At 51.6% G+C, this 273,443-nt stretch overlaps 10 protein-coding genes across 17 annotated transcripts; 6 read left to right on the forward strand and 4 right to left on the reverse strand.

The window, feature by feature from the left end:
* Positions 1-5,093: 5,093 nt before the first annotated feature.
* Positions 5,094-13,345, reverse strand: DAO (D-amino acid oxidase). Its single transcript, XM_009482171.2, has 10 exons — positions 13,152-13,345; positions 12,900-13,014; positions 12,448-12,524; positions 11,960-12,025; positions 11,059-11,113; positions 10,481-10,585; positions 9,811-9,893; positions 7,801-7,918; positions 6,798-6,896; positions 5,094-5,225 (listed from the first exon to the last, which is right to left on the reverse strand). The coding sequence occupies exons 1-10, from the start codon at positions 13,343-13,345 to the stop codon at positions 5,094-5,096; spliced, it is 1,044 nt and encodes a 347-aa protein (XP_009480446.1).
* A 22,399-nt stretch (positions 13,346-35,744) lies between these two features.
* On the forward strand, positions 35,745-54,510 carry SSH1 (slingshot protein phosphatase 1). The gene is made up of 14 exons (XM_009486384.2): positions 35,745-35,830; positions 38,565-38,668; positions 40,520-40,584; positions 41,369-41,490; positions 43,693-43,761; positions 44,196-44,261; positions 45,582-45,776; positions 46,019-46,112; positions 47,504-47,632; positions 48,765-48,811; positions 50,153-50,299; positions 50,998-51,198; positions 52,134-52,764; positions 53,233-54,510. Exons 1-14 carry the CDS (start codon positions 35,745-35,747, stop codon positions 54,508-54,510), a joined length of 3,234 nt encoding a protein of 1,077 aa, XP_009484659.2.
* Positions 54,511-58,260: 3,750 nt separating this feature from the next.
* Positions 58,261-118,516, forward strand: CORO1C (coronin 1C). 5 transcript variants are annotated; one of them, XM_075719157.1, is made up of 11 exons: positions 58,261-58,280; positions 90,797-90,996; positions 103,332-103,454; positions 110,775-110,904; positions 112,774-112,955; positions 113,543-113,662; positions 114,313-114,417; positions 115,602-115,747; positions 116,882-116,939; positions 117,031-117,276; positions 117,993-118,516. In XM_075719157.1, the coding sequence occupies exons 2-11, from the start codon at positions 90,802-90,804 to the stop codon at positions 118,110-118,112; spliced, it is 1,425 nt and encodes a 474-aa protein (XP_075575272.1). In that variant the 5' UTR covers positions 58,261-58,280; positions 90,797-90,801; the 3' UTR covers positions 118,113-118,516. The 5 variants fall into 5 exon arrangements, with proteins under 5 accessions (XP_075575272.1, XP_075575273.1, XP_075575271.1 ...); XM_075719158.1 differs by lacking the exon at positions 58,261-58,280 and adding an exon at positions 65,637-65,653; XM_075719156.1 differs by lacking the exon at positions 58,261-58,280 and adding an exon at positions 72,736-72,776.
* Positions 118,517-119,779: 1,263 nt separating this feature from the next.
* Positions 119,780-124,745, forward strand: SELPLG (selectin P ligand). The gene is made up of 2 exons (XM_075718969.1): positions 119,780-119,807; positions 123,454-124,745. The coding sequence occupies exons 1-2, from the start codon at positions 119,780-119,782 to the stop codon at positions 124,743-124,745; spliced, it is 1,320 nt and encodes a 439-aa protein (XP_075575084.1).
* Positions 124,746-131,233: 6,488 nt separating this feature from the next.
* On the forward strand, positions 131,234-131,989 carry TMEM119 (transmembrane protein 119). Its single transcript, XM_075719293.1, has one exon. The coding sequence runs from the start codon at positions 131,234-131,236 to the stop codon at positions 131,987-131,989; it is 756 nt and encodes a 251-aa protein (XP_075575408.1).
* A 2,536-nt stretch (positions 131,990-134,525) lies between these two features.
* ISCU (iron-sulfur cluster assembly enzyme) lies at positions 134,526-141,704 on the reverse strand. 2 transcript variants are annotated; one of them, XM_075719174.1, is made up of 5 exons: positions 141,666-141,704; positions 136,527-136,640; positions 136,152-136,262; positions 135,464-135,542; positions 134,526-135,077 (listed from the first exon to the last, which is right to left on the reverse strand). In XM_075719174.1, exons 1-5 carry the CDS (start codon positions 141,702-141,704, stop codon positions 134,980-134,982), a joined length of 441 nt encoding a protein of 146 aa, XP_075575289.1. In that variant the 3' UTR covers positions 134,526-134,979. The 2 variants fall into 2 exon arrangements, with proteins under 2 accessions (XP_075575289.1, XP_075575288.1); XM_075719173.1 differs by lacking the exon at positions 141,666-141,704 and adding an exon at positions 136,718-136,801.
* SART3 (spliceosome associated factor 3, U4/U6 recycling protein) lies at positions 137,373-157,394 on the forward strand. 3 transcript variants are annotated; one of them, XM_075719169.1, is made up of 20 exons: positions 137,373-137,549; positions 138,480-138,606; positions 139,689-139,793; positions 141,225-141,409; positions 142,453-142,558; positions 143,316-143,440; positions 143,922-144,077; positions 145,236-145,374; positions 145,797-145,904; positions 146,317-146,394; positions 146,593-146,651; positions 147,786-147,895; positions 148,184-148,296; positions 148,711-148,787; positions 149,184-149,352; positions 150,099-150,550; positions 151,230-151,382; positions 153,009-153,196; positions 153,824-154,000; positions 157,306-157,394. In XM_075719169.1, the coding sequence occupies exons 1-20, from the start codon at positions 137,373-137,375 to the stop codon at positions 157,358-157,360; spliced, it is 2,859 nt and encodes a 952-aa protein (XP_075575284.1). In that variant the 3' UTR covers positions 157,361-157,394. The 3 variants fall into 3 exon arrangements, with proteins under 3 accessions (XP_075575284.1, XP_075575285.1, XP_075575286.1); XM_075719170.1 differs by lacking the exon at positions 157,306-157,394 and having other exon boundaries at positions 153,824-155,223; XM_075719171.1 differs by lacking the exon at positions 157,306-157,394 and having other exon boundaries at positions 150,102-150,550; positions 153,824-155,223.
* On the reverse strand, positions 157,374-159,784 carry FICD (FIC domain protein adenylyltransferase). Its single transcript, XM_009482772.2, has 2 exons — positions 159,399-159,784; positions 157,374-158,449 (listed from the first exon to the last, which is right to left on the reverse strand). The coding sequence occupies exons 1-2, from the start codon at positions 159,688-159,690 to the stop codon at positions 157,374-157,376; spliced, it is 1,368 nt and encodes a 455-aa protein (XP_009481047.1). The 5' UTR covers positions 159,691-159,784.
* A 47,070-nt stretch (positions 159,785-206,854) lies between these two features.
* CMKLR1 (chemerin chemokine-like receptor 1) lies at positions 206,855-207,940 on the forward strand. Its single transcript, XM_009489044.2, has one exon. It carries the CDS (start codon positions 206,855-206,857, stop codon positions 207,938-207,940), a length of 1,086 nt encoding a protein of 361 aa, XP_009487319.2.
* Positions 207,941-217,764: 9,824 nt separating this feature from the next.
* On the reverse strand, positions 217,765-235,909 carry WSCD2 (WSC domain containing 2). Its single transcript, XM_009479372.2, has 8 exons — positions 235,525-235,909; positions 228,390-228,504; positions 226,888-227,072; positions 225,679-225,800; positions 224,472-224,646; positions 223,328-223,492; positions 220,782-220,982; positions 217,765-218,117 (listed from the first exon to the last, which is right to left on the reverse strand). Exons 1-8 carry the CDS (start codon positions 235,898-235,900, stop codon positions 217,765-217,767), a joined length of 1,692 nt encoding a protein of 563 aa, XP_009477647.1. The 5' UTR covers positions 235,901-235,909.
* Positions 235,910-273,443: the final 37,534 nt, after the last annotated feature.

The following is a 273,443-nucleotide window of genomic DNA, read 5'->3' on the forward strand; positions in this document are numbered from 1 at the left end:
TTATGAATTCTGCATTGAAAATGTATATAATGGTATAAATGCCAAGATTCGTCCTGCTGAGACATCTTCATACTCTGGGTCTTTGATTTAGAGACAGTGATGCCTAAAGCGTGATCCAAAGCTGACTGAAGTCTGGGAGAATCTCCCACAGACATTCATGGGCTTTGGATCAGCTGAATAGAAGACGACAGGTAGGAGCCCGCCACAGCTGATCCCACCTCACTGAAATCAGCAGGAGCCTACTGGGCACCGAAAAAACAGAACTGAAGTTCAGGTTTTGCACGTCCTTGCACGTTATTAATAATGGAAGGACATTTTAGATTGTTCACTGAAAAACTGAAGAACATTTGGGTTGATACACAATAGCCTATAAATAATCACAAGTCATATTTTGTTAATATGGCAACACCATTGATGTATATAATAAGCTTCCAAAGATTGTTTTACACACTGTCGAGTATTTTTCACTGATAAAGGAATTAATATAGCTAGTTCATTTAAAACAATAAAGTGAGATAATTTTGAATTAAAATTGAGAGCAAACAGAACTGTGGGATTCAGATTTGCTAACTGTCCAATATATTAAGGTGCAAAGCTGTTGTGGGAAAAATAATTCTCCAAGTGTGCTTTGATGGAATGATTTATTATTCCTAAATGCTTGCTGAAAGAACATTGAATGTTTTCCTGTGTTTGAATGTACAGTTTCTAAGCTGGATACATTTTAATGTTTAAAAACTTTGTGTATATCAAGCTTGTTGTAAAATACTCCTTTTGTTCCTATGTTACTGATGCAACATTGGATAGTTTAATTCCACACTAGATATTTTATGTTAAACAAATAAATAGTTTTTTCAGTAAAAATGCTTTTGGCTGTTCTATGGGACTTTGACGAAGGGTCGGTAACTTTACCAATTTTTTGTCTTCATGTTCAGAGATTTGAGGTATGTGCTGCACTGTGGACTCAGCTGGATATGCAAGGGCTCAGCACTTTGCAGATCCAACTCATTTTGTGTGTGTGTTTTGTGCATTTGGACGTAAAGTCACAGGATTCATGTTCGCATTATAAGTAACCTCATAGATAACTACAGCTAAATACTTTTAAAATTATGTGAAGATCTTCAGTTGCTTTTTGCATTTAATTTGGTTTGGACAATAAAAAACAGTCAGTTTTGCTTCTTGCCTATGGGTAATTTCTAGCAATGCCTTTAGTGCTGCAATAGGTGATTGCAGATCACAAAGCCCCTTTGGGAGGAGGTGGCTTAGCATGTGTCTGGACTTCGGGGCAGGGAGGGTTCCTTCTATTTAATTTACTTTGTAATATAAGTTTTTCTTTTACCCATCTTGTTTTTATAAAATATAATTGAGTGCATAACCCTGACTGTATTCCTCTACCCTTTAAATGATATTCTTATTTTGATGTCCAGTAATTTACAAACATAAGGTTGTTCACGTCTGAGGCAAAATGACTAACGATCTGCAAATACTTTGCATGCTAATACAGTGTGTTCTCATCTCGGTGTGCATTAATCTTCCTTCTCACAGCTTGTGCAGGCGTTGACAGTCCACTGGGATGAAGAGTCTTATTTCTGGGAATGGAAACAGTTGGTAACTACGGAAGGGTTTGTATCACGGAAGCAGTACTTGGGGAGAATATTCATTCTTCTGTGTTTTCTGCAAACTTCTTGGCATCCTCAGCCATTTCTAAAGCTCATTCTGTTTTCCAAAATGCCAGAGCTGCTGTTTGCTTACAGAGGATAACTTTACTGATACTTGATGTATTTCCAGCTTTGTTCTGTGTCACAGGCAATTGTTGCTGAGAATTGTGAGTTCGTAAAATGTGCTGATGCCGGCCGCTGGAGATGGCGTTTTGTGCTTTTCAAGAAAGTATGCGCAGTGGCTGTCCAGACATCCCACTGACTCCCTCTTACCTTACCCTTGCCACAAAAGAGAACTTCAATCTCATGACTCTTCTGTCCCACGGCGTTTCATCTGTGGCTGCCAACAGCGTAAAACACCTTTCCTGTCGCTCTAGTCTCAAAAGGGAGTGATCAGCTGAGCTACCTGAAAGTATCCCACACATTTCTATACGGGAATGTGAGCTCTTAATAGGCCCGGGGCTACTAGGAACAACATGCAGGCAACCACATAATGTCACACAATGGTATTTCAGGTTCATTTGTCCACTCAGAAGCTGAAATGACGGCTCTTCCTCCTGCAGGATGAAGTGTTCAGGAAAAATGCGTGGGGAGATGTGGAATGATGATCTACTGGGATGCTTCTATGGAATTAGCATTTGAAGCCCTATCCATGCCATCATTAAGAAGAGAAAGCATCACACATGAGATATTCAAATATTACTTTTATTGTGCACACATATTAAATTGTGGCCTTTTAGAAAATAAGCAAAATTAGACTGCAAATAAAATTACACATCTAATGATTTCTGTTTGTTTTTTAAGAGGCCGTGTAAGATCACAGGACAGCTGCTCCTATAGGCTCTATGATCAGAAGAATCAACTGCTAATTGCGAGCTATACAATGATTTGCTACACCTCTGCTAATCCAGCATAGCTGTTTTGAAATCGGATGAGTGGTTTTGTTATTTTCAGCGGTGCAAATGGGAGGACGATATGGTCCTTAACATCTCATATTTGGAATAAGTGAAATCGAGTGGATGCTATTTCACTGAATGGCTTCTACTGAAGTGGTATCACAGACCATTAGGTTTAGTATTAATGAATGGTACATTTTCTCCAGCTATTGTTTTCTTTTTTTCTATCCTTTTCTTGATTATACCCCTTTGAATGTGGCTGCAATATATTGGGTTAGCTGCCAGATGAAGTGGGAAACCCTTCTGACAGACAGACTGGACATGACAGGGGCTCCTAATTTTCCTATGTCTACCTTTGTTTTTTAAGCCCACTGCAGAGGTGCCTCAGCTACCAGACAACAGCCGGCTCTTTAACGCACACCCACCCTCCGCTGTCTCCTGGGGATGGACACCGGTCTGCCCTGTCCGGAGCCGTAACTCCATAGCAGCCAACAGAATTTCCCGTCACCTCTGCTGTGGTGGCAGCTGGACAGGGGTGGCCTAAGTGACTGCGTTCTGCAGTCGAGCAACAACCAGAAAGCACAAATGACCACGGCTGTCATAAGGTGTTTTATACTTTGCAAGGATGTGAGGAGCACCAGTGTTAGGCCAAAATCGCAGTCGGAAGAACTTCAGCACCTGCTCTCCTTGGTGCCTTTGACAGCAAGTTGTTGACTTGGACTCAAGTGCCACAGGCATGAGAATTCCCATGCAATGTCACCTTGCCAGTACTGCAGGTGTTACAGCAGAGGTAAACACAACCGTCCTGTGCCCTTACAAAAGGAAGAGGACAAGAGAAGGGGACAGGGCACCAGCCGCTGAGAAATTCTGGCCCTCATGGCGAGAGTAACCATTGCTGCTTTTGTAAAAGGGCAGACAATTAGCAGACGCACTCAGCAAAGCCCGTCAGAGCTTTCTGACTGCTCAGGGTGCATAAGCTGGAGAAGTACACAACGGTCACATAGTGTTCAGTGGAAAATGAGGTCGCTGGAAGGTCTCCCAGGGCCACGGCTGTGCTGGCACAGAAACCTCCACAGCACTGCTGAAAATGAGACCAGTCTCTCATGCGCCCACGGGGCAGCAGATCCCGTGTGCGTGGACCATCTCCAGCAGCACCGAGTGCTCATCGCTTCCTACAAAGCATTCACAAGTTTCTCTTTCCCTTGGTGAAACTGAAGCAGCGTGTCAGGAGACGGGTCCTTCAGGGAGCAACTCTGGTGCTAGGCTGTGGCCAGGAAATGCGCATTTTGCATGGGACTGTTTTAAACCCAGGTGCCCAGGAGGTAAAACGAGCCCAGCTGCACCACAGCATCTCTCATTCACAAGGTGCAGCTTCCTGGTACAGCACAAATCAGGTTGATGAGCTATTTCTGGCACATGGAGTCAGAGGGAGAGAGAAGCTGCATCACAGATGAGTAAGAAACAGTTGGCTTCTCTGCAGAGGAGAGTGAGCCAGGCACTGTGTGCTGGGCTTGGGACAACCACTAGCCTTTGGATTTGAGGGTAATGCTTCTTGATCATTCAATATCTTGTCTGTGATGGTTTTTAGAGCAGGAAGCACAAGTGGCATGGAAAAGTCAGTCAAACTGTATCTTCAGAACATCATATTGGGTTCCTAGCAGCGGCACTGAACACCCCTGAAAAGTCATACCCTCCTGGGAGCTGTCCCCGACTCCTTCAGGAGGCACAACCTACCCTGAGTCAGCTCATCTCTCAGGGCTGCTGCTCCAGCCTTGTCTCACGGCTGGAGGAAATGAGAAACTGAAGGACCCGTGGGAGTTTTAGGGACGAGAACAGCTATTTTGTGTATGCTCTCTGCTATATATAGAGGCTGGCAAGTACACAGGGCTGGAACATGTTGCTTTTGTTGCTAAAAACATCATTTGGAAAGCCCATGTTAGGCAACTACTGCTGTCTGTTGCCAGATACACTAACCAGGTGCTGTAGACCCGTGCTTTGTCCTGGCGTGAATGTAAGAAGAGCTATTGTAACTGAAGCACGTGCCTTTAGAGCTATTGTTACTTCCCTGGGAGCTTCAGAGCTTCTTCCTACTAAGGAGCTTTTGCCTCCTGGGGGAAGCTTGCAAATCTAATTACATGCTGGGTGTCGGAGCAGTCGGTGAAGACCTCAAGTGGCACTGGCTCAGTTTCAGATCCTGTCCCATCATGCAGATGAACTGCAGGACCGTCAAGATTTCAGCTGAACCCTGCCTGCTCTTTGCAGACTGATCCCCAGGACAGAAGAGCACTTTGCCACAGACAGCTAGTCCATATTTTAAAGCACTTCCTTTAGGTAGGTTGTGCAAGGCCAGGGTGGAGGGAAGTCAGCCATCTGGCAAATGGCAGCGACAGAACTGGCAGCAAACTGAAAACGAGACACTACGAACGAGTGTTGGAGCTGGCGGGAGGGTTGAACGGTCCATGTGTATCAGTGTGTTATTTGCATCTTTCTGCTGTGATTTCTAAGCTACTGCTGTCACGATAATCCTGGGTGAGCAGGCAACTCACAAGCGGGGCTGTGGTGGGCTGGCCCCCTTCTTCTCCTGGAGGATGCTCCCAAAGAGCCTGGCTGCTGCCATGGCACAGCCCCAGTGGATGGTGATCCCGAACCCACCGTGGCCATAGTTGTGTATCACCTGCGGGAGAAGAGCAGGGATCAGTGCTGGGAAAGCTGTGCTGGAGCCCTCTGGGGCTAAGGGTAGCAAGGAGCCACAACAGTGGCTGGGTATGTCCTTAGTGTCTTTGGATTGACCCTTCCATCTGGGAGCTCGCGGTGCACAGCTCAGCGACCCATTGCTCTTTCCCTCCCTCCAAAAGGCACTGGAGAGGCAGGAGAAACTCCGCGTGGTTCAGCAGGGCCCCGGAGCATCCTCTGCACCCGCTGCTCCAGCCACCCTGGAACGCAGCAGCGGGGCTCGCAGCTGTGTTCCTCAGAGCACAACATGTTACGTCCTACCTAGTGTTTGTTCCTGCCAAGGTAAATCACTTTGCTTCAGCGGGAGCCCTGACTCATGGCTGGGATCAATAGCTACACCTCTCCTGTGCCAAGGCAGTGCAGATATGATGTGCTGATAAAGGAACAGAGTGGTCCACAAATTAATTCAAATACAACATTGCTTTGAACTGTTCTCTGGGCTGTGCCTAAATACACCGTTTTCTTTCCAAGACTCTCCAGCTAAAAATTGAATATATTTTCATTGCATTTAATTACATTTTGCAGTTGCCATCCCCTTTGGAGCTTTAATCTCTTCTTCCAAGCTGTACAGAGACATATGCATGCAATCAAATCAAGGATTCCCTCTGTAGGTCTGTTGATGAGCGTTCAGGTGGCAGTGCTAAGGGGTGATATGGTCCTACATGAAAAGGTGCTGTGCTGAGGATCCAAGAACAGATGGTACACTGAAACTCGTGCCATCCCTGGTCTCCTTTCTCTTAAAAGATATATTAGCAGTGCAAGGCAATTTAAAGAGCCATGGCCCTGGGGAAGTTTGACACTAGACACCCAACTTCACCTATGCAGAGGCAGCTGAATTTTTCAGATCCCCGCAGCAGCTACAGCCCCACCCTGTGTCCCTCTGTGCCTTCACCATGTTTCATTTTGTGCTGCTGCTGAGCTTCGAACTGGAAGAAGTCTTGAGAAGTCCAATCTTTTGCACCAACAACCAGGTGTCAGTGCTGGAGGCCCTGAGCAGTTTATTAAAAACTGCATATTGGGTTTTATTAAATGGAGAGATGAAGTTTGCATGCACAAGGGCTGTACACTTACAGGCTCACAGCAGAAAACCAAACTACTTCAAGTGCTGACACCAAAACATGGTTTGCATGTGCCTCGTGTGCTTCTGGGAGCAGCAGAGCCTGTGCCAGAGCTTTTCTCCCATAGGGGTTTTTTGGTGTCAATTAAGGACTAAGCCCCAGCTGCAGGTTTTCCTTTGGCAGGAGAACTCCCTGCCCACTCTCCCCATAAAATCCATCAAAACTTATTATCTTTGACACTTGTCTCTGACACTGGGCTGAAACTGGCTCAAAGATTCACCCCTTACTAGAGGGGTGATGGAGCGAGGACCGATGATCGCGGGGCAGTGCGGCTGCTGGCTGAAGAGCAGCAGCGTTAGCTGGATGTTGGTGCTGCACTGCCAAGGTCGCAGTGAGTGATGCGCAAGTAGCCTGGCAGTTAATGGCACTCGGCATCCAGGGGCTGTGCACGTTACCTCTGCCTGGAACTGCCCGTGGCGGACGGTCTCCCGCTCCAAGCGAACCCAGGGGCGCGCCGGTCTCAAGCCACTCCACTCCTGTACAATCTTTGCTTTCTGAAAGCAAAGCCACATCAGTGCCTGCAGAGCATTTCTCTGAATTACAGCAGCCAAATGTCACCCCAACAACCTTACTACGCGATCTGTGAGATGAGGGCTCTTGCAGTGAGCGGGGACAGAGGCTCCCCCGTCCCCTGTGCTGCACTGGCTCCTGTGATAGTGCAAGGAGCAACTGAGCAGAACAATTTTGGATCACAGCCCGCAGGTCGCCAGCCTGCAGCAGAGCCGGCGAGGCAAATCGCTGTGCCAAAGCCCCGCACTGCCTTTCCTGCCTAACCCAGGGCACAACAGCAGCGTCAGGAGTCGATACAAACCAGCCTCACCACACGCCAGCATTTCTCTAATGCAGCAGCACCAAAAGGCGGGGGGAACACACACCAAGACCAAAGAGCTGGGACATCCCAAAGCTTTTGTTCTTATTTTTTACCAGCTGTATCAGTAATTCCTTTTTCCTACAAACCTTGTCTCAAAAGTAATGCCAGATCCTGACCCTGCCTGTTGATCAGCCAGGTGTACAGAGCCCGAGATGTGCATGAGGAACACGGCCAAGCACGCACAAACAGCGAGCCATGCCACTCCCACGTGTTTTACCCTCTCGCTGAGTGCTACGTGCTGCTGTGGGGTGCACGCAAAAAGCCTGGAGTTACTCTGTGTGCACACCCCACCCATCACTGGCGTGTTTCTCGGCACGGCGGCTGACGCTGCATAAGCAATGGTCGCTTTGCAGCTCTCCTGGCCTGCTGAAGGCAGGCGCCACATGTTACTCATATGAATATTCAGATTTTGCGGTTTGTCCTTAGCATCCTTCCCCAGCGGCCTCAGATGTGCCCAAGCACCTGGGCTCTCCATGCCCCCTCCCTCCCCACCTACCAGCGGTGGGCATCGGGTCGGAGTCACCCACCTGGAGAGCAGGGAGCAGCCTGCAGCAGTTCTCCCAGATGGTTTTGTGATCCTGGGCGCTGTTTTCTTCGTTCCAGTTGCCATGCTGATAGATGCCTCCCAAGACCGTGAACTCACTCCTGCACCAAGAGCCAAAGGAGATAAAAGATGGTGAGTGTCCCCCGCTGTCCCTTGCTGGGCCATCACACGGAGGGACTCTGCACGTGTGTGATTTATGGATCCTGCTACACCCCTCAGCCCGCAACATATTCCTGCCGGAGAAACTCTCATGCCAAGCAGGCAAGAGAGCGGTGCCTGCATGTCTGCTCATGAGCAAGTCAGTCATTAAATACTATCAGCACCCCAAAGGCCCTTGCCTGGGCAAACCAAACAGCTAATTTCATCTTTTATCAAACAGGTCTGCTCCTGCCTGGCTGGGGAAGAGAGTTGGAAGGAACGGGATGCCTGCAGTGGGGAATACAAAGAAACAGATTTCCATTGCTGCTGCTGCCCCAAAACTCCTGCAGATTCACAGAGGACAAGGGGCGGGTTAAGGCTGGCGTAGCTAGGGGTGTCTGTACCTGCTGGACCCTTCTAAAACCTTGCTTGAGCCCTGGGAAGCACAAAGACAAAAGGACTGAATGCTGCGGTGTGCAAGAGGGAAGCCCCTGGGGCCAAGCTCTTCAGCGTTGGAGAGGTGTCCTCCACGCCTGAGTGCTGGACCCGGCTGCTTCCTTTGGGAGCCAGCCTGGTGTCCAGCTATGACAGCTCAAGCTAAAATAAACACAGGGAGAGGAATTCATATGTAGCTGGGACTGTGATCAGAAATCGCTTGGAATACTTCGCCTGGGGGCTGTGAGCCTTCAAAGTTGCTATTTACATAATGGCTTATTGCCTAATCCTGAAATATTAGCACAATAGGAAGTGCCAGAAATGCAGCATTCAAGTTACAGCTTAGAAAACTCCCTCCATTACCAAAGCGGGGTACATGGCTGCTCTCAGGAGGAAACAGAGGCAGGATGAACAGCAGACATGTATTTATTTGTCCTGCAATTTAGCTCCCTGGGTACATGTATATGCTGCCATCTCAGATAGAAACCCACCTCCCCTAAGAAAGCTGCTGGTGGGAAGCAGGTGGAAAGCGCAAGACAAGTGCTGGAAGCTGGGCTCTGCCAGGGCACAGCCACTGCCGCTCGCTGAGTTCTGGAGATGGTGCTTTTGGGGCCAGGATCTCATTTCAGCCCTCCTCATCCTTATGGGGACAACAGATATAAGGTTTTCCCCTGGGATTCCTCCTTGGTTCTTGCAGGGAGGTGGCAGGGAGCCCTGTGTGGCTGCTAAACCAAATGAGATACCCCCAGGAGACATCTCACCAACAGCCGCCGGCACAGCTCAGGGTAACTGTGAGAGGAAGGCTGAGCTTTTTAGGGTAGGCTTTTATTAAATTAAAAAGGATTCCTGCCACTGGTTTTAATGGGAGCATGAATCAGAAGTGCCTTTCCCCACAATGAGCTGCTGTACAGCAGTTTTGTCAACAGCGTTGGTAAAAAAGATGGATACAAATGTGAAAACAAAAGATCTCCCCTAAAATACTTGCTCCACTGTCAGTGTTTGGCTCTTTTTGAGGACCTGGCCAGGACTGGCGTTTTGCTTTGGTGGGATTTGCTCCTTGGAAAAGGACAGGACCACAGACATTGAAGCCCCGTGGTGCTGCCTGATCCGAGAGCCCAGGACCAGGCCAGATCCCCCCTCGCATCCAAGTTCCGAGCCGGGGTCTGCGCAGGGAGCTCACGCTCTCTGTGCCAACTGTGGGAGCTCCCTCGCTTTGTCTGCCCATGTCCTTCTGCTCTCCTCCCATGCAGCAAATAAAAGCATCATCAGGCCAGGGATGAACCCAAGCCTGGGTTGCTGCAACAGGGGTGCTGCAGGGCAGATGTCAGCAGGGAGCCACATCAGAGCCAGTGCTTTAGGGGTGCTGATAGCAGAGCATCGCCAACGCCAGCCAGACCCTGCCTCGCCCACTGTCACCTACCCTGGTATGATGTACGGCGAGTTGTAGATCCCAGATTCGATGTCGTGAGTGATGATGAAATGCTTCACCCATGGAGCCAGGACCTGGGAGATGAAGGGGAGAGGGTCAGGGAGAGCTGGAGAGCAGGGTCCCCGGCTCGGGGAGGCAGCGAGAGGGATGTGGGCAGCTTGGCGAACATGGACACTGGGGTCCGCACATGATGCCCTCCCTTCTGCTCAGGCTCTATGTACACCACGGCGCTGGCTTCCCTGCGCTGCCACCATGGGAAGACAGGGAGATGGGAGTGCAGGCAGGCAAACAGAGGAGCTTCCTAACTGGCATGAGTCTGTGTTTCCCCAAATAATCATCCTCTTGTCCCAAGGATTTTATGTCTTTTTATTACTAGCATTATGCCTCTGGCCTCCCCGCACCTTCACTCGACCAAGAAATGGTCTGGAGACTCGGGGCATCGCCACGGCTGAACCAGGAACAGGATCCAGGTTTTCTGCTCTGGCCCCACCACACACGAGGGTTTTACATGACCATTGTTTGCTGGGAATCAGGACCTGATCCCAGTGTGGGTCCAGCCCACAAGCCTGTGATTTGTCCCACAGGGCATATCTCATAAGGTGGCTAACAAATGGCTCCTCCAGAAAAAAGAGGAGGGACACAAGCCCTGCACCCACCTCACCTTTATGACCTGTCCACGGCCGGGCTGTAGCTTTGGGTCGGGCTGCAGCTCCCCCGCACGCACCCCAGTGCAGTTTATTACAACATCCACGCCCTGGGCAAACATCTAATGAGAGACAGATGCAGCGCGGTGAGCAGTGCGCACGCAGCGATGCTTCCGAGGGTGCTAGCCACGGGGGGCACGAGATTCCTGCATCAAAGCCAAGCCAAGTATGCGGTCCAACAGTCTGGTAATGAATAAACCATACGGGCCGGATCTAGGGCATAGCTTCCCCAGCACAGCTCCCGCAGAGACTCCATGTGTGCAGGCAAGGAGAATGTTTGCAGCTTAAGGGAAAGCCATACTGCTGATGCTTGGCTGCATCTTTATTCAGTGCCGGCCAAATGCGCTACCCCGTCCCCTCTCAGCCATCTCTTGATGCTCAAGAGCCTTTATCTTTCCTGGTAGAATTTGTTTCCTGGATCTTGGCATAGTCTTGCCACTCTCCCCTGGCCCATCACTCATGCCAAGGGACATCCCGGAGCAGCACGTGCCATGCCTGCTGCCCTGCTCTGCCCCGGCTCGGCATCGCCACTCACCTCCTGGAAAGATTCAACCTTCTTATGGAAAAACTTCACTCCTCTCTGCGTTAACCTGGGAAGAACGAGTTCATTTGTTACTGGCAAATTAAAAGCAAATGTACCGTTCAAATTAGCGCCTGTAATTGATACCCAGAGTAGGTACGGCTTGTTGCTCCTTGTAATAAACAGCCGTGGTCTTCTCAGTGGTTCCTAATGGTCTCCAGTCATTAGCTCATTTCCCTAACAGCCCAGAGCTACCGAGGGTCATCAGTCCTGCTAAGCCCTGCATCACAGCCCAGGTCTTCTGCTGTGGATAGGGCACCCACTCCACGTTAGAAATGACATGAACAAAACCAAGCCCCAAATACTCCCATAGTTAGCCACAAAGTGCTCAGATGCAGCTCTAAGTATCCCATTACTTGATTTTTTATCGTGCAAAAATACATTCTTGGGCTAACTGTTAAAATGGGGAGTCTGTTACCACACTGGGGCAATGAGGCAGAATTCCAGACCCTTTTCCCCACTTCCCAGGGATGCATCCCTGCCTCCTCTCTCCTCATCTCTCCCCATCCCACTGTGCCCTCGCCCCTGCGCTGCTGTGGGGCACAGGGTGAGGGTTGCTGAGAGCAGGGGAGGACGTTCAGGTCCCCTGTGGGTGCTGTCACACGGAAGCCACCAGCACCAGCATTTTCAAGGTGAGCAGCTCAGAGGTGCAGCAGGACACTGGGCGGCCACCTAAAATCAGTGCCACCTAAAATCAGCCACCAATTTAGCATGAGAGAAGGATGCGGGGCAACACCTGATGCACAGGATGAAAATCCACACCTGCTTCCCATGTCCTGCCGGCCAGAGAAATCGGGGGGAGCGGCAGCTCTCCCACACAGGCACAGCCCCAGCGCCGTGGAGGCTCTGCACTCACCTGTTGGTGAGCCACGGCAGATAGCTCCTGCACTCCAGCACCAGCGCCGTGTTGAACCAGCCGTAGCTGAAACCAGATCAGGAGAGGAAGCCATAAGCAGCCGAGCAGCCACCTCCTGCCCCGGTGCTCCCAACAGCTGCTGCAGCTCTGGGACCCCAATTCCCCCTTGCACAAGTGCATGATTTTTTCCCCTCTGTTTACAGCATAAAACACTTTCTGCTGATTTTCTTCCCCCAGTTTAACAATATATGGTGAAGTAAGAGAGGAGCTGGAATGGTTTCCATGCTGGGCTGCTGCTTTTTTGGCTTGTTTGAGGTTTCCTACTTATTTTAAGGGAAGTAGCTGGAACAAAGCAAGGCCACTTCTGCGCCTGCAGTTTCTCGTCCTTGCTGCCCCTTGACAGGGAGGCACCTGGGACCGTCAGCCATACCTGTCCTGCCTGGGGGAAAGCACATCAGTGACTCTCCAGAAAATGGACTGAGAAATACCTGTAGCCAGGGAAGAGTTCAAGCTCTTTTGCTGTCAAGTTCCTGAATCCCAGGACAATGTTCTTCCAAGATGGGTCCTGCAACAGGGAAAAAGGTCCAAGCTCATTAGCAAAGCTGAATCACCATGCCATCACGGGACAGAAGCCGCGGGGGACACGCATCCTCACTGCACAGCCCACCCCAAAGGAGCGCGGGCAGGCGGGCAGCTGCGGCACATTGCGGCCGGCGAGGCTCTGCCAGCTCCCACCCTCGGAGGGCTCAGCCCTTACTTCATACCAATATTGCATCGGGGGCACAGAAAACACTGAGTCCCGGGCAAACTGTCACAAGACAAACTTGGAAGGATTTGGAAGCATTCAGAGCATCGCCTGGGAAGAAGTACAACCCTGCCTGCCCCCGGGCAGCCTCCGAGCTGGAGCCCTTCCCAGCCCTGGCTGTGACTTGCGCCTTACCGGCACCGGTTGTGTAAAGAGGTTGTAGCCAGAAATTAGGAACAGTCCCATTTCCTTTGCTGCCGGTGAGCCTAGGTGCCCAAGGAGGTAATCGAACGTCTCTTTATTCCAGAGCCTGCGATGAAAACAGGAGAGCGGTGTCTCTGCCAGCCCCATGGAGCTGTGCCCAGGCAGCTCAGCCCCTCATGCACCGATGGGCACGCCGGGGGGGACACGGCACCAAGCCTCCTCCTCCTCCTCATCCTCACTTACGTCTCCTGCAGATTGCCGTGGTCGCTCAAGTAGGGCTGCCACAAGCCGGCCGCCCCGTCGCTGGTGGTGTGGGGCGTGTAGCGGTCCGCATAGACCTCCAGCTCCAGGGAGGGCACCAGGCTGTGGTACTGCTCGTGGATGCACAGGGCGGTGGAGAGGCCGATCACCCCGGCCCCGATGACGGCCACGCGCATTGCTCTGGATCTCTGCAGGGGGGAAAAATGCCTGAAGGGCAGCGCTGGGGCCTGGGAGCTGCTTGGACAAGCCAGGGCTTCCCAGGAGGGAGGGCATCAGCTCCTGCAGGGCCCAACCCCACCTCAGCTCTGCTGCTGGAGCTGAGCTGGGTTGCAGGGAAGGGGCTGAGCTGCTCTTGGTGCATTTGTGTGCATTTCTTGTAAAGCCTCCCAAATCCTCTTCAACACCTGCCTGTGCTGACCAGGCACTGAAGTCATGGATGAGGGGGTGTGGTTTGCCACGGTGGCAGGGGAACGCTTCTCCATTGCTCGCGCCCCTTGTGCTTGGGGTGGCATTCCTGGCTCTACCCTTGGGCGTGCTGCAGCCGCTGGCGAGCAGTAAAGCTGCAGCTCAGCTGCCCACGGCCGCACTCCTCTGCCTGGCAGAAAGACCCGCAGTTGCTTCGTACCCTGCAGTAGCATGGGGCAGAGCAGCACAGCCATCATCATCCTCCTCCCTCTCTCCCTTCCAGCAGCCAGCACGCCAAGGGCAAGCAGCCGGGGAGAGGTGGGTGCACTCACCCACTCGCACAGTCTCCCACGGGACAGCGTGAGCCCTCCATGCCCAGCAACCCAGCCCTGCTTCAGGGTGCTCCTAATTCTCCCCAGGCCCTGGCATGGGCTGGAGACAAAATAGGTCGCACGGATAAAAGAAATGGGAAACAACGGGTGTTCTCCAGGGAGCAATGCCAGATGCGATAAATGCAAAGACGGCTCCTCACGCCGCTGTTGCCCTTGGGGCTGCCTGCAAGCGAGGGCAGCTGTGCCACCACCCCAAACCCTTCCCGGCACTGGCTGGGAGAACCACAGTTTGTAAACGCCGGTTGCAAAGAGGGTCTGCAGCCCCCCTCGGTCCCCTGGCTCTTCCCTCTCGATGGAGCTTTCCTGCCTTGCAGTCTGCAAAAAGCCCTGTGGTCACCGCCTGGACAGAGAGCGGCCAAGGACCGATCCGAGGAAGGTCTGGGGGTACAACGGAGCAGATCACCTCTGCCCAGGTCACATCCCTGGACGCTTAGCTGCCAGTGTGTGGGCAGGAGAAAGGATGCCAGCAGCACACCAGACCTGGTTCTGGGCAGCATGAGTAAATTCTAAGCCCATAGTTTTATTTGGACAAGGTGAAGCGCGGCATCTCTGCTGTGAAAGGCAGCCTGCAGCAGGACTGACATTTGCTGGGATGGAGGGATGAGTCATCGGGATGGCGAAGCACCGAAGGCAGCGGGAGAGCCACGCTGCTTCCCATCTGCTGCGGTTTTATAACCCATGGCCGGCAGGAACCAGGGCTGCCTCCTCTACCTGCAGCCCCGGGGGCTCGCCCTGGGGTGCCCCTGCAGCCCCAGTCAAGGAGGTATCCACCTCGCTGGTCAATAAATAACGAAAACTCACGTCTTTCACCAGCTTACCTGCAGAGTGTGTGGTCCTTGGGGCAGCCGCCGTGGTTTTCAGAGACTTCGACAGAGCCACCTTGTCAGGGCAGCTTGTTTACAGCCCAGCAAACTGCCCGCAGTGCAAGGTCTAAGTGCCAAGGGCAGCAGGACCACAGCCCGCCCCCGGGCAACGGGGCCAAAGTCTTTGCTCCGGACCCGGGGAGGTGGAGTCCCCCGTGCCGCAGCCCACATGCCACTGGCAGCCGGCCCCAGAGTCACTCCTCTGAAAAGAAAACGGGGTCACCACGGTCCGTGGCAAAACGCCATCACTGACACTTGTCACCATGGTGACTGCTGGCTGCCCTGACGGGACCTGGCAGATGGGGACATGGGGACAGGACTCCCCAGCCACCGGATTCCTGAGGGATCTGGGAAAATTGGATGCTTCGGTGTTGATTTTCACATTGTAAGAGAGAAACGGCGTTGCCTCCCTCCCGATAGACTCCAGGCACTGTGCCGCCCAGCTTCCTCCTCTCAGGGGTCAGGTGGCTTCGTTTCTCATTTCTAAGCTGCTTCTCCCTTCACAAAACCCACAACTTTGGGTTCAGGGCTGAAAAGCCAGGTTTCTGTCGGCGCGGATATTACTACCCGCTGTGGAGGCAAGCCTGGAAGCACAGGCAGTGCTTGGGCAGAGTTGCTGCAATTAGGGATTTTAGCACCTAAAGCTTTTATAAGAGAGGTAAGGAGGATAAAAGAAATGGAAACTCATCTCCCGCACAGTCAGGTTGCAGACGTGTCTGTGGAGTCCCGAGCCCAGGGTTGCAGCCACGCAGCACAACCCACCGCAGGCAACGGGAACTCGGTCCCACAAAAGGCAGAGGAAAGGCACGGGCAGGCGTACGCCGGCCTGAGCAGAAGGATGCTTGACCCTAAGAGGTCAACAGGGATGGCGTGGGACGGTCAAGTCTGCAGGTTCATAAGCACCTGGTACCTTTAATGCTTGGTAGGGGAGCACTGCTCGCACACATTTCCAACCCCCAGCATCGCTGCGGTGGCCGCCGTCCTGCCTCCCACTGCCGGGCAGGAGCAGCAGCACCAGCACCAACGAGCGAACGACCCCATCCAGGCTGCCTGGCCGGCCCCGGGGGTGGCAGCTGGCGAAGCTACGGCTCGGGATCCCGCTCCCGGTGCCGTGGAGGAGGAGGCTCGTCCGCCACGTGCGCTGCCTCGTCACCGCATCCCGGAGAAACCCCGTGGGGCAGATGGTGTCCAAGCCCCGGGCGTCCGGCTTTGGCACGGCTCCTCTTCGCAGCGTGGCAGGGATGGAGGGGGAAAGGCAGTCACCCAACGGCCTGAATTATTAAGGGCTTTACATACAATCAGCAAAGCCTCTTACGCTAATTACCCCATTACTCGTCTGCCTCTTGCTTTTGGCACCGCTGACCCCTCGCACTTTCTTTGGTCCGGTTCGAAGGATGCTCCTGGCCGCTGCGCCCCGAAGCCCTTCAGGTGCTTTAGGGGTGAAGCTCGGACCCTACCGCCACTTTTTGGGGCGGTGGGGACCGCGACCCCTCCCCTATGCCGAGGGGCTGGACCCCCCAGTGGGGTGGCCCGTGGGCAGGGCCGCCTCGCCCAGCCCAGCCCGGGGGTCCCCGAGCGCGGCCCGGCGGGCTCCGTGGGACGCACCGCCCCGGCCCGCCCCGGGGCCGCCCCCGCCGCCGCAGCGCCCTCGCCCCTCCCCGCGGCGCGGCGGCCGGGCGGGCTGCGCAGCCGCCGGGGCGGTGGAGGCGGCCGGCGCCCCGCAGCCGCTGCTGTAGCCGGGCCCCGCCGCCGCCGCCATGGCGCTGGTCACGCTGCAGCGCTCACCGACCCCCAGCGCCGCCTCCTCGGCCAGCACCAGCGAGGTGAGCCGGGCCGGGCCGGGCCGGGCCGCGGCGGGCAGAGCAGGCCCCGGCGGCGGGGGGACGGGGAGCGGGGCGGGGCGGGACGCGGCCCCTCAGCGCCTCGGCTGGGCCCCGCGCATCGGCCGCGGCCCCCACGGCCCGCAAAGCTTCACGGCCCCTCGCGGCCCCCGTCCCCTCGCGGCCCCCGTCCCCTCACGGCCCCTCGCGGCCCCCGTCCCCTCGCGGCCCCCGTCCCCTCACGGCCCCCGTCCCCTCACGGCCCCTCGCGGCCCCCGTCCCCTCGCGGCCCCCGTCCCCTCGCGGCCCCCGTCCCCTCGCAGTCCCCGTCGCCTCACGGCCCCCGTCGCCTCACGGCCCCCGTCCCCTCGCAGTCCCCAGCCCCTCACGGTCCCCGTCCCCTCACGGTCCCCGGCCCCTCCTGGCCCCAGCTCAGCCCCTCACAGCCCCCCGGCCATTCCTGCCCCTTCCCCTCGCAGCCCCCCTCGATGCTGCCCAGCCCTGCCAGCCCCGTTCTGCCTCAGCCCCCCCCCGGCCCTTTTTGATGCTGCTAGGCTGAATCAGGCCCGGGACCGTCCAGCCCTCTCCCTGCTCTGCTCTGCCCCGCCACACGCTGGCCGTCCCCTCCTCGCCCCCACGCACCCCGTTTCCCGCACAGCTGTCCCCCACTTCAGCCCTCGCCAGGCAGTAGCTGGGGCCAAGGGCAGCCTGCTCTGCTGTTCTCTGCCGGTAAATCCTGGGCAGCGTCCTGAGCCTCTCTTTGCGGAGCAGCTGTGCTTGCGGGTCCCTTGGCCCCATGCGTTCTCCCTCCCTGGCACCCCGCAGCCGCCACCATCTCCTGCCCCAGGGATGCTCTGCTGTACCCCCTGCCCTGTGCAGCCTGTGCTGCAATGGCACTGCCTTTCCCCGCACCCGCTGTAGCTTCTGCCCCGCCGGGGGCTTGCACCAGCCCTTCCCCAAGGCAGCGGCGGGCAGTTCCCTGCTGCCGGAGCAGCTCCCATCCCACTCCACCCCGTCCGTACCTGTGCGACATCCCTGTGCCGCGCTGTCTGTTGCCACTCCTCGCTGCAGCGCAGCCTGCACCATGCCGCTGCCCGCTCTTCCTTCTCATCTCTGCTGCTCCGGAGCCACGTACACGCTGCTTAACCTGCTGCCGCTGTAATGCTGTGCTCCGCGTGTCCCTGTCCTTCTGGGACAGGCACTCTGTGTGTCCCAGCTCTGCTGCACGCCCCCTTCACTCTTGTACCCCAGAAACGCCTTCTCCTGCCTCTGCCCGGCCTTGAGCAGAAGCCTCGCCTTCTGTTTTCCCTCACCTCAGCTCCCACATGCCATCCAAACACAGCTGCACCCTCCAATTTCTTTTTCTTCTTCCCTGTGCATCCCTTCTTGCCTCCTAACCTGTCTCTTTTGTGACACCCAAAGACAGGCCCGGTGTTTGCCTGCATATCTTCCCTGTACATCCCTCCCCCTCCCCTTTCCTTTGGTGCTCGCTGCCCTTGGCTTTGCTCTGTCCCCATTCCCGCCAGGTAAGCAATCCTATTTGTCACCTGTCAGGTCCCTGTGACTCCCCCGATTAGCGGGTCCGAGGCGGGTAGGCGTGAGGGGGACGGTGCCGCCAGGCTCACAGGTTCTCCCTCGCCCAGAGGGGCTGTGGGGGTTCCCTTTGCACAGCCCTCCCTGGAGACGTGACTCATCCCTTCATCACCGACTGTTTGGCCATAGATCCGTGTCGTGTGGTTTGGGCTCCTGAGGCTGCAGGGACCCAGTGTTTGGACTGCTCTGTGTTCATTGCAAAACTTGGAGAAGGGACGTGTGCTTTTCTGAGGATTTTTCTGAAGGAATTTTGTTGGGTGGAGGTTTAGACAGTCTTAAACGAGACCTAGTGGCCACCTGATCTACACATGTAAATGAGCTGTTAACCCTGTTGCAGGCAGCGGAATTAGACTGGATTTAACTGATGCAGGTGGGAGTCAAAGCAGTATGCCTCTCACCTTGCCATGTACGTCTGCACTAGGCGTTGTATTGTGTAGGAGCTCTGTGTTCACTATTATTTTTTCAGTGGGTTGACTGTATGAATCTCCCTGTCCCTCTTAAAAATGTTGCCCCAAACTTGTCACCTGGTTTTGTCCGTGCCAGGGCACTTCTGCCACTGATGTCCGTGGCTCCGGTGTACTTTGGTGGCTCCCAGAGGAAGACATCAGCTCCGGTTCTGTTTGAATGATCTCTTCTGGCATGAAATACCATAAAACTATAAACCATCCTTTTCCAAATTCAGTGAGTTGTTTTTACGAAGTTAGTTTCAAAGAAAAATCCCATCAAAAAGTGTCAGCCTGCTCCCTGATCTTTTATGATCTTTCTTGCAAGGAAAATCAGGGCTCTTCGGGGCTTTTCGCCTATGTGAATAATTATTAGAAGATTAATTAAAATTTTTAATAGAAAATGATGACCGTACATCCTTGCTAATTGTGAGCATGCTGCTGCAGCCTCTCTTAACTCATGAGCCTGAACAAGTTTATAAAATGGATGCTGCCACCTGCAAGAGGCTTGCTGCCACGTTAATGTCGTGTGCTGTAAATTCTTAGGAGGAGAGTAGTTCATACACACTTGCATGCACTTGTTAGCTCTGCTGCCATCTCCCTTCCACACCACCTCCTGCTCCGTGGCAGGTCCTTCTGGCCGCACTCTGCCCAGTCCCCGGGGAGGGGTGCGGATGTGGCTGGTGGAGGTCTGGCCCCGGTGCTGGTGGCCGTGCCGTGATGGGATCCACGGTGCTGGTGAGTAGTTGCGGGTCCACAGCGTCACGTGCGTGGTGCACTGTAAAACCGGCCAGCTCGGAGGGATGCTGTGAGCAAAACAAGGCAGAAGCACTCAGCGTGGCAGACAGCAACAAGCTGTCTGTCACGCTGAGTGCTTCTGCCTTGTTTTGGTTTTACTGCAGCTTTTTCATAGAAAATACAGGGAGAGTCAACTTTGAAAGCAAGTCAGCTTTTGCAAAAGATGAGCCTGGAGCAGACTCAGGGCCTGGCTCTGCTGCGGAGCCTTAGCTGACGGCGTTCATGACTTCACAGTCACATTTGTTTAAAAAAAAAAAAAAAAAAAGTTTTTCTCCCCCTTGTTGCTACGTGACAGACCCAAACAAACAGGAGGGTGACCTTACAAAGGCCAAAATCTGCCAGACTTTCCCAGGGCTGGGGGATCTGCTGGCAGGGGGCACTGGGGCTCAGGGTGTTCCTGGGGCTCTGCCCACTGCCCCAGCCAGGCTGGCTCTGCACTGCCACTGCACAGTGTAAACAGACTAAAAATAGCGATGGTATGTTTCTCGCCATCAGCTGCAGTCATTTTGGATGGGCTTTGTGTATCTCTTTTCCTCCAAATGGCTATATTTCTAATATCCGGCCTCTGTGATTGCATTTAGGGTTTTTTCCTGGCGTTACTTGGTTCTCGCAGATTGTAAATAGAGCAGCTCCTGTGCGCTCTGGCCTCCCGAGTCTTAACTTGGAGGGGTGGGGAACAGCCCAGGTCCTACGCACACACACAAAACTTCAAGTTTGAACATTTTACATGAAGCTGTTTGCTTATTTTTAACTTCTACAAAACCACCCGGAAACAAGTAGCCCTTATGGTGACCCTTATTTGATGTGGGTTTTAAGCAATGTTGTAGTAAATAACAAAATGTTCCCTGAGTGTTAGTGCTGATGGAGCATGATTTCTTAAAGGTTTGTGTCCCTCCAGCTTCGTTAGGCTCTGGTGTCCAGTGTGTTGCAAGTTTGAAGGTTTTCCTATTGCAGGGCAATCTCTAAGGTCCCTGCTTCACTTTTCGGGACCGAACCATCTCCCCAGTGCAGCCTTGCCCTCTGAGGGGATGCTCCTGGCCCTTTCTCTTCTGTCTACTTATGCAGGACCAAAGGAGGAGAATTATCTTTGAAACTTTTTTTTTTTTTTTTTTTTTGGTCAGCTTTGGATGCAATTAGCCCCAACTCTGTTTTCTTTAATATGGAATTTTGTCCAGAAGCTAATAGAGTTGTTGAAGGAGGTAGCTGGAAAGCACGGCAAGGTGAAAATGTTTCTTTCAGAAAGTAGGCTTAAGTCAGCTAGCATGCTTCTGTTTTAAGGAGAGTATAATAAAGTGTAAGGGCCAGTAATGTCACCTAAGCAGCCAGATTTGCTTCCGGGGGGGCCTTCTACCAGTGTCCAGTGGAAAAGTGGCCGGTTTAATACATGCCCGCCATCAAAGAAGCGTGTTTATCAGGAAGGCAGCAGATGTAGGACTTGTTGGTGACTGGGCAACCAGGTGGGCATCATCCTAGCCTTGGGACACATCTTCTGGCAGCGGCGAGGTGGAGGTGGCCTCGTTGGTGAGGTGGTAGCTCGGAGATGGCGGAGGGGCTCCGCCGGTGTGCGCGGTGGAGCTGCACGTCGGTGCCAGGTTGGGGTTCAGGTGCTGGAGGCTGGGGCAGTCCCAGCTGGGCAGGTTTGGCCGCATCCACTGGAGGGCACTTGTGCTGTCGCTGCACTCCCCGAGTTACAGCATTCATTTGTGCCCAGCTCTTCGTTAGCAGCCTTTCGCTCAGGACAGGTTCTGCCCTCACGTGTGCACTCGGTGGGAGCGATGTGTGTGCACTCTTGGTGACGTTGAGGTTGGCGATCTTCAAACGGATCTGTGCTCTAGGACCAGCTTGCAGGATTAGGACCTAATAGCTTTAAAATCCCCGTGAGCCCCTTTGTCACCCGGCGCTGGGTGCTGATGGCATATATGGCCAGGGATTCTCATTTATCCCTGGCACCGGAAAGAAAAACCCCACAGAAAGTGACCACCCAAAACGTGTTATGGCAGGGATGGTTTTAAAAAGCGTGGGGATTTTTTTAAAGTTGTAGTATGGAAACAACCAGCATGTAACTTTCTCTGTATCTTTCTTTTCTCCCCTCAGCTGGAGGTTGGCAGTGATGAAGAGCGTAAATTAAATGTGAGGTAAGCAGAGCTATTTGGCTCTAAACATCATTTCCACTGTTTTTAATTGTCTGCCATGTAGCTGAGTCCTGATCCCGTGCAGGACTCCAGCCTTGAGCGTGTATGCTTGTCTGGAGGGGATTACATGGTCTGCAGAGAGCTAAACACTGGGGATGCTCTCTCCCTTATCAGTTTAGTTTTGAGACAAGCGTTTAATGAACTGAAAGCATAAAAGAGGGTTTGTGTTTTGTTTTGGTTTGGGTTTTTTTTCTGTTGAGAAGAAACTGGAAAATTGCTCATCAGCTCTGGCCACAGCACTTAACTGTTATCACAGCATTTCTGTCTCTGCTGCTGCTCTCTGAGGTTGGGGCTCTGGGTCGGGAAGGGGGATATGCTCCTAGGGTGAGTAGGGGAGAGCTCTGCTCATTCCTGGGTATTAACCATCAGGAATTTGACTCCTTTGATATTGGGGTTGTGTAGAGCCACTTTCTTCATGTGAGGGGGAGAAAAGGGCTGAGATATCCTGCTGGAGAAGAGAAAGGCTTCTCTTGCTGACATTGTGCAGAGATCAGAAGGAGTAATGATAAAGCTAGTTTGGTGGGACCCTGGCCTAATGGGGCTCTGAGTAATTATGTGGATCGTTCACTCTAAACCCAGCTGTTGCAGACAGCTCTTATCCTCTAACCTGTAAACCACAATCCGAGAGACAAAGTGTAAAAACAACAGTGGTTCAGCAGTCTTGGCCTCTTCTTGTTACTACTTCCTACTTTAATTGTCATGGTTTCAGGTAAAAGCAAAGCCACTCGTGCTACTGCTTGGAGTTCAGTCTTGTTGTTTCCATCTCATTTTATGCTTTGAGACCTACTGCTGCAGAGGGATAAAATAGAGATGCTGGTGGCAGTGGGTTTTCTGTCGCAGTCTGATGGAGTGAGACTAGGACAAAGTGGAGTTGAAGCCTGGTTAACTGTCCTGGTTTCAGCCGGGATGGAGTTAATTTTCTTCCTAGTAGCAGGCACAGTGCTGTGTTTTGGATTTAGTAGGAGAAGAATGCTGGTAACACACTGATGTTTTAGTTGTTGCTAAGTACTGCTTATGCTAGTCAAGGACTTTTCAGCTTCCCATGCTCTACCAGCTACACAAGAAACTGGGAGGGGGCACAGCCAGAATAGTTGATCCAAACTGCCCAAAGGGCTATTCCATACCATATGGCATCATGCTTAGTATAGAAACTGTGGGGGGTTGGCCAGGGAGCAGCGATTGCTGCTCGGGAACTGTCTGGGTATCGGTCGGTGGGTGATGAGCAATTGCATTGTGCATCGCTTGCTTTGTATATTATTATTATTATTATTATTGTATTGTTGTTATTATCATTACTGTTTTACTTTATTTCAATTATTAAACTGTTCTTATCTCAACCCAGGAGTGTTTCTCACTCTTACTCCTCCGATTCTCTCCCCCATCCCATCAGGGTAGGGGGAGTGAGCGAGCGGCTGTGTGGTGCTGAGTTGCTGGCTGGGGCTAAACCACGACAGTCTCCTTCTGGTCTTGGGAGCAGCAAGTGGATGTTAGGGTATAGACCATCTTTACCCTGCAAGTGAAGTCAGAGAGCAGAAAAGCAAAGTTGCTCCTTTACAGAGCAGGAAAGTGTCCGGCCTTGCCATTTCTGTCTCCTGGGGCTGATTTGTTGTGGCTGCTGGGAGGCCTGGTTCAGTGCTGTCCTGCTTGCAGGCACGCAGGTCAGATGTGTGTGGTTGCTGTGTGGTCTCCTGCGTACGGGCATTTAACGGCAGTCTGTAATGTCATCCGTTAGCTTATTTTCTGGAGAATGCATTTTGTATCGGTTAAAGCAAAATTCGGGGTTCCTGGTTCTGCTCCCAGCTTGGTTGTGGGCTTACTGTACAATTCAAGGCACAAGCAGGAACCTGCTGTAGTCATGAATAGCAATGCACTCTTAATTCTTGTGCTTTTTCCCATGTTGTATTAAATAGTAACACTTAAGCAAGCAGTATGATAGCCACTTCTTTTGTGTATATGGCTCTTGTGCTGAAAGAGGAAATACAGCTTTATCCCTCTTTGTTACAAATGAGCTGAGTGACAATGCACACATAAATTGTTGGGACATCATTGGTTTTGTGGCTACCTTTGGTCTGTCTGGCCTTTTTGCAAGCCAGGCGTGCGCATCTGTCACTGACCAGAGCAATTGTGGGGGTAGATGCAGTGAGACTGGACTTAAAGGCTTTTCTGCTGGCCTTTGAAAAATGCTGCAGCACTGACTCTAGATGCTGAGATCCCAAGAGCTTCCTCTGTCCTTCAGTCTCTTGGGGCCGCTCTTCCATATACAATTTTCAGGATAAGAATCTGGTAATTAAATCGCTAGATAGACCTCAAGAACAGGATGGCTCTTGTGCAGAGCCTTTGCTGTACTCAGGGGGAAACACCGCCAAGGACTGAAGAAAAAGCGTGGCCTTAGCGTGGACACAGCGTAGATGATAAATGAAGCTCCTCTTGCGGGGAGGTGGGTAGATCCTGTCCCCTTCCTGCTGACAGCTGTTCCGGATCAAGTCGCTGAGACTTTACCCGGTGCCCATGGGGTGGCAGAATTGTTCAACTTCATTGTGCTGCTGCTCCAACAGCTGAGTTCAGGTCTCCTCTGAAAAAAAAAAAAACAAACCCAAAACTGCAGGAACTGGCTATGATGATATTTGTGAATCTTTAAATCCTGGTCTACCTTTGGTGGAGACTTAGGTGACAGCTGTGCTTTGTCACATGTGCCCTGAGTGTAGGGCTCAGCAGTCCAGTGTCTGACTTTGCAGACCTCAAAGATCCTAATGGTTAGAAAAAGGAAGGGTTGTTGGAAACAAGACCCCATCTTGCTGCCAGCTCAAACTGTGTTACATTGATACAGGATGAATGTGCTATTCCACATTTATGACATAACTTACTCATCCGCTTGCTGAACAGATTATTTTCATTCATTCAAAAAAATTCCAGGATTTTCATTTGAGACCACATAGTTGGATCTGGTTATATGAGCTATCTGATTTTTTTTCTTGGAGGAATGGGTCTGTATCATGGTTTTAGAACGAGCTGCATGTGTTACTGCTCTCTGGTCTAAAAGCAGCAGACCTTCCTTACGGTTTCTGTCATTCCAAACTGCTTTTCTTTCTGTTTTCTCCCTGAAACAGCTTCTACCCTAACACAGACCGAGGGGACATGTTCTAGGTTCTGCTTTTCTTTCGAAGATACTGTTGCTTATCTGCGTTTTCTTGGGCATTAATGCGCTTTAAAGTCTTCCTTTTCTTTCACTTTGCAAAAATTTTGCAGAAGCCTCGATAAGATAACATCCACACTGTTTCCAGCAGACAGCCAGGAGTCCATTTTGCTCCCCGGTGGGTAAAGATTCATAGCAGAAGAAAAAGTAAGAGCACAGACTCAGATCTACAGCCCAGTTGGGCTCGGTACAGCTGGCGCAGACAAAAGCTTGCAGGTCTGATTCTCTGCGTTATCTGCGTCTGCTGAAATCTTCCTTCCTAAATGCCGATCAGCCATGTGATGTTGTGGCTTGATCTCTTTTTTTTTTTCCCTAATGATGCAGCGCACCCACAGGACCTTGAGGCATCTCACCCAAATCTTATTAAAACTGCTGGCATGGGAGTATGCATTAGCTTAGAGTTAAGCACAACCATAAGTTTTACAAGATCCAGGTCCACCGAGTTCCAACGCGAGCCTTGTGTGTGCACAGTGCCTGCCACCTTATCGCAGAGCCACGTCATGCTCTTTTACCTAAGAGTAACCTCAGAGAAGATGATATCAAGTGTGGGGGAGAGAGAGACTGCAAGCAGAGCTCTTTTCAAGCAGACTGCTCTGGGAGAATGGGGTATGTGCAATTTTTCCTACACTGCTTTTCGGTGCAACCCGATTGACTTTCATCACTCACTGTTGGTTGGCTCTCTAACACAAAGTTAAAGGAGATGTTTTACAAAGCCAATCACGCTGTGAGTGTTGGCTGTTGCTCAGACGCAGTTGGCAAATGCAGCAAGATAATCACTGGTTTTAATTACAAACACAAGTAAGTTTGTTTAGCCAGTCATTCTGTAATCTTTGCCATTCTTGGCTTTCCAATCACCATCTGAATGTGGTCAGAAACAGGGCCGGGTGAGTGTTTTTGGGCACCTTCTGCAGGGAGATGGAGGTTGAACTGCTGCAGAAGGGCCTGGGAATTAGTTGTCTCCAGCCTCTGATCAAGCCTGAAGATTGTTATGGAAAGAACTGTTCTTGCTTGGCACCACTAAACCCAGTTTTAGGAGCTGGCAAGAACAGCTGTGGGAGGTAAAGGTTTTCAGGATTGGGCTTGTATGCATTTGCAGGGTCTTTTAGTGGCATATGCTGCTCAGCTGCCTCTACATGCTGCGTGGCCACAGCCGAGCGTGAAGTGGAGACACTGCATTGAGAGCGCTGCCTGGAGCGTCCAGTGTCCTGCTGAACAGAGAAATGGTAGAGGAAGAGGAGACTGGGGGTTTTCCTCTCTTTGCTGATGCCATCCTGTGTACCTCGCCGAGTTGCTTCATATTACTGAGCCCCTTTCTCCCATCTGCGGCCTGGCAGATGACTATTAGCTCATCTTCTGAAACAGAGTAAAGTGTTAGGTCTGTTCAGTTTTATTCAGCATTGAAACCTTTCAGCTGTAAGAGTCATATGGCTTTTGAGCTCTGAGGAACCTATGGCTGTTTGTGATGGGTAGAAGGCACCGTGCCCCCCTTGCTTTCCACCTCACTTACCTTTGTGTCTTGCCTGATTACCTGGTCAGGAGCAAACATGCTCCGCCACACTGGTTTGATAACCAGCTCTACAGTTCCTATAGTTACTGCTTTTTTGTTGTAGCTTAATGAAGGAAAGTAATTTTATCTTTTGAAGGCAGTGGAGTTACGCTGGGCATTGGTTTGACTTGGTTTTGCATTCGCTGCAGGAATTAGGTGGAGCCCTCAGGTTGATGAAAACTCCCTTTGCAGCTCAGCCATCAACAGGAGGAGTAATTGCTGCAGCCAAACTCTTTACAGAGCATCATCTTGGCTGGCACATGCCAGAGGACTCATTATAAGGAGGCTGTTTGGTTAAAATCACTGTAGTCAACCAGGTTCCTTGCTGGTGCTACGGCTGGCCTCTTCAGTATGAAAACTCGAAGATTGACTGCAGCTCCAGCCCACCGTTCAGGCTCTTCTCCGTGCAGCTGTGTGTTTGCTCTGCACAGCTCTCCTTCTGTGCTGCACTGAGTGCCCACCACAGCTGGGGTTGTTTATATGTTATACTTTATCGTATATTATATTTTAATGCACCAAAAATTATTTATTAACACCTTGATCTTTAACTTTTTTAGGGATTTATGAGCATGTTTTGCTGGAGGCAGCATTGAGTGAATGGCTTGTATCCACAGCTTTGAGTGGCTGTGTTTATGGTACTGGGAAGGTGCATGGGGCAGAGGTGCACCGGGGCAGCTGTCTTGAGGATTTATTTGTGGGGACAGCAGCTCATTACATGCTTGACAAGTCCTGCTCGCTCCAGTATTTATTGTCTCCCTGTTATTTGGTGGGAGATGTCGGGGCAGAAGTTGCTGACTTTATTAACTGTTCAAAACAGGACGCTGAATCACATCCTGGCAAGGCTGTAGCATCCTGCCTTAGCGTGCTCCATACAATGGGGAGGCAAATTCACAGGCTCGTGACCCTTGGTAACTTTCTGGCCCGTAGGTGTGGCTGTGAAAGCTGATGGAGATATAATTAGGCCTTTACATTTTGTGGTGGGTTGTGTGGGGATGTTCAAAGACCATGGAGCCGAGGAAGCATGCACTTATTTGACACTTATTTAAGATCTATCCTTTCCAGGAAACTCTTGCTGACTTGAAGTTGAGCAATGCAAGTTTACTTGGATGTAGGTAGAGTAACAGCAGGAGGCCTGCCAGTTTGAAGATGTGGTGGTCAGACCCTTTTCGGAATTGTATATAAATCTCCTTCCCCCGCCCCCCTCCCCGAAACCTCAGCAATTTGGCAAAAAACAAAACAACTGGCCCTGTTATCAAAAGTACTGGCTTTGCACTGAACATTTTTTTTTTTTTTTTTTCTGTAAAAGGCCAGCGTGGTTACTGTTTATTTAGGTGTTAGAGCTGGGTCAGGAAAATACTTTGGTTCCAAATGCCTCTTGATTTTAAGTACCTTAGTCTTTGATAATCAGTTGCCAAGATCTGCGAGTCAGGGATTTCTCATACAAATCAGAGCTGTGGTCTGCCCGACAAGTGCTCTTAAGATGTTTCTGGAGAACATGAAATGGACAGAACACCTTCACAGGCATGGCTTTACTTTTAATGAAGAGAGTGTTGAGTTTTTATTTCCCAAACATTTATGCATCTCTCTGCAGCATTTAAGTCCCTGATGCAGAATCACTTTACTACTACACAAAAAAAAACAGAAAGCAAAATAAGCCAAAAATAAGCCCAGCCTCAAATGGATTAGGATGCAAACTGCATCTGTTAGTTGTTTAGGTTTATCGAGGATCAGAAGGACTCTTCTCTGCAGAGCTTGTCTTCCCTCTCTGAAAGTTTTAGAGTTGCAGTACAGGCAGAAGTCAATGGTGTTGAGCTTGTGCAGCCCAGACAGATCTGCATCAGGTCTCTGTAACGTAGGGTATGAACATCCATAACCAAGGTATGAGCTGGCAGCGGTTAACGGCTTTGCCGGAGCTGCTTGTGTGCATAGACATCTTCCCCTTGCAGCCAGTGCAAAGGTTTATCTTTTGCCGCAAGAGAGGTAGGTTTCCCTGCCTTCTTCCTGGGACAGGAGCAGGAACACAAACCGCGCCTGCGGAGCAGCTGGTGTGCTGTGTGTGCGTACCCACCTCGGCTGGTCCTCGCCGTCAGCATGTCAAGGTATTGCCCATCGCACCAAACTCTCCCCAGAGTCCCAGTACTGACCTAACAGTTGTTGTAGGACCCGGAGTCTATGCCTGACGCTCATCTCACTAGTACAGAGACCTTGCGCAGAGGGACTCACCAAACTGACAAACCTGCCAAAACCACACCAGCTCACCTATGTTTCTCGAAGAAATCTTTGCTGCAAGAATCGCTAGTGATGGCAGCTGCTGGGGGATCTGTGGTGGCATGCTGCTGACCGCTGGGCAGAAAACCTCTGGGGCTTAGCATCAGGGGCCAAGGCATCCAGAAATGCAGGGAACAGGACAAAACGTGCCTTTCAGATTTTCCAGAAAGCTGCCAGGCTGCTTGTTTGCCCTGTCTGCCATCCAAACGGTCATGTCCAACACTCGCGCCCCTGCGGAGACTGCTGCCTGTGGGGCTGCTCGCAGTGTGCCTGCATGTGGGCATCTCCCTCCCAGCCCTGCAAAATTTCTTGCACTACAGATGTCTGCTTCTCTCTGCAACACCGATTCTGCATGTAAAAGGTGGGTTTGGAGTGGAGGGGAAGACAAAGGATGATCCTGAGGTTTTTACCAACGCTTTTCTGTCTTGAGGTGGCTTTGCCCCCGGTCTTCTAATTTCTGGGGTGCGCCTCCTCCCCATGGGGTGCTGGCTGCATACTCTTGGGGGAGCTGGGAAGGCAGGCTGAGGTCTAGCTAAACACTAGAGGGGGTGTTGGGGTTGAGCTAGAACTTTTCTCGCTCTGCTTTTACCCCGCATGATCTGTCTAGATTTATTTTATTTTATTTTTACACATTACCAATGTGTCAAGTACTCCCTGGTCTCTGCTGCCTTTTTTGGAGTCATTCTGAAACCCAGCAGCTAAGCTATTTTTTGGGTTGCTGTGCCACCACTGCCTGTAGGGTTCTCAGTCGTGCTTCCTATGCTGTTGTCTCTGTCCTGGCTGACCTTCACACACGCCGCTTGGAAGCTGCTTTCTTAATCCTTGAAACTATTATTCACCTTCCTTTCCTTTTCCAGTGGCGCCGCTGGAGAGTTTCCACTTGTTTCTCTGGCCTGTCTCTGGGAGACACCAGTGAGTGGGTGAAATGGGGTGACTTAATAAAATAGTTTAAAGGATTAAAACAATGAGTTGATGGGAGGAATGCAGGAGGATCGGCCGATGTGCTGACAGCTCGGCTGGGAAGGAGGATGGGAGCAGGATCGGCTCCTGCCCAGGGGTGCGGGCGGGAGGCTCTGCTTTTGATGTGCCTTCCATGACAGGAGCCTGGGGGCCAGCATCATCCCACCTCTCCTTTAGCTTGGACCACGCTCTGAGACACCTCCCCAGCGCTCCTGGGCTTGTGGTCTGTCCTCCTCCCTACTTGCGGTCACGGAACAGCTATGGCAATAACATGGCAAAAACAACATCCAGAAAAGTGACTTGTAGGAAAACACAGGGTGTCTTTTGGGTCTTTTAGTGTGGGGGAAGAAGGGAACCAGTGTTCTGGGAATAGCTGGCTTCCCTCAGACCACCAGGATGCTGCATGGCAGAAGGTGCAGTAGGCTGGAAAACGGCGTTGTTGCTAACGCTGGCACCTCTGTATATGCCTCTTGCGCTTCCCTGTGCCGGCTGCCGCCTTCCCTAGCCTTGCCCTTTGAGCCCCTGAGCCTAGGCAAGCGTGAGCCGCTCTGTGTAGCTGCCTGGAGAAGCATTGCTCAGCCCTCGCCGCAGGGTGGGCGGTCGAGGGGCTGCCGCAGAGGGCTGGGGTCAGTCCCCGGGCGCACGCTGGGGACATGGGGGCTGGGAGTGTCTCTAGGGTCAGTACTCCTAAGAGTGAGAGAAAGGTTGCTTTATAGCAGCTGAATGGGCAGTCGTGCATTCTGAGGTTCAGAGAGGATCTGGCCCCAGCCTCCTGAGGCAGTGGCTATCACAAAAATGACATCATGTTTCGGTGGGAATCTCAGAAATGCTCGTTGCGATTCAAACTGTTAGTTCCAAGCGCATCACATAGCTGGGTGATGCTGTGATCAACCTCATGCCTTTTTGAACTCTGCGATTACTGGGATGAGCAAAAAGGATTTCTTTTTTCCTTGTGAAACAATCTCTTATTTTATTTGGCTTTTCACCATCCAAGTACTAGGGATTCCTAGAATTTTCTCTTTCCTGGCCGCTTGGGAGCTGTTCTGCTAACTTATTTTGCGCAAGTCTGCTGGAACAGGGAGCAATCCTGCTAATTTGTTTGCTTCCCTCTTCCTGCCCTTTCTCTTGGACGGTTTATCCGAGCTGCTCCTGCCTTGCCTGCAGGCACAGCCCGGGTCCCGCTCTGCCCTCGGAGCTGTGTGCCGCCCCAGCGTGGGGTACGCACGGCTGACCTGGTTCAGCTCCGTGCAGAGCTGGGGTGATCGCTGCCCAAGCCCGATGCATCGCTCACCCGGTGCGCAGGAGCGGCTAGAGGCACATCATCATGAGTCTATTTATGTTAGGAAATTAGCTTTTGTGGGCTTCATGATTGATTTCATTTTTTTCTTTTTCCTCTTTGTGCTCGAGAAGCGTTTGTATCTGGTGCTGTGAATGGCCCACAGTGTCTCAAACCCTTCTTAGCATTCTTGCGCTGTGGATGTGGCCCACGCCTTTCAGCCAAACAATACATGCTCAGACTCCCCTTTTGTTGCTGCGCTGCTAAAAACATGAGAGCGAAGCCTGCCGGGTCTTCCTGCCTGCCTGACCATCTCGTCCTCCTTTGAAATAGGTGGGGAGATGTTTGCCCCTGCGGGGAGGTATTACAAGACCCCCCCCTCAGCAGGGGCTGCTGCCTGGCCCCCTTGCAGGCAACTTTTTGCCATTGCCTGATGGTGCCCCAGCTGCCCCTGAGGAAGGCGAGATGTTCTCCATGTGTCTGAAGGAACGTCAGACCTTGCTGTGGTTCCCAGCTTACATTTTGGGTTTCTTCTTGGGGTGACTTGTCTTCAGCTCAAGAAGTCTGAGTGATGACTTTTTATAGCCCATCCAAGCCTCACCCCAACATAGCCATGAGTATGGAAAGAGCCTTCCTGCCTTGCATTTTTTTGTAATAAAATAGTATTTCAGAAGACAAACATTTCCAAAAGTTGTCCTGAAGGTTGCCGCTGCCTGAGATGCATCACAGATTTCAGCAGAGGCAGAGCACCGCAATCCAAGCGATGCTGGCAGCTCTCGCCGACTTTAGCAGGTGTATTGGGCACCTGCAGTTCGGATCACAGGTCAGTTTATCAGCATATCACAAAGTCTCTGCATGTATGCAATAGCAATTTGTTTTAGAACAGCACTGGACGTGTTGAAACTGGGTCTTTCTGGGTCCTGTTGCATGCGGAGCGCTCTGCTTGTCCCTCTGCACAGCAGCCCGCTCCGTGTTGAGTTAAGCAGGGATGGTCATGGCGATACGCTCAGCTATATTTGTAAAGGTGATTCCTTTATGTTTTGTTTAATCTTTCTGTGTCACCGGACTGTGCATGACTGGTGTGTGACACAGAGCAAAGGCCACTTGGAAACACACAAAGTACTTTTTTAAAAAGCATGAGAAAGTACCTGCTGCTGCTTTTAAAGGCTTTCATTTCTGTTTCTCGGGTTGTACAGTAGCATGTGAGCGAGTAGCTTTGAAGTTCATTTTTCCCTGGCGCTGTTTTGTGTCGCTCAGACCCCTTCTGAAGGCCTCTTTCTTGCTCAGGAAGTGTTATCTGATGTGCCTCCTATCAAGCCAAAGCAAGCAGTCAGTGTGCTTTAATTGTCAGCTTGGCTTGGGAAGCAGGGGCCGTGTAGCTGCCGCCTTGTCTTCCTGCTATTTCTCTCCCCGCATCTTCCTTTCTATTTGATGTGCTCATTTCCAGTTTAGTTTACGTTGTTATTTTGGGGTATGACTGCATGATGGCCCTCTGGCTTGCTGCAGCGGTGTCCTGTCTTAAAATCCACCTTCTGGCATGTTGAGGGCCTGGCCGGGCTGTGGGAGCATCCAAGGGGACTGGCTCGGTCCCTGAGCTGCGGCACCACGGCAGAGGGGTGCACCGGGGAGGCCCCTCTCCAGGGCTGCATTTCATGTTCTTGCTTAATTGCCTTGAGGTGGCTGGGCTTTTTCCAGACTGAGCAGAAAACGGGGGAAGAAAAGGGTAAAAATCGGTTCTCTTCCTCCTTATCAAAGGGGCTGTGGAAAAGGGAAATGTGTTTAATTTTGTGGTGCTTGGGAGACCTGCTTTTTCCTCACCTTATCAATTTGGAAACGTTTTGAGCAGAAAATGCTATAAAACCCCAGGAACTGGGAGGCACCACCATGTTCACGCCTTTGTAAAATTGCAATCAATTTTGAGAGAAGCTTTCCTCCCCCCCCCAAAAAACACAGACCTGGTTGCAGGAGGGCAGCTCCTCTGGGCACAGGGAGAGGTCTGCATGCAGTGGGTAGGAAGGGCAGGACAAGCGTGCCTGCTCCTAACCATGGCGTTGATGGATGCTTGGGTGAGGGGGTGTTCCTGCTCCAACCCTGCATCTGGGCAGCCTGCTGTCAGATGAGCCCAGAGGCCATCGCTGTTCTCCAAGCGCCCTGGCTCAGCCCTGATGGATAGATGACCTTCTCTGCCCCTGTACTGCGCGTACGTTTTGTTCCATTAATGAGGGGGAAATTAGGATACTTAATTTGACAGAGATTTAGTGCTTGGAGAGCCTGGTGGTTGTGGCCCTGTGCCTGGGCAAGGCTTCATTGCAGAGCTTTTCTGGAACATGGAGCTCTGCGCCTGAGCAGCACAAGCGCATGACAGGTCAACAACACGGGAGTTGCTTAAGATAAAAGGTTAAAGAGAAAGAGAGGAAGCTTCAGGTGGGAGCAGATATCTTGAAAGGACATCTAGAATATTATCTCTTTGGGATAGGAGGATGCAACTTAAGTGTAACAGCCAGGCAGAGGTGAGCTCTGGATGTTAGCTGATGGACCCATCAGGTGCATGTGCCTTGGTCCGCTGGTGGTGCTGGGCTGCTCCTGAGGACAGCCCATGCCCAGGTGTGCGAGGAGCAGCTCCCCACTCTGCTCCCTGAGCTCTCTGCTTCCAGGCCTGCCTCTGGCTGGAATGTGGGGCTGACCGTATCCTCAAGGAAAATGCAAAGCAAAGCCAGGCAGAGTGCAAGTCTGCTCGTGCTCACTATGTGAACTCAGCACTAAAATATGCTCTAGGAGCAGAGCTGTAAGCAAGCGGATCTGAACAGCACTTGCACTAAGTGGGCTTCTTGGTTGTGATCAGCAGCAAACACAAAGATCACAAGTTTATTACAGCTCCAGAAATACCAAGCGTCATTGCAGGTGTGGTGATAAGCCAGGCGCCTTGGGCATCCTGTGCACCGAGCAATCCTGCGGCAGTTCTGGGAGCAGCAGGGATACCCGGCCAGACACGAACTCTTAATGTTTCTGTGTTCTGCCTCTTTTAGCTAGATACTTTTTTTCAATTCTTAGACTAGCAAGGGACTGCTGAATCAACCTCAGGCTTGGCTGTGTCTTCCCAGGGAAAGTGGTTTTCTCTCTACTAACCTCTGTGTAAGGATATTTATTTTGAGATGAGTTATGTAGCTATAAGATATATTAATAGAGTGTTTTCTTGTGTCCTGCAAGATGATTACATCTTATGTGAGATCTCCCACTAAAACAGGGAACTCAAATACCCAAGGCATACAAGGTTTCTTCCTGGGACACACCACAGCCTGAGCCACAATGGCAAAGCAAGCTGCTTAGGGAAAATTGTTCTGTGACTGGCAGCTGGCTTCCAGCTTGCTCTGTCTGTCCAGTAACACGAGCAGCTCTGTCTCTTGTTACGAAACCAAGTATTTTTAACAGATTGCTTATTGGCATTTGTGGACCCGGGGGGGGCGGCATTTTGTAATGATTAAAAGGCACTGCCTATTGTGTTCTTAAGCAACTTGAAATGTAATGGATGTGTGTTGCAGCCACGCTCTTCTGGAGCTTTCCCAAAGGGGAAGAAATATGTCCTTTTCAAGTTGAGCAGCACGGAGTCAACGGATGGAGCAAGGGACAGTGAAGCAGGAGATGCTGGAGCCTGCTCTCAGCGGTGCTGTGGCCATTAAGCACTCTCTCCTTGCCAGCCCTTGGGTGCCATCCCTCTGGGTGCAGAAGGGCCCCTGCTTTACGGACAGCAAAGCACCATAGCTGTCTGTACCCTCCCACTGACACCCTCAGCATTTCCCAGATGCTTGTAAGGATAGGTTTTTACCCCCTTAGGGGGTTAATGCCGTCAGTTTGGTAAGCTGAGGTTATGGAGTGGAAAGGGGACTGGTCTGCGGCTGTACTGGAGCACTAGGGAGCCCCAGGGTCCCGGGGCTGTGACAAAACGCGTGGGCTCTGCGTTTATTTGAGAGCCTGAAGGGACTCCTGTAAAGTAGCTGTGCTGGTCAGGATTCCTGGAAGGTCATCCAGGGAACGGGTGGTTTCTGTTGTGCGTGCCGGTCGGGTAAAAATTCACAGAAAGCTGCTTCTCCCCCTGGTTAGGCTAGTGGTACTGGTGAGACGCAAGCATGCGGTTATGGCTTATGCCTAGAGAAGGAATTAGTCAGGGGTCTGTAAGAAACAAGTCTTCAGTGAATTTGATTATAGCCAGCCACTAACAAATAAATACCAAGCCACCTGAAAGACTTTCTTGTTCAGTAGCAGCTCAGTAACTCGCGAGTCACTCTGAAAATCAAACCGTGGTAGCTGTACAGTAAGCAAAGAAGCATTTTAATTTGACAGCTAATGCCTTTGTCATATGTATATTGAAGTGGTGGCATGCAGTGTTTTAATTGTAAAGAAACAAACCGGCATTAGTCAATACGATGCTTTTTATCCAGTTGTGTCCCAGGGAATATGGACTTTCTACAGCGGCAGGCTGCTTTGCTTTGTGGTTGCTGATAGGCGCTGCGTTGCCTTCAGAGCATGCGGGAGGAAGCAAACAAACAAACAAGTCTGGAGGAGGGAAATGATTAGATGAGCCTCAGCTGGTTTTTTCCCCTCTTGAATGGCCCTCTTTCATCAGGATATGTTAGGACAGTGCTTTTTCAAGCCAGGATATCAGTGGAAGACACAGTGTTCTGTAAAAGTCATCCAGTTCCTGGGTAGCATCAACAGACGCGATTTCTCTGCTCCGCACAGAATATACGGTCAACCCCTTCTTTTCCTCCTTTTTTTTTTTTTTTTTTTATGGATTTAGAAGCAGAAGGATGTGAGTTTTGCAGCTAGTTATGAATCTTTTCGAATTTACTGACTTCTGTCTGACTCTTGGGCCAGCACAATGCTTCTGCTGTTCAAAGAAAACCAGTCCAAATTAGTATGTATAAGCCACTCGTTTTTATGCTGCTAACAAATGCTGCTTACTGGGGCATTTATCACTGCTGCTGAGGGTCAAAAGTTGGGGATGTTCTTTAATGATAGGAATTTTCTGTTCTTTAGGAGATTTTTTTTAAAAAGGCCAGAGTTTTAGTTGTTTACTGGAACTGCAGGACTGAAAAGGGGTTTTTAAAACTGGGTTGGAATACTGTGCCTTGCCTTTTTCTCACTTTTATTTTGTTAGGTTTTGTTGTCTTTTAGAGCAGTTGTGTGAAGTGACTGAGAGCAAAGAGTGTTCCTAGAGCGGAGATAAGGGACGGTGTCGGGTAATGTTGCTGTTTCAGTATGGTGTAAAATATGAGCTTTTGCAAAGAGGGGCTTGGACGTGTTACCTCTGTATTGCACTGTGCTTGGTCATACGGAAATGGGAGCTTATGTGGAGATCGGGGAGCGCGGGTAGTGCTGGGGATGTACGGGCAATCTGAGTCACGGCAAGCTGCGCTTTGTAAGGTTAGTGCACGGTTTAGGAAACAAACGTTTAAATTAAAAAAAAAAAAAATCTTGCTTTCAACAGGTTATTTGGCTTTGCTTTCTGGTTCATTTCCATGCAGATGAATACATGGTGACAAAAATTTTGCTATGTGGGTTGTCCTTTTCCTGCAATTGCTTTCTACTCCTGCAGCGTGGCTTTCTCATTTGCCTGCAACTGGGAATATTCTGCTTTATTGTAAAAGATTTCCTCACTGCAAGGGAGGAGAGCATCAGGCGAGATGCACTGCGAGAGCAGGAGTTACTGTTGCCTTTGGGAAGGAGTTCTGTCTCTTCCAAGGTTTTTCCTGCTGTAGAAATCCCAGTCAGTACTTTACTAGGGATAAAAGAATATCCTTTGGGATATTTTTTCACTTTCCCAAAGAAATATTTCCCAAAATTATTGGGACAGGAATACTGTGAATTATCTCCTTGTGCATTATCTGACCATTCCCTTCCTCTTGCTGAAAAAACGAATGTGCGTGAAGCTGGTATCTAGCTGAATATCCTATGTGTTGTGTTGGTGTCACTGCTTTTGTGTAATTTCTGGCCTTTTTTAACGCTTTCCTGTGAGATCTGGTGTGCAAAGGAAACAAGGCTCTTCCTGGCTTGCTTATGGAATGAACCAAATTCCCGTTTGCAGAAATTCTTGCCGTTAGCTTGTGTGCTAGACAGAGCAGAGCCGGTGTTTCGGATCACAAGCAAACTCTGTGTGGCTCCTGTTCAGACACAACTTGCTAGCGAAGTGAGTGGTGAGTGCTAGAACACTGTGGGAGCATAAATGGGCAAAAGCTTGTTTTAATTAGAGTGCAGTTGTCCTGCTGGCATTTTATTGATCTGATATATGACTTGTGGAGCCTGGAACTTAGGCGAAAATTTTAGTTCACTTTTTAAAAGCAGCTGAAATCTGAAATTTAAAGCTGATCCAGATTTTTCTGGGAATTTTGCACCTTGAAGATTCAGTTGAAAAATGAGGAAGCTTTGCCTGGGAACCTTGGCTGTGTTCTCAGCTTCAGCAAAAGCTGAAGAGACATGAAATTCATGTCTGTCTGCACAAAAACACTAAGGTAGAATGGAGCATTAGTGCTCACTTCTGCCCAAAGGCAAAGACCCCAGATAAAGGACAGAATAGACGAGTACTAGGAGTAGTAACTCCTGTGGGATCATTTTCTGTAGCATAAGTAACTCCCATGTAGCACGATAATGGAGCATTTATATTTAGTAGATAGTAGACAGTAATTAATGATTATCTATGTTTGGAAGTGTAGGGCGGCAGAAAATTGGGCTTTGTAACAAGGATTGTCTCTTGTGATGTTCTGAGCGGTGTAGGAAATGCAGTGTAAGCAGTTACTGTGGCAACTAAAAGGTAGCTTAGCAGATGTTGATTTTCAGCCTTGTGGGAAACGCTAACTTTACCGCTTATGTCCAAGTCTATTTCTAAAATGCTCGCGAGTGCATTGTGGTACTATGTAATTAGGCTTGTGCTGGTGCTTACTGTAACTACTGATTTTGTTCAGCCTTCTCTTTAGTTGCGTTCTGGGGCTTGTGTGTCATTTGACTCTGTGGAAATACCGTTACGTATTTACACATACTGCGACCTGCCTTCTTATCAGTACTATTTTCCAGGACAGCTGTATCTAGCCAGAGCAAAGCAAAATCTTTGCTATTGTGTCGGTTGTTTTTTCCCCTGAGGTTTCAGTGCAGTTTCCTTTCTCTTGTGATGTGCAGGTTTCATCCGCCCTCCCTTCCTCTTTAAATCTACAGACAATTTATGGTTGCATGTTCTTGTTTTTGCATTCCAAAGAAATCTCAAGAACTGAAATTAGTAGGAACTGATTGACTCGGAACTTCATCTTCAGTCATTTTACAGGTCTAAGCCTGTAAAAAGGCTTACCTTCTACTGTTTTTAAGTTGCAGAATTTGATAATCGAATGATAAAGTCATTTCCAGCCCGTGACAGCTCAGGCAAGTATCTCCCGCAATGGCCAAGTAATAAAATGTTGGTGGAAGATGACACATGAATAATCCGTGAATAATCCTGGAGCCGTGCCGTGCAAGTGGCAGGGTCAAACTTTGGGAACAGCTTTTCATGGCAAAATCCTACTACGTTTTAGTGATAAGTCCTTCCTTCCCTAGGCGTACAGACCTGAGCATGCATTCTGCTGATATTTCCTTTCACTTGACTCCCTCTGTCATTTGTTTTCCAGCCTAAGCGAGAGCTTTTTCATGGTGAAAGGCGCAGCCCTTTTCTTACAACAAGGAAACAGCTCCCAGGGCCAGCGAAGTCTCCAGCATCCTCACAAACATGCAGGTAGTGGATTAAATCGCCTACTGAAATTCTTTTTTCCTTTTGCTGTGCTGCTCATCCCATCCGCGCGGACAGCCTAATAGCACGCCTGGGTGGGTGGATGACTCCTCTAATGTCATAGTGGGCCTTGTACAACCTGCTGAGCAAAAACCAGGCTTTCAGCCTACTTGATTCAAATGGGAATGTATGATTATTGAGTCTTTGTTTAAACTTTTGTCATCATCTTGGAACTGTTAACTGGAGTAGAAATTTATTCTCTGCAGACATTATGGCATTCAGCATGGCGTTCTTTAGGCAGGGAAGCCTGCTGAGCCAGAAGGTCTGTGCTGAATATGTCTCCCTGTTTTCCACAGCCGCAGATGAAGAAATGTCACTTGTGCTTCAGTGATTTGATCTTTGCCTTCCCCTTTGGCCTGTGGGGAGGAAAATTGGATGAGCTGAGTCACAGGGCTCTAGCACCTCTTCTGTAGTTATTGAGGTCCTGATTCAGCATGGCAGGGACACTTCTCCGAGCGCTATCCCAGCCTCCAGTAATCTGAAGCTTGGGACTTTCAGTGCCAGCTGACAGCATTTGTTCTTTTGAAACTACCTGTTGGTGGTTTTGTTTGATGTTGCTGGTAGGACTGAGGAACGTTTTAATAGGATTTGGGTCTCTGGATAGACGTTATGTTTCCTAGCTCCTTATATTCCTTTTCCTGGTTTAAGGAAAATCCCCTTTTCAGTTAACTCATCACAGTCTGGCCTGCAAGAGTTTATCACGGTTTAAGAACAGGTTGTCCTTCTTCCCTCAGTCCCCTCCAGTGTGCCAAACTGGTGTGAAGAAATGATAGGAGTTGTATGGTGAGCGTACATAAGGATTGATAAGCACATTGGGAGTTCAGGGAAGTGGATTCTACTTACCCAGTGGTTTTATGCTTTCTGTCTTTGACAGTTTTGGAATAAGTGATTACTGGGAAAGAAGAAATAAGATCATCGGGGCATTTTGAGAGCAGTAGCATGTGGGAAAGGCACAGTGTGGTACTGTGTGTCTGCTGCTTAGTAAACACTCCAAGCACAAAGAGGGTGTTTGAATGCCAAGCTTGGCTTTGGGTTTCTTTAATTGTCAGCAATTTCATATACCAGCAAACATCCTACGGAAGGAATTTTATCTTGTATGGAAAGTTATGAGTCCATTACTGAGTTATTAGATGTGAGCTTGTTTTGTTTTCTTGTAGATTCCTTGTTCCTTTCACTTGCTTTCACCGAACAGAAATGTACCCACAGCTCTAGAGCCTAAGGGACTTGATGCATGAGTGACACTTTGTTTGAGAAAGAAGGGGTGCATTACCCAGACTGGGCCACTCCTGCAGCCCTTCCTCCTCAGAAGTCTCTCATGTTCAGATAGACCCTCCATAAGGCCAGTGGGGCTGATCCCACAATGCTATGCATGTTTCACAAGTCAAAGCTTTCATTTTCATTTTCTTCTTTGGTTTTTTGGGTTTTTTTTTTTTTTTTTAAATCATAGTTGTTCCTCCTGCTTCTCCCTCCCCTATCCTCAGTGCCCATATCTTTCTGTCTTCCCTAAGGTGCTCTAACAGGAAGAGTATCGTCATTTGTATCAGTCACAGGTGATCTCAATATATCTGGTAGCTTCCAAATACGGTAAGGTTGAGTTCTCTCACAGCCAGATAATGCTCATCCAAGAAGCTCACTTCTGTTAGTATTCTCTGGGACAGCAAAGTTAATTGGCCTCCTCTAACTTTTTTCTTTTTTTAAATATAGAAACATCCAATTTCATTAAAGGTCAAGACTATGCTGATTCTTAGTGCAGCAAGTGAGAGACCCTTTCTGACTATTTCTCTGCTTTCTCTGCAGGTGATTTGCCCCAGCACCTCCAGGTGATGATCAACCTCCTTCGCTGTGAGGATAGGATCAAACTGGTAAGAAAAGATGCATTTTCCTGCTCTCCTTTTTGTTGGAGGCATTTGAAACAGACCTGTAGAGCTGATGAAAAGCATTGGCAAATCCTAGGTTTCAGAGTCAGCTTAACTCTGTGCTGGTTGTCAGCCCTCCTGTGTTTTCCTGTCCACTCTTTTTGCCCTGGTCCTTACGTCCAGGTAATGAATGATCAGGAAACTGACCTGTTGGAAGTGTGCTTGTATTGTTAGATTTAATTTTCCAGTCAGCTGACAAACACTAATACAGGAGAAGAGACAGGAGCTTGCTGATGCTAGTGGACACTCTTAAGTCAGTCTTGAAATTGCATCCAAATGGGGCTGGGCTTTCTTTTAAAGAAATCTGCAGAGGCTATAAAAGTCACTGCAGAACAGCCTATGTCAGTTATCCCCTCCAGCATAACTAACATATTTCAGTGAAGGCTTGTGAGTGGAAGAATCCTCTGAGCCTGCCTCTGTTTTCAGTTCAGTGCATGACCAATGTTTTTACCAACTTTCTAGTTGAACCTCTTTAGAACAAATCTCTGGGTTACATTTTGTAGTATTTCTCTGAACTGGGGCAGGTAATCTAGGCTAACCTTCTCCCCACCCGATGCCAAGTCAAACTGGCAACTAGCCTTACTGGAAGATGGACCGTCTCTCCCTGTGTTTTTCATACTGCAGTTAAATAAAGCTTCTGGGAACAATTGCACCTTAAAAAATACTAGGCAGCAATGGAAGTAATAATTATCCAAAAGCTGGTTTGCAGAGCTTGATGACCTTTTTCTAGGCTGTCCGTTTGGAAAGTGTGTGGACAGACCGAGTCCGGTACATGGTGGTTGTATACAGCAGCGGACGACAGGACACAGAAGAGAATATTCTGCTGGGTGTGGATTTCTCCAGCAAGGAGAGGTATGTCTAAGGCAAGGCTGGGCTTGGAAATCGGGCAGGCTGGGTTCTCTGGAAAGCTTGTCAACACAAAACTGTCCCCAAGCAGTTAGTTTACATGTATCTGCAAATTCCAGTAAGAGAAAGGGCATGTGTTGAGTTTTCTAACCAGTTATGAGGGCGAGAGGGTGATTTTTTTTTTTTATTTTTTTTTTTTCTTTTCCCCAGAAAGCTTTCAGTCTCCTTGGTATCTCTGGGCAGTTGTGGGGAAAGCATTCCCATGTAATCCATCTGTAGGACTATGGCATCTACCTCATCTGTGGTAGTTTGCTGTCTGCTCACTACAAAATGCTCTTGCAGACACATCTGCAAAACTGGAACTTGTTCGATCTACCAGACTTCAAGTCTGTTGATGGTATGATGCAATGGAGCTTTTTTTGGGGGGAGTAGCTTAGTTGCCAGATAACATCAGAAAACAATACTGCAAAAGTACCTCCAAAACCAACAAACAAATGTGTCAGTAATGAGCTGTTTCTTTTGTCTAACTGATAAGAGCACATAATATTTTGAAAGGCAAATAAAGTATTTTGTTATCACAGACCCTCTCACATTATTCCAGTTCTAGGTGAGTAAATCAAGGCAGAAAAGCTCTTGGCTCGGAGAGACAGGCCTGGTTTGGCAGAGCTGGAGTTAGAAGTCTGAGGTTCCAGGCTGTTGTTTCTATTCTCCGATGATTTAGCAGGCTGCCATGCTGTGCTGGTGCAGCCAGTGTGGCTTCTGTTTTCTTTTGGAAAACCTTAGTGGTTGTTTCCATTGCTATAAGTGGAAGGGGGGAGCTTTTGCACTGCAGTGAGACCTGTAGGGAAACTCCTAGCTCTGCCTTCCTAATAAGAGTATTGTCATTGGCTTTGATGCTGCCTCTTGTATCTGCTTTTAAATTACTGCTGTGAGTATTTCAGAGCAAATTCTAATGTAGCAGTTCCTTATGGCACACTTAGTGTGCAACAGCAGTGAATGTTTGCTATGTCATCTTCAAATCTGAAACAACCTTGCAATAATTTTCTCCTGGTGATTATTGATGTGAGACAAGAGGAAAGATGGAAAAGTTATGACAAATCCATGCTAAACTGTAAGCATAGCTGCCATTTCAGTTACTGTATCCCCTGAAAGCCAAAGTTTTTGCTAATTAAGGGTAGGTCTCGTGCATAAAGTCGTCAGTTGGCATTAGTGACTTCATTGAGTGACTCCATGGCTCTGTGTTGGGGCTGAAATGTCACTGCTGAGCTGTAAGTGTTCTGACTGCTGACAGTTTGACTAGTGGGGTGCTTTTGTGGGTTTTATTCCTTTTACATGTGTTTAATAAAAAACATTTTTTCTCGCAAAGCTCTAAAGTGCACATTGTCTGCATGTGTGTTCAAACTGGCCTGTCAAATCCTTTGATCTGCTGTAGAAAGCAGCTGAAAGCTTAAAAAAGAAAGGAAAAGAGCAAACCAAAACCCGAGTTCTTTGCTAACTGGCTGTTGCTGTATGCATCCCAATTTCTTTTAAAACTTTAATATCTCAGTAGCTTAATTATTTACTAGTTGAAAGTTATTGGCCCCCATTATAGTACAGTTTTCCTGCCAGATTGCATCTCTGAAGTGAAAGTGTTCTTTTGGGTTAGGTAAACTCATAAAATCCGGTTTTGTCTTTTCTACCAGCCAGAGTGATGAAGTGAAAATCGAACACGCAGTCCTTTGAAAGGCCCCTTGGGTCCTCTTTGGGAAGGGCAGGCGGCTGCTCTGCCACCTACTAAGGCTTGCTTTCTGCCTCGCTTTAGCGAGCTGAATGCAGCCAGGTCACTGTGATCTCCCTTTATGTCCTGTTAGGGAACTGCCTTGCACTGAGCTTATGAGGGTGAGAGAGCAGGAAAGATAATGGGGCAAATACTGCAGCGCTTTCTGGCAGGCTCCGGGTGGGAGAGAAGAGCTGGTAATTCTGATTGTTGCTTCTGTGATGTTTCTCCAGCCCTGTGGAGCAACCAGCGTGCTAATATCAGAGTAGGCGTTTAGACTTCAGCTCCTGGTCTCCTTGTGTGTTATGCATTTGATGACCTAAGATATTACTAGGAATTACTAGAGCAAGACTTGAGGATTTTAAAAATTAAAGAGTATTAATAATTTAGGATATTGGCGTGACCACATTGTGGCCTATATTTAACATCCTGTATAACAATCTCTCTTCCAGTAAAAGCTGCACTATAGGAATGGTTCTTCGTCTGTGGAGTGATACTAAAATCCATCTTGATGGTGATGGGTAAGAAACCTCATTAAAAGGATAAATGTGAATGTCCTTCCCTACTTGGGGGCTGCTCTAGGAGAGATTCTCCGTCACCTTGCAAATGAAGTTCCAATTTTGGATTCATGGCTGCAGTCCTCTTATTCAGACAGTGAGTTTTTGTCTTGCTGCCCTCAAACTGCTCAGTGGAACCTGTGATACTCAGTGAATGTTCTCTGAAATCCCACTGGAGGGGTGGAGCTCCCATTCCTGGCAGCCTGTGCCGGGAAGGGTGTCTGCTTGCCATTCGTATTTGGGAGGATGTTGGAAAATTGGTGATTCCCATCCCTGATTCTTTTTGACTGTGAGTGCCCCTATAGCTGCCTTGCAGTAGCTCTTTGTAGAGTACAGTTTGTGATGCAGAGAAGAGCAGTTTCTGACTGGGTTTGGTTTTTTTTCCTTCTCTCTGTTAGTGGCTTCAGCGTGAGCACCGCAGGGAGAATGCACATCTTCAAGCCAGTGTCGGTGCAAGCCATGTGGTATGTGTGTTAATTAGCTTTATTGAGAAAGAGACTGTCATTTCTGTGAATAAATTAAAAACAAATAAACAAACTGCATTTTAGCATTCTTCATAATTGGTATTTAGTGAGTTGCAGCAGAGATGCTGCTTCCCTGTGTCAGCAGGTAACAGTACTATAAAGGGACTGTGAGAATACTGATCCGAAAACAGGATCTTCTGCTTCTGTTCAGAGCAGCTATGTGCTCTTCAGTGTAAGGGAAATGGCACTAGTGAGATGAATAAATATGAAAGACCAACTTGAATTCATCAGGCTGCAAACCCAGCCTTTCCTCTCTGCATATTTTTCTAACTGGCTGAAGGAGGAGTCTCGGGACCCATTGCCAATCTGATGGCATTCCCCATGTTCTGCCTCATGACTGGGGCCAGGCTGGGGTTCCTGCCGCGCGGAAACTTGCCGTGCCGCCCCGGGTGCCTGTTCACCTTTCAGCTCCTGTCACCCCTCCCATGTGCAGGGATTCCAAAACACTGAAGCAGAGGTGGCTGAATCAGCAGCACTTGTGCCAGCAAATTCCTCCTTGAAGAGGCTGCTACTCAGCCTCGCACAGAACAAATGCATCTCTTTTGGCCTGGGCAGTTTGCTGGCTCCTGTTGGAGCCTCGAGAGATCCCTGTCCTTGCGGCATCTGATAGAGAGAAGATACAGATGTAGAGAAGGATGTCGTGCTAGGGATGATTTGGTACAGAAACAAATGAAACTATTGTTTCTGTCATTTTTGAGCTCAGCCCCTCCTGTTGGCAACCTTAGATGTGGTTAATGTATTCAGTACAATGACATCTTCAGAGTAGAGCTGTAAAAAAAAAAAGAGAAGGAAAAAAAAAAAAAATGAGGCGGGAAGGAAGGAAAAAGTAATGCTAGAATTTGCAAAAACAAATGACCCAATCTGGGCCTTGTCCCTGGAGCATGACAGGGGCCAAGAATGCTGGTAAATATGCATTTGACTCCTTGCTGAAGGTCGTTTGAAAATTGTCCATGTTCTTTATTTTTCTTTGGTCTGGCTTTAAAAGTTAGCTAATGATTAGATCCCACAGCAACTTGTGCCTTGTGCTTGCCTGTTAATCAGGAGAAGATTTCAGCCTCTGCCTTGGACTGGCTCTTGAGAAGGCCTCCAAGGTGCAGTTTGTGCCCTCTCTGAACTCTGATACAATAAATCTGCTACTCTCAAAAAGCAAACAGCAAGAAACGATGCTGAAGATCTTTTTTCTCTGTGAAAATCTCTCAGATCCTGCTCTGCCTGTTCCTGCTGCTCACATCTGCACAAATTTGTTCTCCAAACTTGCAGGTCTGCTTTACAGATTCTCCATAAAGCCTGTGAAGTTGCAAGAAGGTACAACTACTTCCCAGGTGGGATGGCCTTGGTCTGGGCCACGTACTACGAAAGCTGCATCAGCTCCGACCAGAGCTGCATCAATGAGTGGAATGCAATGCAGGACCTGGAGTCTACCCGCCCTGACTCTCCAGCCCTGTTTGTTGACAAGTCAGTTCTGAATTTTATTAGAAAAAGTTGGCTTGGCTCACAAGAGAAATCTCCCCTTCTCCCTTTTCTTCCTCCAGTGGTTCATTTCCTTTCTTTTCGTAAATGTGTTCAAATGTTTTTCTTCAGTTATTCTCATAACAATTGCTTTTAATTCAAGTCTTTACCACCAGTCCTCTGTACTGTACGAGTTGCACTGTATGCCTGCTGCCAGCTTGGAGACATCATCTCCTTTTCTTTTTCAGGCCAACTGAAAGGGAGCGAACAGAACGGCTCATTAAAGCCAAACTCCGGAGCATCATGATGAGCAAAGACCTGGAAAATGTGACTTCTAAGGAGGTAGATATAAAAATTCCTGCTATCTTATTCTTCCTGCTAGACTCCTTTTCCAGAGAGTGCTGCACTGATGAAGAGACACCATATGACTAGGTGTCACTGGCTTTTGAGTGTGTATTTCCAACTGTTCTGTAAAGGCCCTGCTCTTTGGCTTTGCTATACCTGTTTCTCCAGCAGGGAAATCAGGGTAATACCAACATCAGAGTGCATTTTTCAAGTCCTTAGTAACAAGGATGTGAGTTTCGAGTGCATAGCGCCTGGTTCTTTGCCAACAGAGTGGCATCAGAGGTGATGCCTGCATCACAGTTGGTTGTAGCACATGTAGGCATGTCCAAGCAATGAGTCGCAGCCACTTATTCCTCAGTGTATCCCTGTGAATTACGCAAGCAAAGGCAGCACTCAAAAAAAAGATGCAGTTGGTGGCTTGAGGCCTCGCAGCTGTGTTAGATGAGTGTCCTGATCTTCACTTGCTCATGGGCAGAGCACAGTATATGCCTGCCTTCCTCCTTGTCAGCTTCATTTTAAGGTTTCATTTTCTTTGTTCCTGAACAAATGTCAGAGGGGCTTGCAGGCAACATTTTGCTAGTGAGTTTATGAATGGAAAATCACAAGTCAAGGCTAAAGCTAGTTTTGATCCATCCCACAGGCTGGTGTAAATACGTCCAGCCGCAGTGCAGACATATTCAGAGCAAATGGAAATAGTTCTTTTTGGGTTGGGTTTTTGCTTGTTTTTCAGGGGTGGCTATTAATGTGCAGGGCTTTCCTTCCTAAAGCTTAGCACTGAAGGCTTCAGATACACTCTTGTGTAACAGCAGCGTTACAAGTTGTAGGCGTAAGCTGAGAACTTGTCTGTCTGTATACGTGTTCTTAACTCTTGGTGCAGACAAGATGCTTTGATTTTGCTGCAACCGTTTTCCATAGTGGGTTAAACAAAGTTGTGCTGCTTTGCACTGCACCTTCCTGAAGCTGAAGTGCGGTGAGAGGACTGTATGTCTGTGCCCTGGCATTTTAAAAAGGGAGAGTACTGGAAATACCTCTTCACCAGCACTGCTGCCATTATTCACTTCTTGCTTCTAATGGGTTTCACGTATGTTTGTTAGCTGCTGTCCAAGGTCTTGTTTTTTATCTCTCAAATTATTTTTAAGAAGCAGGTACCCCAAAAAACATTTTTTGTACTTGGATGTTATCTGAAGCTTTATTTAAAGATCTTAAATCTGGGGGCCTGGGATACTTGCAGAGATGCCATGTGGTGAGATTTCTTGTTTCCAAAAGGTCAAATCCCTCTTGCTGTTTTTAATGAAGTACAGAAAAAATGTTTTGCAGAGGAGTGCCAACAAATGTTTCTATTGAACAGACATGATTCTAGGTGGCATTCTTTGTCTTCTTCTCTGTAGATACGAAATGAGCTGGAGAAACACATGAATTGCAACTTGAAGGAATTCAAGGAATTTATAGACAATGAAATGCTGCTTATCCTGGGTCAGATGGACAAACCGTCTCTGATTTTTGATCATTTATATCTGGTAAGCTGCTATGTTGGAAGTTCCAGAATAGCAGGAGGCTCAGTGGGAGTGATCTGAGAAGTCACTGGGCTCAGGGGAAGCTGGATTTGGTGTCAAGGCTGCCTTGTGCAGCATGAGCAAGAGGTACAGCCTGCTATCCCCCCCCTTTGTGCAGACTTTATTCTAGTACCCATATTGCTTGTAAAAGCCCGCAGTAGAAAAGTCCTTTTTTCTAGCTGTGTTCTTGTTTCTGGGACTTGATATAATGGTTCTTTCCTGGCAGGTTGATCCTGTTTCAGGACATACCGTGGCATAGCTCAAGTTCTCCCTATGCATGCTCATTTTCTGTTTCTGGCAGCAGATATTTTCTTTCATGACAAACAAAGGGTCTAGATGTGGATGCTGCCCTGGTGTGACAGCCATTTGCTCTTTGACTCTGATTAGGGTCACTGTATTGTTTTTCTCGATTGAGCTTATCATTCTGTATGCATGGCCAGAACTATGTAAAGAATAAGGCTGAAGGTGATGTGCTGTTCCAGCTTGTGCAAAAGCGAAGAACAGTGTGTGTTTCGTCTAATCTTTTGCCACTAGATGGTACTCCAAGCAAAACCAGGCACTGCCGTCTGGAACAAAGACTTGCTTGAGATGAACACATTTGTGCCTGTTATGCTTGTGCAAGTACTCATGTTTGAGGGCAAAACCTGCTTTTTAAACCCTGTTTACCTTTCTGTTTTGCAAGTATGGGGGGATTCAAGGTGTAACTATGCCCATAACTTTCAGGATTTGCCTCACTTCTCATACACCTGTGAATCCAGTCGTGCCACACATAAACAGTGCAGGGAAAGAAAATTATCTCTGTGGTTAAAAATCCAGAGTGGCCGGGGACAGTGATTTGGGATGTGCTCTGTCACATGCTCGCCTAGAACTAATTCCTTAGGTGAGGACATAATGCCCTTGTCCCCTCCTTCAGGAGGTCCTTGCCTGTTCAGGACAGGACATCTCTGTGCTGAGCTGCAGCACTGGCTGCAGTGGTGCCATGTTGCTGTTGCAGAGGCTATTACCAATATTTTAGTGAGGCTGGGGGATTGCAGAACCTTAGGAAAGAGGGAGGATCTCAGGCTCCTTTGAAACATGTGTTTTGTGGCTGTTGCAGGGGTCCGAGTGGAACGCCTCCAACCTTGAGGAGCTGCAGGGCTCGGGGTGAGTACTGCACCTTTCAAGCACCGGCCTTAGACTCTGAACCCTCCAGTCATTTGCCTCTAACTTACATTCAGGTCTCTTGAGATGACATATGACAGTTGCAGACTGTAGGGATGAGTTTGGGCCCGTTCCCAGCAACGTGGGTAACTTGGTCGAGAAATCTTTCCTACCTCATTTCTAGCAATCACATGTAGAATGGAAATAACAAAACTTCTCGTTTGTGAAGTACATCAAGATCTCTGAACACCCCCCATGTGTAGCAGCCGAGCATGAAATGGCCATACATATTGTTGTGTCAGGTGTGATTCCTGCAGGCTGCAGAAGAGCAAATATTACAGCACTAAGCTTAGGAAAAAACTCTATCTAAATGGAGCAGAACTTCCTGTGGGTGAGCAATCTCCATCTCACCTGCCCAGACAGGCAGCTGCAGGGCTGTCTTTCACCACGCTCTCATCACCGCACCACTTCTTGGCTTGATTTACTTTCACGCTTTTTGGATGAGTGAGAATTTTGCATATAAATATTTGCTGCTTGCCCAAGGCATACACCAACCCTGATGTGAGAAACTGAAAAATATTGCTCAACAGCGTGACTAAAAATGTTTAATTTGGAGTCCTTGGGAACAGATGTCTGAACATCTTTGAACAAGCAACCAGAGCGCTAATACTTTTGATCTATGGGGAAGGCATCTTGACATGCAATGTCTAAAAGTCGAAGCTGGACAAATTCTGAAACAAATATCCTGTGTCCTTGATTAGTCTGAATGATAGGAGGTAATAAATCAGTATGGGCATTTGTTCTCCCTGGGTACACTGTAATCCCTGCTGTAATATTTGGCAGGAATCGAGAGATACCATGTGACTCTCATTTCATAGTTTTGGTCAGAAAGAAGAGAAGAGGATGGTTTTGCAGCTAAAGCCTGCAGTTGAAAATTGTTATTCCTGGGGTCTGTTCCCAGCTCTTCCCCAAACGAATAACTTGCAGCTGATGCGCTTTTCTTCTTTCAGCATCCCAGAAGCTGTGTGTGGCACACAGTGAGGAGTTTCTGATTAGGTTACAAAGCTTCGGCAGACAGGATAAAATAAACTTCTCCCTCCTGTGCCCAAGGTCTTTTGACGCTTTGAATGGGGTATGCCGGTGGTGAGAGATGAGTGAATGGGCAGGCCCTGCACATCATGTGCGTGACCTGTGTCACCGGGTGTCCCAGGGGTTCGGGATTAGGGCTGTAGATAAAAATCTTACAGTTTGTGTTGTGTCAGATTTCATGGACTTCACAACATGTGTCAGTTCCCTTTCATGACCACAGCAGTTCAACTTTATTTTTCTTTTTGTTCTCCACAGCATTGACTACATTTTGAATGTGACCAGGGAAATTGATAATTTTTTCCCCGGTTTGTTTGCATATCACAATATCCGGGTGTATGACGAGGAGACAACAGACCTCCTGGCTCACTGGAACGAGGCGTACCACTTTATAAATAAGGCCAAGTAAGCGGGCTGGGAGACGCGACTTAGTGTGTGAGCACGTTCAAGCCACGGGGTCTGACACCATGCCCTGCGGGTTTCATCCAGCATGGAGCTGGGCCCTCCCTGAAGCCACACCACCACTGAAGGAGGCAACAGGGCTTTTGCATTACTGCTTTTGCCAGGAGTTTTCTGTGTCCCTGGAACTTCCCCGTACCTTGTCTCTTCCTGTACTGGCATTAACTTGTTCCTAGCCTATGATAATTTTTATTATTATTATTTTGTTTTGTTTCCAAAAGGAAACGAGGACATTTCCTCTTCTCAAGAAGCTCTGGAAATACTCCAACACGTCTGTGTTGCACTAGCCCCAGCTGTCTCTGCAGACAAGTGATAGTGACAGAGCCCGTCAAACTCTGCTGAGCTTTTACACTCAGGTTGTTCCTGCTTATCCCTGTATCCAAAGACTTGGGCAGGCAGGCAGGAGTCTTCATGGTGGTCTCTGAAATGGCATCATGATTGAAGTTGCCCTCCTCTAACTCTTCCTGACTTTTCTGGAGAGAGTCTTCTCATGGCCCACTGAGTCCAAAATGTTTCTCACCTACTGAGCCGTGGTGTTAGGGTGGTCAGGAGGACAAAGTACTGTCCCTCCACCGTGTAAAATGGTAACAACAGATACCACAACCAGAAAGATGAGATGTATTTTCCTGTTTGTCCTTCTGCAGAAAGAATCACTCCAAGTGCCTGGTGCACTGCAAAATGGGTGTGAGCCGGTCAGCATCTACTGTTATAGCTTATGCCATGAAGGAATTTGGCTGGTCACTGGAAAAGGCCTATAATTACGTGAAGCAAAAACGCAGCATTGCAAGACCAAATGCAGGCTTCATGAGACAGCTTTTGGAATATGAAGGCATTTTGGATGCGAGGTAAGGCGACAGGATGAATGGAAAGGTGACTTGCAGGAAATAAAGGAGCTAATTGTAGACAACCTCTCGTGTTTTTGTATCACAAAATATTAATCGATCTCTCTGGAGTTCTCTTCAGGCCGTAGGTTCTTCTGCTGATCTCTTGCACCCATGCATGTGGTGCTCAAAGACACTGGCAGAGTGTGCGTGGTGCTGTAGTCTGAAGGGTCATCTTTAGAAGGGCAGATGTAGAAGCCTGGGCTAATTGTGTTTTTCTAAATCTTTTCCATGCCAGGACTCCCTGAATGGAAATTAGCTGTCTTCTAGGGAGATCTGCTCTGGTTTAATTCAGTGAGGGTTTCTCTGTTTTTGGGAAGCATGTTCATATTTCTCAGCAGCCAGTACTGTTCAGCAAAACATTGTTCTTGTTTTATGAGGCAGAACTGAGCTCAGGCAGTGTTGGAGGCAAATCATTTGCAGTTCTGGGTGACCATGCCAATCACAAGTCTTTGTCATTGCAAGCGCTGTAGTATCTAATAAGTGTTTCTGCATGCTCTGCTTGGCCTCTGTTCTGCTGGGGGAAGAAGAGGAAAATTTTTCACTCTGGTTCAGCAGGAACTGTGCCATGAGACGTGCAGAGATGCTGTTTCAGAGTGTTTTCCTCTGACAGAGGGCTCTGTGCCCCTCCGCACTGAAGGACTCCTCCCAAGGGCTGTTCCCATCACGGGTGCAGTGCAGGGCATTGCTGTGAGGCTGCTGGGCCAAAGAGACTCTGGAGTGGGCAGGCAGGAGGGACAAAATCCTGATGCTAGAGATGGTTTTGTCCAAGTGGGACTGCAGGGCTGGACCCAGCGGTCAGCCTTTCGGTTCCAGGTTGTGGGGAGGGAGGGATGTTACTGGAACTGAGCATCCTGCAGTTCAACGGTAGTCACTGGTGTCTTTGTCCTTTCATCCAGCAAGCAGCGCCACAATAAGCTGTGGAAGCAGCAGGCAGAGAGCAACCTACCCCAGAACACAGACGGCACCACGGGGTCAGGCGACTTCTTACTCGAGAGCTTAGACATCGACCTAGAAAACCGCCTGGCTGACCTGGACACACCTTCACAGTCAGCATACCTGGACAACCGTGCCGGCACAGAAGTGTCTGTGGGGTTTAATTACTGCTTCCGTCGCCTCTCGGACACGCTGCTGGAGAACAAGATCCCTGGTGACAGGGAGGGCTTTTTCCATGTGGAGGAGCTGGAGCGGGACGTGCTTGTGGAGCGCACTGCCTCGCTGGTGGGACAGTCTCTGTCTGCTCCTTCAGAGGGGAGGCTGCTGGAGACGTCGAAAGCCCTGGAGACGGCGGAACCGCTGGCAGAGCTGAGCAGTTTCAGCGAGAAGGAAGTGAAGAAGAAACTGGACTTCAGCCCCAGGAAAGGAAGGATAGTGCTGGGCCCTGGGGACCCAGGGGAGGACAGTGTCAGGGAGGAACATCCGATGGAGAAGTGGAAGCGGCGTTTGTCCATGCACAAGGAGGAGAGCAGGCTTAATAGAGAGAACTTGAATAACAACAACAGCAAAAGGAGTTGCCCAGAGGATTTTGAGGTGCGTATGGAGTTGAAACGTAGGTGATTAGCATGGCTGACTCTACTGCAAGTGAAACTGCTCTTCTCATCTTCATAGCACAGTTTCATTTGACTTGGATAAAGCCTTTCATTCCATGATGAGCTTCTTCCTTTTCGAAGTGCTTCTGAACATGGCTTTGCTTGCCCAAGCTATGGATTTAGATGCCAGAGAGAGAGCGCACACATGTGAGTGCCCTATAAACTGCTTTGGGCAGCTTGCTTGCATGACCATCGCTTGAAACGGTAGGTATTCTTCCATTGAAGATACTGTCTGCTGAGAAAGTACTTGGCTTTTGTTCCTGCTGCAGGGCCTTAAGAGAAGTGGAAATGGGCTTAGTTTCAAATCTGTGTGGCTGTGAATACACCTTGTGATCTGTGCCTCTCGCTCTGCTTATTGCTGGTGTCTTGTTCTGTGCACATTTATCTGTACCTGTTTTCTTTTTTGCAGCATGATGCCGTATTTGGGATCCTCAGTAAGGTCAAGCCTTCCTATCAGTCTTGCACTGACTGCATGTATTCCTCGGCCAGTTTGTCTCCTGACTCCTTTGGGGAGCAGTGCGAAAAGTTGAACCCCGGCACTGCGCGTCGCAGCACCACCATCTGCACGCAACCAGCCCTCCTCTCCCACATCAATTCCAACTTGGCGGACCACCTGCCCAGCAAGGCACACTCAGAGGAAGCAATCAGAACTAAAAATAATGAGGCTCCGCTTCCTCTGTCGGCAGGAACTGGTACTTTGGAGGCTGGCACTTGCAAATCACTTGATCAACACTGCAGCATTTTGGAGAAAGGAAAAGATGCACCAAAAACCCCAGTCAAAACTCTGCTGCCCAGGAGAAACTCGCACTGTGACAAGAGCCTCCTTAACGTAGAAGTGGTGAAAGAAGAGTCTCTAGACAGAAAAGATAGCAAACCTACCAAGGATCTGAAGTACTTGTTGTTCAGCAAAGACTTGGAAAAGCCAAGTGCAAACAGTTACTTGATGCAGCATCAGGAGTCTCTTATCCAGCTGCAGAAAGCAGGCTTGGTTAGGAAACACACCAAAGAGCTGGAGCGGTTGAAAAGCCTACCCTCGGACGCCTCGTCGCTGCTCAGAGAGAGCCCCCTGAGCAGAGTCGACTCCGGCATTGTGGAAGAAAGTGAGGATTTGATTTCACATCACAGCCTCGTACCTCTTCTGGGACCAGCACCGTTGATACCTGAAGATGCAGAAAATGATGTGGAGAAGTTAGAGGTGAAACGCACCTTGGAGGGGATCTCTCAGAAAACCTCCACACCCTTCATGTGTCGGTTGGAGCACACGAGCAGTTTCACCAAGGACTTCCTGAAGACCATCTGCTACACTCCCTCTTCCTCCCGGAGCTCCAACCTGACGCGTAGCTCCAGCAGCGACAGTATCCACAGCGTGCGGGGCAAGCCCGGCCTGGTGAAGCAGCGAACTCAGGAAATTGAGACCAGGCTGCGGCTGGCTGGCTTGACTGTGTCTTCTCCTCTGAAAAGGTCCAATTCTCTCGCCAAGCTAGGATGTCTTAACTTGTCCTCTGAGGACTTATCAAGTGACATGGATGTGTCAACCATAACGGACTCAAAAGAGGCCGTTTCAAGCAAGTCTTCCGTGCTCTGTGAGCCACAATCCACGCTGAGGAGTGCAGACGTCACCTCCAAACTGGCAGCAAAGCCAGCAGTCGGAAACTTGAAGAACACGCTTTGGATGGGCAAAAGTTGATGCCTTCTGTGGAGGGAGCAGGGGGGTGGATGTGGGGGTTTTTATGGCATTTATTCATTGCACCGATGCAGTTTTATCATCTGACTTGCAGTAGTTCATCTGATGCCACCTCTTCTTCCCCTCCTTGTACTCTATGTGGGGAGAAAAAAAAAAAACCATAATGGGTCATGATGAATGGCACAAGGGAAAATAAAATGTATTGCATGGCTTAGAAGAGGACTTTGTGTGTGAATTGCCTGTTGTCCTGCAGGATGCTATTTCTAGTACTGTTTGCCAAGTATAATAATGTGTTTTTGTGTGTGTGTATATATAGATAGATATTTGTACCTATTTATCTATCTATATATATATATAAAATGCTGAAATAATCTGTTTCAAAGATGCAACAAAATAATTAGTCATAACTTTTTTTTTTTTTACAGAACAAACACACAAGTCTCTAGTTAAAACAGGGCACTTGTGGAAAAATCCTTAAAATGGTGACATGAACACTACCTCTGTTCTTGCTGACTTTTAGTCTTGGTTTGTTGTTTGTTTTCTTTTAAAAAGGCTTTTCCCACAATACTTGCTGTTGTTTGAAGGTATTCCCTCAGTGTTAACTGTAAAGGCCTGGAGGAGTATGGAGACAGAGGCTTTACCGCACCGAGTGACCTAGCTGTGAAGTGAAGGAGTATCGAGCTGTGTTCGTGTTGACTGTGCTGGCGTTAGTCCGTCTTCGCTGCGTGACCGGGTGAATTGTCATAGTCTCATGTTGGTGCCAGAGTGACACCCAGACTGTGTCGCTGTCGCAGGCTTACATTCCCATGGAGAGGTGTCTTGTTCTTTGGGTGTTTTTGCTGTCGTCGTGGTTTGTAATGTCCCAGTACTAATGATGAGCCTGGCCAGTAAGTGACCGTGGACCCTCGTGAAGCTTTGTGTATTGCTGTGTCAGTGTCGTGGATCCTGTGCTGGGGACCCTTCTTCATTGGGCTGTTGGTGACACGCTGTGCCGGCGAGATGGCCGAGGAGGGACGGCTCTCCTGGCGTCCCACGCAGTCAAAATCCCAGCAGGCAATAGGTGAACGTGTGTCTTTTCTGATTATTGCTGTTGGTTTTGGTAGAACGATTCCTGCATCCTTGGTTTGCCGGCAGCCTGGGAAGCTGTTGACGAAGTCCAAGGGATTATTTATGCTGGGTGTCAGGAGGCTGGGTGGCCCCAGAGCAGGGAGCCGGGGTGTACGTGTCCCAGCTCTTGCAGAGCCGCACCAGCCTCCTGCCAGGGGTGACAGAGGCATAAATCCTGATCTCAGAGGGGTGCATCCTTCGGGGCGAGCAGTCAAACAGAAATACGGGCTCACTCTAAAGAGACAGAGAGATATTGAAGGTGTGGGTGAGGTCTTTCAGAGGAAAGCTGGCGTGCCCTGCAGGGAGGACGCCAGGGGCTGCCCGTGCTCTCCCTTGGCGAGGCGCCCGTGGTGCTGCATGCTCTGCAGCAATCCTAGCCGAGGAAGCGTGTCCCTTCCCACGCCAGAGGCTGGCTCTTGGGGACCGGTCCCAGACCAGTCTTACCATGTGCTCCTCCTCCTGCTGCCCTGCTGTGGGAGATGCTTGAAATGCAGCAGTGCACCGATGCTATATGAAATGCACATTTTCTTGGAATATTTTGAGCAGCCAGCCCAGGTCAGGAACTGCTCTGTGCTAGATTCACTGGCCAAGTCAGGAGGGAAGAGCTTGAGAAGCGTGTAGGGAACATGCTCCAAACCTTGGTGCTCTCCACGTCCCATCTGAAATAGTGCTGGCTGCTTGTGCCTTCGGGATGATATTTTGAAGCAGGCTCGGGGGTCAAAACAGACCTCAGAGGTCAGTGAAGGCAAACGGATGGATTTGCTTGTTTAGCAACCAGGCTCTCCCCACATTTTAAGATCTCCATCGAAAGCCGTTCTTAAAGATCCCCTCCTTGAGGTGGGGGAGGGAGCAGGGCTGCAAGCAGTCGTTCTCAGAGTCTGTATTAATCAAAAATCCACTGTCTGGAGAAAGGGAGCCATGTGTTTTACTGTCCTAAATGCCCAGAGTCTACCTTTTTTCCTTCAGCAAAGACCCCACATTTTTGTATTAACAGTGTGAGGAATTGTAGGGACTGGCAATCAGTAAATAAATGTCCCTCCTTGAAGAGTCTTAAATTTGATGTACATTTTTAGCTTAAGGCACGCTTCCTGTTCCGCCCATGAAAGCTGGTTTGAAGCAAAATCTGCTGCGTGAGGGGACCCTGGAAAATGTGCACAATCTTTTGCTTTTTAGGGCTGAGAAAACGCTGGGTTGTGATCAGGGTAGGACTGAAATACCCTCTACCCTATGTCAGCGAACCACAGGTGCACGTGCAAGTCCAGAGCTGCAATAAATTTCCTATATTTGTATCATCTTTACTATCCTTGTTTACACCCAGATTCTGATTTATGAAAGGGGGCACACAGGAGGCCCCGGGGCTGTTTGATGCCCACAGGGCTCGGAGCAGGGGCTCGGAGCAGGTGCCCAGGGAGGCCTTGGTGCCTCCCGCCCGGCGAACCCCTGCCGTGCCCCGCTGCGCTCAGGGTTGATCCCAGCACAGTTTGATCGTCGGCCTTGGCTTGCAAGGGCCATTTGCACAGGTTTTTTTCTCCGCTCTGTGTTACACCGGCACCTTTCTCAGAACTGCAGACGCTTCTCATTGCTGCCTGGCCAAGGGACGAAGTGTGTGTGGGGGGTCAGATTTGAATAAATTCAAAAAAATTCCGTTAACTGATGCAAGCGAACCTATATATTTCCTTCCTGTTTTCTTGAGTGCCTGCCAAGTTCTGCTGCGTACAAACCACTGCTTTCCCGGGGCGTAGCTCGGCGCTGACCGCCTTCCCCCTGCCTGTCGCTTGGACTCGGCTCTCGCTGGGCCAACCCCACCGCTTTGCTCATCGGGCTCGGGGCTCCGTCGCTGCGTCGTCGCGACGCTGTCGGGATAGAGGCACAGTTTAGTGGGAGTCAGTCTCAAAGCCAATGTGCGCTAGAAGCACTGGTGTGCCATTGCGAAGGTTTTTGTAGCCAAACCTATGATGCTTGCAGACTTCATTAGATTTGTTGCATGAGAAGGTAGATGTGTTTGTCCTCTCCCACGTGTTGTAATTGTTCTTTTACAATTGAGTGCCTTAATAATAGTTTACAAATACTGTGTATTTATGCTGAGCTGTTCAACTCTGCTGTTAGCTGTTCTTTTTTTTTGGTTTTTTTGGTGCTTTTGGTGTTTCCAGTGGCAGTGAGACCGTTACTACTTCTGCATATCGACCTCCCGGCCCCGCTGAGCTCAGCGCCACTAACCACTTCCCTTCTGCTCTGTATATGGCAAAACCAAAGGGCTGCGTCGAGCTGCCGCCGTGCCAGCTGCAGCTCCCAGTGCCCCCATTTATCTATGCATTGCTGCAGAAACGCGGACAAGGGGGGGTGTCCGGGGAGACATCCCATCGGCAGCCGGCCGTGCTTTGCTCAGCGGATTGCCGGGTACGAATCCAAACCCAGTCCCATTCTGCCAGAAAACCCGAAATGCACAAAACTGGCACCTTATTTCCAGTCCAGGCTTTGTCGGTCTGTGTGATAGCAATAGCCGTCCTCCTGGTTGTCCTTCCCATGAAGGTGGGGTTTGGCTCGGTCGTGTCCCGCCGTCCCCCTTGCAGGCATCGCCTGCTCTCTGCTGGGGAGCCGGCTCCCGACCTGGGAGGTGGAGACCGTCCTGGTTAGACCGTGACCACAGACCCGGAGAGGAGGGGTGGGTGAGTAACGTGTAGCTGTTCCAGTGCATTGCTGTACTCTATGATAACAATGTTCCCTTTTATTTCACGGTATTTCTTAATTCTGGTTTTCTATTTAAATATGCAGTATTTTTTGTACTGTACGTTTGCGGTAGGGGATGCATAATGCACTTTTTTTTACTTTTGTTTGTAAAAATGTACTGTATATTTTATGTGCTTCTTGTGAGAAAAATAAACTTTTTTGTTTTCCTTTTACAAATGAGCTTTGCAGCATTTTTGGAGGTGGGGAAGGATCAGCCCAGCTGCGGGGAACAGGCCCCGCAGGGGCCGGAGGGAGCGGAAAGAAATGGAGGCGACGGGCACGTATCATCGCAGCAGCAGCCACCGCCTGGCTCTCACGGTCCCCTGCCCCGTGTTATCTCTTCCCGTCTGTCCTGGCTGCGCTCCTCTTTTTTTTTTTTTTTTTTTTTTTTTGGGTCCTGGCTGTTTTCTGCCGCCCCTGAAGGCCAGATCTGGAGATGCCTTTGTCCCTCTCTGTTGTGTCCTTGCAGCGCTGGACGTGTTTCAGCTGCCCTGCCTGGACGGCGAGTGCTGCAGAAACACACCCGAGCTGCTGCACCTGCACTTGCAGGTTTTTTTAAGGGGAGAAGGGAACAAAATAGAAATATGCTTAATTCCCGGAGGCAGCAGTAGAACTGAAATCTGTAATTGTCTGCCTAGCCTCTTTTCAGAGACCCCAGGCTGTGTTTAAGGAGAAGCTGCTCGCGTTTCGGCACGCGTTCCCCGGCACTGAGCGGATGTTGGCAGCAGAGCGGTCGCGCTTGTGAAAGCGACGCCTGCACCGTGCTGAGCCCTCCCTGCACAGCACACGGAAAAGTACTTATTTGGAGAGGGGCTTGGTGCTACCGCAGCGATGTGGGCTTTTTAATTCCCACAGACCTGTGCTACAGTCTCCTCCGAAGAGCAAATCCCCAGTGTGAAAGGCAAGGAGCTAAATCCTGGGATGCGGCTCTTGTGCCCTGAGTTGATCCTGCTGCCACCCCACGATCCACCCGAGGTGGGACCAGCCCGTCCCGGGCATTCACCAAATTTTGCCTTTAAAGGCAAACAGCGAGCATCTGTCTCGTGTGCCTGCGAGGAGTCTTGTTACTGCCTGGGATTGTTCTCGCTCCCAAAGCTGCTTCAGGGAGGAACATGTCAGTGTTTACCTTGGCAGGGTAGCAAAGCGCCAGCTGGGGATGCTCTCCAGCTTTGGCAAACTTGCTAATTGCCTCAAAAAGTCGTTAACCCCCACCAGAAATGCTGGCTTTTCAGGGGGTTTTGGGGTTGATTTGGCTTGCGGTTGGCAGCTGTCTGTCACCCATCAGTCGAGCGTAGCAAAGTGTGATTTACTGCCTGCCCTCCCTGCCCCGGCACTCAGCCCGGCTGCCCCAGGGAGCTGCAGCCCTGCCGCCGGGTCCAGCCAGCCGGACCTGGGCAGGAGCCGGCGCTTGCCGCCACCTTTATGATGCCAATTTGCCAACTCCTCACGCGCGCGGAGCTCAGGCCACAAACTCATTGGGGTGACTTAAGTGACTTAAGTCCTACCGCAGCCTTGGCAGAGGCTGGGTTCAATGCCGGTGCGATAGGGGCACAGCAATACCCTGTGTGAGAGCAAGGGGCTGGGGAACACCTTCCTTTCACCTTGCAGCTGAGTGTCACCCTGCAGCCATGCGTGGCACGTGCTGGCTGATGCCGCTGCGTGTCGCCGGCACGTTTCTGGGCTGCACTCACAGCTCTGCAGGGATTCGCGCATGGGCAGCAGTTCACCAGCTGGGAAAATAACCTGCAAATGATGGAGGACAGAGCCCTGGGCTCCCTAGGATGGGTTTGTGGGGGTTTTGGTCTTCTTACACCTGAGAGCATCTCCGGTGGAACGTGGCTCTTCCACGGGATGCGGGAGCAGAGTGCTGAGCTGGTCTGCCACTGCGTGGGCAGGTACCTGCTGCGGGAGCTGCAGCGGCAGGAGCTGGAACCGGCGTCTGACTCTCCCTTGATCAAGGACAGAGACCCTGGCCTGAGTCCTGGCACGGAGCGCTTGGCTTTGTGTCAAGGCCTTCCGAGAGTTGCGCAGCCATGCTTACATGATGACACGCGAAGGAAAACAGTGGGAGCGAGTGTGTGTGTGTGTACAGCTTTTACACCCTGGGGTTAACTCTCTCCAGCGCTGAGCCGCAGCAGAGCTGGAGAGCTTGTGCGGAGCTGGGAGCCCCAGAGGCTCCCGCACGCCAGAGCTCCGGTTTGGGGACACAGCAGCTTTCTTGCTGTAGCATGCTTTTGAGGTCCTCGGGACACAGTCTGTCCTTTAGCCAACACCGTTTTGGGGTCAGATGTTTGCTGTTAGCTGATTTAATTCATACTTCTCTTGGCTGATTCACAAGATGATGCTCCCCGCTCATCTCTGCTTCCCAAAGATAGAGATGTCGCCGTCGTAGCTGTTTGCAGGTTAGCATCGCAGGAGCTGGGTGTAAGAAGTTACGCGTTAGAGATGCACCACGAGACAGGACTGTGAAACGGCTGGAGGGGGCCCTGTGGCTGCCGGTGAGTTTGTGTGTCTTTTTTTGTTCTTGTTATGATTGAAAGTCGGTTCTTTATGGAGTGGTTCTTGTTATGGCCAAATGTTACATCCTGTTGTGATGTTGCTATGGCAAAGCTAGGCAACATCTGGAGCAACACAAGTTCTCTCTGGCGACCATCGGAGGGTTTATTTATAGCCTCGCTGGCAAAAGGAGATGCCTGAGCATGAAGCCTCCGTGGACAGATCATGGCAGGGGCAGCCTGGCACTGGGTGCCCTCCTGGTTGGGACGCGGGGCGGTGGGAAGACGCGAGGTCCGGCCAGGCCCCTCGCCTCACCTGCCCGGTGGAGGAGCCCGCAAGCGGTACCGAGCAGTCACCAGAAAGAAGCAGATCCTCTCGAGGACCCTCTGAGTCTGTTCTTTGCTCCTCATGGGAGGAGGATGGTTCCCTACCAGAGTTTCCCAGTTTCATGTTGGAGCTGGGTGACCGCAGGGATGGTGAGCAGATATCGTAATGATGTCATTGGGGGAAAAGATAAGGTTTGGCAGGTGAGTGAGGCTCTTTTTTAGTGAACAAAGCGATACGCACAGAGAAGCAACAGGAAGGACGCAAAGGGCCCCCGCTGCACTTCAGCACCAGCAGCCTACAGCAGCGAAGAGGAGAAGCTGCTGCTCCGGGAGCGGGTCTCCAGCTGCCTGCAGCCCCAGGATGATGCTTCTGCGTCTATTTACACTGGGTGGTGGCTGGACAGCCGCGCTGGCCTCTAAAGAGGTAGAAATGTAAATATTTTTCTAAGCAGAAGCTGCTGATGTGAGATGAGCTGGTTCCTGCAGTGGATGGAGGGGCAGGGGTTGCGGGGTTGCAGCAGGCGGGGGCTGAGCTGCGCTGCCCGCGGGGCTCCCTCTCCGTCCAGCCGTTGCAAACGTGCTGCTGTTTGGAGTACCTGCGGTGGCAGGTCCTCTCTGCGTGTGCGCATACGCACACGTGCATTTTGCGTTGCTAGCAGCAGCTCGGCTGTTTCAGCCAGGGGAGCTGCTCGGCTGGGGAGCAGCTGATGAGCTGGTCGGGTTTGCTCCAGCCTCAGCCCTCGCCCTGGGCGTTGCATATTCCCTAAAAGTCTCTTCCTCTCTGGTTTGAAGGATGGGGCAGTGGCAACGTTGCTGCAGCTGCCATTTCCTTTTATGCAGACGGTTCAGGAGCAAAAACTGCGTTGCTCCTGTGTCAGACTTTCACGAGTGTTTATAAGCAGCTCGCAGGACAGCGATGCAAAATGCTGCAGGGCAGGGCAGGGCAAACCCAGGTCCAACCACCCAGCTGTGCAGCTTCCACACCAGCCCTGGGCTCTACGATCCCCACACAGGGCAAGCCAAAAAAACCAAGATGGTATCTCTAAATCATGATGATTTGTGAGAAACCCAAAATATATGTGGCATGGGGGACCAGGGCGTTGGCTCAAGGGGAAGAACCCCAAATTATTGATCCGGTCATCGTGCCAACGTCAGGCGCGCCTGAGTTTATCCCGCAGAGATGACTTGGCTTTAAAATTTGCCACTCACGCAACTGTCAGTAAATCTCGCTGCAGCATTTCACTACCTGGTGGGATCGGTGCTGCGAGGTACCCCCCCACCGCCGGCATCAGCAGGGAGCATCGCTTGCTCCTGGCGCGGCTCGGGAGCCTGGCTGCCGGTCCTGAGCCTGCTGGGAAGCGGTTGTGTTTGTTTTGGGCAGCCTCAGCAGGGATTTAAAACTTCCAGTGGTAACAAATGGTGTTCTGTCTCACTGCAGAGCAGCTCTGCAATGTGCATTGATAAAAAACTGTCCCTGCGAGGGGGCCTGGCTGGCTCCTGGGCTGATAAGGGCTGGGATAACTGCTGTCCCTCACTCCTTCCCCTTGATGGTGGCTGGCACTCGATCCTGAGCCGGGGACGAAATGGTGGTGTCATGAGAGACTGTGGTCCAGGCATCACCCACGCAGCCCGTGTGAGTGCATCGGCTGCGCTGCTGGGGTCCCTGGGGGCTCTGGATGAGGCCCCGGCAGGATTTTCCAGCCCACTGAGCGTCAGCAGGATGCCTTCAGCCCGGGGCCAGCGGGCAGGTTGCTGTGGGCTGTTTGCAAACTCTTCGGGCTGATGTTGGGGTAACTCAGCCCCTGCTGGGAAGCAGCTCCCGGCTCAGCCCCGGCACCGTGGAGGTTCCTGCGCAGGCTGTGCCACTGCCTGCATCTCTTTAGGGACCATCTAGGTGTTTTCCTGCATCCCGCCTCGGGATGCTTCCCTGGATCGGGCAGCCGGCACCTCGTGCACCATAAAAGGCAAAGCGCTGGGCAAGAGCTGCTGGAGTGGGAGCCGTGGCGGCTGCCGCGGCTTGCTGCAATGCCAGGCATCCCGGCTGCGTATAAACGGATTAGAGCCCTCCAGCTCTGCTGCTCCCCCTCCTTCCGGAGAGTTTACAGGAGCCCATTTGGCAGAAGGATTATCCAAAGGGAGGAACTTTCTGCTTGGAGGGTTGTTTAGACAAATGCCCAGAGCATTAATAGGGATTTCTGATAAGTTATGTATCAGAGTCTCCTAAAGGAAACTTGTTTGTGAGGCTGCTGTCGGGCTTCTCTGTTTATCTCGGGTAGTCTTTTTTTATGTCACAGCAATTCCCTTAGCAATAACGTATTCCCGCAGATCATTCCAGCCGATCTGTCTCTGCCCTGCGTGCTCTGTGCAGGCAGTATCTCTCCCCGAAACGCTGGGACGCAGCCCAAGGCTGCGCGCCGCTTCCAAGGAAGGAGCGCTGGGGGAGACGCTCTGTGTCCGTCGGGCGCAGGGCAGGGAGGCAGGGAAGAGTGCCAGGGGCACGGATGTGGGTTTCCAAGCTCTCCGTGAAACCCACAGAGGAGCTGACGGAGGTGATCCTGCCCAGACGAGCTGCAGCAGATGACCTGGCAGTAAATCACTCTGGAAGCAGTGAGATCGGAGGGAAGCCAGGGAGGCTTGCTGCACGGGACCATAGGGAGTTATTGCTGCAGCAGGTTGGGGAAAAGAGGAGAGTCCCTGAAGATGGGTAGCAAGTCCTGCCTGTAAAGTGCTATGGACCAGGAAATTAGAAGCTGAGGGGTGCTTTTATTCAGGTGGGATATATTTGGGTAGGGACCAGCGTAACATCAACTCTGACAGCTGTTGTGTTAGGAGGGAGCCTCCTGCCCTGCTGCAGAGGATGGGCTCCATCACGCCAACATGCATTTTCATCTCTGCTGGCCATGAGGCTAAAAAACGCCGATTCACATGACCCAGGCACGGAGGCTTCCAAGCTGCCTCCGTCTCTCCCAGTAGCGGAAGAAGGAGAAGGCGGTGCTGAAAGTCTGCTGAGACCCAAGGTGGGAAGAAATCTTGGCTGGCCAGTTTCAAAGCATTTGGACCAGGAATTACGGTGACTGAGCTCCTGGCCATGGAAGCCTCCACCTGGCAGTACTATGGATATTTACGGGATGACACAAGTAAGGCGAGAGGGAGAGACTGCACGCCTTCCCGGGGAGCGTCCTCAGGGACGTGCGAGGATTATACTCTGCGGCAACTCGGCCAGGAGGGCCTGGGGCACGGGCTGGAGAGGGGGGACCTTCCCGACCCCGGGAGCGACACGCAAGCCCCTGCCAAGAAGTCAGAGATGAGCAGCAGTGGGCAGAGAGGGCAGCGGGGGCTGGCAGGGGACCCGCGCTCGGAAGACCACCCCGTGTCGAAAGGGTGCAGGAGAGGGGAGGAGGGAGAAGCCCCTCCGAAGGTGTACGAAATGGAGGTTGGGCACCGGCGAGCGGGCACGGGCAGGATGGTGAAGCCGGTGGTGTACAGGCTGGAGGAGAGTGAGTACAGGCGCCTGATCGAAGAGGCAGACGCAGAACCTGAGGAGGGATGGCAAGCGACAGAGCACAAGGTACCTGTGGTTCAGGAGGGCTATGCAGGGGATGGGAAGGCGGCGAGTCCCAGCCTAAACAGGCTCAATGCTTTCCAAGGAGTCCTGAGGAGGCAGATAAGCCGTTCGGACTCAGAAAGCAGTGTAGAGATCAGGCAAGTGAATAAACTGACCCTGAACTCTCCCTTGGAGGGAAACAAGCCAAGCGTCCCCATCAGGTCCGATAGCTTCGAGCGAAATGCCATGCTTATGGATTACATTTTGCAAAGCAAACAGGAGGCAACAACATCTGTTTCCTACGTCCCCAGAGAAAGCAGCAAGGCAGCTGAAAGCTTCAGGCAGGCGGTGAGCTTCGCCCCCCAGCCTGACGGCGCTCCGGACCTTTGCCAGAACGGCCAGACCAGCGAGGAGGATCCGGCCAGGAAGCCCGATCCAGACAAGCAGGTAGTGCAGAGCCTCGAGAGAATGGTCTCTGCGATTGCAAATTATGCTTCAGTGGCTAGAGACACTGAAAAGCTTTCGAGACAGAGCAGCAGCAGCCAGCTCCTCGAGAGCAGGGAACAGCTCGGAGGTGAAGCAGATGCAGGGATACTCGATTCATACAGCCAGAAAAAAAACCCACCGGCCCCTCCTGTCAGGTCCCACAGCAAAGAGAGCCTGGCTTTGAGTATGAGCAAGACTGTGGCAATGACGGAGGCGCTGCTGGAGCCGCGCAGCGATGCAGCGAAGCCTGCCAAGGAGCAGTGGGCAGCTGCAGGCACGGAGCAGCTAACTGGAGGCAGGACGGCAGGAGGAGGGGGCTCGGAGGAGCTGGAGCGGAAGGGGAGGAAGAGTCAGGAGGATGAGAAAGTGCTTAAAGTTGCCGACGCAAAGAAAACCTTCGAAAAGCCCAAGCTGGCAGAGGGGAAGGCAGCAACGCCACCGCCCAGCGCTGCCAGAAAAGGTGAGGCGTGAGGGCTCCGCCACGGGCGGGCTGGCGGACCCCGGCTCTGCCTCGCGGTACCGTGGGGCCGGAGCGGATCCGGAGCACGCTGCGGCCAAGGGGTGGGTGGTGAGGGGAGGTGGGCACGTGGCGGTCATGAGGCTTTTCAGAAAATACCTGCCTTGTCATAGCTGAGCAACAGATGGGATGCGCTCAGGGCACGTTTAGCGATCTACGGTCGTAACGAGGCGGGACGAAAATCAGGTGTTGATTCAAGTCTACTAGCAGCCTGGTGAAAGTACTTCTTGCAGTGAAACTGTTTCGTGAGAAAGGGATTTGCTTTTTAAGACTCTCCTGGTTATAAATAAGTATCCAGTACTCCTATACTGCTTGTCATGAATAGATACAGTGCAGAAGCACCCATATGATGCTTCCTTGCACCGTCATGTGTGCTTATTTGCCTCTGTCTCTCTAGGCATTGGGTGAGCCAATACAATTTTATTTTAGCTATGGCATAGAAAGGAGGCGTTATTTTCCTTAGGTTCTTTTTCTCCTGCACTGTGACTTAGCTGAGTAAGGCTTTCAGGAGAATGACATCAACTTGGAAACCCTTTCACTGAAAAACTATGGATAAATGAACTTTTTTGAAATTTTACTGGTAAGACAGCGGTTATGCAGAAATAGGGAGAGATTAGAAATGAGTGTTTGTTTGAGAGTTCGCATCCTGCAAGGACACATCAGACCCATGCTGGTTAACTTACATCTTCTGTTTATTGACAATCAGCAATTGTGGACTTCCTTATAAGGGAAAATAAATGTTTTAAGGCACAGGAAATCTATGCTAGCTTTGAAATGAATAGCATATTTACTTAAAAAATAGATGTGATTATCCCACGGTGCCGAGTACCTTGTGCTGTCAATTACTCTCATTCACAGAAGTCACAAAACCGAGTCAGAATATGAACGTTGCCACAGAGTTTGTGCGTGTGTCAGTGATAACAAAAAGCCTACAGCAATGAAAAATAGATCCTGTCCTCTCAGGAAGCATCTGAAGACACATTATCATTCTCACAATGTAAAGAAATAGGGTTGTGAAATCTTTGTCACCGCAAACTATCTGCCATCTGACAGACTTAGGCTCTGTACGTGAAGCAGTGCTGGTGCTGGTATTATCAGGGTGTCTGGATCTACGCAGCCTCTCCACTCCTCCTCGAGTGGGAGATTTGTCTGATTAAATGGTCCAGCTGATATGGCGTGTTTTCATCAGCCAGATCAGACGGAGGGAGGGATGTTTTCATCAGCAGTGAGGCATGCATCCTTTGCAGGGGATAGAAGGAGCAGGTGGATGCAATAGGTGATCTTACAGAGGAAGGGGGTTAGAAGGGACTACAAGAAATCATGCTCCATCCCTGAGGCGATACTGGCTACAGCTAAATCATTCCTGACAGATGTTTACCTACTTGTTCTTCAAAAGAAATGGGGAGGGAGGGCCAAGACAATCTATTTCCGTGCTAAACTGTGAAAATGTTGCAACAGAGTAGGAATAGCTTCTCATTTTGCTCAGACATAGTCTGTTTTGGGGTTTTGTTTTTTTTTTTTTTAAATCTGTGTCTGAACCTATATCTTCCCAAATATCATACTGCCTAACTGAACACAAAAATCTCACGTAGATTTACCATTATACGATTCCTTTCTTATACCTCTGATTTTTCTAGCACCTTTGGTCCAACTTGATCCTAGACAGCAGGGAAAGAAACAGAACAAGACGGCAAAAGGATTCAAAACTGGTTGAGTAATGAGGACAAGACTAGGATATGCGATAGGTGTAACATGGAGTGCTACAGGAATCACAGCGCCAAGCCTCACGTTACCGCTCACTGCTCAAAGCCCCTGCTCATTATGTGGTGCCCAGCTCATTTTTTGCTGCTATTCAGAATGATAGGAAGTGTCAACCCCAGGATATTCATGTTGTAAATAAAATATAGCTTGCTTTTTTCTTTTTTCTTTTTTTTTTTTTTTGTGTTCTGCTTTCTTGTCTCTCTCTCCCTAGTTAATCATCTGGTGTAGTGGAGATAGCAACAAAGAAAATCCCATCTGTTGCAACTAATTGCTTCATTTTTATTTGGTGTCCCAACATTTTAATTAGGTATTGGGACCACCTCCCCTTCATTGCAAAAATGGGAAAAAAGAAAAAAAAAATATATTTCATGATCCTGTACAATGATGGAGAAGAAAGAATACATGAGGAAACAGACTAGGTCAAAATTAATTGAGAGATTTCCTTTTGCTGTAAAAACCGGAGGCAGCACGTATTTCTATGCCTTTGCCATAGACAAGTTGGTAGGGATGTGTATGACATCATTATTACTGCATATAGCATGCATGAGACTGTGTATATGTAGTAATAAATGTGCTTTGTGAAATGTATTTTAAATCATTAATAACAATAGCATAAATTATTAATACCCATCCTGACCTAATGTTCACTTATTACTAGTTGTCAGTCTCCAGCATCTTCCATCCACGCTAAGCAGCACACAAACGACGTCAGCGCAAGTGCTCGCTCACCGCAGCGGATTTTCATTGCCCTTTGGGGAGGGGGCTTGCGATCTGACCCCAATTTACCGGGTCTGGAAGTAGCGCAGGGACTCGTTCGATGTCACGCAGAAAGGTGGGGCAGATCTGGGAATAAAACTAAGGGGTGCTGACTCCTAACCCTCTGCTTTAATTCACATATTTCTCTTCCCTCCTAGTCCACATGCTCCGATACACTCTCATACACTCCTCCCTTCCTGGCTGTTATTTTAAAAAATCTGATTGAACATATTGCTCTCCTTATCTTCATTCCATAATTCTACAGCTCCCCTTTCTGGCCAAGGATTGAATAAGGCCAAACCAAATGGATTTTGCTCGCTCGCTCTCTCCAGACAAATGCTTTGCTGGATCTGCGGAACAGATCAGCACAGGGCAGCGCTTCCCTGGGCAGAACACGTAATCCCGTCCAAGGGACAGAATTGATTAGCCATAATCAAGAGCTGTTACGTGGTGGCTGTTAGTGCAATTTTGTCTTGGCAGCTGCTCAACATTTGATGATCATTGAAATGTCCCTTAAAACCCAGGCTTTTAAGCAGTTTAATAAAGCCGCCATTGCCACTCGCTATGGGCCCGACGGACATTGAGAAAACAAGGCAGAAAGAGTAAATCTAATGCTATTCCACACACAGAAAATGGCTTGGGGCTTTCTTTTTCTTTTTTTCATTGCAATCAGTTCAGATTTCCCTGCAAAAAAAACCCCACTGCATTCCAGTAATGTTAAGTGAAACGTAGGATCACATCACCAGTTTCAATGGGAGCAGATCGTCACAACGCTGCCGAATCTGGCCTTGCGTATCTAAATCACAAGAGCCATAGAAGAAGAAATATGAAAATATGCAACTTTCAGGTGGGAGAACCTAGTGCTTCCTGTAAAGTTATTTATATATAATAATAAATCAAAAGGCTTTAAGAAATAAATAGATAAATAGTGGACACAAATGTCCGTCAAAGTTGCATAACTTGGATATCTGCAAACCCGAGGTCCGAAACACAAACTGTCACGTCTGACATATTTGGCGTGACTTAGAAGTTAAGCTGCAAAATAACAGGATTTTAAATTGCTGATCTCTCTAAACCTTCCGTGAGCCCTTTTCCTTCATTCAGAATATATTTAGCAATGAGGATTTAAGCAAATTGAAATGTTCGAGACAAATTCATCCCTCAAGTGACTTTACTGGTTCTGAATGACTGGGTTTGCCATCCATCTAAGACTGCTCAGAGACTCCAAGCCAAACTGTGTATCGGCTGAAGGCCAAAGAAGCCATCAAAATTTCTCCTAGAAAGAAGTGCCTCAGGTGTGTGTATCTTTCTTTCCCTTTTCTAATACCACCACACTGGCAAGGAAGGCTGTGGGCATACCGAATGCGTTACTTGCAAGGCATGTTAAGATCATCATAGGAACGAACCAGCGTGATTTATTGCAATGATGGAATTGATGCATATTTGCAAGCAAGCTAAATTTAGCTGCTGACATAAGTTTCAGAGGTGGAGTCTGTAGACATAGTGCTGTTTCCGTATAAAGGCTGCGAGATGGACCGTTTGCAGCAATCGTGCATCAATGTTGCGGAGCGTAAAATATGTGGGATGGATAAAACTAGCAAAATGGGTTTTTGGAATAAATTCTGAATCTTTTCTGCAAAATTTAATAATCAGGCATGTTGGTACTGATAAAAATAGAAGGACAAACTTTGTTGTGTGGTTTCTTGTAGCTGCGAGAATTAATTTGGTAATAGGGTATTTTCCCTTACAAAAATTAGAATTTGTGACATATTTTGACAAGTTGTTATGCTTACATCACTCTGGCTATGATTTAAGTACTGTTTGTTAGAATGATTTTATTCAGCTGAAGTGATGAAGATTACTGGTTACAGGGGAACCAAAGAGCATGTGTAAAACCTTAGCCACTCCTTCTGTTGTCAAAGCCTTCAGCCTGAAATTCATGTCATTGCTTCGTCACCTTGTACGGTGAGCTGTTGCGATCTAAATGGCTCATTAATCCAGGTCACGATCCGAGTGATCTTTGGAGCGTTTCCATCCAAACGTTTAAGGAAGCGCTAGCAAAAATTCAACAGGTACCATTTCCTTCCGAGTCCGTCCTTAGTGACTCTTCCAACAGCCGTGTCGAGCAAGCTGTGCCGCAGGAGTATCCATCCCTGCAGCGACAATGTGAACCGGGAACCAACCGTTCAGGTGGCAGTTACTGAGAGGATTAGGTTTCAATCAGATTTCTCAGGACAAATTTCACTTTGTGTGCTCCGTGCCTCGCTCTCTTTTTAGGTGGACGCCAAAAATCTTCCTTGGGTTCTCTTCCAAGCTGTTGGGTAGTGCTGGGTACTGCTGCCTTCGCTGCTGTTTTTCGGTCCAGGGTAAAACATCGGCTGGGACATGATTAAAATATCGTTTCAAGCTTGCCCACTGTTTTGAGCTAGAAGGAGCTATACATATGTATATTTTTAAGTACCATTTTACATGCTTGTATTAATAGTTTCATATAAAGTTTTAAGCCACATGCACAGGTTCGAGACTCCTAACAAATTAATGGCCGTGGGACCAGCAGTCAAGACACTCAGCTCTATCACTGACTCATTGTGTGACCTTCAGCAAGTCACATACCTACGTGGAAAATATGAATCACAGTCTAAACCCACTAAACTACTGATTACCTGTAGGTCTGCTCTGAGGCTGCCAAACTGCTTTTGTTTTCTTCTTTTTTAGCTTTAAAGAGATTGTTTGAGGGAAGAGGGTGGAGACCAAGTGTGCTGGGCTGGCTTTCAGAAGGAAGGTATTAATTTCATGGTAATTGGTGCCGCAGGCAGTGCGTGGCAGGTATGCAGGCTTGCAACTCTAATCTTTGGGTGTATAATTTTTTCATGAAGGTGTTGCTCAGTACATGACAGACTTTCCTGCTTATTGAATCAGTGGTTAAACTGGTGTCAAATATTGGGTAACATTTGCTTGTTTAATTTGTAGCTACTGTGGCATCTGATGTTTCCATCAGCTGTAATCAGTCAGACTAGCAAGACCACGACAAATGTATCCGAGAGGCTTTCCGCATGTTTTAACACCCAGCTAGCACTTAACAGGGGGTAGGTAGTTCACAGTCCTGCTGCTGTTTCGTGGGGGAAGAGGAGGGTTCTCAGCTCAGCTCATCACGACACACGTTTCTCCAAATTCTGAAGGATTATAAGGAGAGTTACGTGTGTGTCGCTCCCCTGAGAATTAGGCCCCTTAAGCACCTAACCACATGCAAATGAATTTGCAAATATTGGCCAAAACATATAAGGAAGCTTGACTAGCTTTTGGTTTTGGCCATGTATGGTAAACAGTGTGCAACGTGGGCACTTGATCTAGCATCATTCATCCGCTCTTCAAGTTCCCTGGAGGAACAGAAACACGCAGTCTTTGAGAGTGGTATTACCCTGCGTGCCTTGAGGTACTTGCTACAAAGGTGCTCACCTTCTCGCTGTTTACTGTGTGCTGCATTAACAACCGCTAGCCTCTTTCATCGAACAGTGGAGACAAAAAAACCCCTTTACAACCACATAAGCCAGCACCCCCAAAAGCAGATTTACTTTTAGCACAGTGGGGAGACTCTTGGGTTTCAAGCTACTGTCCCGCGTGTCTCATTGAAGTGTGATTTTTAGCAGGGGCTTAAGCTCTCCTTTTGTCCCCCTCTTGCTGGCAGTGCCGCCTTCCACTACAGGCTACAGGCCCCAGCAAGCCGGCATGACAAAACGAGGCGACGCGGTTGTTTTTCTTGCGGAACTGTTGGTTCCCTTCGGCGCTGCCTTCGCCGACAGCAGGCTCTGGCTGCGCCCTGCCTGGCCGAGGCCTCCCGAGGAGCCGCATCCGCGGGGTTGTGCCTCGCTCATCGCAGCAGCGCTCCCAATTTTTGGTTCTGTTGCCGTAGCGCCTCAAAGCCTCCCTGTCTTTTAGCCAGTGCGTGCCCACCTTCGCTCGCACCCCGGGTATCTAAAGCAGAGGACGAGGGGGCCCATCCCCGCGGGGAGCCGCCGCTGGGCCCGTGAGGGAAGAGGCCTCAGGCAGGCTGGGGCGCAGCGGGGGCCACCGCGGGGCGCCGACCCGGCAAGGGGCAAAGCGCCTGAGGGGAACCGGGCTGCCGTGCCCCCGCCGGGGCGGCGCCGGGCAGCGGGGAGGCCCAGCCCCCTCGGGGAGGGCCCGGCCCGGCCCCGCCGCCGCTGAGGGGCCGCGGCTCGCACCGGCCGCCCGCGGAAGAGAGCGAGCGCGCGACCACGCGCGGCGGCGAGCGCCGCGCCGCCATTGGCTAGACGAGACGCCGCTCACCTCGCCGCCCCCGCCCTCCGCCGAGCGAGGCGGGAGGGTGAACACGGGCGCTGCCCGTAGTGAGGGGCGTGGCCCGCCGCGCGCGGAGGAGGGGCGGGGCTAGAGGGGGCGGGGCCTCGGCCCGGCGCTGCCCGCCCCCGCCCCGCGGCGGTCAGTCGGGCGGCGGCGGCGGCGGCAGCGGCAGGCGGCGGAGGCGGCTCCGCCGGGCTGAGGAGCGGACGCGGGGAGGCGGCTCGGGATCGCGGTGCGCGGCACGGCGGGGGGGAGAGGAGGAGGAGGAGGAGGAACCGGGGAACGGGGCGGCGGCGGGACGGCGCCCTGCGGCGCGGCGGGTGGCAGCTGGCGGGGCGGGGGGGCGGCGGCGGGCGGCCCGGCGCGGGAGGGCGGCGGCGGGCGCCGGGGCCGGGCCGGGCAGGGCCGGGCAGGGCAGGCGGGGGTCCGGGCGGCCGCGCTCTTCCTGCGCGGGGCCGGCTGCTGCCGCCGAGCCCTTCCTGAGGCGGCGGCCGCTGTCAGCGCCCGGGCCTGCGGGGGGAAGCGCCCTCCCCGCCCGCGGTCGGGCGCCGCGCTCAGCCCGGGGCTTCTCCCCCGCTCTCCTCCTTATTAGGTAGCGGAGCGGCTCAGGGTCGCCGCGGGTTCCGGCATCCGGCCGGGGCTCGCAGGTTGCCGGCGGGGCATGGCCGAGGCGGGGCGGCCCCGCCGCCGGGGCCGGGCTCTGCCGCCGCAGCGCGGGCAGCCCCTGCCCGCCGCACACCTGATGCCCTCTGCCAGCCCCGGCCGCCTTCTGCACGGAGAGGACGGGGGCATTTTCTTTTGTTCGGCAGGTTTTTTTCCCTTTTTCCTTCCTTCCTCCCCCCCCCCCCTTTTTTTTTTCATGGCGGTGCAGCAGCAGCTCGCTGGCACCGGCGTGTGTGTGCCGCCCCCGGAGCGCCGCGTCCCCGCTGCCACCCCGCAGCGTTGCAGAGGACAAAAGATGACCGGAGGGTTTACTTTTGGGGTTTTTTTCTTCACCCTCCTGTTGGCCGGGTGCATGTCACGCCGTTATTAATGGCTCTTCTGAGTCTGTTCGGGAGATGTGTTAAAGTCCCGGGTTGGATGACACGTTCCTGGGGGTTGTTTTTTTCTATGCAGAAAGCTACGTTGTTTTAATAGCGATATGTCAAAGGCCAGAATTTAAAGGTTACTGCTCATCCGTGCTTTGTGAAATTAGCCGCTTCTCCGCTCACGATACGCGGAAAGGCGCCCGACACGCAACCGCACCGATGCTCAGCTGTAGTACCCAGGTCTAGACAATGTGATGCTGTGACTGCACAGGAGACGGGTCTGGAAAAAAAAAAAAAAAAAAAAAAAAGGGACGGAAAGCTGACTGGAAACAAAAGTGGAACTGAGTGGTGCAGTTTTATTGTTAAAGATGAGCGATATGCATTAGTGTTGTGTAGTTTCAGTCTTGGACGTGTTTGTGTGAGCACATCTATTCAGCCTGTTCGTGCAGATGTGCGTGTGGATTAGCATAAGGGAGACCAAGGATGTTAGCAAAATGAAAGAGTGACATTTTGAATATACTAGGCTGTGGCTGGTTTTTCAGTTTGCTGATGCCGATTCTGGTTTAATTTTAGGCCAGGCTGTATCCAAATTACCTGACGCTGTCCTCTCTCTTCGCGTGCACGTGCAGGAGAGAAGCTCTGTGCCTGCTGGAAGTGTGGGAAAATGGTGTGAACTGGCACAGTCCGTCCCGCAAGAAGCGTGTTCGTATGTGCTGAATGTGCGATGGCTGGAGAAAACAGCGGGTATCTTGTGCGTGAGGCAGGAGAGGATATGTTTGATTTTCATTTGAATAACAAGCATTGAATCATCTTTTCTGCTCAAGGGGAAAAACAGATGGCTGTGCACTCACTGAGACATTTTATTGCAGCTAATATTCGTGTTTGCTAAAGACTCTGTACACAAAGGTAGAAGAGCAAATACTGTTGTGATAAAGTCAGTGCATGTTTATTTTGCATGTATACCTTTTTAGTATTTTCAGTAGCCATAGTAAGACCCGACACACTCAGGTGCACGTCAGGGAGCATTTGCTTTGTGTTTGTTTTAATACAGCACTTCATAATAGTAATTTTTCAGTGGTCACTCGTAGCCTTTTATCCAGATTGCTTTAATCAGCATTTGTGTGTCTCTTTATGTTCTCTGTTGGCATTGCTGTATCTTCTAGTAAGCTGCCTTTTCAAACATCATTGGATTTTTTCAAGTTAAATCTTCATGCTTATTGCATCTGTCACTTCTGGGATTCACTCCAAGCAAAAGGCAGAGATTCAGTTTAATGGCAATGAGAAGGAATGCACAGAAGGGTAAAATATCAGCTTTCCTGAGTGATACAGCAAAGGACGCTGAGAGATCTGCCCTCAGTAGCTGTTCCATGCATCATGTTCAAGTTTAATGCTAGACTTTAATGACGGCTTCATAAAATGGCTCATTAAGGCACAGCGTTGCATTTTATCGTCAGAGGATTTATGTTATTGGTTTTAATTCGATTATCGATTCCGAGGAATATGACTTGGATGCCAGCTTCCTATTTTGAAGACATGAGCACAACACTTCCTGGCCTGAGTTTGCAGCTTGGTGAGGTCATCAGCGCACCACTCCCAGGGCTAGGAATGTCCTTTCAGGCAAACTCACAGGCACATTTTCACTTGACTTTTAAAGTATGGGTTTGTTTGTTTTGATTTTGGTTTACTGAGGCTTTCGTGATAATCTCAGGCCTTCTCTAAGGATGTGTTGGAACAGAAACTCACTGAGGATTTGAAGTGCCCCAGTTTAAGCGTTTACAGGGCATGTGAACAAGAATTAAATAAATGTCTGTATTCTCTTCTAGCTCTTTCCCTGTAATCTCCCCCACCTAATATTTTTGGTTTGCTTATATTCTGGTGGTTAACTCTGAAATTAGTCTGATTAGAAACTGCTTACAGCTTCAGTTTACAGTCACCCTGGTTATGTAGCCACGTGAAAAGTCAGATTGTTGGTGGCTTTAGGTTGACAGGGTGCGAACTGGTATTTTTTTTTTTGTCCTGATATGCACAAACGCAGGTGGTGGTGGCATTGCTGGGGCGAACGCCAAGTCAAAACGAAGGCAAAAAGGTTTAGGTTAGCTGAAGTGACTCAGGAAAGCTAGCCGTGAAAGTTAATTATTCCAGATGTGTTTGAATATACCAGTATAGTTGGGAAACGGTTACTGGGCCCTTTCTTTCTATTTGCTGATAGGATTGCTTTGTTCCGTTTTTCCACATGTGAGTAACTATACTAAAAATGGATTATTTGTTTCTTTTTGACGTTACAGTCGCTCAGTACATGACTTTATATGTGTTTTTGGGTGGTAGCATTAGGCAGGTAAAATAGCAGGGTGACGCTAGAATTACTCGGCTTCGTGGCGTAGCAGTGACGAGCCTGCGAGGTCCCACCGGCAGGTCTGGCTTTGCGCTGGAGGACTCTCTGATGCTGAGTCTGGCGCTGATGGTCCTCAGAGGAGCAAACTGTCTGGAGAGGTTCCTAATGGAATATGCCAGCCATTAGTTGTATTACCAGCCATTAGTTGTGTATGTGCCTGTATGGGTTTGTGTAGCGGATACAGATCTGCTCAGAATTAATGGCTGGATGTGGAGGTAATGATGTAGCTATAAAGTAGAAGGTGACTGTTGGGCAAATAGATAATTTTTACTTTACACCTCTCCCATGCAGTTCTTCATGCCAATAAGACAGATGTCATCTCTTTACAGCAGACATCTTCGTAACAAATCACAAAGCGCTCCTGAAATGGAAGAGGCTTTTGTGATGGAATACCATAAAAGCTTTAAAGTCCCGCTCTGTAGGTCAGGAACTAGCAAGGAACTTGACAGAGAAATAATGAAAATGGTATCTGCTACTGCCTCCGAAGGGGAAAAAAAAAATTATGTTCTTTCGAAGGCTGCCAGCCTGCTGGCACTCTCATGGTGCTCGTTGACAGAAGAGGTCTCCTTGGTTTAGAGGAGACAAAGTAAAACATGGACTCTTTGACCATCTTTCCTCTTTACTTTTCTTCTTTGTTAATGAGTTAGATACCAAGGTAGAATCGCCTGCATTGGAGAAGGGACAACAGCATCTCTTCAACATTATCACTTTGCTGCTTCAATGTTATTTGCTTTGTCTTATCCCAATTTTGTTGATGGTAACAATAAATTATATATAATATGCTTTTTGCTGTGAGCATGTAATGACTCTTTTGAGGTCTGGCTCTCAGTGGCAGAAGCTGGATGTGGTTGGATTGGTTATAGTGACTCTGTTTGACATTGAGCTGGGCCTCTCAATCCATCATAATTAGGTTTCTCTTGTTTTCCCTTTTAATAATTTAATTTGAAAAAGCAATGGAAATAAAATTAAAACAGTGGTGGGATCTGCCTTAAAGTGATTAAGGTTCAGCCTGATGCGGTCAGGCGCGCTGAGATGAGCTCGCAGCTTTCATCTGGAGTATTGCTGAGCTGCGCCTAAGGCCAAGTTAAACCATGGTCCTTTAGGAAGGATCATGGTTTCCCTGTGGCTCTCCAAATCTTGGCCGGCCATAGCATCTTTTGTATGTAATCTGTGTATGCACAAGCATGTATGTAATCTATGTACGGTGGTTCTTAGCCGAAAATTAAAGGCAGCCATTTCTGCAGTCTTATCAAATATGCCTGAGCAGGATTTCATAAAACTAGATGGGGATGGTGTGCCTAAAACTACACCTTGTTTGCATCCATGTGTGAACCTAGGCAATACAGTTTGCCTGCAGCTCCTGGTATAAGTAGTCCCTGCAAAATGGACTTTTTTTTTTGTCACTCTGGTTGGAGTATTTAGAAATGTGGGAACTTCTCCCTTCCCCCTCCATCCCCCTAGTTCTGCATATAGTTGCCATAGAGACTGTGTTCTGGAGTCGCTGAAAATCCATTGTTTATCTCGCGTAAATGTATAAACCTGCTGTATTGAAACATTACATTTTGAAGCATCCTGTTCCTGTGCAAATCTGATAGGGACTTGACATCCTACCGTGCTGCAGATTTGGATATTGGACGTGCGTCTCGGGCACAGTCAGACAAACTGATAATGGGTATAATTAGCACCACCAGGGATTAGCAGGCAATAACAAATTCAAGCCGTAGTAAGCATTCTGTCCCTTGGGAGCCGGGCAAACTGGCAGTGCTGGGCAGATGATCACTTGATAGGGAAGATAGTCATCAGCAAAGGCTCCATGGCAGGGCCTCAGCTCAGTGCTAGTGTTTCCTCTTCAAATTGCCTTTTTTTCTTTTTTTTTTTTCCCTTCTTCCCCCTCCCCCCTGCCTTTAAATACTTAAAAACTTCACAGTGTGTTAGTTCGCGCTGGAATCTTGAACACTGATGGACTTGGGGTATTCGCTTGGCATTTGCTTGGCATTTTTCATCATACGGTGGCCAGTCAGCGTTACAGTTGTTTCTTGCAGCTACCCATGTGAAACAGATTGATATGCTTGTTTCCAAATTGGAAATGTGAGCTTAAGCATTTTGCTCAAGGTCTTGCAGGTACTAGGCTGGGAATACTTCTAGCATATAATATTAAGTGTACTTGTTTTACAGATAGTTCAAATATATGCACCAGCACACACGGTGGGGTGCGTGTGTGTGTATAAATGGCCATTCTTACACTTAGCTTTTCAGCTGTTAATTTCTTACTGCTGTACTTCTATTAATTATACTGTATTTTGGAGGTTGGAGTAAATAGGCACAAAGCTGTCTTGTGCAGAACAGGAGGTGGATTAAATTTTTTCGAGTTTTCAGTGAAATTTTTTTTAAGGTTTATTTTCATTTTTGGATCTGCTGAGATTGGTCTGCAAGGCAGGAAAAAATCCTGAGCCAGCTTAGACAGACATGAATTGCCAGACAGACTTCAGCGATATATACTGCTTTAGCACAGCGTGAAGTGTAGGCACAAAACACTTCTAGCTGAGTGTCGTTGTCCCTTCCAGCATCTTTTTCCTGGCCACTGCTGCTTTCTGGAGCAATTTGTTAAAGTTCTGTGTGGTGTTTTAAGGTGCTGTTGTTTAAAGGTGCGTTACCCTGGTTTGGCCTCCTGTTTCACCATGCTTTGGATACACTTCATTTTGCTCCCTGATGTTTTTTTGGGGGGGTAAAGGTTATCTTTTTGTTCTTTACATGCAGTGCTTGCCCCATTGATCTTCTGGCCTACTAAGGGAATTCTTAAGCACTATGAAAGATCACATAAAAACCAGCTGGGGCTTATCTCAGCGTAATACTGCCTGTTGTTTTGGCTGGTCTCCTCCAGAACTGCTGTAAATGCCACAGGGCCTCTCAAAGGGCTGGAAGCGTGGGTTGCACGTGCAGTAACATGACTGTCAAGCCGACAGGTAAGTAAAGCTTAAAGGTCATCAAACACAGGCTGTAATTCTTCATGCCCCTTACTGAAAACAAGTTCCCCAGCTGAGAGCAGCCAGCTGCAGGTCCCTTTCCCAAGAAATCAGCCTTTGCCCAGCGTGTGTCAGGGTGCGATTCTCCCCGTCAGGTAGGCAGAGAGCTGCCGTGGGGGTGTCGGGGACAGCAGGTACACCCCTCGTCCTTGGCACAGGGAGCCTGTGGGTGTAGGAAGGTGTTTTTTCTTCTCGCACCTGAAATCTTTCTTCGTAGTGTAGCAGGAACGTTTATTAAAGCTGCTTACTAAACTAAATACACTTTCCTAAAGTCAGGGTGTTTTTTTTTTTTTTTTCTTGCCTACCTGGAGAGGTGAGAAAGGTGCTCCGTGTTGTACTCGTGGTTTGACACCAGCTCGCCCAGGTTGCTGCCCTCTTGGCTGTGGCGTGCAGCGGCCGGGGCTCTGCCGCAGCACAGGACAGCAGCCTTGGCCTGAAATGGATCAGCAACAAAGAGCATCTGTAGGATAGAGGAAGTGTGTTTGAACTTGGAACCCTTTGCTAAAACAGATGTTTGAGGGGCTGTAATTGGTACCACAAGATAGGGATTTAAAATCAAGTTAGCAGATTGAACTATCTGGATTTGAGTTTTAGCCTCCTCCAGTCCCTTCCTCCCTCCCCCAGCCCTGATTTCAAATTGCATGTTACGGAAACGGGACAGAATGACAATGGTACTCTTTGAATTATAGGCTGCTTGGCCAGAAGAGCTGGCAGGACAGCAAATGGAAATCTGGAGAAATAGACGCCAGTTCCAACTGTGAGAATTGAGATTCATTTTGCAGCTTATTTGTACAGCATTAAAATCTGAAATGCATTTGTGTTGTCCAGTCTGAACCTCCTGCATTCTTCTATGCTGAGGATATTGTCTTGTCTTTGACAATTAACCATTGTTGGGTTTATTTGGAGAACATCAAAAGTGCAACCTGAGTGCCTCACCTGTCGGATGGGTGTTACTGAGTAGCTTGGGAAGTGAAAGTTGCTAATTGGGCTCAGAGTTAGCTAGCATTTGGATGAAGGAGTTTCTTAGGGTATGCTAACCAAGCCTGTTACTACTTTTTGCAGTAGAGTGTCTCCATTCAAAATTATAGTGTGATGGACCACACTGGTCTGTGCTGTAACTCCAGTCTAACCATGACGCTGTCCAGGTCTCTGGCCCGTCACATTTGCCATTGCAGGGCTGGGAACAAACTTCAGACACCACGACAGCGGCGTACGGCTGCAGTGCTGGTCCCAGAGGCGCTGCCATTGCGCTTGGCCGTGCCATCCTGCTCCTCTCTGATATCCCCCGAGGCAGCGCTGTCTTCTCAGCAGGCTCCCGGCAGGTCTGGGTGTTGTGCTCCATCCAGCAGACCAGCGGAGCATTTGTGGTCAGGCAGGGCCATCTGGAGAATGCTGCATCCTCGCTTGGTCAGTCTGACTCACACTTGGCTGGTCTATTTGTGAGCCTCGGTTGTGCTGATCTGTTGTTTCTGCTTTATTTCTAAGTTGTGAGGAATTTGTGTCCAGGATAACTTTATGTTTATAGTGGAGGGCTTTCTGCAGGTCTTGGTTTCCCGATGGTGGCTCTCAGGCTGTAGTGCTAGAGTGCTCTCGAAGAACTGGGACCTGCGACCTTTTATCTGCAAGACCGCTTATCTCCTTAAAGCATCTGTAGCATAGTTTCTTCCTGGGGGTACCATGGTATGTTGTAGTTGAGGAAGAATAGAAAACAAAAACAGTTTATCAAGTCCTTTGGAGATTCCTCCTTTTGCTAAATCTTCTTGTCATTTTTTTAAGGAATGATCCAATTAACTGTAAGCAAGGAGAAGCAGAGTAATGTTTCCAATAATGTCTTAAAGCCACCAGAGTTTAACAGGAAATGCGCTTACCTTAGAAAATACTGTTAATCAAATTAGCGTCACGTCTGCACCTCTTCTTGACTTTTGCAGAATGGGAAGTCCTGCACGTGTTACTCTTTCTGTGCGTTAGGCTCCCAGTACCTGGGTACTGCTGTCTGCTTGGCTTCTAGCTTCAGTTCATCATTGAAGAGGACAGACTGCATCCTGCATCTGGAGTTGAGTTTCAGGTCTAGTGGCTACCGGTGAGCTCCTCTGTCACACATGTAGAAAGACTTACGGGTGCCGTTTATTTCATTTGGGCATGTTTGATTGCTTCAAGTTGTAGGAGAAAATACAGTTGTTTTCTGCTGTTAGCACTCTGTCATGTTAGAAAAAAGCGTTTGTCCCTTAGCTGGTTAGTTGGGGAAAGGTGGGGCCTGGTGGCGATTAGGTGAGAAATTAGTGAAGCTATGGTGGGGAAGAGCTCTTTTCTCTGTTTGTAACCACCATCCTTAGCTGGTACTAAGCTTTTGCCCAAAACCAGGTTTAAAAAAAAAAAGTTTGTGATGTGTCTCAGGAATATGGTCTGGAAGAAGCTTGCATGTAACCTTCAAGAGAGCAGAAGAATTCAGCAAATTGGGGTAGCAGCTCTGAACAGATTGATACTTCCTTGTTAGCTCTCTTGCACTGATAAGGGAACTAGGTCAGCTCTATGGAGAAAGCATTTTATCTGCATACTTCTCTTAACTGGAATCCTGGCGCTTGGCTGTTGTAACAGGCTTGCTGACTTGCAGCTCTGCACAGGGGGTTGTGCTCTCCGTCTCATGTTTTCCTTGGGGTCAAAGTGTGGTCTGAAGCCCTGTTGCTTTCCTCTCTGTGGCATGTGCTGCTTTTACTGTGGGGGTGATGCAGTCAGTCCCCAGGGGTGTAAGTAGCATCTTCCATCGTGCTGGTGTAATGTCTCTGGCTGAAGTTCATAGGGCTGTTGTTCAGCTCTGGAAGTGCATTGCTCTGTCTCTTGGCAGTGGCGGAGGATACAGTGTGCAAAGAAGCATCTCTGGTGTTTATTCCAGTGGAGCAAGTGGAGGAGAATGAAGGCTCTCAGAGGGGAGCATATGAAAGGCTATGGCCTTCTGTGGTCAGCTGCTGGAACAGCGGTGTCTTAAGGTGGGATTCTGTCTACTCCAGTGCAGGGTTTCCCTTTCCTCACCCAGTAAAGCTTGGCTGGTGCCCACCGACTCTGTAACTGTCTCCGCTGGCAGCAAAAGTGGAAGCTGAAATGCAGAGATGCACTGAGGCATCTGGGATGCTTCATCCACAGGTACCCTAGTCCTCTTTTCCCCATGTATTCTGTATGTTACTTGCCTTTATGAGGTTTTTGTCCTGGGTTTCAATGCCTTTTTTTTTTTTTTTTTTTTCCCCTTCCTTCTACTTTGCTTTCCTCTGTCTTCTGTTTTCATTTTTCCTAACCTTTTTTGCTCAGCCTGTGTTGAATTGCCATCATCCAAATATCCCCCAATACGTCACGCATCACAGCCTCTGAGGTCGGCAGCTTTAGTGCCAGCTGACGGAAGATGCTATAAAAGATGTAAACCCAAAAGAGGAGATTGGTTTGGAGGTTGTTGCTCTGGCACCCGTTCCTGCTCCTCAGCTGCCTCGCTGTTTCAGATCCAGGGTTTGTGTAACTGCTGTAGTGTTTCTTTTTGCTGGTTATCCATCCCATTATGGCCTCCTGATAAATTATTTTGTGTAATGATTTTTGTGTGCGTTCATTGCTCTAACTTTATGGTAGATGACACAGATTAAATGAAGCCAGACAGTGTTCTCTGTTCAGGGTAATGACTTTCAACTGCAGTGTCCTTTTGTCACTGTAAATTACGGTAAATGATGTAATGTTAGACCGTAAAGATACAAGCTACAAAATGGTACGAGTAGCAAGATCCTCCAAGAAGATGAATTGCATACCTGGAAATCTTTAAGTGAAAATATCCACTGCGTCCCTATGTGCATGTGGAAGGAGCGTCAGCCACAGCATGGGAGATGTGCACTTGAGACAAGCATGTGCAGGGTAAACACTTAGGAAGTAACACGTGCTTCTTCATGATGCCTAGGAGATTTAAGCAGTATAGGCACTTCTGACTTAGAGTTCTTCATATTATAATGGTCTTAGTATGATTGTTTCAGGGTACGGCTCTGAAAAACAGAATCGTATCAAGTATTTCACAGGTTAGAACCAACACCTTGCACTTTGTCCAGAATAGCAATTTTAGCTTATTTTAAGTTTGGGTTGTGTTACATTTTTGAATGTGCTGGGCTCCCTAGTTGAGATATAATCGAATTCCCTGGTAGTTTGTGGTTTAGGTTCCCATCCCAAAATAGAATCTCGCCAGTGGTATAACAGCTGGAAATTTCAGTATTAAGTTCATATTCCAGCTTTTTGTCTTTAAAATGAAGTGAAATCAGATGGCAGGGTCTTGCTCAACCTAGACTAAAGTAACCAAAGACTGAAAATAATCTATGCACAAATATGATGTATTTTGGAATTGTGACCATCTGTAGCAGTGTTCACCCTTGGTTTAAATAACTCTGAACATCTGAAAACAAAAGTTCTGTCAGCAATGGACTTAATATGAATTGATTTGAAATGGTATACCATAGAGGGAATAGCATTATGTTTAAAAGTAGAGGACTGCATCAAGGTATTTGTGGCTGTTCCTTTTTTCTGCCAGAGGTTTCATGTGAAGTTGTAGGGTGAACTGAAATTTTTGTGGCCATGTGATTTCCCTCCCCCCACCCCCCCTTCCTCCTTTGCCCAAATATTGCAAGACTTAATATCATGAGACTGTGTTCATTGATTCCCTTGATACTTGGGAAGGGAGATGAAGTCCTCCTTCAGCCTTGCTGCTGGCATCTCCACTGGTCTCCACCGTCTCTCACTGGTTCTCCACCGCAACAATGGTGGCAATTTACTGCTGTTGTGGTCTAATGCCAGTCGTGGCCCTGAACTTGCTGTAGGACACGTACTTGCCTTGGTCTCCCGTGGTGGTTAGCTTGCTCCTTTGGGGCTTGTCAGTCTGTGCTCACTTGGTTTCAAAGAAGAGATGGTCTTCGCTGTCCTTGCTATCTGTGTGATTCAACTGGTGGAGCTGGCGGCAAACGCTTGCCTGCTTGCTTCACCCACGGATGTGTCTCACTTTCCTTCCTCTGCCAAAGGTGTGCTCAAAAATGCTGACCTTAAAGTGATCTGGCAGACTTTTCTTCTAGATGAGTGAGTCTTCTAAGACAACACTGTGCTGTGCAGTATGGTTCAGACTAAAGTATTTATGTGGAATATGTGTAGCTGGACTAAGCAGAAGGCAGCGTATGTCCACGGGCACACATATGCTTGTGTACAACGTGCCATGCACACGCATAGGTTACAGAGAACCCCACGGAGGTTGCACAACCAAGCGCTGTGAAGTTAAGAAATGTCAGAAGTGAGCGATTAGGAAATAACATGGGTAATACTTGTTCCCTTTTTTCACATGCGGTGGGGTACGGCTGTTGCTCAGTCGCTGCTCCGCCGGCCCCTTGCTCTGCTGGGCACGCAGTGGTGGCTGCGGCGGTGGGATGGAGTCGATGGAGTCCTCCTTGCCTGTGTGGAGCAGGAGGTGCGATGGGATGGTGGTCTCTTTATGCCCTTAAAACCTCTGAATGCTTTATATGCTCTGCTCCATATGCGGCTCTGTACCTTATCTACCATGTGATGTTCAAAGTGCTCTGGAGAGTGAATTACTGGATTCCTTGTGGGCTTTTCTCTGGTGCTTATCTCCGTGATGGCCAACTGCTCCACAGATGTGGCTCAGCCCTGCTGTGAGGGAGGGTATTTTCTCTGTGCTGGGGGCACTTAGACCTCAGGTTGAAACATCCATGGCCTGATTATTGGTTTAGGATTATAAAATACTTTATATTATTTTTTTTAAAAAAGGTTTCGGCTCTGAGCACTCATCGCTTTTGCAGGTGAGGCCCAAGCATCTCAGCCCAGGCGTTCAGAGAGACCTTGGGCTGCACGGTCCATGCGTCGGTACTCGAGAAACCTCTGGGCTTCCCCGCATCAGGCGCCCGTGGCGTGGGCTGTCCCGTGTTGCAGTTTCACCAGTGGGACGTCCCTCTCCTTGCTGGTCCCAGCACCCTGTCCAACCCGTAAGAGATGAGGCAGGTGCCTCCTGGTATTAATCATCATTTGTAATCAGTGCTGCTGGCATTGCCTATAGTGTATCTTGATTTTTTTTTTTCTCCCCCTCCCTTCCCCCCCCCTTATCTGCTTCTCATTTGTTAGTAGTTATCTGAGGCTGTACATTTATTCCAAAGCTGCCATTGAAGTGTATGCAACCTCTTCAATAAGGCTCTAACTCTGTGTCTGGGGGCTCACCATCAACAGCTGCAACTTATCTTGACATTTTCCACTTAAGGAAGAGCCTTTCCAGTCCCAAGTACCAACCTTTTGTAAGTGCCGCTCTCCCTATCCAGTGGATTTGTATCTCCTTGCCCCCCTTTACCAGTAGCCCACGGCTGCCTGTGACTTAAACCAGCCTTTTATTTCCAATGTCTCTCTTTCCAGAAGGGATCACAATCACATGGGCTGAGCAGGATTTTGCCATTAGTGGGGGGTTTTCCTGTAAGTGTTCCCTAGCAGGATGCGTTTCCTCTTGCATAAGCAGGCTGAAAACCCTCCAAAGCCACAGAAATACATCTGTTGGATTCTTGAGACAGATAAATCCTTTATAAACAGGAAAATGGGCAAACTCATGGTAACTCTTGTGACACATCACGATGGGAGATCAGAAAGAAATGGAATGAAAAGTATCACTGTGCAAGCATGGCTGACGGCATCCTGCATTTCTAAGGTCCTTTTAAATGCTGACACAAAGGCCAGAGGCTGAGCTGTACGGCGGGCACAGCCACTGGGAGACGAAGTTAAGTGTTTGGTAAAATTCAGCTAGAAGTCACTTGACATTTGGGGGGGGGGGGAAGGAAAAGTTTTGAAGGCTCTTCCCAATGTCCCCACCAGGACGTGTAAGATGTCGTGTGTCACGGAACGGGGTCCAGGAGATCAGCGCAGTCATAGATCTGTCAGCACTTCTATTGTAGTGGCCTTTGCAGGGTGTCTAACGCTTCTGTTTTAATTTTGCTGAGGGCTGTAACTCTGGCAAAATTTAGACTCCTTTCAACTCCCAGTCGTGAGGTTTTAAATCCTCCGAATTTGTACTTTACCAAAAAAACCCCAAAATTTCCTGTCTAGCAAGTGTATGGAGATCGTTCCAGCTCCTTAGCTACGATTTAACAGCACAATGATCTAATTAGACTTCCTTTTTTAAAACTCTTTCTCCAAGTCCACTTCCTAAGATTAAATCCCTAGCACAGCCCCGCTGACCACGGATGCACTTTCTTGCCTACTCGGGTATTTCCAAGGTCACTTCCCAAGGGACCCAGGTCATACTTTTGCATGTGTGATAGAGGCTTAATCAGTGTTTCCTTATGGTGAATCATCTCAGATGTCGGTGTCTCACCTGATAATCCTGCAAGTGGCCAACCTGGGAGCTGCTGCCTGCAGCCTGCCTGCACCGATGGCTGCACATGGCCCTGCTGAGAGAACCTGTGGCAACCAAATTCAGCTGTGGTTTTCCTGCAGATGGTGGAGGAGGGGACCCTTTGCGCTGCAGTATTGAGAAACAAATGAGGATACTAAATGCTCTTCACGTCTTAACAAGAGGCTGGGGTAGGGAGAAGATGACTTTTTTTGGTGCTCAGGATGAAGCTAGCCCTGTTTTGTTTTTCACCTGCTCGCTTTCTGTGGTGTGCTGAGAGATCCCACAGTCGCTTGCTCTTTATAACTACAGCTTGCACATTTTCTCCCGCCCCCCCCTTCTCTTTGGAGGGCAGCCAGATCAAAATGGCTGTGATCCAACGCCAAGAATCACTCCCTTTGCTATGGAAATGAGGACTTGGAGGCTGCTCACCATGTGTTCATCAGAGAGTTCCTGCTAAGGATGATGAGCTGTAGGTGGGGAAGAGGGCAGCGAAGGTGTGCTTGAGCAAATCCGTTTGGAACAAACAAGGATATTTTTGGATACATCTGACTCTTTGCATTTTTTTAAAAGTCATTTATAGAAACCCAAAAAATTACCCTTTCCATCAAATGGTAAAAATGAGGGAAATAAAGTAGTGGAATTTCACCATAGGATAAAGGGTGTTTCTCTTCTGTTAGAGTGGAAGGGGTGGCAGACCTCCCAGTATCTGATATTTGAGAGAAGCATTTTTTTTGGTGGTGCTCTGGTATTGATCAAGCGAAGGAAAGATACAATTATCCAAGCTATACAAATAATCCTTCTTCTTAGCTATCACATCCACATTTCCAGCATTAAAGCGGACAAATTGCAAAACCCCTGGATATATGATACATTGACACGAGGCAATTTGCTGCGCGTTAACACAGCAAGGCAAGTTTAAGCCTTCGCTTTACCTTCTTCTAAACCATCAGATTTTAATCTTGATGCACAGTGGGATGGGAACATTGCCAGTGGGCGAACAGTCATGAAAATTGACTGTGCACAAAGCAGGGTACTTTTCCTTTCTCCTAGGCGAGTTACACACCCCAGGCGGATGAGCGAGTAGGTTTTTGCTGCAAAAAGACCTGCGAGGTGTGTTTTCAGAAGGGAAAGGGCCGAGCTGTTCGCAAGCTTCCTGCGGTGTTGCGGCACGTTGGGCTTTGCAACAACATCCCTGCTTCGTCGGGGTGGCCTGGTGTCACCTCGCGTGCCAGCGAGGGATGGCGGTGGCTGGGAGGAAGCGGGTGATGCCGCTCTCGCGCGGTGCTTGCTGCAGGACTTGGCACAATCGAAGCCCTGGATGCAAAAGTCCGGGCAGCAGAGCCCTGCCTGTCGTGCGGCGCCCAAACAGCTTACGGCTGGGAGGAGCCCTCTCGGGATGAAAATGTCTGACAGGTCTCTGAATGAGTCTACAATAAATTAGTAACTGGGTGTGGAACTGCATTTTTTTTTTTTTTTATGATGTATCTTAATTGGGCCTCGGGCAGCTTGCTAGTACGGTGTGTTTCTTGTCTTTCAGGGATCTTTGAGTTGAAACTCACCTTTTCTTTGTGCTTGATTCAGTGGGGCTGGGGCTCGGCTGGGATCATGCTCTGAATCCAGCCAGGGAATGGGGCTGGTGCCCCTGGACGGAGCCGTGCCTTATCCATCCACCCACCCTTCCCGCTGGGAACGGCCGCGCGTGCATCCCTGGGGAGCCCACCAAGCCGCCTGCGCTGGCAGCGCTCCACCTCGAGGCACGACGTACCATCTGCTTCGGCAGAGTTTCTCCCATCCATTTTGGATAACTTAATCTCTTCCTTTGCCTGAAAACAAAAAAAAAACCCGCATCGCACTGTGAGTGGAGCAGTTGTATTTTTTTTTTTCCCCCCAAAAAGGGTGCACTTCACTGCCAGGTGATTAATTCCGTGTGCGTAATGGTTTGCTCCTAATATTTCATAGTCCCGTTGCATGAAAGGTACTGTCTGCCCTATGGCTTCAGCTGCTCCACCCGGTTGTAGAGCTGAACGTGAACTTTCAGGGTGTTGCTGTGCATTATGAACGTAAAAAGAAATTGGTTATCTGGATTTTGCACTCTTACCTGGCGGCTGGAGCTGGAGAGCAGCTCCTGGTTTATGACTTCCCATTGCACTTTGGTGTCGCTGGGTGTGTCCAGCATGGAACAGGCCTTTTATTTGTGCTGTAAGTGAAATAGTTGGCAGACAGTATATTATGCAATTCTATTAAATGTTGTTAAGTGCAGAGGAAGCCCAAGTTCATCTATAATATGATAGTAATCATTAATAATTTATTTATTTTTTTTTTCACGTGGACATCTTAAACACGCTGATCGTTCACAAAATTTTGCATTTAAAAACTACACCTGTTTCTTCTTAAACTGCGTGAGTTCTTAATAAAACGGTGTTTGTGGCACTTCTGTAGCTTTGAAATAACGGAGTTAATTGGGGAGATTCAAGAGGACATCAGTATAGAAACGGTACCGTGAGAAACGCTGCGGGGAAAACCCACTTACTTGCAACGGCTGGAAATAAATGCAGAGCCCTTCACGCCTGTGTCACCAGCTCGAAGAGTTCAGGTCGTGGGTGGCTAAAAGCCATTGCCAGCTGCGTGGCCCTTGTGGAAGGGGTCGGTGGCCTCCACCCCACACCTGGGGACAGACGTCCCCATCGCCAAAACGACCCCGTGATCGGTGCATTTATCCTCTGTGCCCGCAGAGTAGCTGGCTTTTCCCCGAACGCGTAACCCGCTGCCTGGGCTGTGACGCTCCGTCTGGGCTTTGCTCTTGCCGCCACGCTGGTGGCTGATGGCGCTTCCACCTCGGCAGCGGGTCCGTGCCGGCAGCAGCCGCCCACGCTGGAGACGGAGCTGCTGTGGAGATGGCCAGCGCCAATTCCCGAAGGCTTCAGTTGGACGTGGTCGGGGGGGAGCTTGTGGAAAACAAACTGATTATTTTTTCTTATCTGTGCGGAAACCAGAGCATTTCACTCGATAGCTGTCTGTTATGTTAATTGTAACATTTTTCTCCTCTTCAAACATATTACCTGACTGCTTATTTCCCAGCTCTGATGAGCGCTTTCCTCTAGTTATTCAGCTTTTTGTTGCTGTTAATTTTTTTTTTTTTTTTAAACCTCCGAGACTACAAACCAGCGATCATTCTGAAGTCTCTTTTCTGCTAGGCTTTCATGCCAGTTCGAGACAGACGTACAACCTTTTATCACTTTCGCCGCAGACAGGCTGTGCAGAGGGAGTCGTGCTGGAGCCGCGCTCAGTCTCTCACTTGAGAGCGTCAGGCTGGTGGGTCTGGAGCAAGAAGCTCCATGAAGCTGAGCAGTTTTTTCCCAGCCTCTGCGTGTGCTTGGGGACCTACTGAGAGGCAAGATAGGAGGTGGCCTCTGCTTATTTTAATTTTTTTTTTTTTTTTTTTTTGCTTTCCCTAGAGACTGGGGCAGAAATATTTTTTCTCATATGTAAAAGCAAGATGCTATATGGAGGCCTCTCATTCTCCTGCAAGCCATGATTGAGGGAGAAAAATCTTGTACGATGAGAAAAGTCCTTCCCAGGTGCGAGGGCTCCGTAGATTGCATACACGGAGGGCAGTACAGTCGCTCGCTTCCAGGGTTGGTGTTTGCATGCGGTGTTGTGCCTGTGTCTTCTTCCAGGGCTTGGGTGCTGGAATTTTCCACACCAGTCCCTTTCCCTCTATTCTAACTCAAGTCGTCTTGAAAATTATTTTTCTCAAGAGGAGAAATGCTACAGACACACTAAGTTAATTTGAGTCATTAGCTTGTTTCCATTACTCCTATCTGCCTAGGAAACTAATTTTATTATTTTTTTTAGTGAGATTTTGGAGTTAGAAGAAAAAAATGGAAGCTAGCAAACATGTGGAACCACTTCACAGGGACACCGGATTTTGAGAGCTTGCATTTTTATTTACATCTTCTGGACCCTGTCTGACTTGAAAGTAAACAAGTTCAATCTGAGACCAGATTTATCCCCGAAAATATGTGGAGACTTGTCTAAAAACTGCTTTTAGGATTAGGAACTTCCTTTACTGCAATAAGAGAATACATTTACAAGGGGAAAACTGATGCTTTGCTGGCAAATTCTTTCTGTAAAACACCCTTGGAAGTGCAGTTCAGTTGTGTTTGGTGCAAGACAGCCTGAAACTTTATTTTTAGGAGGGGAAAAAAAAAAAAAAAAAAGGCAAAACTGGCTGCGAACTCAGCAGGTCTAAAGCAAGGTGCAGGAATAGTGAGTGAAATGGTATTTCTGTGTTGCTGGAAGCGGGGTGATGGTGCAGAGGAGAGGGTCCTGTGCAGGTCCTTGGCAGGCGTCTTCTGGGCAAGCAGGAGGTCCCTGTACCTGTAACTCATCTCCTTCTTTTGACGTTCCTCTTCTCTGCAGACACAATGAGGCGAGTGGTACGACAGAGCAAATTTCGGCACGTGTTTGGCCAAGCGGTGAAAAACGATCAGTGTTACGACGACATCCGCGTCTCCCGTGTTACTTGGGATAGCTCCTTTTGTGCAGTAAACCCCCGATTTGTTGCAATAATTGTAGATGCTAGCGGTGGCGGAGCGTTCCTGGTGCTGCCTTTGCACAAGGTAAGTGCTTTTTGAAAGTTTCTCTCTATTACGTGCTCAGCTTTGTCGTCATTTCGGCACTTGTTTATGAATAACATTAAGGCTGTGAAGTCTCTGCTCTGTTGTGACAAATGCTGCTCAGTGGTGCCATGTAAGAATCCATTTAATGTCTCTGTAATCAGTCTGATGCTTCCTGTACATTAAACACAGTAAATAAGCAGTTTGCTTGGCTAACCCGAGCCAACTCTTTATGGCAGAAGCTTCTACGTAGAATCATACTCCTAATGAAGCCTCTGTGATAGCAGCGGTCCGGTTTTTCCACTGTCAGGGATTCAGCTTTTTGAGCTCTGCAAGTGTCACTCAATTCAGGAATGCACCTGAACCTAATTACTCCTTGCAGCCCCATATCAGATGGATGCAGAGGAGTGAGCTGGTTCCAAGTCGGGCATTTAGTCTAGTCTAGCCTACCCTTGATTGGTTTAGAGTGGTAGTGTAGGTTAATGGTTGGACTGGATGATCTTAAAGGTCTTTTCCAGCCTAAATGATTCTATGATTCTATGATTTCCATAGGCCTCGTGGCCCTGGCATCTGAGCTGGTCTAGGCTGCTGCCAGCCCCTTCAGTTACTCTTTCTCTATACGGTATAAGACAAGAATAATCTCTGTAAGAAAACCGCTCCTCCAAGTACCATTGCAGCTGTCCTGCAGTTCTCCCAGATCACAGGGCTGTGTCTAGGCTTTATTATACTTCAGCCAGATCTTGTTATCCCCTAGTACCTGACATACCAAGGAGAGGGGCTTCATCTGATCTTGAGCAGGGAAGCACCCCTTACATTCTCTACTGTCCAAAATGCTGCTGAGTCTGCAATAACTAATCTTTCAGTGAGCCTGTATATATGCTCTACTTCTTTCCCTTATACTTTGAATTTATTTGTAGAACCCCAGGGGCATGCTTTGCACAACATGCAGAAAAGTTAGGTTCCTGTCCGTCAGCCATGAGAATGGCCGGATCAAAGATTGGGAGGGAGGCTGAAAAGATGGGTACAGAAGCCTTCCTGGCAGTCTCTTACCATGCTGTGGTATAAAGCAGACAAATGAGCAGGAGTGGTGTCTCAGACTGAAATAAATTCCTGTTGCCCCCTGATACTGCGTGGAAAAATGGCAGAGCATCTTTCTTCCACCTGTGTTGGAGAGCAGTGCTCTCGTCTCCCTTTCTAATGCTCAAATGGCAAATTCTTGTGATGAAAGTCTTTTTCTGTAACATTAATTATTTTCTTTGTGACCCTCAAGCTTCTCTTAACTATACACTTAAAACGTCCTAAGTCTGTCATCAGCCCTGTCCTTTTTTCCTAGCTCCGTTTGCAGATCTGCCCTGTTTATATATAGAAATAGTGACCAGAAGTGAATATAGCATCCCACACGGAGAGCGCATTATAGGAACAGAGGCAGCGAGTTCTCACTTATGCCTCGGTTGTGCTAAGCGAAGCAAGCCAAACCCATAGCCTCCTTAAATAGCTCTCCATTTTGCTCATCTTAACAGCCCTTCTTTGCAAGCGTTCTGGTTTGCGCTCCTCTTCGGGCCACGTGTCCTGCTCTTGCCCAAGCCACGCACGATGGCACAGATCTCGATTAGAAATTCCTTGCTCAACACGGCACGCAGTTGCACTCGTGTTGCATCACGACACAATCAAAAGGCGATGGCAGAGGACGTGCACCCCTCTTTTTTTCTCTTACTTCCCAATGTTTTCTCAGTCCCTGGCAGAAATTCCTGCTAATCCCAAGTCATGTAGCCTTTTGCATTTTTAAGTGACGTCTTATGTGTGTTTAAGTTTATTCTCTGTATTTGTCATTGCCTTTGTGCCCTCAGTGATGTTGCTGTCTTGTCTTACACAGCTACTTAATATTCACATATGACAAGGTTTCATGCAAAGCTGGAGGAACTCTGTTCCTAAACCCCCCAGCCTGACACGTTCTTTTGCAATGCAACACGTTGCTGGCTTTGCTCTAACCAGTCCCTGTGTTCCTTGTTTATTTTTATAGCCTCGGATGATGAAAGCGTGCCTTCAGTTCCTTCAACACCCTAACATTTTGATTTCTGTTTGAGCCCGTTTAGCAGAGCTATTCATTGAGTTCCCACAGCAAGATGCTCGCTGTTATATTCAGGGGAGGGGGGAAAAAAAAAAAAAAGGGTCAATTTTAAACCATGGTTTTGGTTATGATTTTAAAACTGAGCCATAAAAAGACACTTGCTGCCTTTCAGAGCCTTCAGAAGGCTGCCAGTCTGCAGGGAAAATGGCCCTCCGAGAACTTAATTGCATCGTGTCTGCTCGCATCCAGCGCTGTGCGGGTCGCTCGGAATGACTTCTAATGTGGCTTGACCTTCCGCGAGGGGTGAGCCGAGCCTGCGCTTCAAAGGGCCCGTGTAATCACAGAAAGGGAGTTTTTACTCATTTTAAATGGCTTTTTCCTTTCCAAGTTTCGGCAATACCGTGTTATTTTTTTTTTTTTTTTTCTTGCTGGTGTTCGTTGTTGTGGCGGTGGCTTTTTGCTGCCAGGAGGGCGGCTCCCGGCTCCCTCCCTGGCCATGGGCAGGGGGTCGGGGGGGGTGGTAGGGGGGCTGATTTTGGGGCGGGCGCACCCATGTGCCGGGGCGGAGGGCGCCGGGCTGCCCCGCCCCGCCCCGCCGCGCCGCGCGCGCGCGCACCCGCTCCCGCCGCAGCGGCACTGCGGCGGCCGCGGCTTTTTACCTTATATGGTCATGGCAGCGCTCGCGGCCGCCGGCCGCCGCCGCGCTGATTGGCGGGGGCGCGGCGCGGCAAGTGCGCGGCCGTTAACCCCTGCGCCGCCGCGGCCGCCCCGCCGCGCCCCTCGCCCTGCCCGGGCTCCGCGCCGCTCCTGCTCCCCTCCGGCCCCGGCCGTGGGGTCCCTCCGGGCATCCCCCGGGTGGAGGTGTGCGGAGACCCAACGGGCTGCCTCCTCCCTCCATCCCTGCATCCTGCGGGGCTCCCCGCAGAGCCCGGTGCGGAGCAGCAGCCGGGGCTGGTGCAGCTGAGCCGGGTTTGCTGGCTGTGGAAATGCTTTGTCTGAACTTCCTGTTTTCTTGCGTGCACATGTGCAGGGTCTCTGCCAGGAACTCGCCATTCTCGTGCTCCGGCAAGAGCCACGGCCGCTGCCTTTGAGTTGTGGAAAATTGCAATGCCCACAGGTTGGTTGGTCTGCAGAAAGGTGGCCTCTTGTTGGAATGAACCACATATTTTTAAAAAGCTGTAATTTATAGCAGTTAATGGTGTGTACATGATAAGAGTCAAGCTCGTCGGCATTGACTGTACACACCAGGGAAAACCACTGAAAACTTGCCTGCTTATTCTGGGCTATGGGTGACTGGTACCGAGCAAAGCGTTGTGTAGAATATCGCCATTAAACTGGAAGCTTGCAGACTTTGAGTTGATTTTCTTTGAGCCTTATCCCAGGCAAAACAGTGGGTGTACGGAGAAGGAACCACAGGATAAAACCCTTCAGTGAAGCGGTGCATGCCTCTGCCTTTGCTTGCTGGTGGGCACGTGCTGCTCCATTAGATGGAGGTCACCTCCAGCACGGTAGGTCGCTGTTAGGGAATTAAGGAAGAGTCAGGCAGGTAAGGGAATCATAGAATCACAGAATGCTTTGGGTTGGAAGGGACCTTTAGAGGTCATCCAGCCCGACCCCCCTGCAGTGAGCAGGGACAGCTTTAACCAGATCAGGGTGCTCAGAGCCCCATCCAACCTGGCCTGGAATGTTTCTAGGGATGGGGCCTCCACCATCCCCCTGGGCACTCCAGTGCCCCACCACCCTCATTGCAAAAAATTTCTTCCCTATATCCAGTCCAAATCCATCTTCCCTTAGTTCAAACCCATTACTCCTTGACTGCTTTTAATTCAGGACTAGATTCTCTTTTTTTTTTTTTTTTTGAGTTGTATTTTCACAGGTAAAATTGCATACAAGTTTATACATATAAAAATTATTCTTAAGTAAACTTTGAGTTATGCCACTGCAAAGATGTAATGGGTCCGACCCAATGAAACAGTGCTAAGTGTAGATCTTTCTATTTTTCAGATTGCTATATAAGAAATAGACAAATATCCAAATTAGCTGAAATTAATAGATGAGGGGAACGTAACAGAGAAGCGATCCCTCTGCTCGCATCCCCCGGCGATCTCCGGTGTGCGCGGATGGGTGTGTGCAGCTCACCGGGCAGGTCGGGCGCTTTCACAACAGCGTTGTGCAAGGGCCCGGAGTCGCTCGTTCTGCCTTGCCCCTGCAGCCTCCCGTGCGCAGCCCGGACGGCGCGCGTTGCTTGCTGTCGAGCTGGTGGGCTTCTCGTCTTCGCTTCCCGCATGTCGATCCCAGCAGAATGAACTCGGGACTGCAGGTTTCCTTCTGGGATGCTGTGAGGAAGGGCTGTGCCCCTCGCTGTGCCCATCTCCCTTCAGATGGCGATGGAGATCTCCCTGCCTCTGCTGCCAAAGGAGAGGGGCTGTGAGGGATATACTCGCCCAACTCGATGGGTGATCCCTGTTTTAACAGCCCAGATGAAAATTTTGTGGGTTCCTTGATGTGCTGGGGAAAGTGACTTGCAAATACCTGGGTTTAGCGCGTGGTTCTGGTGCTGGCTCTATGCTACAGCAGAGCTGGATGCAATTTTTTTTTCTTTTCCCCTCCTCAAAAAATCTTTGCTGTTTGTATCTGCAAAGAAAAAAGCTGCTGCAAAGGGTTCTTTTTTGTTTCAGTTCATCTAGAAAGATGCCTTCAGCTGAAAGTCATGTTATATAAGGCCTTTAGAAGAGGCTTATTCAGTCCCCTTTGGATATACCTTTTATTAGATTTTCCATTTGTGCGCCTGACTTCTTGTTGCACTCCCTTTACATAGGCGGCATTCCTACAGAAGCTGTGATCAGATGGGTGCCCTCAGAGGCAATTAGCATGTGGGTGGGTGAGTGCACACCTCAGGAATGATCTTCTTGAAGGAATATGTTGTTCTGCAAGTGACATGCCTTCGTGTTCAACCGTGGCATATGTAAGTGGTTAATCAGCTGTTCCATATTCTCATTCCTTCAGGAAGGACTGGAAAAAAAAAAACCCATCCTTTTCTGAATTGTGTGTAAAATAAAATCAGGAGGTACTGCTGTGATGGGTTCATTGAACCCTTCCAGCAGTTTTACCCTTCCAGCAATTTTAGGTGGAATGTGGATGGAAGGATATGAATTAAAATGAGTTGCTGTCTTCTTGACTTCGGCTGCCATGGAGCCCCTGTCAGTACTATTGCTGTAAGGTTTTTTGGGTTGTTTTTTTTTTTTTTTTTAATAGCAATGTCCCTGTCAGAGAAGTTTGCAAGGTTGAAAACTACGAAGGGATATTTCCCCCTAAATTTTGGCCAGACTTCCATGCAGCTCCAGGCAGTTTTGAATGTTGGGTGAAGAGATTAAAATTCAAGACAGCTCTGCAACAACTGAATAAAAAAGCAAGACATTGGTGTTCTTCAGATATCTAAGTTATCTTGTGACCAGTGGAACTGCTAAAAGCTGGTTTCTTGCAGATTTTTCCTACATCCAGTCTGCATAGAGCCAGTGCTCCCCAGCCCCGGTACACATCTTTCCTCTCTTGGCCCATCAGCACGTGCCCACCTCCCGTGGGTGCCTCACTAGCCCAACAGGTGCCTGCACCGCTTGGGAGGGATGTGGGCTTGAGTTATAATTGCACCTTCCCTAGTGGGGCATTAATTTGGATTTCTTTTATTTCACCTTGGATTTTTCTCTAAAGCTGATTTAAAAAAAAAAAAGTTGATCGCTGTCAGTTTGATTCCAATAGATCATCAGGTTCTAGTGTACTAGGGGAGAGAGGGCAGGCAGCGTGGCTAATAAATCTCATTTCTCTAGGAAAGCAAGCAGCAAATACTGTCCCCTGTCTTACAGTCAACCAGTAGTTCGTACAAATACTGGCTTTGTCCAATAATGAAAACGGTAGTTGCACTTGATAGTTTTGTCTGCAAGCAGGTATGAAAGCAAGGTTGTTGCACTTGGAGAGCACTACGCGTGCTCCACGTCTGCCTTCCTGTCTGTATGCGGTGGTTAAAATGGAGTGTAAGGAGTGGAGTAAGTCCTCAATAAGTTTTGTATTTGTCCAATATTCAGACGAAAAATAATGTTGCTCTACCAGCAGCATGAGTTTCTGAGTTGTCTCCATGGCGTAATGTCACTGGTTTACGTAGGATACAAACGTATATATGCAAACCGTGCGTATAAGCACACTTACGGCAGGGCTGCAGGTGGGTCTGAAAGGGAGGGTAAAATCCTTGTTTAGCTGCTTAAAACTTCCAAATAAACTGAAATCTTGGGAGTCCAGGGACAAAATGAGTTCAACAGAAATGGTTGGAATAGAAAGGCTTCTTCCCTGGGATCTGTCCAGACTTTCTTCTGTCTCCTTCCCCGTCTGCATTTTTACTGGTACAGTTTGTTTCGCTGCGGCTGATGCTGGAGTCCCAGACTGTCTGTTCCCAGCTCTCGGGGATGAGCGTGTTTGGGTGACGTGAGGCTGTTGTTCCCCGTGGATCCTTTCTGGGCGCTGCCTCCTTGCTCAGCAGCTCTGCCCTCTCTGGATGGGTGCTCGTCTTCCACTGCCCCCTGAACTGCGGTGGGTTTTTACCACTTTATCCCAGAACCCTAAAGTTCTAGGACACCGATCAGTTTTTCTTCAGTTGGAAAGGTAGTACATCTGTTTTACTAACGGGGGAATTAACTGCTTTTGAAATCATACTTCAGGTCCGGAACAAAAGAGCGAGACTGTATCTTGTTAATTGTCATGTAATTTCTGGGCAGCAGGTCTCTTTGTTTTGAATCTCTGCATCTTCTGCCCAAAGGGCTTCCTCAGCGAAAAGTTAGCTGAGGCTGAAATTTAATTTTGAAGTGTGTTTTGAGCTTTCCTCTAGAAACTGGGATGGATGTTAGTTGAAATGCTGGAGCTGTGCTGCGTGCCCAAGCTCCGAGCGGTAGGAGTTAGCAGTGGGTTGGGTTTTGGGGGGTTGTTTGTGTTGGTTTTTTCCTTTTTTTTTTTTAAAGCCAGCATGTGAGTAGCTGATTGTTGCAACTAATTCCCTGAAGGATTCTGCAGACAAACGTCCCCTTTTCCAGTGTAAAGCATCCTGCAGTTGCAACCAGCTCTTTACCTCTCCGTTCTCTGGTCAGCTGCAAGCACCCGCTGCAAACCATGAAGTCCCCCAGCTGCTGCAGCTCCTCTGCCAGTGGTGCAAAGCAAACTTCGCCATTGCTGCCTGCTCCACCCAGCTGCCCACACGCCTGAAACCCTCCAAACTGTGCTTTCAGCAGTGATGCCAAATCTGCTGGGGCCGCGCAAGTGCTGTGGTTTTTAAAGCCCTGCGCTCGCTGCTCGGGCAAGCTTTGTGCAGGATTCCTGTCTGTCACCGCGTTTTTCTTTCCTCCTCTTTGTGCATCCATTTAGGTCTGGGCACTCCGGAACAAGGACCTTTGTCTCCGTTCTGTAGCAGCCTGTAATGTCACAGCCCTGCAGCTGTCAAGGTGATAAAATGAGAACAGGAGCACTGCTGAGGAATTTTTGGAGGGTACAAGCAATATCTGCAGTGGTCCGGTTTGAAAGCAGTATGTAGTTATGAATGCCTTAAAGTCTCTTATGGCATGACATTACAGTAGACCTTTTGGGAGTAACACTTTTCATAATCTTCCGAATTAGTTATGGATGCCTTGATTGGCTTGCTGGGTGACTAATGTCTATTTGTCATGGTCACGAGAGAGCAATGCACTTTCATTACATCCTACTGCAGTATTTTCTCCCAACCGCCTCCTGCATGACCAGCTGCTGCAACCAGAGGTGGAGGCTCGGTGGCCAGAGCACATTAGACTTCACTCGACTGGAGTTTGTGAAACTTGAGTTTGTTGTAAGGAAAATAAACAATTTAGCCAAGAAAAAAGGTATATACTCTCTAACAGAGAAAAGGTACCGGTCGGTTTGTATTTCAGACTTTGCAGTTGTGACCCGATTTCCTTCCTCAAACTTCTGCAAAGTACGGGTGGGGGAATTGCTTTTGCTTATGCAACTTGATGCCACTTCCCTATTTTAAATTGTGATTTTAATGAGCACAACCATGGGTTGGGGGAAGCAGCTGTTCTCAGTGATATTTTTACCATGATCCATGAGCTGTTTCCTGCAACCAATTGCCCTTTTCTGGCAGAGATGTGATCATGAGAGAGTCAAATTAATTCATAAAACTAGCACTTTTAGGAACAGTTTTCCTGTGATGCTTATCTGTCCCTTCTGGATTTAATAACAATTTTTTTTCTTCTTATCTGTCAGTTTTTTTCTGATCTGGGCTACATGAAAGCACTAAATGAATTCATTTAGTGAGGTCAGCTTACCAGCTGTTGAAGGACCTGAATATTGAGTGTGCTTCTAGTCAACGCCATCCAGCATACTAATACTAATCATCAAATTCACCATTTTGGCTAACTTTTTATAAAATACAACTCCGAGTTTCAACAGTTGTTACTGTGATGTGTTGCTCAACCAGAGTCCTAATGGGTTATGAGAAGGATTTAATTTCTTGAAGTCGTACTGAGTTAATTTTAAGCTGCGTATCAGCACTTGAGATTTATGTTAAATCCTTAACTAATTAAAAGATTACATTTTGAAAATAAATAAATAAATCCCCAAACCTGGGAGCATTACGGTAGCGTGAAAATGCACCCATCTGGCGGCGAAGTTGCAAACCTCATGGTGTTCTTGTGGCGGAGGCGTCTCTTCTTTTAAAAGGAATTGTGTTTAGCAACATTGAATTTGGTAATTTTACAGGCTGGCGTTTTTGGGGTTTTTTTAATACCCTACTGCAGGCTTCCTGGTCTTTCCCTTTTGGCAAAGCCTCCCAAATATTGTTTTTAAAGCTCTTCTGCGCACAATGCCAGGAAGAGGGGTCCCCTGCTCTGGAGAGGGGAGCACTGCTGGGAGGTGGAAGCCTGCAGCGTAGCCTGCACGGACAGTACTTACAAAACTGGCTTAGAGGGGTGGTAAAGTAACACGTCTGAGTTAAAAAACACTCATTTCTTACCCAGACGGGTGGTTGAGGGAAAGGTGTGCTGGGTCAGGTGGGGTGGTGACATGAGTTATTGTCCTTTGACAGCCCCCCGATCCCCTTTGAAGGGTCATGCTTTCTAATAAAAGTGGTTTTTTGTTGGGTTTTTTTTTTTTTTTTTAAAGTGGAACAGATGAAGTGCATTTGGAAGCATTGCCAAGGGGAGCTCTTGCTTTTTGTTATGTGTTCAGGAAAGTACCGTAGTTTCCACCGCGCTGTGAAGACGGTTTTGTGCCTCTGACCGCCAGTTAGTAACTTCTCTGAAGGTTGGACTCGTGCTGGCCGAACTGCGGCTTTGAGCAGCATGGCAGCCTTTTGGCCAGTAAGCACTCCTGCCCATTTACATCCTTATTTATTCTCATTTTGCTGTTTTGACGCTATTCTTTATGGACCCTGGCGAGCAGCTGAGCTGGTCCTCTATGGCAGTAGTGCTGTGCCCAAGTGTAGGAGTTGGTGCCTCTGGGCTGTGCATCTCCCAGGTGCCATCTTCCTCTGCCAGACCCTGGGGGGCTGTTGTGTTTGCAGGCAGTGTGACATCTCCTTCTCTTGTTTGTACTCTGCTCGGTTTTGTAAATTTTTGTGAATAAATATGTTTGAGGTTGCTTGAAGTTGTTGCATCTCCCACACTGCTTCTAAATAACATTTCATTTTCCCCATCCTTACTCTGTCTGTTCCCTTGTTAGAAATGGTTTTGGTATGCCACTATCCACATCCAGGTGGGAAAGGGGTGCACTTCACAGATGATGCAGATAAGCATCTATTCACCTGTAATGTGGTGCCAAGATATTTCTGCTCAGTTTGGTTTAACTTCCCCTTTGTGCATCTGCAGTTTCTTCTTGATCCAGATGGCTCTGGCCCGAGAAATGTATGCTCTCCTTGTCCAAAACAGCTGCGCCTGGGCATCCATCTCAAGTTCCTCAGCTTGATGACAAGACTGAGTTTTATTCTAGCTTGGTGACAAGACTGAGCTTTACTCTAGCTTGCTGCTTTGCCTGCCGAGGGAAGGGGACTCGCTCCCCCATGCGAGCTGGAAGCCCGTGGCTGCGCTGGGTCCCTCTGCTTTCAGGCATCGGGAGCCCCCTCTTGCTGTGGGCTCACACGGAGCCGCCGTCATCTCATTTTCCTCGCTGCTCTCGGAGCACTGCCGTTTAGTGAGCTAATGGAAGTACAAGATAGCTGGTTTAAAAAATGAGCTTCCTTTTAGGTGATCAAAAGCAGGCGGTGGGGTTGCCTGGTCCCTGCGGTCAGCTGGCTGTCACAGGCAGTTGGCTGCTGCTGCTTGTGCTGTTCAGGTTCATCGTGATCAAAACTGAAAGGTGAAGTTTGTGGTTTAATTTGTTCAAATTGAATTTTTTTTTTCCCTCCCTCCAGTAATAAATTACTGTAAAAACTCTAAACTAAACTGACAAGCACTCGTGCAGCCTGCAAATAATTACCATAGGCTCCTCTTGGAGGATTACTCTGAGCCCTAGGTAGGAGCAAGAACAGGTAGTCACTGACATCTCGCAGTATTAGTCGTATTTTTTTCTTTTGGTTTAGGTCTTAATTTGTATTTGGCCTGTAATGTGACTTCTGAAGTATGTTCGTGCACCTATGCTCTGCATAGTTCTTTTTTAATTAGATAAATTAAAATGGATGGACTATACATGTCAGTTGGGTGTGTTAATTTTTTAAATCCTATTTCATATTATGGCATCCAAGAAGGATTACACAGACTTTAATTTTTGAATGTCTGGTTGATGGCTTTTCATCTACAACACTTTCACTTTTAATAATTTCAAAAGCATTTGAATCACTGAGTCTTTTTTTTTTTTTTTTTTTTTTTTGAAACTTAAATTTGGCTATTTAGGAAAACAGTGGTTGTTTTGTTTCTGTAACTTAGTCTGTTTGGATCTATATCTTGTTTTGTTGCTAGTAGAGATCTTCAGGTCAGTAGTCCTCAAAAACCAGTATCCAGCATTATTCTGATCCTTTGTATGTAAGATAGCGTTGAATAGGAACAGCCTTCTGCATGGAGATGGGTAGGAGGCATATATTAAGAGATGTAACCTCCAAGGTTGGGGACTGTCATCACCGAATGGCAGAAGTGAAATGCCAACCATTTCTTCTGCATGTTTAAACACTAAAGGAGACGACCCCATCCCAGACCTCTCCCTGCTGCCTCTCTTCTGCCGTCGCTCATGAAAAGGCCATCACGACATTCCCTGGAAACAAAACCCCTTGGAGCGGGACCCAGGTTCTAGCCCTGGAAGTGCAGGAGTCTCCTGCTCACCCTGCTGCTACTGCTGTGCGTCTTCAGTATTTTAAATATTGCAAGGCTTGACCAAGAGAGATAATGATGATTAGCTGGAGTGATTTTTATTTCCTTTCACGCAGAGGAAGCTGGGGTACTAGGTGCCTCAGCAGTTTCGGTGGGTCAGGTGCTTCAGGATATTAAGGGGCTCCATCAGCAAAACGTAGACCCAGTTGGCAAAGTTGGTGCACTTGCAAGAACTGCGTTGGCATCAGTAGATTTGTCTCAGTTCAAATGGGAACATCTCATTAGCTTGTTTTCTTGGAAGGTTTATCTCTGTAGTGAGCTTGACTTTGGCAGCATGCTGGTGGCCTTGGTTCTCCGGCCATAGAGAGGCAGGTACGGATCAGGGGTGGGTGGCTGTGGCAGTCCGTGTCAGCAGTATTTATTCCTGAAAACAGTATTTTACTCTGCACAACTGTGTCCTAAAACCCTTCCATCGAAGCAAAATGCTTCTATGATGAAAACAAGCAGACTTGGTAAATTCAATGACCAGCAAGACCCTTCAATTAAAATTTTAGCTTGGTTATCCTTAGCTGCTGTTGTCTGCCGTTGTGAAGCACAGACAAAACCAGAGCTTCGTCGTGCAGGTAGAGCCCTCTTCCTGAAACGCTGGGGACAGACAAAAGGATGATGTCGCAGCGAATGCTGGTATACAGGCAGCAAAGCATCCCTGCATCCGAGGGGGAGCAAAGCCCTCCTGTGCTGAACCTCTGAACCCTTGTTTTGCGCTGTTGGGAGTTTCCAGCTAGTCAGTGCTGGCGAAGAGTCAGTGGTTCATTTCCTCTACTGATACATGAGATGATTTGAATTTCATGGGATTGTGAATATTGAAAGAGTTAATGGAGAATTAGGAAGCATCTTCCTCCACTTTGAGGTGTGCTCTGTGCTGTCTCTCTATTACAGCTCTCTTCCTTGTTTCCCCCCTTCAGACAGGCAGAATTGACAAGTCCTACCCAACGGTGTGTGGCCACACAGGACCGGTGCTGGACATAGACTGGTGTCCTCATAATGACCAAGTCATCGCCAGTGGCTCTGAGGACTGCACCGTCATGGTAAGTGTATTTAATTGTCATGTGGGGCAGCATTTGCTTCATGCTCAAAATGCTGCTGCAAGTGACACTTGTATTTCTAAAGAGATCTCCTGTACTGAAGCCGAGGGCAGAGCCCTTGCTGATGTGAGACTGGTCATGGACATTCTGCAGATAGCATCATTTAAGCCAAGACAAAATGTTATCTTGGCTGCAGGACCTAGCTAAAAATTGGAGCAAAAATAACAGAGCAAGCTTTATTATCTGCATAACAGCAGGATTTTGGACTCTCACAACTGGTATTGTCGTCTTACATTATGTTGGAGAAGGTGCAGCCTCAGACTTCTGAGAAGAATCTCTTCAGCTGTGAGATGGCACTTTGAGTAATGGACTTAGCCTGTGTCTTCCTGGCTTTGTCTTCAGTTGTTCTTCCGTTTTTCCATCCCCTGTGGATTTGTCTGATGTTTGGGAAGAGGAAAGAGAAGAGAGAGTGCCAGTCAGCGGTGAGGTGTTTTGATCTGTAGTGCTTTGCAGAAGACTGAGATGGTTCCTTGCCTCAAATGTCCTAATGGATGTAGTGGTGCGTGATGGGAAGAGGTGGGGATTGGAGGGGAACAAGCCCATCAGGTTTCAGAATGGCTTCAGCCCTTAATCTAAGGGTGATGCTTTCAATTTTTCCTATATCTACAGGTTGTGATTAGTTGTCAAAAGGGTTTTTTTTTTTTTTAATAAGTAAATAAAAAATAATCCAAATTCTGCACCTGCCAGCCTTGGTCCTGAGACCTATTTTACCTCAGAGCCCACTGAACAATAGACGACCTTGCTCCATGATGGATGTGGAATCCCGTGTATGCAAACACAGCAGAATAAGTGAAAGAAAATCCTTGTTAGATGAAATAATGCCAAATAACTTCAGTGATCTTTGGCCATATTTAGAAATGCTGTAGGCTGAATGTTATATTGAAATCTTATTATAGATCATGTCAGATAAATTCCTTTGCTTCTGTTCATCGTTAAAATGTTTGGGAGGGGATTCATCCCAAGAGGCTTATCCTGGGACAGCTCTTGCCTGTGATCTCTCAGTCTTGGAAGCTGAAGCATGTTAACAAAATGTACTATATTTAATATTAAACAAAACAAGAAGCTTCTGCGTTTGTAATGTTCACTACTGGGCTAGAACTAAGCTTTGAAGGATGCAGGAATGTTCCTCCAGAAACGAGGATCCAGAAGGGCTGCGAGTCAGAAGGAACGGTCTCTGAAACATGAGCATCAACAGAAGCAGGCGAAGCTAAGGTCCATAGCTGCCTTCGTGGAGGCAAAATAAGTCTCTAATCCAAGTGCAATGAGAAGTATGTTGTGAGGCTCCAGAGGGATTGAATTATGTAGAAAAACCAACAGTGTTTGATTACAAGTTTGTCCAAATGCTTCTAATGTAGACACAAACTGTCTGCGAGAATCTGAGCCTACAACTGCGCAAACAAGCTCCATGGGGCGTGCGTTCATGGTAGGTTGTCTGCTCTGCAGTTGCTGCTTATCCACACCCACTGAAGCGAGGGGTGAGCATCCCCGCTGTCCCTGGAGACAACATGCATGTGGACAGACACCACGGTGTAGCTGGCTGCGAGTTTGCACGCTTGTGTTCATGTGTGGCTGTGTCTTGAGTGGAAGGGAGCAAACAGCTGGGAAGGTGAAATAAGTGAGTCCTTGCTGTGCTTGAAGGAACAAGCATATGCAACTCATCATTTGGAAGATGTTAGGTGCATGTTAGCTGGAGGTTTAAAATGCGGTGAAGCTGAGAGCCAACAGTAGCGATGAAGGAAGCAAAGAGGACTAGCTGAAGACTGAAGATGAATCTTCTGTTAAGTATCACATAACTTCTGATGGGAAATGATGTATCCCAAATCATTTGGGATGGTTGTTAACTGGGCTGGACAGAGCTAGAGTATGTGAAGAACAATCTTGGCCTGGACTATTTGGAAACAAACTGGATGATCTAATAAGCCTTCCCATTTTTAATTGCTTTTCTGTCCTGGCACGGGTAATTTAGCATCCTGTTTGCTTTGCTTTTCTTCGGTAAAGGTTTTGGAGTCCTGCTTCCTGAACAGCCTGTCACTGAATAAACTCATCTTACTTTAAAGGATATGTGATTGTTCATCAGGTCTGAACTCTTCATTAGCCAACGTGAAATGCGAAAAAGTGATGTGGTAGAGGAAATCATGTGGCATTCTGCAGAAGCGCCAGCTGCTTTTGAAAAAAAACCTTATGTTTTTAAAGACCATCTGTGCCTTGGCACTCAAGGATTTAGGATCTTACCCTCTGCCGCAGCAGATCTCATCAATGTCAGCTGGACATGTATTGAGGGAGAGAGAATGGCTTTGAGATGCTACCTAACCAATGCCTCTGAGATGAAGAGGGCCGATTGCCTGCAGCCGTAACTTTGTCTGCAGACTTTGTGTCGCACAAGGAAGGTTAACTTAGCCCTTTGAAAAGCTAGAAGCATTTTCATATAAATAAAAACTTGGATTAGTAGAAGGTGAAAATGTCCTGTGAGCTGCATATAAACCTTGAACAGGTATGTTATTTGAGATCATTAGACTAGGGGTTGAAGTAAGGGACTAGGAAAGAAGACATCTTTCTGATACTGCTTAGCTTTGTAGCTTAGACAGCTTTAGAGGTTTTTTAACTATTTGCAGGTGCACTGAGATTTGTCTGACGAAAGGCACTTGATAGGTGTAATCTGACAGTTCCAGACAATACACTCATTACTTCTGCTGTCACATCTGATGCATTCAGAAATTATTTGGAGTTAGAGAAGAAAAAGATGGTGGGGGGCAATGCTTAGGACAGCTTACCCTTGCAAGACCACCTTTGTGCAAGTCACGGTGCCAGTGGGTATAAGCACATCACTGTCTGATCCCAGCAGAGGAAAAAAATAGAATGGACCTCTCCAAAACACCGCCTGCTTTCTTCTCTGTGGGAGCGTAGGCTCGTGGAGGAGCGAATACTCTTCCTTCGTCCTACGCTGGGTATTCCTCGGGGCACGCGTTGGCCTCTGTCCCCTCCTGCCCTTGCCAGTTGGAGTGCAAAGCCAACAGATTCCTTTTGAGTTGGCAAATGCAACTTGCTTGAAGTGGTTCAAGATATAATGAAATACTTGTAGTCTGCAAGTTTTTTAAGTATATCCTCAGAAGGCGGCCCGTTTTGTATGTCCAGTGTAGCACAAGAGCCCTAATCAGACAAGCGATGCCATGTATGTAATGGCAGCAGCCTCTCTGCCCAATTTGCTGTTTTTTTGCCGAATTTCTCTTTTGCAGAAGAGTGGGACGAGGAGTCCCCCTCTCCTCTGCTCTGAATTGCTCTCAGAAGGACTTCCTTTGCAACGCTGTGGCATGCAGATACCTTCTGTGGCCTCTTCTGGTGTTCTTTGAAGAATGATTTTCTTGTGCCAACAAATAAGGAATTACTTAAATATTCATGCTTGATATTCTGTTGAGTGACTGTAACGTACTGCAGGTTTTTTAATTCAGCTGGAAAATGTTTGATTATATAAAGGCTTGTAGATAGTATCAGAGAACCTTTTTCAGGTATGGAAAATTTGTTTCATCAGAAGGTGAATACTAATGAGTTTGCATGTAATGGTGAGAGTAGACTTTATTTGGTTGAGCAAATTGTTTTAAAAATTAAACCAGAGCCCTTGCAATGACCTGGGACACCAACCTGTTAGCAGACAGTTAAGATGTTGTACCAGGACAGGATGAACCAGGACCAGCTAGCTGTCAAGAATGTCTTAGAGCCTCAAAAAATGGATGCATAAAGTGCCTTTTCCTGCAGTGATACAAGAGCAGGGATGTAGATAAAACCCAGAGCTCAAACTCATTTGTTTCCTCACATAGTGTTAATATAGGAGTTGATGTTGTTTCTAGAAATTGACTTAATCTTCTCTGCAGGTTGGTGCAGAACCAGAAGAGACAGTTTTTGATTTTCTTTAAAGGGTGTAAAAAAAGTGCTGGAAAAGTTTGCTTTATTTTCTTTCTCACGTGCTGTTTGTGCAAAACCTTCCCCTCTTGCTCTTCCTCTGAGACCCAGACCTCTACACACCACTGTGGCATGACTTCACTTCCTTGATCGCAAACAAACCAGCCATGTTAACTTAAAAAAAACCCCACAAAACATAACAAAACAAGAAGTCCCAACAACCCAAAAAGCCCCACAAGTGGAAGAGTTGACAAACTGTTACTGTGAAGTTAATCTTGCAGTATTTTAAGGTTTCCTTTGTGTACTCATCCTGAGTCCTCACCTTCAGCAGGCTGGCTCCTGCATCCAAAGCGAAAGTTCCTTAATTTGCCCTGTGAATCTAATTTCATCCCACGCTGAAGCCGGGCACCCCACCCTGTGCTGGAATGAGTGGGCCAGGTCGCTTGGGAGTATACCCTGACCTTTCACACTCCTAGCTTTTTTTTTTCTTTTTCTCCCCCCCCCCCCCAATACCAAGCAGGATTATTAGGTCAATAGTTTCTGTAATCTGCAGAGGATTACACTGGTCTGCAGCTGCTGTAAACTATAGGGGTTTTCCGTTAAAGAAAAAAAAAAAAAAAAATCTGTCCTCCAGAGGCTTTTAAAAAAATAATTTTCATTGGTGTTTTGCCTGTAATACCTCCCTTTCCTCTCCCACCCCCTGCACTCACTGGCTTACGGTTAAACTTGGTCCTGGAGTTTTCTGGCACACAAGTTGCTTTGCTACAAAGCTGTGCTTGCACAGAAGGATCCCTGCGCTGTTCCTGGCTGAGACGGCGCAAACCAGAAATGGGGATCTCGGGGACCCGGTCCCTTTGCTCCGGCTGCCCCTCGGCAGGGAGGAAGGTTGGCTGCAGCTGCAGGTGTAGAAGCTGCTCTGACCCTGCTGCTGTCCCTGTGTGACTTGTCTGCAGGTCACGCTTGGCCCAGAAGCTTGTGCTGCTCCTGGGTCTTTTTGTGAATAAACTCGATTTTCAAAGCTTCCTCCACAAAGAGAGTGAGGCTGAGCGAGGTGGAGCAGGCCACTTTATCACACCATTTCTTCTCTTGAGGGAAGAAATGGCTGTGTTCATCACGGCTTGCCATTTTTAAGGGCCTCTCAAGACTCTGGAATAACCAGGAGTCTGGCTTTCCTGCTTAATCCTCGGTATAACATCAACTTGCATAGGTCAATCTTGGCTGTCATGGCCTTTTCGTCTAGTGGAGAAGTGGTTTTGGTGTTTTTTCTGTTTCTCATCCCCATGTCAGCTGTGCTTCAGCATCTGCCTGCCAGGCAGAGCTGTTAGACCCAAGCTGCTTGTGTAGAGCATCCTCTACCCCTGCACTGGCATCACCTAATGCTCTGCTGGGCACCTGCCATAGCTCTGCTTCAGAGCCCCTGGCTCTCCTGCATTGCCTCTTCTGCTGGGGTCTCCCAGCTCTTGTGTTCTCTTTCCAGCTTTCTTACTGGTTTAGGTAATACATGTTTTCTGCAGCATTGGATCAGTGCTTACAGCTGTGAGGGATTTGGAGGTGGTTCATCTGAGACACCTGTGGTTCTTCTGAAAGACCTGCATACAGTTATGACATTAAGTGCAGGTACCAGTTTTAGCAGGCTGACGTTAAAGTTCCCCTGTCAGCAGACATGTTTTAAACTGTTGCTACTGTCAGGTTGTTATTCCCTGACTGGCAAGAAGAAAGCTGCTTCTATAAAAATTGATGGCTTTGTAACCCAGTTTTATTGTGGGTTATTATAGGCAGGTGAAATGATTTGTTGCAGTTTGCAAGGCATGTTATGTTTCAGCACATGTTGAGAGCATGCTGTGGCTGCAGTCACTAGCAAAACTGGTGTTGAACTGGAAGTGAGCAGGATGACATCCTGCTTCTCCAGGCTGAACAGCTCCAGTTTGCAACCCAGTTTTTAAAACATGATTGCTGGTAAAAGCCTCGCTCAGTTTATGTCATCTTGCTGCTAGCACTGTTCCATCAGGTAGGAAGAGAAAGAGGGATTTTCAACCCTTGCAGAGAAATTCTCTGCTGAGGTTGTGTGCCTGTCACGGGTCGTAATTATGGGATACTGAGGGTGCTGGCATGGCCGGCACTGAGACCTGCATCAGTGAAAAGTGAAATTATTTTAGGGTTATTTGGAAGTGAGCTGGTATGCGTTGAGAATTTTTGCATCTCGGTGGGCTTTATTTAAGCAGCAGCCATCCCTGCAAGAAGGGAGAAACTGGGATTAGTGCAGAAATCCATGTCAGCCTCACGCATGTCTGTCTGCCTCGCTTCCGAAATCTGCTCGGTTCACATCTGCTGGCTCTGACAGCTTGCTTGGGCATGGTGGGCAGGGTCTGGCAAGCCCTATTCTCTAACTCCAGAAAAAACAAACAATAGAAGATGAAGCAAATGTTCTCCAATGCTGCCACCTATCTATAGGTAGCTATAACTGCTCACTGATGGGCTTTCTGTTTGATTTTTTTAATACGCTGTATGTAGGTCAAATTCAGTTCAAAGATGATTGTCCAGTGCTGAATTGCAGGAATAGTTTTGGTAGGGCTGATCCTGCCTTGGGGCATGGGGTGATGGGTTTTGTCTCTTCCGTCCCTGGTCCCTGCCAGTTGCAGAAGCCGCCTCCTTCGGTGCATAAACCTGCTCTGAGTCCACAGCTGGAATTCCAGTGCTCTGCGATCCTCAGGGGTCTGTTCCTCCTCTTGATGGCACTTTCTTGAAGATGCTTGCAACAGAAAGGTTGTGTAAGCAAGCAGGCAAGAAGCGAACAGGCGGTTTGCTGCATTCGAAGGTAGTTTCTGCAACGCTAACTTGGACTGCTTTAACCTTTGCCGGGACCAAACTGCTCTTCCCCAGTTAAATGGCATCTGAAAGGAGGGTCTAAACATAATGTGAAAACTTAATTGCCCGTATTTCTGAAGAAATAAAAAGTAGGCACCAGTATGGCTGCAGTATCACGTCTCCGAGGGACAAGCATAATTTGAAAAGGCAGCAGCTGGTTCAGATGGAATTTGAGCTGCAAGGAAAATTTTTTTTGAATCCTTCTCAGAAAGCACCTGAGATGAATGGATCTCTGGACACAGCAATAACGGGGCGTTTGCAGTGTACGTAGCTGGTCGTTATGTGCCGGCAGCGTGAACTAGGAAGGATGTTACGCACAGATCAGCTGAAGGTTTATTGGTTGCTGGGAACGATTCCGTCCCCGATTCTCTCTTCTTGTTTATATTGAGAAGTGACAACTCGGCCTTCTGCCGTGGTGTGGCGCAGGATGCAGGAAGCAAGCGAGTAACGTGCTCTTCAGAGGGGATGGCCCTTGGCTAACCATCTTTCCTTTCCCCTTTCCAGGTGTGGCAGATTCCCGAGAACGGACTCACCCTGTCCCTGACAGAGCCGGTGGTAGTGTTAGAAGGCCATTCCAAGAGAGTCGGCATTGTGTCTTGGCATCCGACAGCACGCAACGTGCTGCTCAGTGCAGGTATGGTGTGTCAGGGCTGTGGGGTCAACAAGCATCTCTCCCTCGCATTTTGTGTGCACACCAGGTATTTTGGAGAAGAGCTCGTTGACTCCTTTTCCTTCTTTCCTCTCCCAGCTGCTTAGGGCCGGTGAATCACAAGACTAATGGCAGTGCCTGGGAACACCAGGACACGTGGCTCACAGCCCCCTCCTTATCTTGGCCTTTTATTATCTTCAGTTTACAGGGACGAGAACCAGGAAATTGTCTGGAGGCATGAATTACAGTATTAAAATTGTTCCAGACTTCATTTGATCTGCAAATTTCATCCGCTGATAACTATTTACATCTGCACTCTCCTCATCCCCATTTTCATATACTTTTCTAAAAAGCCCAACTGTTTCTCCTGTTCACTGATCCCTGCAAGGTATCCCAGAGTCTGGCTGTTCCTTCCACAAGCTTTCATTTTCAGCATTTTCCAGATTGTCTCCTTGACTGGTGTGGTCTATTCAGTGCGATTCTTTTGACCACTGAAAAGGTTGCATCATTATGGAAATAAAATGGATAAGTCATTATCCATTAGCATGCTCTGAGGCTTTCATAGCATGACCTTTAGGTTGGAGCGCAAGCAAAGAATGAGCTATGAAAGCCTCAGACCTTCAGCTGGACTGTCAGATGAGCTGTGTGTTTTCTGTTGATATAAATGCTTTCTGAGGTACCAGTTTGGTTTTGATCTGGTTTCCCCCAAAATCCTTGGATTTGCAGACCTTGTGGCAGTTAGTGTAACGAAACTTGGTGTGAGAACATGCAAAAGGAGAAGGTGATTTTTCGTAGGTAGCTTCCTCAGACTCCTGTACTCACAAGCAGCAAGATGTGTGTGTCCAGGCAGTCCATCCAGGATTACTCCTAAGAAACACAGAGGAGAAGGGATGCCATCAGGTCATTGCAGTCTCCAGAGTTCCTCGTGGTGACAACAAACTGATTTTGGATGTCTTTCATGCCCTTGGGAGTGATTGTTATATTTTGCCTTGTTACATGTTTTCACCCCTGCAGAGCCTTAAGAGAAACCGCTCCGTCACACGTTGTGTTTTCCTTCCCTTACCTGGTCCTCTAGTCCTGTTCTTTATTTTGCTGTCATCTTATCTTTGGCTTTATCCTTTGTCTCCTTGCTGTCTGGTCCTTGAACAAAACCACCCGCCTGATGGTTGTAGTTCTTGTGAAACTGCTGACCTCAGCTTTTGCTGCCTGACATTCTTTTTTCTCTTTGTTCTGCTGTTTCTCCTGCTGTCACTTGCCTATTTTCCATCCGTGCCACTTTTACTCTTTCTGCCGCAAATCTCTCTGACCTGAGAAGGCAATGACTGGCTGCCAGCCAGTATTCTCACGTATAGAGTTGTAACAACATCGTCTCTTTGCCCTTGGCATCTCTTACTCTGTGGTAAGAGTACTCTGTGATGCTCACCCGCAGCTGAGCCAAGACCTAAGAGCTCCTGGACAAAGCTCCTGCAGTAGCAGTGGCCAGGGCACACTTCACCACAGCCCCCAGCCTGCAGGCAGCACGTTGGCTGGGGCGGTGGCCAGCTGTGGGAGCAGTGCGCAAATGCTCCCACATAAACTGCCTTTGGGACAGCTACAGCACCTCTGAGAAGGTGCTCGATCCTTTCACGGGAGGAGTTTTGTGCCTTCTCTGACTGCTTGGTCCCCGCTCTGAGCCTGTATTTGAGTGAGGATGTGCTGCCTGGGGCTCCACGTACATGATGGTGCACAGAGCGTGTTTAAGAGACAGCATCTGAGGCTTTGGAGCTGCAGGAGCTTTTATTCCTTGTTCCCTGCTGCTGGCTTTTTTTCTGTGTGCACCAGTGTTGTGACTTTAGTTGTTATTTTCTATTTTAGGTTGTGATAATGCAATCATCATCTGGAATGTGGGAACAGGTGAAGCCCTCATAAACTTGGATGACATGCATGTGGATATGATTTACAATGTGAGCTGGAATCGCAATGGCAGCCTAATCTGTACAGCTTCCAAAGACAAAAAAGTGCGAATTATTGACCCCAGGAAACAAGAAATTGTTGCTGTAAGTTTGCATGATAATTAAGGAAACAACTGGGTTTCACTGTAGCAGACAGTTAGCAAGAGCATATAGAGAAAGAGCCTTCTTGCTTAGTATATATACCATGTTTAGTCGTGTTTTCAAAGTGAGGAAAAAATTACAGAAGGGATGGCAGTGGTTGAAGGATTTGTCTGGGTTTATTTGGATTAGTGTTTGAACTAGGATTTTAGGGCTCAGTTTTAAAACCTGCAGGAGTGTAATTCCACATCTAATCCTTTTGTATAATTACAATTCCAAAGTCGTGTATGCAGAGCAGAGATTTAGCAGCCTGCATATGTGTCATAGCTTGTGAAGAAGTCTTCCTTCAACCTTGCTAGAGCCTGATAGGCAAAGCTGAAACAAGCTGGGAATGACCACTTCTTTCATAGTTCAGTAATTGGTTTCTTCCCTCAAGCATCAGGCAAAGATAGCTGGATGTTGCTCCCTGTAGTCAGCATCCTGTGTGGAGGAGCAGCATGTCCTGCCAGCAATTCTGTGCAGCTAGAAGAGAAGCTGCTGCCAGGTGGGCTTTTCTGTTTATTGGTAGAGGCTAACCTGTAAATCTTTTTCAGGAGAAAGAGAAAACCCACGAGGGAGCCCGGCCCATGCGTGCCATTTTCCTTGCTGATGGAAACATCTTCACAACTGGCTTCAGCCGCATGAGCGAACGGCAGCTTGCCCTCTGGAATCCAGTAGGTTCCTGTCCCGTTACTACTTTGTTGTTGTAATGTCCGTTGAGTTACTAGCCCAGCTGTGCAGTCACCCACTAAATTCATAGTTCATATACTTGAGCATATTCCCTCTTCCATCCACTGCCTGCTCCTCTGCAGGCTTCCTGTGCCAGAAGCTATTGACATTATTTAGGCTGGATGTTCACTGAGTAAAGGAAATGAGTTCTCTTCTACCACTCCCTGCCTCACCAAGAGCAGCGATGCAGCTGGGAGCTGCACGTTTGACATGTCTGAGAAGGTGTACACAGAGAGCAGAGTGGCTGCGTGAAGGTCGCTTCATTCTATACGTTATATGTGCAGAGCGAGACGGCAACAATCCCATCACACTGGCACAAGACACTCACTAACATGACTATGTCACATCTTTCTCTTGACTTTGTGAATTTTCTTGGGTCCTGCTTTTGTTGCATTTTGTGATTAAAATGTCCTTGGGGAATGAATAAGCTTGTGAACATTTACAGCATTTGCTATTGTAACACACAGATCCTTCAGGGAGTTGAAGACACTGCTGCGTGTTCGCTAGCTACAGAGAGCTGTTAATAATTTAGATCCTATGTTAACATGAGCTTTTCCATTCTTCGTTAACATCACTGGCATTTTTTTATTTCCAGAAAAACATGGAGGAGCCAATAGCCCTTCATGAGATGGACACCAGCAATGGGGTCTTGCTGCCGTTCTATGATCCAGATACCAACATTATTTACTTGTGTGGCAAGGTAAAGAGGAGCGTTTGGAATGACGGGGTGTTTTTAGAGGGAGACTCGTGTTGAATGAATGATGCCTGTGAAATGTTCCCCAAGTGTCTCAGTTGAGAAAGGTAGAACCAAAAAATTAGCACTGCAGTGATGGTCAGGGATGCAGACAAATCAGGCTGCTCTGAAATCGGTTTGATCCTCACTCTGCAGGACCATACAGAGAGCCTGTGAAGGTCTGGTATGTAATTAGATGTTTCTTTGAGATGGATTTACTTAGGTAAAGCTGCTCTTAATGCAACAAGTCAGATACTGTCATCAAAACATCTCTTGTTGGTGTTGACCTGAATGATTGTATGTTAGTGTGGGAGGAAGGTACATTTTAGATGTTATCTTCCTTGTGCTTGAAGATGATGGAGCATGTAGCAACACTCACTGTAATTTTGCAGGGTTAAGTAATAGAAAACTGGAATCGCATGCTCCTTTCTAAAAGCAATTTGTAGGCATTAAGTGCTCTGAAGTGTCTGCTTCTGGTGCTGCAGCTTTGGACTTCCTACAAATAGGAGCCAAAGACAAGACGAACAAGTGATTACAAAGGAGGATCCGTACAAGTACGTTCAAGAATCCCACCTTTGTAAACAGCTAATGAGAAATACTTGTTTTATATCTGCTACCTCTTCTGCTGTTTCAGAGATGCTAGTGTAGTAGAATTGCCTGGAATCAAGGAGAAACTGGTTTATAGCCTTTCTACCTGACTGTGGCAGAAAGTTCAGCTTTTTCACAAGAGGAGATGTGGAAGTTGACACCCCCAATCTTGAAGTACAAGTTCAGGTCACTGTACCGCAGTATTTTGAAGAACAGCACTTAACCACTGAGAAACTGTTCAGCTAATGTACTTGAGTTACCGTAGGGATCTGCTTTATGGTAGTTCTGCTGATGCCATATGGACAGCAAGAACAAGCAGTGCGCTGTCTGATAGTGACTGCTGTGAGCAGCCTGAGATGAGACGTATTCGACTGGTAAGCAATGGAAGTTTTAGCCTGAAAAAAATAGCTATAAACTGAGCATTGCTCTGCAGTTGCATTCCTGGAAGGAAAGGCTATCGGGTGAGACCGATGGCTGCCCAGCCTAGGAGGGAGCAGGCATGTGGGCATGGGGAATGCTGGCCCCTCCATCCTCTGGAGTGGTCCTCCTTTCATTTCTTGCAGGGTGACAGCAGCATTCGCTACTTCGAGATCACGGACGAATCCCCCTACGTTCACTACCTCAACACCTTCAGCAGCAAAGAGCCGCAGAGGGGCATGGGGTTCATGCCAAAGAGGGGCCTTGATGTGAACAAGTGTGAGATTGCCAGGTAAGGAGAGAGGCTGTCAGGGAGGAGTATGACAGGAGGGGAAGGGGCTGGGAGCCCTCTGTAAAACCCTTGCATGTGCTCCCTGCTGGCAAACGAAGCACTGCTGGGTGTAGAACCCTGCTGTTGGAAAGACCTCTCTGCCATGCTATTGCTTCTGCAGTGTTTGTTGGGACCTGTGACACGAAGCGATACTTGTGCTGGGCATAATGTGAGATAACCTCAAAATATGCTGGGAGTTAGGCTGAGTCTGTTATAAATGAACGAGTGTTATCTAGCGGAATACATTGTCTGCAGAAAACTTAGCATCAGGTTGGTTAACAGCCTACGCTGTCAACGTATCGTTGATGAACTTTTGGTGCCTAAGTCTGATATTAGTCTGATTAATTAGTCTGCAGCTTGTACACAGCAAGCGGGTTGGAAGCTGGTTTCAGGAATTTAGAGAGTAATTAAAGCAGCAGTGCAGTGACCAGAGTGCAGCTGTGATTCAGAAAACACGGCAAAGGAAGAAGGCATCTCAGGAAGGCAGGTTTGTGTCACTGCAATGGCTCACTGCTGGTAGGGAACATGGTGGATGTTGCCCCTGAAGCCTTTTGATGCTCCTTTGATTATTAATGAAAGCAGGAGCCCCTGAAAGGGAGCAGAGCCTGCACTTGCCTGAAGTACATGAATATTTCAGCAGCAGTGCCCGGTGGCCAGGCTGAGGACGTTGGAGTTTGTGGCACTGGCCCAAAGCAGGACTGCCAGGGGTGACTGGAGTGTGGAGACACGTGTGAGCGGTGAGCAGAAGGCTGGCTAGAGTGTACCTGTAAATTACTGGTGTGGTGCTTGTCTCGATGGTCCAAGCAGTGGGCTGTGCCTCGCTGACAGCCCCTCCCGGCCACAGTGCCACCCTCTGAAGTCACCCAGTACCTAAGAGGGGAGCTCTGCACGCACCTAGGTGGTTTCCTCCAGCCCTTGCAGGGCTCTGCAGGTCCTAGCACAGCCCGGCTGTGACTCCTTAGGGTTGCTCATTTCCCATCGCCTCTGTGTCCTGGTACGCTGCTGTGCATGAGCGGCAGAACCAAGGCCTCCTTTGCACAGCGTGTTGGCTGTCCTCACGTCTAAGTCGCACCTTTTCTTTTTTTTTTTTGAAAGGTTCTTCAAGCTTCACGAGAGGAAGTGCGAGCCCATCATCATGACAGTTCCTCGAAAGGTGAGCGCTACATGCTGGTTATGTGGTTTGAAGCCAGCTCGTGCCTTCCAGCCCCAAAGCACTTGACCAATTCATCTCTTCTGGCTTGCAGTCGGACCTCTTCCAGGATGACCTGTACCCTGATACAGCTGGCCCAGAAGCAGCTCTGGAAGCAGAGGAGTGGTTTGAGGGGAAGAATGCTGATCCCCTTCTCATCTCCTTGAAGCATGGGTACATTCCAGGCAAGAACAGGGATCTCAAGGTGGTCAAGAAGAACATACTGGACAACAAGCCTGCCGCAAACAAGAAAAGTGATCTCATAAATGCTCCAAAGAAAGCAGCTGATGCCTCAAACACTGTGAGTAAAATCCACAAGCTTTTTGGGATGGTGGCCTGAGACGTGATTACCAGGGTGCTGCATCTTCAGAAATAGTTATAACAGAGCTCAAGCATGTATGACTCGAGTACCCTGGGACTTGGGTACCAGTGGGTGACTTGCAGTTGAGGTGGTACTTGAGTTGTGGTGTTCCAGGCAAGGTTTCTGTAGCTGTGGAAGATTACTGGGAATTGTAACACAAAGGAAGGCTTGGCTTGTTGGTCCAGCCACCCAACTGCCTGGCACAGCTTCTGTGCACCTCTTCTTTTGTGTAAAACCCAGCACAAGACAGTGGGACAAATGAACCTCAGACTGTGCAGGTCCAGAAGGAGGTCGTACAAGTTCATAATCGGGGGCTGTGGCTAACGCATGGTATAGTAATATGCAGAGATGTGGAAGTGACAGCTGTCAGTCAAGTAGGTCCTTAAATGCTGTTAAAGAGCAGATGCTGGTCCAGCGTGTCCTTGAAGCTTGCATTGCTGCCACTGGAGATGCTGGTCCACGCCCTGAGCATCAGAACTGCCGCAGTGCCTGTGCCAGGCGTGCGGTGCATGCTCACCCCGCTTGCCTGCGCACCCTGGCGCGCTTATGGCTCGCAAGAATCCCATTCAGAGGAGCCCCTTGCTTTGAAAAGTCCTGTCTACAGAGCGCGTCCCGCCAGCTCTCCTAACAAATACATGTCTTGTCTTGTCTTCCAGCAAAATGAAGCCAAATTGGATGAGATTTTGAAAGAGCTGAAATCTATAAAAGACACGATCACCAACCAAGATGAGCGCATTTCCAAGCTGGAGCAGCAGATGGCAAAGATCGCGGACTGAGCGGGGCGAGCGGCGCTGGCCCCGCCGCCAGCCCAGGCACATTCCAGTTCCCCAGTTCGGCAAGCAGCAGCGTGCAGCATTCCAGTACGAGCTTTCCTGTTCTCCTAAATTCACGTCAACGAGAGCCGATGATTAAAAGCCAAGCTTTTTAGTGAAAGATTTTTTTTTTCCCTGATGTTTTAATGAATTTATGTGACTGTGTCAAACAAGTCAAAAAGAATAAGTGCTACTTTTACAGTCTTTTTTTTTTTCCCAGATGTTATGAATTCTTGAAAACAAATCCATTCTGACTTTCAATGTTGTGCCCAAATATCTTTTTCTAGATTTAGGGACCAATGCCACATTGTTCTTAAGCATTTTTTAAAGTTGCCAAAAAAAAAAAAAGTTACTTTTTATTTTTCTTATTTGCCACTTTGCAGTATTTGTGTTTTAAATTTAAAGGGACAGCACTGCGTGTGTGTGCGTGTGTGTGCGCGTGCATGGTGGGTGTTTATACTGTTCAGAGAACAAAACTGAAGCTATTTTGTATAAATCTTCAATTTCGAACAATCAGATCGGTTTCCTTTGCAGTGTGGCCAAGGCTGCTGCTGAGACCCCTCAGAGATCGTACAAGCTACCTTTCCTGCCTCGCTAATGTGTCCCCATCACCATTGTCTGACAGTTTAAAGAAAAAAAACTTAGTTCCGAATGAGGTGATTCATCCCACAAAATGCTTCTCCTTTTACACCCTACAGAACTTTTAGACTAGCATCATGTTGCCTTTTTAAGAGTCCTGTGTTTTGGATTCCTTTAGCCATGTCCGAACAGGCATGTTTTATTTGCCACATTTTTTTATTTTGAGGCAGAAGTTACTTTCAGGCAGGAAATGTTTTTACGTTTATCCATAGAGTACAAAGTTTAAGGTGTGCCATGGGAGACACGAGCCGTGGGACACTGGCAGTCACCACGTTCTCCATGGTGTCCATTTCAGCTGTATGCGTTGCTGTAAATACTTGTTTCTGCACTGCCACACTCTTTGGCTCATTGACTTTAAGAAGCTTTTAAAAATCTGTGAGCTTGCAATTCTCTGGCCCCCCACTTTAGTGCTGATGTTAGAAATTTAGACTCTGCTTGCAAAGCAGCATTAGCAGTAGATAGGTGACTTTATCATGACGGGTCTCCAGAAACAAAATGCCTCCGTTATTTTTTATATTTTTTTTTTTTCCCCCCCCTCTCTCCATCATTCCTGCCTCACCACCCCACCCTGCTGTAAAGCTTTGCAGGAAATTACTTGTTCCCGGATCAGATGAGTGACCTCCATCCCCACATCCCCTGCACTCCCAGGCCTTCGGAGTGGAAGGGACTAGGAAAGGTGGTTTTGACCCCAGTTTGGAGAACTGGTTTCTCACATGGTCCTTTGAAATCCTTGCGGGAGAGACCCCATGAGCACGCCGGGCTCGTGAACTCCTTGTGGAATTTCTTGGATGCCTCAGCTCAGCAAACCTCTGCTCAGGTGGGGTCTCCCGTGCGAGGGGGCTGCCTGTGTCAGGGGACGGGGCAGGCGCAGGTCCCTGCTCCCAGGTTGTGTCCCTGGGGCGCGGACAGGATCCATGCCACCCCGGCAAGCTGTGCCAGGCTGGATTGGTGCTACCCATCCCGGCACAGCCCGTCCCAGCAGTGCTGGTGAAATGTCGGCAACCCGTGTCACATCCAAAGGTGGGCAAAGACTATCGGGTGTCTGAGAGCTATCGGCTGAGGAGCCTCAATACCTGTCCCAGCTGGGGATCGATCCCCGAAGCAGCTCACTGCACCCCTGATGTGTGTGCACGTTTGTGTGCTTGGGAGCTGCCGCACCAGAGCAGCGTCCCCTGCCCAGAGCATCCCCGGTGGCTGCTGCTCGGCGGGGGGCCACGTCCCTTCATCCAGGCTGAAGTGATCTTTATTTTTTTTTCCATTAGGTTAGCTAGAAATCCTCAAATTCTCCATTTTTTTCCAGTGTTTGCATGTTCAGAACTTACAGATTAAGGATTCTCTGTTCTGGAGGGATGTCTGTGTGTGTGAAGGCGAAACCGTGCTGTCGGCATGGCCAGGTGACGTAGCTGGAGAGGCACGAGAACGGGACGCGAAGAGACAGAGGATGTGATACAATTGCATAGCATGAAAGCTTCATAAAAGTGGGTTTTCTTTTGTTTTAAGCGGTGAGCACAGCAGGAGGGACAAGCATCCCCTGCCCTGTGTCCATGGCCACTGATGCTGGATTCACAGTCCAGACGCTCCGGGTTATTTGAATGTTTGGTGATGTTTTTGTATTGCAGTAAATGGCTGAGATGATGTGTATTTTTTTTTTTTTTTTAAAAAAAAAAAAACAAAACCAAACGTAATGCTCCCCCAAACGGTGATCTCTGTGTTGATTTGTATGCGTGACTTCAGGGTTGTGTGCTTGGGGACCTTTTGTTTTTTTCTAATTGGAGGGAAATAAGTTTTCTGAGACGCTGGATTGAAATGCCCAGAGGAGATCGGTGTGTGGCAGACGGTCTGAGGAGGGCGGAGGAAAGGCCGCCATGGTTTTTAGTTTATAGCCTGTATTTTATTTAAATGAACTGATGCCTAGCCAGGCTCAAACGGAGTCAGTGCCTGAAGCTTTTTGTAGCCGTGATATCCCAGAAGAGAACCAGCGAAGTCCTGAAAGATGCGCTCTTATAGAGCGGCCATAGTATCTGTCCAAATACTTGCTTCCATTTTCAAAGATAAAAGTCATTGATTATAAACTTCCTCTGGTTTGCTTTTTCTTTGACTCTGTGTCCTGCACCCAACCGCTGCCCGTTAGCATGTGCACTTTAGGTTTTATCAATAACCAGGTTATTAAATGATGGCACTACCCTTAACCACAGCGATAGAAACCCGAGCGTGTGGGGTTGTGGCTGAGCAGGGTCCGTCCTCTGGGACTCCTGTCTTCTCGTCTGCTCTGTCCCAGGAGAGCCGGGGCCCATCCCCGGGGCTGTGTGTGGACTCGCTCGTGATTTCCCTGCGAGTGAACCCAAGAGCTTGGCTGGATGCGGGACTCGGTGGCATGGACTTGCTGGGGGGTCTCAGGGTAGCGGGCACTGGGGCGATGTGGTCGCTGGAAGGAATGGCACTGGCTGGGGGTTGCCCTGGAGCTGGGGGACCTTGTTCTGCTCTTCCCCAGCTGAAACCTGCTTCAAGGGTGCAGGAAACCCTGCAACAGCAAAGAAAGCCCAGGCTGGAAATGGCATCACTCAGTCCCTGTCCAGGATTGAGAACCTTCTCCCAGCGCAGCCTCCCCAGGGCTGCGGCGTTTCACCCTGCATTTCACAACCACCTTCAGCTGTCTCCGGTACACCCTGACCCCGGCACAACGCCGAAGGCCCGGCTGTACCTGGGGTGGGACAAGGATACTCTCGGAGAGGCAAAGCTCCCTGGCCACCCGTGCACGCCCGGGACCCATCCCAGGGGATGCTCATCCCTCCGCTGCAGGTGCTCCTGCAGGCCTGAACCCAATTTTCTGTGCATGTTTTCCCATGAGTGATCTGGGGCCGGCAGGGACCGGGACCCTCTTCCAGCCCCCATGGCCAGGAGATTTTGAGGAGGGATGGGGCAAATCCAGCCCATGGCATGGGGGGTTGATGGTCCTGCGGGGGTGGAGGCGGAGGCGGTGGGGCTGTTTACGGCCCTGGGCAGCAGCCGCAGGGCGTTTGCTGCGGATGTGCTCTTGCAGCACCCTTCCTGCGGCTGCACCTCCTGCCTGCTGCCGCGCCGGTGCTTGCGGTTAGGGCAGGGTATTTGCCAGCTGGTGCAGTGCCATGCAGCCCCGGACAACGCCCGGTGGCCCCCGCAGCCCCCCGAGAGCTCCTCGGCCACCATCCTGGGGACACTGGTGCCAGGAGAAGGGCCCTGAGGGCACAAGGGCTCTGCAAATGCATTGAGCCAGGCCCTCGCCCTCACCTCCTCTTCCTCCTCCTTGCATGCAAAGACCGTTTGCCGGTGTTGGGGTACCTCCGTGTCCCCTCTCGGTGCACCATGATCTGCCCCCCCCATCCTGTTCATGCCCACACCATGCTGGGGAGGGGCTGGCAGCCCTGGCACCAGGTTTGCCGTCACTTCTGCTTTTGGGGCGGCGCAAGCCCCAGCACGCAGCTCGGCAGAGCCACCAGTGGGGCCAAGCCGGCCGGGGGCCTCCCACAGGGCACCCAGCACGCCGGGGAGGGACGGGAGGCCCCTTTTTGGGGTGCACTCCACATCTCGGCCACCCTCGCTGGTGGGTGCGTGCGGCCCCGCTCCCTGCGTGACGTCCTTCCCCCACCGGGCTCTCCGAAACCACAGCCGCTCTTCCGCACCCACCTTTCCTTCCCTGCCCGGGCGGGAGGCGAAGGCAGAGGGTGGCCCGCGACACCCCTCGGGTTTCAGTGGTTACCCGGCCTCAGGGCTGCCCTCGCGTCCCCGTGCCGGCACAGCCGGGCCCTTGCTGGTGATGCCTGCTGGCGCTGCAGCTCGGGGTCCCCTGGAGTCCCCCGGCAGAGGTGAGCCCCGGTGGGGGGGTGCCAGATTGGGGCTCAGCCCCGGCGATGGTGTGGGTGCAAAGGGGACGCTCGGGGTCCCCCTTGGGGTGTGCGTGGGTCCCCAGGGGGTACCACGCTCCGTGCAGTGCTGGCCCCTGGGGTTTTTAGGAGGCGGGTGGGCGCTTTGGGGATGTGGGAGCCTCCCGGGGATGCTCGGTGCTGGGGGAGCACTGATCGGCGTTTGGATGCTTTTGGGTGTGGTGACACAGGGACGTCGCTGGCCTCCACCCACCGCGGCTGCTGGGGGGCCGTTGGTGTAACGAGGAGGGGATTTGGGGTGGGTTTGCCTCTCCTCCTGCTCCAGCACAGATGCACAGGCACATGGTGGCCTCGGCCCGGGAGCCCCACACCAGCCCGGCCGGCGGAGGCGTAGGACGGGCACCCAGGGGGGCTCGATCGAAATGTGTGCGACATCCCTGCGGTTTCATTTCTGCACGGGGTGTCATCCTGCAACTGCCTGTCCCGCAGCAGCCGTCTCCATCACGGCTCGTTTCCCATTTCCAGACACTCAACTTCCTTTTCAAAACTTTCTTCTCAAGCGGAGCCAGCGGGGCCAAGCTCCCGCAGGTGGAGGCAGCTCGGCTCTGCCGGCCGCAGCTGGAGGAGGTCGGTGTTCCCATCCTCCAGGCCTCCAAAACGCAGGGCCCCTCTCTGGGAGGGGAGGAGGACTCTTCACTCATGTGCTGTCCCTCCTTGGGGCCATTTCCAGCCTGAAAGATGGAGCTCGGCGTCCTCTCTCAGGGAGCGGGGCCCCTATTTCATCTGCCCCTCTGTTCCCCCCGCAGGTCCCATGGCAGCGGGCTGGGCCGTGCTGGTGATGCTGGTGCTGAGCACCCTGTGGGCGTGTGGGGCCGTGCTGGTGCCGGAGCTGGGGCAGCACCGCGGCGTGCAGTGGGTCTGGGGGGCGGCCGGGCAGGCGCAGGCTGAGCCCCTGCTGCTCTCCCGCAGGAAGAGGGCTGACGGCGGGCAGCAGCCCAGCGCCACCGCCGCGACATCGGGGCATGGCCGTGCAGCCACCGGGATGCCCAGCAGCAACGACACCAATTCCCCCGAGCCTAACCTGCTGCTGGGCTCTGCGCTGCTGGCAGACCCTGGCACCAACACCAGCCTGCACGGGATGCTCGTGGTGCCGACCACAGCCAATCCCCTGGACGAGACCGATTCTCCCGAGCCCGACCTGCTGCTGAGCTCTGCACCACCACCAGCGCCCAGCACCAATGCCAGCCTGCACCGGGCACTTGCAGTGCCAACCACAGCTGATCTGCAGGATGAGACCGATTCCCCTGATCCTGACCTGCTGCTGAGCTCTGCACCACCACCAGCGCCCAGCAACCATGCCAGCCTGCACCGGGCGCTTGCAGTGCCAACCACAGCTGATCTGCAGGATGAGACCGAGTCCGCTGATCCCGACCTGCTGCTGAGCTCTGCACCACCACCAGCACCCAGCACCAATGCCAGCCTGCACCGGGCACTTGTAGTGCCGACCACAGCTGATCTGCAGGATGAGACTGATTCCCCTGATCCCGACCTGCTGCTGAGCTTTGCACCACCGGTGGAGCCCAGCACACAGGCAGCACCCCAAAAAAGCATCACCACCGTCTTCAGCCAGCTCACGTCGCTCAGCAAGGAGGGGACAGTGGCCAGTAGCATGAACAGCAGCTCCTCTGCGGGGCCAAGCTCAGTGACCCCCCCAGCCCTTGGCCTCACCACCACAGGTTACAAGAAAGTCAAGAAAACCGGACCTCCCCCCGCACCGACTCGTTCAGCCCCTTGGGACCCCAGCAGGGTGATGAGCAAGTGCCTGCTGGCCATCCTGCTGCTGGCGCTGGTGGCTGCCACCTTCATGGTGTGCACGGGGGTGCTGGGTACCCTGCTCTGGCGACGGGCACGGACGGCACACCGCCGGCTCAGCCACACCGAGATGGTCTGCATCTCTTCCCTGTTGCCCGACGGCGAGGTGGCCACCAACGGCCCCAAGCCCGGCCGGGCCCGGCGGCCAAAGCTGCTGCTCGATGGCAGCTCTGAGGCTGATGGTGACAACCTGACTCTCAGCAGCTTCCTGCCAGAGCATTCCTGAGCTGCGGGGACAGGGTCCTGCATCCCAGAGCATTGGGGGGCCGGCAGATGCGCCGTGGGCATGGTGCCCGGTCCCTGGTGCTGCCACGCGTGGAGCCATGGGCAGGGAATCCCCATCCCCTTGGGTTCGTGTTTTAACTTGCACCAGTGTGATGGGGAGCTGCTTTCCCCCAGGGCGAGCTCAGCCCTCGAGGCTGATCCCATTAAAGCGTTACCCGGACATGGTGGTCTCTTCCTGGTAGGGACGGTGCCCCCCAGCCCCCCGTCCCCCCCCTGCTCCACCACCTGCCCACATCCCCCTGCTGAAATTTCGCTTCTCCATCCTCCTCCCCGAGAAGCAGCCCCAGCCCCCCGGGGCGGGGAGCAGAAATGAAACCCGCAGCCACCCCTCACCAGGCAGGGGCCCAGACCCCAGGGGAGCAGTTGGGGACCGCAGCCCCCAGGACCCCTTCCCCTTGTGGGGCTTGGCCTCGTGCTGCGGCATGGGAGCGGAAAGGGTGGCGGTGCCGGGGCGGAAATGCCAGCGGAGGCGGGGGGGGGGCAGCAATGGGTGCGCTTGTGGCGTAACGTGTTCCTGCCCTGCCGTCGCCTGCAGCGAGGTGAGGTGATGCCTCCGGGACCATCACTGCCTGTCAGGGTGGTCCCGTGCGCTGCCGGTGCACCCAAGGATCACCCCTGGTGAGCAAATGGTGGTCGCAGGCTCTTGGCCTCATAGGGTGGCACTGGCCCGGGCTGTCCCTGCCTGGCTGTGGCTGGGGCCAGGAGGGATGGGGAGAGCAAAGCCATGAGTGGCCACTGAGGGTCCCAACCATCTTGCCTGCACCCAGGGGCTGAAGAAGGCTCAGGTTTGTTCCCAGGTCCCACCTCCCCCCGGTGTGCAGGTGTTGGTCACCCCTCGAGCCACCAGCCCGAGCCCTTCCCTGTGCCCGGTCCTGGGGGAACCACGCAAGGGAGCAGAAATCGCCCAGGACTGTCCCTGCCCTGCCAGGCTCAGTGTTCCCACATCCCCATCCCTGCCCCAGCCAGGCTCAGCATCCCTGTCTCTCCATCCGCATCCCGGCCCCACCAGGCTCAGCATCCTGATCCTCATATCCCCATCCCTGCCCCAGTTGGGCTCGGTGTCCCCATCCCTCCATGCCCATCCCCGCTGTGGCCAGGCTCAACATCCCCATCTCTCCATCCCCACCCCTGCCCTGCCAGCTTTGCCATTCCCATCCCCACCTCCCCATCCTCAACCCCACCGGGCAGCTTACACCGCCCTCGACATTTGCAGCGCACGCTTGGGCAGCGAAGCGTTTCAGCACGCGCTCGAGCCATCGCTGTGCCACCCCGTCCCGAGCTGGGACCTGGCTGCGCAGCCACCTCGAAAGCCGCTTTCGGGGGGTGGCCGTCCCATGGGCGGGTTGGCAGTGCGGCGGCTCACCTGCGCCCCGGCCACCCCAGCCCCGCCGCCTGTTTACATTCGTGCTGTGCTTCTGATGTTTTCCATCTGGGGCCCAGCAGCCTCGTTGGCCCCGCTGGCCCTGCTCCCTCCTGTCAATGTAAATGTTTATGGTGAGTCAGCGCAGGCGAGGGGATCTGCAGCCGGCGGCGGTGGCCGGTCCCCAGATGGGACGGCCTGGTATCCTGGGTGATGCCACCCTGCTCTGCCCCTACTGTGTCCCCGTGCATGCAGATACTGGCGCCCTGCCGTGCCAAAAAGCAGCCGCAGGAGTTCATGGCTCAGCCGTAACAGGCACAGAGGTTTATGTGCCCCAAGACTCTTGGGCCCAGGCTGGGGAGTGGGAGCCCGTGGGGACCGCTGTCACCCCCAGCCCCTCCAGCCCTTTCTCTCGGAGGCAAAGGGGTGCTCCCAGCGCCTGGCTTGGTCCCACAGCGGCTCATCCAGCCTCTGCCCCCGCTCCAGACAGGGATGAGGCTGGTGGGTCCCCAAAAAGCGGATGGTTGCAGGTCGGAGTGATTGCTCCTGCTCTCGCCCAGCCCCGTGCCTGCCCTGCATCTACCGCTTTGGGAGCCCAGCGAGCAGTGAGGATAAACTTTCCTCCACCGCCGAAGCACGAGCCATCTGCCAGGAGCCGGGAATCGCCCTATTTGGCGTAGTCAGCAGGTCCTGTCGGGCTGCCATCTCCCAGCTCACGGCAGAGGAATCTGCAGGAAGCCAGCGCGCGTGGCCGTGGTGCTGCCCGGGCTCCAGCCAGCGTCACGGCTGGATCCTCGGGGCACACCGCCCCAGCAAGCCCCTGTGCCGTGCAGTGGGAGGGCAGAGCACGGTGCACGGGGCTGCGTGTGGCACGGGGCTCTGCACGACGCTGTGCACGATGCAGTGCATGATGGCGGCATGATGCTGTGCGTGGTGCTTTGCATGGTGCTGTGTGTGGCACGGTGCTCTGCTGGGCACGGTGCTCTGCACGCCGTGGTGCAGCTCCGCAGGATCCGTCCCCCCTGGGTTTTTCGCTGGCACAGCAAAGCGCAGCCCCACAGAGCAAATTACAAGCAGAGCAGGGCCGAAATGTCTCAAATTGCAGGTTACCTCGGGCTGGCTGTGCCGCGGAGCCGAGCCCTGTGTGTCCCCACGTTCCAGCTGCCCCAAATTACAAAGCGGGGCCCGGGCGGCACAGCCCTGCCCAGTGCCGAGGGGCCGAGCCCTCCCCAGCCGCAGGCAAAAACGGCATCGTAATGGCCGGGGTGTGCTGGCACCGGGGGCTGCCCATCCCTGCGCCTTGGCCACCCCGGGAAGAGCCCAGGACAGGGACAGGGACCCCGGATGGGGACAGTGGGGACCACGACTGGGGAAGGGGGGGGACCCTGGCCAGGGAGGAATGGGGACCCTTGCCTTGGAGGGATGGGGACCCTGGCCAGGGAGGAATGGGGACCCTGGACAAGGAGGGATGGGGACCCTTGCCTTGGAGGGATGGGGACCCTGGCCAGGGAGGGATGGGGACCCTGGACAAGGAGGCTCAGCCCAACACCGGCATCAGTGGGCGCACGGAGTGGAATCGCAGCCCCATCCCCATCTGGGCTGCAGGAGCAAGTCTGGATGCCGCTGGCACTCCTCCAGGCCAGCTCGGCTCGGCAGCGCGGCCGCCCTCGCACCCCTCGGCCTCCCCTCGCCTTTCCCCCTTCCCCTCTAAGATTTCAGTGCTGATCACTTAAGGCCTGGAAAAGCCGCTCCAGCGGCTGCACGGAGCCGCCAGCTGCAGACAGGCGGACGGACCCGTTATTTCTGGGAGCCACGATTACGTTCGGCGACGCCGGAGAAACCCAAACAGCGCCGGTTTCCCTCTGGCTTCCCAGTGCTAGCGGTGATGGGAATGGGCACCCTCACCCCCAGCCCCACGGTGGTCGCAGTCCCCAGGCGCCGGCGATGGCTTTTTTTGGGGGATCTGGCCGGGTCCCCTGGGAGGCAACGCAGAGGCGAATAGCAAGAGGATGAGGTCACCGCCGGCGGCTGCAGCCTCTTGAGCAACTTCAGCCGAGGCAGAGGGGACTGCAAAGGGGGGGTGGACAGAGGGATGCCGGGTGGAGGGCCCCAGGCGATGTCCCCGGACCCCCAACCTGGAGACCATGCCCTGGGGAGCTGCGTGGCCACCGCTGCTGCATTGGCCTGGGGAACCGCAGGGGTGGTTTTCTGCACCCCTGCCTGCACCCCTGCCTGCGCCCTGAGACAGATGTGCCTGTGCCAGAGCATTTCCAGGCTGGGGTGTTTAGGAAATGATCTCCTGAAATGAAGGCGGGGGGTTCCCAAGTGCTGTCTGGCCCTGTGCCACACTGCCAGCCTCCGGTAATGCCAGGGCACTGAGCCCGAAACCCTCCCTGTCCCCCTTGACCCCTGGGCACTGTGTGGCCGCGGTGGCCGTGCCCCACCGGCTCGTGCCGGTGCCCTGGTGGGACGGCAGGATTTGGGCTTGCAGGGCTGGGCATGGGGGCAGGATCCAGCCCTGGGCTGGGGTGCTGGTGCCCAGGCACATAGTGAAAGGCAGCTGGGTAGGAGCTGTGCCCGCTCCCAGCACGGCATCACCGGGAGGCATTTTGGGGGTGCCAGCACCCCTATCCCACCATGGCAGCTCAGCCACGTGGCCATGGGATGGAGTTTGACCTCTGTCCTCATGGGCAAAACAACCTTTGCAACAAACCTCCCTTGTGACCCCCTTCCCCACTTGCACCCCAAAAAGCGTCCCCTTCCAGCAGCACTGCCGGGGTGACAGGGGGCACCGGGGCTCCCCCTTTTGCTGGAGGGGCAAGAGGCCGGGAAGCCCCCCCAGACCCCAGCTGGGTTTTGGCTGGGAGGGGGCTGGGGGCTGCCTGCCCCTCGCTGGCCTCCCACACTCCCTCCCCAAACCAGCCCTAATGAGAACAAGCTGGTCCCGGGCTGCGGCTCAGGAGGAGGAGAAGGAGGAGGAGGAGGAGGAGGAGGAGGAGGAGAAGGAGAAGGAGGAGGCTCCATCCCGGCAGGCAGCAGAAAGGGGCGCAAGGAGGCGAGGTGTGCGGGACAGACCCTGTCCTCCCGGCTCCCTCCCGCCAACGCGGCGGCTGCAGGCAAGGTGAGGATCCCACCGGCAATGCCAGCCCGGCCCCCCCATTTTGGGGTGGTTCCTTAGTGGGGCTCAGGCTGCCCCACAGCCAGGGCTGCCGCAGCGAGGGCTGGGCACGGTGCCCGCGGTGGGACATGGGATGGAGCCAGCCGCGCGGCCGTGCACCCAGGCACGGTTTGGAGGATGCTGCGCCTGGACAACATCAAAATCGTGACTTTCCTGAGTGTTTGGGGAGCGGAGAGAAGCGGAGCGGGGTTTGCCTGCGTCCGGCCATGCCGGAGCCGGGGACGCGCTGTGGGTCTGGGGGTGGGCGAGGATGGGGATGGGGCAGGATGGAGACGGGGATGGGGATGGAGGGGTGGTGATGGCCGCAGTGACAGGCCCTGATTTGGGCTTCGGTCAGCCCCTCCATGGCTGCTCGTCAGCTCCGCTTGCTAATGGCAAATTAATGCCTTCACCTTCCCTGGGACCCCTCTCTCTGCCGCAGCCAAGGGGCCCCTCTGCAACGAAGGCGGCGGAGGGGGAGGATGAAGGTGCTTGTCCCAGCCCCGCAAAACCCCTCGTCCTGGAGGTGCCACCATTACTGCAGCAAGCCCAGAGCCCATGGGGGTGGCGATGCCTGCAGGGAGCCGGGAGGGTCGGGGGTCCAGGGGTCTGGGGGGGGCCTCCCGCCTCTGCTTGTTTGCTCTGGTTTAATGCAAACCAGATTTTGCAGCTGGGAAGGAGCCTGAAAGCCAAGTGCCGCTGCTGGAGTCCCTCCTGGTTTGCAGCGCTGCTGGGCTGTGTTTGTTTGGGGGGAAAATGGGAGGCGGGTTGGGATTTGGGGGGGCCCAAGTTTGGGGGAATTGTCCTGGGGGGTCCCTGCCGATGGGCCCGGGGGGCTGGTTCATGAGACCTTCTTGTGGGGCCTTGCAGAGGGGAGAGCTCCGGGAATGGCTCGATGGCGTTGCATGGCGTGGCACAGCCGAAACACGCTACTGTCCCCCGGGGACATGCCGCGACGTGCTGGGGACGGTCACACCCCAATCCCAAACCCCGCAGGGGTGCAGAGCCTGGCTCGGGGCTCGCCCGGGCTTATCGCTTTGGGCTGCGTGTGGGGATGGGAAAACACTCGCCCCATGTCCTACAACGTGCCGTGGGCTGTGGGTGCTGGCGTGGGGCAGATCCAGCCCCATCCAGCACAGAGGAGCGCGGCACGGCAAGGGAAAGGAGCCGGCCTTCACCCTTCACCAGGGATGCTCGGGCAGCTGGGACCCCCGGACCCCCCGTTCACTGCCCCCCCAGCTCCAGGGCTGCCCCCTTGCAAAGGCTCTGGGGGGTCCCGCGCCCCGCTCCGGCACCACTCGGCCACCGCAGCGGCACCGGGTGAAATCCTGCCGCCAACCTATTTTTAGCAGTGCTCAAGCTGGGAATCATTTGTAACGGTCCGTGCCGGGACGAGCGGTTGGGAAATGCCGCTCACGCCGGGGGCTGGCCCATCTGCAGCGTCGCCTGTGTCAAAGTTTCCACTGGAAACCTCAATTTTTCAGGAATTTTCTAATCAGCCAAATGACCGTTGTCTGAAGCTGGCTGTTGGCGGCAGCCCCGGTCCCCTCGCCGTGCACGCAGTATCCCCCAGGCTTGAGCAATTCGATTCAGCTGGTTTCCATCTATTTTTGCAGCACGCCGTTGCAAAACAAACGCAGACCCTTGCTCGGCGCCGGGGCAAGGAAACTGGAGCTGTGTTTTGCTTTTCTTAAGGAAATTTGCCGGGTGAATAAACCTTGCCCCGAGCTAACCATTGGTCGTTCGACGCTTGTGCTTGTCCCTCTGTGCCAGAGCCGCACGCAGGGCTCGGGGTGGGTGCAGCACAGGGCTTCACTTGGAGCAGGGCTCGGGGGTCTTGCTCCGTCGGGGTGTTAACGTTTCGCCCTCCCCTCTGCATCCCGCAGGCTGCCGTGCACGAGCCGCAGGGGAGATGGCGGTGCAGCCAGCGATGGGCACGTGGCTGCTGCTGCTGGTGCTGGCGGCGGCCCCGGTGTGTTCGGCAGCGCCCCGGCACGCCGCGGTGCTGCCTGATGGCGGGGGCAGCGGAGATGGCGAGGAGGTCTCGGCCACACCGCCTGTCCACCGCGTGACACCGGGGACCGGCCCGACGGCAGGGGATGCGGTGGGGACCACAGTCACCAACAGCTCTGCGCCGGGCAGCATGCTGGACAGGCTGGTGGACTTCTTCAAGGAGTACATGCTGCTGGTGGTGGTGGTGGGCTCGCTGGCCTTCGTCCTCCTCTTCATCATCTGCGCCGCTGTCATCGTCCGGCAGAAGCACAAGGCATCCGCCTACTACCCCTCCTCCTTCCCCAAGAAGAAGTACGTGGACCAGCGGGACAAGGCGGGGGGGACCCGGGCTTTCAGCGAGGTGCCCGAAAAAGCCCCCGACCCTGGCGCCGAGGAGCCCCTCGACTGCAGCCGGCAGCTGCAGGCAGACATCCTCGCTGCCGCTCAGAACCTCAAGTCCCCCACCAAGGCGCCGCTGGCCAACGGGGCCCGGGAGGAGCAGAAACCCCCTCCCGAGGAGGAGGAGGAAGGAAGCAAAAAGCTAGGCAAAGAGCAACCCACCGAGCCCCCTCCCCAAAATCCAGGTGCTGAAGAAGCAGCGAGTGCAACAGGAGCGGGGGGTGAGGGGGCCCCCAGTGCAGCCCAGGACAGCCCCCCGGCCCCCCCCAGTATCTAGGGCAGGGACTCAGTCCCTGGCGAGCCCGAGGAGCTGCTGGCTCAGGGGGACGCCCCGCGGACACGCGATGGACGTGGTGGTTTGTTGCTCCATACGTACGTGGTGGCTCGAGGAAGCCCCGATGAAGGACCCCTCCCTCCCCCCAATCCCTCCGGGGCCAACTGACCCTTGCACCAGCAGGATGTTGTGGCAAAGCCATGGGGTGGTTTTTTTTTTTTTTTTTTTTGGCAGATGGTGTTTTTGGGCAGTGCTGGAGTCTGGAGTGCCGTCAACCCCATTGCTCCTGCTGTCCAAGAGGTTTTTCCCATCCCTGGGCACTGTGTGGGCGCACCCCTCCCGGGTCTGTCCCTCTGGTGCTGTGCTGGGCAGCCCTCGCCCTCCGCCACACACCGCCGGCTTTCTCCCAAATGTAATTTTACTAATTAGCAGCATTCTGGCCCCTGCCGGGTGCCTGGCCGGGACCTGCATCCTCCGGGCAGAGGCATGGCACTGCAGCGGGGGGGGGGGGGTCTGTGCAGCCACCCCCCGCCGTGGGGAGCAGGGCAGGGGCTCGATGCGATCTCAGGCACGGAGGGCTGGCTTTGCCGATCGCTGCGACTGCCGAGGAAATGAGGACGGAATGACCTTATAGAACAGACCTTATAGACCTTGGCCAACCTTGCCTAGCTAAGGGGAGAAGGGGAGAGGATTGAGTGGTGAGGACCCGTCCTTTCATTTTTCTGCCCCAAAGCCGTGACCTGAGGGCAGCCCTGAGCCCAGCAGAACTTCCGCCTTATTTTCTTAACCCCTTCAGCTAGTAATAAAGACGTTTCCTACGCAGATCTCCTCTCCTGTGTGTTTCTGCAGCTTGCGGGGTGGCCAAGGCACAGTCCCCGTATCTGTTTGCTCCCCAGTCCTTCAGGGCCCTCCCAGCTTTGCGCCAGTGTTGGGACGCAGCCGGTTTTGGCTCCAGCCCCATAGGGTCCACGCATGCCCCCAGAGCCCGGCAGGTGCAGTCAGCCTGGCCGTGCTTTGGGGTGAAGTTTATGTGTGTGGGTGAAACCCTGGGAGCCAGGGGAACACACTTATCATCCACAAAATCTCTTTGCTGACACGCCGTTTCTGGGAAACCTTTATCTTGCACCCTGCAGCCGAGGGCAGGGGGGGCTGCGGTGCTGCTGCACGCCACAGCACAGGGACACAGCTGCGCCTGGCATGGATGGCACACGAACCTGGAAGGCAATACATCCCCGTATCCATGCATCCATGCATCCCTGCCACCCCATATCCCTCTAACCCCACATTTTGTCCCAGCCATGGGGCAGGTAGGGATGTGTCCCCATGTCCCTGCATTGGGACAACCTTTCCCCTTGGAAGAGCGTGCTGGCTTTTATCTCCCTCTTGCATTTTGCCAAGGGGCTCTCAATGAGCACAATGAGCCCATTCTGCCCCAAAGTCAACCAAGACTCCCTTTTTTTTTTTTTAAAGAACTGGGAAACCACAGGATTGTTCCCAGGGAGCGAGGCACATTCCTTGCTGCAGGAGGGCGGCAGGAGACAGGGGCCGTGCCGAGGGCCAGCATCCGGCACACGGGGTGGTGCCGGGCTGAGGTACCGCAAAAGCAGCCTTGTGAGCGACAAACCAGAGCAGTGACAACACATGGCCTGCTCTGCATTAAAAAAAAAAAAAACAAAACAAAACCACCAAGCAATTGCAGACAGATATATCAGAATGAGCCACTTATTTTTAAATGTGGTTTTTAATGTTTTAATTTAAAACACCTTAGGTATGAAAATAGGCAAGTAAGGTTTCTTGGGTGGTTTAAAATCTTAAGAGCAGGCAAAGTTTTCAAATGTGTTTTCTGTTTGTTTTGGAAATTGATGGAAACACTCCCCTGGAAAAGAGCAACCACCAGAAGGCATGGGAGAACACGGTGGCCTGAAGCACAGTGGGCAAGCCATGCCAGATCATGACAAAACATTTAATTATCAAACACTGGTGTGCCACCAGCTCCCAGCAAGCCAGCTCACACGCTCAGCCTGCAAATCCTCGAGTAGGCGAAACCACCCACGCTCTCTCCATGACCCACACCTCTGGCAAAGCTCAGCCGAACTGTGCCCCACGGGATGCAGAAGCATCATCCCCAGAGGGCACAGACCAACCCCTGCATCCCTGGGAGCTTCCCCCTCACCTCTGCATCCCAGCTACGCTATCCCCCTCCCAGGTGCAAACCCCGAGGGTGTATTTACTCTCTTTTAACAAGAGTACTTGGCCAATCCAAGGGTTGAATTCTTATAGAAGACGCCCCAAAATTAAGACTGTTCCTCTAGAGAGAGCTTAAAAAAAAAAAAGCATTAGTCATGACAGGATGCGAGCAGATGCAAGCCCTGCTAGCACTGGGTCTGCCCTTCCTGGAGCGGTGGCACCCAGCACCCAGCCGCTACTTGCTGGGTGACACCAGCGTATTGCCAGTGCCCTCTAGTGCCTGCCGAAGCATCCCGGCACCCCAGAGAAGAGGAACTCGCACAGACCGTGAAATGAAACTCCAACACAGCTGTAGTTTGTGGGCAGATACGCTGCCCCACATTTGTATACCGCACTGACATACAGACTGATCTGCAGTTCTTACATAAAAATTAAGACCGAGGCAACGTTTCCCTCTAAATCCTGTAAAGTATTAGGCGAAACTATACATCTTCCAAAAAAGTGCAGCCCTTCCAGTACCAGAACAGGATTCTCTCTCCAGAGAAGCCACCGAGTTCTCTGCAGTTAAGCAGTCTTCTTCACTCTAAGATTTCAAACACAGTCGTGACAGGACACAGGCTGCCGAAACACCCACATCCCAGTCGTGTAAGCACTACAAGAGTGGCTGTACACACACGAACAGTGACACATTGTGCATAAGTTGTGCGTATTTTACAGCTTCATTTAGTAGTGCGCAGGATCCTACTAATAGCTAGAATAATTGCACTGCAAATTTAAGTGGAATGAGAACAAGCTTTACAGTCATTTTAGGCGTTGTTTGCTTTCTTCTCTGACTCTTCTTTGTTTGGATCCTGCTTCAACCTGTAATCAGCCAAGGCAGCCTTGATTGCGTCTTCAGCCAACACTACAAACAAAACAAGACGTCTTAAGTATTTCAAGGACAACAAAAAATTGTTTAGAACAAAAGATGCTGTAAAAAGAGCAGCCAGCAGTGACCACTGCTGCAGGTAGCACCAGTCAGCATCTTAGAAGTAGAATGTCAGAATCCAAACACTTACTGTCAGTCTGCTGACCTACAGAGTCCAAAAGATGAGAGAGATCTGAAAACTCTTAAAATAACCCTGAAATCTGAACATAAGCAAGTCTCTCTTGCAGGCCAAGATTAGCTGTTCCTTGTGCAGAACCTTTTATTTGGAAAACAATATTCAGAAGCATCTGCGCTATTCCCAGAAGTCTCCCTCTCAAATACAAGTTTGTGTTTGAACTTTCACCATTTGGTCCTTTACTTACTAGAGCAGTGCAGTTTGACTGGAGGAAGGCAGAGTTCTTTAGCAATATCCGTGTTCTTGATTTTCAACGCTTCGTCAACCTGAAACGCAGTTAGTGTCTAGTCACTGGTCATGTGAGGTACAACACTGCCTACAAAGGCATTTGCTGTAAGAGTGCTTTAAGGCTCCAGAGCCAACAGAATCCACACAGAAAAATATCTCAACTGCCAGGGGCAGGATGTCAGAATTAAGGAATGTCTCAGACCAAGCAGTGGTGGGAATGAACCAAAGCATACATGTTACAGACTCAGTGCCACTGACAGGATTGTTCTATGCTTACCTTTTATCATAATATAGAAATGCCTTTCTTGTCTGTCAGAAAAAAGAAGTATAAATAATCTAAAGACACAGCATAACTAAACTTTTTTCATAATTGATCATGGGCATGTTTTTGCTTTCTGGATAAGACACAAAGTACTTCCCTGCAGATTAATAGGGGTTCTTGGAAAAGGCAACTATTACTTTAGAAGCCAGACCACTAACAGGGTTGACAGTCGCTGCTTTCTACGCTACTGTACCAGACTGCACAAAATCAGTACTGCGATTCCTAGGCCACCATTTCCTACGCACTCCCAACAGAGAACACAAGCAGGTCTGAAGCTTTAAAGGCTTTCTGCAGTGTCACCTCTGACTCTGACAGGCACCCTTACCGTTTTTCCTTTAACCCACTCTGTCGCCAGCGAACTTGACGCAATCGCCGACCCACAACCAAAAGTTTTGAAACGGGCATCCACGATCTTCCCGTTCTCATCCACTTCCACCTGCAAGAGCGTCAGTGACACCTCAGCAGCCTGCTCGGCTCCACCAGGCCCCCCATAGCCCCCCCTCTCAGGCCCAGACAGGGCCCTGGCTTCCACCGCGCCCTCGGGAGCGGGACAGGACCTGCCCGGGCCCCAGGGAACACTTCAGGGCCGGGGGTATGAGGGAAGGCCGCGCCGCACCCCTGAGGGGAAGGGGGCGGGTTGGGGCCGTGCAGCAGCCCCAGGCGACCCCCTCCCCCAGTGCCAGCGGGTCCCCAAGGTCACCTGCAGCTTCATGACGTCGCCGCAGGCCGGTGCGCCCACCAGGCCGGTGCCAACGTTCTTGGCGTTGCGGTCGAGGGAGCCGACATTGCGCGGGTTCTCGTAGTGATCCACCACCTGCCACGGCACCGCGTCACCAACAGCCACCACATGTCCCGTCCCATCCCGTCCCCCCACATCCCCTCGCCCCTCACCTTCTTGTGGTAGCCCAGCCTGGCCGCCGCCTCCCCACGTCCGGGCCGCAGCAGCGCTGCCCCCGCCACCCTCAGCGCCGCCATCTTAAGCTTGGCTGCGGGGGGCGGCCCCGCGCCGCCCTTTTATAGCCTCGCGCGGGACGGCCACGCCCCCGGGCCCGCCCCCGCGCTGCTGCGGGCCTGGCGCCGCCGGGCGCCCACGCTTTGCCCCGCCGTGCGAAGGGGGCGAGCGCTGAAGGGCCACTTGCGGGAAAAAAAAAACCGCGCTGTCGCTAAAACGATAAATAAACGTTGTTTCCAATCACGACGTAGTTTCTATCGCGACCCCCGGCGCATGTACGCCGCCACACTCAATATGGCGGGCGGGCGGCGCCGCGCGCGCCCCGGCCCTCCTCGGAGGGTCCCCTGACAGCCAGGCCCCGGGCTGCCCGCGGCGCCGCCTGCGTCTCAGCCGGGAAGACGAGGGGTCCGGCCCCGGCGGCGCTCACCGCAGCGCGGCCCCGGTGCGCGGCCGAGCGCGGGATCCTGCGGGCGGCGGCTCGCCCCTCCTCTGGCAGCGGTCGCCCGGCGGCGGTGCCCGGCGGCGAGACAGGCGCGGCGGGGACAGCCCCGGCAGGCGGCGGAGAGCGGCTGGCTGCGAAGGGAGCTGCATAAGATGGCGGCGGCGGGAGCCGAGGCGGCTGCGGTGGCGGCGGAGGAGGAGAAGCGGCTGCCGGAGGGCGACCCCGAGTCGGGGGGCGACTCGGAGGATGAGGGTGACTCGGACTCGTCTGGTGATGGCGAAGATGAGGAGAAGGAGAATGAAGCCGAGATCCAGCGGCTGGAGGAGCAGGTGGGGCCCGCCTGGGCCGGCGGCGGCGTGGGGAGGGGGCGGTGGGGCAGTGCCGCGGCCTCCGCCCGCTCCCGGCTCCTGGCCCAGGGGAAGCGGTGTTGGAGGCCGGGCCCTGCGCGGGTGGCCCGCCCGCCTTGCTGTGAGAGACGCGCCGGGCCCGGGCGCCCCGCGGCCACGGCCCTGGCCCCAAGAGCGGCCCCGGGGCTGTGGGGAGGGCTCGTCCCGGAGATCCGAGGCCTCCTCTCCGGGAAACCTCGGAGTGGGGCGAGACCCGGCCTTCGTGGGGTCTTCCTTCTTGTGACTGCGTGCTGGAGTGGCTGTGGCGGTAAGGGGGGAAATCTATGGCTGCTCGTGTAGTTTGATGCTGGGAACTGTCAAGATGTGAATGTTTGGAGTCTGAAGTGGAAACTAGGCGTTTTGGGTTTTTTTGAGAGGGAAGTTGGAGATGAGAGCCCTAATAGTTTGTACTCATTAAAAAAAAAGCTTTGGTAGCTGTATCGGTGTTTTTTATTGTCTTTGAAGAGATTAAACCATGTTTGGCTCCCTTGAAGATGGCTCTCTTCATTTAGCACTCCTGGGTTTGTTTCTGCAGCCGGTAGCTGCTGTACTCCTGGTGCTGGTATTTGCACTGCTGAGCAGTAACCTTTAGAACTGTAAGCTAAGCTCTAAGCTTAACTTTAAAGCTCTATTAAGCTTGGAGGTGTTTTTTATAAATGTCTGCTTATGACCTGAAAGCATCTTGCAAACAATAGTGGAGTTTAGCACAACTCTGTGCAGGAAGGTAGGTGTTGTCTGGGTTATGTGAACATATGATGATGTTTGTATGCCCCAAAAGACAGTATGATGTTCTGTTCTGCTAAATGGTTTCTGATTTCTTCATGTCTGTCACTCAACAGTGCTTTTGAAAAAAAAATTTTTTTTTTTTTAAAGCTTTCCATCAATGCTTTTGACTATAACTGTCACTTGGATCTGATAAAGCTTCTGCGCCAGGAGGGAGAGTTGGTAAAGCTGAGAAGAGCTCGCCAGAAGATGAGTGAACTCTTTCCACTTACAGAAGGTACAGAGCATCTTCTGCTCACGTTGCAGCCAATGCTGCTTAAGCATCATCCGCATAAAACACCATTGTTTCAGTAGTGAAATAATATGTTTGTGCCAGGCATCAACAACATTATTCCAGTCCAGAGAAACCTAAAAGAACAGATTTGGGACTTTTTAAATTATGAATGCTGCTGGTGTTAATGGCCAGCATGGAGCTTGGCCTCTGGCAGATGCAGGGTAGCAAGCCTGCTGCAGGAATTCGAGTTCTTGTCACTTGCAACTGTGCTGTCCTGCCCTGTCCTCTGCCAGAGGCTGCTGTGGTAGAGTGGAACTGCTGTGTGTGGGTGTTTGTGTGTGCCCAGCGACTCCAGTCGCGGGTCTGTCTGTCTGTTAGCTGGGGGCAGTCCCTGCCAGGATGCGACCTGCTGTAGCCTGGGGGCAGGCATATGTTTGCTTGTGCTGCCTTTGCTGTAGGGCTGGTAACATACAGCTGTGGGATGGCAGCACTGAAACGGTTCCAGTCACTTAGTCAGTGAATGTGACTCAGAGCCCAGACAAACTCCTGCCAAAAGTTAAATTTTGCAATACAACGTTGGCAGAAGTTGCAGGTAGCCCTTGAAGTGGGTGTTTCTTTTTTTATTCATAACACAGAGGCGATGTAAATATTGCAGAGGCTGCTCTGCCAGTGTGCTTTTAGCCTTGGCAAGGGAAGGTTTCCTTCTATGCACGTGGAAACTTGCAGCCTCTAAAGCCGTTTACTGTTCCTTGTAAAAGTGTGAGGAAAGGTGTACCTCTGGATGGCTCTTTGGTTACTGGTGCATACTGATCCTCTGCCCACAGTACTGATAAATTGCTGCTTGCAACTTCTGCTCTCTTTAAATAGACGTGCGCTTGTTTAGTACTAATTTGAAAAGGTGTCTCCCGAACTTTTATTTTAAATTAATTGTGAGTACTTGTGGAGGCTAAAATTGCTCCCTTCTCCACCTTGGCCCTCTTCTGTTTTTAAGTCTGTTACCAAAAACTCTCATAAAAAATTCAACAAGTGGATTTAACTTACTCTTCCTGAACATTGGTGATGTATTCGAAACTTCTTCCTTTCAGAAATTTGGCTGGACTGGTTGAAGGATGAGATAAAAATGGCTTCTGAAAGCTCTGAGCGAGAGAAAGTTTATGAGCTGTTTGAGAGAGCTGTGAAAGACTACATCTGTAAGTTGTTAATATGTGCTATAAAATGTATTGTGTTGCATTCAGGTTATGGCATTCTTTTTCTAGGAAAGTCTCTTCCTTCTGTTATAATCCAGAAATTAGATCAAAAATACTAGTGCGAAGTGATCCTCAGTTTTTCTGAAGCATTGGAGTTAAAGGCCATTCAAAGGCAATGCTTTAAGTACTATTGCAGTCTTTAAGATCTTCTAAACAAATGTTGTAAAAGGTTTTAAGTGCACATTTCGCACTTCTCTAATCTCCAAAGGCAGCAGGTACTGCGTTCAGTTAGGGAACGCTTTCTGCATTACCCATAATGGGTTCTTTAGGTCGCTCTTTGAGGAAAGTGAATGCTTTTAAAAGGCTCATTTCTACTCCTGTCTTCTGTGTTGATTAGTGCTGTCTTTACTGCCATTTCCACTATATGATAGCTCTTTCAGAACATAGTTACCGTCTGTGAGATGGTCGTCTTGAAACCCTACAAAGTAGGTAAGGGTACCAGGCTCTGATCGTCCTCGTTAAAAGTGAGGGAAGTACATGGCATCTTGTCTTTCCATTTCTCAAGAGCTGCCTGCAGCCGTAGCTTAAAACTTTTAGCTTAAAGCACTGAGTGACAGCATGCTCTTCGGGTATTGTGGTGAGGTGCTGAAAACGTGAAGCCTGAAGAAGCAGAGAGGGCTTGTTAGCATTGAGGTGAATCCCTTGCAGAAGCTATATACGAAGTGTCACATTACAGCACCAGCATAGCTGGCCTCAGAGGGTGTTGGTGATCGTTCAGGAAGAAGGAATGGAGAAATGAAGAACTGAGAGAGAGTATCCTCTGGATCTGCTGGATGGATTGCACTTGGGGTTTGGAAAGACTTCTTCTGGAGCCTGAGATGTGCAACCTGACATCCATTGGTTGGATAGTCTCTGCTGGGGGTCCCTGAACCTAATTTACTCAGGTGCTGCTATTGGTGGGAGAGGTGCCAGGCAGCTAACACGGTTCTAGCAAATCCTCCTCCTTCATAGTTGTGCTGCTTAAGCAGTTGCTGAACAGGCAAGTACAGGAGCCTGGAAAGAGAAGAAGGACCTACTTTAAGCTGAGTTCTGTAGAAGAGCGACAGCTTTGTGGTCCCAGCTCTGTACATGTGCTGAAGAAAAGTCAGGTTGCTGTTAGGGGGCTCTTGATGCATCTCTGATGTAGCTTGTGTACCAGGGATGGCATACAGGAGTCAGTCTGTGTCAGTAATGACCACAAGAGTGACTGCCTTCAGAAGACAATTGTAGCAGCTGGTACTGAACCAAGAGCCTAGAATAAAATATTTTTCTTTACTACATTGGATGGTAAAGAAAATAGTCATGTGTTGGTCTATTTGTGGTGTCTGGGAAGCAGAGAGATGCCTTTTTATCTTTGAGGAGGTTAAGTCATCTGTTTCTCATAACTTTGTTCAGGTCCTGAAATTTGGTTGGAATATGCCCAGTATTCAATTGGTGGCATTGGTCAGGAAGGAGGAATTGAGAAAGTTCGCTCAATATTTGAAAGAGCATTAACTGCGGTTGGACTGCATGTGACAAAAGGAACAGCTTTATGGGAAGCATACCGCGAGTTTGAGAATGCCATACTGGAAACGGCACAGGTAAGGCCAGTCTCCTGGGCTCTTGTGAGGAACAAGTTGAGTAGTTTCGGAAGTCATCTTGTGCTGCCCCCTCATCAATCTCTTCTGAGAAAAGAGGCTGTAGTGTCGCACAGCTGTTTCTTTTCAGCTATGGAAACTGACCCTTTGGTCTGGGAAAAACATTCTGTGTATTGAGATGATATAGTAATGGATTTGTGTTTAAATAAGATCATAAAATCTTATATCCAGAAGCAAAGTTTCAGTTTGCTTCTTTAGCTTGAACTGACAAGAATAGCTTTAAATTGAGTAGCTTCATTAAGAAACAATGTTCTTGCCAGTGAATGTTTTTGCACATAGTCAGTCATGTTTGTATTTCCAGACTGTATTCTACTCCAGCTTTTAACTCATTATTTCACCCTTTTTGTGACTTTTGGATGATAGTATATTATCCCTGGAACATACTGTTGGACATCTGGGAAAGATACCTTCACAAGGTGGCCAGAATGTGAATATTTCTATTTTTTTTGTCATTTGCTACATAAGATATGGAAGTTAAAAGATGTCCTTGCCCATAGTGGGGGGTGGTGCTGGAACTAGATGATCTTTAAATGTCCATTCTAACCCAAACCATTCTACGATACGCTCTAACAAAGGAGTAGTGGGAGAACATCCTTTCATTGACAAACAGAAAGCAAGCTGGAAGTTTTAAGTCATCTGTGCACACACCAGGGATTTATTGAAAAACTATTTGGCAGCCCAGTGGGTTTGTGAAATGGTATGATCACATGCAGCTTACTACTACTTTTTTTTTCCAGGTTATTTCCCTATGCATGTGTCAGCTTTCAGTGGGGAATGCTTTTCACATTCATCCAGCTTCTGAGTCTAGCAATTTCCAAGTTTTTAGCTTTCACAGCAGTGACCTGAAATGCAATTTGGCTGTGTCTGTTCTTCAAGGATCATGTAGTCATTTGGAGCCCAGACCCCCAACCCATAAATAATACCCCATCGTGTTCATCAGCTCAGGCTTGAGGGGACTGATTAAATTTCAATCCTTTTGTTTGTAGCCAGCTCCTGGCAGCGTTCCATCGCCTGAGCAGCAGCAGATGCTCTGCAGCCAGCTTGAGAAGATCCACACACTGTTCAGGCGCCAGCTGGGGATCCCGCTGTTAGGTAAGAGCCGGTGCACTTGCAGAGATGGCATGGATAAGCCATGTTATGGCGATCCAGGCATTAGTCATGATTATTCTTATGGTAGAGCCTCACAAACTGCAGCTGTAGTATTTGTGAATTCTTTCATCACTGACATTTGCCTGTCTTTAGGGCCTCCTGAATGATGCATAGATCCCTTTTGTTCAGAAATACTCTTACTAACTGAAACTTGGTTTGTCTGTTTCTTCAGTACTTAATTTGAGGCTATTTATAAGTGATGAGTACAAAACATGACTGTTAGGAACTAGGAATTCAGCTGTGACAATCACTACATAAGAACCTTGGTTGGTAGGGAATAGTACATGCTGACAACTGGACTGTTAGAATTCTGCTATATCTGCTTCATTCTTTAAACTCCTTGAGTCCCTTTTCTTGTGGCTTTGCTTATAGGAGAAAGTTAAACATGGTTCTTTGACTTCTTCATTTGCATATTGAAAGAATTTGTGTTGGTCTCTTTTTTTTCTTTAAAGCCTTGGGAAAATCTTGCCACTTCGGTCTTCTAAATCAAAATCAGTAGCTTTAATATAACTTGTCCCAAGTTTGTGTTGTAGTGCAATGTATAAGATGAAGTGTCTGAACCCTATAAGCATGTGGTAGTGTGACAGTTAAGATACAAAAGTGTAAAGAGAAATACAAATACATTACAATCAAATAGAGCTTGAATGTTAATTATTTAGCCCAGTAAGTTATTGATGGGGTTTCATGTCTGTTTTAATAGATATGGAGGCTTCATATGCTGAATATGAGGAATGGTCGGAAGATCCGATACCAGAAACAATAGTAAAGAATTACAAAAAAGCTCTACAGCAATTGGAGAAGTGTAAACCATATGAAGAGGCACTGGTAATGCTGTTACTTATACCTTGCTTTAAAACTAAAGAATTAATTGCTTGGTGTGATTTACCCCCCCACACACACCCCAATGTTGTTATTTTTCTAGTCACAGAGGTAAAGCAGCTGTGGATTGGTAGGTGACTCTTCAGGCTGTGAGCAATGTGAGACAAGAAGCCCCACAACTGGGTGTACTGTAAACTATTGAATCTATTGACTGTGTCGGGCCACCTTAAGGTGCACATGAGTACTCTGGCTGTTTCTTCCAGCATTGATGAGCATGCTGGGCTGAGAGGAATAAAAAGCAGGGATTTGAATGGCTTCAGAACCAGGGTGGTATTTGGAGATATGTGAAAATTAAAAGCTGTTGATATTTAGAGGCCAAGCTCCTGTGTGAAATTTTGCATGAGACCTACTCTGAGTAACAGTTGAACTCTTTGAATCATGCTTTGTTCAGAAGATTTTAATTTTTTTGTATCTCTTTGTTTTATAGCTGGGTGCTGAAACACCAAAGCTAGCAGAATATCAAGCTTACATTGATTTTGAAATGAAAGCAGGTGATCCAGCTCGCATTCAGTTGATCTATGAGAGGGCTTTGGCTGAGAACTGCCTTGTGCCAGATCTTTGGGCACGCTACAATCAGTATTTGGTAAGGAAAAAAACTAGATGTTTGTGGTTTTATTTTCCTGTTTTTTTTTTAATCTTGGTGGCTGGTAAACGAAATGACCAGTGAGTTCTACCTCAGTCCTCTCCCTTAACCTTCAAACTCTTCAGAAACTGACTTTGACCTCACCTTTGATTTCTTCCTGTTTTCAGTGGTGCGTTTATTGATCAAGTGAGTATTTGCTCACTTCTTCCTCCAGTTGTGTGTTTTCTCTGCAGAATTAAACTGGGTGTGGGCATCAAGGCTTGCAATGTCTGGCAGAGTTGACTAGGTGTAACCAGCTGTACTGTAAGCCCTGACATTGTCTCTGGTAGCTAGTCATCCAGAGACATTGCTTCTGAGGATGTCCCTCCTTCTAGCTTTTGTAGGCAAAGCAGTTCAGTGCTGTCTGAATCACTGGGGAGCCTGCCTGTCCTTCAGGAGACACAGATAAATTAATGACAGTGCTTGTTTAAGGGCTGCCAGTGCTCTCTTGAGTATTTTACAGTGGAGAACAAAGAACTAATTTCCCAACAAGCCAAAGCAAACCCAGATGTTTAGTCTGTATTTACGTGTGGGCTAGTTAGTGCACTTTGAAAATCATATTGAACTTGAGAGGGAGAATTTTCATGTGGACAAGACAAAAGGGTGGTCTATTAAGAGATCAGTGTAACTTGCTACGGGAGACTTATCTAGGCTGTGTTGCTGTATCATGTCTTTATCTTGCCAGCTTGAGACAGCAGGTTGTGGGTCGAACAGTGCCTGCCTCCCTTGAGTAGGCTGTGTGCGAACCCTCTTTCTTGTATTCTTTCCTCCCCTTTTCTAAACATACTACGGACAGTTGGGGAATTTAGTCGGTGCCTTTATTATATTTCTCATTGGCAGAAAATACCTGACTGGCTTGGTTAGAAGCAGACAGGTATTGCAGACTGAATATGACACGGAGTTCTTGTTTGTGTTGCTCCTGAGCATATCTTTTGTTTTGAAGCTGTTTTTAGGACTGGGTTTTTAGGACTACAGAATTTAAAATGCCCATCTTTTCTTAGCTTTTCAAATGTAAAATGGAAGTACTGTTTTAAGGTGTTGGCTCTTTATAAGCTGGTATGTCTTGGATGGGCTCTCTGGCTAATAGAAACTGAAAATTTTGTTGTATGATTATTTCAGGACCGGCAGCTGAAAGTGAAAGAGTTGGTCTTGTCTGCTCATGACCGTGCTGTTAGGAACTGTCCCTGGACAGTTGGGCTGTGGATTCGGTACCTTTTGGCGATGGAGAGGCATAGAGTTGATCACGGCATTATTTCTGGTAAAGAAGGACCATCTCGGCACGACTTCCTTGCACTACAGCACTACTCTGCACTCTGAATAGCGTGTGACAAATGGTGACCTGTAGGATGCTGTAGGATTTGTTTTCATCCTGCTGCAACAGCCTTAATGCTGAGGGAATGTACAGTAGCGTGCTTCTAGGGCAAAGCTGCTTTCATTCAGCAGCTTCAGTTCTGAGCAAGCAATTTACTTCAGCTTTGCATGAACATTACTGAATTAAACTGGCTTTTACATTCTCTTCCTAAAGTGGTTTAGCATATGTAAGATTCCTTCTATTTTCCTGTCTTTCTAGAAATGTAAGGTGTATATACTTCTTTGTGCTATACACTGTAGCTTGCTAATTTTGTCAATATTTGAAAAGTAAATATGTTTGTGTGGATGTGTTTTCCCCATTTCTTTCAGAAATGTTTGAAAAAGCTCTGAATGCAGGTTTTATTCAGGCAACGGACTATGTAGAAATCTGGCAGGCATATCTTGATTACCTGAGAAGAAGGGTGGATTTTACGCAAGGTATATATGATACATGTGTGAATAAATATTTAAACTGCTTTCTATGTACCTCTCTGAAACAGTGGTATTACTTTTTAAAAAAATTTAACAGTAGTTTCCTATCTTTCACAAAAATTACTTTCTGGCCAGTTAGTGTTTATAAAATATGTGAACTTAGTTGGTTTAAAGCAGCTCCTTGCTGACAGAATAGATTGTGCTGTTGCAAAAATGCCCTGCCTTATATTTTAGGTACTTGATGTTTTTGTTTATTATGCATGTAGTGAGTTGTACTGAAGTAAAAAACTTTGGCTACCTGCCACGCCCCCCCTGCCCAAAATGAAATTATTGTGGGTGTTAGAGAAGATATTTCAGTGGATGGGAGATGAAAATTAAATTATTATTTTAAGGCAATTCTTTCTTTTTTTTTCTAAAGACTCAAGTAAAGAACTAGAAGAGCTGCGGTCTGCATTTGCACGTGCTGTGGAGTATTTGAAACAAGAAGTAGAAGAGCGTAAGTTAAATCATCCAATATACTGTTTTCTCTTGTTCAAAATAATTTTTATAAGACTAGTTCTCCACACAGTATTTAACTTGCCTTTGACATTTTAAGAAAGCTACAGATAAACACTTCATCTACAATGTAGTACTTGTTTAATAAACACTTTATTTCCAAGAGCCATTCACAAACAGTACGTATTTTTATTCACAGGATTCAGTGAAAGTGGAGATCCATCCTGCACCATCATGCAGAACTGGGCAAGAGTTGAGGTGATATTTCTGTCTGCTGTATTTAAATTGCTAGACTAGAGGAAATTGCTCGTTTTAACATTCCAATTACAGAATGCAATCCTCTTGTACTTTGGCATTTTGTCCTGGTAACTTCAGTGAGTAAATTTTTCTTCTTCCATTCCTGTGTCTGGACTGGTCAAGTACATAGTGTAGCTTCAGCCTTGAAGCATGACATCCCAGGAAAGAAACGGTGTTCTTTTTGAGAAAGTTGTTGGGACTGTTAGCATGTTTATACTGCTATGACTGCAGTATGGTACAGAGATCTGTGAGTAACTTGGTTAGCGGGCTAGCCACAGTGGCTTGGAACTGAACACCAAGTCTTTAAACTCCCTTGAATCCTGCCTAATTTAGTGCTGCCTACGCTACCTAGTTTCAAACTAGCACAGGTATCAATGTGCTGGTACAGTCACTGCCTGCGAGTGGATGTTTTATTTTCCTTCCTTTGCCACAGGCTCATACAAATCAGGATAAGTCATGTTACTTTTGTGCTATAATTTCTCTGGGCGTAATGCATGGGATGGCTTGCCAAAGTCACACATGTTGTAATCCTCCTGCACAATGTGGGCTTGAATCTGAATTACTTACTTTCTGTCTGCTTAGTGGAGGGATAAAGAGGGTACATCCAGGTGTGATTCAGCTTATGCTGAAGCAGTTCTAATAAGTCAGCTGTCTAGCGTACTCATGTAGCGCTACAGTTAGATCAGGTGAATCCCGCTTGGGTGTCTTAATCCATTTCCTCTCTTCCCCTGCTCCCTTTCCTAAGCACTTCTCTTATGCTGAGAACTGACTTTGTGTTTAAGTGCTCTATTGGGTACATTCATGAATAATGACAAAAGAAAAAATTCAGAAGCAACTATCTAATTTTTTTATAATGACTGAAATGAAATGTATGTGGGAGCCAGAAACCAAGATTGATGCAACCGGTGGGCAGGGAGATATTACCCAAGTAGTAGGATTGCTTTAGGTGTTCACTTTGATCGCTCGAAGGAGCAGGTGGGTCTGTGTGCATCATCTGTGGTGGTTTCTTGTGTTGGGGGTGGGGGGAAGGCAGGGGGGTAATGGTGTTGAGCAAACAAATCTGAATTATGTTGAGTACTTTTGATGCTGTTTCAGGCCCGCTTATGTAACAACATGCAGAAAGCCAGAGAACTCTGGGACAACATTATGACTAAAGGAAATGCTAAATATGCTAACATGTGGCTGGAGTATTATAACCTAGAAAGGTAAGAGCCTGGCTGGTTGGAAGAGTTAATTAACTTCTTAGTTTCCTCATCTGTGTGAGACAAGACTTAGATGCTTAGCATGGGTATATTTCATATGGGTTTATAATATGCTTTTGAGGTTCTTAGAGCAGCTCTGCAGTATATTGCAGAAGTATTACAGCAACAACGTGTAGTATGAGTCTGCTGGGGAAGGAGGGAAAACATTTGAGTAGAATGTAGTTAACTGTCCTGTTTTGTAATCTTGATGTGGAGGATTGGCTCCTTACTGCCGTGGTTTCCCTACTGCAGAGCTCATGGTGATACTCAGCACTGTAGGAAGGCCTTGCATCGAGCTGTGCAGTGCACAAGTGACTATCCAGAGCATGTCTGTGAGGTGCTGCTCACGCTGGAGAGAATAGAAGGTAACTAACTGCACGTTGTCTCATTTTACCAAGTCTAGTTAGTGTACAATGATACAGAGTGAATTTTGATCTAGCGTTTTGTGTTCTGGTGAAGGCTTATTTTCTTTCCACTACTGTAGTATACACAAGCAGCTCTTTTTTCTTCTTTTCTGGCCTGACTTGGAGCCTGCTGAAATGACTGGGTTTTTCCATGCTTTGTTGGAGTGTTGTATTATAAATGAGAGGCTTCTGCCTGCTTGGGTTTTGTTTTCTTTTTCTTTGAAGGCTATTTGCTATATTTAGAATTTTAATGTGTAATGGTTAATATTAAGAGCAAGTTCCATGAACTGATTGACTTATTTTTCCAGAATTGTATTTTCAAATTATGGGAAAGCTAAATAGAAGGCTTTTTTTTTTTTTTTTTTAATCCTTTAGGAACATTGGAAGATTGGGATGCAGCTGTTCAAAAAACGGAAAACAGATTAGCTCGAGTTAACGAACAAAGAGCAAAGGTCAGAACTTTCTGTGAACTACCTAAGCAGTTTATAGGAAATACCTATGTTAAGGTCATGCTTGTCTGAATGTCAGATTTCTAATGTTGGTTCCCATAGAGAAGCCTGAATTGTCTTAAAGCCTCAGAACTATTGATTTTGGTTTAAAACTATGGTTAATGTCTTTTGATGCTTTTTATCTTTTACCTTTTTACCATTGGATGGATACAAGAGTATCGTGCACTCCAGGAATGCTACCAGAGCAAACAATTGAGATGTGCTTTAAATGATGATCCCATTAGTGCTGTGTTTCATGGAGCTTAGGAGAAAACCTGCCAGGTTCAGCACTCTAGAAAATAGCATGTAAGAATGCTCTGCAATCTGCAGTCACTAGAAAAAAATCTTCCATATTTGTAGGCTGCTGAGAAAGAAGCTGCTCTGGCAAAGCAAGAGGAGGAGAAAGCTGAACAACGAAAGCAGGCTCGGGCAGAAAAGAAGGCTTCCAAAAAGGCTAAAAAAACCAGGATTGGAGACAAGCGCAAAGCAGATGATGATGATGATGGTGAATGGGGACAAGAAGAAGAAGGTAAAAAAAAAAAATACTGAAGCTTCAGACGTCTGGTGACAGGGTTATCGGTTGCCCCCCTTCAGTTAGAGGCAGATGAGGAAGTGCCATTGCTGGTGTCTTCAGAGCTGCTGTCTGTTCAGGGTCTCTTTCTCCTAGGAGATCTTTGTGGTAGTGAAATGAAAGCAAGACTAAATGGTTTTTTGATCACCAGAAGTATGTGTTTATAAGAGCTTCTGTAGCGTTTTTTAGGCTTTTATTTCAGAGAAATAGTGATTTTTTTTTTTTCTTTGTTTAAAAAAAAAAGTCACTTTCCTAACTCATCAAATGATACTCAGGCGTGTGTCTAAATTGGGTTATTCAGTATTGTAGCAGTCTTCTGGAAGGTGGTAAGAGAAGACTTTAATAGATTGCTGCCCCTGGGAATTTTGGGAGCTCTTACATTTTTGTGTTTTACTTTAAAAAAAAAAAAAAAATCCCATTAGGCAAAAAATGTGAATCAGTAGTTGTAACTGATGAAACAAGGGGAAAAAATATCCCTGTTGCTTTCATCTAAATACTTGCTGTCTTAGACAAATAATCTGTTGTTACTCATTCTTAAAAACCTGAGGGAGACTTTTATTTTGTGTCTTTAAGACCTGTCACTTTATTTGTGGTTTCACATGCCATTTCCAAACTCCATAGTGGTATTGGAGGACAGCTTAATTTCAATGGTGAATGAAATGGTGTAATTTTTTTCTAGTAAGGCTTTCAATTTCATTAATCAGCAGAGCAGCCCAGCAAGAGACACAAGGGAGATGGTGATGGTGTACTTCCTGAAGAAGACATGGAAGTAGAAACTGGGCTGTTTGGAAGAAGCGGACCCGAAAAGCCAGATCGCCCAGCGAACCAAAAGGAAAAGGCATCTACCAGTCGAAAAGACATCCCCAAAGTTTTACATGACAGTAGTAAAGATAATGTCACGGTCTTTGTCAGCAACCTTTCCTACAACATGGCAGATCCTGAAGTGAAACTGAAAGAGCTCTTTGAGAGCTGTGGGGAGGTAGCAGAAATCCGTCCAGTATTCAGCAACAAGGGGACTTTCCGGGGCTACTGCTACGTAGAATTCAAGGAAGAAAAATCTGCTCTCCAAGCTCTTGGCTTGGATCGTAAAGTTGTGGAGGGAAGGCCAATGTTTGTTTCTCCATGTGTTGACAAGAACAAGAATCCAGACTTTAAGGTAAACTTTTTTTTATTCTTTTAAGTAATAGGTTGAACAGCGGGACTGCATAGGAAAGCTAGCAGAATATGTTGCTTCCAGAGGGCTTGCATCTAATTAATTCATGTTTTGCTAGTTTGGAATGGTAATGTTATGTCTTTAGCAGTGAAGCTGTTTTCTGGGAGTTCTTCCATTTTATGTTACTTTGCCATAAACCAGCTTGTTAATGGTGTGAGGTACCCAGGTTCCTGTTTGAGCATCTCAATCTGTAAAGTATCTCTTTGGTTGAGTCATACAGCTGTGGGCATTTATTACACAACCCACTGGTTCTTGTTAATGGTCTGTACTAGATACCAGTTGTAATGCAGAAAGCCACTGATGATACAGAGTTATTGTACAGAAAAAACTTAATGGTTCAGATAGTGACAACTGAGCAAGAAGACATTACCAATGGCCCTTCTCACTGTGAAGGAGACATAGGTGTTGAGAAGCGTCTCGGTTCTTACACTAAGGACTTGCAAGTAATTCTGTGCCTGTATGTTTATATGCGAATATCTTTCAAAATACTGCTCATGACTTGAAGGTTTTTTTTGTATCACACAAACACGAAGTACTCTGATAAGCTTTTGGAAGTGTAATAGATTGAAATCCTTGGAGTCTCTGACTGGTTTGGTATCTAACAGTCTTTTCACTTCTTCAGGTGTTCAGGTATAGCACTACACTGGAGAAACATAAATTGTTTATATCTGGTTTGCCATTTTCCTGCACTAAGGAAGAGCTGGAAGATGTGTGTAAAGCACATGGGAATGTGAAAGACATTCGTCTGGTCACCAACCGAGCTGGAAAACCCAAGGTAGGCATCTTTAATGCACTCTTAAGAAATCCTTCAAAAAGAAGCTTTTTGTGAGGTTTGGATACAAAAAGTAAGATTTGTATTTTAAAAGTTGCCAACCTGGCTTGGCATTAAAACTTGTAGGAATGCTTGGATTTATACAGCCCAGTGTGCCTTTGTGCCAACAAATAAGAATTAGGAGGGGAAGAGGAATTTTTCCAAAATACTTCTTAAATTGCACAAGAAAAATGTGTGATATAAATGGGATGAAGGGGAAGATGTTTACAGCACTTCCAGTATAGTAAAAATAGGCATTTAGTAAGTCTGCAAAGAATATTTGCTTTTAAAAAAACTGACTGGATAGGGTTCACCTGGTATAACTGATTCCCCTCCTTCCTTTCTATAGTTTCCTGAGGCTACTGTTCATAACACCTGCTGCCATAATAGATTTGCCAGTGAGAAATGAGCCACCTCTCTCTGACAGGGCTCATTATTTCTATCCTGGAATAAATGACTCCTTGTTAAATAAGAGACTCTAAACTAGCTGCTGCTCTGCCAACATTCTACCTGACACCTCAGTCATGTCTGCATGTTGGGCATTTCTAATAGGTGCCATCCTGGTGCTGATGTGCATGTATTTTTAAAATGTATTTTCTAGCTCTTGGCAATATTCCAAGTATAGTTCCTGCTGCAGGCATACCTTGTAATGAGTGCTTTCCATGTGTACCCCAAGTCTTGCAAGCCATGCTCTCAGCTTAGTCTGAGCTGGGATTCTGCCTAAAGTAGAAATAAATGTACTTTGAATGTTATATAAAATCTGATGTGTTTCCTGTGAAACTGGATAATCCACGAATGCAGCTTAAGTGTTTGAATGGCATTTAGAAGAATAACAATAATAGAACTGGGAGGTGATGCCTACTAGCTGGCATACGCGCTGTAGGAGCCTGCCATAGCAGATGCTGGGGGGGGCCCTTCTGTCCATTTGCTGGAAATAAGACCCCATTTCTGACGGTGCAGCTAGCAGCTGTTACTTCATGAAGTCAACATGGATTTGTGTTCTGCAAAGAACGCTTTTGTTACCAGTCTCTTTAGAGACGGTGCCTGTCAGTTCTGTTAGAGCTGCTTAAGATGGGGTTTACTGCTCTTGAAACCAAGGTGGCCACAATGGCCCTATGTTAGCAGACTTGATTCCTTAGGTACAAGTTGTAGCTTAGTGAAGAATCACAGGCGAGTTTGTGTGGATCTTTCTGTTCAGCTCCATGACTGATTCATCTCTTCTTCTGCCATGAATCCAGATCTGTCCTGTACTAGATTCGGCCTGGATATACATATAATACACATTCAGAAGTGAAGACTTGCCACTGATGCAATACTTCATGAGATTTACTTTACTGGGATCTTGGTTTTCTTCCTTTTTTTTTTTTTTTACCTCTTCCACAAATTAGGGCATTGTGAATAAGAGTCAAGAAATGCAGATTGTAGACTTGTGTGGATAAGAATTTTTTAGCTAAAGAATACTAGGACTTAGCCATGTTTAGGTCTGCTTTCTGTATGGTTTTCTTATCAGTTGGCCAAATTATTAGCAAAAGCTGTCATGCAGAGGAAGAAGCACCAAAACTAATGTAGGTACCTCTTTTCCTTACTTAGGGCCTGGCCTATGTGGAATATGAAAACGAAGCTCAGGCCTCGCAGGCTGTGCTGAAAATGGATGGCCTGACAGTTAAGGAACATGTCATCAAGGTGGCAATCAGTAACCCACCTCTCCGAAAGCTGCCAGACAAGCCCGAGGCAGGCAGAGCCTCACAATTTGCAGTACCCCGACAGGTTTATGGAGCGTAAGTATTAGTGAGGGAGACTGCTTGGCAATGCTTAAAAAGAAAATACTGGGTTTCTGTGTATGCTACAATGTAGGAAACTTCTCTAGAATGAGAGAACATTTAAAAGGTGCTGGACTATAAAAATCTGGGTTGCTGCATTGATGAGGAAAAGCAGATTTTTCTTTACGTTACCAATAGAAACAGGTCTGTAGTGACTGAGAGTGTCAGGTGTTAGACATCCCGTTGGATCTGATGTTAGCACCTGAGCACTAATAACTTCCATGTCCTCTCGTTCTGGAGAACCAGCTGTTGTTCAAAGCAAGCCTTAAGGCTGCTCTTTCATCTTTAGCATGCTCCTGCTGCTTACCGTTGCACTGGCATTGTATTGTACCTGCCCTATAGATAAACATGCAGCTGCAGTTTCTGGGGACTGTTGGGCAGTTGCTTTCTGCCAGGACTTGGGTATACTGTTTCAAAGGGCACCCACTGAAAGCTTTGCACTATTTATTACTAAAACAAATGGCAGGAATAATATTTAAAGCAGTGTTCCTCATAGTGAACAAAGTCCTCTTTGTTTTCCCCAAGCTAAAACAGTATTTTCAAAGAGCACTAGGATATTTTTAAATGCCACTTTTTGTTCTCCAGGCGAGGGAAGGGAAGGACACAGCTTTCAATGATGCCTCGTGCGTTACAGCGCCAGAGTAATCCTGTGGCTAAGGCTGAGAATGGGATGGTGCAGAACTCACCAGCAACTTCATCCGAACCCCCCGAGGAGCCTAAAAAGATGTCCAATGCTGATTTTGCCAAGATGCTACTGAAAAAGTGAGCAAAAAGTCTGCAATCAGCGTGTCTGGTAAAATGTGAAATGCCTTTATGGAAGCCATGTTGTGTCCTTATGCTAGCAAGGAGAGAACGCCAGTCACAATCATGTGTAAATACTGTTCTGGACTACTGCATTCATCGAGATCAGTGTAGGGTGGTACAAATCCAGTTTCTTCCTCTGTTTCTAAGAGCAAAGAGTCATACTATGTTCTGGTAAAATGGCATTATATTGGTTCCTCATATTGAGGGTAATGAGGGGGGAAATACTTCCTGTACAGGTTGGATGCCACATCAGGTTTTATGAATACTTTACAAATATTTCTCTTTCGTTAACGGATGAGATGCAATGTGAAAGCCTAGTGATAACCTTGTCAAGCTCCACTGGTCAGTTCAGATTGTGATTGCAGTCATTCTCTCTGGCAACGAACCCATTTTACACCCAAACACACACACACACAGGGACATTCATCTCCTTCCATTAAGAGTTAAATGGCAGATGCTAGTAACTTCACCACAATGGCCTATTTTAGTATTGGGAGAGTTTCTATACATACGTGTGTATATGTATATACACAAATATACATATATATGTATTCAGTTAATGTTCTGTTCAAGTTGACCTGTTTTTTATATTGTGTATTTGTAAAAGACATTCAAACTATTATTTTTAAGTGTCATAAGATAATACTTAGATCTGGTAATTTTTGTTTCCCATAAAAGCTGTACATGCTGTTGCTGAGGACCATTTTTTTTTTTGGTTGTTGTTTTTGCTAGCTAGCTCATATGTCTTTTGCAGGTGGTTTCTGTATGGTTTTGTACAAATGTGAAGTGCAAGCTGACGTTCCTTGGTTTATTAAACTCAAGTTCTCAAAGGTTTTCTATAAATATTGTTGCTTTTGTTTAAATGTGGGTGTTAGAATTGCACTTATCCTATGGCAGCTGGGTAATACTGATGTACCTCGCCTCTCAGGTGTACTGAGAATCACAGTGTCACTTACAAACCTTTAAGTAGCTTATTCCATCTAGTATGAATATCCTGAAACCACTTCAGTAGTCACCTCAGACTTTAAAATAATCTGGTACATGATCTTGGATAAAAATGTTGCTGCTTGTCAACTAAAACAGCTGCTAACTCTGGAAGTCAACACGTGCAGGGGTTGAATGTGAGGGGGGACCCCAGTACCGAGTTCACTTGTGCAAATAAACACTATTTTCAGCGCTTACATTCTGTGCTGATTTGACTTGGCTTTACTTTGAAATGATGAGTCTGCTACATAGCTCTGAACCACCTAACAGCGGCAGTTGTGGTGATACAGCAAGGGACCAACTTGTGTCGGTGCTTGTTCGCAGGATGGTGTGCAGCCTCTTCTGTGCCAGGCGCGTGGGCTAGCCGTCCAGGATTGTACTGATGATACAATGGGATTGTATCTGAAAATCGGCTTAGAAACATTCTAATAACACTTTAATATGAAGCTTTGATTTGTGGGGTGGGAATGCTAAGGCTGGCCTTGCCCTGATGCCTGTATGTACATGACACTAGCGATGAATTAAGTTTCCTTTGGCTGCTGGGGTTGGACTTGCTGCTTCAGAGCCCTCTGTGACGCCCACGCTGCGGTACAGTTGCACGCAGTTGAGGAAGCCAGGGTGTGTGCCATGTAACTTGCTATTCCATGAACTGACCTGTGACTACTTAGTTCACTGCAGCAGAAAAGTGTTTTGAGACCAGCCTATTCCAAACAAAGACTTTAATATTAAAATAGTTTATTAATCTGTTACTAAAATAACATATTTTTTTCCCCCCCAGAGCTCTAAAGTGCAGAGTTTGTTTATACTCACCTTGCGCTAGAAAAATAAGCACACTTTGTAAGGACAGAACAACCTTCCTCATTTATTGTTTGCTTTCCCTGTCAGCAGTAATCAGTACATAAGCATGGAGTGGTGCTGTAGCATATAGGCAACTCCCAGTCTTGTCCTGTTGTCTGCTTGTATAAAATGTGTCCTAACTACCTTGCAGGTAAGAGAGAGTTAGAAGGGAAGAAACTTAACATGGGCCTGGGACAGTCTAACGGCTTATGCTGTTTTGCAAAGGGTTGAAGCTTAACAGCACTCTAAACTGGATTGAATTGAAGTTTTCTGAACTTAGAGGTGTTGGGATCAATTATGCTGTTACACAACTGGCAGGCAGGGGTGTAGGGAGCTATCCTTCTCTGCTAGGCTGCAGGTGCTCTTACTTTAAAAGCAAAGATAAGGTATGCTGCTTCGAATTGCACAACAGCTTCCAGTTTCTACGCTAACTGCCACTGCAGCACAAAAAGGCCTTGTGTGATTCCTGATGCATTTATCAGAGTAATAACATGACCTAGTAATTAATTGTGAAAAGTTCTCTTGTGCAGATTGAAGAAACTTAAGTTTTTTGCAAACTTGCTATACACATTCTTACCAAGTTGGCACAACTGATAAAGGTTGTCTCAGTTATGTACAATAACCTTTTCTGCCTACAGCCCTGCAGAAGCAAGCTCTTTTCAAACCCTGAACTGAAATGTATAAGGACAGTTGCAGTTTCCCAGTGATCCTGCTTGATGAGGTGGGGTCCAAGGCAAGGCCTCAGAGCACCAGGTAGTCCTAACACAACAAAAGCACCTCACAGTTCTGTGAAATAAGTCAGAGAGCATTTCTTCCCTTGTTCCAGTTACATCATCTGTAATCTTAAACCAAGTACTTCCCACTTGTTGTACAAAACTCACCCTAGGAAAGGCAACTGAAAGTGAACATGCAAAGTGCTACTGAAAACAGACACGAGAGGGGAGAGATGCCTTTGCAGAACTGGAGTTTAGCCTCCTTCCTGATCAGTACTGTCAAATTTGCATGACTGGCAGGAAAGAGTCTGCTTAACACAGCTGGGAGAGCACTGTTACTGCAAGGGTTGCATTTTTGGTTTTTTTTTAACAGGGAAGAGGTAACACAAAAGCAACAACTCAGTTAAGACTTTGTCTTGCCTAGCAGCTCCTTGACAAGGTAAGACAATGCAGCTGACCGACTAGGTGAGGGCTGTGATTGAAGCAGCTTCTCAAAACTGAATTTTAAGGAGAAATTAAATTCTTCTTCAGCTTGTTGAGCCCCTCTGACTCCTCTCCCCACCTCCTTCCAGTAGCACAAGCAAGTTATAGTGCACAGTCAACATCAACAGTTCATATTTCAGCTTGGCATAATGTATATAAATAAATTATATTAATTTAATCAAATGTAAGACACTTTAAATAAATGAAATGCTAAAGAGTGACACCTCCTGTCGAGTTATTTCCCAGCAGGAATACTGAGTGGCTTGGCATTCTGTTCTTCCACGCGTTCATTGGCTCCTGAAAGCCCACAACCCTCAAGTCTTGACGGGGATAGTTTGTTTGCATCCAGCAGTGCTACCATCTGCTTCAGGTAAGCCCACAGAGTATTCTGTGGTGGCAATAAGCAACATGTCCAGAGTTGTCTCAGTACACTTAGCAATAAAGCGTATGAAGGGCCTCACATCGCCCTCGTTGGCTACTTCTAAGACGTGGTAATACTCGGCCCGTTGCTCCTTGCGGATTGTGATGGGTGGGTAGCCGGCCTGCATTAGTATGAGGTTCATCAACAGGCGCGAGGTCCTTCCGTTGCCATCTACAAATGGATGGATATAAACCAACTTGTAGTGGGCTAACGCAGCAAATTCCACAGGGTGCAAGCTCATGGCATCTTCCGAGTTAATCCACTGCACAAACTCCTGCATCTGTTTCTCAACGTCCTGGGGATGCGGTGGTATGTGATGTCCTACAAACACCTGAGTAGTCCTGAACCGCCCTGCCTCCACCGGGTCAGCGTAGCCCAGCACTCTCCGGTGTATCTCCAGGATGTCGCTGATGGTTACGGAGCCTATCCGTGATACCAGCGTGGTATTGACATACTTCAAAGCCGCGTGCATGCCAATCACCTCGTTCTGTTCCACTAAGCTTTTTCCAGGAACAGCGTATCTGGTCTCAATGATGTGTCGTATTTCTGACAGTGTCAGAGTGTTTCCTTCAATAGCAACCGTGTGGTAGATGTGGTGATAATAGGACTCCTCCATCACTCGGCGCAGGGCAGAATTGCCTTTGGGGATTGCCATCACTTTTTTAACCTTGCTGTCAATAATGCTAAAATACCTCTGATCTATCTCTTCAACTAAAGGTAGTGTCCGGTCCCGATTGATCAAAGCCTTCTCGTTGCAAGGAGAAATGGTTAGTGCTTTGGAGTACAAATAGTCGGCTTGAAGAATGTCTTTTTCCTCTTCAGAAAAGATACCAAATTCATTCAGGGCATCCACGTAATCAGGGTCCATTTTGAGGGCGTACACAAAGAGTTTGTGGGCTTTCTCCCGCTTTCCTTGGCGCTTCATTTCGAGGGCTTGATTCAGAGCCGCTTTGGCTTCTAACTTCACTTCTGAAATGCAACAATAACAGATAACAGGGTAATGAGTTTACTGAAAACCTCTGGAGACAGCCACTGTTCACCAATATTAAATATAGCCAGTCTATAAGAACTGTAACAGAGAACTTGTATTCCAGCCTTTGCTGGGCTACAAGTGCAGAGGCTTATGCCACATTTACAGGCCAAGTACGCGGCAGCAGAGCTGTTCCTGGCAGGAAGCGTGGTGAGGAAGGATCTGTGAGCAGCACGGCTCAAGCTGGCTACAGGCGCGTGGCCATCCCGGCAAAACTTGCTTTGGCCACCAGGCTGCTTTGTGTGGGAGGACACAGAATCTTAAATACATTCTCTTGGCAATAATGCCAGTGCTCTTGCTAGAAGCACGGCTCACAGCTGCTAACAGCATTTCTATCCGTTTTTTTACTGAACTATGAAACATCTTCCCAGCAAGAATAGCTTTAATGCGAACAAAGATACAGTGCTGGAATTGTAATGATTCCTTTGAATGTTTTCCAAATTAATGCCCTGGCCAATAAAGGCAACGACTGCAGCCTGTCATTGCCAGAAAGGCTGTTCTATGACAGCCAGGATTTCAGGATTAATGCTGTGTATCCCAGGTTACTGTGTATTAAAACACCACTCCATATTCCATTTACTTACAGAACAGAACTTACTAATACCAAAAGCATGAGGAAAAAACTTCTGAGAGAATGCCAGCGCATCGCCCTTCTGCAGCATGGGGCAATGGAATGCAGTCGGGCTGCTGCTGGCAGCCAGGCTGGTGACAGCACGTCTGACCTCTGGGTCATTTACAGCTGATGTTAATTTGCATTTGGGCAGTGAGAGTTCATTACCATTACGGGGTACAGGAGATCATCAGGTAGGGGGTGCGGATCTCCAGATGCGGGCTGTTATTATACAGCAACTCAGCTGTTCCCCTGTGCCCGCCCGGGGACACTCTTACCTGGGGAGGCTTTGCCTTTCAGCACCAGCAGCTCCAGCCCATTGGAGGTCACGCTCAGTCCGGTCGTTTGTCCTGTGTATCTGGTGACCCCCGAGGAGCCCACGCCCAGTTTACTTTTGAGGAAGGAGAGTCCTTTGAGCACTGCGTGGCACTGGTCTTCCACAGCAGCCAGCGGGAGCAACAGCATCACGAGGGAGCTCAGGAGGAGCACGAGCACGGCCGCCCACCTGACGCGGACCCACAGGGTTATCCATTTCAGCTCGGGATCTGTCGCCATAGACACGAGATTCATCCTGCTTCCAGCGCAGACACGAGGAACATCTCATTTCCCACTGCTCCCACCTGGGAACAGAAACAGCTTTAGCCAGAGCTCGGTGTCACCGGGCAGGCGTGGTGCTGGAGGCGTGGCACCTGAGTGGACCTGGGCATATGTGCTCTGGGTTACTGTCGCGGCTATTAGGGGTTATCCCAAGCACCCACCTTTCCCTGCTACCTCTAAGCACATCGGGGCAGGGGATGCGCAGTATTTAGCATAACACGAATCCTTATGGGATCCGCTATGTGTTAATGCGACAGCAGGAGCACCAGGAGACACTGACGCCCATGAGCAGCACGGGCACCAGGCTCTGCAGGGATGAAGGAGCTCTGTCCCCTACACGTAAGGCACCGCTACCCACCTCCTCCCTCCCCCAGCTTCCAGGCCTGCGACCCCCGAAGCCAGAGGCTCCAGACTCCTGCGCGTCCTCCCGGAGTGGAAATTCCTCCCCAGACCCCCATGTTCCCCCCACGCCACCGCTTCCCCTTCAGCCGCCGCTCCTCCTGAAGCACCGTTCCCCCCCGCCCCAAGTCTCCTTCCCCCAGCCCGGCCCCCCTCACCCCCAGCTCCTCCCTGTCCGGGCCCCTGCCCCGGCCCGCAGCCCCCTGACCTCCCCCCCGGCCTCCCTCTCCCCTCAGGCCAGCACCTCCTCGCCACCGGGCCCGCCTCGGCACGGGTCCCCGCAGCCCCCAGCCTCCGCCCAGACCGAGGTCCCCGTGACCCCACCAGCACCCCCAGGTCCCCCCCCCCCTGCCCCGGTGTCCCCCCATCCCGGCTCCCCCCCATCACCTTTGCCGCCTCCCGGAGCCGCCGGCTGCCGGCTACAGTACCCCGCCCGCTGGGACCCCGCCCCCCGCGCCCTGCCATTGGCTGAGCCGCCCCTCTTCTCCTTTCCTATTGGCGCTCACAGCGGATCCTTCTCTCTTGTATTCCGCCCCCCTTCCTGCCCTCGGCTTCCTGTGGCGTCTTCCGGGTAGCGCCACGCCCCCGGCGCCGGAGAGGCTCGTGGAGGGTGAGAACTGGTAAGCGCTCACGTCAATCATAGGAGGATCAGCCAATGAGAAGGGAAAATGGCGGTGGGGCGGGCCCACTTACTATTTAAAGCTCAGGCCTCCACCCACCCCCCCCCCCCCCAGTTGCTATGCGACGGTGGCGGCCGAGGGGGGAGCAGGCCGGAGCGGGCCGCTCCCCTCAGGCTCGGGGCAGGGCCCTGTGGGCAGGGGCCGCCGTCGCCGCTCCCCTCAGGCTCGGGGCAGGGGCCGCCGTCGCTCCCCTCAGGCTCGGGGCAGGGCCCTGTGGGCAGCGGCCGCCGTCGCTCCCCTCAGGCTCGGGGCAGGGCTCCGGGGAGGCCCAGCCCGGTTGGGCAGCTTGAGGCTGCAGAGCCGGGAGATGGCAGCTGCCTGCCTGGTGCGGCCTTCTCTGTGGAGGGCTTGGGGATGGCCGGGAGGTCCCATCCGTAGGGCTCTGTTGGGGGGAGGTGGTGTGGGGAGTGCAGCAAACCGTCTTCAGTGCTCACAGCTTGTTCATTTGCATGGTAAAAACACCATTTCTGGCTGATAGAAGTGTACTTGTCGCCTAGGCCTGACCTTTCTGGAAAAATACTTTTTTTTTTTTTTCTTCCCCTTTCTGCTCTGCAGCAGGGCTGTGCCTCTCCCCTTCCTCTGCTGGAGACCAGGAATGGGGAGAGATTTGACAAAAGCTGAAGGAAAAGAGAATGTTGTAGGGAATTGCAGGTAATTCCCTCAGATTTCAGCATCTTGCAAGATGATAAGATGGTTTTCTACCAGATGTTTACACAGCAAATCATCACTGGCAGGGAAAAAAAACCTGGTTTGTTAGAAATAAATTGTGGCAATTTAAACTATTTTTCTTCTCTGTAGCTGACAATAGGGAAAAAGCAGGTATGGTAAATACAGCTCTTGTGTTGTGAGGGTTTGGAGCTCTCCTGCACGACATACCCAGAGGAATGCTAAAGATGTGCCTGGAACACTTCTCTGTAGGTGGTGCACACCGTGCTTCTGTGCAGCACAGCCTTGAACAGCGTTCTTCAGCTGCAATGGCTCCTCTCGCTGTAGGGTATTTCAGGGGGAGGCTTTACTGGTATATGTCCTTTCCAGTTTTTGCTTACTGTTATAGCACTGGCTGGGGTGAAGGAGTAGAGAACGTGTCTAAAACTTGCCCATGATACTGGATTGGGTTTGTTGGAAAGAACTTAAGAAGAAAAAGGATCAAACTTAAATTATTTTAGTAAAATGAGCAAAAGTTCATGACGTTCAAGAAAGGCAAGTACTGCAGTCAGGAAGTCAGGCCCAAAATATGCCTGCCCCAAAATATGCCCTAATGCCTGCCTGTGTGTCTGCCTCTGCGCAGGCTGTCTGTTGTGAAGCCTCAGAGAGGAACCAGCTCTGAGATCCCTCCTGATGTTTTGAGCACAAACGCAGTATTCTCTCCTTCTTCCTTACAGCCTTACGTTTCCCTCACGCCTGTTGGGAATGCACCACGGGTCCCTTTCCTGGACAGTGTCTTGAAACCAAACCTTTCAGAGGAACTGCTGGTTCGGTGGTCTCTTGGCATGGGGGACTTCAATGATGAGGACAAGCTGCCTTTGTGCCCGAATGATCAAGGAACACACTGCCAGCGCTTAAGTAAGAGCATAGTATGGGGCATGCTGTCTGTGCCCAGCATCCTGATCCAGTTTAGCTTTGTGCTGGTCCTACGCTGTTCCGCTTCCTCTGCAAATGATGTTGCGTTACGTGGAGGTTTCCAGAGACGGTCTTCCTTTTCTTGCTCATTTACAGTGGGAAAGGCAGTAACTGCTCTCTCAGATGTTTATTGATTTTACTGGGATTGACAAAAGCAGCTTGATGAACTCTGTTCAACCAGTGTTCCTAAAAAGAGACTGACAGCACCTCTGCTCTGAGACTACTCAGCAGCGAATGGAGCCCAAGGCAATTCCTGCAGCACAAAATCACATGTCCTCCAGCCATTTGGAGCCTGCCAGAGCCCGTTAAGGCTGAAAGATAAGTTTGGGGGATAATTAGCATTTGAAGGATGAGCAAATCTATCTGCCCTTCAAGAGGAAGCTTTGACAGAAATGTGTATTTTCCTTAGTGCCAGTGATATGGCACCCAAGCCTAATTACAGAATAGTTATAGAACGATGATGTATTTTCCTTTCAAAAATGGTGAGAAGCACATTTAGAATCTGTTCACCAATTAAAGCTGATCCAACAGGGAGAACAACACTGATAGCCAGGAATGCCTGGCATCTCATCCCGGCTTTGATGCCTCTTGGTAGCCTCGGAGCAGTACTTCTTCATGACTGCTGTGCTGGAAGCTGACGATACCACGCTGTCCCTTGGGGATGCCAGCAGTACTGCTGATACTTGGCATTTCTACAGCTCTTCCTCAGTATAGATCCAGGCCAGCTGAAGGGTTGCCATTGCCAGTGTATCATAAGTCACAATTATTTATGATTTTGTCAGGGCTGGTGAAGGGAGATCCCAGTGTAGATGGTAGGAACGAGTAGGGCTGTGAAACACTGGAGCTGTAGCCCTGGGTTGGCCTGCTGGGGCTCCCTGGCAGTTCTCGGCGTGGTTGGACACAGATGTGTCTGGAGCCATGGTTGTGCCGAAGGGCTCCGATCCGGACCCTTACCCTCTAGGGGGAATTTGCATTTGAAATGGTGCCATTGGTTATTGCATTGTAGAGGGACGCTGGGAGCGTTATGGTTGTGCAATGGGAGAAGATGTATAAAAGGCTGGTTCTTACTACTTAATATTGGAGTATGAATCTTGTATTAATATTGGAGGCTGAATCTGGTGAATGTGGAAGCAGAAGGGTCCCTGCAGCCGGTAGATGGCACTGACTCATTTTGCTGCTCCGTAGAAACCTCCCAGCATGCTGCAGCCTTGCTCCTGGACCTTTACACCTTCTGCTTTTAGAGGCAGTGATCATGAAAAACATATTTTAAGGCTGAGTAAGGCTCTGGTTTTCTTTTGGAACTGTTTGTACTGGGATAAAAATCGCCTTTCTGTGTTGCTAAGGAGGTTTTGGGGTTCTGTTGCTGATGAGGTATAACAGTGGCTGGCAGCACAGACCTTGTGTTTCTCTGAAGCTCACACAGTGCTGTGTCTGATGGTGGCTGTTAGGCTGATCCTTGTGGTAATCTTACATGATGTAAATTTTGGAAGATGTGATAAGGCAGAAACGTTAGTATTGTTTCTTTCTGGCTTTCCTGGGCCATGTATTAAAAGGGGGAAAAAAAAAAAAAGTCTTTGCAAAAGGGGGGACTTGTCTGCCCTCACCCTCCAGCCCCGAGTCCAGCCATGCTGCAGAGGCCTTGCCATGCTGGGGGTGCTGGTGGTCTCTTTTTGTCCCCCTCCAGTCCGGATTTCATCTCTCATTTCCTGTGCTCTTGGGCAGTGTAGCTGGGGCTTGCTGGTGACTGGTTGCCCTTGAGTTGTTGGGTTAACCGAGGCAATGGGGAGGCAGTGATCTGCTTGAGGAGCATCACTTGGGAAAGGCTCCTTGTCCGTGTAAGAGTTGTCTTGTCAGGAGAAGCTACTGGATGCAAAGAGAGAATTGCATATTGAAATGTGGGATTTTAATCAATGAACAGATGGGCAAGTAAGAGATCAAATGCCTGGTGGTAAAGCTGTCACCCAGGTCAAAGCAAGGTTGTTGTGAAAAACGGTTTTGACATTTCTGCTACACTGATTGCAAGGCAAACGGAAACCATGTCCTGGATCCAAGTGCTAGTGAGCAGTGCAAGGATCAAAGGGATTTTTAATTAAAGAGAAAATAGAAGGGTAAGCAAAAAGCAGGAGCTAGATTGCACTGTAGCGATTACTACTTCTAGCTGCAAACCAAAGATACGGAGTGAGGCAGTTCAAGGCCAAGTGAACGGCTTAAAGCTCTTAGTGCAAACATTGAGAAGCACAAACAGAAGACTGAATAGATAGCTGAAAACAAAGCTCTGAGAGGGTGCAGGAACAGAGGGCTTTGTTGGCTCTCTTAACGAATAATGAGGAATGAGCTTCTCAGACAGATTGGTTTGCGGCACTGGGAATAAATGCACAAAAGGAAAACTTTCAAAGCAATACTGCAGTTGAGTGGAACGTTATTTCAGCTAAGCTGGGACAGAGCTGTTCTAACATCAGACCAGTAAGCTTGTTTCAACCAGCAGGTCCCAAGCAAAGCCACTCTGCAATGTCTGGGTATAATGAGGAATGCAATTTAGAGGGAAGAAGGGAATAAGGAGTCCCATCTGTGTGGAAGAAAAAGCTCTTTCATTATTGCACTTGTTTTCAGCAGTTTTTCAATCAGCTGTGCATTGCTGCTGGTTTGAAGGTCTCGAAGGCTGTGGGGCACAGAAATAACCATCCAAAACAAGTGGTGAATGCTGCTGGGCTGGTACTGTCCCCAGGCAGGGACAGAGGTGGAAATGGCAGTGCTTGCGATGCCTCTCTGTTCTAGTACTCGTGAAGAGTTTTCAGTCTTAGTGCTGGGAGCTGTGGACAACAGGGAGCAAATCTGAAAGCTCTTGGGAAAAACCAATGTATTTTGTGGGAGAGAACACTGTTTCTCGTGGCAGTTCCTGTTCTTGCTGGCTGTCCTGCCTTGGAGTAAGATACGTCAGCTTTACGGAAGTTGAGGGCTGTAGAAAGTCGAGGTCATGCATGATCCCAAGGTTGAAGAGGACGTTTCTCGGGGACCTCAGTCTGTTTCTACCACCGAGCCTCACTGGGGAATTCTTGGCCATTTACTCGCAGTCCCCAAACTCCGTGGGAGTCCTGCCTCAGAGGGGACTTGGGAGAAGGGTAAGGCAAGTAGCTGCATGCTTGTCTCCAGCCTGTCCTTGAAGCTGAGGTGGAAATGCTGACTATAATAAGAGTCATTTTGGACTAACTGCCACATATACTTGACTAATGTGACTCCATGCCAAGCAATCTGGAAATATATTAAACCCCTGAGCTACTGCAGCGATGATTTGCATGTCAATAACAGAAGGGAAATTGCCTCCCACAGTCTCTTCCCTGGGTTTTGAACCTGTGAAGTGCCAGGTATCCCCAACTCCAGTCCATTTAATTGATTCCAGGAGGTCGTGGAGACCTCCTGGGATAATGAGGGCTTCTGGGGTAAGATGCTTAGCTAATCTCTTGCTTTTACCTCCCTGCTCCTCTGGCCGAGTCGGGGGGGCAGGTGTTCATCTGAAACCACACAACAGCGATGCTTGTTAAGAGGTATTTAGCATCAAAGTCTATGTAGGTGCACGTTCCCGCTGTCCATCCTCCTGGCGCGCTGCGTAGAGGTTAATCAGTCTCTGAATATCGTGGAGCACAGAAACCTGCTTAGGACATGGCATAAGGATGAGCAGCTTTCTGATAGTCATACAGGGGTGAAAACAACCTCCTGATCCTTTCCAGGTGCCAGAGGAGCAGTTGGATCAGAGCAGCGCTCGCAGTGCAGACTGGCAGAGAAGGGTGGAGAGCTGTCTGTGCCGCAGCAGAGACCTCTCTTCCAGCAGGCACGGTTACGGGGGATGCATTTGCAAGACGCATCATTTAATAGTTAAAACTCTGCACGCTTGCTGTCTCCAGGGCTTATAATCTAGGACAAGGAGGGCTAAAACAGGCAAGAGGGTAGGTGTTTTGTAGGAGCGGATTACAAAAGGAGCTATTTTACCTTGTAAGATTCTCAGTTCACTCCCTGCTAAGGCACTGACAGCTGTCGGAGCTTAGCAGGTGTCCCGCAGAGATTTGGAAGGGCAAGGCAACAGCTTGTCAGACTCGGAGGTGGCACTTCTCCTTGCTAATGCAATGTTGGGACAGGCTTGGTGGTCCTTCCCGCAGGTGGGGAGCATGGGGCTGGCACCGCTGGGGTCTCTGGGGGCCTGTGCGTGTGCTCGGGGAGATGCCCGTGCCACCGGCTGTAGTGGGGCTGGAGGCAGTGGTGGCCCTGGTGGCCACGGGCACCATGCTTGGGCTCTCTGTGCCCAGGGATCCTCTTCTAGTCTTGGATGCGCTCAAGCTCTTCCATTCTTGGACTTCACTTAAAAAACCACCTGGTTTAGATCTGGGAATGACTTGATGTTCAGCTGCGGGAGGCTTTTGGTAGCTGACAATGGAGCCGGCGGTGTCGTCCAGCTGGAGGCACTTCCTCACAGGCAGCTGTCCCCACCCTGCCTGCTTTGGCTTGGGGGACCAGGATGTCATAGAATCATTAGGTTGGAAAAGACCTTTAAGATCATCAAGTCCAACCATTAACCTAACACTACCAAGTCCACCACTAAACCGATTAAGGGTAGAGTAATAATTAATTTCATGTTTCCTGGCTTGGTGGCTGGACTATTTTTTAATGAAAGTAAAACTAGGAATCACTAAGGTTGGAAAGGACCTCTAAGATCGTCAGTCCGTCAACCCAACACCACCATGCCCACTAAACCATGGCCCAAGCCATGTCCTCCTGTTGCCTGCCAGAGCCCTGGGTGCAGGATGTGGCCAGGGGAGAGGCAGAATCTGAGAGTGGTCTGGGGACAGCCATGTGCAATGGAAGGGCACGGGTGGCTGCTGAACAGGGGGACATTTGTCCTTAAAGGTGCCAGGAGAGGGGATGATACTCGGTCACCATGGCAACTGCGTGGGGATGCTGGGGAGGCAGCGGTGTGTCCTGGCAGAGGTGCAGGGGGATGTTTGGGGGGGCTACGACTGAACCCATTCTGGGCTGGGCTGGGTGCTGGAGGCCAGCGTGTCCTGGTCCCGGGGTGATTTCCAACATTTTAGTCTTTTGATCAGTGCGGACTGCCTGCGAGGGTCTCTGCTCAGCCGGGACTGCCTTGAGCAGTGTTTGATAACAAGGATGCTCCCAGAATGCAGTCTTTAAGAGCTATTTAAGTTCCTAAATCCCAGAAAGCAAAGCAGGGGCTCTGGAGCGGAGGCCTCGGTAACTGCCAGATGCTCTGGCTTTGCTTCTCTGTGAATCTAAGTTTCCAAAGGCTCCCGGAGCCTGGGATATTCAAATGGCTCTTTGTATGTGTTGATTGTTAAAAATAGAAACCAAAGCAGGTGGACGATCCTTTATAAATCACAAAGCATCTCTGTGGTTAGCTACATTAACATGGAGATGTGATCTCGGGAACTCTGCTTGACTGTTTTCTCAGCACCTACACGCAGAAACAAGCAAGGCAGGAGCTGGAAGAAATGGATTTGCAAAGCAATCTGTGCTGTTCTCAGCAGAGCTCAGGCACTGACTCGAGAGCCCTCTTGGAAATATGGAGAAAGAGCATGTGTAGTTCACAGCCTTCCATGGTTCTCCGTTCATTTTCCTGCATGCTGCTAAATAAAATGCGTCCTCTGAAATTCCTCCAAATTAAAACTCAGGCTCCCCCCTGCCAGTAACAGTGCAGAGAACAGCTCCTGTTTATTACCAGTAGTGTAACTCCATCTTTATCAGGTTCCTCCAGCACTCTGCAAAACTCGGAGTTGTTAAACATTTCACTTTATACGGCTGGATTTAATTACTTTGGAGATGGAATGTTAAATCTCCTCTGTTGGGCTTTATGGCTTTCAACAGGAAGAGGCTGAGCTGGAACAGGAGCTGCGTGTAAATCTCGCTCTATGCTGGTATGTAGGGCAAGCACCATGAGCTGCTGTCGCAAGCTCTCAGCATCGCATGGAAGCTCCTTGCTGCGCCATACGCACGCAGCTCTTCTCTGCCGATGCCAGCAGAGCCCTGGCACCATGCTGGGCTCGCCCCGTCTGTTCCTGAGCCCTCGCTGCTGCCTGCCTGTTTCCAAAAGGGGTGATGCTGGGGTGCGCTGCAGCAGGCTCCTGTTTGGGCTGGGTGAAGGGATGGGAAGAGCTGAGCGCGGTGTGCTGATGATCCTGTGCCAGCTCCGTTGTGGCCAGGATGTGGGTGCAGCTGCTGATGGAGCAGGACTGAGCTGCGCCTTTCCCCAGGAGTGCAACGCAGAAGCTGTGGAAATAAATACAGTGCAGCTAGGGCGTGCACGCATGGGCTCGTGCCTCATCTGTCAGCGCACGTGATTTGTGTAAACGCACATGCCGTCTTAGCCGTGAGGAAGCTTTTCTGATGAAGCACTGTTGTTACCGTTTCTTGCCTCATAGCCAACTTGTTACCTGCTTTCTGGTACTCGAATCTCACACCTGCATCCCAATGCGTGCCGCCTCCTCCCCGCAACTCCCCAGCAGTGAGTGTCAGCCCCTCGCAGGCTCCAGCTCTCTGCCCTCTCTTGCTGCAGCTTCCTCACCTGCCTTTCGCTCATCTCCAGAAGCTGCAGCTTACATCAGTGCTGTCTGTAGCTAATGCTCAGCTGCTGCCAGGTGAGCCTAAACCACAGCCCACGGTGTTGGCAGCTGGATGCAGTTCAGGTCCTGAAAGCAGTGGCACATCTGTTGCTTTTGCTGGCTGGGGCAGCACCGTGCCTTCGCACAAAGCAGCGAGGTGCCTCCCTTTTCTCAGAGGTCTGTCCATTTTGGAAGCAATTATAAGATTGCCATTTCTCCCAGACATGCCAAATGGCTTCAGGCAAGAGCTAAGAGATCTGTGGAATTACCTCAGTGGAGCTGATGCTTGCTGAATGTTTCGCTAAGTGGCCAATGCTGGGTCATAATTCAGTGCAGCTCCTCCGGGGACGGAGCCGTAGTTCGGCCAGCGGCACGGCATAGCTGTGTGCTCAGTACGAGTGCAAGCCAGGACGATGCTCTCTACTTTGGTGGGGATCAGCGTTCGAGGGCTTTTTACTCTAGAGGGAAACAGGAATGTTTCTCCTTGTTCTGCATTCATGGACCCCTGGCTGATGGCACATCTGTGTGGTATATCCAGGGCTAGCAAGGAAGAGAAGAGCCTGAGGATGGCCGTGGCCCTTTGCTGTCCTGTTGAGCTGTGGTCTGGGAAGAAGCCTGGTGATTACCTCGCCTCTGCTCTGGGAGAGCTGGGCACCTCGTTAGTCCAGCTATCAAATTAGCGACAGTCAGATCGCACAGAAAACAGCAGCTCGCCTGGGAACCCTTGAATGTCAGGAGTAAGTAGTAGCCTCATCTTTTATAGTTACTTTATTTGCAGGCATTTAATTGAGGCTCCTGCTGACATGTGGGTTATGTGCCTCGCCAGCCGTGGGCAGCAGGCTGGGCAGGCTCCCTGACTTCCCAGAGCAGGAACCTGCTAATAACCGGGCTTCTGCAGAACCCAGTCTTCCCTGTGTTTTTGTTCTTGTTTAGTTATTACATTTAGTCTCTAGTGACTACAGAGCTGACAGCTGGTAAAGATTTGCATATGGCATGAAATTAAGTGAGTTCATTTTAATGTCTAATCTGTGCAAAGCTGAAATTTGCTTTCTAAAAGCCTTGCTTTGCCTTATCATTGCTGGCACATCTGCTTCGTGCATTAGCCTTTGATTTCTAAAAGTTTATTCTCCCTGTATTTCACCAGGATGAACAATTAGAGCAGATCTTTGCAATCTTTTGTAAATGCTTTAACACCAGAGCTCGAGATCCCCTGGGGCATGCCGCAAGCATTCTGCTTAGCCGTTGAGGAGCATCCCTTCCGTTTCCAGCATGCCTTTCTGCTGGGCTCTTCCCAGCAGCAATTTGCGGTGAGAAGCTCCCCTAGCCCCTGCTGCCATGGCATGTTCGGCAGCGTACCCTGCGATGACACAACGCCAGCCATAAATGGGCTCCTTCCAGCCAGCGCCTCTTTGATCAGCTTCCCTCGAGTGTGCGAAAGTTACTTCTAAGCCTTCGCTTGTCCTCAAAGAGTGAAGCTGGCTTCAGAACTGGGCTGCGCTATTTCTTTCAGTTTCTCTTCGGTCTTTTCTCGTTCACCTCTTGTGTGAAGCGTTGAGGGGGAAACCAGCTGTGCCCAGTGTGGGGTATGGCAGGGAAATTGCTCTTAGACCTCATCTACGTGCGGGGATTACAGACACAATTTCTCAGGTGCAGGGAGCCCCGGAGTAGCAGGTCCTGCAGCTCATAGCATTCCCACCTCTCTGTCCCTGAGATCAGAGCGTGCCCCATCAGGGCTGTTTTGGGGCTCAGTGATGAGGCAGCAGGTTAGATTGATGTACAAGAGGTCAAAATAACACAACAGCTGCTAAAGCTGAACCACTGACTCATTTAACAGGGCTGTTTACTGGTATTCTAAGAGCAGAGAAAATGCTGGATGATGCTGTAAACACTTTGTGGGAGCTGTTTCCTTCAATGTAAATGAGCTGGTGGACTGGCCTTCCAGTACGCTGTCCTCATGGTGCCCAGCTTTGGGAGAAGATGACATCTGGCAGGAGTGTTTGATGTTTGTGAGATGTCATTTCTGATTCAGGTCTCCACCCCAGTAGTGTTTGGAGGATCTGGGTATGCAGATGGAGCACCAGAAAGGAGGTTCTTGAATATTTCCAGTTGGGAGAGAAGTGAGAAATACTCTTGAATCTCAAGAAGCGAGCGCTGAGAAGGCATCCATCCAGCTGTGGCCCCAGAGCAGACCTCTTGCAAGCGGTTACTTTTACACAGACCAAAATGGCTCAGCTTGTTCATGCGCTGAAGGGGAGTCCAGATCCAGACAAGCAGAGAAGGGGGATGCTGGGGCAGAGTTGCTGGAAACAGACGGGTGGGACGGGGCTGGGCTGGCCAAGACACGTTCCAGCGGGCTCCCTCCAGCACGACTGTGATTCAATAACGCTGAAGTTCAAGAGGGCACTGGACTTGCTCTTTTCTCATGTTCTGCACCAAAGATCTTGGCGTCATTTAGACATCAGCTAACCAACTCCTTAGGATGTGTCTCTGTCCTGGTTTCGGCTGGAACAGAGTTAATTTTCTTCCTAGTAGCAGGCATAGTGCTGTGTTTTGGATTTAGTATGAGAAGAATGCTGGTAACACACTGATGTTTTAGTTGTTGCTAAGTACTGCTTATGCTAGTCAAGGACTTTTCAGCTTCCCATGCTCTGCCAGGTGCACAAGAAACTGGGAGGGGGCACAGCCAGGACAGCTGATCCAAACTAACCAAAGGGCTATTCCATACCATATGGTGTCGTGCTCAGTATAGAAGCTGGGGGGGGTTGGCCGGGGAGCAGCGATCGCCGCTCGGGAACTGTCTGGGTATCGGTCGGTGGGTGGTGAGCAATTGCATTGTGCATCACTTGCTTTGTATATTATTACTATTGTTATTATATTGTTATTATTATCATTACTATGTTACTTTATTTCAATTATTAAACTGTTCTTATCTCAACCCAGGAGTGTTTCTCACTCTTACTCCTCTGATTCTCTCCCCCATCCCATCGGGATAGGGGGAGTGAGCGAGCGGCTGCGTGGTGCCGAGTTGCTGGCTGGGGCTAAACCACGACAGTCTCCTTCTCCTTCCCCTGCCTTTTCAGGTGGGGCAGGTGAAGCCTGGGGTGGTGAGAGGACAGACTGATCACACAGCCGTGAAGCTGGGTCGGAATTCAGCTACTGCGGAGTGCCCTGCTGCAGCCCCGGCCTCCCTGTGTGCCTCGGGTATGTGGTCTCTGCTTGAAAAGAGGCAGAAAGCAGAAGTAGCGAGTGGATTTGACAAGAGCACAGTAGTCTCGGGTTTGTGTAATGAGCTGGAATTGCAAACGTGGTGAATCTAGCGATGAGAAAAGAGTGCACTGCAGTTGTCTCTATGGGAGGTCTGACCTTTCTGAGCTTGAAATTCAGGACTGAGAAAGCAAAATCCTAGCTTTTTGGCAAATTGTACGAGTTTTTCTCCAGACCGTCTGGAATGGAGTTTGGGGTTGGGGTTTGGATTTTTTTTTTTTTTTTTCCCTTCTTTTAAGTGTCTTTCATTTAGCAGGCAAGACATCTAGAGACTGGATAAGGATTCAGGCAGGGGCAGGAAAAGCAGCAGGCCTGCAGCTCATGCACAGAAGCTATTTGCATAGGCTGTGATTTGCAAAGGCTGCGACGCTGCTGAGCAGCCTCTTTAGCCTCCCCAGCACGGCCAAGAGAGGAGCTGAAGGGCTTCTGCCTCTCTTCAGTGTCAGCAGGGTCCAGAGGGAGCTCTGTCCTGTCCCTGCCGTGCTCAGCCCTTGCAGGATGCCGCCAAGCACCCAGGTTTGCCTTTTGCTGACTGAGGAGCCAGACCTGGGTTGAAGAGTCTCCATCGCTTGGTGCTCCCAAGTGACCTGGGCTCTGAGCCCTGGCATCTGCGTAGCACCTGGGTAGGGCCAAAGGGACGTGGCGGGGCATCAGCAGAGGCCCAGGGGCGTCAGAGGATGGTAAATCTTGTTTGTGGAGGGAGAGCAAGTTGTAGCAGGGATGGGTAGTGCCTTCGTCTCACCCAGGCTGCAGTGGGGTCATGCACGCCTCCTCTTTGCCAGAGTTTATTAGTGCTGTCGCTCAAAAGATCCTGGCGTGAATAAGGCTCTTGGCTCTGGCGGCTGTTCATTCGAAGAAATCAATTCAATTAAATTGGATTGGGTGGAGGCGCAATATGGGTGCAAAAGGCTGTGGCAGAGGGCTGTAAATCCTGCTTTCTGCAGCGCTGGAGCTGCCCCTGCGCTTTCAGTCTTCCCCCTTTCTCTGAAATCAAAACCCTTTTCCCACTCCTTCCCTTGTCCTTGCTTCTGCTCTTCTTCAGGAGGAGAGGAGGTTGGCAGGGCAAGAATTGCAGAGCAGGAGAGCTGATAAATCGGTGCTGTGTTTTGCACGAAGCCCCACGGGGCTGCGTACTCCCACCCTGGGCAGTGCTGTCGCCCGGACTGCACGGAAGCGGCCACCTGGCCGTGCTGAGCATTGCCTGCCCGAGGAGTCGGCACTTCTGCGAGCTCCTTCCGCCTCATTCCAAAGAAACACTAATTTGCTGGGGGTAATTTATTTTGCAGTGGTTTTGCTGCTCGGGGGGCAGGAAAAGCAGACAGGTTGATCTCAGCTGTGCTTGAATGCAGCTTCCCTGCCGGCTTCTGCGCATAACTGCTGCTGCGGCTGGGTTCCCTGCTCGGCGACGATTGAACAAAAACACACAAACGGCTCCTGGGTTAATGAGATTAAATGTATCCAGTGGAACATCTCTATTTGTCTGGAGTGTGCTTCTTGTCCAGGCGCTATTTAAATCCGTGTTTGAAGTCGTGAGGCTTTGCCAATCTGCCTCTCTGTGGGCACCGTCTCTAAGTTTTGGTCCGAAGTGGGGTTGAAATTTCCCCTGTGGGCCCATCATCCTTCCTCGGTGCTGAGCCGTGCCGGCAGCCAGCCGACGGGCTGATCCCCCAGGCCCAGGGCACCGGCTGTAATGCCGCTGGCAGCTCCTTGCACTTGTTCGGCAGCTGAATGGGAGGAGTGGGGATTTTGAAATGAGTGCAGCGGGGAAGAAAACCCCATGATCTAAAGCAAGCGAAATCTCATTTTCTCCTTGAATTTCAGAGGGCTGAGCAGCAAACAAACAATTATTTCTGTGCGACTTTGCTGGGTAGATCTATAATTCCTGAGTGACAGGGGACCGGCGCTCCGTAAGCGAGCTGCTGGCTGATGGATAACCGGGGCGACGGCGGGGATGATGATCTGCTGGCACAGAGTGCTCCCACCGCCTGCCGCACGGTAAATCAGCGCGGCGCGGAGAGACCTCCTCGGGGCCGCGGAGATGCCTCCGTCCCTCGCTCCTGGGACCCGTCGCGGTTTGCTGAGCCTCAGAGGTGTGGGGCCGAGGTCTGGCAAGGCGGAAAATAGCGATGCTATGAAGCGATGCGTGGAAGGAGCAAGCGATTCAGTGTTGTGTCTTTTCCCCCCCTTGGTGCGCAGAGTTTTATGTACTGTAAAATTTGTTGTGTTATTGGAAATGGCATTTTGGCTGGGGTTTGTACAAGGGAGCGCTGCTAAATATAAGTAAAAGGCAATTGTTATTTCTTTCAAGCGTAGCTTTAATTTTTCTCTACTCCCATGGCACAGAAACTCAAATCCTGTTCTTTTGTGGGGAAGGAAGATGCCATTTCCCCTGCCTCTCTCAGCAGTCATTTTGTAAATTGGAGATAAACTGAGTGGTTCTAGTGAGATTGCTAACGGTGGGCAGGGAGTCAGGTTGGGAGCAGGGCTGTACTCTGAGGTCCCAGGGGACGGCTCCAGCTCCCCGCTGTAGCCAGCAGCGAGCAGCCTGTTGCAATTTTAATTTGCAAGGAAAATCAGCAAAAGCCCCCCCCCCCCCAGCCCAACTGGCTCTTTTCTGGTATTGCAGTGATGTTCAAGTCAGTCCTCTGCCTAATTAGCTTGTAAATATTATTGCAAGTTGTTTTTTTTTTTTTTCTCTTTTTAGGCCAAGTGCACTGCATTAGTAAGTGGAAGGAGAAATGCATTATGCAAACCATGAGGGAAAAGCATCTGTTTCCCTCTCTCCCGCTCCCAGCACAACCTGCCACTTAAATGGAACAAAGACACAGCTCTGAAAGTACCTCTTCTTGTTGGTGGAGAGAGAGAGACACTTTAAAGTGTCAGTATTGAAGTTTCTCTGAAGGACCATGCAGCTGGGGCATGAAATGTGTTGGGAACCATGGCAGAGGGTGGGAAATGCACCCTCCGTGTTAGCAGGGGGGATGCTCGCTGGGTGCACAGGGCAGGACCAGGGTGAAATCCCCCAGAAGATGCATCAGCCTTAGAAAAAGTGTTTGACGGTCCCACTCCAGCAGGAATTAGGGAGATGTCCCTGTGTCGGCTGAGTTGCCTGCGCCTGACGGTCCTGGAGAACAGAGCTGGGGTCCCCTGGGTGCTGCCTGCCCGCGCAGAACATCCCTTGCTGCTGCCCCCGAGTGCGGTTTTCACTGGGGAGCTGCTTAAAATGTGCTCGGCAGGGGAAAGCTCAGCAGGGCTGGGGCTGTGCCTGGAGACTGAGGCTGGAGAAATGTAATTTAGCACCGTAGCTTCTAATTAAAATGACTTCACGGGGTTGAGAGGGGCACTGGCAGAGCCAGAGCTGGCAGTACGCTGTCCGTGGGGCTGGCTGTGCTGGGGGCAGGCGGGGATGAAGCGTGGCCTCAGACTGCACCGGCCTCCCACCCTCCTGCCCTCCTGCCCCTTTCCCATATCAGTTTTGATTTTCCCGACAAAGCCCTGAGTTTGGGCAGCTCTTGGCTTCTGGAGTTGTTGGAGAAGCTGTGGTATTTCTTGTTTTTAAGCTTAAAATAGCCTGGAATCGGCTCTTCATGTTTCCTGGAGTCTGCTTTGCTTTCCAAACTTAAGTGAAAGTCACCATGATGCAAGCAGGAATTAAAAGCCGTTGCAAGCCCTGGATTGAAGTCTGTGTGTATTTTACGGACCTGCGACAGCTAATGCAGGAGCTGTTTCCCCGATAAGCATTATTTTGGATCGCAATAAAAGCCACATCAGATCAAGCCTTTTGGCAAGACTCATTTTATAGTGGTTATTAAAGGCTGAAGTGAACTGCTTGGGGATGGGCCCCAGGGTGCATCAGTAAATAGAGAAAGTAGAGGATGAAATAAAATGAAACATGGTTTGGGTCTCTGAAAACCATCTTTAGAAAGAGCTTGGCATTATTATTATTTTCAGTCTAATGTTGTTTTCTGCCTAAGTAATGTCGGGGAAGTGTCTTGAATAGCTTCCTAATTTGCGAGGGTCCCAAAGGCATAACGTTCGGAAGGAATTGGATTAACACTTATGAAAAATAAATTACAGGCTGAGTGCTCGTTAGGTTATTTTGAATTAATTTATTGATCTGAGGCTGGAGTGTTAGAAAATAGAGGGGAACAATAACTGACAACACTTGATCCCCAAACACACGCGATTCTTTTACTGAATAAACCGGGGGGGCGAGCAGCAGTTTTCTGGCAACCCCTTCGATTTGAGGAGCTCGTCAAGCTGCATGGAGGGGGCAGAGCTGCCGGGCTCAGGGCTCCCGTGGACCCAGCGGGGCAGGTGGAAAAGCCTGAGGGACTTCCCTGGCTTTGGCAGCCTGGATGGCCCGGGGGAAGAGCAGGATGCTGTGCCCTGCTCCATCACGCACAGCGATAGATCTCCCTCCTGAAGATGCTGTCATCCCCTGGGAGTCGGGTGGTGGAGAAGATGGAGCTGGGCTCTTCTTGGAGGTGCAGAGTGAAATGCAAAAGGCAGATGGCAGGAGGGGATGCTTCACTGGGCGTAAGGAAAAAGCCCTTTGCGGTGGGAGGGGATCACCCCTGGGATGGGGGCCAGAGCCATGGTGGGATCTCTGTCCTTGGAGATGCTCAGAGCTCACCTGGGGAAGGTCCTGAGCTGCCTGATGTACTGGGAGGCTGGCTCTGCTTTGAGCCGGGGCTTGGGCCAGATGATCTCCAAGGTCCCTTCCAACCTCAATTAATCTGTGATTAATAAAACCAGCTCCAGATACGAGTGTGGTTTTACCCAGCTTGAGCTCCAGCTTGCCCATCCTTGTTGACCGCGGCAGCTAGCCAGCATGCAGGAGCGAGTGGTGGAGTACCGGAGTGCAAACCATCAGTGCCCTTGTGCAAAAGGCACCCAAACAGGGTTGGCTTGAACAGCAACATTTCTTTTTTTGCCAAGTATTGTAGAAAGTGTAACAGGCATTTACTATTCAATGTGATTTTCTTTTTTATTACTGCTTTCTTGGTCTGACGAGCTGTGCCCTCTCTTGAGGTGCTCCCTGCCTATTGTGGGCCTGCTACAGCAAAATAAGTTTCAGCGAAAGCTGGAAACTTGGCAGACGTCTGTGGAATAAAGTGAAGCTGGTGTTTCTTTTAAAGGCTGAAAGCAAATACATCCCAGGAACTGACAGTCCATTAAAAACAAAGATAAGAGATCTCTGGGTGCCTCTCTGCTGGCAGTCATCTGGCTTCCCATTTTTACTTGATAACGTGATGGCTAGTGCAGCAGGCACCAATATCTAAAAATAACCGAGGGAGCTGTTCCTTCGGGCTCTGGGTTAATCCAGTTTGGAGGAAAATGGTCTATAGCCTGAGCTCAGGAAATCACACTACTGTTTTTTTAACGTAAAGTAGGATTTGCAGTACCATGCCATATAAATGAAGAGAAGCTGTAATGAGATACTTATCACAAGGCACATGGTGTGTTTTTCCACATGGGTCAGTGCGGGTGCGTGTCCCACCACACTGCTCTTACTGGTGTTACTGGTCCTGCTCTTGGTGAAGTTTTGGTTCCAACACACTTGTCTGGGGCTCCCTGCCCCGCGGTCGGTGCGATCCCTCTTGCCATGGCATCGCTTGGAGCAGGTCAGCAGTGCCCACCCAGCCTCAGCACCGTCCTACTGGTTTGTACTGGAAGCAGTGGGATGGGGGTGGCTGTGCCTATTGCCACCCTGGCTGGGGGGAAAGGGCTGACCCGAGGAGCTTGGACATACCTGGAGGATTTATTTGCCCTGAAGGCTCCTGCGGCAGCGATTTGGGTGTTGATGGCTGGACTCTGCTCCAAGCTGCCAGCTGTGGGTTCTGGCCATCGGCAAGGTGGGCACCGCTTGGCAGGGGCTGGCCCCGCGCTGGCATGAGCTGAATCCCCTGGGGCATGCGGGGACCCTCGGTGGCCGGGTCTGCTGGGACGAGCACGGGATCCTCCACCCGCCGGCAGCAGCGTCGCTGATTTACACCCCGCCGTCCGCAGCCCAGCCCCCCTTGACCATAACCTGCTTATTGAAGTCAATTGACTCATTAACTCTGCGCACAGGGAGCTTTGTCTTAAAAAATATAGAACGTGAAATTTTCGCTCTGAACTGGGTCAAAAGCTTTTCTTTCCTTTTGTTAATTTTTTTTTTCCTCTCTTTCCTTCCTGGAGACAGGTTTGGACTTTGTTCGGCAGCAGCGAACGCAGCTGTGGGGATCTCACGCTCTTCCTCGACAGCAGACATAAATCCTCCCCAAGGAAGGGGAAGGAGAAATACGCTGATGCTGAGCCACTGCCGTAAATTCTGGTGCGGGGAAGCCAGGGCCATGCCGGGAACTGTCCCACGGCGAGCGTCGCTGCCAGGGCTGTTTTGGGGTCTGAGCCCGGGTGTGAGGCGGTGTGAGGGAGAATGGGGTCCTGAAGGACCAACGCCTCAGATTAAAGGATTTGCCAACATCTAATGAAACAAGAGCCTCCAGGCTTCCGTTAATTAACAAATTAGCTCATCAAGAGTCTCCCTAATTTGTCGAATATAAAGCTGCCTTATTAATTAAACAAGAGTACAGATTTTAATTCGCCTGGCAAAATCACGCATTTAATTGATAAATGACTCAAACCGTTCCTGGTGAAAGTTTCCCCAAGAAGTGATGGGGGACAAGTGAGGCATCAGGGCCGGGCTCCCCCGAGCGAGCAGCACCCGTTCCCGGGGCACGAGCCACCAGCTTTGCACCCACGCTGTGCCCCCCTGCATCGCCGGGGCTTGGGGACCACCGCCCGTCCCCTGCCATTGCCAATGATCCCATCACCTCTCCTCCTCCTGCCAGCCTGCCCTCCTCTCTAGCACCGGGCTCTGCTAGTGCTTAATTGACCCATCCGCTAATTGGGGCTGATTACATCTAACCGCTTACTCCTCTTCCCCTAAATCCCCTTAGCTCGCTGTTTTCCATGGCTGGCAAATTATTTAGCAGAAACTCCGCACCGACTGCTGGCCAGCCATCCCTGGGGTTCGCCAGGCTGGGCAGATGCCGGGCTGGGGGCGGTGGATGCCGCGGCACACGGGAAAAGTACTCAGGGCTGGGGGTGCCCAGGGAAATGCTTTACCTTTCCCTCGGGAATTACAGCCCTGTCGTTCCTCCTTGAAGGCAGCTTCAAAAGACGTGCGCCGGTTCACGCTCCCTGCTAGCGATAAAAGCAGCTCACCGCGGTCGCTCGGCCCCGCGGCTGGAATTTCTTCCTCGGCTTGAAGGACGGGGGATAAATCAGAGGTCGCCTGACATTCAGATGATCTCCACGTGGGATTAATTGCTTGCACAACGTCTCCGGGGCCAGATGTGCCGGGGAAGCAGCATCAAGCCTGGGGCACCCCAGGTTCCCTTTTACCAACTTTTTTTTTTCCCCCAAAAAAAGTAAAGAGAAGTCTTCACAGAAGAGCAGGTGAATTATGTGGAGTCCTGCCCGAGTTTTCAATTTAGCTCTATTGATTTATAAGGTCTTTTCAATTACTGAATCCTTCTCGGCGGCAGCGTGCAGAGCAGCTGTACGTGAGCTTCATACTCCATTGGGCCGGGTGCTGTGGCGGGGACCTTCTGTGTCTGCTCCAGGCTGGCAGAGGCACAAATAATGAGGATTTCCTCTGCAACATTTAGTAAATAAAAATCAGGAATTCATTAGCACAAGAACTTGTCTTATATGAAGAAAAGACCGGAGGAAAATGGGAAGTGCGGGAGTTATCATGAACATAATATATGAAGCAGTTTGAATTCAGGAGAAGGCAATTTGAAATCTTATTAAATTTTCTTCTTTTTTTTTTTTATTGTGTGGGCATGGTTGGGTGATTTCTGAGGGAGCTGGAGATTAAAAAAATATGTGAACAAGAAGTAGTGACCTTCCCTCAGTGCTGGGCTCGGCCCGTCCCCACTGCCTCATGGCTCTCGGACGGGAGCTGCTGGCTGGGGAAGACATGAGGGGTCAGGAGCCCGAAAAGCTCTGAAATCCACCCAAAAACAGAGCAGCCCAGCCTGATAGTTTTACTTTCTCTTCCTAGTGAGTGCTGGATTATTAATAACCTTTTGGTGTAAAATTACTGCATTTTAAAAATTTCATTATGTCTCTGTGTCATGGGACATAAAGCAGAGGCAAACCTAATTAAATTACTGAGAATTAAATTGCCAGCCCCTCCAGCAAAGCCTGGGGGGAGGCGGTTGATCCCTCCAGCTTCGCAAGGGTTCCGAATTACTCAGCTCAGCTCTTCTCCCACCAAAGCCGGAGCCAATCTGCCCAAAGCCATAGGGAAGGAGCCCAGCTCAGCCCCTGCGCCGGCCGCGGGGAAGCTGGGGTGGGAGGGAAGTGATGCTCATGGCAGGTTTATTTATTAAGGCCCATAATTAATAGTGAAGACATCTGCAGGAGAGGGAAGCTGTCACCTCCACGAGGACAGGGGGAGGGCAGGATGGTTTTGGTGCTATTTAAAGGAAAATCTAAAAAGGCACCAGAGTGCAAATACTGAAGTTCCTGCAAGCTCAGCAGAGCTGGTTTCCTCCATCAGCGTGGATGAGGCCAGGGGGCTCGCGCGGGGGACGGTCCCCAGCCCGGCTCCTGCTCTGCAGCATCGCTGCTGCTGACTCTGCTTCCCCCAGCCCGGGGCTGGTTATTTCAAAATACCTTTGCGGCCCTTTGATGTGGCTTGTTTCTAAAACCCCGGCAGCAATTTGCTGAGGATTTCCTGCCATTTTGGGAGAGGCCAGGAGCGGAGGAGGCTGAGCACGGCCGTGCTGCCCGGCTCTGCCTGCACCCAGCGGCACGCACGCTGGGTCTGGCCGGGGCGATGTGCCCGGTGCCTTTCCAGACCCCTTTGCCGAGCCACCATCGCCCGCCGGTGCGGTGCCGGGGCAGCCACTTCAGCAGCGTTGGGAGCGTTGTCGGTGGCAGGAGATGAGAATGGCACCGCGGCCGTGGCACGTCACGCCGCATCCTTCGGGTGAGCACCGTATCCATCACCATTAGCGATGCCAGGGCTGTCTGGCAAGGCGAGGGGTGATTAAAATAAATCTGCTTATAAATAGAAAGGTGTGTTCCCTGTGACAGGGGACATTCCCCATTGCAGGGGGACACAGGGTCAGACCTTCCTGCCCAGCCTTCTCTTTCCCCATGCGTTTGGGAGCCAGAACAGACATCGCCGGGCTGCCGCCCTTCGCTGGCCTCGGGCTCATTGGCACAGCCGGTCGCTCGTCCCCGCGGTCCTGGGGTGATGGAGTGCAGTGGTGACACACGGGATCCGCAGCCCGGGTCCAGCCAGCTCCGCTGACCCCATCCCACATGCTCTGGGGTGGAGTTTTAACCCCCAAACCCCACTGAGGGTAGCAGGAGTGCCCGGCACGGACCCTTTGGGCTGCGTGGTTCAGCCTGGAGGAGCCTTGCTGGGGTGTTCGGTCTCCTGGGGCAGCAGGGATTTTGGTTTTCCCTTTCGAAGGCAGATAGCTCTGGTATTGATGCTGTTCCTCATCTCCAGAGAAGGGCCAGGCCAGCCTTGCTGTTACAGCTGGTAGAAAGCAGCTTTTCATCTGCCCTGGAGCAGGTCCGTGACCTCCACTGGCAGATCCGCAGCAATCTCAGCACTGGCCCCACCGCATGGATGCAATGCCAGTGCTTTCAGCTGCTCCCAAAACTCCCCCTCCTGAAGGCTCCGCAGGGGTTGGGTGTGCCGCAGCCCCCCAACAGAAGCGAGGAGCAGGGTCTTTAATCTGCTGACGGATTGTGCCCTGCAAGATGGAAATTAGGACTGGGCTGCTCTGAGAGATGGTCTCTGGAGGTGCTGCAAGCAGGGCTGTAGGGGTTCAAATAAGATGATCCGCATCCCTTGTTTTCCATATTTGCTCCATGCATTCATACCGTGGGGCTGGTAGCGATGCTGTGGGGCTGGTGCTGGTGATGTGGGGCTGGTAGCGATGCCATGGGGCTGGTCCTGGTGCGCGGGGCTGGTCCTGGTGCGTGGGGCTGGTACCCTCACCCCTAACCATGGTCCATCCCACTGCCCCGGTGCTGGGGTATGAGGATGGAGCCACCCCAAAGTCACCTGCTCCAGCTGAAACATCAGGTGCTACTTCACTTGGTACTGCAGGGAGGGCACTTTTGGGCTGGGGAATAATGTTTCTGCCCACCGGGCACTACCAGCCGTAGTGAATAACCAGCGGTTCAGCAAGGAAAAGCGTTCGGGAGATAATTACAACTTGTGACAAGGACGAGGGCTCTCGAACGTGGTATCGCATGGGGTGAGTGGCTGATGAGCCCCGTGCTCCCCGGGGAGCGGCGTCTCAGCGAGGTGCCCAAGGCCACTGTGTCCGCCGGGGCCGGCACCAGCGCAGCGATGCTGCGTGGCCAGAGTCAGTCCCCGAGGCACCCAGCGCGTCTCTGCTGGGTCTCAGGTGGGTGTTTGGTTTATGAAATGCCTTGTCTCTAAGCAGCAGTGTCAGAAGGAGCTGTGCTGTCTTCTGCCTTACCTGTAATGACATTTTGATAGAATCATAGAATCACAGAATCGTTTAGGTTGGAAAAGACCTTTAAGATCATCCAGTCCAACCATTAACCTAACACTACCAAGTCGACCACTAAACCAATTAAGGGTAGAGTAATAGTTAATTTCATGTTTCCTGGCTTGGTGGCTGGATTATTTTTTAATGAAAGTAAAAACTAGGAATCATTAAGGTTGGAAAGGATCTCCAAGATCATCAGTCCAACCATCAACCCAATACCACCATGTCCACTAAACCATGTCCCAAAGTGCCACGTCTACCTGTTTAAAACTACCCATTTCAAACTAAATTTCCAGCCATTTTTATATACCTTTTTTTTTTTTTTTTTTTTGTATCAGCTCAGTATATCTGCAGCAGGGTTGCAGGGTCACCCCACTCAGCACCCAATGTGTACAGGCTGGGGTGATGGGCGCAGGGACACCCCGTGCCACCCGTCCACACGGGCTCCGCATGTTCTTTGGGCACCCTGAGGGGGCTGATCCTGCCTGGAGAGGTTCCCCAGCCCCAGGAGGGGCCGTGCCAGTGCCAAGGGTTGCAGGCTGGCAGGAGGTGCCTTTTCTTTCACCATACATCCCCCTAAACCACGTTTTTAGGCAACTGTGAACCTGAGCAATAAAGTTATCTATGGGGTTCCCATTTTCTGCCCCAGTTGATAATGGAGACAGTAAATGTAGCTTACGTGTTATTCACCACTGTGGTTTAATATCTATTACTCAGAGGGCTCAGGTTAGGGCCCTTTCATCCAAGGTAGAAAAAAAAAAGCAAAATGGAAGTAATTTAAATGGACAGTTTATGCTGTTGGTGTTCCAGCAGCTAACACCAGCTCTGGTACAGTATGTATTATTTATGAGATTTCATTAATATGCAAATATGCACCACTTGATTGGCTCTCCTGGCATGCTTCCAAGGCCCTTACAAATTATTTAAGTGCCTGGCTGCCTGGCCCCGCTGCCACGCTGGGGCAGCTGCAGTGGGAGCCCCATGCCAGGCTGGAGCTGCCGCCGGTGCTGGGCTGGAGCTGCTGCCGATGCCGGGCTGGAGCTGCCGCCGGTGCCGGGCTGGAGCTGCTGCTGGTGCCTGCCTGGCTCCGCTCTGCTCGGGCCAGCCTGGCACCTTCCCTGATCCCCCATTTTTCTCTCCTGCTGCTTTTTCCCCCTCTGGTCTCTTTGCAGGCAAACCCAGGCGTTGGCGATGCATTTTTCAAGCTATGATATTTAGGGGGGCTCAGGCTTGTTGGATCCCCTCTGCCTCTGCCATGGGGTGTGAGTGAAGCGGTGGGAAGCCAGAGGTCCCTCCCTGCAGAGGAGGAGAAGAAAAATCCCACAAAAAGCCGGGGCCTGCACTGGTGCTTGGTGGGTTCTATCCCAGTCCCCAACGTGGCCAGAGTGGTTTGTTTTACACGGGCTCCTACCGGCATGCAGCAGGGAATTACACCTCATCCCTCGCATCCTGGATAAAAGGCGTGATGCAGATACATCTGCAGGTTAATTAAGAGCGAGCAGGTTACCCGATGCAAACCCCGCGCTTCCAACCCTGCAGCCATGGGCAGAAACCTCTGCCAGCTCTAAGGAGGGATGGGGGAAACATCCCAAGAGCCCAGCTCCTGACATTGTCTCTTTGCTAATTTTCTGCCCAGCTGCGAAGGTGTGAGCAGGACACGGCGAGCAGCCCCTTGCCCAGCGCTGGGCTGCTGGCCAGGAGATTCCCAGGCTCCAGAGGACACGTGGCTGCAGGAAATTAAAGCTGGATAATTGCAGAAGACCTCTGGCAGGGCATGTAATTAAAGTGAGGATTTGACAGCGGGTGGATGAGGCCAGGGGTTGGCAGGATGGGAAATAGCTTCTGCTTGGGAATAAAAAACCAAAGACAGAAAATATCCCTTCTGCAGGGTATAAAACATGAGCAATGAATGTCCTGCTGATCCCCAGGTGGCCCTGCTTCTTCCCTTGCTCATCCTTTAATGCACAGAGATTTGGGAGTAAAAGTCCATGGCAGGAGCGGTCCCGGTGCGCTGGGAGCCTGGCAGAGCCGCTCCGGATTTACAGCAGGGCAGCGGGGCAGGATCAGGGCAGCCCCTGTGCCAGCAGCATTCCCAGCATCCTGAGGCAGCGGGGGGACCCAGCCTCCCACCAGCCGTCTGTCTGTTCAGGAGCAATCGCCTCGGAGGAGGGATGGGTTTCTCTTGGCATGGGGAGCCTCGAGCTGTTGGTTTGCCGGCTGGAACCAAGAGGAGCTGCTCCGAGCCTCCGAGCCTCTGGCTCCAGTGCCAAGGTCTGGGATTTCAGGGGTCCGGGGCTTCAGGGACCAAAGCGGGTGTGCAGGAGCCAGGGACTTTCAAACATCATCGTGGGCATTTCAGGCCCCAGCTGGGACGTAGGTTTGATCGGAACATGAGGAAAAACAGAGCAACCAAAACGCAGCCTGCACATCCTCCGGAGGAGCTGCTCCCCATGCTGCTGGGAGCCAGCCTGGGGACGGGGCTCATCCCCTGCCCGCAGGGCTGCCGCAGTGAGGAAGGCTCCAGTGCCCTTCCTTCATCCTCCTCGCAGAGCCTGTACAGGTGGTGGCAAGAGTCCCCGTGGGTCCCTGCGCTGTCCCCAGGATGCGGCTCCGCTTGGCAGGCAGGACTGCGGCCGAGATGCCGTTTGCAGTCGGGGGCTTGGGGTGCGACCCCATTGATTCCCTGGCAGGAGATGCTCGTAGCCTGATTAAAAGCGTGCTTTAAAAACACTGTCCCTCTTGCTCCCAATTAACTTGGCGGCATTGTCAACAGCCTCCCCGCCACTGCCCAGGTCTGGCATCACAAAAAGAGATGGGGGGAGGGCGAGGGAGCTCCCAGCAGTTATCCCGGTGGCCAATTTAATTTTCAGGCGCCAGCAAGAAGGCAGCAGCAATCCCATTATCACCCACCCCATGCCTGCACTTTGGAGCTGCTGCTCAGCTGCTGGGGCTCTACGCAGGAAGAAACTGGGGAGAAAAGCCCTGAAAATGTCACTTCCCTGTGAGGGGGGGTTGTGGTAGGTGCTGCCGGAGCTGCCCGTCCCTGCCTGCATCGGTGCCAGGGGCTCCTGGATTTGGTCCTCGCCCGTGCCGGGGGACTTTCCCGCTCTGCCGGGGGATGCGTTTATGATGAATTAATCTCTGTCAAATGAAAATGGTGATTTTCTCACCTGGCAGATGCCACTTTGACTGCAGGTCTCATGGTGGGCAAACATTAATTGTGACATGCTTTAAATAGGAAGAAAAAGTGACAGGACTGAATTACTTCACTCCGGTTCCCTGATGCCAAGTCGTAAATCACTCACTGGAGTTTATGGAGACTTTATGTGTCTTGGGCTGGGCAGGATCAAAATTTTCTGAAGAATAATGACATGTTAATAATAGCCTGCCTCGGAGATAAAATTAGCAGGGGGGCTTTTTTGCTTTTGTTAAAGTGAAAGCTGCGTTCTTTTGCCTCCATATCAGTCTCTTACTTGGAGAGAAATCGCTCGTGGGGTTGGATGAAATGATGCTGAGCTCTTTTCGGCAAGGGATGGCAAGCCCAGAGCATCACCAGTGTGTCACCAGCGTGGTTTGAACTGGTACAACCATTAGCTCATCGATAAACTCTCCAGTATCTGAGCAAGTTGTTAATTTCTGAATGTTTTGTGTGACATCCCCTTGTCATCATGGCACAGGCTTGATGTGTATTTAGCCTGGTTGTTGCTGGCGAGAGCATGGCAGTGGATGGGCAGGGTAGGTGTGCTGGCTGCCAGCTTTACACCCTCTTTAACCCTCAAAAATTCACATTTGCCTACCCCCAGGTCACACAGCCCCATCATGACCTGGGGAGGCCAGCACCAGGTAGGCAAACCCACCGTGAAGGAGTGTCACTGTCAGGATGCGGGGATGTCCCCATCTCACTGCCACGCGCTGCAAGACCCATAAGGGTGCAAGACTCGTGGGTCCGAGCTGAGACCTCCTCAGCTCATCACATGTGTGTGTGCAGAGCCAGCCAGGCCACGGCCATCACCTCCACATCCCCTGGGAGCTGCCGCAAGCTGGGTGACCCGTGCCCCCGAAATTGCCGTGCAGCATGTCCTAGCCGGCGGTGATTGCCGGCTGGCGGGTGTTAAATTACTGTGAGTGGCAGAGGTCACTCATTTTGGTCCTGCTCCCAGGGGGGCTGCCAGGCCTGCTCCCCACCCTGCCGCCCCTCCAGCCCCCTGCTCAGCCCCAGGGTCGGTTCTGACCCAGCCCTGGTGCATCCCAGGCCACCGCCCGGCTCCCAGGGCGATGCCGCGCTCCAGACGAGCTGCGCATCTGGGAACAAAGCTGAAATATTTTTTTTCCCCATAATTAAAAATACATGATTCATTCTGTGCTACTGCTCTGCGAGCATGTGCTGTGAGCGCCAGGGTGCTCTGCTGCTTGCGGCTGTCCTGTCCCTCTCCCCGGCTTTCCCCAAATCCCTCATCTGCAGGGATGCTCTTGCCTCTTATTACTGTGCCAGATTTATAGGCGCTGCGGGACCAGCCGGTTCCGGGCAACCTGAAGATGCTTTTTCAGTGCAGGATGCAGGCCTCTGAGATCATAAAAAAATGTTTCAAACCATCACCGTGAGTCGGAGGGGGAAGAGCCATGTTTTCCTGCTGGGCTGTAAATGGGCACGGGAGCCTCCGGGATGCAGGGAAGGGGGCTGTGGTACCGCTTGTGTTGCCCTGTCCTGTCTGCTCCAGACAGACAGATGGATGGGTGCTGTTGGATCAGGCTTGCAGTTGTTGGGATGGACGGACAGATGGATGGATGGATGGAGAGATGAATGGACAGACAGGCAGAGTGGCCAGGAGGGTGAGTCTGAGTGGGTTCAGAGTGGGCCAGAGGGACAGACGATGTTGGAGCAGTCTGGACAGATAGACAGACAGACGGATGGGCGATGCTGGAGTGCTGCAGCCAGAAAAGGACACTGACAGCCAGAGCCAGCATGTGGCCACACATTTTCTCTTCCTCACCCTAAATCTCCTTAGCAATAGCTGAAGGATTTTATCTCTAGGCTGTGGTTTCCACCTGGATGGAGTCGACTCCGCACCTGGCTGGAGCTGCAGCAAACGGCTGCCGGTGCTTTGAAGATCAGCGCCGTAACAAGGCAGGGATTTACAGCCTGCCATCGGGAGAGGCGAGGGGCTCCGCTCCCCCCAAAGTCCCCCCCGGGTTAGATTAGGCTGTCTGTGAGGAAACTTAATTGATTCTTTAGGTTAAAGACTTTTCATCTGCACAGACAAGCTGAAGCATTAATTCTGTATAATGTGACACGGAACATTTGCGTGCAGCTCTGCGGCATGGCTTTCCCTCCCTGTGCTCCCTTTTGGGCTCTGATTTGTTTTCTTTCCAAGGCAAATTCTGGAGCTGGCTTCCATCAACAGGACTAATTAATCCTTTTCAATAAATCCCAACATTTATTTATTTTTTTGAATAATTTTCAGTGCATTTCAGGAGCAGGCTTCTGTCCATCATGCCAGTCCCAGGGGAGGATTGCATCCAGCGCGGGGCTGAGCTTTGGACATCAGGATGCTCGAGCCGCGTCTGGCCGTGGGAAGAAGCTGCAGGGGACCCTGGTGAGGGGGCGGCCAGTGGGACACAGGTATCCCCACGGCTCCCCCAGCACCGCCGAGTGACTCTCTCATCGCTCCAGAAATAGTCCCACCGCTGGCACGGGCTCAGGAATGAAACACATTTCACTGTTATTTTTACCAGTGCAGGGGGAGCGCAGCCCCAGGGACCTGCACCAAGGCCACCCCCCGGCCAAAATGAGACCGAAAATGGCATTGCTTGCTCGGAGCCGGCAGCCGGAGCCTGGCAGAGATGCTGAGTCTTTCCACAATGAAGCAGTGACCGTGCCTGGCGCCCGGCAGCCCCCGCACCCGTCCCCACCAGCTGCTGGCGATGGGAAGCGGGATGAAGCCATCGGCAAAGTCAGAGAGCACTGGCCCACCGCAGAAACACTTGTCTCTACAAAGCCTCGCTTTTTGGAGCAGTGATTGCCCAGAAATTAATTGCAAGGAAAACTGGATTTATAGATATAAAAAAAAATCATAAAGAAGAAAGAAGGTTTTATTATCGGGGTTTGCGCAGTTGAAACCCTTTACGGTTATTAAGACAAATCCAGCTGGTGGCATGAATAATTGGGTATTTCCTGAGGGGTTTATCAGCCATGTCACATCGATGGTTCTATTTTTGCCGTGAGACTACAGGAATACTTGCTTCTATCCGTACTTTGTATCTGGCCGCTGTAGTCCCTGCACAGGGGACACTGGCTGTGGGAGAAGCACAACCTGCGGATTTTTAGGGCGATGCTGAAGTGTAGCACGAAAGATGAGCCCGTATTAAGCTTCAGCGGTTTCACAGCCAACGCAAGCCATTAAAGCACTGTCGGCATCGTCCTTCTGCCCAGTGGGATGCTCAGCATCCAAACCCGGAGCCCTGGCAGGGCTGTGTTTAACCCCGCTCCATCCTAAATTCCCCCAGAGCCAGGGGTTGGTGGCCACTCTACCACCAAATGAAGAGAGCGGGGACCTCAGGAGAGGGCAGGGATGTGACACCGAGCCACATCCTCACACCCACCGAGGTCCGAGAAGCTGTCTTGAGCTTTGCACGATCACAAATGCCCGAGTCTTCCTGTTTTCTAAACCCAGAGCTTGTGGGTTTTTTTCTTCTGAGATGCAGACGCAAGCAGACCTGGCCTGAAGTGGTTTCCCACAGAAGATGTCACGTTAAAAAAAAATCCACTCTGAGTCAAAAAGTCTGAGTCAAAAAGAGACAAATGCCACATTTTCTGCAGGAGACTGTTTCAGGGCGACGCTGCGCCCGGAGAAAACACTTGGTTCTGGCAAAATTAACAATTAGGGGGTAAATTGAGGGTGCAGAGCGGGGAAGACCCATGCTGTTATCAGAAGCTGCCTGGCCATGAACCTGTTTTAAGGATAATAAAAGCACACACACGCACAGCATCCCCCGGCTGCCAGCTTACTCTGCCCATAGTGAGCCATAGAGCCATTCCCTCTGGCCTCTGCCGAACAGCTGGGGGATAAAAATCCTTAAAATTAGATAAAGACTGTGAAACGAAGGTGCAGTGCCACGCTTGGAAATTCAACTTTCTGGTCCTTGTGTTTCCAAACCACCTTCTGGGAGGGGAAGAGCACGGAGGAGTTTGCTGTGCCGCACCAGCATGCAAAGTGCCCCAGGGAAACCTGTTTGTGAACATGAATCCCAAAGGATTTGGCCATATACTCAGTCTCTGAATATTTATGGGAAAGTGCTTGTTGGGGCTTTTTCCAGATTTACAGTGATGTCCCAAGGTGAAAAATGTAATTTTATATTCACCATTAATCTTGTACAACAAAACACATGGAGAGGATTCCGCAGGGAATTCAAATTAATTGATGGAGGTGGCAGGAACTGATACGTAACTCGCAGAAAGAAGCCGAAATTGTTGTTGTTTTAATCCCTTACTCGGCAGCCTTGTTTCATGGTCCCTGCCACATCCATACAGCCATAGCCGGGATGAAGGGCTTGCAGAACCCACCAGCACCTGCCGCCTCTCTTTCCTTGGTGGGAAAGAAAATAACCTAATTTTCCCCTTTATTAAAAAAATCCAACCAGAACCAGACCCCTTCCCTGGCACAGGAATTCTCTTTCTGCTGTGAGCAGTTTTAATCACAGCCTTTCTTAATTTCACTGGTGCTGTAAAAAAAAATGGGAACCCAGAGGGGGGAATTAAAGGAACCTCTTTTAAAAAAAGTGTCATGTTAAGATGTTTGTGTTTTTAACCTAAAACCTTGTCCTGCGGATGGGCACGATGGAGATCTCCTATCCTGACGCCCATCTACATGCCCACCCGGAGCATGCCAAAACCCCCCAGTTCATGAGTCTCCTCGGCTGAAAGTTTATCCTGAAGCATCTCCTGCAGCTTGGGATTTATTACGGGTGGATCAGCTGTGTCCTTACTACAGCTTATGGCCATGCCATTAGATTTCCAGAGATCAGAAGCATGAGAGAGAATTTAAATGACAAACAGGCTCGAATGAGCCATCCGGCAGTGGGTCTGTCTCCTGGGGCGAAGCAGAGTATTTCAGAGTGTGGAGGTGTCTCAGCATCACTGAGAGGCACCAGGTTTACAGCAAGTGAACTAGAGAGCCTCTGGGGAAACACCGTCCAGAGACAAGAAATAAAAATAATTTGGGGAAGACAAATAAAAGGAATTTTATTTCTGCAGCCACTCTGAGCAAACAACAACGCCCCGCTCTCGTGGCACAGTTTTGGGCTGCGAGGTGGCTGCAGGACCCTGGGGTGGATGAAGATGCTGTGCTGGGATGATGTAGCTGCCGTGCCGGGATGATGCTGACATGGAGGTACCTCCCTGGGAGCGGATTGTGGGTCCACCCGGCATTGCTGCCTCGCCCCTGTGGTTGCCTCTGCTCAGCAATGATGTGTAACATCTACGTGTGTAACCCAAATTCTCCCTGTGCTGCTCCATCCTCAGGCATGGCCATATCCAGTGTACCCCCACCGTGGGGATAAAACGTGTCTCTCCCGACTCCTCCTCAGCATCGTCCCACAGGAACCAGCCCTGCTTGGTGCTCAGGTGCCAGATATCCTAAAGAGGTGAGCGCCTAAAGAGATGAGCGCTGTGTACATGTGGCTGTCCATCTTGCTTTCCTCCTTCACCAAATCAATAGTCTTTTTTCAGTTTTTCTTCCATATTGACCAAGAGAGGTCTCAGAGGCAGTGCCGGCAAGTGGGGAGGAAGGCTCTCACTCATTCCACCCTGTGCAACGTAGGCTCAACCCCAGTACAAGATACCAGAGCAGCCCCCAGAGAAAGGCAGAGAAACGCACGGTCGGGGCGATGGTTTTTGGATATGCCCCAGGGCCTGCGTCTTTTCAGTGAGATCAGCCTTAAAAATCCAGGGGCTGAGGTGTGAAATTTAAAATGCACTAAATAGGTTTATTCTCCCCAGGCTGGGCTGGTTGAAGGCAAATCCCCTGGTAGCTCAGCTACAGCCCAGGGAGTAATTCACCCTCTTGTACCCCGGGGAACTGATCTACCTGGAAAGCCCCAGCACGTGCTCATTAGCCCTGCAACCTCAATAACAGGGGGACAGGCTCTCTCCAGCACTGGTTCTGCCCTGTGATGAAGTTACTCTGGATGTTGGTGCTCAGCTGGGGGCGGAGAGCTGCTGCCCTCCTGGGACAACCCCCCGTGGGGATGCTGTGGTGGAGGCTCACACCGGCTTTGCTGGGGCCAGGGGCTGTGACCACCATGGTTCCCCCCAAGTTGTTTAGCCTGGAAAAGAGGAGGCTGAGGGGAGACCTTATCGCTCTCTACAACTACCTGAAAGGAGGTTGTAGTGAGGTGGGTGTTGGTCTCTTCTCCCAAGTAGCTAGCGATAGGACAAGAGGAAATGGGCTCAAGCTGCGCCAGGGGAGGTTTAGGCTGGAAATTAGGAAAAATTTCTTTACGGAAAGGGTGGTCAGGCATTGGAACAGGCTGCCCAGAGAGGTGGTGGAGTCACCATCCCTGGAGGCGTTTAAAAAATGGGTAGATGTGGCACTTCGGGATATGGTTTAGTCTGGTCTACCCTTGATTAGTCTAGAGTGGGCTTGGTAGTGTAGGTTAATGGTTGGACTAGATGATCTTAAAGGTCTTTTCCAACCTAGATGATTCTATGATTCTATGATTCTATGATTCTATGATTCTAAGTTCGGCGGCTGGTGGCAGCTTGGAGATGCTGAAATAGAAACCAGGTAGGAGAGACCCTCCCTGAATGTCCCCCATGAAGCAAGCAAAGGTGAAATGGAGCTGGGTTGAAGTTTTTAGCTCTACATAAAGTCCCTGAGCTAATGGCTGGAGCCAGGCTGTGAGCCTAGGGGCTGCAGTGGGGACCCTGAGCATCCTCGAGGCTGTGGCCCAAGGAGATTTGCTGGGGCAGATGCTGCTGGTGATTCCTCATCCTGGACCTTGAGCTCCAGGTATGAACCTCTGTGGGATCCCTGTACTGGGAGGGGACTGGAAGGCTCTCAGGGAAACCTGCTGCACATTTGAGCCTGGAAATAGCGGGACGGTCCCCAAATATCAGCCCTAGGATCTTGGTTTGTTTTTCCAGCTCCTCACCAAAGGGCTATTGGACATGTCACTGTGGTGGGGGCTGATTTCTGAGTGCTGGAAGAGCAGTGCCCACAGAGACAGGGCAAAAGCAGGTTAGGGTGGACGCCAAAGGAAGATTTCTTTACGCGATAGATGAAGCCCATCTGTGGCACATGGGAGATGTGCCCCCAAGCAGGGCTCCGCAGGAGGCGATGGGGCAAGAGCCTGCGCTGCCTCTGGGGACGTGCCAGCTGGGGCCACCACCGCATGCCCCTGTCATCGCTTGCCTGCAGGGCGGCCATGGTGTATATGGTGGGGGGGAAAGCAAAACCCAAACCAGTCCCATGGTTTTGTAATCAATCCAGCTGGAGAGAGAAATGCAGGCTAAAGCTGTGCAGATGCCCAGTGTGGACACACCAAAGCCCTTAGCTCTGTCCCAGGGGACAGATGAGGTGAGCCTGGCTCACATTTTGATGACATGCTCGTTACCAGACTAATTGCTTCCTTGGCAGATGTCAGAGGCTGGTGGGTGTGAGCAAGGCTGGGTCACCCACGCCCCTGAGTGGGGGAAGCGCTGCCTGCGGCTGCAGGCAGAGAGCCAGGGGCTGGGTGCCCTGTGATGCTTGGGACGTTTCATCTCCTGCTTTTCATCTCAGCTGCGATGTCCTCTAATTCCCACTGAAGCTTATTGAGTGCCCTGAGCCCCTAACAATCCCAAGGGGATGGAGCGCTCTGTGTGGGAGCCTGGTGCTGCTCCTTGTCTCCCTTTCCCTTTGCAAAGGGGATTTTTATTCCCCCTTGGGTTTTACTGCTCCAATTTTTTTTTTTTTTCTTTTGGTGGAAAGATGTAGGAAACTCTTGCTCTCACCCCCTCCCACATGACTCTGGGCAGAGGCAGGGCCTCCTGTGGGAAAGGGGTGAGGCTGGTGGTTCCTGCTGAGCAATTGGCATCTGCTCATCCCAAACTTCCCTTGGGGATTGAAAGCGGTTCCTGGTGAGGAGAGACAGACCCTGGGGTGCTGCTGGATCCGACCATCCCAAGCATTGGTGCTCCCTGTGCCTCGGTGGGAGCCAGCCGAGACCTCAGCTGGGATTTGATGCCAAGAGCCACATCTGCTTGTAAATCCCCGTCTGGGTGATGTCCTGTCCGTCACCTGCTGGGAGGCTCGAAGGCAAGAAACAAGTGACTTGATAATGCTGCAAAGGATGTCCTGCACTGGTGTTTAAAAATAAAACAAAGTGCCTGTGCCCAGCAATCCCTCATCCCTGCGCCTGGAGCTGTCGGTGGTCCTTGACAGCTCCCGCACAAACTGGAAACCGCCAATAAATCGCCCAGCGTGGGCACGTCCATCACTCTGCCAGCTCAGCTGCTCTCCCCAGGGGTGAGCTGTCATCGTGCCCCCGCAGCAGCTTCTCAGCCCACTTTGGGATGGAAGCGGGTGGGTGGCAGCTGATGCATGGGGCTGTTGATGGGTCCTGCTGGCAGCAGGGCTGTGCACCGGGAGTATTTGCAACCTGTTGCATCAGCCCTGCTTTGCAAAGGGTGTTTTTCAGGTGCCAGGGGGTGAGAAGGGACAGTGCTGGAGCTGTAGCCCAGCCCGTGGGTGTGCATTGCTCTCCTGCACGTGCCGCTTGTGTTTCTGAGCACGGCTCAAGTACTTGACAGTGCTCTGCGGAGCCCTCCGGGATGCTTTGCCTGAAAAAGGCTCTGTATAACCCACAGCTGATAGATTTGCTTTAAAGCTCCCTCCTTTGCATGACATGATAGGCCCAGTGTGAGTTGAAGGAGTGTTTATGACCGCGGCTCTCCTGCTTAACAGGAGTGTGCCCTGCCCGTGTGAAGCCCGACTATGGACACGAAGGCAGCGGGGGACTGAATTGCCCATCCGCTGTAAAAGCCGGTGCACGGTGGTGGCCGGGGTTGTACAGCTAATGCAGCCGGAGGGAAAAGCATCTTCCCCGGAGGTGGCATCCAAGAACCGTCCTGGGAGGGAGGCACGGTCTGGGGACAAATGCTGCAAAATTGGAGACAAATGAAGGTGAGGAAGGTGCTGGGAGGCACGGCAGGAGGGAAGTTTGGGGCTGAAACAGCAGCTCTGTGTGCAAGCCTTGCAGCCTGCCACTGGTGCAGGGATGCCCTGGCCCTGTCCTGCCCATCCCGGCGGTGGGATGAGGTGCCTCCAGCAGTGCTGTTTCCAGCCTTGGGACTGCAGCGGGTTTCGGCAGCATCGTCCCAGTGCAGACGTGGCTGTGCAGAGTCCTGCTGGGTTCCCGTGCTGCGTTGCTATTTATAAGCCCCAAGTTGCACGAGGTTGGGACTGTTTTTTCCGTGATTGTATCAAATCAGTGAAACAGGGAAAGCGAACAGTCTATTTGACATCCTGTATGTGGGCTTTTTATTTGTGCAATGAGTTTTCATTTCCACTTGGATCGTGAGGCGGTAATGGGATACGTAGCTCATTACTGTAGTGGGTTGCGAAGACAAGAGCAGGAGGGATGAGCTCCCCACGGCCCACCCGTGGGAAAGGCAGGGCAACGGTTATCCATGGGGATAAACCCAGCCCTGAAGCAGGGCAGGGTTTGGGGCTGGGAAATGTGGTGGGAGGCCCGTGTCATGTCCTCGCAGCTGAACCCAGCTCCCTTTCCAGCCATTTCATGTGTTTTTTTTTTCCCCACAGCTCTGCCCAGGGCGAGGGAAAGTGCTGCTGAATGACAGAGAAAGCTCTCCCAGAGAGGGAAAAGCTTCATGCAATTTCTTCCACATTAAGTGTGACATCTGCTTCGGGATGACTCAGGCAGGTTCCCACCGCCTGCACAGGAGAGGAGAGGAGGGTGAGCACCCATACCAGCTGAGTCGGACCTGCTGGGCTCCATCCTTTCACCCTGGCTCTGCAGGGAGGTGTTCGGGGGGGTTATAATAAGCCTAAATCAGCCAGTTCCTGATACCACTGAATTTAGAGCTATAATTGCTTTGCCGGCGCTTGGGTGGCACTTGGTGTGTTCGCCAGGGACGTGATGGATGCCAAAGACTCTTCTGGCTTTGGTGCCTGGCATCACTGTGGGAGCTGCCAGCCCCATGCCTGTGCACCGAGCTGTCCCCCACAGCTGATCCTGCAATGCCGCAGTGTTTCTGCATGGTCACCATCCCCGGGAACAGGGTGTTTGTCCTTTCGCAACCCACTGCTGTTTGCAGTGGTTTGCTGAGCAGGCGATGCTGAGCACCTCGGAGGAAAACCCCAAACCGCAAGGCAGGGCAAACACTTGGGATATGACATTTTATCCCAAGTCCATGTGTTTTTAACGTCACCATCTTGCTAAGCACAGCAATAAGTGCCTGTGAGCGGAACCCTCCATCCTGCCTTGCCCAGTGGAAATGGCAGGTGCCTGGGAAAGGGCTCGGTGGCAAGGGGATGGACTGATCCTGCCCAGGCACATTGCTCAGCTCCCCAAGTGCTTTGCAGACAGCAAAGCTCAGCCTTGCTGGGGAAATTGAGGCTGTGGTCTTGGCTCGGGATGCCTCGGTGCTGCCGGGCTGTCTGTCACGGCAGTGTGGCATCACTGCGGTGCTGTGCCCTGAGGTCAGCCCTTGGCAAGGCTGTGTGCAGGAGCATCCGTGGCCAAGCATCCCCAGCCCCACAGTGCCCTGCGGTGGTTTTTGGGAGCCCCCGGCTCCCACCATGCTGCCTGTCCCATGCACGGTCTGTGTGCCGCCCGGCGCTGCCTGGGCCGTGCATCTTTTCGGGCCTCATCCAGGAGCTGCTCTGCAGTTGCGCTGTTTGACTCCAAGCACGCTGAAGGAGATAACATTAGTTTGCGGTTATTCTCCCCCACCCTTGCTGGCTTGGTCTGCAGGACGCTTTGCGGGCTGTCTTTACAGCCAAGGATAATTAATTAACCTTAATTAATTACCTTTAATGTATGAACAACCTTTCTGCTATGGAGATGGGTGAACTGGCTGGTGGCAAACCTAGGGCAGTGCCGGTGCCGCTTGAGCCAGTGCTGGTGTGTCCCGACGGGGCAAATCCTGCTCTTTCTCCGGGCTGCGTCCTGTTGGCAGGAGGAGGGTAAAATGGGGGCATCACCCCCAAACTTCCTTTTGCTTCCAAGGCGATGCCTTCGCACCCAACCCATGGGGATGCAAACCTGCACTGGCTCTTATCCCAGCTGGTTTAAGCACCAGGGTGGGGGTGGCTGCGGCTGAGGAGTGTGGGGGCTGCGTGGGGAGGGAAGGGATTTTCTCGGTGCCACATCAAGCGCAGGGTTATCCAAACCTCCTGTGCCGTGTGGGTGGGGGCTGCCCAGAAAACCTCCCGGTTTCCTCCCCATTTGGGGCTGGGGGCCAGGGTCCCCCTGAACCCCATCCCTCCTGCATGGGGGAACCTGGTGCCTCTCACAGCCCCCCCGGTGCTCCCTAAAAGACTTTCTTTGCATGTGTTAATGGGGCTGGGGGGGGTGATGGAGCTGCTACCGCAGAGCCCTGCCGTGGGCTGGTGAGCCGGGGCTAGGGGTGCTGCCTGGAAGCAGCTGCTGCATGCTGGTGGTAATGAAAGCCATCGGGGAAACCAGCCCCCAAGCAGCCGCGTTTGGGAGCCAGATTTGACAAAGGGAAGTGACTCAACGTCTTGGAAGGAGTTGGGGGCGGTGGGGGGGGGTGGTGGTGGTGGAGGACAGCGGGTGACCCAGGGTGGGGACAGCGCAGCGGGGTGGCTGGCAGCCACCTGCCTCCCCTCGGGCTCCCCAGCCGGGGCAGGCATCGCTCCGGAGCCCTCTATGCTTCGTTAGCCCTCGTTAGGGCGGTGTGCTCCCAGCCGGGGGACGGGACAGGAAAGGAGGCCCCTTGGGAAGTGGCTTGTTGCTTCCTCGCGCTAGGTTGCGGCAGGATCTGGGCCAGCGTTCCCAGCTCCCGGCGTCACACCCTCTCCCAGCTGTTGCTCGCGGAGCATCATGCTGCCAAGAAAACCCCGGCGATGGATGCTGCCGCGACTCCTTCCCCCTCCCCTCGCCCTTAAAACCGGCGGGGAGCGACACTGTGCCTGCGCCTGGTCCTGCGGCACCAGGGTCTGTGCGGGGATGAGAGCCCACTTGCTCCCGGTGAGCCTTCGGCGCTGGGGTTGGGCTGAGCGGTTCCTCTTCCTCACTGGGCACGGGGTGGCCCTGGTACCCTGACGTGGTCCTCCCTGGCATGGAGCAGCGGGAGAGCGTGACACTGCATGAGGTATTTGGAAAGGTCGCTGGAAGGTTTGAGAGGGGGATACTGGGGGGACTGGGGTGTGTTACTGTGGAAGAGGACAGGATGTCTCCTGCTGGCAGAGCCAGCCTGTGCAATCACCCCAGCCAGGACCATGTTTCTCATTTTTTTTCCTTTTTTTTTTTTTTATTGCTTTTGGCAGTGAACTGCATTTACCACTGCCATGGGGGGACCGCTTCACCTGGGTGCTTTGGGGTGCAAAGTGTTTGCACCCCGCTGGGGACCTGCCGCATGCCACAAATGCCACAAGCATGGCATACTCAGCATCGCTGCTGGCACCCAGCACCCCGCGGAGCTGCTGCCCCATCCCAGGGGTCCCGCAAGCCCCTGGGAGCGGGACACCAGCGTGCCCGTCACGAGCCGCCCGGGTTGGCACATCCCTGCCTGGTGCAGGCATCTGGGCTTTTTGGGTCCCTTCTCCTTTCTCTGGGCTGGACGCGCCGTCCAGGCGCATCAGCAAGTTTCTTCCCGATTCAGCTGCAGGGGATGTTGCAATGCAGCATTGTGCAAAGGCAGGCATTGGCCCGAGCTCCAATTCCTCTTTTTCAGCCCCTGGTTGCAGAAGCCTGTCCCTTGCCACGTGTGACGTGTTAATGTCCCCACCTGTGTGGGGCATGGCGGTGGCCGCAAGCTCCCCGGAGACATCACTCCTCTGGGCATCACCCGCTGTCTCCTGGGTCACAGTTGGGTGGCAATTCTCTTGTTGTGGTGCTGCCGGCTCCAAGGAAATTGGGATTCCTCCCTTGTGCATGGCTGAAGCGGAGAGCTGGAAAACACATCGATATTGGTGATGGCGAGCAGGTAGGGGCTCTGCCCCAGGCTCGCTGCTGGCTCTGATTGAATGTCATGCTCCCAATGCAGGTGCGCAGTGCCAGATTTTGGTCCAGCCACTGCACGTGCATGTATTTTTAGTGTGTATCTCCCTCTGGATGGGCTTCCCTAGCTCAGGGCGGAGGTTTGTGGCTGTACAGGCTCAGCCCGTGCCGGATTGCCGGAGGCACCGCAGGTAATCGCCGCCTTCTGGCAGGCACAGGGCTGTGGCCAGGCTGGTGCTCAGCTGCTGCCCCTCTGCTTGGGGTCCTGGTGCAAACCAGGACGGGCTGGTTCGTCGCCGGGAACTCACTGCCAGATCCAGACCCACCTTAGTGCGTGGGGCTCAGCTGGATGAACAGCTGGGAACAGACAGGACCTGGCGAGCGTGCCAGAGGGGGCAGCACTGCGAGGGGGGGATGCACTCCCCTTCTGCCATGCACCCCAAGGATGGCTTTGGGTTACCCATCTCCTGTGTGCGCGAGGTGAGGGGTATCCCAGGCAGTGGGGCAGGGACGTGGGGTTCCTGGGGAGCAGGGATGTGGGCCAGCCTGGGGCGGACGCGTCCCATCCTGGATCACAGGGGTCCTTCAGCTGCACTCATCCCTCGTGGGGGTCAGCGAGACCACAGCTTTTTTGCACCGGCAAGGGATGCCCAGACCCTGCCCAAGGGGTCCTGTGGGAATCCTGAGCCGGCTGCGGGCAGCGCAGGGGCCGTGGTGGATGGGACGCGGCACTGAGAGCAGCCGGCTGCCCCATCCCCTCTCTGTGTCCAGCTGAACTGTGCAAGAAAGTGCCTCTACCCATGGTCCTGAGTCCCCACATCCTGCTGCCGAGCATCACTTCCCCCTTCCCAGGCACTGCCCATCTCCGTTGTGAGCCCAGCAGCTGGTTAATGCCACCAGCTGCAGGTTTTTTTGCTGTCCTCCCACTGGCAATACATGTGCGTCCTTCTTGGGATGAGAAAGCTCAGCCAATATCCACGGCACCCTCTCCTTGGATGCTGAAGCAACGTAACCCCGGGGTCGTTTGTGTGCAAGCCCCAGTGAGGTTATAGAAGAAGCAGAGACGTGTAATCCAGCCTCTGTGTGCTCAAAACCCACGGGGATATATCAAGCTCAGGTAAATACCTCTGATTTTTTTTATTTTTATATATATATATGAATATCTTTTTTTATATATATATATATTTGGGAGGGAGGGTTTTGCTGCAGCCAGCTGGAAATCATTGCTTTGCTCAAGTGATTTGCAACCAGTTGAGGCTTTTTGCTCCCCTGTTATTATAAAATGGGTTTGGGGTTTGGCCCAGTGGAGGACGGCGGGCAGCGGTGGCCTCCGGGGTCCCAACGCGCACTGACCCGGAGGTTACCACCGCCTGTCATCCTCTACTCAAACTCCCTATTTTTTCTAATTTTCCCTAAAATCCCCAGCTTTTTTGGAGATGGGGTTTGCAGCCCGTGGTGGTGGTGGGAGCCCCCACGGTGGCTTTGTACATGGGAAAGTTGCACAGAGGGGAGAGGAACTGGGTGTGAATTTAGTGGGGGGGTGTCCTTATAGCGTGGCAGTGTCACCTCGGCGGGGACAGGGAGAACAGGGGACTTTTCTTTGCCGTGCTGATCAGCATGCAGCTGGGAGCACGGCATGCAGCTGCGAGGCGGGGGCTGGAGGATGCTCCTGCGGATCCGGGGTGACTTTCTCACTTGGGGGGGGCGCTGAGCTCTGCCAGCCCCAACCTTCCCCCATCCCCGGCACGGTCACGTCCATCCCTCTGGCAGCAGAAGGAACAGACTGATTTCCTTTTCTTGGTTTCCTTCCTCTTTGTACCCTCGAAGTCTTGAGCGGTCAAGAGCAGCTGGAGCAGCCCCGCAAGTGGCACGTGAGCCTCTATACAGTGTCCCCAAGGCATGTGCTGGCTTTGTCCCCGAGCAGCAGTGATAAAGTCTAGGCCATGGTTAGGGACATCCTCAGTGGGCTGAGGCAGGTCCTGGAGCCCAAAAGGGGTTGCCAATCCCCTGGGATCACAGTGTTTCATGCCCTGTCCCCACCTCCCCCGGGCTGGTGCGATGCAGTGGGGAGGATGCTCAGAAAAAGGGAGTTTTATTGGCTTTTTTTATTGCCTGAAAAGTACCAGGAGAGCCTAGAATTAATAGCAACCTATATATATATATAAAAAAAAAAAAGAGAGAGAAGAGGAGATGAAGGAACTTTTATTATCTCGGAAGCAGCTCAAGTCATTTTAAGCAGCACAGAAACACAAACTGCCCTTTTTAAAGAAAATCTTTGCCTGTGTAGGTACAAACGCCCAAGATTTTCCCCTTTAATACTCAGCCCTTCACAAGAACAGAAAGGACAGGGAGCAAAGGGCTGGGGCCGGGCTCTTACTAATGGGGTGGCTCTTAACAACCTGGGTACTTTGTGCCAGGGAAGGACGGGTTCCCTCGCTGGGCTCCTGCAGAGGTTTTGCCCTGGGAAGAGCCTTGCATGACCTGTGTTTTGAGGTTAAACACCAGTTTCTGGCTGGATTGGGGTGCGCTCTCCATCCTGGTGACCCCACACTCTGGCTCATGGAGACCTATCCCAACCCAACCCGCACGGGCTGGCTCTGCCCAGATAAACACTGACTCATGCTGTTATTCTGTCCCACCCTGGGCACAGCCAGCTTTTTTTAAGGCTGCTTTTTCCAGCTATTCCTTTTTTTTTTTTTTTTTTCCTGTTCACACAGGCGGGGAATGAAGCCTTAGCCGGTATGTGGGGAGCAGCCAGGGGTGCCGAAGGCTGCCAGGCGAGGGGGTCCCGGTGGAGCAAGGAGGCGAGGGCTGCTCCACGGCAGTGAAGCAGGGATGCATCCAAGTGCACGGATGCAGGTAGGGCTCGGGCTTCCCCGCTGTCCTGCAGCAGCCTTGGGGCAGAGCTCGGTGTCTCAGTTTCCCCTGTGGGGACTGGCTTTGCCCCCTCCCTCTGCTTTGGGGGTCCACTGCTGCCAGGGACTTGGGGGAGCTGCCAGCCCGAATCCTTGCTCAGTGTCAGGCTGTTGTGGATGCACAGCGTGCTGCTGCCTCTCCCGTGGCATCCTGCATCCCAGTCCCCTTCTCAGCCGGCTGGAGCTGGAAAGAGGGTTCAGGAATGGGTGGCAGAGCTGGGACTGTGGCGGGGGAGCAGCTTTTGGGAAGGCCAGGCCTCCAGGTTTTGCAGTGGCGTGGCCTAGGCTCCCTTTTGATGGGCACGTGGCTGGCGTCGAACTTACACCAGGGGCTGGGGCTCCATCCCGGGCATCCTCGTAAGGACTGGGATGCTGCGCAGCATCTCTCCCTGCAGCAGCTGTTGCCATGGCAACTGCTGGCTAAAATAAGGGTGAATTGGAGCTCGGTACCCGGAGCTGCTTTCGCATTCCTTTTGTTTTCTTGCTCCCCCTGAGCGCTGGCAATCCCCAGCGTGGACCCGGCAGCTGCTGCTGCAGGGCTGGATGCTGGATCCCGGCGGGGATGTCCCTCCCGTGTAACCCCAGGATGGAAAAATGTGGGTGCTAGAGGGATGGATGGGGGTGCCCTCAGGTGCCAGTTTGGGATGGGGCATGCATCCATCTTTCCTAGGGCAAGCTGCCACTGGCAGCAATGGGAGCTCGCTGCTCTCGGGATCCAGCCCGCAGGGTGAGACTCGAGCTCGACCGCCGCAATAAGCCCCCATGTGCAGGGCTCAGAGGGGACAGGTGCCGGCAGGTCCAGGGGGACATCGAGATGCTGCTTCACCCCGTGCCCTTCCCAAAGCTCCTCACATGAGCGACCATGTGTTCCCCCCAAACATCTGCCTGCAATTCCCATCTCTCATGGAGCAGGGCTGTGCAGGGGCTGCGTGGGCAGCCTGGCTGCACTCCTCCCACATGTGCCGGAGGAAGCGGGTTTGGGGTGCACTGGGACCTTGGAAACCGCTGCTGGGAAGGAGGGGAAATGCTCAAATGAGAAAAAGGCAGAGCAGCTGCCTGGGGGCGGCAGCAGCTGTGCAGGCAGGGGTGCAGGCAGGGACACAGCATACAGGGGCTGGCAGTGGCAAGCAGAGCCCACCCCGGTCATCCGCCTGCTTCCCAGGGGAATTGTCCATCCTGTGCCTGGGTGTCCCTTGCACCCTTAGCACCCCGTGGGTGCTGAGCAGGCGCTGTGGGGGGACAAGCACCAGCCCAAGGGCAACCCCCAGTTTCCCCAGTGCTGGGGGGGTGCTTATGGGGACCCCCGCACAGGCACGTGCTGGTCCCAGCCCAGTTTCATAGCCTCCTGAGGGGAAAAGCGTGATGCACTTTGACAGCTCAGGCAGGATCCTGTGTGCTCAAAAGCCGGTCTGCTTATTTTATTTGATTTTATTTGATTTTTTTTTTTTCCCCAACCTGTATCAGTACCTCCAGTAAAAGCATTGCCTGCAGGCACTGGGGGAGGCAGAAGGCAGCACTGGCAGCCTGCCTGTCTCTATAAATGCAGGCAGCTGAGAGCTCGGGCAGCACCCGTACCCAGGCGGTACCCGCTGCCGGGGGGCTGAGCATCCCCTGCCCTCCCTGGACATGGCTGCATCCCCTGCGTGTGGATCCGGCTGAGCTCCCCCTGTTTCCCCGTAGCCCCGGTCACATCCGTCTCCCGCCAGTCTGGGCTGGCTGCGGAAGAGCTTTCGCCCAGAAAAGCTGGATTTGAACATTTTCTGCTGTTCTCTCCATTTCCTGTTGCCTTCCCAAGAACAACATCCCTGACCTCATCCTCCCCCGGTGCACACCGGGATGCTGCCGATGTGTGAGCCGCCCGTCGGGAATCCCACCCCGGCGCCCGCGGGCTGGACTCAGCCTTCCTTGGGTACCAAGACAAATACAGCTGCAGGAATGATGGGGCCGTCAGCGGCTGGCTGGGCTAAAAGGCTATTTTGGGTAGATCCTGTGCTCATTTTTGTCGAGGTAGGAGGACAGAGATGAATAGACCAAATGGGGAGGGAAGTGGTTTTGGCTTGAGCAGGGTATTTTCAACCCAGAGAGGAGCACTGAAGCACGTTCATGGTTATGTGGCTTTTTTCCCCCAAACCTTGGGGGTTTTGCAATGAGAAATTGGGACGTTTCATGTGGCCACCCCTCAGGCTCTCCTTTTTTGGGAGGATTTTGGGGAGGCAGGTGGGAATTTGCTGGACAATTTGCTGGTGGGTTTGGGCTCCGGCCCCGGTCTCCATTCCACCCCTGGTGCCCAGAGCCATCCCAGGAGGTTCACGGTGGATTTGGCAGCTGCCTGTCTGCTGCCTTGGCGTTTGCCATAGCTCAGCACGAGCCCTGGAAACAAACCCATCATCTGCCAAACCCCATGGGGAAACAGAGCCCTGCCATTCCCGTTGCTCTCCAGCCATCGTCATCCCTTCATCCTGAGCAGGGACCAGGGCCACCCTGCTGCCTGACTCGGCAGAGGTCTGGGGCAGGTTTCTTTTACATCATCTGCCTTGCCCATTTTCCGAAGGGCAAATGTTAAAACCCAATAAAAAGAAAGTGTGTGTGTGTGGGAACAACAAAATAAACAGAAAATTCAAATAAATAATGCATTAAATACAGCTTTGAAATGTCAAGCTGAATGTCATTGCACTCGCTGGGCTCAGCGATTAAAAAATAATAATAAAGAGGAGATTTTACATTAAAAATATATGAGTGGGCACAATTGGAAGAGGAGCCTGTAATGCTGGTCGCTCATGTGAGGAATCCCTCCTGCCCTCCCCGGGCAGGGGACTGATGGGTGCTGCAGCGAACGTGGGGCCTGGCTGGCCTCGTGAGGGGCAGCGGTCTGTCCCCGGGGGTCCCTCGCTCACCCCACGGTGACATCAGGGTGGAAATGGCAGGCAGGTGGCATTTCCTGGGGGTTTCTCCTCGGTGGCAGAGCGAGTCCTGGGATTGTCGGGGCTCTCCAGCCAAAGGCAGTGGGATGGGGTGGGGTGGGGTGGGATGGGATGGATATGGGGCTCTAAGCTCCACCACCTTTCTGCGGCTTTGCCTTTGGAAAGGTGATGACATGAAAACCGCTGGTCCATAAAGGCAGCGGTCAGGATGGCTCATTACCCAGGAACATTAATAGTCAGCGCTGTAACAACCAGTTTTGCTGATAGTGTTACTTCCACCGGATCATCAACTTTAATTCATCCTTTCGACGATCAAGGTTTTGCCGGGGCAAGGCCTCCTTCCAGCTCAAACTAATTCACCAGACTTGTGCTAAAACCTTATTTTTTTCTGGCTGCTTATCATCTGGAGCTTGGCAAGGGGGGAGGCGTGGGGCTGTGATTTAAGCCCCCAGCCGAGGACTTTGCAGTGGTGGGAGCAGCAGCAATCGCAGGAAGGAACAGGAGGAAAAGCCCAGGGAGAAACAATAGGTTACAACACAAACACCACAGGGATTTCAAAGCAGGGCTGGCAGGGAGGGTGATGATCAGGGGCACCTTTCAGCTGAAACTCCCTGAAAACAGGAGGGTCCAGCCTGGATGGGCAGAGCCATGTCCCTTCTGCCAGGACAAGGTTGGGTGTGATGCCCCAAGCCAGGGTTCGCACAGAGCTCGCCCCTCTTGCCGCAGCTCGCTCTGGCATGCTCGGGCTTTGCTAATTGCCTTTGGTGGCTCTTGGCTTTAACCCACTGTGACTGTTCACAGGGGAGTGTTTGAACCCATTTAACATGGGGCTCTAAGTGGCTGATGGAGACTGGCTTCTGACGATGGCAAATGGCACTGTTAGCTATCACAATTAACATTTTAAAACACGCAGGGCACCTATTTAATCAGAGAAATAACCGTATGAGAGTCCAGGCGCCTCACGCATATGTATAGCTTTAATTATTTATAATAATGTTACTGTGGGCTTGATTGTAGAGTTCTTTGCATGTACCTACTGATGCTGGCTCGTGTTGGAGGCTTGTACCAAGCATACGGTACAGACTTTCTGTACTGGGTTATCCCAAAAGCTACTGGGATCACAGCAGGACCCTGACTTCACCAGCTCCGTGGTGTGGGGGTCTCTAGGCCAGCACAGCCCCCTGAGGCACGGGGCAGCGCCAGCCAGCTAGGAAGGCTGCACAGGGTTAAATAATTGTGGCAGTGGCTGAGTCTCTGTTTCCTCCCTTAAATCCACATCCGAGGGTGAATGGCCTTTGTTTGATCTCAGCTTTAATGTTGCAGCTCCGTCCCTAGACCTGCACAGAGGGAGCTGCCTTGTTGCCGTGGGACGCAGAACTGCCGCGTTTCCCCGCATCCCGACAGACGTCGGAGCCGTGTTCACCGGAGAGGGAAGGTGAGAAGGTGTAACGCCGGTTTCACCAGGCCAGGTGCCTGGCATCAGCAGGGCACGTGCTCTGCTGCATGCTGGGCATGCTGGGTTTTCAGTCCAATTTGCTGGGTGCTCGGGAGGAAGAGCTGTAATATTTTGCAGATTGGAAAGTCTCAAAGCTGTTAATGAGCTGTTAATAAGCATCATCCTAGTTTTTCCCTTGGAAGTAGGCGGGTAATAGACATTTTTTGCAGGATGAGGCTACAGCCACATCCTGGTAGAGACAAGGGTCTGAATCACGTCCTGTGGCTCAGGGAGCTGATGTCTCTCTCGTCCGGGGGGGGTGGAAACCCAATGAGGAGCTGTGGGAGCATCTTCCTCCAGGGCCAGCAGCGGGGTCCCCACCAGATTCCCCCATACCTGTGTGCTCCATCCCCTCTCTCCACGGCCCCTTGCGCACACTGCGGGGCCGGCGTCTTTCCCACGGGCTGTACTCACTGTGATTAATACCATGTGTTTGCTCAGCAGAAACACGCAGAGAAACATCACTAGCCGGAGAGCCTGGGCCTGACCAGGCTGTAGTTTGTTTATAGATAATGGCGCTTTCCAATTTGTCCAATTACTTGGATTATGTTGATAACTACAGTGACTACCCAGATTACACCTATGAGGAGACCAGCAGCGTGTGGACAGACTCATCCCATGACCCAAAGGACGTTGCAAGGATCCTCTCTGTTGTCATCTATAGCGTGTCCTGTGTGTTGGGCATCCTGGGGAATGGTCTTGTCATCGCAATCGTAACTCTGAAGATGAAGAAGTCAGTCAATGCCATCTGGTTCCTCAACCTGGCCGTCGCCGACTTCCTCTTCAACATCTTCCTGCCCATAAACATTGTTTACACGGCCATGCGGTACAACTGGATCTTTGGGACAGTCATGTGCAAGTTGAACTCCTTCCTTCTCATCCTCAACATGTACACCAGTGTCCTGCTGCTCACCACCATCAGCTTTGATCGCTACGTGTCAGTGGTTTTTCCCGTCTGGTCTCAAAACCATCGATCAACCAACCTAGCATATTTAGTTTGCTTGATTATCTGGACCATTGGCATCATAATGAGCTGCCCATCCCTTGTCTTCCGAGACACAGTACAAGCCCGCAACTCTGTCATCTGTTTTAGCAACTTTTCGCTCTCCAGGAATAAGTCTTACCATGCCCTGGCACTAATGAGGCACCGAACGGTGAGCATCACCAGGTTCCTTGCTGGGTACATCCTTCCCATAACCATCATCACCTTCTGCTACATTGCCATCGTCTTCAACTTGCGTCGAAACCGCCTTGCCAAGTCCAAAAAGCCCTTCAAGATCATCGTCACCATTATAGTCACCTTCTTCCTTTGCTGGAGTCCCTACCACCTGCTGAACCTCCTGGAGACGAAGCCTGACATGATCCCACGCTCTGTGTTTGAGATCAGCATCCCCATAACCACGGCGCTTGCTGCCTCCAACAGCTGCATGAACCCCATCCTCTATGTCTTCATGGGCCAGGACTTTAAGAAGTTTAAGGTCACCATCCTCTCCAGGCTGGTGAATGCCCTCAGTGAGGAGACAGGCCATTCCAGCATCGTTCACAGGAGCTTCTCCAAGATGTCTTCAATGACCGAGAAGGAGACGACAGTCCTCTAAACATAACCTGGGTGCCTTAAGGAGGACCATAGTCCTCTGGTGTTGCCCATGCCCACCACTATGATGGTGGCCACCCTTGTGGTGGCCCCTGGTGTGGAACAAGCATGGTCCAATGCTGTCCTGTAGCATATTCTTTGACTGGTCTTGGTGCCTGGGGATTGGCAGGCATTGGAGACCACTGCTCTGTGCATGTGGCGAACACACAACCGCCTTTAGCCTTTCTTTGTGATTGCAAAGATGATTGCACCAAACTATTTAAGAAGAAAAATCAGGGCACTCCTGTCTAATCCATGCATTGCCTGGCCTGGCAAGGGCATTCCTGTGGTTGCCAGAGACATCGTTAAGGGGAGATTGGGTGGAGGATGTGTCTGGAAAGGCATCTCCTCTGCCAGGCTCCTGGGATGGGTAGCTGCATGGGCACCCGTTGTGGATGCTACCTGCTATGGCAAAACCAGTGACACACTTCCTATGTCCTATGTATACATATAGCTACTCATGTTAAAGTCCTAAAGTATATTGGTACTATCGCAATGTTTTTAACCATGTTGTGAGCACTTTGTACCCAGTGAGACCCGGGGAAGTGTCTTCATAAGAGGGGTTTGAGTATCCCAACCTTGATGAATTGGGAAATCTCACATGTCTTCTAAGTGATCCAGACCCAGGGCCACCTGCCAGGGTGGGGGACTGAGCTCATGCACAGGGCCACCAACATGGAAAACTGGGAGAAAAAAGAGAGAAAGATTCATTTGAAGTGTCTTTTGAACAAACCTCACTTTGATGGGCACGTTTCACGTGGTACATCATGCAGAGCAGTTTGATGCTCAGGGCCGTGAGTCCCGGTGGCTCCTTGCAAAGTGCCCAGGTGGCACCAGGGAGCAGGTCCATGGGATGGGCAGTGCAGTCCTGGGGGAGGACCTGCCGTTCCCTCACAGATCCAGGTGGACCTGGGGACTGGCTCCATTGATGGCTGCTCCCTCGTGTGATCAGTTGGTCCTATGGGAAGATTTTGTCTCTTCCCGACCAGGCGCCAAGTAACGTGCCCATCGCTGGTGGGACACTCTGCCACTGCACACAAATCTCTGCGTGAAGGATGGGCTGAGCCACTGCCTCTATCCAATTTCATGCACAGTTAATTTGGGAGATCCTTCACCATTTGGGCTTCTTGACTGTGACAAGCAAGTGGACACCAGTGTCATGCTTATTTATGAGTTGGTTTCTCTGTGTCACCCACAGCCTCTCATTCCCAGGAAAGCAAGGAACGACCGAGCCCTCCACCTGCACCAGGTGCCTGAGCAGAGCCGATCCCTAGAGCTGGGTTCAGGCAGTCCCAGGTGGCCCCAGGGATATTTTGGGGGGTCCCTTGGGGTCCCAGCCCATGCAGTGCCTAGGGGAGCTTTCATGCAAAGCCCTGGGGCCTTGCACAGGGGCCAGCACACCAGCAATTGAGAGTCTGCTCACAGGTGCCTGTGAAGGCTGAGATATTTATTTATAGCTTTTTTTTTTAAAAACAAAAAATGGGAAAAGAAAGTGAAGAGGCAGCTCCCAGGAAAAGGCACGGAGCTATTTACAGGCTCCCATCAGCAGCAGCTCATGCCAGACACAGACAGAAACCTCATCACAAAGCCCCAGTAATTGAGCTGCAGCGCCGAGCTGCGGGAGCGCTGCGGATAATAGCAGATACTGCGGCGGGAGCTGGATTTCAGACAGATTGTCAGGAGTCCCCTTCACCCTGACACAGCTGATCTACCTTGATCTGCATAACCTCATTAGCATCGGCATGATGGGGAGAGAGGGGAGCGCCTGCACCCCATGAAGCTCTCGACGCGCTCCTCTCCCATTGCACTGGAGTAGAGGGACGAGGCGCTGCCTGCAGCATCCCTGCCCAGCGCTGCCAGCCCCCCGCGCTGCCTGCAGCACCCTGGGACAGGGATGCCAATGGATCCGGCGCATTTGGCTGCCAAATGGTGTGTGCTGGAGCATGTTTGTCCCCCACACCAAAGCATGGAGGTGCCCATCCTCGCCAGTGTTGCAGGAGATGCTGCAGATCTGGTCTGCTAAAAGTGGGGTGCAGAGGGGTGGGGGATTTATCCTGAAAATAAAGGGTGTCCAACCTGAGCCCAGAAGGGGAACGCAGCAGGGGGATGCAGATTATAAGGCAAATTAATGGTGGATTGGTGACTGCCACCTGTTGGGTGCTGCTCTCAATAACATGGGGTGGCTGCAGGGCCCCAAGCACCCAGCCGCGGGCGTCTCTGCATCTCCTGGGGCTGGGAACCGGCAGGCTGGGCAGCGCCAGCTGCTTCCCTGAGGAGCAATGCCCCATCCCTGGGCCACACCACTGAGCCTGGGGCTGCTCCTGGTGCCAAGCCACCTGCGGCGACCATCCGCACGGTTTTCTCCTGTGAAACCTCTGTGCTCCATAGCCTTGGAAGATGCTGGGGCCGACGAGGCTGCAGGGAGGAAGGCTTTGGCAGTGGGAAGAGGCTCCCCTTGCTCATGTTGCACAGTATTTAATTACCTACTAAAAGGTCCCAGGGTCCCTATTAGCAGTCAGATAGCACAGATGGGATGGACAGGGCAGAGAGACAGACAACCACTCAGGGGGGAGAGGGGGACACACAGAACTAGCAAAGCAGTGGCCCAGGACCCATTTGGGGGACAGGGGCAATGGGGTGCACCACAGAGCCAGCAACCACTGATGCTTTTTGGGCTCGAGGTTTGGGGCAGCTGAAGAGCTGGGGCAGGAACAGCCGGTGTGTCTGGGCTCGCCTTTCCCTGCCATGGGACGCGTTTGCAGGTGGCGTGGGATGGGAGGGAACTGGGCAGCCTGTGTCCCTCAAGGACCCAGTGCTGTACCACTGCCCCTTGGTCCGGTGCCGTGATGCTCCCAGGTCATGCTGGAGTGGGGGATGCTCCTCACTAATTTTCGTGGCTGGATTTTGCAAGCCCATCTACTATTACTGCAAACAGCTTTCAAAAAAAAAAGTGATGACTTGGTACATAACCTTGGGTTAAATCATCATTATAATGACAGCTTGGGAAACCTAATATTTGAGTTTGTCGCGGTAGCTGTTTGCCTATTTAATAAAAAACCTGTTTTACATACAAATACCCCCAGTACATGCTCAAGCTCATCACATGGAGCGGGAAAGATCCCAGGGCTTTTCAGAAAGCAGTTGCTTCCTAGTGTGTATTCCTGATTCTCAGCATTGAATTTGGGGTTGCAGGAAGGCAGCCGGGAGCAGAGGGGCACAGGGATGCAGGGCTGGGGCTTTGTGGCCAGGAGCCAGCAACTGAGATGGGAGAGCAGTGCTCTGAGCCTCTTGTACAGGAGATCTTCCAAAGATGCTCTCCGTGGGTTTCTGCCTTTAATTTGTCCTGCAAGAGGCCAAATGGCTCTTTAGAGGAAGAAAAAGTATCTGTACAAAAAAAAAAAAGCAGCAGCTGAAAGAGCATCATTTGCCCTGTGCCCACACGCAGTGCTGAGCCCGGCAGCGGGGGCCGGTGTCCACTCCCCCCCGCCTCCTTTGTTAATCTGTGCGCGGAGCCACCTCCAGCCTCTCCCCCCGGGTTCGTGTCAGCCCGGCATTTTCTCGGTCAGATAAGAGCTGGCAAACACTCTGTTATGCTGATTTGAAAGAGGAATTATTCATGCCAGCACTGAGATGGGCCTCTGCTTGGGAGCTGTCTGCATCTCGCCCGGCGGAGGCTGGTTGCCCCATGGCCTCCTGCACCCCATGAGCCCCCCACAGACCCACCCTGTCCCTGGGGCTGTTTGGGGGGACAGGGCAGCGGGGATGGGGTCGGCTCTTGCACCCCAGCAGGCTCCTGGTGCTCTTCCCCGCCCCCAACATCCATCCAGACACCCCGGGACAAGCAGCGCATTGCTGCTCCATCCCCTCCCGCTGCTGGTTCCCCCATCCCAGCAGGGTTTGGGATGAGGATGGGGAAGAGAAGGGAAAAATCTCCTGAGTTTTGCCTGCTAGACCCTGTAACCCGCCAGGTATTGAGCGAACCTCCCCGGGAAATATCGGTGATTTCTGTTCCCATGTCACCTGTCAAGGCAAGCAGTAAACAGATCAAACAGAGAGCATTAAAAATGCATATATACAAAACAGAAACAGGGCAGAAATATTCATCATAAAACTTCAGCAGCAGAACCGCTCGGTGCACACGAGCCTCTTATCCAGATTTTTCTTTCCCTCTTGGCAGCGTGGCAAAGAAACCTCAATATTGCCCCAATTCCTCTGATATTGCCTAAATACTACAGCCGTAGCCCGGCATTTCGTAGAGCAGGCAAAGATGCATCCTTTCAGCTCTCCTTATTTTTGCAGTGCCAGAGATTTTGTTCATCCATGGGAGGGAAGCTCACCCTGCTGTGTCGGCTGCAGTCCCCTACGGTGATGGGAAGGTCCAATATACTAAATTGTGGGTCCCTGGAGGCGTCCCGCTGACCCCGGTCCACCCCGCTCCTGCAGGGACTGATAGACTTGCTGCTCAGCTGGGAGACGTTCTTAGCCATGAATTAACACCGTCCTCTTGATTAATGCCGGCGGGAGGCTAATGACACTGCAGCCAAATCGAGGGTGACGTGCAAAAACTGTAATTAGCATCCAGGGAAAGGGCTCAGTGGGAGCGGCAGCTCCGGGGCCGGGTGGCACGGCCAGCCCTGCTCTGGGTCGGCGCGGTGGCAGCCGCCCAGCCGGGCTCCGCAGCCCCTTTTGGGGCAGAACGCGGTGAAATCGGTAACTGGGGGTGCACCTGGCCTTAGCATCTAAGAGTCAAGGGGTGAATGGGATCCGGAGACTCCACCATCCCCATGAGACCCGCAATTACGGCTGTTGTGGGGATCATGATTTTAGGGTAGGTCAGGGCTGGCTGGGAAGGACGAGCAGGTTTCAGAGCTGGGACACTGACCGCCAGCCCAAGACCCCTCCACCCAGCCCTGGGACCCCGACCCGCAGCCCAGGACCCACATGACCATCACTAGGACCCCAACCCCCATCCCTAGGACCCCAACCCCAGTCCAGGACCCCCATGTCAAGCCCTGGGACCCTGAACCCCAGCCCAGGACCCCGAACCCCAGCCCAGGACCCCATCCCCATCCCTAGGACCCCGACCCCCAGCCCAGGATGCCCATGCCCATCCCTGGGACCCTGACCCCCAGCCCAGGATGCCCATGCCCATCCCTGGGACCCCGACCCCCAGCCCAGGACCCACATGCCCATCACTAGGACCCCAACCCCCATCCCTAGGACCCCAACCCCAGTCCAGGACCCCCATGTCAAGCACTGGGACCCTGAACCCCAGACCAGGACCCCGAACCCCAGACCAGGACCCCATCCCCATCCCTGGGACCCCAACCCCCAGCCCAGGACCCCCAGCCCTTGCCCAGAACCCCATTCCACAACCCCAGCACCCCATCCCCCAGCTGCAGCCGTCCCACTTCTCCCTACCCCAGGAGCCCATCGGGGTCCCATGTGCCCCACGTGCTGCGGGGCTCAGGACCCCCAGACCCCCAGCAATGGTGCTGCAGCACGCCGGGAGCCCGCAGCAGGACTGGTCCTTGCCCAGCACATCCTCACAGCGTGCCAAACCTGCCTCGTGCCTCCTCATGCCCCCTCCCCACTGCCACCTCCCCGTAATTACCCACCACTCGCAGGGCCCCGAAACCTGGGGCTGGGTCTTATTTCACACAAGCGGTTGGGAAATTACTCCAGAATATACTGAAATCATTTCTGTGGAACACATTACCGTCCTTAATGACTGTTCTTTTTCAATTAGCTGTCACAGCCCTGAAATAAAGCTGTGCTTTCCTCCGATAAATCACTCCCTTTATTTGGAATTGGAATTAAGGAAAAAAAAAAAAGAATAAACACGTTACCCTTTCCCTTTCCTCGATGCCAGGCGGGTTGGAGCCATGTTTAAGTTATCTCCGCTGCATTCAGGCAGATTGTCAACTGTAAATTTTATGGAAAATAGTAAAGCCAATAAATAAACATGCTTCTTTTGTCAGGGATGAATATTACTGCTGCTCAGATTTATAACTTGCATCTCACCTACATTATAGAGCTTTTGTGAAAGTGCTGTCACAGCTTCTGTATTATGCTGCTGAGGTGGGTTATTTCCCTCTCATTTAAACAGCAGCATGAACTTCATGTGCGATTTAATTAGGGAGGAAGGGGAGTCCTTTCCCTCTGACCTGCTCTGAGCCCCCCAGCATCATTTGCATTGCTGGGGTCATTGCCCAGAACCCCCTGAATTCACCCCAAAGGGTCATCTGCTGCTGTGGCTGGGGAAGGGAGCTCCAGCCTGAGTCGCTCTCCAGCATCACCTCTTCCAGCATCATCTCCTCCATTGCAGGGCCCGGCCTGCTGAGTGCAAAACACATGTGGAATTGGGGGAAATGCAGGGTGTTTTGGTGCAGATGCCGTTGCTAGGGCAACAGCTGAGTAACCCATCCAGCCCGGGAGGGAGGATGCTGCAGCCTCCGCCAGCACAGGACTGGGGAGGTAGGAAAACACTCCCAGGGATGAGATATTGCACAAGAAAGATGATTTTTAATGCAGGAAGCCAGGGAGGGTGGTCAGGGTCACCCCTCTGGCAGCCCTCAGCCCCACACTGGGGTTGTGCGAGCCAGCTGCTCCCCCCCAGGGATACTCAGAGCTCGCTGAGGCTGAGTCAAGCGGAAAGATTAGCTGCTTTTAAAAATCATCGTGGAAATGCTGAGCATTGCCTACCCTGCCTGCACATTTCAGTGCTCTCCAACGAGCCAGGCTAATGGCATTACGGAGGCAGTCGAGCAGGGCGGCAATTACATGTCAAGAGCATTGCACATGAAAATGATGCAGAAAGGACGGTTGGCTTCTCTTTCCAGGGGTAATATAAATTTTATTATTGCATGCCAGTCCCATGTGGTAAAAAAATAGCCTGGCATTTAATAAATAAATAAAAATAAAATAAAACATAAAACTTCAGCTTCTGCTTGCGGCTCGGCTGCGTATGTGGGGTGAGCAGCAGGACAGTGAATGCTGCTCCTGCGTTAGTCGGGATCGAGGCGAAGGCACGGACCCTCGTAATCCGGGGGTGCGTGTGTGTGCAGCCAGATGTGCCGCACACACTTACGGGGAGGTAATGACTTGCAATTGCTCCATGTAGTTGCAAAAAAAAAAAAAAAAAGCAATTGTGGTGAAAAAAAGGCATTAAGCTTCAGTGATCCTTAAAGCTACAGGAGGAAAAAAAAAAATCAGCTGATACTGCTGGCGCTCAGGGAGCTTCCTCCGTCCTTTTGCTATCGGCTCTGAGGGGTTTGGTGGAGGCAGCAATGCCCCCCGGGCTGTGTGGATGGGGGGATCCCCCGCCCCACTCCCCCCACCTCCCCTTCCGCCTTACAAGCTGCAACCCAGGACCCAGCGCGCAGTGGCTGCACGCAATGTTGTCTCTTAATTGCTTTACCTTGGAGATTAATTTGGTTTTTGGGTTCAATTACTTCCAAGGGGCGGAAGGGAACGCTGTCCCTTCCGCCGACAATGCCTGTCAGAACAAATCACGCCCAGCGTGCATCTCGATCACTGCAAACCCCACGCTATAAAAAAAAAAGGGATTTCACCAAATCCAGATAAAAGGCGATCGGCCAAGAGAAAAGGAATAAATTGCACAGAGCCTGCTCTTGCTCCAGAGCCGAGGAAGGAAGGGAGGCAACAGGAATAAAGCCCACAGTAAATCTCCCCGCTCCCACCATGCACCCAAATAAACCTCTCTTTAAGGACACTATAAAAGTAATAAAACTCCCAAGGAGCCACTTTGGTTGCATTGTCAGTGGTTTAGATGCAGGAATAACATTAATGTGATTAAAGGCGGGGGGAGAGGAGCCGTCCACCAGTCGCTCCCACGTCCCACGGGACATCCAGCCCCTGGTCTAGGATGGGTGGGGAGTGCTGAGGTGCTTGGGTGGCCCCACAAATACACGGGAAGGCAGAATAGCAACAAAAACTCTCCTTTAATAGCTGGATTGACCTGAGGATTTGTTCTGACCGAGGTAGGCAGCCCCGGGGCCACCGCGAGCGAAGGAGCGTGGGGTCAGCTCGATTCCCACTGCTGGGATAGGGCTCACCCACTCTCCTGGAAAACCTCCAGCCATTTGTCAAGGGAAGAGTTAAAAACAGGGCAGCTGCTCCCTACAAACACATTCACCCACCTCTGGCTCCCAGCAGCCCCGCAGTCTCTGCATGCAAAGAAACGGGAACCGGGAGCCCCCCCCAGGCCCTGGCATCGCTGCCCATGTCCGCTCCGCAGGCACGTTAGAAAAATATATTTTATTTAAATTCTCCTTTTTCTCCGCAGAGTTTTCTTCTCTTTGAATATAGATTGAGCGGTGTCTCTAGATTTCAACCTGTGCACGTATTTCTATCAAGAACAAGAGTTAAAAGCCAATTGTTAAATACCTAACTCTAGAAAAGGCTGCGTACAATATATGGCTTTTGCACCTACATCCAAAGGGGGCTTGCAGGTTGGAAGGAGGGGAGGGAGCTCCTCTGCGGCAAAGCCAGGCTGGGGACGGGCTGGGAGGGCAGCACGGGGCAGGGGACGGCTGGGGACCGCATGCAGCTCTGCACAAAGCCAGCCTGGCGAACGGCATCTTCCCGATGCGCACGGAGATCCTTTGGTTTCGCTTGCTCGTCGGCGGGCAGCGGGCGAGGGTGCGGGCAGGGCGGGGGTGCCGCGGCGGGGACATGGGCAGGATTCAGCCGGAGGGATACCAAAAAGCTCAGCCCCGTGTTTTGCTCCCCGCTGACACGTGGGCTCGATGCAACTGGGCTGTAGCTCACGGCCCCCAAAACTGCTTCTGGGCGGCTCTTCTGGTGCGTGAACTTTCAAAATGAGGCACAGATGTGCTCGTGGGTCCCGCAAGCTCTTCTGTCCGGGGCCAGCGTCCCCCTCTCGAGCATCACCCGCACGCATGGGGGTGGTCCCCACCCGCAGCCCATGGGTGGAGTTGCTGCAGCCCCCAGGGTGGGGGTCATGGGCATCCCCGGGGCACTGGGGCTGGAGCAGTGACCGCATGGATGGAGCAGCAACATTGCCCGGTGCTGCGGCTGGGGACGCCAGCCTTGCCCCAGGGACACCCCTGTCCCTAGGCTCAGGGAGGGTCCCTGCAGAGCCAAGGGAGGGTGCGTGGGGGGGACACGGACACCTCGTTTGGCAGCACTGCTCTCCCCGGCGCAGCCCTCCCGCTCTCCATAACCTCCAACCAGGATCCACAGGAGCATCACCCACGTGGTGCCAACCCCCCCGGTCTCTCCTCCTTTGGGAAGGCCAATGGGTTCCATCCAGGGACGGGCAGCAGCCTTCCAGGGATGGCCAAGGAGCGAGGGGGGGTTTGGGGATACCCACCCCAGGGGAGCTCAGCTCCCGCGGCACCACGGCAGCGTGCCAGCGCCGGGGGGGTGCCCCAGGCATGGCACGAGCAACGCGGCATCCTTGCCAGCCAGCCCGGAGGGACGGGCACAAATAACCCGCTGCATTACCAAGCAGGGCTGTGGCAGCTGAAACGGGAGCAGGATGGAGTGGGAACCCTGCGGCGGGGAAGGCACCACGCATCCCCTCGGCGCTGCCACCATGCCCGCGTCCACGTCGGCGTCGGCCAAGCAAGCTCAGCAATGGCTGGGGACCGTTCGTTGCTCATGCAGGGAGTTGATTAACAGCTAATAGCAGCAGATGGAGAATTAAAAGAAAAGCCACCCACTGGGTGGAAGTAGGCAGGGGCCGGGGAGACTGAGCCTTTCCTCGCCACGCAGGCTCAGGTCCCCCCGCCACCGTCACCATCATCTCGGGTAGTAATCATCTGGGACTCCCGACAGGTTTTGGAGTTTCAGAGCCGTGTCCACCGTTTTGATGTAGCCGCTGATCATCTTCCTCATCTCCGGCGTGTAAGGGTCGTACTCCAATTTTCTCAAGCCGGAGCGCTTAAAGTTGCCATCCTTCTGTCCCTCGACGCAGAGCAGCCTGTCCTCGCAGGCGGCGATGCCCAGCAGCCCCACCATCCGCTGCAGCTGGACGAAGAGGTCCCGCTTCAGGTCCTCGAAGTGTACCACCAGCACCTTCTTGCCGTAGCGCAGCCAGTCGAGGGTGTGGGTCGCCCACCACGGCGCATAGTTCGCCACGAACTCCGGCCACTCTGGAAGGAGCACGGGACACGCTGAGTGGGTGTCCCTCGTGTCCCCTGCATCCCCCATCCCAGGGCCACCGCCTGCGCTCCCTACTGAAATCTTTCAATTATCCTTCTCACTAATTGATCCTCCCATAAAAATCAGGTGATAAAAGGGATAATGAAACATCAATAATAAGCCACAGTTCTCCTGGCAGTGCCGTATACATCTATCTCATGATGCATAAAAGCTCTGAGTATCTGCCTCTTCCTCTTGTCCTCCCCCAGAAACCAATGCCTGATTAATAGCTTAACTGTATTTAATTCCCCAAAGAATCATTAAACACAGTATCTGTTTCATTAAACAGATACAGGACAATTCACCTTGTGTAATCATATCACATAAAACTTTGCTTTGGAACCGCTCCAGGGATATCGTAAAATTAATGTCACGGAACCAAACAGGGGTTTCACGGCGCCCGCGGCCTCTGCGGGCTCCACGCAGGGCTGAGAACGGGGCGGGGGAAGGAAAATCCGCCCCCAGCACCAGCAGCTGTGGGCAAGGCTGGGGAGAGGGCACGGCTTTTTTCCAAAATAGCCCCAAAATTAGTTCCTGGGAGAAGGAAATAGTTTGGAGAGCCGGGCTGCAGGGAGCAAGGGGCTTTCTGCAGAGAAGGCTGGGGATGGGACCCCTGTGCCCCGTCTTAATTACTCACCTTTAATCACTTTTTTTTTTGTCCTCTGGATGATTTATTTAACCACGCACCCGAGCGCTAATTGCAAGCCTGGCACAAACAAACTGTTCTCGTTGAGCATTTGCTTCCCGCGCTGGTGGGAGGGCAGGGCGGGTGCTGATGGTCCCACAGGGACCCCCAGGCTGCACCACCGGGGTCCTCCACGGGCTGAGCACCCCCATGGGGTCAGCAAAATGGGGGTCTCCAGCCCCCCCCCCGGTGCCAAACCCCAGCTCTCAGCAACCCTCCCAGCCTGATTAAAGTCCTCAAGCGATGGAAAATCTCCATCTTTCCGGGCAAGTTGTTCCGATGGTTAATTAACCTGACAATTAACCCATCAGCTAATTATGCTGCAGATCCTCTGGAAAGAATTTGGTGATGTATTTTGATGCGCGTCCAAATCAGACAGTGCTGGGGTGGAGGGAAGGGTCCCCTCCCCTCAGGGGCACAAGGTGTGGGACAGGTGTGGTGGGGCTTGGGACCGGGAAAGCTCAGGAGGGTTCCCGTGGTGCTGGGGCTCCAGCGAGGGGATCGTCCTGCATTCCCCCTCCTGGCTGTGTCTGTAATTTGCAGTTGTCCTTTGGGATGCAGCAGATTTGGATAAAATCTAGCAAGAGGCTCGTACCCCACCACATTGGGTGCAATGCCAGTCCAGGGACCTGCCCAGGGAGAAAAGCCACGGAGGAAGCAGTGGGATATTTCTCTTCCCTGGTTTTACGGGATGGGACAGTCAGGAGAGCGGGGCTGGGCTGTCTCCGGCACTGCAAGCACATGGCAATAACGAAATCCAGGCACATAACAGCAACAACAGCAAAAGCTCCCCTTAAATAAACTCTGAATTAAGGGTAGCAGATGTTCAATCAAGCTAAATATTTTAACTCTTTCCAATGAAGTCAATTCCACAACAGCAATTTGTAAATTGCTATAATTAACAAGCCTCCACAATATGCCTGTGCATGGGAAAGGTAGTGTCTCCGGAGCAGCTGGGTGCACAGAAATAACACCCTGCCGCCGCCTTGTCCATAGGGATGGGCTGGCGGCTGCCACCGCTCCTGCTGCCGGTGCCAGTAAGAGGGAGAGTGCGGCAAAGGGGCACGGGGCTTGCCCCAGCCAGGGATTTTGCAGGCACTGCCCTGCGCATCGGCTGGGTCCGCTCTCCTGCGCCTCTGCCTTGGGGAAGGACAGATAACCGGGGCTGGGAGGAGATCTCCTTCCTCCTAATTAGAAACTCAGGCGCGTGTGAGATCGCACTGGGAAGGCAGAGCCGGTGCGGCGCTGCCCCGTGGTGCTGCCTGTGCCAGGGCTGCCACTGCCAAGGAAGGGGCTGCCCATCCCCTCCTGACACCCACCCTGGGCAGGGTGGTCCTGCTGGGACCCAGCTTTGGTGGCAGCATGGAGATGCTGCAGCCCCACACCGATGCATGTGCCCACCAGGTGATGATGGATGGAGATGTCTGATGGATCCTGATCTGTTTTTTAACCTCTCCTCGCTCTCCACCTGCCCAGCCAAGCGTTCAGGCCAGCTGCCTGTGGCCTCAAAGAGCTGCTCGGAAGAAGGGGCAGAGTTTGGGTCCTTGGGCTCCTGCCCATCCGACCCATTCCCTCCCCGCAGGCACCAGGCTGCTGTCAGACTCATGTCCCTGGGCACTGCTGCCTCTGCTGCTGCCCTGGTGACCCAACACAGCACCAAAGAGCTGAGCATCTCCGCTTCCCTATCCCATCCCATCCCACCCACGCAGGAGCGCTCACCCGTGCTAGGCGATGCTGCGGGTCGTGCCAGGAGATGGACACAGGGACCCCAAAGGGGCGGCACAGCCTGGGCTCCCCCCATGGGGACCCAGCTCAGGCTCTGCTGGGCTTTAACAGGAGCTTTACAGCTCCAGCGGCCGGGCTGGAGCTCGCCCACCCAGGTCCTGTGGGAGAGGGGCAGGGGTAGGGGCAGCCAAACCCACCGGCCTACCTTTGCCCTTCCAGTGGGCGTGAGCCGCGAAGCCGATGTGTCCCCCGTACTTGCGGTTGAACTCCGCCATCAGAGCCTTGTAGGGGTTTCGGATGAGCAGGATGGCCGAATCGAAGGATTCGATCTCCTTCTGGCCGCTTTCATGGGTTTTGATGCAAATTGTCCTCCCGCTTCGCCAGTGGTCCCTCTCACCCTTGAACCCTGCCGGGACAGAGCAAGTGGGTGCCTGAGAAGCAGCCGGTGCCAATGTTAATAAAAATAATAAAAGCGAGCTGGGGAAAGGGAACGATGAGGGGATATCAGGTTGCAAAATACAGCTGGATAAAAGGAGTTGGGGCTTGAAGCAGCATTTGCATTCCTCTCCCAGATGGAAAGCACTTATTTGCCTGAGTTATGAGTCAAGCCACGATGTAAAATTCATGCACAAGAGGGTGGGTAGCAGGCACGGGGACCAAGCAGGGCTGCCTCCTCCCCGGCCGTGCTCGGCTCTTCTCAGCACGATCAGCTGCAACAGCCTGATGTGGCACAGCCCAGCTTTCTTCCAGGGCAAAGCACACTGGCGTTAAATAACTGCATAAGGCATTAAAGTACCTTATGCTTATATTGGCGGGGTCAAGAACATATTTTTATAGCTATAATCTCCTTGGCCACAGCATTTAAACATTCGGAATAAATTAAGAAGGGTAAAAAAAACCCGTGCTCATGGGGCTGCGGATGAGCCCAGGGGCTGCAGTGATGCCATGGGGGGTGCACAGAGGGGACTGCCATCCCCCATGTCCCCTGCACGGAGTATCGGGGCTGAGCCCGGCATCGCTCCCAGCCCCTTTGCACCCCCGGCCCCTGCAAAGCACAACCCTAACTACCCGGGAACAGTGTGTCGGCGGCAGAGCTGAGCTGAGGGGGGCAGATAAGCTGTAAGTAGCTGTATTACATCAATTATAGATGTGTAATTTGCTTTCGGCAGCCGTGCCGTGCGACGCAGGGACGTGATGGCTAATCTGCCAGTTGCTTGGATACCTCCGGGCCCTCCAACGCGCTCAGCCTAGAATAAACATGAAACCCGCGCTCGGTCGGACAAGCAAAACCTCGCCAAGGCTTTCTCCCAGTGATGCTCCCCTCTGTGGGATGCACAATGCCGGCTGCGCCCCAGGTGGGTGCCAGTGCCGGGGGCTGATATATTCCGGGATCCCTCACTCAGCGCAGAGCATCTCCATCTCTGGAAGGCTGAATTTGGCAAATCTCGAGGAAATGTGCATCTCTGCCTATGGTGTTGAGCAAGCGGGCTTTAGGGAGTACCCTGGGTACGGACCTCGGCCAGCTGTGCGGGTACCCCAGGTACAAACCCACCAGCTACGTCAGTACCCCAGGTACAGATCCCAACTCCACCATGGCCGAGGAGAGAAGGAGGATTTCCTCTCAGAGCCGCAAAAGGAGAAGGAAACTCAGGAGAAACCTTCAAGGTCTACAAATAAACCTATTGTAAATGGCTATAAAATGGGGGAACTGGTCTTTTCCCTTCTCCTTGCAATATGGTGGGTTATTGGGAGGAGCTGGCTTCTGCCTGAAAAAGTTTCACGCCTGCCTCAAGCTTTTTTTGGCTTGAAACTTATCCTCGCTGCTTAATTCGGGGTCCCCAAAGCCCACATGCTATTGGCCCTGGCACTGGTATGGTGGGCACAACACTGCTGCTTTGCCCTGGATGGGTCAAGAGGTGGGAGCAACAGCATCCCTTCCTCCATTAAATATTTACTGGGCAAATATCTGTGTCACCCAGGATGGAAAGATGGATTTCCACCAAATCCTTCAGCCTGAGGAGAACAGGCAAATGAGATCAGCTCCCTCCTCCATCCCACGCACCCCGCCCCTCCCCGTGAGCTCATCGGTGCTTTTTTGCACTGTGAATATTCATCAATTTGGGTATCGGTGTTCCCTGGGTGCCCTGACATGTTGCTATTTTTATCCGCAGCTACTCAGGAACCACATGGGGACATTTGTCCTCCGGGATACTGGTGCCACCAGCACCACCCGCTCCCAAATCCTGAAGTTGGAAGGCTGCATGAGTCCTTCTCACCACACAGCCATGACTTTCATTTGCTTCTCACTTTATGCATCCTGGGATGAGAGTGCCAAGCCCGTGAACACCAGCTCCTAGGGAAACCTGATCACAAAACCCCATCAGCCTTTTCTTGGGGCAAAAAATGCAGGAATTGCCTTGTCTGCCAGGGTCAGAGCTGCTCCGATTCTTCCTCTAGAAAGTTCCAACTCCCACGGCAGGTCAAAAACCACCAGCGTGATGGAGAAACCCCAGTTCTGCCCCAAATCAGTTCTGGCCAAGGTTAGTGGGCAGCACAGGGGGGTTACGGGCAGGGCACATGCAATGTCGTGTCCCTCCAATACCCTTTGAACCAGGACACGTCCAGTGCAAACCATCCCATGGAGCAGCATCGGTGGTACCCAGCTTTGCCTTCCCCTTCCTACAGACCCAAGCACCTTCTCCCAGCTCAGGTGGGACCAGTGCACCCCTGGCAGCAACCCCCCCTTCTCACCTTTATTGTAGAGAGACCCGTCAAAGTAGTAGCTGCCGGTGTAGAAGCCGGTGGCCAGCTCAATCAGGTGGCGTGCCCAGGTGTTGCCGGCGCCGGGGAAGCTGGCCAGGGCCACCAGCTGCTTGGCATGGGTGGGGAGAAACCTCCTGTCCATGCAGCGGTTGTCTGCAGCGAGAACCAGCCAAAGCATGTCAGGGCTGCGGCACGGTAACGTGCTTTTCCTACAGAGATATCCCGCTTCCTTACGGCGTGCTGCTGCCTCCCGGGAAGATGCTGGGACAGGGTGTGAGAAGGTGGCTGCTATAGGGAAAGACGCCCTGCCTAAAGCACGTAGGGACACCCCAAAGAGTCCTGAACACTCCAAAGAGTCCTAAACACCCCAAAAAGCCCTAAGAAGAGGGTAGGAGGTGCTCTGCCATTACCGGCTGCTTGCCACCTGCGTGGTTAGGGGACAGTGAGTAACACGGGTGCATTTGCCAAGCAACGCTGCTGCTTTTTTGTATTGACGAATGCACAAGTGTTTCTAGCATGGCCTCAAATGCTGAAGCAGGAATCGTGTCGAGACTGAGCCGCTCTGAAGCAAAACCACTTGAATTTAGGACCTCACTTGCTCCATTCAGCGCTTTCCCTCCCGTGCTCTGCTAGTAACAGGTGTCCCCTCACCCTGTGCTTCCCTGTCCCCATCGGTCCCACTGCTGGGATCTGCAGGGCAGTGGGGGACAGAAGCCCTCTCTGCGCAGCCTCCCTGGGACTTTCTCCCTGGTCACAGCTTTTTTCCCCCATATTTCTCCCCAGAGCCTGTCCCCCCTGGCTGGCAAAGCTCCGGCTCACTGGTACTGCCAGTGACAAGGAGGGGCAAGCGCCGGCAAGGAGTGATCCTGCTGGAGGCAGATGGCAAACTGCTCTCCCCTGCAGCTGAGTCAGGCAGTAATTAAAGCTGTTTGTTCAGGGGAGGATTGATTTCCCAGGAAATTAAAATAAATGGTAATTTTTAATGACAGCCAAATAGATGCTGCAAGCTCACGCTCACTTTCTGCCAGCATCCCCGGGACGGGTTGGGAAATGATGCTGGCACCTGCGCCAGAGCAGTCCCTGCCCGTCCCCCTGCCCCGCAGCAGGCAGGGCAAGCCCGGCGCCAGCTCACCTTGCACTTGGGTCTGGTAGACAAGGAGGTATTCAGCGGTGCCACAGCTCTCGAACTCCTCACCGGCACATTTCTGGGCACAGAGCTGCTCGTCCTCACGCTCGTGCAGGGTGAAGAGCGTGGTGGGGAAGCCGCAGCGGCAGGCGGTCCCAGCCAGAGCTGACAGCGGGTACTCCTGCGGGGACAGGCGGAGGAAGGGCAGCCAGCGGCACCATCCCTGTCCCCCATGGCAGACCCTTCCTCTGCCCCCCACATCCGTCCTCGCCGCCCCGGCCCCACTGCGCAGCACAGGGCGGTTTGCAGCGTCCTTCCAGCCGTCTCCAGCATCCCTTGAGCCGGTTGCACACGCAACTCATTGCAGACACCCAAAAACACCCGAGCCCCGACTTTCCTGTGGCACAGCTGAGCTGCCTGCTGGCACAGGCAGCAATGCACCAGGCGCTGGTGCTCCCGGCAGAGCCGTGGCACATATCTGTGGGTCTGCAACCCGCACCAAGGTTACTAAAAGTCCATGGACGGCCCTGCGGCAGCCTCACCGGCGTTTCCAAGCCTGGAGTTACGAGGTCCATTTGGCAGCTGACAGGCGATTTACTACCGGGCTGTGGCAGCGGTTAAGTGAGGGGCTCTGGTTATTTATACCTCCCAGCCCCAGCTCTCCGGGCAGCGATGGGAAAGGGGAGCCAGCGAGGGAGCAGCCACTCGTATTTAACTGGTGTGGTGGTTTATTCCCCACCATCCTCTGCTGGGGAGGCCACGAAGGGAGGACAGGACTGTCCCCACCTGCAGGCCTTTCTCTTCCTCTGCCTGATAATTTACCTAATTTTAATTAATAAATACTCCAGCAATACCCACTACCAGCCTTCCCCCTGCCTGCTTATAGGCATCATGCCCCAGGAGCAAACTGCACTGCAGCATCCCTGGACCAGAGCAGGACCCTGAGATGCTCCTGCCCAACCCCTCCCCGGGTGGCTGCTGCCTGCTGGTGGGGGGCAAAGCCACGGGGAGCAGGCAGGGCGGGCAGCGGGTGCTGCCCCTGCGGGGAGCTGCGGTCCAGCCCCTCTCCGTAGCAGACACAGACAGTCAATATCATCATTTGTAGTTTGGATATACATAATTATTATAATAAATGGGATTAAAATTTACCCAGTGTGACCCTTTCTGATGATGATTTAGATGATTAAGCTTTCAACCTGCACCCCCCTGGTACCTTCTCAGTGCAGAAGTCCACGCACTTGTCCACCGACATGTTCAGCATGAGCTGGCTGACAGGCAGGGCGATGGAGACATTGTCTGGCTGGCGGAAGCACCCCCGAAATATTGCGCTGCCGTCTGCAAGGGAGAGAGGCCACAGCAGTGCTGAGAGTGATGCTGGCCAAGCCAGGAGGAGCAGAGGCTGCATGCCAAAAATGATGCCGCTGCCACCCTGTGCGCCCCAGGCTTGGGAGTAAGAGCCTCTGTGTGCCCTGGCATCCCTGTCCCCCACCGCTCCTCTCCAGCCACCCATCAGCACAGAGGATGCTTTTCTCTGGCTCTCGTCACACTCTGGTTCTGAAGCTGCATTTTCTAACAAGCTTGAAGCCACATTTGCTAACAAGCTCAAAGCCACATTTGCTAAAAAGCTCACCTGGCTGCTTACGATGCAAAACCAGAGCAAAAGCCCTGGCAGCAAAGTTGGGTTTATTTTTTCCTCCCTATTTTTATCAGCTCAGTGATCCCAGGCTGCAGGAGGGATGGAGCCAGCGAGGAGAGCAGGGCTGGGTCTGGCCTGGTGTCTGTCCCCTGCCCCTGGCATCAGTGCCCCAAGGGGTCCCATCCCGGTTCCTTGCCCACCGTTGCACATACCCGGGCACCCTCAGCCCCTCTCTGGGGCTGCTGCTCCACCGGGTGCCTGGTGGTGGGAGCTCTGAACGCTGCCACCCTCTTTCCTGTTGCTTGGGGACGAGGAAAGAAAAGCAGCAAATGTGGGTAATTATAGTGCTGCATAATTGGGAGCCAAATGAGCGCTTCTGACGGGGAGCACCCTTGGCTCTCTCTGGAGCTCCCGTGCATCCTTCATCCCGCAGCCAGCTCCACTGGCAGCACACATTGAATACAATGATGGTCCTGGTTGGCCATCAGGAAAGAGGTCTTCATCCAAAGTCCCCCAAAACGCCCTGAATTCCCAGTGAGATCCTTGGAGCTCCCTGCTCCACCCAGCCCCGGCTGGCAGCCACCCCTGCAGGGGGATCCCCCCTCACCCAGGTCGCAGGAGCAAAACTACCCCAGCCACAGACCTGAACCTCTTTCAAACCACCTCTCCTGAGCTGCGACCCGGCTTACGCAGCACAGGAATGCCGGGGGTCACCCCCACCGGCACTGCGAGGGGTTCCCCCATTTCGGGGCTGAGCCAGGAGCCGCATCGGTGCTGCCAACTTACATCTCCTGGCGGACTCCTGGGCCAGCTCCAGGCGGTAGATGGAGAGGCGGTTGACCCCACCGCAGGTGTTGCTCCTCTCCCCCTTGCACTCCATGTTGCACTCGGACTCGCTGGCATTCGATGCCTGGACCTTGTGCCCGCAGTAGCACTCAGCGCCGAATTCCAGCCCTGCGTAGAGGTAGCCCCTGGGGAGAGGGAGACGGGGGGGCTCAGCACATCCCTGGGTGTGTCCCCCCGGCTCCGACCATGGGCTCACATGGTGCCTGTGTGGTTTTGCAGGAGCATCCCCACTGCAGCCAGCTCACACAGCGCTGGAAGCAGCACTGCATCCCAAGGATGCATTGTTGGACTGGATGATGGTCCCTTCTAAGTGCAAATATTATGTTCTGTTCTGTTCTGTTCTGTTCTGTTCTATTCTATTCTATTCTATTCTATTCTATTCTGTTCTGTTCTGTTCTGTTCTGCTCTGCTCTGTTCTGTTCTGTTCTGTTCTGTTCTGTTCTAAAGGATAGGGGTCCATGGGCCACAGAGACCATAAAGCAGGAGACAGTGACATTTCTTACAGGCAGGGAGGATGTAACGGGTGGTGGCAGAGCAGGAATGAGTGATGGGGACTTTTCTGGGCTTCAAAGTGGGAGGGCTGTGCTGCTTGATACAGACTGGATTTGAAAGGGGGAGGACTGCAGCACAGGCGGGCGCTTGCCAAGTGCCAGCAGAGCTGGAACCCGCTAGAGAGGAGCAGTGCTGGACTGGCAGTGCTGGAGGGGTTGCCGGCACTGCGGAGGGGCTCTGGTGTGGAGCAGCCCTGCATTGGCACTGCTGAGGACCTGCCACGGCAGTCGGCTTGGCTCTTGGCACGCATCCACCAGTGAGCATCCGCTGGGGTGGCTGAGCCCTGTGCAGGGGATGTGCCGCTGCCCCAGGGATCGGCAACGGCCCTTTGCAGCAACGTCCCCAGGTGCTGTGAGATGCTGCACAGATGGGCTTTGGCTCCGGGGGAGTTTGGAGGCACCAAACTGCCTGCAATGCTGCCCGCCCCACTGGCACAGACCATGTTTAGGGCTTTGTGTAAAGCTGGGGAAAGAAGAAAACTTCTGCAGCAAGGGATCTGTGTGCCTCCCCCGCTGCTTGCGGATGCGCTTTGACAGCTGGGAAGGTCTGGGGAGGGTGTTTTGGTGGGGGACAGCGTTTTGGCGGGGCCACCCCTGGGTGGATGGAAGTGCTCAAGGCTCCCCCTGCACCGAACTGGAGCCCGTACACCCCCCTGCCCCGTATGAGGATGGACCCCATCATCGCCCCTGACCTTTTTCTGAGGGAGGAACCTGGAGTCCTGGAAAACACCAGTGAATTAAAAAAAAATCAAAATGACAGAAGTCTAAAGAAAAAAGAAGGAAGGCAAGAGGAAGGGGAGGGGAGCAGCCAGGGCAGGGAACTGTGACAGCAGAGAAACGCTGGCGGTGTGCGGGAATTGATGAAGACGTGGTGCCTGTCTCCCGCCCCACCGTTCGGCACAGTTGTCCTGGCAACGGAAGACTGTCATCTTCTTGTAGTCAAAGAAGGACACGCCACGCAGCGTTCGCCGGCGAGTGTTGTCCACGTAGCAGCCGATGTATCTTGCTGGGGGAGGGTAGAGGAGAGGGGGGTAAGAACCAGCCGGGGCTGAGCCCACCGATTCCCACGCCCCTCTTTTGATTTTTCCCTAAATAGGGATGCGCAGCAACATGCCCTGTTCGTTTGCTTTAGGAATACATGCTCTGGGTACAACCTGCCCCTGCAAGCACTGCAAGGAAAGGTAGGTAAAGCCCAGAAGCACCCACTACGGACAGAAGGATGCTGTGGTTCCGCAATGAGGCTTCTCTTCTCTGTCCTCTTCCTTCCTCCCGGCCTCAAAACTGCCAAAAAAGAGATGGGTTAAGTGGTAAAATAACCCATTCTCTTCACTCTTCCCTGCCAGGAACACAGGGGTGGGCAGAATGGAGAAATACTGTTTAAAACAAATTTTCCTCAGCCAGCAGCTCATTTTCCCCAGCCCCAGACATCGATGCGGAGGATATTTGCCCAGAGCTAACACTTGGCAAAGTAAAGGCTGATGCCTGTGCTGAGAGCAAATGAAGATGCCAGTAGACAGGGAACAGAGCTGAATAAATAGTTACGGTGAAATCATTTATTTGACAAATGTAGCCTTTCCCAATAATCTGAAAACAAACAGCCATCTCCTCGCCTGCGTGCCCGTTGTGACGCTCCGTGTTGGCTGTGGGCTCTCGTTAGGGCAGAGCCGGTCCACGAGCCATCCCTGGGCAGCCCTGTGCTGCCAGCACCCACCCTGTGCCCTCGTTAGTGCCCTCGTTAGTGCCCTCATTAGTGCCCCGCTCCTGCTCCCACCCAAGCATTTGCTGCGGGGAAGATGTATTGCTGCCGACGCAGGGATGCAGCGTGGGTGCAGGGATGCTCAGCATCCTCTCTGCCACTGCTGCCCAAGGAGGACAGCGGTTTCGGGAGCCGGGAGCCATCCAATAATCAGCTAACGAGGTGTCCATTAATGTGTTCTGGCAGAGGATGTGCAGGTTGGCCACCCAGTGCAGGTGCCCCAGGGAGAGGGGAGGGAGGCCCTGGGGACCAGTGGCCAGGTCTTACTGGCCCGGGGGCAATGGCAGAGCTGGCTGGGAATCCCAAACCAGGCTGGTTCACCTTGGTCCCTGTTTCAGGTACGCATCCTCGATGAATATAACAGTAACCTTTTGCTTTCCATTACCCTGAAATATCTGCTCCACTCTCAGGGCATCTTCTGCAGGATGCTGGCATGGGGCGACCCTGTCCTGGAGAAATCCTGGAGCCCATGTGGTGGCCACTGGCCTCTGGCTTTGAGCTGCTGCTGCAGAGTCCCAGCATGGGGACACAAAAGGAGAAGCTCCTGTCCTTTCAGGGCCACCGGATCCCAAGCCAGTGAGTTGTTTTTCACAGCACCAAACACCTTTCCAGCTGTGCCACTCAGGCCTCTGGCCCCAGCACCCCAGCCGAGGAGCTTTGGGAAAGCACCGGGATATCTGGCAGCACAGAACTGGGCAGGAGCAGAGGTGCTCTGGTCAAGATTGAAACCATGGCTCTAGGCAAGCAAGGTGCATCTTCCCATACATGATGACCACCCCGTGTCTCTCCTTCCATCTCTGTGTCTCCACCACACACCAAATTATCCCTCTAATAGCAGAGCATCGACACATGTGCCACTCCAATACCAAACCACACTATGGGATAATACTTCTCACCTCCTGCTTGCATTTGTCATCTGTTGGCGGGTCCCCAAACCAACTCCACATGTATACCACAACAATGGTGTGCCCCACACCTAGACTCCCACCCTCCCCACCACCCTGCATGGCGCAGACCCCACCAGTGCTGCAAGCCAGCTTCCCCAAGCCAGCCTGGAGGAAGGTGGAGGAGAAAGATTGAGAGAAATGTGCCTGATAACTTTAACTGCTAAAAAGTCGTAACTCATTGCTCCCAATTACTCTCAGCATAACGTGGCATTTCCACAGCGCTGAGCAGGTTTCAGCAGGTCAGCTCATTTTGGTCATGACAGATCTAACAAGTGGAGGATCACTCCAGTCATCTGCACAGAGCCAGTGACTGATGTGCATTACCTTCAATCCATTGCTCTTGACATATGTGCTCTGCAACTTATTAGGAAGGCAACTGGAATAATTAGGGAGATATGAGGACAATAAGTGAAGGAGGAGTGAGCAGGGGGAGATGCTGAAAGGCACGTGGTGGGGTTAGGCACAGCTTGCAGGAGGGTGCTGAGCAGTGAGAGGGTGACCTGCCCCAGCACACAGCTCTCACGGGGCCAAGAGGAATTTCGGAGCACGTTGGAAACTTTGTGGCAGCAAAGACACAAGGGTTATGGATGTGTTAGAAACCACGGAAGCACCTGAGAACGTAGGGATTAAGGTTTCTCCCCTGAAAAAGGTGGCAGGATCAATAGGCCAGCTAATACACCAACACACACGGCATGGGCAACAAACAGGAGGAGCTGGAAGCCATTGTGCAGCTGGAAAACTATGACATAGTCGCCATCACGGAAACATGGTGGGACGACTCGCACAGCTGGAGTGCTGCAACAGATGGCTATAAACTCTTCAGAAGGGATAGGCAAGGAAGGAGAGGAGGTGGAGTAGCCCTGTACATTAGGGAGTGTTTTGATTGCCTAGAGCTTAATGACGGTGACGATAGGGTTGACTGTTTATGGGTAAGAAACAGGGGGAAGGCCAACAAGGCAGATATCATGGTAGGAATCTGTTATAAACCACCCAACCAGGATGAAGAGGCAGCTGAAATATTCTATAAACAGCTGGGAGAAGTCTCACGATCGCTAGCCCTTGTTCTCATGGGGCACTCCAACTTACCAGATGTCTGCTGGAAATACAATACAGCAGAGAGGAAACAGTCCAGGAGGTTCCTGGAGTGTGTGGAAGATAACTTCCTGACACAGCTGATGAGTGAGCCAGCTAGGGAAGGCGCTGGACCTGTTGCTTGTGAATAGAGAAGGACTTGTGGGTGATGTGATGGTTGGAGGCTGTCTTGGGCACAGCGATCATGAAATGATAGAGTTTTCAATTCTTGGAGAAGTAAGGAGGGGGGTCAGCAGAACTGCCACCCTGGACTTCCAGAGGGCAGTCCTGAAGGGCAAAGGAGTCCAGGAAGGCTGGACATTCTTCAAGAAGGAAATCCTAAAGGCACAGGAGCAGGCCATACCCATGTGCCAAAAGATGAGCCAGTGGGAAAGAAGACCAGGCTGGCTGAACAGAGAGCTTTGGCTGGAACTCAGGGAAAAAGAAGAGTTTATGACCTTTGGAAGAAGGGGCAGGCAACTCATTCTATGCATGTGAACAGACACACAGATCCACCCAGCAACAGTCATTAACTTCCCCAAACGTCTCACACTTCTAGGAGCTAGGCTGGTCACTGGGGCCACTGGCATTGCAAATTCATGTTTAACATCTTAATGTAAAGCTTAATGTAAAGCTTGGTCTTCCAAAGAGCACCACAGCTCCTGGCTGTGGCACAGCACATGCACACAAACCACTTTGGCATTGGGGTCCACGTCAGGTGTGGGCACAGGGTTCAAGCAGGGACCCCGTGGGTGATGCACCCGCGCTTGGGGCCGGCTGGTGACCCCGCTTGTGTGGGTAAGTGAGTTGTACCCCTGCAACGTGGCCCTGACCCATGGGTGCACTCAGGGCTGCTCCCCTGTCCCGGCAGCAATCACTTTGGGTCACTAATGACCCCCCACCCCAGGGAGCATCCCAGCAAATCCCCCAGCCATGCTCTCCAGAGCGCTGCCATTGGGACCCAGCTCCTGTCTGTCTGAGGGCAACACCTTTGTCCATCCTCCCTCTCTGCTCGAGCAGCCCCAGCGCCTTGCTGGGCTCTCCCAGCACCCACCGCCACTGTTTAGCAAGCTAAAGGCAGAACACAAGTGTTTTCACAGGGCTGTGCTGCAGGGTGATGCTTGAAACAAATATCTGCCCTTGATTTTCCAGCTGGTTGATCAGAAGCCTCGCAACAGGCACTGAGCCCTCCCAGCCCCCCGACGCTCCCTCTGCAGCCGTCTGCTTCACAGAGCACCGACAGCTCGCTGGCAGCGGGCCGGGGGCTCACCCCAGCTGTATCAGCACAAGTCCGGCATGTGAGAAGGGAAATGCTCCATGGGAGCATGGGAAAGAGCAGATGGATATTGGTGGCAGCAGCTTCAGGAAGGGTGGCCCGTGCTGACCACCCCTGGGACAACGGCGCCGGTATCAGAAGATACAGGGATGTCTTCAGCTGCATGCCTGGGGTGGCCGGTCCCCCTTTCTCCATGGCACTGCTTGCTTGTGTGTCACGGGAGCCCAGCCCCAGCTGGGAATGGCTGGAGACATCCAGCAAAGGACCAGAGATGGATGTGGCAGAGAGGAAGTGATGCTGGGCATTGCCAGGCTGGGGCTGGTGCTTGCTCCCCGGCTTCACCATCCAAAAATGCCCCTGGATTTGAGGCAGGAGATGGCCCTTTGCACAGGGATGCAGATGAGCCGAAGCCATTCCCTGGCAGATGGGGCTGCCCTCAATGCGCGCCTTGGCCTGACCCTGGGGCTCTGCCAGCATGGCCGGGAAAGGGAGGAGGAGGAAGAGAAGGAGGAGGAGGGAAGCACATCACCATAGAAAGCCAGAGTCGCACACCACACTAGCAAAACCAGAGCTGATTTTAGGAGCAGTATTCCCACTGGAATGATTTCATGCGGCAAAGCCTCCACAGCCACCTTGTTAAGCCGTCCCCTGCTTAATTACCACGGCCGTTAAAATCTGCCTGCCCCTGCCAGACGGCCGGGGAAGCAGCGGGCACTTTGGAGAGGAGCAGGGGAGCAAGGCAGGTGCTCAGCACCCGTCTTCCAAGGCTCTGTCAGTGCCGCAGGCACGCTGGGGGATTTCTCAAGCTGGAGAATCTCTCCACACCATCCTGCTCGGGAGCTGCCGAGACGCTCGTGCGGTGGCACTGCACCCCCTCCAGCTGCCAGGTCTGCCCTGGCTCCCATTAACCGCTGCCCACGCCGAGCCTTCCCATGCGAGATTAAAAAGGGGAAAGACAATATTCCCAGACCACCTACGAGCACCTAAAGCCAGCATCCCTTCCCCGTCCCTCGCAGCCCCCACCATGGCTGGGCACGGGGAGGCGGCGGCGCCGGCAGAGGTTAATCGCGGTGGACGCATTGCATATGGCTGGGGACAGGAGCGCTGCTTGGGGTTTTTATGGTGACTGACAGCCTGGTCTTGCGAACCATCTGGTGAGGATTCGCTAAATGTCAATTTGCATTAATGGAGCAAATACAGCCACACGTGCCTCAGAAATGCTCCTGGAGACCCCCCTGCACGGGGGCACAATGGGGAAACCCCCTTTCATCTCATTTTAGCATGAGAAAGTCCCTTAAGCACCACAAACCATTTTTCCTCCTGCTTCCAAGCCTGGACTGTGCGTCTTGCCCAGAGGGAACATGAGCACAGACCTGCCACGGGGCCGGTGGCCAAGGAGGAGGCCCCTGTGCCCCGGGAGAAGCGTGGGTCGGGGGGACAGAGCCTAGCTCAGCATGGTGACCCCTGTGAAACCCCCAATTTGCCACTGGGTTGGGGGTTCCTGCTCCTCTCTGGGCCACACACACCCTCCTCCATCAAGAGTCCAAGGAGCTGCGGCTCCCAGCCCGGGATGCCCAGGAAATTGCACGTGCCGAGCCCCACGGGGCAGCTCCTGAGCAAGCCCGGCTCTGGGGCATGGGCTCGCTCATGCCAAGAGCCTTCACGGGCACCGGGGCTCCCCACGGGTGTGCATCCCCCCACCAGAGATTTAACCCACCCTGGGGCTCATGAGAGGGGAGCGAGCAGCAAGAGGCAGAGAAGAGCCCGGCAGCATCCCAACACCTCTCCAGCAGTTCCCGCTCCCAATTCCCTTTGAGTTTCCTTGACCGGCTCCTACAGCTCCTGCCCTCAACGCTGAGGCGTCCAGCACGTCATTATCGTAGCGGCACAGCACTGGAGCAATAAGCTGGATTGCTCCTTCTCACCAGCCCACTTTATTAACGACAAGAAATCATAACGGCTTTCACAGCAGCTGAAGGAGCGAGATGCTCCTTCGCCGGGGGGGCTGCAGAGCCAGCAGAGAGGGGATGCGGGGTGTGTTTGGGTGAGGTTTGCTGCCACTGGGTGCCCGTGGGTGCCAGCGAGGAAGGCAATGAGCTGAATAACCACCGGGATGCAAAAGCCCTGATGGGCAGCTCTCAGCCACCCAAATTCAGAGCGAGCGTGCAACTCTGCATACAGCTGCCTTCAGGATAAATAGATGACATTTTAAAAATCAATGAGAACTACTACATTCGGTTATCCTTGTTCATTAATAACGGTCCCACTTGACAATACACCACGCACCCCAGGCAGCAGCCAGGCAGGGATCTCCCAGCTTGAAAAGCCAAACCCCAGCCCTGCCTGCACCCGCGCCTGCCTGCACCTCAGCGTCTGCAAGGCAATCGCAGCCAGCCCCGCTTGAACATCCCAGCGATGCAAACAACAGGCCACAAACCTGCTTTCAGTGTTCATTGGGGCTAACAGAATTAAAACGGAATTTGGCCTGTGGCGCAGCCAAAGGATGGGATGAAGATGGGGTGCAGCCTCTCCCCAGCTGGCACCCCCCAAAAGCACCTGTCCAGCAAGGTGCGACTCAGAGCTTGATGAGGCACAGGTGGGAAAGAGTGAAAATGGAAAAATGCAAGTGGATTATTGGCACTTGGGGAAGGAGGAAGGAGGGCAAGAGGGAGGAGAAGACCTTTCTGGGAACATCCTCTGGACCAGTGGTCTCCAAAGTGGGGTGCTGCGCCCCAGAAGATGCGCAGGGCAGCCCGTCAGGGTGTGAGAAGAAAATCCTAGTGCTTGAGTAGCGCATGCATATGGTTTATAAGTAAATAAATACATATTTACTGGGGGTGCATGGTCAGAAATTTGTTCCTGGTAGGGGTGCATGACCAAACCAGCTTGGAGACTGCTGCCCCGGTGCACGGGGCTTTCCCCGGGAGATGCCAAGAGGAGGGCCCCCCACCCGCTGTGTGTGTCCCCAGCCCTTACCTCTGTCCTCCTCCTTCTCGCGGCCACTCCTGCCCCTGAGTGCCCGGCTCCGGGTGCTGCCGTAGTCCCCGGCTTTGCTCCTCTCTGCCAGTTCCTTGGAGGTACTTTTGAACCAGGGTCCGTGCCGCCGTCCACCCTCCGGCATCGTCGCTGCCGCCTTGAAGCCGCGGCTCAGCTGCATCACCCCCAGGTAGGGCAGCCCCGGTCCCTCGCCGGCCCCGGGGCCACGCTGGCTTCCCGTCACCGTGGGCTCCCCAGCAAAGCCTGAGTGCAGGAAAACCAAGCTGCCAGCTGCCAGGTAGAGAGCCAGCAGCGTGAAGAAACGCACGGGTTTTCGCCGAAAATACCGCTGGAGTTTTACCAAAAATTTGGCCATAGCGTCTTCATCCCTTCCCCGGCAGCCGTTGCCGCAGGGGAGCTGCTCTCCGGCCCCGGGGATGCTCCGAGGGGGGGTTTGCCCCCCCAGCCTGGAGGTGGCTCCCAGGGTGAAGCGGGGGAGCAGACAGGTGCCCCGAAATCGCGGCGGAGGCTGCAGGGTGAGCCTGTGCAAAGCTATTGCCCGACTCTAAAAAGTCCAGGAGGGCTGGGGAAGGCAGCGGGGGAGGATTTTGAGACCCCCCCCGCCGCGTACAGGGGGTTTCTCCAGCGCTGGCTGTCACTGCTGTCCCCAGTCTGTTATCCTCCCAGCAAAGCCCCCCGGCCGTGCCCCGGAGACTTGGCTGGTGGAGGGATCATGTTAAGGAAATCAAGGGTTTGAAGGTGATTTGAAAGCCGATCAGCTGACGCAGCTCTTCTCGCTCGCCTTTCCGCTCGGCGGCACCGGCTCTCGCAAGCATCTCTCTAATGGAAACGGCATCGTCGCCCTTTCAGACAAAGAATGAAAAGTCCCTGGACGCGTCTCGGGGCCTGAAATGCTGACTGGGACCCTTTGTCTAACGAAGCCCCATTCATTTCACTCCCAGGACAAGAAATCTCCACCTGCAAGTCAAAGAGAAAGGCACACTTAGGAAAGCATCCCGGGACTAGGGGAGGATCGCAGTTCCCATCCCCCCACGGGGCGAGGAAGGATGCCCAGACTCTCCTTCACCTTTCAGCCCTGCAGAGGGGCAGTCCAAGCTGCCCCCCCGGCACAAGGATGTGGGGCAGGCAGGAGACGCCGGGTGCGGTGGGAGCGATGCTGGCAGCAGCCCAGGGTGAGGGACAGGGATGTGGGGGTGAGTGCTGGCTCCAGAGCCCACGCAGCTCTGCCTTGTCATGCAGGAGAGGTGCTACACAGGAGGGCTCTGGGGCATGTAGAGGATTCCTGATGGCGCCCAATTTCACCCACAAGGGGATGAGCTGTGTGTGCACACATGCACGCACACATCCACGCATTCGTGCGTGCCCACACATGCGCACACACACATGCACGTGCATTTCACCCCTAGACCCCAATGTCTCTATGCACCAGCCGGCCCCAAGTGAAGCCCCTGGCAAGCGTCTGCCCTGGGAGCAGCGTGGGCTGGAAGCTGCTGCAAGCAGCTGCTCCAGCACCCAGGCACCCCGCAGGGCTGGGAGGCCCCACAGGAGCATCATGTCCCCATGTCATCCCCAGCATGGCTCTCCCACGTACCCCCATGCCTGCGTTTCAGCCCATCGTATCCCCCAGCGACGCTTTTGCAAACATCAAGGCCAGGGCATCTTCTGTTCTCCAGCCACAACCAAAGGGCTGACCGTCCCCGTTTGCACCCTGCCAGCCGGGATCGACACAGTGCTGCCCTGGGAACGCCACGGCCGGGGCTACCTGGGGCCATCCCTGGCAGCTCTCAGCATGGGGAGGGCAGCCAGCCCAGGGAAGGGATGGTCCTCTCCAGCCCTCCCAGGGGCTTTTCCCTCGGGGGGATTTGTCTCCTCCAAACCCCCAAACTATGGAGGATTCGCTCCAGCCCTGCCCCGGACAAAGCCACGCTGGGTTGCACGGTGGGTCCACCTTCACGGTGGGAAATGCCACTGCCACCGCGCCCTGCCGGCACATCGGCGGTGGCAGGGACAGCCCCGTGCCCAGGGTGTGCTGCCTGTCATGGACCTGTCTTATTTTAGGAAAGGAGACGAAAATAAATGGAAAGACAAAGTGCCATTAGTTTAATGGCCTCTATGTTCCTGCCATCTGTCTTCAGTTGATTAAATAAAAAATATTGGTGGAACATATGGCATGAATTATACATAAATATTTTAATTTGGGTTCCCAGAGTGGTTATTCAAATACCTCTGGCTCTGCCGGATGAACTTTTGTGGAGCTCAGGGCTGGGCAGGCTGCGCAGGGTGGATCGCTGGTGGGGCACGAGCCCCTCAGGCTCCCCCAAAACCATCCCCTCCCCGGCCACTCTCAGGGCCAGTGCGGCCTGAGCAAAGGCTGAGTAAACTCAGAGCAGCAGCCGAGCAAGGAGACTGCTTGTTATCCAGGGTTTTGCATCTGCAGGGACCTCTGTGGTGGGAGGAAGGTGCATGCAGCACCCTGGCACAGCCAGGACGGGTGGTCTGACCCCCACCACAGTGGGCGAATATCCCCCAGCCCAGCGGCCCCATGGATCCGTCGGTGCTTGGCTGCTCTCCCGTGCTCCCTGGCCGGCGGCCAGCGGGGAAGGGCCGCTCCGTGGGAACCCACATCTTCCCTTCCCACATGAGCTGCTGCTCTGTGCTTCAACCCACCTTCCCGGGGCTTTATACAGGCGCTGAAGAGGGGACGGTTTGGGACGCTGCTTGGGGTGCAAATGGGACAGCGCTGGGGCCGTCCCTGGTCCCCAGCATCCCTGCTGCTGCCCACCCTTTTCCCTGCCTGTGCTTGGTCCTGCTGGCCTATGGCAAGGAAGCACGGCATATAAAGAAGGGGCTTAAATTACTATCATTAAGCCATCTGGAGCTCATTCTTCTCCATCATGAACTGTGGAGTCGCAGGTCAATTACTGTGCATTTGCATATATTCCATTAATGCTTCTGCTAATTGTCTGGAGGAGATAATGTGCTCAGCTTACAGCTCCCTTGCTGGCTACGGTTTACAAACAGCGAGTGCGGCAAATAGAGCCGTGCCGGCGGAGGCTTGGGACACTGGGGGGGCTGACTGGGGGGGCTGATTGGGGGGGGGGGGGCCACCCTGCTGATGGCCATCCAGGATGGGGGACACTGGCAGTACCTCACGATGCTGCTCCGTGCACCCCACCAGCCCTCCCCATGTTGTAAGGATGGATCCACCCCGCCTGGTGCAGCAGCGTCGGGCTGGAAGGAGCAGCCACTTTGGCTGGACCCCGTGGGTCTCCGTCCCACACCGCAGCCTGCAACGGCAAGTGTCCCGCGGGGGTTGTATCCCACCCCCACACCGCCTGCCCCCCGCGCTGCCTGCCCAGGCTCTGCCTCCCACGGGCAGCGGGGCAGCTCCTGCCAGGAGCTTGCTGGTGCCAGCCCAGCCTGCGGCACGGCTAGAGGACAGCGGTGACACACTTTACCAGCCAAATTAACGAAGCCAACAGGGACATTAATCAGCCAGCGCGGTGCAGCAGGCAGCGTCGTAAGATTTGGGCTTTCATCGGCTGCTGCGGGCGGGCAGGTATAAAGGCTGTTAGGAAAACCAGTGCGGGCCAGGACCCACGCCGGCTGCCTCGGCACTGGGATAGCCAGGGTGTGGAGGGGATTTATTCCCCAGCCCTCACTTAGACACCCACTGTGTCCAGCTGCTCCCGCCTTCGGCTGTCAGCGGGGCTCTGCTTGGGTCCCAGGGGACAGATCCAGCCCCGGGGAGTCGTGTGGCTGGAAAGCTCCCCCCTGCCAGCAGCGCTGGGGGTGAAGCATCCCCCTCTGCCCCCCCGGACCCCCTTGGCACCTGGAGCCGAACCACGACAGAGCCGAGCGGGGACATTTCCCAGGCACTTTGCACTGTTACAAGCAGGCAGCGGGTCCAGCCAAGATGAGGGGGAGCTGGCTCCTCGCCTACCTCCATTGCCATGCTCCTGCCAAGAGCTGAAATCCTCGTCCCGGCAGCGAGATGCCCGACTGAGCATCGCTCCGCACCCGGCCCAGCTCCCTCTGCGGTGGCAGCAGTACCAAGGCCGGCAGAAAGCAGGCGAGCTCTGCCCGGCGGGTTTGGGGCTCTGCAATTACTTGCTGCGGGGCAGGGGAAATCCTTATTAATTTGCAAGGTTTATCTCCCCCCGGCCCCGAGCAGAGCCAGCATGCGGGAAGGTGGGCACGGGTCCCAGGGGGGCTCCGCCGAGCAGCGCGAGCATCTCTGCGACCGCTCGTGACCGCGATGAATGAAGCGCCGATAAATTATACATTTGGGTCTTGTCTCCAAATTGCTCTGCAATTATTGAGCACTAAGGTTCAGTTGCCTTCAAGCACCACCTCACATCTGACCATGGCAAAACACACTGAAGGGCTCACGTGGTTCCCCAGCACAGGAGAACAATCAGCCCATTAAAAACAGCAAATTAACGAACACAAGAGTTCCATTAGGAGCCGAAGACCGAACTATCCAATTTCATCACATCATTAGCATTTCTTATCAGGGGGACAGGGAAAGAACAGGGCTTTAAAATACAGAGGGACGGGATGGAGTCTAATGACCACAACAGGATGGCGTGCCAGGGGCCCTTGTCGCGCCGGAGAGCTGCGGCGCAGGCGCTAACCTCGGTCCCGCAGCACGGGACAGCCCCGGCATGGGCGGGGAGCACAGTCCTGCACCCTGTTGAGCACCCTTGGGTGCACAGAACAGCTTCCCCCTGAAATGCTCCTGCTGAGACCTGAAAACGCGGTGGTGTGCAGGACCCAGTGCATGGCATGCAAGATCCAGTGCACGCTGCGCAGGACCCAGTGCATGGCATGCAAGATCCAGTGCACGCTGCGCAGGACCCAGTGCATGGTGCGCTCCCTGGGCCTGCCGCCACCCAAAAGCCACCCACTTTAGTGCAGGGACAACGTGCCTTCTCAGAAAGCCCTGTGTCACTCCATCCCCACCCTTGGCTCCGCAGGGTGCTGGCAACGGGCGAGTGCTGCCACTGCAGAGCAGCTCCCGCAGCTTCGCACTCTCATTCCTCCCCGGCGCAGGCAGCGGGCGACGGCAGCAACCAGTGACACCAGCATGAACACCCGGGGGCACTGGGCACCCTTGGTGCTGGCATCCCTCGAGCCTTTCAGCCTCCATCCCTAGGAGTGTACTGCGGCGGGAGCTTGGCATTGCTGCCTGGGCAGAAGTTAGGCAATTCAAGCTCCCAGGTAAACCTGCCATCTTCTTCTTCAGCCCCATGAAAATGGATTTTCACCCTTTATCACTCTTTAAAAAAGCAGCAGCAAATGAGACGCATCGGGCTGAATTTAAATACCATTACTGCTGGGAACGATACTGAGCTAAACTGGGACATTGAAAATCGAGGTTTCCATCACGTCTGGACCATCTGACGCATCTCCCCTCGAGCACCCAGCACCGGCCGGCTGCCTCTTCCAGGGGCGAGCTGAGCATGCCAAGCAGTTAGCTGCCTTTAAATCGAAGCAAAGTTTATTCATTCAGCTGCTCCCTGCCTTAATTTTGCTGAGAAACATGTTTGTGCATCCCCTCCGCCGGGAGGGGTGCGCAGGAAAGGTTCACGTGTGCTTAAAAACAGCTGACTTGGCAGCTTTCAGGTGGTGCAGCGGGCGGTGGCTGCTCCATCCCTGCCCAGGGAAGCAGCTCACCCGAGGGAGCTGTGCCGGGGTGGGATGCTCCCCAAGGCGTGTGCTTCCCTGGGGAGCTTTTAAATCCCTTCCATAGGCCAAGCCACCAATATATGCAAAGGAAAAAACCCTCTTAATTGGGATTTATTGGCCTGATTTGTAAATCCAGAGCGGGACTTGCCCATCTGCTGATAGATTTCTGTGCAGGATTTCCAAGTGTGTTAGAGGGTTTGTAAATCTTCCTCCTCGCTGGGAATCGATGGAGGGGTTTAGACTGAAATTAGGTGGCTGACTTTCTCGCTTATGGGCAAAAACTGATTTTTAAATATTCTGGAGAAGATTTATCAATGGTCTCAGCACTTGCCCAGGGCGAGGGGAAGCCGCAGCCACAAGCCCAGCTGGGCATGAGGCACCAAGCTGGGGAGGTATTACAGATCCTTTCATCCAGAGGGATGAGTCTGCCCCAGACTAATTGATTAACATCTGTAAAAGGCCTCGAGAGCCACAGAAATGGGGCCGTGCTAATTGCACAGCCTCCTATTAGTACTCACTCCACTCTCCAGAAGATGAAAACCCGCATGGCACCAGCCCCGTTTCTGCAAGGGCTGAGTTATAAATAAACCCTGGGGCGATGGGATGGATCCTGCCCTGGGTTATTTCAATGCACCAAGAATGACCGGCCAGTGCTACGTAAAGAAGCCCAGGGCCTGCAGCACGTCCCAGAAGGGCTATTTTATTTAACTGAGCTGATTTAAGCAAACTTAGCCCCATTTTGAAACATTACATTTGCTGTTTTGCTACCCAGGACTGCTAATTCCCACAAACACCCCAGACCCCAGCCCAAGGGATGCTGATCCCCACCCGGACCCCACAGCCATTGGATGGCACGGGGCAGGGATTTGCTGTGGGGCAGATGAGGGGGTCCCGAAACAAAGCCAAGCCAGGGTGCAGCAGGGTTGTCCAGCCCCTGAAAGCAAAGCAATGCAGTTGCTTTCAGGCCACTGATTTCCAGGTAGTCCCACCTCTGCAGCATGCAGAAGCTTGTGGGGCTCTGCTCGCTTCCCCGTGTATTTTGCTTTACAACAGCCCAAGCAGAGCCAAAAAGCGGGGTTTTTGCCTGGCGCTCTGTTCCTCTGCATGCAATTACATCAAACCCGTTCCAGCCTCTTGTAGGATGAATTTCCCTTGCAAGTGTGAAAGTGGCTCATAAAGAAAAATGTTTTAAGCCATGAATCATTTAAAAAGCACACACCACAATGCCAGAGGCAGAGAAGGAAATAGCCATGTATTCCAGAGATTTAGGCAGGCAGAGGGTACCGGGGAATCGGTGGGATGATTTAAATGAGTCGGCACAGCAGAGATGCTGCAGCTGTTATACCCGGTACCCCCATCCTGGCTACTGAAACACACCCTATGTTACAGCATTATTATTATTATTATTTTAATTATTCTGCAACAACCCCAAATTCATGTGTTATCCGACTCTCTCCATCAGCATTATCCCATCTGCCAGTACCTGCGCTTCCTTTGGCAGGGCCGGAGCGTGTTTGTGGAAGGAGCAGGGAGCTCCCTCGTTTGCTACCGTGGCTAACTGCATTCAGAGAGCCATGCACAGGGCGGGTGCTGGGGAGCGGGCAGCATCCGTCTTTGCTTTCAGCAATAGAAACAAAAAACCCAGCACAACCCTTGCCTGTTGCATCCTTCCAGCCCCTGGTGTCCCTCCCTGAGCATCCCTGCTGCTGGTGTCAGCCCCATCCCCACGTGCAATGCTGAGACACCTCTATTTCCCCATTATTTCCCCATTTTTCCTTGCGAGGCCAGAATGGGAGCTCCATTTGGATGTGAACAGTGTCAGGCCTGTGTCGGTGGGGACATCTCCCAGCCATATTTGGGAAGAGTTCACCGCAGGGAGGTCTCAGTGACACCAAGGGGTGCTCCCCGGACTGCCGCAGGGTCTGGGCTCCCTCTCCCCCTGCTTGCCATCCTTGCCCATGGCACCCTTTCGACACTTAAGCCCTGTGAAAAAGGTGATTTAACGTCATTCAGATGACACTGTGTATCTGTAAATGGGCTTAAGCTAATGAGTTTTAATACGTATTATGTTCTAGGTATTTTATACCCAGTCTGCAAAATCCAGTTATGGCTTTCAGTAAGACTTAGCCAGCTGAGATGTGCACCGGAGGGGATGCGCGCTCGCACAGGGCTGCTCCGAACTGGGCGAGGAGGAGGAGGAGGGCAGGAGGAAAGCAGGGGCTGTCCCCCAGGGAGACACAGCTGGATCCCAGCTAGCTGCTGGCTCAGCAAAGCCCCTCCTGCCAGACCAAGCGCTGCCTGCAGCTGCCTCCAGCAGCCTGGGAGGACGAGGTTTAAGATATAAGGGCTGGCCTCTTTCAGATGCAACAGCGGGGCTGGCCAAGCTGCAGGGAGCACCGCCGGCTGCACTGCAGCAGGCAGGGCCAGCCACCATCCTGTGGTGGGGAAGGCAGCGGGCAGCCAGCCGGGCAGCCAGCCCCAGCAGATGCACGGCTCCCCATGTCCGTCCGTGCAGGCCACGGCTCTGGAGGTGACGCTGCTCACCGTCCCCAAAGCCTTCAGCCACTCCTGCAGCCGGCTGGGCCGTATCCTGGCACGGGCAGAGGGGACAGCACGGGCAGAGGGCGGCTGCCTCCGCATGCACGGACACCTGCACCGTCCCCGCTGCGGTGGCAAAGCAACCCTGAACCGCAGCCACTGACACATCCAGAGCCTGTGGGCTCCTTCTTTCAGAGACAGCCGCGACGCTGCTGGTTTTCTTTCTTGTGCTTAACGATGAGGAACAAACCCCGCAGCCAAACCAGAGCAGCCAAGTGGCACGGTTTTATCCTGAGGTTTTGAGCACTGGAGCCAGTCCTGGCTCCTGGATTCACAGGAGGTGATAAGACTCAGCTGCCACGCACTGAAGGGAGATCTCCCAGGGGAAACCCAGATGCCCCCCAGCAGCAGCTCCTATAGGACCACCCCCTCGTACATACAGCAGCATAAAACCCATACAGACCACGACGGGGTCCATGGGGGCCATCAGTTGGGAGCTGGGAGGTGTGACCCCCTGGGCGGAGGTAGCTTAGCCCCACCAAAATATCTTCCATGGGCACTACAGGACGGCCTGGCACGTTCTGTCCACAATTAATCCCCACGAGCCTCCCAGGCAGGAAAGAGCCAGAACTAATTTGCCTGTAAAGCCCATGCTCAGCTCCTGCAGGTCTCTGCTACGGAGACTTCACTCAGCCCTCAGTAATCTGGGATTATACGCAGCGCTGGGGCAATTAAGAAAAAGAGCTTTTCAAGCAGCAGACAATGCCTCCTGCAACCTATTTAAATTAATATAGCGAGAAAGATTATTTCTTGCAGCCCTTGGTTTAAAGCCTCCTTTGCCGGGGGGGCTGATTTCTTTCTTTTCCTGCACACCCAGCAGCATTGCATCCTGCTGCACGCGGGAGATGGAGGCCCAGTTTGGGAAGAGATCGGCCTTTCCCATGAAGACTGCAGGCTCCAGGAGGGACCGGGGTTACCCTGAGCCCAGCCCAGCACAGGGGACAGACAGTGACTGGTCGGGGCAGGGGACAGTGACTGCCCCTGCTTGTCCCCATGGGATGGAGGCGTCGCACAGCGGCCATCTCCCCCCAGCTCCCGCGGCAGTGCTGCCGGACCCCTGCACGTCGCAGCTCACTGCAGAAAGCCCAGCACATCACAGGCTCTTTCCTGGAGCATCGCACTGGAGCGCTTCCCAAAATGACCCAGCCAAGATGGAAAACCCCAGACCCACTCGAGGGGCAGCATCCCCTGCAGCCCGAGGGGAGCGGTGGGCACTGCCCAGCGGAGGGTGAGCCCAGAGATCGCTGCAAATCCACAGAGAGAGCAATCTGCTCCACAGATCACATCCCAACCCTCTGATGTATTCCCTTGGGTCCCCCCACATTGCCTAGGATCATGCTAGAGAGAGCCAGCCCCCTGCTCCCCCCGGGCCCCGGAGATCCCCATCCCACCTGGGGCAATGGATGTGTCCAGCAGCGGGTTGGACGTCTCGCTCCTCGCTGAGCAGTGCTGAACAGCAGGTCCCCCTGCCCCATGCTCGTCCCCCTGTCCCAGGCTGAGCTCCAGGCTCCAGAGGGGACCAGCACATCCTGAAGGAGGTACTGAAGCACAGAGATTTGTATCCCGGAGCAGAGCCAGCTCCCTGTACAGCTCAAGGTGATTGAGGTAGTCCCAAGGGGGACAGGAGGTTAGAAGAAGCAAAGATTTTCCTGGGGTCTGCTGGCCAGCAGGGACTGAGCTGGGAGAGATGCTAAACCCCCAGGGACACTGTATCCCCCATGGGTGAAGCTGGGAGAAAGGGATCCTGCGCCGCAGCCCTGGAAAGCGTGACTTTGGGTGGGAGCCTGGAGGGCTGGGGGTGCTGAGGGGTGGCTCCAGGGACCCAGCCCAGCCTTGCGTGGGGCTGCGTGGGGACACGGTGCCAGGCAGAGGCTTGGCTCCAGCATGAGGCTGCAGTGAGCAGAAAAAGGAAATAGCGGCGAAGGAAACCTCAGAGCACGGTGCAGCTGGAAGCTGGGGATGGGGTAACCCCGTCCCAGGCTGGCTGGAGCCCGTGGGCTGGTGGCCAGGGTGAGAGTTGCTGCCAGGGTGACAGCGAGGGCAGCTTGCTGTGGCACTGTAGGGCTGCTGGCACCCTGATCTGCTGCCAGGGCTGGGGAAAAGTTTCCCTGGGAAGGACAAGGCTTTTGTCTCTGGGAGACGAAAACCAGCCACACGCCCTGGCTGGGCTGCGAGGGGACGAGGGCACCATCGGGGCTTCCCTGCCCGCCCAGCCAGGCTGCAAGGGGCAGCGCCGGGCCCCCGTGCATCAGGGACCCTAAAGCCAAGGGGGAGATTTGGGCAGGGGTGAGCTGTGCCGCCGCAGGCTGGACTCGCCTCCTCGGGCACAGGGCTCTGGGAAAGCCATCCAAAAGCTGAGCAAAACCCCACAGGGAATTTTCCCTGGCCACACGCCGCTCCCCGCCAGGCCTGTGTACAAGCACCGCGTACAGTAAATAATTAAAACTGCTAATGAACCCCGGCGCGGAGGAGCCCCTCGTGCTTAATGGTGTCGGACATAACGAGCCAGCCAGCACTCGCCACCCAGCCCGGTGAGTGGTTTCCCAAGCCCAGGGAAGGGGCAGCCCGTTACAAAGGATAACTCGGCACAAGTCCCCGGAGAGGGGAAGGTTATGGCAGTCACAGGGTGGGAAGGTGCAGGTGGGCCAGGGCCAGGCTGGGTGGGGGCACCCTGGGGCCAGGGGCTTGGTCCCCGCTGCCGGACTGTGCTTTCCGGCTCCAGATTGCCGAGAAACTTTAATCCTGCCTCACAGAAGAAACGGTTTATAATGCTCAGCTCAAGGTAACCTTCAGGCAGTTCTCCAACTGCCTCTGCTTTTCCTGCACACATTTTTTTTAACTTTATACTAAAATATTTCAGTAAGTTGTCAGCATGGATATGGAAAGAAGAAAACAAAGAGGGGAGTTGTATTTGGAAGGTTTAGCATCTCTCCCCGTTTCCCTTGCCGAGATGTTCCTGCACAAAGTCTCGGGAGAAAGAGGAGGAGGAGGAGAGCTCTCTCCCTGCCTGCCTCCCGCTCCTCTCCGAAGCAAGAAACCCTTTCGAGAGCAGCAGAATACAGAGCGAAAAATCTCTGCCGAGGCGAGAATCATTAACAACTCCTGCAAAGCATTCTTAACCCCTGGGGAGCCGGCAAGCTCTCCCACCTCCTCCCCAACTTCCCCGCACAGGCTGCCCGCATCTTCCCACGCACATCCCCACCGAGCCGCCCGACCCCCCCCGCCCCTCGCTCGGTGCCCGCCGCCGGGGTCCCCCCGCCCCGGCCTGGGGGCTCCCCCCGCCGCTTCATACCTTGCGCTTTTCAGCCTTTTTTTTTTTTTTTCTTTTTTCCCTCCCTTTATTCCTCCCGTTTTTAACCCGTCCCCCCCCGCCTGCAGCGCGGATGCCCCTTCCCCGCAGCCCAACTTCGCGGCGGAGCCCCCCCCGCCCCCCGCCGCCGCCTCCTACCCGCCCCGGGCGCTCTCCCAGGCCGGCCCGGCCGCCGCCGCCGCCGCCGCTCCATGCGCCGGCCGCCCCCGGGAGCGGCGGGGCCGGGGTGGCCCCCGCCGGGCGCTCACCGCCGCCCGGCCCCCGCCGCGCCCCCGCACCGCCGCCGGCCCTGCCCCGCCGCCGGGGCTCCGCTCATGCCGGCCGCGGCGGGGGGGGCCCGGCCCGGCGGCTGCCGCTCGCTTCTGCCCGGAGCCGCTCCCGGGCGCCGGTTCTTAACGCCTCCATCCAGCCCCGCTGCGGCTCCGCTCCCTGCGCCGGCCTGCAGCGCTGCCGCCGCTTAACCCCCTCCCTCCCGCCGCGACGGCCGCCCCCCCCCCCCCCCCCCCCCCCGCCTCCCGCCTCTCCGCTTCGGTATTTTTTTTTTTCTTCTTTTTTTTTTTCCTCCTGTTTGGGAATGAGGATGGTTTCGGAAAGCGGCTGCCGGCCAGCCCCGGCCCCGCCGCTGCGCTCAAGGGCAAGGGATGAGGGGGATGCGGAGGGTAGCGGGCTCCCCCCACCCGGGACCCGGCCCCAGCGCTGCCCCGAGCCCCGGCACTTCGGTCCGGCCTGGATGTATTGAATGGGGCCAGCCAGAAATAAATAAATAAATGCAAAAATAAACAAACACAATAAAATAATAATAATAATAATAAAATATATATATTTGTGTCAGATCAATGAAAAAATGAATTTGAAAACTTCCCGACTCTAGGAATAGGGAATATGACGATTGTAAAGTGATTAAGGTGAGGAGGGATTTCCCCCACCTCTTTATTGGCATTGGGGGGGGATTTTTCGGGTGTGCTGGTGGTAGCTGGAAGCCCCGTCGCCTGCTCGGTGCTGCCTGCGCCGCGGCGGCAGCGTGCCCGGCTGCCTCCCGCTCCGCCGGCACGCCAGGCCACGGCACGCACCGAGTCCCTCCAGGTCAGGACATAATTAAAAAAGGATCTAGAGAAAATACCCCTGCCTTAACGTGATTAAGGCAGCAACCTTCGGTGGCCATGGACCCTTCTCCCAAAAGCATCTTTGCTGCAGACAGGGATACGGGCTCGGCGGGCGGCATTTTTCCAGGCGATGAACCCAGCTGTCCCCGGGGGAGTGGGGGGACCCCGAGCAATGTGCCCGCAGTGGTGGGCTGCTTGTGGCTGCGATTTGCTGGGGTTCGTGCATCCCAGCATTCCAGCATCCTGCTGGCAGCCCCCGCTCCCAGAGCCGATGGTGGGGAGGTCCGGAGTTTCGGGAAAGCATGGGCTGAAGGGAGGGATGGATCCTGCTACTGTCCCCACCGAGGGAAACTGCAGCCTCAGCTCAGTCCATGCTGGATGCGAGAGCATCCATGTGCGAGGAAGCCATCCGAAACTGCCCCAGGCAGGCGCAGGCAGGCGCACGGACCGCGGCAGCTCGTTTCCATAGGAAACCAGGCTGGCGAGTGCTGCCTCAGCTCCAGGCTGGGGGCTGAAGAGCTCTTTGTACTATTTTTATCCTCCTGGTACTAGGTTTCTTGGGTTTGGCCATGCAAGTGCTCCGTCTTTCTGGGCAAGGCCGCGTGGGACCTGGGGGGAGATGAGACCTGCCATCGGCTGGGGACAGCAGCAGCAGCCAGGCAGTCCCCTGCCTGCCCCAGGGCTTTCCCTGCTTCCAAATGGTCCCATTTTCCCCACAAAACCAGCAATTCTGTCTCACATTTTGTAAAAACAGGGATGTCTTCTCCGCAGCTTCCCAGTGGGGTGTTTGCAATTCCAGGTCTCCTAATGGGATGCACAGTGCCTTCCCCCTGGACGAGCATCCATCAGAACAAAGTTTGCTTCCTGTTGGCTTCTCTTTAAACCCCCTCCTGCGCCTTGGGGAGCCCGGGGCTGGAACATGCATGGAGGGCATATATATGCATGGAGGGTGCCGCCGGCAGGCAAGGGGCAGCGGGGCAAAGGAAGCAGGTGAGCAATGCCAACACATGCCTGTGGGTTTTTAAAGCACGCACAGGCTGGAGGAACAAGAATTTGGCTGGCTCTGGCAGGTTAGCTGCTCAACAGCCATTTTGACAGGTGCGAGGGAAAATTTAGAGTCATTGGTTTAAAACCGCGCTCGCAAAAATAACTTTCAGAAACTGTTTTATTTTGCTTTTCCTAGGCTAGGCTTGCCCCAAGAGCGATGAGGGATCCTCCTGAAACATCAGGTAGGTTTTCCTTATTACCGTGATGTAAATGAAGTGACTCCAAACACGCTCAGCAGCCTGAGCTGCTCCCAGTGATGCTGCACCAGAAGGACCCAGTTCTGCAGGGCTTTAAGGGTGTTTTTCATCCCAAAGGCCTCGAGGTTATTGCCAGGGGACTTTTGACATTGGCCTTAAGTGTCCCCAAGTACTAATGTCCTTAATAAAATAAATCCCTACGTCAGGGATGTCGGGTTTTGAGGCAAAAGTGTCTGCTGAGGTTTCTGCAGACAGCCTTATCCAGGGGAGCAGAGCCCAGGGCACCCAGTGCCCTGGCACCCCTGGCACCGGGCTGACTTTCATTGCATAAGGGCTCGGGGCAAACGCCGGGTCCCCACTGTGGTGGGGACACTGGAACGGCTGTCCCCTCCTCCCCGCTAAGGCAGCAGGCTGCAGCCCTCCTTTCTGGGTCTCTTCAGAAACTTCTAATTACCCAGCCTGTCTCAGGAGGGCTCGTCAGCGGGGGAAAAAAGAGGATACGGTGCATTATAAGAGTAGAAAAGGCTGCATAAAATCTCATTTTGAGGATTATGAAGTACCAGCACAAAAAAGCTGTAAACAGGATGTCTAAAAAGATCTTAAGCATAAAGGTCAGAATCTACAATTTAAATGGGTCGCTTGTTGCTTTCTTGCTCTGTGCCACTAATGAGCCAGGATGTAGAAAAACAAGTTTGGTTCTAAAGCCACATTTCGGTCCTTTTGTGATTTGAAATGTTAAATTTTTAGCAGCAAACTTTTTCCCTGGGGGGTGCAGGGGTGCAGCTGAAAGGGGTTTCCCTCCCCCTGGTCCCAGCATCTCCATGGCAGCAGCAGGAGGGGACCAGCGGAGACGGGGATGCTCGAGCCCAAGGCCTTTGCAGGTGGGTGATGCTGCAACAGCATCCCAGCCCCGGGGGTCTCGGACAGCCGGTGCGGGGGCCATGGCACGAGGCTCTGCCTTCCTCCTGAGGATGAGGCCGGCGCTTGCAGACATTGCCAGGCACTGGGTTACTAAGGCAGTGGCATCCAGGGAACGGCAGGATGAGGAGCCTCATTTGAGTCATTTACTTATTTATATCCTCACTGAGCCCCCAGTGTGCTCATCCGGGGGCTCCCACCTCCTGGGCGGTGGAAAATGTGCCTGAAATCCAAGCTTTCCTGGAGGTTTCAATGCCTGGGGGAGCTGGGCTGGGTTATCGGGGAACAGCTGATTAAAAGCCAATATTCAGCAAATCTTGTGCTCTCAGTGCTTGTCTCTGCTTTGGCCAACCTAAGCAATGCAGGGCAGAAAAGAGAGAGACAGCCCAGAAATAACTAATGCTGCAAATTAATGAGCTTCTGCTGGCAATGCAGATGCCTTTCCTCCTTTTTCATTTACGCGTTGCGTCATTACAACTTTGGCAGGAGCAAGCTGAAGTCACTGAAATGGGGGCAAGGCAGGGTTGCCCCAGTGGTTTTTAATTGCTTGCAGGGGGGAGTTTTGGGGTCTGTGGGGAGTGGGAGGCAGGAGGTGTGTGTGAGCTGCAGTGCCCCAAGCATCGCTCACGTCCCCGGCATCATCCCGGGCGCTGAAAAGGATGGGTCAGCCCTTGGCAGCTGTAGGGAGGAACATTGTGAAGCGGCTCATGCTTTTTTTGCATGGGGAGCCATGCACGGTGGTCCCCCTCCAGCAGCCATGAGATGCTCGAGGGTCCTCCCCAATGCTGGCATCTCCCCAGCCCCCTGGGAAGCTGCTGCATGGCCACGGTCCCCTGGGACCAACGTGCACATCTCCCGGAGACTGCATCTCCCAGTAACCATCCCCTGAGGGCTTGCACCTCTCTTGCTCTGATTTTTCTTAATTAACTCATTAGGATGCCAGTGAAGGTGATGGAGTCTCCCAGGAGGGACCTGCTTTTCTGGTGCAGGCAGTGATGGGCTGCCCAAGCCCTGCTGCCTGCAAGCTCAAGAAACACCCTGTGGCTGCAAATCAAGGGCGTCAATTTAGGGTAAGAGAAGGGAAAAAAAAAGATGGGGGATATTGTAATGCTGAGACAGGCTTCTGTGGACACTTGCTGGAGCCGCGGGGCCAGGAGGATGGACACAGGCCTCCGGTGTCTTGGCGTTGTTTTTGTGATTATTTGGAGTGGGGGGGAATTAATTAAAAGAAAGCCCAAACAAGAAAGAGGCAACCATGTGGATTAAAGCTGGAAGGAAGAGGATTAAGAGACTGAAGGGAAAAGAAGTGCAGAGAATGCAGATGGAGAGGAGATTTCCCCTTTCAGCCATTCTGCCTTCTGAAAAAGGGGAAAAAAAAAGATTTTGATAAGCTCTTTAAAAAAATTCATGAGGTTTCCATTTCTCTGTTTATTTATTTGTTCCCCAGGATAAACTCCTGAAATACAACATCTCATTTGTCAGCAGGCCCCAGGGAGCAGGGCATAAATCAGATTTCCCTACTAATAAAGTATAAAAAGCCAACACTCTGCAACTGTGCTGCCATGCTGGCCTGGGGCAGGAGGGGACATCTTGGGGCAGGAGGGGACATCTTGGGGCAGGAGGGGATGGCTCAGGGCAGGACGGGATGACTCAGGGCACATGCAAGGGATTCTGCAGGTGATGCATTTCTGGCTGGACCTGGCCCATGCAAAAGGGAAGGGGGTTGACAGCCCCACAGCCCCGGGGGGGCTTAATGGGGGGTGGCGTGGGTGGGAGGTGGTGGGGGGCTGCATGGGGTGGGAGATGCTGCCCCGAGCGCCGGCACGGCTCTGTGTGTGGCAGCAGCCGGTGCCCCCCGATGCGGGGGCAGAGCAGGGGAAGCTGTGGGGCATCAGCCCCATCTCGCCTACGCAGATGCTGGGCAGATGGGAGCCAGCTTTGGTGGTCCCTGGGGAGCTGTGCTGCCAGGGGGGAGAGGAAACGTGGGGATCTGGGCAGCTAATGCACCCCACGGGGGAACCCCGGACAGGGCTCCCATGGGGCAGCACCATCCCCACGCAGTCCAACCCCAAAACATCCTCAGTGAGGGCCATTTGCCCCCTAAGCACAAAGCAAGAAATGGTGCAGGAATTCACGAGGACAGGTCATTTTGCAATTGATGGGGCTGCCACCAGGTAACCTTGGGCCCAGCACTTAATTTTTCTGGGCTGGTGCAGTCTCAAATGCAGATGAAAATGCCTCCCAGGGGTGTCCTCAGGCTTAATGAGTGTCGGAGAGATGTCCTGAGAGCAGCACTGCGGTCCACGTCCCTGCAGCCTATGTGACGGCGCAGCCCAGCGCAGCACCACCTGTTAAAGTTCAAAAAGAGATTTAATTTTAATTTCTTTCCACTAAATGATGGATCCAGTTTTGTCTTTCATGTGTTTTGTAGCTTGCAAACTGCCCTTTGGAGCGCAGCGGGAACCAGGTGGGGTGCCAGGCTGTGGCTGTGCCATGGTGGGGCTGGGAGGCTGCGAGAGCCGGCATCACCAAACCCTTTCTCGCAGACCCCGGTGAGCAGCTTCTCCATGGTGAGAATTTCTTCCTGCCCTGCAAACTTCTGGCTTTTGAGGCAAAAGTGTTTGAGGGAAGGAATTTTCATGCCCGTTGGAGAGTCTGCATGGGCCTGCCCGGGGTCCCCCAGCAGCACCCGCCCCCAGGGACCCGCTCTGCACAGAGGGGACGGCAGCCGCGTGCCCAGGACTGGAGCCACTGGGATGCGGGAAAATAAATCATCAGGGCTGAACCGTGCCTGCAGCAAGTCCTGGGGCAGCGCAGGTCTCGGACAAGGGTCATGCGTGATTAAACACCCAGGGAGACAGTGATGGATGTGGGGAAGGGCTGGGGCAGGGGCATGGGTGATGCTCTGCCCTGCGCCCCGTGGCAGCGGCCGGCCCTGGCCTGGGCAGAGGGCAGCGCCGCAGATCTTCAATCATGGATGGAGTTGGCGTACAGCAGGGCTGTAAATTTGCTGGTGACCAGTTTGTGTCCCCCTCCAGAAGCATTGGGGCTCAGCCTGCGGCCATGGCCCTGGGGGTGGTTTTGGTCCGTCCCCAGGGTGGCTGTTGGGTCAGGGCATTCCTGACTTGAATGGATCCCCAAATCCTTGTGGCAGTGGCTTCCCCGCCGGCAAGTGAGGTGGCGTGGGGGCCGCTGCAGGGGAGGCAGCGCGGGTGTTTTGCTGGGGGAGGAACAGAGAAACTGTCTGCACGCACGGATTCATCCCGATGCTTCAATGGAGGAGTGGATCCGGAGGCAAAATTGCTTTGCATGGCTTTGCTACGGGATTTCAGTGTCTTCATCTGGTGCTGGCTGATAAATGAGCTGGCTGCTCCCCCGTGCTGTGCCAGGCAGTGTCGAGCACTGCTGCAGCAGAGCAGCAGAAGCTGGAGATGCTCCTTGTCCTCCCTGGGCCTGGTTTGCACTCAAGATGCCTCTGGATGGGGAAAAGATGGGGCACAGCGAGGCGAGCCCAGCCTTATTCCTGCTTGGAATGGGGAAACTTGTGAAAACCTTCCAAAAAATCCCCATTTTCACCATTGTCCCCCAGCAGCTCCTGCGTGGTGATGGTCGGCGATTGCCACTGGTGAAGCGATTTGCTCTGACCTCTTCCTTGCTGGTGCGGAACATCTGAGGGCCAGGCTGAGGGCAGGGGGATGGCTCCCACGGGGCTTTGCCCAGCCCAGGCTGGGGATTCAGGCTGGCACGGGGATGGAGCAGCCGCTCAGCAGAAGTGCAGCTCTCCTCTCTTTTCTTGCAAAAGAAACAAGATTTGCTTGTGCCATCCAGAGCTGTTCCCCTTATTTCAAAGGTGGCCATTGTATTATTTTTTTATTATTATTATTATTATTATTATTATTATTATTATTATTATTATTATTATTACTATCACCATCATCATCATTATCATCATCATCATTATCATTATCATTATTCTGCACCTGGCTGGGAGTAGAGCTCAGCTAGGGCTGCCCTTCTCCAAATGACGCCTGGGAGACTCCTGCAGATAATTCCTGTCAATATTAATGCATTAAAGGGAGGATAAAGCCCATAAAGTCCAGGTCTGCTTGTTCTTGTACAAAAGAGGATGACTATTTCAGCCGTTCCCCGGCATGATGAAGGCCAATGGTACGTCAGAAATTAACCACCGGTAAAACGCCCGGCGCTGGTGCCGGAGAGCGAGGTAGCTTTTGAGGGCGGCCAGGCCAGCAGCTCGGTGCGTGCTGGGGTTGAAGACCAGCACAGGGGCAGGACAGGGTGAGGGACAGCGTGGCATCTCCTGCACACACACAGCACCGCTGCGGGGCTGCATCCTGCCCTGGGCCGGGCAGCCAGCCTGGCTCTGACGCAGCCACAATCTGCCCTCATGGTGCTGTCCTGGCGCTGCGTCCATCCCCAAAGCAGCGGTGCCCCAGGGCTGTCTGCTGCAGGCTGCTCAGACCTGCCGAAGACCTGGCACAGCCACAGCCACAGCCATAGTCCTGGTCCTGGTCCCAGTCCTGGTCCTGGTCCTGATCCCAGTCCTGGTCCCAGTCCTGGTCCCGGTCCTGGTCCTGGTCCTGGTCCTGAACTCAATCCCACAGGTCTCCCACCCTGGAGCCCACATGGGAAGTAGCCCTAGGCATTGCAGCAGGAAATTCCCATTGGAGATACGGAAAAAAGCTCATCCCCGTGAGAGACCTGCAGCTCTGGGATGGGGACACTGAGGGCAGCTAAAACGCTGTGGGTTTGGGGCTGGAAGGCTTTTTTCGGACTGATGCATGGCACAGCTCGGAGCCATTCACCGCCCAGTTTTTACACCAACCATCCTTCAGGGCCCATCACAGCCTGAGCTTCCCCCCGCATCATCTGCCGTTATTATTGCTTTCTGCTGTTCACGTTTCCTCGTTGGTGTGTTACAGACGAGCTGAGCACACGCCGTTGTCTGGGCACTCTTCTCCCCTCCAGTAAGAGGGAATTAATTGCTGGTTTAAAAAAGAAAGGAAGAAAAAGAGAAAGGACTTCCCAGGCAAAGCAGTGCTCACTGACCGGTGGAAACAGCACTTGTAAGGGAAAGAAACACCTAGATGTAAGTATGTATATATTCTATATATATATGTATATAGAGACACACGTGTGAGGGCCAGAAGCTCCGTAGTGATGGCACCCAGTGACTCCCCAATGTCTAGTAAGGGCTGGACTCATGCCACAGCCTCACTTTCTTACCTACACATCTATTTTCAGGAAAAAATCCTGGGTTTGAGCTGCCTGCCCCTCTGCTGAGCCGGCTGGCCATGGCCAGAGCCGTGGCATCGCGGGTGGGAGGGAGGAAGGGACACGTGGCTGTTGCTGCCCAGTGGTCCCCAGGCATGGGTGGCATCGCTGCGAGGTCCCACAAAGCCCCAGCTCTACTAGCGGCATGATGCCTGAGGGACTCCCCGGGGGTGGCTGTCCCTTCCAGCCTCCCCTCCCTGCGGCTGAGCTGCGGCAGTGCCGGATCCGGAGCCCACGGAGCGCTTGGGCACCCAGCAAAGCTGTGCCTGCTGCTCTCTGGCCGGAGGGCTGCCGGCACGCAGCCTCCCTGGCCCCAACTGATGGCAGGAGATTACTGTAGCTTTGGAACAGACACGTGTAATGGCTGTGTCCTAGTTTTTGAGAGCAGAATCCAGCATAAAAAAAAAAAGCCACAGTTGTGGTGAGAGCAAATATAGTAACTCGCTCTCACACCGACTCTTCTGGAGTGCTACTAGCTGTAAAGCCGTACCAGGGTCACATCCTCACAGGCTGGCATGTCCCCTAGGAAAATGGAAAACAGTTTTTCCCCCACTGTCTCCTCCTCGCTGGTGGAAAAGCATCTCCAGACACATTTCTGTCCGTGTCTGACACAACCAGGCGGTCGTTGCACTTCCTTCGGGATCAGCAGCCAAACCATCTCCCAGCCCTTGGGAGATGCTCCTGGCAGTGTCCCCATTTCTGTCCCTGTGCCTGTTCCTGTCCTCATCCCTGTTCCCATTTGTCTCCTTGTCTCCGTTCCCATCCCATTCCCATCCTCATCCTATCCCATCTCCATCCCCATCTTTGTCCCCATCCTCATCCCCATCCCTATCCCCATCCCCATCCTTATCCCCATTCCCATCCCCATTCCCACCCTATCCCTTCCCCATCCCATACGGCACAGATGCCATTGAAAGGGAAGTGTTAATTTCACCATCATTACTAATTACAATTAGTCCTAACTCACTTGGAGCAGAGGCTCCCGGGAAGGCGCAGGCAGGCTGCGCTCTCGTTTTGGCACATCTCACCCAGATGGCCTGCTCCAGCTGGAAGCATCAACCAAAAATGTACCCTGGCAGGTGAATCTAACATCTGCATCTGGACACCCAAATTGAAAGACTCAATTAAAGCCACTTAATCACCGACTGGTGGCAAAAGGGAGCTGGACTGGCAGGGAGCGGTGGGTGCTGCGGGGGTGCAGCCATCGTCCCCCCCAGCATCACCCGCCCGGGCTGCTGTAACTCAGCCACACGTGGATTTACTGCCTCTGCTCCATTATCACCAATCAATATAACAGTTATTACTTAATGGGCTAAAATTGTCATTCTAATGTCCCAGATCTGCATGTTACGGCATGGCTAATTGGTACAGAACTGATTTGGGGGCTTAATGAAAATGTAAATTCAGGCACATTAATCAAACAATTATTTCGTAACCATGAGACAGACGGTGCTAAACCTAATTAAGAAATAAACAAAGTTAATCAGTGAACAGAAAATATTTACTAATCATATAGATATGTTGCAAGAAAGAAATATTAGACAATAATTTATTAAAGATTCCGAAACCTGCTCCTCTTCTTAATAACCTGGTGCTCTGGCTTCCAGGAAGCACCATCTCAATTTTATTAAAGCATTTGTTCTGCTTTAAGGTCTACTGGGCACCAGAGAACAAAAAATGTATTACTCTGCAAGATGAATAATTGCATCAATTTAAAATAATAGGGCCGGGGACTGAACGGGGGTGTGTGGGTGACACCTAATGTTGAGACCGATGCATTTTGGGCTTAATTATCAGCGGTTAGTGCTTTTCCAGCTCAAAAGTTAATTCCGATTCAGACATAAAAATTGCAAAAAGATGTAAAGATGAAAGCCAGTGGCATTTCTCTTTCCTCTGCCTGTCCATAGCTTCTTGTCAAAACCTGCTTGTCTGGCACAATTTCTGTACATAAATGGAAATATTTCTCCCCAAACTTCCTTCTGCCCAGCACTGATTCCCACTGTCAAGTGATTTGAATTCCTTGCAGCATCGCTGTGCTTCCCACATCCTTGCAAGACCATGCTGAGGCTGCGGGCTCCCATCGCCGAGCATCCCGGGGGTCCAGCTCCACTTTCGGCACAGGGCGACCACCCAGTCCCCGCCTGGCTCCCCGCGTGCGCCGGTGAGATGAGACGGGAGCCGCCAGCGTTTGCTGCGTGCTCCCCGAACCAGCCCTGACAGTGATTCAACACGGAGCCATTAGTGCCAGCGGGGATGGAAAGCAGATGGCAGGGTCAGCGCCGGGGCTGCAGGCAGCTGCCTGCCAAGGTCCCGCCTTCGCCTGGGTCTCCATGCGGGTGCTGGCGGCAGGACCCTCAGAGCCACCCGCATCCCTGAGGCTCCCCCCACCCCAGGGAGCCACATCCCCAAAATATTCCTGACTGTGCAAAGCCGCGGTGTGCACATCCTCGGTTCTGGTCCACAAACGGGAGCGGGACTGCCATGACATTTATCAAAGCTCTCCTCTGAAGGGGGGCAGAGGAACACGGGGGCTGCGGATGTGATTTCACGCCCCGTGCAGCATCGCTGCTCTCGCTCCGGGGCCAGGGAGATGGCAAGGGCACCCGGCGGCAGCCTCTGTGTTCTGGGACATGCTCCTGGGGCGGCGGGATGGCTCCAAGCAAACCATTGCCACCCCTGCTCTTCCACAGGAGGGTTTTGATGGGTTTTCACTGCAAATCTGAAAGGAAGCAAATTTCTGGAACATCACCGTTTCCCAGCAAACCACCACTCGCAGGATGCAGAGGGCTGCCCCGGCTGGAATTCACTGCACCCACCAGTGCTATTGAGGGGGTACCTGTGGCCCCGCTTTCAGCATCCATTTACCGAGGAGAAGGACAAGAGCCTGCCTCATGCCTCAGCACTGTTTTTTGGGGCAGTTCAGTCTTTCTGGGGCTGCCCCATCCCTGGCACACGCAAGCCTTGCTCTCAGGGCAAGGTGAAACCTGCCTGGGAAAACCACTCAGCTCTGCCAAAACACCTTCTCATTTTCTTTGGCACGAAGTTTTCCCCAAAGTCCAATGTTCATGGTCCTGGAGCTGCTTTTTAGTTTCCCCTTTGGCCCCGTAGCGGCGCTGGGACTTGGTCCTGGGGTTTTATCCATGAATCCCTCAGCTGGGCAGGATTCCAGTGCTCACACCCCATTCCTACTCCTCTTCCATCTCTGGGATGGAGGAGAGGGGTGGGATGGGGCTGAGGGCCACTGGGCTTAGGGGGCTGGTAGCAGACCCCCAGCGCTGCCCTCAGTGCCCCCCCGGGCCCACCACTGCTCCCTCCACTTTCTTTTTTTGTGTCTCTCTCCAGAGCAGTTATGAAGCCCATTTTCCCCACAGCCAGGCTAAGCCGTTTATTGAAAGCCTCCATCATTAGGTTAATGATTCTCAGCAAATTATTTCATACGCAGCCCGGTTCATCCAGAAAATGGAGCAGTAATGTTGACAGCTCGATCAGCGGCAGGAGGGACAGCTGCCTGAGCCACGGGGTGCTCGGCACAGTTACACCCCCATTTGATACCCCACGACATGCAATGTGCCCGCTGCCGCTCAGGACCCCGATCCCGGCTCCATCAGCACATCTTTGCCCGGTAGAAACAGACCCACCGAGGAGCCAGGGACGGTTTCTGTCTTTCTCCATCCCAGCCTGGCACCGGGCATTTTATTCTGGCACATGACTCATTCATCAGACTTGGAAGCATGTGGCTTTGACGCCTGTCCTGGTTTCGGCTGGGATAGAGTTAATTTTCTTCCTAGTAGCAGGCATAGTGCTGTGTTTTGGATTTAGTAGGAGAAGAATGTTGATAACACGCTGATGTTTTTAGTTGTTGCTGAGTACTGCTTATGCTAGTCAAGGACTTTTCAGCTTCCCATGCTCTGCCAGGTGCACAAGAAACTGGGAGGGGGCACAGCCAGGACAGCTGATCCAAACTAACCAAAGGGCTATTCCATACCATATGGTGTCGTGCTCAGTATAGAAGCTGGGGGGGTTGGCCAGGGAGCAGCGATCGCCGCTCGGGAACTGTCTGGGTATCGGTCGGCGGGTGGTCAGCAATTGGATTTTGCATCACTTGCTTTGTATATTATTATTATTGTTATTATATTGTTATTATTATCTTTACTATTTTACTTTATTTCAATTATTAAACTGTTCTTATTTCAATCCAGGAGTGTTTCTTACTCTTACTCCTCCGATTCTCTCCCCCATCCCATCGGGGTAGGGGGAGTGAGCGAGCGGCTGCCTGGTGCTGAGTTGCTGGCTGGGGCTAAACCACGACACCGCTGCAGGGGCAGCTGGAGCTGACAGCAGGGGTTTGTGAACCCACCACCCCTGCAGCTTCATAGGAGCACTGCAACGTGGCGGGGCGGGGGGCACCATGAAATGGGGGCACGAAGCAGCTTTGGTTCAGCTGCAGCCTCCGTGCTCCTGCTTCCCAGGCTGGGGTTCAGCCCACCGGCTCTCCCACGGCTGCCGCCTCTCCACAGGGATGTGACGCCTGCCTCTGCATCACGCGATGCTGGGAGCATCCCCCTGGCAAAGCCCCGGCCCGGGACGAGCCCTGGGAGAGCAGGAGGAGACGAAGGGCAGGGGTGCTGCAAGGACAACCCAGGGTGGCTCGGCTCTCCTCCAGCATCGGGGGCACCTTTTGGACGGCAGTGACCAGGACCTGGGGACAAGCTCTATTTGCCCATCAGCCCCCTGGGTGCTCCTTGTCCTGAAACCACCTCATGTCATCACTCATGTCCCCAAGACCACGACATCAATTGCATCTCATAGTAGGCAGCCAGGAGGAGATTTGCTGTGCCAGCACTGCATCCTGGATTGTGCAACTTGGCTCCGAGGGCTTCAAAATGCAGTTTGGTTCTTCTGGGAAGGGGACATGCCCCAGGGGTTGGGGTGGCATCAGTTGGGTGGGGAGAAGGATTCAATTTTCAGCTTTCTGGACCCGAACAGCATTTGCTGTTGCTGCTCTGCAGCACCGGCCTCGTTGGCATTCTCCGGCGGTGCTGCACGCCCGGTGGGACCGGCAGCCACTGCAGAGCCTGAATTATTCAGTTTAAACAGGGCCCATTTGCTGATGGAGCAAGTGAGGACTCGTGCGCAGGACTGAGTACTCGGCTGTGTCGGGAAGCCGTTCCTTGGGCAAGCTCTTGCGGCAATGCCCTGCCTCCCTCCCTCGCCATGCCGTGCAGGGCTGGCACACATCCTGGTCCCTGGCCTCCCAGCTGGTCCGTGGCACTGGCATGACGTGGGAGAAATCCCAGATCTGCTGGCTGGATGCTGCTGTCATGATCTCAGCAGCAATAGATCCAGGGCACCACTTGCACCTTGCCCTGGTAAGTATCTGTCTAAAAAAAAAAAAAAAAATCTGGGGGAAAAAAGAGACATAAATAAATTTCTATGTTTAAAAATGTCCCTTTCCGTGCTGAGGAAAAAAGACATAGATAAGTTGTCACATTTCAAAATGCTCCTTTCCACACTAATGCTTAAAGTGTCCCCCCGGTGCAGATGTGTGCCTTCCTCCCTTTCACAAATTCATCAGCATTTAAGGAGGTGCAGTTTTAGGTCACCACATTCCCAATCAGGCAGGGACTGACCTTCCCATGAGCTAAAGCAGAGCAATGGCTTTCCACCCCAACATAGGTCCTGTCCCCCCAGACACGATGCAGGTCTGTCACCAGCACTGCCAACAGCAGCATCCCGGGTGCCCAGGGGACGAAGCAGCAGCCACAAATCAAACCCAGCACCAAACATCTTCACCCCAGCAGCCCAGACCTACTGCTCCCCAGAGGAGAGGGACCAGGGCTGGCTCCCTGCCACCACTGTGACATTTCAAGTGACAACCATGAAGTTCAAGGTGGCCTTGGTGGCATCTTGGCACATACTGGGTCGCCAAGCCCTAGGGCTGCTAGAAATGCTCTCAGCTGTCCCCTGGGATGTATTGGGACGTGCCCATGATGGATGACACAAAAGGGCTGAAAATCAATCCAGGCATCAGCCAGCATCCGGCCTGAGCCGCTTATTCGCCCAATTGCTTAAGTGCCAGGCAAATGTCACTGCAGCCCGATGGAGCTGGAAAAGCTGCAGCTGGGAAGAGCAGCTTTTAAAACCATTTTTGTCAGCCTAAAGCTATTAAAGTGCCTGGGAAGGGAAGGGAAGGGATGGTAGCGGCCAAAGCCAGCCCCATCTGCCGGCGGTCCCCACTGGGGCACGTGTATCCCCTGCACCCTGGTTGTTCCCCAGCCCCGGGAGGTGGCTGGCGAGCCCTGGCTTGCAGATGAAGATGGTTCCTCTGTGCAAGGACCTGTCCCCGAGCCTTTCCCGTTGTCCCCAGGAGAAGCCCATGGCAATGCTCCTGGCTCACCTTGCTTTACTCTTTGGAAAGCAGGTTGAATGCTCCTGGGTTTGCATTTGTGGAGGGTCCAAGCTTGTGGCTCAGCTGTTGTCACCTCTGCTGTCCCCCTGGGGATGCCGTCCCCTCCCCTGGGGACAGCGTGCAGATGGGAACAGCCTGCCAGGGCTGCTCCCCAAACCACAGGCAATGCCAGGGAAACTGCACCTCCAAATATCTGCCAAAACTCGGAGGGCTGGTTTTAGCCCCCACCTTTGCAGACCTCCTGCTGCCAGGACAGGGCTGAGCAAGCGCAGGGAGGTCAGTGGGGAGCAGTAAAGGAACCGGTGGTTTCTGATTTATGTTGCAAGGCTTTTTTGAACAAGCATAATAAAACCACCGTGAATTGGACATCTTAGGGACAAAAAAAAAAAAAGGTGAAGTGGAGGGAGGGAGCTGCTCTTCAAGTGCCCATGGCAGCTGAGGCTAAAGAGTGCTGTTGGGTCGGGGGGGTGTAAGTAGGGGTGATGGTGGGATCCTTGCTGCGCTGCTGGGGCAAAGGTGGAGGTGAGTGGGGGGCAAGCAGAGGCAGTGCAAGATAGACAATTTTGGTTTGGGCATGGGAAGGATGGGCATCCCATACCCCCAGGGAGAATGTCCCCCCACACCCCAAGGACAAACCAGCATCCCCCCGACCGTGGCTCTCTCATGCTCTTGACTGTGGCTGGTTGGCACTGGGGCAGTAACTTTTAACTCTATTTCAGCATAATTCTTTATCTGAATTAAATGTCAGCGCACTCCACCTCCTTCTCCACGCTGCCTTCCTCCTGAGCTCCCCACGTAGGACATTAAGAAGTGTTTCAAGTTGATTAGGAAAAGAAGTCACGGGAGATAAACTGGGACAAATAAACATTGCACCACCACTGCCAGCGGCTGTTCCTATGGGTGGGTGGCCCCGATGCACCCGCTGCCCCCACCTCCCCGCACCGTCCCCGTCACGCTCTGCCCCAGGGATGGCAGCCAAAGCCCCATCTGCCAGCAGCCACTTCCACAACCACAGGAAACTTTGCAACACCCTTGGTTGCCCCGTGGCTGCTGCAGGACCAAGAGATGCCAGGGGCCAGGAAGGCATGGGGTGGCCGACACCGTCCCCCGTGGCACACAGGCTCTGCAGTGCCGGCAGCGTCCCCTTGGCACCTGGCAGGTCCCCAGCCTGCTGATCAGCATCTTCCCACACTGCTGGCAACACCACCTGACAGGTATGCAGATTGCCAGGGCACAAATGCCATCCCCATGTCATTTTTCAAACGATTAAATATAAAAAGGCCCAAGTGCAGCTCATATTTCAGTGTTAATGTTGCTGCCAAATATTATCATGTCGATGTTTCTTGTAAAACAAAAACAATCGATAACGTTATATCTCCGGGAGAGCCACTCCAGCACAGGATTATCTTCATGTGCATTGGGATGTGTTACTTGCACCTGCTGGCTCAGCACTGGAGCTCCACTGTGCACCCCTGCAAGGGGAACTTCTGGGCTTTGTTTTTCCTTTTGCTGGGCTTTTAATTTGGCAGAAGGTGCACACGCTTTGCTTCATGCTTCTGCTTTCTAATGAGAACTGCACTGAGTGTGGCTGCAGCCCAGAGCAGTCCATGGGTCAAGATGATTAATGATGGGGAGACCACTGGGTGTTTAGAAGTTAACACGTGCTTCTGTGGCCAGGAGGAAAGGTATTTCCCCAAGCAGGGAGGAGAAGCCATCATTTGGGTGGTCCATCCAACAGCAAGCAGAGGCCAGCCCACACTGGGTGCCTGGGACCCGTGCAAGCCCCCATCACACCCTCTTGCTGCTTTGAGCAAACACAACCATAAAAACCAAACTGTTTGCCCATTACATACGAAAACTAAGCTCATGTCCCTCTCTGAATTATTCATGCTTGGCTCCATTTTCACCAATATTAAAAACCTGCTGTTGTGGGAAACGTTGTTCCTTTTTTTCCCAGACATTGTTCCAGATGGTTCTGCTCAAGCCCTTCACCTAAGAGCAAACTGGCCCTCGGTATTTCTGTTCCCTGTGTCCAAGTGGCTCAAAGGGAGGGGGAGAGGAAGAGGAGGGCTGAGGAAGGGGGCCCAGAGCATGGCAAGCTCTTTCTCCTTGTGCATGCAGGGCACACACATGGTAGACAGCACAGGTCAACTGCATGGGAAGTGTGTCCTGTGCCACCACCGCCTCCATCACTTGTCTTTGTCCTGACCAACATGTCTTGTTTCCTGGTTGGCGTAGGGGGGGAGTGAGGACCAGTTCGGCGTATGCCAGAACCCCACGGCACTGACCAACACACCAGGTCCAGTGGGTAAGAGCATCACCCTGCAAGCTCAGCCTTGCAAAACCTGCCCTCCAGGCCAGCCTTAAAATGAGGGTGGATCGAGGTCTTGTCATGCAAAATGGGGCAGGGGGCAGGAATAGGGTCCCCAAATCCTGGAATCATTTTAAGCCCCATCTACAGGCCAAGCCTGGAGAGAAATCCTGGTCTTTGGGAAGACAGCAAAGCCAAGACTCCAGCTGTGGGGAGGTTTCCTGGCAGGGGAAGATGCAATCTGGGGGTCCCAGCTTCTCCCCACCATGAGAGGAGAGGACCCCCCTCCTGAGACGAGCCCCTGCTCCCTCTGCTGCCCGTGCTTTGCTGAGCATGGCCCCCTCCCCTGCATCACTCAGTATCTCCACCAAGAAGTGGTTTATTTGGGCAGCAGAGCCTCTGCAGCAGGGTGGCAGGACGTTTCTGAGCAGCTCGTGAGGAAAGGATTACTTCGGGGTAATCCTGAGCATCCTGCCTGGAATGCAGCAACTCATACATTAAAACATATGGAAATGGGTGGAAAAGAGGTTGGTGGTTCAGGACTTGCTAGAAACTGCTGCATGGAGCAGGCTGGATTCAGGGGCCTCGGGTATAGATACTATACATTCAGTATATATATCATGTTTTGATCTACTTTCCCCTGCACTGGCAGAACAGTTTTCATTTAGGCAGGTTTTCCTGCCTAGCTGTCTCAAAAGGTTTATTTCTCTGAAAACTTTCCAGCTACTTGATCACAGCAAGTTTGCAAGGCCAGGCCATTAAATACACACGGAGAGCAGCAAACAGCTGGGGATGAAAGCAATGCCCGTGCGTGAACTCCAGCAAAGCAAGAGCAGAGCCTGGTGTTCATTAGCACCCTGTCCTTGGGGACCCGCAGAGCTTTGGAGATAAAGCACATCCCTGGGACATGCAGAATTCAGCCCCTGGAGATCCCAGCTACCTTTCACAACTGAATAAGAGTGATGCATATCTGAATAATTTGGATTTTAAAAGGAAAATACTCTGTTAGCAGGCTGAATAAAACGCTGATTTGCTGAGGCTCTTGAGATCTTGGCTGTACCACTCAGGGTTTCCATGGCAGGGCTCTTATCAGGTGGATAATGATAAGCTATTCAGCTCTGCCTATCTGGCCCTTAATTAATAATGCTGACCCTCATCCCGAGAACCAAGAGGAGTGATAGAGACACCCATGAGTTTATTAGGTTCCTTCTCTCTCAAATTCAGCCCATCCTGTTTACAAATACCCTGAATGCTTCTCCTTATTGGCAATTCCCTTTGAACCAACAGCTTTTTTTTTTTTTTTTTTTTTTTGGCTTTTGGTTGGCCAGAGTTTTTGTTTTCCAGTTTTGACCTGATCAAGATGAGTATTTTTTGCTTTGACAGTTTTTGGAAGGAGCTAGTTTGTTGAGATGTTTTTTTCACAGCGCTGCCAGGAAACCTGAGAAATCAGTTATCTCTGCAACACTAATGGATTCAGAGAACCTGCTCAGCTCTCTAAAAGCAGATAACTGCAGTTTCCGTCTTGACTCCAGCTACTTAATTCACCTCTGAAGGCAGGCTCTGGGTTCCCGCTGCCTGATCTGCCCAGGGCATCACGGCAGCTTTCACGCTGCCAAAGGAGAGGGCAGCACCACCAGAAGCCGGCTCTGCCCGTGACCTTCAGTGAGGGGCTTTGATTCATTGCCTAGCATCCTCAAAATGTACCCGAAAGGTGCCCTCTGCATGCTGCCTGCGTCATGGGGTAAGGATGCAAAAATGGGTTTGCATTACCCTCCATAGCGGGGACACCCCAGCAAAGCTTCCATGACATCCCGCTGCTTCTCAGCTCCCATCACCTTTCCTGCCAGGCCCACGTTCTGCAATAAACTGCTCCCAGCTAATATTAACTCCACCTGGATTACAGTAAAATACAATTTTCCACCTCTGACTCAGTGCAGCAGCGTGATGCAAGGGGCTGTATCAGCATGGCAGGGACCGGCAGGTGGGGGGGAGTCCCCTCCCACTCCCGCGGGGACCATGGGCTGCTCTGGTGCCACAGCATCAATTTTAGTCTTGCAAAGGGTTCTCAGTCAGAATTTCCCCTTATTTGTTCACTTGCTTTCTGCCAAGCCAGGCCCACTTGCAACCATGTGTTTTAATCCAAATCTGGTCCCAGTTTTGAGAGTCTTTTAAGATGAGCCGTAGTATAATTAATCCAGACTGGTTACATTAATGGAGGTATCACCAAGGCAAAGACCAAGTAAGGGGAGCCCACCTCAACCTTTGCATACAGATGCTTTTAGGAAAGATGATCTGAAAGCAGTGGCCTCATTTCCAGCATCACCGTGGATGCTGTCATAGCCCAGTACTGGTACCCAGCACCCTACCTCCAACACCCAGGCGTCCCACTGGGCTGCATCCCACCCGGAGGGGATCCATCCCAAACACACAGAAAAAGCTGCTCATTGGAAATCCAGTCCCCAGGGAAAAGCTGTGGCTCCCGGTAGCGGAGATGAGCTCAGTGAGACAGCCAAGCTTTGATCGAATAGTGTTAGTTGGAAAACAGCAAAGCCATGGACCTGAAGCCATGGGATCGTGCGCATACAGGGAAGAAGATCGGACCTGCATGAATGTTTCTAATTAAATACCACTTTCCCCTCCCTACTGGGTGGTGGTGGCCAGTGTGGGCAGGTGGGCTGGGTGTGCAATTAGCAGGGACACAATTTTATTACGGTTGAGCCTGGCAATCAATCCTGTTCCCACATGCTGGGGGTGCGGATGCCATGCCAGACTACCCCATCCCAGACTAGCAGCAGTACCGCAACATTTAGTGCATTTGTTATTCTGATGTTGTCAGCTGGAGGCAGGTACACTGTCTGGGGCCTCTGCCTGTACAAGAAAATCAGCATTATGCCCAGTTAATATTCAAGTTGTGATTAATCAAAATACTCCACTCCCTGTTCCAATTATGCTCGGCTGTTTGCCTGTACATCCTTTACTTTTGTTGAAGTGCAAGCAGAGTCTATTGGAATTGGGGATTTATGGTAGCTGCCAACCACTCCGCTCTCCAGCAGCAATAAGTTATATTCCTATTATGCAGCATGCAATAAAAAGGGCTGATATTTATTCTTTGGATTTTTCTTTCCCAAGAAAGTTGCCAAAACTCACACAACCACTAAAATGTGGCTCCATATTTCACAGGCGATGTCACCCCAGCCACTGGCACGGCAGGGATGTGGTGGCAGCTCCATGAGGGGGTTGGGAGGAAGCGAGCATCACCTGGGTGTCTTTGCTGGCCTCTCCTGCTCAGGACTCAACGTTACCCTGCAGAAACGAAACAACCCAAAACCTCAGTTTCCCCCAGGGAAAGGCTTTGTGGACTCTCCAGACTCCACCACAGACTGTATCCAGCCCCATAGCCACTCATAAATGCTTCTGCATTGGGCCAGCAGCCCAGAGGAGATGCTAGCCCCAGGTCTGTGCATCTGAGTGAAAGAATAACAGTTTATTTTTAGGCTGAGCACTGATGGGATGAAAGCCATTGATCTGAGCTCATAATTACATCGTTATCTGTGCCCTACGAGATAAAGAGATTTCTAGCTGCAGGCTTTTTGAAAAGCTGGGCTTGAAAGCAGATAGAAGAGGAATTTATTTAGTTGAGCTTGTCTATTCTTTAAGTGAAATGTTAAATAGTAAAAGCTTGCTTTTATTTATTTTCTTTTTTTCCCCAGAAGATGAAAAGCCTTGGAAGGTTTCTCTCCTGCTCAATGCAGCAGGAGAGCTTCGGTGCCCTCCTGACACCCCCAGATCATGCAGGACACTATGAGAGCTCCATAACATGTTCTTTTTATGAATTACACCCCATGGAGTGTTAGAGGAGAGAGGTTAGAAGAGAGCACTATAGGGTGCTGGCATGGGTTGGGTCACTGGGTGCTGCCATGACCTTCTGGAGCTACCTGCATCTTGGAAAGCAGAGAAGGCAGTCCCTGCAGGTGGACCACCAGCTTCGTTGCTTCTCATCTAGGGAAGATCACCGGCTCCTCTCTGAAAAGCACCGTGGCTCCAGCCAGGCAACCGAGCCTTCTTCCTTGAGCATTGCAGGCTCCTGCTTCGCCATACGTTGTATTTCACACCTCCTGCTCCAGGAGAGGAGTGAGAGCCCAACACTTTGTCAACATCTTCAGCCTGGTGCTTGTTCAGCAGGAGAGGTCTGCTCCACTCACTGGTCCTGTAGCTTTTCCTCTCTGATTGTACTGGCCACTGTCCAAGACCAGCAAGGGACCTGCTTCCATGTCAACTGCTTAGCGTGCCTGCTGTCACCCGTGTTTTACAGCCCTCTCAATGAACAGCAAATCTGTATTGATTTCAGAACAACTAGAGCTGTAAATTACTGGTCATGACTGGCTTGGCCAGTACAGAGATGAGAATCTATTGATTGCACCGAAGGTCTAAATCTAATTAGCACGCAAGGAAACTGGTTGGAACAGCAGAACGATTCAGATGTTCTGAGATGTAATTAAAACTGTAAAGCTACCTACAAAAGCAGAACATGCAAATAATGGTCCTGATCAAGCGCAATTTGCAATCCAAGGGCTTCCTTTTCAGAGAGGCTGAGAAGAAAATGGGAGCAGAAATATCAGTCAGGGGGAACAAAGGACCCTCTTTTATCCCCATGGGTTCGCTCAAAATGCCTCTTTCTCTCTTTTGAAGCACTTTCTATTCATGACTTCACAGCCGACCACAGCTGGCACTGCCTTGCCCACAATTAATCAAGGCAGCATCTTAATCGCAGGGGATATGGGGGATGCTCGCTCTGGTGCTCGGCCAGAGCTGGGTGGCCAATCTGCTGGGACCTCTCAGCTGGGACCTCTCAGCTGGGACCTCTCTGCTGGCCACTCGCCACACCAACACCGGGCAGCAGCAGAGAGGAAAAATCAATGGGAAGCTCTCATGCTGAAAAACATTAATAAAAGGAAGTTAAAGCTCAATTTTAAGGCTGCTAGACATCTCTGGGAACTATTTTTTCAGAAGACAAAGACCCAACTATTTCCTGCTACTAAAGGTTTGGAAGAGAACAAGCTTTGCAGCAGAAAAAGGGGGATGCAATTGGCCCCACTGTTCTCAGCACAGCTGGTAATTACAGGGGTGGTGGTTTGCTCTTCCACCCACCCTACCTAAAATACCATGACCAGCAGTTACCAGGAGCAAGCACGCATACAGCTTCACCCTTTCTGGAAAATGACCCATTTTCTCCGCTCAAGCCTCTTAGCATCCAGCATGACATAACCGAAGAGCTTCATGCTCATTGTCCTCACAAGCCATCCCTCTCCTTGTCCTCTGAAGACTTGCCAACACATCCTGCAGCTTACTGGGAGCTAGCATCATTTTTCCACTTTTCCTTGGAGTTTGACCCCAAAGAGGAGATCACCTCAGACAGTTCAGTCACTGCTGTGTATGTTAAAACTCTGGTTGTTTTCCTGCCAGCGTGTGTGAGAACATGAGGTCTTCTCCTAACCAGTGGGAGTGCTCAAGGTCTTCATTAAGAGCAGTACATACAGTTAGCACCATACAAGAATTTTAAATACCTCGGTGATTTTCTATACCAGTCATTGCTGCTACTCTTACATGTACAACCTGATCACCACAAAGTGGTATCTAACTCGCCTTTTTGACCTTTTTGCTCCAAGATGAGTCCAGCTGACCACCGGTGGCTTGGGGGAAGAAGGTGGACCCTGGCCTGCAGGTGTCTCCTGGGCAATTATTTCCAAGCCAACTGCAATGCACTGTGATGGCATCTCATCAGCGTAGACACCTCAGGAGGCTTTAACTGCCCACAGACCTCTCTTGAAGAACTGCCACCGGCCTGGCTTCAGGGAAACCATGGGTTAAACCTGCAATGTGTGGGAGCTGCCATGGGGCTGGGGCAGCTCCACCACCACCCCAAGGCTGTCATCCATTGAGGCTCAGCAACAGCTTGCATGAAGACTGCATTTGGGGGGGGGGGTCACCACCGCAATGGGTGTTACTGAAGGGGTGAGGAGTCCCATCACCAAGATGGGTGATAGTGAAGGCGTCCCACCACCAGGATGGAGGGTGCTGAGCGGACACCAGCCCTGGTTGTGGGCAGCCTTCTGGTACCTCCTGCCCATCCTTCCCGTGCCATACCTGGAGCATCAGTGACATCTGCTGCTGTCTCTGGGCATCAGCACCGGACCTGCCACGCAGCTGCCCTCCACAGCTCGGCTCTGTCCCACGGGCCCTCTCTGGGTACATGGAAGGTGCAGGTGTCCCCGGAGAGGCAAGGCCACCACCTGTGTCCCCCTGCCCAGGGCTGGGGCATGGCCCCTGTAAAACCACTGTCTGCTGCTCTCCCAGGGGCTCCTGCCATCCCAGTGTGCCCTTCCCTAGGGCCTGCACCTGATGATCTGCTGGAAATTGAGCCTAAAAATACCAAAAAAAAAAAGGGGGAGAAAAATTTTTCTTGGGTGGTATAGCAGCTGGAGGACATGTTTTCCTGCAGTGGTGCAACAGGAGCTGCAGCTACATGGGGAAACTGGGAAGAAGGGCTGGGACGTGAAGCAGGGCACCAGGAGGTTCATTTCTCATGGGGTGGGTTTGCTTTTTGAGGGGACCCACAGAAGCACCAGAGCAAAGCAGCAACCACCGCCACATGCGCCATGGTCTTCCCCAGCAGCGTGCGCCCATCGTGTTTGCACCCAACGAGGCACAAAGCGAGCAGGAGCCCACGGATGTCTTGGCTGTGCACAAAGGGTCGATTCCCATGTTATACCCAGGATTTTATCCTGCACTGTTCCTGCACTCACGTCATCTCTGTTACCCCCCAGGGGTGCAGGAGAGCCAAGCCAAGCAGGGCTGGGCCCTCTCCCTGCAGAGAAGGGGCTGCACCCTGCCATCCCAAACTCCTCCTCAACCTGTTGAACCCAATGTAACTTTCCAGCACTCCCAAGCCCACTGCAAATTCCCACAACCAGGACAACTGCCTGCCCCTACCAGCCCATGCTGGGGTTCATATTCCCACAGGGAATGAAAAAAGCCAAAAAACATCATGTTTGGTTTTTTTTTTCTTTTCCAATAGTCTCACTTTATTAGATACCACATCAAGAGAGGATGTTGTGCTGCATGCAGCGGAAGACTGGAGTATTTCTAGTTCCTGTGTAACATTTTCTTTTTCTCTTAATAGTTGTAAACTGGTATTTTGCTGTAAAATCACTGCATGCAAGTTTGAATGCAAACAGCAGTAGAAGAGGCTTTTTTCTTCTTTTTTTTTCTTTTTTTTTTTTTTCTCACCATTCCCAATCCATATGTGCATGCTTTATTTACAACAAAAGAAGTCATTCAGGGCAGAAATTACCATCAGAAAAACTAAGAGGAGGGTGACAAACAGAGATGAGGACTGTGGTTTGCACAATACCGAGAGGGGGATTGGCAAGTTGCACTTTATTTTTATGGGTGCAAAGAGATGATTTGAGTATTGTTTCTCTGAAGGGAAAGCAGGCTGAGCAGAGAATGTTAATACAGGACATGGATAAAGGCAACCTTAATTTAATTGTTCTGCACACACAAAGGAGGCTGGGCTGCTGCAGGTCTGGAATAAATTAAGGAATTACTCAGATTTTTCTTTTTTTTTTTCTTTTTTTTTTTTTTTTTTTCCCCTCTTAAAGGTAATTTCATCCCCAGCCATGCATCTCCTCAGCATAGCTTGGAAGCGCACCATGCCCAGCTGCTGCTCCAAGAGGTACAGGCAAGGGCTGTGCAAAGATTTTGGCCAGGTCCATCACTCTGGAAGGGATGATAGCAGCATCCTACAGCCAAATCACCTCTGCCCGTAGGGGCGAGTGCCCTGGCACGGCTGCATGAGGCAGCGCTGGACACAGAGAGAAACAATCCAAGAGAACTGGGTCATTTCAGTCTGGGTCCTCCACACAGCCCGCACTGGGGGCAGCATGGCTTGGGGTCTCTGGGATGTTGCACTTAGTGGTGCGGAGTTGAGAACTGCATGAAAGGGAGGAGAAAGCCATTTTTGGAGCGTCCTCTCCCATTACAGTCTTCTGTGCCTCATGCCCCGAGCAGCTCTCATCTCAGTGGCCATGTCACAGGACAGAGGCTGGGGTGATGGAAGAGCTGCCCCAGCTTGGGCTGAATGGAGGGGGGGGGATGCCCACGCTGGTTCAGGTTTGTTTCCCCCATCCGTGGTCCAAGGGTGTCTCCTGGTGGAAAGCTGGGTTCAACCTGCTGGCAGCACCCAGCTGAGGCTGGGGGGGGAAGCAGACCCCTGTGGGAGTGCAAGCCCTGAGGTAGGCTGGGGAAGGGCTGCTCTGCAGCAGCAGCAGCATCACCCAGCACGCAGAGACGTTAGCATCACGCAGCGACGTTATCATCGCTCAGCACGCAGCCCCCGCCAGCTGCAGAAATCACAGCCCTGCAGAGATGCTCACTGCAAGTCAGAACTCAGAGCAAATCCTGCTGGAGGGAGGGTGGGGGGAAAAAAAAAAAATAGTCACGAATAAGAAAATAACTCATCCAATTCAAAAGAAACATCTCTGCAGTACAGCTGAACTGAGAACACGCCACACGACAGCACGCCAGCAGACTACAGCAGCGGGTTGCAAGGGAAGTCGTGGGATGACAGCATGAACCGAAGGGGCTGGGGTTCAGGTTTCATACAACATGCGCAGTGTGTAGCTGACCCGACAATATACCCCAGTAGTGCTTATTGTGCTGCTATTGACATTGCTATGCTTGAGGTTGTCCAGAGACAGCAAATGGTACCAAACCTGATCAGCATCAGTCTGAAAGTGTCCTGACTCTCCCGCTATTGAGAACAAACCAAACACCTCCAGATGATTGTTAAAGCGCAGGTTGAAGACAACGGTTCTTGTGCAGATTTGCGAACAAACAAAAAAAAAAAAGCAAAGTTGGAAGACCTCTAACTGTTCCAGCTAATTTCAGTATTTGTGGTATTTTAAAGCAATAATCCTTGCACACATCAGACAGTTGGTGGGAAGTGTCTTCTCCCTCGGCT

This window comes from Pelecanus crispus, chromosome 11 (assembly GCF_030463565.1).
Source record: "Pelecanus crispus isolate bPelCri1 chromosome 11, bPelCri1.pri, whole genome shotgun sequence".
In the NCBI taxonomy this organism is placed as follows: Eukaryota; Metazoa; Chordata; class Aves; order Pelecaniformes; family Pelecanidae; genus Pelecanus; species Pelecanus crispus.

Bases quoted from the DNA above. Each gene is read 5' to 3' on its own strand.
- DAO (XM_009482171.2), bottom strand. From the start codon at position 13,345: ATGCGCGTGGCCGTCATCGGGGCCGGGGTGATCGGCCTCTCCACCGCC. The intron at 6,897-7,800 runs GTGGGTGACTCC...CTTTGCTTTCAG, and splicing joins GGCTGCTCCCTGCTCTCCAG to AAAGCAAAGATTGTACAGGA. The intron at 5,226-6,797 runs GTAACGTGCACA...CTTCTCCCGCAG, and splicing joins ACGGGCAGTTCCAGGCAGAG to GTGATACACAACTATGGCCA.
- SSH1 (XM_009486384.2), top strand. From the start codon at position 35,745: ATGAATCTTTTCGAATTTACTGACTTCTGTCTGACTCTTGGGCCAGCA. The intron at 47,633-48,764 runs GTAAGCTGCTAT...TGGCTGTTGCAG, and splicing joins TTTTTGATCATTTATATCTG to GGGTCCGAGTGGAACGCCTC. The intron at 52,765-53,232 runs GTGCGTATGGAG...TCTTTTTTGCAG, and splicing joins GTTGCCCAGAGGATTTTGAG to CATGATGCCGTATTTGGGAT.
- CORO1C (XM_075719155.1), top strand. From the start codon at position 74,290: ATGTGCGATGGCTGGAGAAAACAGCGGGTATCTT. The intron at 112,956-113,542 runs GTAAGTTTGCAT...AATCTTTTTCAG, and splicing joins GGAAACAAGAAATTGTTGCT to GAGAAAGAGAAAACCCACGA. The intron at 113,663-114,312 runs GTAGGTTCCTGT...TTTTATTTCCAG, and splicing joins AGCTTGCCCTCTGGAATCCA to AAAAACATGGAGGAGCCAAT.
- SELPLG (XM_075718969.1), top strand. From the start codon at position 119,780: ATGTCGGCAACCCGTGTCACATCCAAAG. The intron at 119,808-123,453 runs GTGGGCAAAGAC...TTCCCCCCGCAG, and splicing joins AACCCGTGTCACATCCAAAG to GTCCCATGGCAGCGGGCTGG.
- TMEM119 (XM_075719293.1), top strand. From the start codon at position 131,234: ATGGCGGTGCAGCCAGCGATGGGCACGTGGCTGCTGCTGCTGGTGCTG.
- ISCU (XM_075719173.1), bottom strand. From the start codon at position 136,801: ATGGCGGCGCTGAGGGTGGCGGGGGCAGCGCTGCTGCGGCCCGGACGT. The intron at 136,263-136,526 runs GTGACCTTGGGG...ACGCTCTTGCAG, and splicing joins GCGACGTCATGAAGCTGCAG to GTGGAAGTGGATGAGAACGG. The intron at 135,078-135,463 runs GTAAGTAAAGGA...TTTTGTTTGTAG, and splicing joins AGTCAAACTGCACTGCTCTA to TGTTGGCTGAAGACGCAATC.
- SART3 (XM_075719169.1), top strand. From the start codon at position 137,373: ATGGCGGCGGCGGGAGCCGAGGCGGCTGCGGTGGCGGCGGAGGAGGAG. The intron at 143,441-143,921 runs GTAATGCTGTTA...TTTGTTTTATAG, and splicing joins AACCATATGAAGAGGCACTG to CTGGGTGCTGAAACACCAAA. The intron at 144,078-145,235 runs GTAAGGAAAAAA...TGATTATTTCAG, and splicing joins CACGCTACAATCAGTATTTG to GACCGGCAGCTGAAAGTGAA.
- FICD (XM_009482772.2), bottom strand. From the start codon at position 159,690: ATGAATCTCGTGTCTATGGCGACAGATCCCGAGCTGAAATGGATAACC. The intron at 158,450-159,398 runs GTAAGAGTGTCC...GTTGCATTTCAG, and splicing joins GAAAGGCAAAGCCTCCCCAG to AAGTGAAGTTAGAAGCCAAA.
- CMKLR1 (XM_009489044.2), top strand. From the start codon at position 206,855: ATGGCGCTTTCCAATTTGTCCAATTACTTGGATTATGTTGATAACTAC.
- WSCD2 (XM_009479372.2), bottom strand. From the start codon at position 235,900: ATGGCCAAATTTTTGGTAAAACTCCAGCGGTATTTTCGGCGAAAACCC. The intron at 224,647-225,678 runs GTACCAGGGGGG...CTGTCCCCGCAG, and splicing joins TGGACTTCTGCACTGAGAAG to GAGTACCCGCTGTCAGCTCT. The intron at 218,118-220,781 runs GTAGGCCGGTGG...TGCTCCTTCCAG, and splicing joins CGCCCACTGGAAGGGCAAAG to AGTGGCCGGAGTTCGTGGCG.